The sequence below is a fragment of the Martes martes genome (genome assembly GCF_963455335.1).
Source record: "Martes martes genome assembly, chromosome: 16".
In the NCBI taxonomy this organism is placed as follows: Eukaryota; Metazoa; Chordata; class Mammalia; order Carnivora; family Mustelidae; genus Martes; species Martes martes.
In genome coordinates this window covers 21,973,175-22,261,532 of record NC_137904.1, presented here as the reverse complement: position 1 = coordinate 22,261,532, position 288,358 = coordinate 21,973,175, and the positions used below count along the sequence as shown (strand labels likewise).

Here is a 288,358-nt window from a genome sequence, read left to right as displayed (position 1 = left end):
AGATATATCCAATTGCTGGTGATATGTACTATCTAACCTGTTGAAACATGAACTTGATTGTTACTAAGCTACCTCCTCTTTCCCTAAACTTCTGTCAACAGTGTGTCTTTACAATATCCTAAATTCAGTCTATAGATGTCCCCAGATCTGTAATCTTATAATTCCTCCCTAGAGAATTTCTAAGAACCATGATTCTCAACATTGGCTGCATTAAGTACCACCTATGGACCTCTGTAAAGAATAAAGATGTCCAAGACCCACTGAATGAGAAAGTTGCTAAGGTGAGATTTGAGTCTCTCTATGTTCAAAAAGCTCCACAGATTATTCGGTTGCAAAAACAGAGCTGAGAACCACTATTCCATTTGCCCCCGATCTCCTAGCACCAGAATAACAATAATTCCATTCAAGGACAAAGGCAATACAGCATAAGAATAAAAGCTCAGAGTGTCAGGCAGACTCGGCTGTCATTACCAGCATCGTCACATACCTCTGGCAAGCCTCTGTTTCTTCAGTTTTTTTAATTTTTATTATTATTTTTTTTAATTTGACAGACAGAGATCACAAGTAGGCAGAGAGGCAGGCAGAGAGAGAGGGAAGCAGGCTCCCTGCCAAGCAGAAAGCCCCATGCGGGGCTTGATCCCAGGACCCTGAGATCATGACCTGAGCCGAAGGCAGAGGCTTAACCCACTGAGCCACCCAGGCGCCCCTGTTTCTTCAGCTTTAAATGGGAAATACTAAAAGTATTTAACCTCAAAGACTTGGATCCAACACTAACTTGTATGAAAATCACCTAGAATGTCTGGCAAATAATAAGTGCTAAATAGATTGCCTTGCTCACCTTTCAAAGGGTAAATTATTTCCAAACTACAATCTAAAAAAAAGTCTGGGGGTGCCTGGGTAGCTCAGTCATTAAGCATCTGCCTTCAGCTGGGGTCATGATCCCAGGGTCCTAGGTTCAAGCCTTGCATCAGGCTCCCTGCTCGGCGGGAAGTCTGCTTCTCCCTCTCCCTCTGCCTGCTCCTCTGCCTACTTGTGCTCTCTCTCAATCAAATAAATAAACAAAATCTTAAAAAAAAAAAGTTTGTAGTCTGTATAATTTAATTAATTAAAAAAAACTGCAAGTCATGCCATCTTACTTTCTTGCTTTCCTAAACCAAAATAAGGGACAAGTACACCTGAACAGGTCCTGCCTCAGATTATGAAAGCAGGATAACTTAGCTCGTTGGAGCTTTTATTTGGTTCATTTTATAAATCAGGCCAACCTCTTGGTGTCTGCCTGCGATTGTTTCACTGCTACATTCTGTATCCTTGTGCCAGGTATCTCCAAAATACGTCTCTGGTCAAAAGAAGGACCAGAAGTTGAACCAATATAAATCTAGCACAGGGGAAAGCATGGTATGCCTGAAGCATCATTTTTAGATTCCACTACCCAAGGCATTAAGTATCTGCAACTTGCAAATCACTATGCTAGGCACTGTGGAGAACACAAGAATGTATAAGAAAACATTTCTGGCCCTTCAATGACCGTTTTACAAATTTAAATAATGTATTTTATTTATTTTAAAAATATTTATCAGAGAGAGAGAGCGTGCGCGCTCATGTGAGCGTGTGCAGCGGGGAGAGGCAGAGTCTTAATTAGAATCCATGCTGAGCGTGGAGCCCAACGCTGGGTTTGATCTCACGACCCTGTGATCATGCCCTGAACTGAAACCAAGAGTCAGAGGCTTAACCACGTGTGCCACCAACGCATCCCTAAATAATATATTTTAGAAGTGGCCGCAAGTTACTCATGCCACAAGGCAAATAAAGGGTAGTAAAGAAAAGATGGTCAAGATGTCCATTTTTTCCTCCTCTTCCCCTACAGAGTTGGACAATAAACTTAAATTGTGCCCATGGACAACAGTGGCACTGTTCTGGCTCTGTGGAAGAGCTGGTGACACCAGGGAACCCTACATCTGCCCCTGCTCTCTATGTAGCACAGAAAATGTGCCAGACCCTCTAAGTACCTTACATAAGTCATCTCATTTAATTCTAACAACTCTCTGAGACAGGTATTATGATTATCCCCATTTTACAGATTGGGAAGTGAGGCTTAGAGAAGTGAAGTCACAAAGCCAGGAAGTAGTAGAGCTGGGACTCTGACCCAGGTTGTCTGAACCTTGTGCCTGAGCTCTTTATTACATGATGCTGAGCCCTAATTCTGGGGGCCCAAGAGGGTCATCTAAAGAGCACAGGCGCATGCTCACATCAAAATCATACGGTCAAGAATTCATGATAGTTGTTACCTTGTGGGTTGAGGGTGATGATGGCTGGGAAGGTGAATAGTGATTAAAAGGGAGAAAGGGGGGGCGCCTGGGTGGCTCAGTTGGTTGGGCAGCTGCTTTCAGCTCGGGTCACGATCCTGGAGTCCCAGGGTCAGGTCCCGCATCGGGCTCCCGGCTCCACGGGGAGTCTGCTTCTCCCTCTGACCCTCTCCTCTCTCATGCTCTCTCTCACTGTCTCTCTTTCAAATAAATAAATAAAATCTTTAAAAAAAAAAAAAGGGAGAAAGAGGGGTGTTGGCAGAAGGGGGAATTGGTAGAGGGGAGTGGTAATATTCAATTTCTTGGTCTAGGTATGGGTTACACAGTTTTTTGATGTATGTAAAAATTCTTTAAGGTATACATAAAAGTGCAAGATAAATGCACTTCTCTACATGTATATTTTATTTCAAAAAAATATAATATACAAAGTCTAAAAGTGATCTTTAATATTTTGTATTTATGCTAGCTACTAGCATTACTGACACAGGAAGAATAAGTTTTCATAACTTCATGGAAAACCTGGTCCTTAATTGACAGAGGTTCACTGAGGATTTGGATCACCAAATTTCAGTATCTTGCTCCTCTTTTAACAGAAGCCTAGCCAAGGAATTTCACTGAATAAAAAAAGTTAAATGCATTGTAACTGAGTTATCAAATGCAAAGTCAACTCTTAGGATTCTAGTCGATGTCTTATTTTGTCCATTCTTCAAGGAAACATGTTACAGACATTGCAGACTGGAGCTCTGCTTCAGGTGGTGTAAAAATTAGCATAGCTAGTTAAAACAGTGGTTCTTAATCCCTCACTCACATTAGAATAGTCCTGAGATTATTATAAAAAAATACCTGGTTTAACTGGACTGGGGTGAGACTCTCATTAAATTATTTTAAAAGGTCACCAGGTGATTCTAATGTGCAGACACCATAGAACTAGTGGGTTAAATGATAAGGGTAATTCGTAAAATAGCCTTTGTATACCCAAGATTACTACAAATCTCATTTTTCCTCAGATAAGTCGCTCAAGAGGGTAAAATTTTTTATTTTTTATTTTTAAAGATTTTATTTATTTATTTGACAGACAGAAATCACAAATAGGCAGAGAGGTAGGCAGAGAGAGAGGAAGCAGGCTCCCTACTGAGCAGAGCCAGATGCGGGGCTCAATCCCAGGACCCTGGGATCATGACCCAAGCAGAAGGCAGAGGCTTTAAAACTACTGAGCCACCCAGGCGCCCCCGAGGGTAAGATTTTTTAAAAGAAAAGTTGAAAATTGTTTTTCAGTTGTTATTCTAAAATAAAACAGTTAAGCTATGCTTTCTGATTATATCTTACTCTGGAATGAAGAAAAATAAGTTTGACATCACAGGAGGTAGATCTCTGTGTCATTTCTTCAGTAATGGTGACCACAATTACAGAGGTCATTCTAAGTCATTCATTTACTTATAGCCATGATAATCTTTTGTGAATTCTTGTTTGAATTTCTTCTGCTTATGGTGTGACACTCCGTTTCCAGAGAAAGCAGTGAGTTGTGTTTTCTTTTTTTAATGATTAATTAAGCTATTCATGTGAGGTGGTAGTGGATATCTGTTTAAATGTGTACATCATTTTAATGTAATTGTTTTGTAGGTGGGTCACCTTTGGAAAATATTTCATTATAGTTTTATATTCTATACTTGCAACCTGTTTCATGATCACTTGCTACATTGTCCTTTGTAATTTCATATTTTGTAGAAACTCATTCATTATTAACTTAGTTCATGTAAAATAGAAATATTTTATACTCCAATGCAGTGTTTACCTTCTTTCGGTCAGCTCTGAAATATCTATAATCTATACATCTATATCTAATCTGTTTTCAATTTTACCTGCAGTTTCACTTGCAAAAAAACAGCCCCCCCGCCCCCACCAAAACAAACCAAACCAAACACAATTTATTCATTTAAATCAGACTCCTTCCAAGGGAAAAATAACTATGTTTTTGCCACCAGCAACACGTTTATCCCACTCTCTGACCAGGTGCCCTAATCAGAAATTGCTCTGCTATGCAGCAGAGGTGATGCAGAAGAATTCAAATAATCCTCAACTCTGGTGGGACAGCTGTTTCCTGCTGGCTAACTGGTCATTCGGAACGCATAATAAAACTCACATCTTCTTAGCAACAAATTTTCATTTTTTCCCTTTTTATTTGTGTATGTTGTCCAGTGAAATGATATCTCTGCAAATGAGCCTGAAAAAAGGAAAAAAATACAGTGCTAAGAGCTGAATGAAAGAAGGTAAATACAAATAATCAGAAATGACCAGATGCACATACTGTCGGCCTCCATACCATCACCACCTTCTAGCCTGCTACTCTGGTTACCGTTGTATTGGTAGGTTGATCCGCAACACCCAGTTCCGTTGTGTCTGTTCACAATCTCTAGAGTCTTACAGAAGTAGATTTAACAACAATAGCAGTTTTCCCCTTTTAAATATAGTTTTACGGGGCGCCTGGGTGGCTCAGTGGGTTAAAGCCTCTGCCTTTGGCTCTGGTCATGATCCCAGGGTCCTGGGATCAAGCCCCACATCGGGCTCTCTGCTCAGCCAGGGAGCTTGCTTCCTCCTCTCTCTCTACCTGCCTCTCTGCATACTTGTGATCTCTGTCTGTCAAATAAATAAATAAAATCTTTTAAAAAAATAAATAAATATAGTTTTACTTTCTGAGCTAATAAATCATTGTTTTGATCATCCCATATACCACATTCCAAGACTTAAAATATACAAGAAAAACAAGGTGCTTCAGAAGAATTCTAAAGATTAAAGTCCCTTCTATTTTGAACCCATAGATAGGCTGGCTACTCAACAGCAGGCCTTGAATTGGGGCTTGCTTATCTTAACACTAATAACTTTTTACAATTCTTAAATTCTTTATCTTAAACTAAGTGAGGTTAAACATTCTCTCTCTCCAAAGCCATTCTCCCACTCCACAAAATGACTACACCTCAAAGCTTCCATAGAAGTTAACATCTAGAAGGATACTGCTATGTTCTGAGACACCCGTCCTGCCCTAGAAAAGAATCTACAGTTAAAAATGTAAAGAGGGGTGCCTGTGTGGCTCAGTGGGTTAAAGCCTCTGCCTCCGGCTCAGGTCATGGTCTCAGGGTCCTGGGATTGAGCCCCGCATCTGGCTCTCTGCTGGGCGGGGAGCCTGCTCCACCACGCCCCCCTGCCTGCTGCTCTGCCTACTTTTGATCTCTGTCAAATAAATAAAAAAAACTTAAAAAAAATGTAAAGAGCACTGGGTGTTATATGCAACTAATGAATCACTGAACCCTACATCAAAAACTGATGATGTACTATATACTGGCTAAATGAAATTAATAAAAAAATTAAAAATGTAAAGTATGCTAAACCAAGTAATTCTTACATTTTAGGTTTTCCTTTCTGTCTGCTTTCTCCATATTTGATTCAAGGGTAGGCTTTTCTTTTTTTCTTTCTTTAATAACAAAAGGCTAACACTCCTTCCTTTCACTGGGCTAATCAAACAAAATGTTTTGATTGCATGCAAGGAAAATACATTCCCTGCAAGGATTTAATATCCAAGCAAAGGAATGAAACAGACCACAAAAATAGTATGACCACCTACATGTGTCCCTCCTGTTTGGTAGGGTGGGAGTGGGGTCAGATAAGCAGGGAAAGGAGAGAAAGAAATTGCTGTATTTATAGGAAATAAACTAATGTAACAAGAATTTCCTGACCTCCAGGCTGGGGAAGATATAACCCTGCAATAGTAATGAATCCACTTGTTTCTAGTTGAACCCCCACAAACATGATAACTGGAATTCCAGCTCACACAGAGCTTTTTCTCCTTTAAGGCAGGACAGCAACAGGTATGGGGATGGGTAGTGGAGAGGACGCGCAGGAGTGCCAGTGGCTACTGCAGCCACCAGTCCCCAACCTGCTTTAGTCACTGCTTACATTCTTTCCTATCTGAAGCCGAAGTGAAACTCCTGCAGCTAGGGCCAGTATCTTCTTCCTCTGTGACCTTTGCCAGTCATCCTACTCTGGGGCAGACCAGTCCCTTTTCTTATTAGGGAGGCATCCAACAACCCTGTGCACAGCAAAGGGAACAAGAAACTGCTTCTATCCTTTATCTGGTTTCCATGGAAGCTGAACAGGACCAGAGAAGGGGCAGAAGCCTTTCTACACTCCTCCCCTCTCTTCCAAGAAAGCCCCAGGAGATCTAAGGGAGTCAGCCCTCTTCCAGAGAGAGGTACCCCTTCTCTGCCTCTAGCCAAGTTTCCTTCCACTCATCCACATATTTCTTTTCTTCTCCCCAAGTACGGCAGATAAATTATTTTCTCCTCTCCTTTTCATGGCTTTCCATGAATATCCATAAAATGAACTTGTTTAAGCATAGAGTATACAATTTTCCTAAGGGTAAATTACAAAAAAAATCAGCTTTATTGAGGTATAACTGACAAATGAAATTGTTAAGATTTTAAAGTGTACATCATGGTGATTTGACATACATATACATTATGAAAACATTCCCCCCATCTGGTTACTTAATATATTCATTACTTCTCAAATTTATCTTCTTTGTGTATGAGAACATTTAAGTTCTGCTTTTTTAACAATATCAATTATAAAATGCAATGTTATCAACTATAGCCACCATGTTTTATGTTATATCTTCAGACTTCATTCATCCTATAGCTGAAAGTTTGCTGTTAGGGTAGATTCTATACTTTATACCTAATTTCCATAGCCCTGGGACCAGCAATCAGTACATGACAGTCAATCAATGCTTGGATAATGAATGAATGAATGAATGAGTGAGTGAATTAATATAGCCAACCGAAGTTCATAATTCTTCTATCCTCAGATTGAAGAGAAAATTCTTCAGTGACTGACTTTGTCTCCTACTCTTTTTTATAATAGTTAACTTCTATTATCAAATAGTTATCAAGATCCATTCCTTTGGATACATTTCCTTCCTCAAATAGTTATCATACTATTTCCTTTGAAGAAAATTCAAACTGGGGATTTCTATTAGTTTACTCTCCAAACAATTTTGTTTTCAAGTTTAAGCCTTCACGCTGCGAAGGAGCTCTTCAAACTCTTTTAAGGTGAGGGTGGGGATGGGGGAGCTAAGGGAAAAAAACATATAGGAAGTACTCCCCAAGCAACAAAACAGGAGGAGAATCCAACACTTTTTAAAAGCCAGCCAGTACATGTAACCATTTTTGTCTTATGAAGAGGAAAAGACAACAAACCTGATTTAAATGAATAAAAGCTCTGGCAATAAAATAAAGCAATCCAGAATAATCTGCAAATGCATATACCCTACTAATTGTTTCTCAGAAACCATTAAAACTAGAGTCATCTTTCCTCCCCGTGTGTACAACTTCATAAAAATATTCTTCATATAGATTGTCATGCACTGGCCTCTTTAAGACAAAATCAGTCAAAAAATAAGCCAGTCTAATCCAGAAGATGTCAATGCACACTGAACAAAATAATAAATCTTGAGGAAACTATATAAAGAGGCTTTGTATGTATTTCATCAATGATGCTGCCTGCTGATAATGAGATCACTGATGGGTAGCAGCGGAGATCTGACGTCAGTGCTGCTCCTGCTTATCACACAATATCGGGAAGAGTATAGCCTTTTCACTCTCAATCTGTCATCTGCAAAATGTTGATAATAAATGAGTGTTCATGTGAATTCCTCAGTTAATGTTTTCAAGCACTAGGGAAGGAGCATAGCTCCAGCTATTAGTGAGTGAGTCACAATAACGAACTTCCTGCCATTCCATACTCATTGTCAATGCTGAATGAAGTGCAACCAGGCAAGTCAATGTAATAGTTGAATGAGGTCCTGAAACAGTGATCACTTTCTTTGTGCAATGAAGGTGAAGTAAAGAAGACAGTTTACGAGTTGGCAGTACTATAGTGATATACTTAAGAGGCACAGCTTACTTCCAGAGACAGAGTTTCAACTGGTGAAACTTTAACAATTTTCACAGAGTGCCTACTATGTACAGTAAACATCCCGAAATAGACAGAATCCAGATTTTATCATCAAGGTCTGCAGAACCTAGTTTTAGCCATGGCTAGAGCAAACGCAGTTATCCTGTTGGAAAAGATATTTAAAATTTTTAAAAGTCAATTTAAGGGCATCTGGGTGGCTCAGTTGGTTAAGCGTCTGCCTTCAGCTCAGGTCATGATCCCAGGGTCCTGGGATAGAACCCCACATTTGGCTACCTCAGAGGGAAGCCTGCTTCTCTCTCCCCCTCTGTTCGCCCTCCTCGTGCTCTTTCTCTCTGCCTCTCTCAAATAAATAAATAAATAAATAAATAAAATCTTTTTTTAAAAAAGTCAGTTTAAGTCCTTCTCTGACTTCAGCTTGACTGCATGGGTAATTTGCAATAGTTAAGAAATTATGTTGGGGATCAGGTGAGATAAACAAATTTATAACATAGTTATAACATAGTAGTTAGATAGCTCCACATTTGAAATGGCCCAGTAATTATAACATTATTTAGCTTAAAATATCAACAGCCAGGATGTGTTAGGTCTATGTACATGGGGAATAAAAGTCCAGTGGCAGCACCAATACCAAGCAGTTGCTATGAGGAAAGGGAAACTACTGACAATTAAAAAATGTAAAAACCCACAAAACAATCATTTTTTATCGAGGGAGAATGCACTCTAAAGTTCCAGGACACAACATTTCTTTACTTCATAGGTACCTCTTGAATGGAGATTATTACGCATACATATATGTCATATTATTTATAAAGACGCTCATTCCAAGTCACTTATATTTGCTTTCACAGACTATGTATTTGGCTGAGTGACGCCAAATAGATGAAATAATAGGCACTATCTCAGTTGCATTTAAGAGCCAAATTTACCCAGAAAGCTCACTTGAAATACCAAAGGCTGTATAAAAACATATACCTACGTACATTGGAACCACTAAAGATATCTGATTCTTCACATTCACAGCAACGTAATACTGCTGATTCACTGTCTTCCAAATGAGAGCTCTGTAATATAAACAACATCATTTCAGAGATCCAAATGAACAGGGGCCATGAGCATGAGGGAAAAGCCAGCAAAAAATCACTGAGTCATGTTAGCTCAGAGGTGAGAAGTTGCGATTCTGATTAGTGACGGCTATGTCGGAGAGAATACAGCCAACAAGTTGATTGGTTAGGTGACTGGAAAATTGATTGAGAAATGTTTGATTAGCTGAAGCATTTTCCATGATTTCCAATTTGGGCAATAAGGCGTCCCTTTTCTGTAAAGATGGTGCTACTAACCCTTTATAGTGTGTACTCTGTATACTTCTCAGAATGGGGTAGGTTTGTGCTCATTTATCCTCAGATCCAAAGGTACATATTTGATTTGATTGTTTAGAGTCAGGCTTTAGAATATAACATAGGACACGGCTGGGGTATCTAACCACTAGCCTCATTAGCCCTCTGCTAACAAGTGTTTATAAGAACAGCCAAAAGATATGCCCTGCCCAAGTCCCCCCGACAGATGCCAGAAAACAATTTAAAACCTTTCTTCCACTATCCAATCTCTTTTTCAAAATCTGTCTAGAAGACCGATAAGGAAAAGGAGACAAAGAAGTGAAACAATTAGCTGGTAACACAAGAGTATTTTTCCCTTATGACTAACACCACCACAAAAGAGAAGAAAAAAAGCTCTAACTCTGACCCATTAAGTCCCATCCAAATGTCTGTTATTTGAGTAACAGCTGCTGGAAACTGAGCTGTCCCTGCATAGAGATGTAGATGTTTATGTCATCAAAACTTCTCACTATCATATTATCCAGCAATCCCACTTCTGGGTATAAATCCAAAAGAACTGAAATCAGGATCTAGAAGAAATGTTTGTACTCTCATGTTTGCTGCAGCATTATTTACAGTAGCCAAGATAATGGAATCAACCCAGATGTCCAACAATAAACAAATGGTTAAAGAAAAAGTGATATATACATACAATGGAATATTATTCAGCCTGAAAAAGGAAGTCTAAGCGAAATAAGCCAGTCACAGAAGGATGAATACTACTACATGATTCCACTTATTTGAGGTTTCCAAAATAATCAAACTCACAGTAGCAGAGAGTAGAAATGTAGTTGTCGGGGCGGGGGGGGGGGGTGCCGCTAAGGGAGATTTTTGTTTAATGGATATAAAGTTTCAGTATTGTAAGATGAAAAAGTTGGGGAGATCCGCTGTGCCACACAGTGTCTACTGTTAACAATACTCTATTGTGCATTTAAAATTTGTTAGGAGGGCAGATCTCATGTTAAATGTTCTTACCACAAAACAAATAGACAACAACAACAACAACAAAAATACGAAGAGGCACAAGGAAATTTCTGGAGGTTCAATATGAACTAAATATAGGTTTAGTGATGGTTATAGTGATGGTTTCACAGGTGTGTGCATATGTCCAAACTCATCAAACTGTATATATAAACTATGTGCAGTTTTTTGTTTATCAATTATATCTCAATAAAGCTCTTAATGACAAAAAAACTTCTCACTACTACTGGCTGAAATTTAATCATATATATCTACTCTGGCTATCCTAGTTGACTCCTACTTTGATTTTTCAAAGCTGAAACTGTCTCAACCCATTGAATACCTGCAGAGATTAAGAGATTTAGAGTGCAAATAAATGAAAGTAAAGGTCAGAGTTACTATTCCTGATAACTGCTTTCTCCTGGTTTATTTTCTTCTTTTTTCCTACCCTGATCCTTTGCCTACTTTGGTTTTCCTTATTACAACCAACTCTCATCTTCCATTATCCCTCCCTCTTCCTCTTTTAGAAAATAAACAGAAAAACCAAATATTTAAAATCACTTTTTAAATCCTGCATATGCAAAATCTCTTTATTTCTTATACCCTTGCGTTTTGGAGGGGAGAGAAAATAAAAACGTCTTTTTAAAAAGATTTATTTATTTTAGTGTGGGGATGGGAGAGAATCTCAAGCTGACTCCCCACTGAGCATGGAGCCCAGTGTGCAATTTCATGACCCTGTGATCATGACCTGAGCCAAAATCAAGGGTTAGACCCTTAGCCAACTGAGACACACAGACCTGGGAAAACATTTACTTTCCATTTGTGTTTTTTAAAAGTATTCAAAATTTTAAAAGTATTCAAAAGTATGCAAAATAGTTGAAGACTTAGTTCTAAAAGTCATATCAGAAAAGCTAAAGGCATAATAAAAAAATAAATTAAATATCTGAAGGAATTAATAAGGCAGAGATAAAAACTGCTTTCAATTCTCCCAAATTCTCATATCACAACAGATGATAACATAGGTAATATTAAGCATATCAAAAGTGGCTTGTCACTGCCACAGTGTATACAATTAATCCAAATTATACTAGTTAAGATTTTAAAATTTTCATTCCAGTAAATATTTCAGCATGTTTACCTGAGTTCTTTTAAAATAGCTTCTAAAAAGGAGGTCCTGTAATGACTTGCACTCTTAAAGTTATTTTAAGATTTTACTGCATACTTATTAATTGCAATTTAATTCATTAAGATATAAGGTATCAATTTACGTGTGCTCATAGCATTAAAAATAATTGGTTCATGGAACAAGTATTTACTTGCAAACAACATATTTAGTTCCAAATTAAATTCTAATCCAAAGGAAGACAAAAGATATTTCAAGTTCTTTTCTCTGCTTTCTGGGGTACTTGGTAATTCCAGTTCCTGAATTGTTCCTGGGTTCTGCAGCGCGAACTGTCCTGCTTATACTTATGAAGAACTTATTCCAAGAATGAATGAATATGTAGGAATTCTATTAATATAATTTAGCACATTAAGTCAAATGAGAAAAACTATAAGATTATCTAAACGGATGCTAAAAAGTATTTGATCAAATTAATGTTTTTAGTAAAGTAGGAATAAAAGATGCTTCTTTTATTCACTCCTTAGGTGGACTTTGATATATACGTAGTACTCAAGTTGGTAGGCTCTCACCTCACTTGGCCTTAACTGAATTTCATATTGAACTAAACCTTCCAGTATTTCTTCTAGCCTGAGGATCCCACTTTGTAATGTAGATACCAATTCTCTTTTCTTTAGCTTCTTTCCCTCCTCCCTCCCTTTTTAAATGTCCCTTTGGCCATTTCAGTAGGAATTTTGAGGAGGATAATGTCAAAGTCATATTTTTGCTTTAGAAGTGCCAAGTCCAAATCTTAACTAAATTAAGTTCATATCCTGGTTCTGCCACCTACAAGCCATGTGATATTGAACATATTACTTAATCTCTCTAAGCTGAATTTCCTGACGCATAAATATAGGCACAATAATGGCATCTATCTAATAGGGTCAATGGAAAGATTACATTAGAGATAATCTGGGAAAAGCACTTAGCATGACTCGCCTACTGATGTTACTACTGCTGCTGCTGCTGTTCTTAATAATATGATAGTAATAATAATCTCCCAACTAGATGTAAAAGGCTTATAAATTTGCATTAAATTCTCTTTCAAAGAAACTTCTGCTATCTAGGGAAATTTTGCTTCTATAAAATTGTGTTTCACTTCTAGAGACAACTTTGTATTCCCTATATAACCCTGAAGTATTGAGCTCACGATGAGTCATTCGTTAAAATTTATCATACCCTTAATATGAATTAAGCAATTTTCTGGGTGCTGAATTAGCTACAGTAAAACTCTAAACAAAAAGGGAAAGAAAACCGAAAATGTTCCAGAATTGTTTTTGTTTTTTATGGATGCAAAAGCCACAAAAATAAGGATATAGCTCTGTGAAAATAGGCTCCTTTGGCTAAGTATTGCTTGGAGAAAAACAGGGGCTAAGATTGCTGCTAAGGAAAACACATCCATATATAAAAGAAGTCTCAATCCAGAACAGCTTCTAAGCAACAATTATAGTAATAAAATGTTGCAATCTTTATATGGTATGTATGATGCAAGGACTCATGTGCTAAGAAGGATGTTTTGAAGACTGTTAAAATCTAACTTGTGCAGTTACCTAACAATTTGCAAGCAGAAGTCTTAAGAAATAATCTTGCAAGTGTCAAAACCTGTTGCTACTGACTGTTAAGTGTCTTTTATTCTTGTTATAGTTTATATGATTTTAAGAAGCAGAAAACACTGTTACATGTCTTTTATTTTTTAATTAAAAAATTTTTTTAAATAAACATATAATGTGTTATTAGCCCCAGGGGTACAGGTCTGTGAATCGCCAGGTTTACACACTTCACAGCACTCACCATAGCACATACCCTCCCAAATGTCCATAACCCCACCACCCTCTCCCTCCCCTCCTCCCCCCCACCACCCTCAATTTGTTTTGTGACATTAAGAGTCTCTTATGGTTTGTCTCCCATCTTGATTCATTTATTCTTTTCCTACCCCCCAACCACCCCCATGTTGCATCTCCCTATTTTTTCATTTATATCTTCTCCCCCAACTTTTTTTTTAGGGTGGGGCGTTCTAAGTGAACACACTTCAGCTGTTCTTAGAACAAAATAAAACAAAACTAGAGATTTTAAAAATAAACTAATAGACACCAAACCAAAAAATATGTGTGTACCTTAAAGCCTAGTGAACACTCTGGGACTAAGAGCTTTTAACCCCTTAAAGGCCAAGGCAAGAAGCAGGTCTTACTTATCCTGACACTTACATGTACCTGAATTGACAAAGTGATTTCACAGCCTAATGATGACCTAAGTGAGATAACCTTCTCTGCAGTCCCTTATCCCAATTACACATTTAAAAACCTTTTTCCTCCCTTCCTTCTTCCCTTCTTCCCTCCTTCCATTACATCTCCATGACTTACTTACTTTTATAACTGGAAGTTTTTGCTTTTTTACTCCCTTTACCCATTTTACCCATGCTTTCCTCCACCTCTGGCAGCCTCCAATCTGTTCTCTGTGTCTATGAGCTTGACCATGATTTCAATACATAATATATGCATGTGGCAAACAAAGTTCAGAAGGTGTCAAGGAGTATTTAAGTTTTCCTCCCATCCCTGCCCTCCCACCTCCTGATTCTCCACAACCCCATTCCCAGAAATGACCACTACGTGAGTTTCTTGGGTATCTTTTCAGAGATATTGTGTGTATATACAAGGATATATACCTATCCTTTCTCTCAATATATACAATGAACACACACTACATTTATTTTTCTGTCATTGCCTTTCAAAACTATCTTTGTTTCAGTATTTTAAAATAATATAATACAAAATTTACCACCTTAACCATTTTCAAGTATAGAGTTCATTTGTATTAAGTATATTCACATTGTTGTTCAATCACCATTTTTCATCTTGCAAAACTAAAACTCGATGTCCATTAAAAAACTGTTTTCTATTTTTATGAGTTTGATTACCCTAAATACTTCATATAAGTGATATTACACAGTATTTGTCTTTTTGTGACTGGTTTATTTCACTTAGCATGTCTTCAAGGTTCATACATATCATAGTATGTGTCAGAATTCTTTCCCTTTTAAGGCTGAATAATTGTATACATACACACCACGTTTTGTTTATCTATTCATTGGTCAATAGATATTTATTTTAATATTTTTGATTACTGTTATTCCAATCACTCTCCTATTAGCAGACTCAGATTACTTGTAATTGTATTCATTTTCTAACTTGCTGTAACAAAATACCACAAACTTGAGGACTTAACACAAATTTATTATCTTTATAGTCTAGAGGTCAGGAGTCCTAAAATCAAAGTGGTGGCAGACCCGTGTTCCTTCTGGGGGATCTAGGTGAATTTGACAGTCTCCCTCCCCCCACACTAATCCCTAGAATTTCATAATATATATGTATCTCGAGATACGGTCTTTAGAGACCATATATAACATTTATTGGGGTAGGTCCTAATTCCTAATACAATACGACCGGTATCCTTATAAGAGGAGATCAGGGCACAGACACACAGAGAGGAAAGACCATGCAAAGACAGAGATAAGACAGACATCTACCAGCCAAGGAGAGAGATGTCAGGGGAAAAAAAAAAAATCAACCCTGCCAACACCTTAAATTCTGACTTCTAGCTTCCAGAACTATGAGAAAATTAACTTCTGTGGTTTAAGCCACTAGTCTGTGGTACTTGTTTGGGCAGCCCTGACAAACTAATATAGGGAGAATCTGTTTCCCTGCCTTTTCCAGCAACTAGAGACCACCTGCATTCCTTGGCTTGTGACTCCCTTCCACCATTTTAAAGTCAGTAAAGATGGGTTGAGTCTTTCTCATATTTTATCAATCCAACCTCTTCTTTGTCTCCCTCTTCTACTTTCAAAGGCCCTGGTAATTACACTGCCACCCATCCCAACAATCCAGAATAATCTGCCTATTTTAAAGCTATCTAATTGGAAACCTTAATTCCATCTGCAACATTAATTCCCCCCTTATCATGTAACATAATATATTTCCAGGTTCATATCTGATTAAGATGAGGACTCTTTGGGGTATGATTCTGCCTACCATAGAATCTTCTTTTCTGTAAATTTTACTGGAGAAAACAATTGTTCTATAGATCCCAATATTCATACCAATATAGTGAGAAGCACAAACACTACAAGCTATATACTTTCCACAGAAAGAGGATCCTAAAAACTTGGTAGCAGCAGTAGAATGTTTGAAATTGCTTTTTCTGGATGATTATTTGGATTTGATTCAACCACAGTATCTCACACAGGACTCACCGTCATCAATGGTACAGATCCACAAGATAATAGGCCAGTATTAAGGATAGCAATAAGGACAGCCACTGAAGGACAGCAATAATTAGACTGAGTCACCTAGGAAGCTTTAATCAGGATGAATTGGTGGTTCCTTCTTCTCAGCATCCACAGTTCCTTGTATGTATATTTTCTAACCCTTATCTCACTCTATCATAATTATTTCTATATACGTTTCCCTCCCTCGAGACTGTGAGTTTCTCAACTTGTATCTCTAGGGCCTGGCACACACTAAGCATTCAATAAATGTTCAGTGAATGAGTAACTTACTACTAGTTGGTGCAATTCTTCCCTATTGTCAATAACCATCACACAAATTGAAGATGAGTTATAATCTTTGTGTATAGCTATGGTTAAGAGACCAATAGTCTTCTCCAAACACATGATGTCTGTCCTTGAATTAGTCACAGTAGCAACAGCTCCTACTGAAGGGCCAACTGTTACATGAGACACCGTCTGCCTTAGGCTCCAAGTCAGCATGGAGGCTTTAAGCCAAAAGGGCATCTTCATTTCTTAGAGCTACTTAGAAAGCTGGCTTGTCAGTGGCTGACGCGGTGCAGGTATTCATACCGCAGTACTCTCTAACTTTGGCTTGCAATTTAGCCCATCTCACCAGCAGGGGTATTGCTGCTTTTCACTCTCTGCAGGTACCACGTAGCTATTTTATAGTAAGCATCACAGGCATGTTTCTACACTCACTGCTTCCCTTCAGAAGGAAGAGGATTTCTCAGTGTAAATCTTATCCATCCTTCAAACACCACTCAAATCCCAGAATTTCGGGAAGCTTCAAAATGATGACTTCAGCCTCATTCATCTCCCTTTCCTCTGAGCCTTAATGGCCTTGGCAGGGCTGGCAAACTATATGGCCTCTTTTCATATGGCCAGCAAACTAAGGATGATTTTCACATTTTTAAAGGGTTGTTTTTTAAAAAGAAAGAAAAAGAAGAAGATGTAATAGAGACCATTTGTGGCCAGCAAAACCTAAAATATTTACTATCATGTTTTTAACAGAAAAAGGTTGCCAATGCCTGCCTTAGAGTACACAATTCTGCCTAATGAGAAATTGCCTAGAATTGTCTCTAATCTTTAAGTATCATAGTCTTAGCTCCCTTTGGTAGACTCTCCCTGTTGTCTACCAACAGTCATCTCTCAACTCTCTCATCTACTTACCAGTCCCACCACTGAAGCTGAAAAGCCACATGTCTGCCTTTTTAGCCTTCCTGCAGACCAGCACACAGTCAAATATCCTAATCCTGGTTAACAGGACCTAAGGGCAAGTCTGCTCTAGGGAAAGATTTTCTGCCCTGATAAAGGAGAATTGAGAAAAACAACAAAAACCCTGCTCTTTCTCTGCCTTTGGCTATAGTGGTGCAAAGGTATGAGGTCTACAGCTGTGACAGCCATTTTGTGACCTTGAGAGGAGAGGCTCAAAAACAAAAAGCAACACGCTAAGTATGGCAGAGCAGAAAAGACGAATCCAGAATTTTGAGAATTGCATTGAGCCACTGCCTTACCTCTCTGGGCTTTTTTTTTTTTTTTTTTTAATTCAGGAGCGATAGAGAGAGGGGCAGAAGCAGAGGAAGAAGCAGGCCCACCAAGCAGCAGGGAGCCTGATGCGGGACTTGATCCCAGGACCCCAAGATCATGACCTGAGCCAAAGGCAGATGTCCAACCATCTGAGCCACCCAGGTGCCCACATCTGGGCTTTTTATGTTTAAAATATCACAGTTTATCCCATTTTTAACACGGTAGTTTGGTACTTTCAATGGAAAGGAAAAGGACCCTTACTCTCTAAGTAGATTTTACATAGTTAGAGAACAGGGTCCATATCTTGTCTATATTTCTATAGCATCCACAGGGCTGCAAATGTTGGGATCTGATTATTTAATAATGGCTTTGGATAAAACTTATCACCCATGGAGTTAAAAAAGATTCTTGAGTGTATAAAACAACAGAGGAGACCAGCTTCTATGAAAATAACCCATGGACAAATACAATAATCAGAGCATTTCACACATGTTATCTCATTTAATACTAAAACAACCTAGTGAAGTTACACACTGTAAAATCATTCACTAACTCTAAGTGGCAGAACAAGGATTTTAACTGAGACCTCCTAGATACCAACATCCCTATTCTTTCACCTCCCCTCCTCTTCTAAGTCTTTCATCCCAAATAACAGTGATAAGATTTAGAAGTTCTCCCCCAATTTTATTGAGATATAATTGATATATAACATTATATTAAAGTATACAACATAATGACTTGATATAAGAGTATTTGTTGCTTTGGAGATTTTACTTCATAATTCTTTGAATAGTCACTTATGATAGTATCTCAGAGCCTATACAAATGCTACATTACTTGTAATAGCAAATTCACACCCTCACACAGAGATCATTTGAATATTTTTTTTAAAAGCCCACCAAACCCTGTCATCTCCTTGAGGTTTGGGTTTTTTTTTTTTTCTTCTCTTTTTTTGATACAACCATCTGTCTACAAAGGCATGTTTCTGTAATAGGAGAAAAATCCCTAAGCAGTGATTCTTAAAAGTGTGGTCCCCATACTACCAGCAATAGCATCATCTGGGAACTTACTAGAAATGCAAATACTAAGGCTCCACCCTGGATCTACCAAATCAGAAAACTGGGGATGGGGGTATGGCCCAGAAATGTGTTTTTAGCAAGCTCAACAGGTGATTCTGATAAACACTGAGGATTGAGATACACTGGTCTGAAGTATTAGCATCTATAGATAACACTTAAATCACAGCTTTAGAACCAGAATGGTGCGATTATATCCGTCCTAGACTAGCTTTCTGTAGCAAAACCAACAAAAGGAAAGTGGTGAATTGCCAGTGAGATGTAAAAGCAATCATTCATATACATGGATTATTCAGTTTACATAAAGAGGCATTACCTGTATTTCATGAATGCCTACATAGGTAACTAAGATACCAATGTGGATTCTGAAAAGTAATCATCCACAGAAGAACAAATTAATAAAAAAGTAACAAGCAAGTTCATAAACACATGAAGAAGCAAAGAAGCCAGTGGCAGGTGTTCAACCCTCACTGAACTCTCACAAAAAGAAAGAATAAAATAGCAGCAGCAACTCAGAACTTCTAGATCTGGAATCTTGAAATACAAAAGAAAACTTTGGATTTCTGTCTGCAGTTGCTAATTAAGTGGCTCAAAACTGATAAACAATCCATAGAGAGATTATCTGTTTGTCTCATTTTAGGCAAACCAAATAATCTATTATTTTCCATTTGGGGTTAGGCTTCTGCTATTAACAAGTTAGCTGCTTACTTCCCTCCTGTTCTGTGTAGGAGTTTTAAAAAAATACAAAAAACACAACTGTTTTGTCAACCTCAAGAGCTGACAGCAGGCTAGCTAAACAAGGAGATACAGAAAGTTTAATGTTTGTTGAAAGCATACAACTCTGGTTGACCACCATTTATGCAGTAAATCATCTTACATGTTATCTTTATGGTCATTAAAATCTTAGACTTCTAATTCTTCTAGTTTCCCGTCTCAGACTAATGTATGAGAGCTAACTGTGCCCACCAATCAGCCCCAAACGCTGCCACACAAACACCTTTAAAAAATGTTTTTTGGGGGCGCCTGGGTGGCTCAATGGGTTAAAGCCTCTGCCTTCAGCTCAGGTCATGATCTCAGGGTCCTGGGATGGAGCCCTGTATCCAGCTCTCTGCTCCACGGAGAGCCTGCTTCCTCTTCTCTTTCCGCCTGCCTCTCTGCCTACTTGTGATCTCTGTCTGTCAAATAAATAAATAAAATCTTCAAATAAAAAGTTTTTTTTTGTGTAGCTTTGTTTGGAATCTGGGCTCTGAAGTGAACTGGGTTTTAGAGATACTAATGTGTATACCATGTAATATGACCACTGTATGCTTCTGTAGAATGTGCAAAGAACTGAAGCTCTGTTATTTCTTCAGGGAATGCAGGTTTGAAGGGCAAAGAGAAGGCTATTTAGAGAAACTGGAGGAATTCAGAAAACAACAATTTGAAGACAAGAAGACACTGAGTAAGAAAGAAGAGAAAAGCTTCTCTTGGACAATTGTCTGGGTATGTGTGCCAGGAAAGAAAGACAAGGGCAGAAAGATTGCTGTTACTGAGATAGAGTCCTGAGGCATTACCAAGTCAGGTTTCAGATGATTGTGAAAAGAAGTTTTTACTTAGAACCAAAGATCAGACCTATTTCTCAGTCGTTAAAGAGCTTGATTCCTTCTTTAATAAGAGAACTGAAAGACTGAGCTCTACCACCACAGGAGGAGTTCAGGTTGATTAGCAAGGAGGGCTGGAGACACTTAAAATTAAGGACTAACAAGCTGAATGGGGCATAAAGTGAGTGATGATTTTGTACTTGTAATTAATTTCCTATTTTGACTACAAGATCTCTTCATACTGCAGAAAGGTCATTTTTGCTTTCTGATTTAATTGCCTGGACTATGACGAGAGAAGCTGCCCAGTAGGAGCTAAAAGGTTGTAAACCTGAGGAATAAGCTTTCCAGAAAATTCACTCCCTATTCTCTGGAGAAATAGTTATACCAACCGTTAAAACTATCTGAGGGGAATATCATCTGAACACCTCTCTGGAGCTCTCCTTCCCTGATTCCACTCTCAACATGTACTAAAAATCACAGTCAGTTTTGGGTCCGGTAGGGGTAGGGCTTCCTCCTCAAAATCCTTTAATTCATAAAACTGTTAAAGGTGAGAAAAGTCCAATTACAGAATCTGCCTGAGTCTGACTTCTTTTCCGCAGCCACCCACAATTCAGGGGCTGATACGACGGTGAGATTGCTAAACTCCTTGGGGAAACTTTCATGCTGGTAGGAGACAGGGTGATCACATAAAATTCAATTTCCACCAGAGAATTTTAAGAAGATTCCCTATCAAATATTGGTCATGGGTCAATGGTATTCCCAACTGACAAGAGCAAGGATACTAGAGACCCAAAAGAGGAGAGGATCAAGGAGGATGCAGAATCCTGGAACTTGCAAGGGAAGAGCCACTCTGTCAGGCCAGGGTCAGTAGAGACCCTTGTGAACAAACTAATGACTGTCACAGAGAGGAGTTCCTCTGGAAAAAAAAAAAAAAAATTGCAGAGGATGATAAATTGCTTTTGATAGTGGCTTTTTCTCTAGAACAGCAGCAAAATGCAGGAAGTTCCTCTGCAGAAATCAAAATCCATGTCAGTCTCTTCCTAAAACCTAGGACCAGTAGAAATCAGAGCTGTTTTCATGAGCAGCAGGGCTAGACACTAAAGCACTAGAGTTTATGGTTGCTACTGTCCTGACCCTAGAGAAAAACCTGGAGTTTACACATGGATTTCTTGCATATGACATTAGTCAGCACAAGGAAACATTCCAGGCCCAGGCAATGCCCCTGAGGAAGCAGTGACAAGTGCCATGTCCTACAGACATCAGTCAGGTTCTGAGAGGCAAAGCTGTCGGAGCCTGAGCAGAACTGTCAGAAATTGTATGTTCTAGCAGAAAATCCCCTCCCATGAGGATAATTTCTCTGAAAGAAAATGCTCATCACATATGGAGACAAATCTTAGATCTTTCTCATGTAAACATATCCTCTGAAGTGGATGGTCTCTGTTTCTCATAACCAAGAAAAGTCTTTCCAAATATACTAGTTTCTTTTAACTGGGGTAAAAGAAGAAAACAAAACCTAAAAATCCATTGACTTGGGAGTTGTACTAGCTCATTCTGTTATTCTCACTATTCCCACTGTCTAGATGGAGAACAAATAATGGCATGAGAACAACATTGGTATTCTTTGTTGGTAATTAAGCCATGTGCATCTCAGGAAATTATCATTTAAAATACAATAATGTAGGGCACACCTGATGGCTCAGCTGGTTAGGCATCCAACTCTAGATTTTGGCTCAGGTCCTGATCTGAGGGTCATGTGGTCAAGCCCTGCATGGGGTTTGCACTAGGCATAGAGCCTGCTTAGAATTCTCTCTCCTCCTCTCCCCTGTCCTCCCCCACCCTCCACCACATGCACCAAAATACAAAACAAAACAAAAACCAAACAAACAATAATTTACTCTCATCCCTTTGCCACATCAAGATAATTCCAATAGGAAGGGGACCAACCTGTCAGGAAGTGCAACAGAACCCTGCACCCTCCAGACACTTTAAATCTGGAACCTACTGTCTGTGAGTTCAGATCACTGTCATTGGCTCATGTGGATTTGTCAAAGGAAGGTGGTTAGAAATATTCAAAGTAAAAATCACCCTACTGTAATAGTCACACTTCCACTGGGAGTTAGAAAACCTCCACTATCGAAACCCAACATTTTAGACCCATACTGAGTAGAAATCAAGCTACACAGTGCCACAGAATAAAACTTCCTCTGATGAAAAGTGTTTAGTTTCCAATTTCTGAAGCAATGTCCTTTCTTCATTAATCCTCAACTAACTGCAAACTAAAATGAACGGGTGGACCCATCTTGTGTTTTGAAGCTCTAAATTGTTTGCTTGAAGGATAAGGAACAGTCTCATATTTTGACAAAAAGATCACTTGCGGTTAGGCCACATAAAAGTCCTCTCTCCAAAGACTGCTCATAATTGACACCTAGTCAAGTAATACCACTAACTATGCCCAGTTTCCTCAATCCCACATAATCAAACAAAGATACTTTCTAATCTTCTTAAACAGTTTTTCAGGTCTCTGTGTATGTTTTAGCATTAGTGTTTGACAAATGTCCTTAGCTAGTTATTTCCTATTTACTTCTAAATCTATAATAGGCCTGATAATTTTGTTTTGTTTTTAAAAACATTTTATTTATTTATTTATTTGACAAAAAGAGAGAGAGAGAGCGCGAGCACAAGCAGGGGGAGTGGCAGGCAGGAGAGGCAGGCTCCCAGCTGAGCAGGTGGAGCCTGATGTGACTCAATCCCAGCACCTTGGGATCATGACCTGATCCAAAGGCAGTCGGTTAACCAACTGAGCCACCCAGGCACCCTAATTTTGAGAATAAATAAAGAAACATTGTCCTTCCTTTACAGCACTACAGAATCTTAAAACTTCCTTTGAAGTTTTAAATTTTGAAAGTTTTGGTGTATTTGGGAGGAATGTGTAGTTATATTCCCTGTCCCACTTGGCCAATGGACAGCAGGGAATTTCAAAAAGCAGACACCATATTCAGGTTCTCCCAACAAGACCCTCAGCAACAAACCACAGTGCTTCAAAGTCTCCCCTAAACGCAGTAATCAACCAGCATCCACTCATTTCTTCAAACTGCAGGCTAAGACCCATGAATAGCTTGTGAAATATCTAGTGGTTTGCAGCAACATAGCTTTTTTTTAACTGAATAGAAAGAAAAATATCAGTACACTGCATAAAGGAAGAGGAAGAACTGTTTCATGAAACTTTTGTTCTAAATATGTATGCATGTGTACCTAAACAAGCACCTACGCAAGCATAACAAAGTCATCATGTAAAATATATTTCTTACATGTGGACCTCCACCACAAGAACTTGAAACCTACTCCTCTACACCACAAATTTCAAGAGGAAAAAGATCAAGTGTATCTAATTCACTCATTACTATATATCCAGCAATTACACACAGTGCCTGGCACTTACAATAGGCACTCAAGAACTACTTGTTGGCTGACTATTCAATATGCATTCTTATATTATTAATACTGTGTTCCATAAATAAAAATTTGGATTGAATCCAAGTAATTAGAAAATATCTTTTATGAAGGCACTAAAAAATGGCATTTGGTTGTAATTTGCTTCCTCTTTCACATACCCTCTAATTGATATGCTCAACAACTGGTAGATCCCAGCAGGAAATAAGAGAGGCAAGACCTTGGGAAACAACAAACTAAATGATCACCCCCAGGTGATCAACAGAGGCCTATCATCTTATTATATATGTACATATTCTTTTTTTTTTTTTTTAAGATTTTACTTATTTACTTGACAGAGATCGCAAGCAGGCAAAGAGGCAGGCAGAGAGAGAGAGGGGGAAGCAGCTTCCTGCTGAGAAGAGAGCCCAATGCAGGGCTTGATCCCAGGATCCTGAGATCATGACCTGAGCTGAAGGCAGAGGCTTTAACCCACTGAGCCACCCAGGAGCCCCTATATGTACATATTCTGACATAATATGTACAGACCTCTAGAGTGGGAAAAGCACTTAATTTGGAATTGAAACATAGTGGCACAAAACACAAAGGCTAACTGGCCTTTGATGAATTGTTTCAACCTCACTGAGCCTAGTTTCCTCAACTGCCAAGACCAGTTGTGACAACTATAAATGGTTACTAAAAAAATTGGTGTAACTTATAGAATGCAGGGGAAAATCTTTGTGGCAATGGGCTAAGCAAAGATTTTTTAATAGCACAAAAAAGCATGAACCATAAGAGAAAAAACCTGTAAGATAGATTTCAACAAAATTAAAAACTTACTCTTTGAGAGACTCACTTAAGAAAACAAAAAGTAGGGTGCCTGGATGGCTCAGTCAGTTAAGCGACTGCCTCCGACTCAGGTCATGATCCCAGGGTCTGGGATCAAGCCCCACATCAGGCTTCCTGCTCAGTGGGGAGTCTGCTTCTCCCTCTCCCCCTTGCTCATGCACTATCTCCCTTTATCTCTGTCTCAAATAAAAATAAATAGATAAATAACTTTTAAAAAAGAATACAAAAAGTAGGGGACTTGGGTGACTCAGTCAGTTAAGCATCTGCCTTTAGCTCGGATCATGATCTCAGGGTCCTGGGATTGAGACCCATGTCGGTCTCCCTGCTCATCAGGGAGTCTGCTTCTTCTCCCTCTATGCATGCATGTGCTCTCTCTCTCTCCCCACCTCGCTCTTGCTCTCTCTCAAATAAATAAATAAATAAAATCTTAAGACAAAAAGTAGCTACAGACTGGGAAGAAATATTTATGAAATATGTCTGACAAAGTATTTAATATACAGAATATGTAAAGAATTCTTGCAACTAAGTAAGAAAAATAAAAAATGGACAAAAGATTTGAACAGACCCTTAACCAAGAAAAGATATAGTTAGCAAATAAAAACATGAAAAGATGCACCTAGGAAAAATGAAGAAATAAAGCACAGATTATATAACATTAAAAGATGAAAAGAATCTTTTCTGAATTTTTGCCCAGATTGTAAACTACTAATTTAGTCAACTCCTTGAGGACAAGGACATAGAATAGGAACCCAATAAATGTTTAAACCTGATACATTGTGAGAGTTGAAAATCACGAAGTTATTTAAAATGCCAAACATCAATGTTTTAAAAAATGCAGAGTAGTATTTAGGATGGTAGCAAGTTGAATAAATGAACTCCTTAGAATTCTGTAATTGCCTTGAACTACCAATGGAAATAAGGAAATAATTTAAAATGCTGAATTAGAGTTATTGCCCATCACTGAAAACCAATCATTACTGAAAATAATCATTCAGCATTTTCACTGCCATTTTTACTCACATAAAGAAAAATATTTTAAAATTCTCTCTGGTCAGCTAACTATATGATCTGTATTTCTATTCAGGTTTGGTTTTTAAGAGTGAACCCCTGGGTCACATCCAAGCTTCATGTTTACTTAAAACTACTTTCCCTTTGGCTCAGCAAGTATGTTTCTAGAAATTTATTGTAATTATGTGAAATGACATTTTTCTTATGCTATTTATTGCAGCATTTATTCTAATAACAAAAGTTTAGACACTGGTTAATTAATCACGGTACATTTAGGCAATGAAATCCTATCTAGGAAGAATAAAAACAAGGGAGATTTCATGTATTAATATGGAATATTTCTAAGCTAGACTAAGTGGAAAAAAATATTACATGTAATGTGGTACTATTAGTGTAAAGGAGGAGCCATACACACACACACACACACACACACACACACACACTGCTTATCTATGCATAGAGTAAGTCTAGAGTCACAGAAAACTAGTAACATCAGTTAATTCGTTGTATGTAAAAAGGAGAATTGGATGGCTAGAAAACAGGAGGAGGGAGACTTTTCCACTGCATGCTCTTTACAACTTTTCTAATTTTGAATCTTATGAGTGTACAATCTCATTTAAGGAATTAAAATTAAAAAAACAAACTTAAAATCAAATAATAATAGTGAAAAAAATTTACTTAGCCTTTCAGCATAAGCAAACCCCAGGAAAAAAAATTTGATTAAGTGTTTGAGTGAGGATACTGACATGTCACAGAGGCATCTATCTGGGCCTGTATGGGCTCCTTTAATGACATGGAATACTGGTATCATAAACCCAAAATCTGTATGAGCCATCATTCAGACACTGATTTAGCAAATTCCTACTGGAATTACCATTGTCCATTTGATAAAAATAGTAGTTTTCCCTGAAAGTTTCTCTTCATTACCTGTAACTTTTATCTCAACACAAAAGGTCATCTCCAAAGGTCAAAACAGAATCTTCCAAGGGTAAACCTTAATTATATACAGGCTTCTAAACATGACAACAAAATAGACAACAACCAAAGCAGTATCAAGACTTTCTGAAGTTGTGAGATTCCCTTCAGCATTTCTAAAACTTCTCACACGAGAAAGAAGGGAAGCAAAATAAGGAATTTTAGGAATGAAACTCTGGCTAACGGGGTTATGGGGCATCTGAGAAGTCACGGGATAGGTCTGACTTTCTCAGAGGGGAGCTGCTTTTTTTTTTTTTTTTTTAATATTCCCAACATCTGTTATTAAAATTAGTTCTGCACAAATGTTTGCAGATGCAGAGCAGCTGGCAGTCTTGCCTGCATTTTGCCCATTGGTGGATCACAAGCAAGTCACTAAAGTAGGGCTATTGAATTTTCCATTTGTGTTCCAGTGTTTTCAGAGAACTGGCAAATTTATGTTCTGGAATACTGGATTCAGAATGTTAATGTTCTACTGAACACTGGTTAGAGCTTGAGATATTCTAGCAGAATTGAAAGTATACATCTATTCTCTCAAGATAATAAGATTTGAAAATATACTCTCCTGCAGCCATTTGTAAGCAAAATTTTTCACACCAGTGTGGAATAAAGATATACTATTCTAGTTATACTACTGTGTTCTGATTCATTTGATTTTTTAAAAAGAAATCAGAGAATAAACACGTCTTACTCCATTAGTTTAAAAAATGAAAAACAGAAAAGGATACAATTTTCATCCTTCAGACTGGCAAAGATAAGAGACTATAACTGTTTCCAAGGCTCTTAAAGAAAAGAAAAAGAGGAATTTGCACACCAATGGCTGGGAGTGAAAAATGGTAAAATTTTTTCTGAAAAGTAATATGACGTTGTATCAAAAACCTTGAAAATGTTCATTATCTTGAACTCAGTAAATTCCAGAATTCATTGTTAAGAGACAATCAGAGATGTATATAAAGATTTATGTACAAAATATTCCCTACAGAATTTTATATAATGAAACCTAAATGTTCAACAGGTAAATAGCTAAATTATAACACACTAAAATGAATATCTTAGTAAAACACAGGGAGTCTTATTTCAGCCAAATCCTTTAATAAGTCTAAATCATTTTTTAAAACAGAAAAACAGTGATGGAAAGCAGTGCTCTATTAGATATGATTGCTTTTAATTTTTAAAGTTATGGGAGGGTAAAATTATTTCTTTTGAATTGTGTAAATGTTGGTTTTAGACTAATTCCAGCTCTGATTCTTGAAAACTGAGAGTTATATCTTTAAGTTTGTTTTAACACTCACAATTAGAATTGGTGACTGACTATTAGTACCCACACAGTATAACATTAGCACCAAATCTTGGCTCCTGTCCAATAAGCAAAACAATAGCAACAATAAAAATCAGTGTGCATTCTTATCCCTAGATCCTACATGGAAAAAGAAAGGCCAAATCTCCCTCTTACCCAAAAAAATGCTTAATGATATTTACACAAGGTTAGGTGGGTACAGGACCAGATTAAAAAAAGGGAGTGACAGTGGCATGTGAAAATTCTTGGTGGCTTAAAAGGCATTTTTTGGCATAGAAAAGTACAAGTAACAAGTCTCTGAAATACTTCATGTTTGAAAGAATTTCAATAATTTTGGTGAGTTTCAGACCTACGGGGTTAAAAAAAAAAAAGCAAGCAAGTCAACAGGCAAGCAAAACAAAATATCCATATTTACTAATGGCTACCTAAAAAAACCCAAGAGAAATGAAATAGAGTAGGATGACTTTTAACATAATCTTTAAAATAAACAGTCTAAAATGTGTAACTGGGTCAAACACCTCTAAAGAAACATGTGGAACCAAGACATAGAGATAAGAAATTTATTTATTTATTTATTTACTAAGATTTTATTTATTTATTTGTCAGAGAGAGAGACAGGCAGATGGCGATGCAGGGAGCCCGATGCGGGAGTCGATCCCAGGAGCCTGGGATCATGACCTGAGCCGAAGGCAGATGCTTAACCGACAGAAACACCCAGGTATCTCAAGAAATATATTTAAAGAAAGAAAGAAGAAACAAAGTCACATATTCAGAAGAAAATCTGCGCTTTTTCATCATTACCTACCCAGGCAAACATCAATCAACTTCTACAATTAGTATAAGACATGTGACTTGAATAGAGCAAATTTAAAACAGTTGGAAACTCCAACTCAAGGAAAGATTCTCTCCACCCCATGCCCTTTATGTTCTGGTTTTATAAGAGGTTATTAACAAGAACACAAATGGACTGATTTATAAACAAGCTTCTAGGAAAAGTTCTCCAGAGATTTCATACTTGGCCCAGTTTCTTCCACTTTCCACAGCTATACTCCCTCTAAAGAGAAGTGTTCAAAATAATGACTGCTTTCCAGAAAAGTTTATGAATATACTAAAGAAAGATATTTAGTTAAAAGGAATTTTCAGATCAATACTTTTAACTAAAAAAAAATTCATTGTTGAGTTTTATTCATTGGCTTCATGAGTTATGAAAAGAGAACACAGAGATGCAGAATTCTCACTGTCAGACAACATGTAACTGGGCCAGAAAATTAAGTTAACTAGAATGTTGCAAACTCTCAAAAGATAAAGGACTTGGTCTTGAGCTTTCTTTTCTTTCTCTATAACTCTCCCCAACCAAGTGATCTCATTAGTCACAAAACTTTAAATATCAACTGTTCACTGAAGATTCCCAAATGCGTATTTCTAGCCCTAAACCTCTACTCCAAGGTCCAGACTCTTATATTCAATTATTTGTCATCTCTACTGGGGATCTCACTGTCATCTGTAAACTCCCCAGTCCAACTCCCACTCCCTCTCCCAAATTCGCCCTGGACTAGAATTCCTTACCTTGGATAATGGTGCAAACATACACCTCAGCTGCTACAAGCAGAAAGCTACGGGGCACTTGGGGGATGCAATCAGTTAAACCACTCTTGGTTTCAGCTCAGGTTGAAATTTGATCTCAGCGTGGTGAGATGGGGCCCCACGTCTGGCTCCAAGCTTAGCGCAGAGCCTGCTTGAGCTTTTCCTCCCTCTGCCCCTCCTACTCATACTCACGAGCTCTCTCAAATAAATAAATAAATAAATCTTAAAAAGAAAGAAAGATGGAGTCGTGTTTGACATATTCTTTTGCCTCAATCCTCTATCCAACCTATCAGGAAGCTCTACGGGTTCTACCTCAAATCTATCCACTGCTTGTCTCACCCGCCATGGCTTCCCTAACTGCTGATCTATTTCTACCTTATCTCTTACAATCTGTACTCTGTACAGGAACCAAAGCCATCTTTTGAAAGCAGAAATATGGTCCCACCCTGATGAAAATCTTTCAATGGTTTCTCCATATTGCTCAGGAAAAAAAAAAACAACAAAACACTGAAAACAACCACCAAACTTCTATGTTCTATAAACTCTTACATAATCTGGCCCTTGCGCACTTCTCTAGTTTCCTCATTCTGCCCCGCTATATGTTGACCCAGCCACACTGGCCTTCCTGATTCTCAAATACGTCAAACTTTCTCTACCTCAGAACCTTTGCATATGCCATTCTCTTTGTTTAGACCACCCTCTTCCTTGTTTTCCTATGGACTCCTACTCATTCTTTAACCTCACTAAGTTTGACTTCCTCAGGGAGGCCCTTCCTAATGTCCAATCTAAGCACTACTTCCTATTTGTTTCAGTCATAGAATTACCAGTTTGTAATTATACATTTGTGTACATTCTTAATTTTATCTTCACTACCATGTAGAAAAAGCTTCATGAGAGAAGGAACTATGTCTGCTTTATTTATTCATCAATACATATTTATTGCCCTAGCAATAGTATGTGACATATAGTAGATGCTCAATACATATTTTTAGAACAAACAAGTAAAGATTTTTAAAAAGGAGCTGGAGAAACACATGGAAACAAGGAGAAGATCAAAAAAATCAGGGCTGCAATACATCATACTACCTTACTCAGCATTCATTATTTCTTCCAGATTCCTACTATAGTAGATACTACATATTAAATGAATTACTAACCATAAGGATCAGAGAAGACATAGGCAAGAAAAGATGAGATAAAATCTAGCCGTATCCTACTAGGTATATTGTATGATTATAACTAGCAAACAAATTAATGGTTAGGATACTCATGATCTCAATGATCTGAGTTACATAAATTATGATTAGGTAGAAAAATAAGCGCAAAGCAGCAAGTGAACAATTGAAAATGTCTGACTGGCTGATTTTCTGATGTTAATCGTAGGAATTAAGATTTCCCATGGAAGGGACGCCTGGGTGGCTCAGTTGGTTAAGCGGCTGCCTTCGGCTCAGGTCATGATCCCAGCGTCCTGGGATCGAGTCCCACATCGGGCTCCTTGCTCAGCAGGGAGCCTGCTTCTCCCTCTGCCTCTGCCTGCCTCTCTGTCTGCCTGTGCTCACTCTCTCTGACAAATAAATAAATAAAATCTTTAAAAAAAAAAAAAAAAAAGATTTCCCATGGAAAAGGAAATGTGTACATTTGGTGTTACTTTTCATAGTTATACAAATTGTAAAAAGTGGTGGCTAAATTACATGAATGTCCCCTAAACTTCATGTCTACACATTTTATTTTTTCAAATGTGTGGGGTATCTTTTTTTTTTTCCAGAAGCATCTAGTTTTAAAAAAAAGTCTAAAAATTAAAATATGATGACTATGCTTTCCAAACAAAAATAAATCAGAGTGTGCATTAATGAATATTTAAAACTAAGAGTATTAAAAATCCATAATTATTATCATTTCCATATTACAAATAAGGGTACAGGACTCAAGTAATTTACCCAAGATGAATATAAGAGTTAGGATCAATATTCAAAATAGGCTTTTCTTACTGAGAGATGCATGCTGTTCCCACTTTGCTACAATGCTTTCCACTGTTCATTTATGTCAATATTTATCGAGTATCTACTATGTGCTATTATAATAAAATGGATATTAGAAAGGAAATTACCACTTCTCCTTAAAGCAAACAAATACTTCCAGAATTAAACTAAACCTAATGAGAAAGAGAGAGAGAGAAGGAGAGTGAGAGACACTACTTAAAACAAAGAGGATCAACTGTCTGTCATTTTCTTTGTTATAATCTGATCCAACAGCATGTGACATCCATTTGAGGCCTCTGGTCCATCAGAAAGTTATCAAAACAAGATGCATTGTTTCCAAGTCCCAACCAAGGCCCATGAAAATAAAGCTGGTAAAAGAAATGCCATAAATATAACATTGGATATTCTAAATTTTGACACCTAAAGATATTACAGAACAGAATGTCAAAAAAATGAAGGATGTTTTCAAAAACTTAATGTTACAATATAATTTGTTTTTTTTTAAAGATTTTATTTATTTATTTGACAGAGAGAGAGAGAGATTACAAGTAGGCAGAGAGGCAGGCAGAGAGAGTGTGAGAAGCAGGCTCCCCGCTGAGCAGAGAGCCCAATGCGGGGCTTGATCCCAGGACCCCAGGAACATGACCTGAGCCGAAGGCAGAGGCTTTAACCCACTGAGCGACCCAGGCGCCCCCATAATTTGTTCTTGAGACTCAAATAAAAAAATAAAATGCAAACCAAGTACAAAGCCACAACTAATACACTTATGCACATCTTGCTAGGATAAAAAGCCCACTAGTCATTCATTCATCTATCCATCCATCTGTCCAATATCCACCTGACTAGCCGGCCATCACACAACACTGAGTGCTTGTTACAAAGGACACTCTGCGGGGTGCCTGGGTGGCTCAGTGGGTTAAAGCCTCTGCCTTTAGCTCAGGTCATGATCCCAGGACCCTGGTATTGAGCCCCGCATCATCATTATCATCATCATCATCATCATCATCACCATCATCATCGGGCTCTCTGCTCAGCAGGGAGCCTGCTTCCCTTCCTTTCTCTCTCTGCCTGCTTCCCTTCCTTTCTCTCTCTGCCTACTCGTGATCTCTGTCTCTCAAATAAATAAATAAAATCGTCAAACAAACAAACAAACAAAGGACACTCTGCTGCATGGTATATAAGGATGAATCGAACATGGATTTCACTCTTAAGTAGCCTTCAGTTTAGTACTAGAAGGAAAAAATAATTAGAAGGTACAAAAGAGAGGTTACTTTCTGCTCAAGGACTGGGGAGGGCTTTGTGGAGGAGAAGTGTTGGAACCAGGCCTGGACACACAAAAAAATATATATGGAAATGTGAGGAGAGTGCACTTGTCCATTCTGTCTGGGTAGAAGCAGCAGGCTGACTACTGTAGAGGGGTTAAATGGAATCCAGGCTTCATCCTGGAGTCTATAATACTGGTATTAACTCAGCCCACTTAATTCATAAATGCTAAGATAGTTTCCCACTTATAACTGTAAAATAGAGCTAGAATCACCTTCCTTCTTGAGCGGAATTTTGTGAGAAGTAATTAATATGTACAAAGGAGTAATATTCTCAAAGGAAGTTTCTTTTCCTGGATTTTAAAAGGCAGAAAATAAATTTACACATTACATTTTCTTTCCTAGTTTCTCCTTATTAAGTCCTGCATGAGCCAAAATTGCTCTGGTTAATCTAATGAATAAAACTAAGATAATTCCACAAAGTATCACAGAATTCTTTGCTTCCTCCAAACTACGTCCTAACCTTACTAACCTAGCAAGAGATAAGACAAACAAATTCCTGGGAGGTGAAATAGTAAGACAGAAAATACACTCAGGTTAGTTAGTTTGCTACCACCAGACTATAAGCTCCTTTTTTTTTCCTCCCCAGACTGTAAGCTTCTTAACATAAAAGAAAGTAATTCTCAGAAACTGGAAGGGTCATTAAGATGGATTTAGTTCAACTTACACAGGTTGGTCATGAGGTTGAGAGTGTTGTATGAACTGCTCAAGACTGCCCATCTACTTAATGGCAGACCTAGGACTTCATTTCTGGGTCCAGCATTCTTTCCTTTACCTGAGAGGCTCTCAGAAAGAATCCTGCCTACAGAAGTGTTCAGCATAGCCTTCACAGTATTTTATGAATCTGAATTTTAAATTCATTCATTCATTCATTCATTCATTCAGAGACTGCAAGTGAGAGCAGGGAGGGGCAGAGGGAGAAAGAGAGAATCTTAAGCCAGCTCCACACAGAGTGGAGTTTGATGTGGGCCTCATCTCGTGACCCTGAGATCATGACCTCAGCCAAAATCAAGAGTGGGATGCCCAACCAACTGAGCCACCTAGGTGGCCTGAAACACTTTTTTTTTTTTTAAAGATTTTATTTATTTATTTGACAGACAGAGATACCAAGTAGGCAGAGAGGCAGGCAGAGAGAGAGGAAGGGAAGCAGGTTCCCCGCCGAGCAGAGAGCCCAATGTGGGGCTCGATCCTAGGACCCTGGGATCATGACCTGAGCCGAAGGCAGAGGCTTTAACCCACTGAGCCACCCAGGCGCCCCTGAAACACTTTTTTTAGCTTAAGACTAGAAACTATTAAACAATACACTGCCAAAATGTACGCTCATGTGAAGTGCTAAAGATTTTCCCAACCTTAGTTATCGTAGCTATAAAGTAAGTTTATTGTCAATTGGCAACCAAAAAATAGTAGGATCGTTTTAAAATGAAAAAGAGAAATAAAGTCCTTATATTAAATGGAATTTGGAAATCATAAACCATCTACAGCTCTTATTTTCCCAATATCCTTGTTAATAACAAAATAATTATGAAAAGTATACCAGGGAAATGAAATTAGAACTTGAAATTCCCTAAAAACTGAAAAAGGAACTCAAACTTTTAAAGGCTTCAATGGGAAAAAATATTAAACATTTCCACTTAGAAACAGATTATATAATTGGCTTAAGATGTGTAGGATGAACTTTGATTATAGAACTCAGTAGCTGGGGGCTTCCAGGACATACAGAGCTTAATATATAGCTATCAACTTTGCCTGTCACCTGAATAGCTATACAATGCCAATTTTCTTAACTTTTTCTAAAATGAAAATATAGTTTTTAATTTTTGGAAAATGATGTTTGGAGCATACTCACTGCCACCACTGGTAGAAATGTAAACAATACAACCTTCCTAGAAAGCAAATTGGCCCATTTGCCAGAATCCTTTAAAAAGCTCACTGCCTTTTTTCCAGTAAATCCATTTTGATATGCCATGTCTCTTTCTCCTACTATCATTACCATCAAATGAATATAACAAATTTGAAATAATCAAGGATTTATCAACTGACCTTAAAAGTCTAAAGAATGAACAAGATTGGACTTTTTATTTTTCATTATATATTCAGTGTATCTGAATACATGTAGATTTATCCCATTCTTCTTAAGCACTGCATAGTGTTCAAGAGTTTACTTAAGCATTTGCCTATGAATGAATATTTAAGTTTTCTTGGTTTTGTTTTGTGTTTTGCTATTACCAACACCACAACAATCATTCTTGTGGCAGACACTTGTGTTACACTTAAGGAAGTTTTTCTAGACTAGATTCCAAGGGGACTGCTGAGTCATGAGGTACAGGTATTTTAAATTTTAATAAATACTGCCAAATTGCCCTCCAAAGTACCTATACCAATTTAGATGTCCACAAACTGTTTATGAAAATGTCTTTCCCTATTTCCTCATCATACTAGATGTTTTTACATTAAGTATTTTTCCTAACCCAAGAGTGAAAATTTTATCTTATTTTAAAATTTCTCTAATTACTAATGAAGTTGAATGTATTTTCTTATTGGTCATTTTTATTTCTTCTATAAATTTATTTTTCCTATAAGGTATTTTTAAATTACTTGTAGGAATTCTTTATATATCACAAATACAAAGCATCTGCTATATACGTACAAATACTTCTCAATTATTGCTTTTTTCTAATGTAATTGTGCTTTCATTATTTTAAAACTTACATTTTGATATAGTCAAATTTATTAGTTTTTTTTAGGGTTTGTGTGTTTTGGATCTTAACATCTTTCCTTTCTCAACATCATAAACATACTTTCTTCTATCTTTCTTCTATTAACTTTGTATATTTAAAAAATGTTTAGGCTATCATCCATCTGGAATTTATTTTTGAGACTGGGGTAATGTGGGGCTCTACTTTTTTACCTTTTAGAAAGCTTATTACCAACTCCAGTTGTAGTTCTTCCTATCCCCACTGATGTGAAACATCATTTCTATCCAAATATACATGCAGATCTGTATCTGTTCCATTAATCTATACTGCTTTAGTAATGGTTTAAAATACATTTTGATATCTGCCAGCGTACATCTTCTCTCACTCTCTTATTTAAAAATATTATGCTATTCTTGAGCATTTTCTCTTCCACGTGAATTTTAGAATCAGCTTATCAAGTTCCAAGAGAAAGCCTATTGGGATACTGACTGGGATCACACTGAATATAAATTAGGGGCAGCCAGCTGGTAGGTAGAGCATGCAAATCTCTTTCTCAGGGTCATGAGTTCAAGCCCCATGAAAGGCATACAGCATACTTAAAAATAAATAAATAAAATTAAATTTGAAAAAAGATATAAATTAATTTGGTTAGAAACAGCATCTTTGTAATATTAAGTCTTCTTTTTAAGGAACATGAATAAACCTCTACTTGGGTTTTCTTTTATATCCTTCAATAGGTTTCATATAGGTCTTGCAGATTTCTTGTCAATGCTGCCATGCACAGTAGGCAAGAGTGGTAGTTACTGTTACTATTAAGGGTTTATTGATTATAGTATACTGAAGAATAAACAAGGAAGCATGTTTTAGAAGCCACTGTCAGTTTCCCAGGCCAAAACTAATCTGGATCCTAAATTATCCTTCATCCCAAATCTCTCTTCCTATTCCTACCATTGTACCAAAAGGTCCGTTTTTTAAGAATTATTTTAAAGTATTTTTTTTTAAAGATTTTTATTTATTTGCCAGAGAGAGAGAGAGAGAGAGTACACACAAGCAGGCAGAGAGGCAGGCAGAGAGAGTGAGAGGGAAGCAGGCTCCCTGCCGAGCAAGGAGCCCGACGCGGGACTCGATCCCAGGATCCTGGGATCATGACCTGAGCCGAAGGCAGCGGCTTAACCAACTGAGCCACCCAGGCGTCCCAAGAATTATTTTAAAACCAAGTTTTAAAAACTCTAATTTTAGTCACTAATGTATTAACTCATTAGAGAATATATTTAGGCCTTTAACAACCTTTGGCCAGATCCTTTATAAACACTAAGAGCATCTAAAAATACATTTCTAAGACATAGCATATAAATCATGCTTCCTGTGCAGGGAAGGAGTTTCCACCCCATGGATCCAGAGGTCAATTAACAGAATTATCTCTCAACCTATTCCGCATGCCTGCCTATAATTACCATAAAGACTAAGGAATAAAACCCAATTATAGAACTCCTTCAACTTCTATTCCATGGGTCTGAAAACACTTTACCAAGAGAATATAGTATCTCTGAATGCTAAAACTGAACAGGACCTTAGGGAATCATTCAACTTCTATTTCTCAGATGAGAAAACTAGGGCCAGATAGATGAAGAGACTAGCCAGGACCACAGAGTTATATGGTAGCAAAGCCAGCTGAATGGTTCTCCTATCAGGCCAATGTTATTTCTTCCACATCATACAATTCGTGTTACTTTGAGGCCACTTGTTTTACTTGATAATATCCCTATGGATATTCCAATAATAACTTAAAGTAATACCCACCATCAGTAATTAAATAGTATTATAAAATTAAGCTATAACCATAAAATACATTTACTAACATAAAAAAGTCTTAGAACAGGAATGGAGACTTTTGTACATTTGGGATATTATCATTATGGAATTGTTTAATGAGGAATGATGGAGAATAAGCTTCAGCTTTACTAGAAAAAAAAAAAAAACAAATACAAGGCATTTCAGGTGTATTTCCTAGATCCTCTTTCCTAGGCCCACCAAAAATGATATGGAATTCAAGACTGGAGTTTAAGACAAGAAAATAAGGGAGACCAATCTTTTGTCATCAGCTGTTAAGGCTCTGAAGTCAGAATGCTTGGATTCTGACCCTGTTCTACCTGTTATGGGTGCCTCAGTTTCCCCATTTGTAAAATACGTGTGATAACAGTATCTATCCTCAGAAGGCTGTTTGTAAGGACAACTTACCTATAAAGAGCTCAGTGCCTGGCAAAGATTAAGTGCTCAGTAAATGTTCACTGTTCTTAATTCTTTCTCTTTGGAGAGGAGAAACTTCCTGGTCATTATAGCACAGGGAATAAGACCTATTTTTTTTCCTTTTCTTTTTTTATTTTATTTTAATAAACATATAATGTATTTTTATCCCCAGGGGTACAGGTCTGTGAATCGCCAGGTTTACACATTTCACAGCACTCATCATAGCACATACCCTCCCCAATGTCCATTTCCCCACCACCCTCTCCCGTCCCCCCTCCCCCCAGCAACCCTCAGTCTGTTTTTTGAGATTGAGTCTTTTATGGTTTGTCTCCCAATAAGACCTACTTTTAAATGGTTGTCTATAACACCCAGTGCTCATCCCATCACATGCCCTCCTTAATGCCCATCACCCAGTTACCCAATCACCCCATCCACCTCTGCAACTGATGAATTATTGAACTCTACATCTGAAACTAATGATGTACTATATGTTGGCTAATGGAATTTAAATAATAATAATAAAATAAAATAAATGGTCATCTATACTGGAGGTTAGGGAATTCTATTACTAAATAGTAATTTTAGGGGAAAGAAGTATTTTCAGCTTTATGATTTAACATGAAAAAAATTCCTTCCTTATATTTCAATTTCAAAATTAGGATGATCTTACAAAATGTATAATAGCTTTATAGGCTAGTATATGTGAAGTTAATGAAGAAAACTGTGATTAGAGATTGCACTTGACTCCACCAAGGAAACTGATAGATAGCAGCAAGAAAAAGCCTACCTCCTTGAAGCTCAAGAGTGGGAAGTGTTCATGGTCCCATGGAATGATTAGAAAGGACTCTGGAGAAAACCAGACATTAAATGTATTCCTCTCCCTCCAAAATCCAAGAAATAAGAGTTGAAGCTTTATACATCAGATGAGATTCAGTTCCATGGCAGAGACAACTCAGAAATTAGGCAATACTCTGGGGTGGTATATGAATGCAAAATAAAAATCTAGTAATTTTTACAAACCAAATATTTTAAAAGTTTATATCTATAGTCTTAGCAACAATCTTAACCATATAAATAGTAGAGAAAGTGACTACAAAGAAAGAAAATTGAAATAATTCATATATATTTCACAGGTAACTTCCATCCTTCTAATTTAAAAGAATGAAAAGGTTTTTTTTTTTTTTTAAGATTTTATTTATTTATTTGACAGAGAGAGAGAGAGAGAGAGATCACAAGTAGGCAGAGAGGCAGGCAGAGAGAGAGGAGGAAGCAGGCTCCCCGCTGAGCAGAGAGCCTGATGTGGGGCTCGATCCCAGGACACTGAGACCATGACCTGAGCCGAAGGCAGAGGCTTAACCCACTGAGCCACCCAGGCTTCCCGAAAAGTATTTTTATATAAAAATTGAGTCTAGTTTTTTAACAAGAACAAAGAAATAGTGCTGAGACAAAAGGATAGCCGCATGCAAATGAATGAAGAAATTATACATCATCAAAATTAAAAATTTTTGTGCTTCAAAGGATACCCTAAAGAAAGTGAAAAAGTAACCCAGAAAATGGGAGGAAACATTTTCAAATCATGTATCTGACGAGGGATTTGTGTCCAGAATATATAAAGAACTCTTACAAGTCAAAAATGGAAAAAAAAAAAATAAAAACCCCAATCTTCAAGTACTGAATAGACATTTCTCCAAAGAGGATATACAAATGGCCGAGAAGCACATATACAAATGGCCGAGAAGCACATGAAAAGATGTTCGATATCATTAGCCATCAGAAAAATGCAAACCAGGGATGCCTGGGTGGCTCAGTCGGTTAAGCGGCTGCCTTCAGCTCAGCTCATGATCCCAGCATCCTGGGATCAAGTTCCACATCCGGCTCCTTGCTCGGCGGGGAGCCTGCTTCACCCTCTGCCTCTGCTTGCCACTCCTGTGTGCTCGCTCGCTCTCTCTCTCTCTCTCTGACTAATAAATAAATAAAATCTTAAAAAAAAAAAGAAAAGAAAAATGCAAACCAAACCCACTATGACACTTCATATTCAAAAAGATGGCTAGAATTAAAGAGTCAGATAACAAGTGCTGATGTGGACATGGTGTAATCAGAACCCTCTACACTTAAGTTCCTTTACAAGGAACGTAAGATGGTGCAACTGCTTTGGGAAGCTGTCTGGCAGGTCCTCAATTAAACAGAGCTACCTAGCAATTCTACTCCTTAAGTAAGTACCTAAGAGAAATGAAAATTTATCTCCAAAATATAAATGTTTATAGCAGCATTATTCATAATAGTTGAAAGATGGAAACAACCTAAATGTCCCATCAGTGGAAGAAAGGATAAATAAAATGTGTTATATCCATACAACGAAATATTATTCTGCTATAAAAAGGAATGAAGTACTGATACCTGCTACAGTATGGATGAATCTTGAAAATATTATGCTAAGTAAAAGAAACCAGTCAGAGAAACCAACATAGCATGGGATCGCATACACTTGAAAGTCCAGAATAGGGAAATCTATAGACAGAAAGTAGATTAGCAGTTGCTTAAGGTTGTGGGGAGGGGAAACAGAAGGTGGTGACAACTAAAGGGTACAAGATTTCTTTCTGAGGTATTGAAATTGTTCAAAAATTAACTGTGGTGATAGGTGCACATATCTATGAATATGCCATAAACCACTGAATACTTTAACTGTGTTAACAGTAGAGTGTGAATTGTATTTCAACACTTAAGTCTTAACAAAACTTTAAAAGATCATCCTATGAAAAATACCTGGACATGTACTCATCTGATTTAGGTTCTAACCATGGATACTTTTGCCACATTCAATGGAAGAACCAGGCTGGGTCAGACTTAATTGTATGATGGATCCCCCCATACCATCAGTTTTCATATGTTAGTGCCTACCAGAATCACCCAAGAGCTGAAAACACACAGTCCTAAAACCCATTAAGACAAACACTTCCCTGCATTATGCTGATCTAATCTACAATTCTGCATAAATTCTAAAATGTTGAACAGGTATCCTAGCTATAGAAAAAAAAATAGCCTCCAAACCTATGACTTATGACAAAGGTTAACTACAGATTTTCTAAACTTCTCATTTGAATGAAAGGCATGTCCAGCTGTAGACCAAAGAACTATAAGTAGCCATTAAAGCGCAGAACAGGACTGCATTGTTATACAGTGACCCACTTAAATCAAAAGGCTTCAGTAATAGACCATAAATACCAGGCAGTATTAACTGAAAAATATTTACTCTTGCACATTTTAATGGTTATAATTCAATACTTTTTGTCCTGTTCATCTCATTACTTATATAGATTCTAGTTTAAAAAAATCTTTAAACTGAAGAGATTTTGTATGAGCAATATATAGCTTGAAGATATCTACCAACAAGAAGCTTTTTCAAATGAGAAAAATGGCTTTTAAAATTTAAAAAAGTAGAGAAATAAAGAGATAGTAGGCATTTTCTTTTTAAGATTTATTTATTTATTTATTTATTTGAGAGAGGGAGAATGAGAGAGAGAGAGAGCATAAGAACAGGAGGGTCAGAGGGAGAAGCAGACTTCCTGCTGAGCAGAGAGCCCAATGTGGGACTTGATCCGCAGGACTCCAGGATTACAATCAAGCTGAAGGCAGTCGCTTAACCAACTGAGCCACCCAGGCGCCCCTAGACATTTTCAATAGTAAGTATATATTACATTTAAAAAAAAACTAGAAGTTCTTATCTGGTATTTCTATCTATCTGTTAAATTTGAAATTTGAAAGCAATTCTACCCTAACACCTCATCTAAAAAAAAAAAAGAGATGTCCCAAAGTTTATAAATAACAACCCCTGGGGGAAGAGAGTAGCATGCTTTTTAGACCTTCAGTTTATTTACTCTTATATAACCCTGCAAAGCTTGATTTCCTGGTTTTCTTTTTCTTTTTAAGATTTTATTTACTTATTCATGGGGGTGGGGGAGAGAAAGGCAGATGGAGAAGCAGGCTCCCTGGGATCATGGCATGAGCCAAAGGCAGACGCTTAGCCAATGGAACCACCCTGGTGCCTGATTTTCTGGTTTTCTAGTTCAAAGAGGATATAAAGCGGCAAACTAGTGGAAGTAAAAAACTACTGTAGAGGAATGCACAGTGACAGTAGGAAGTGACAGTTGACAATAAGGAAGAAAATTCACTAAAGCTATAAAAAGTAGACATGAACACAAACAAACACTAAGGGCACATTCCTACTTGGAAAAGAAGCCCCTAAGGGCATTACTGTATGAGAACTCAGTGTAATACTTCTACCCCTCCAAAGCTAATCTCTCCATCTGTCCTCTGAACTTCTCTCCTCCCATTTCCTCTGTAACCTTGCTCCATGAATCATCTGCTCTTCCCTACCATACCTGGAACCCTTTTCTTGCCGAAGGACTCCTTCCCCTCAGCAGAGGAATATTCTCAAATCTCTCCCAAATAACACAAAAGAGCCCTGCTTTCACCCCCACTCTTCTCTAGTTACTTTCTTCTCCTTTCCTTCAGAGACAAGGTTTCGGAAAGAATACTCTCTGCTTGCTTCCTCCCCTTCCTCACCACTCATTTCTCTTTTAACCTGCTGCAACACAACAGTCTTCTGACCATCCACCACCATAGCTGCTCTCACATGGGTCACTAGGGCCCTACGTCCCAAAGTCAACTGACTGCCTACTCTTTTTACGCTGTTGACCTCTATTAGACATATGATCCAACAGTGACCACTTCCTTCCTGAAACTCCCTCTTTGTTTACAGTCTGTGATGCCACACTAACTTGAATTCTTCAGTTTGGGGATGCAAATGGAATGTATGCAAATAAAAGTGGGGGGAGGAGGCTCATGATCAATTGGGTTTGGAAAATGTGGTATTAAATTAAACAGATTTCCTAACTACAGGATTTCTCAGATTTCTCATATCAATACTGGTGTTCATTATAACTCTTACAAGATGGAGTTCTGCACTGTTTCCCAAAGTTACTTGACTCTAGAGCACTTCCCTCCCTCCCATATAACATCTTATATGACAAATTAATTGAGGAACATATTTGAATAACATTACTCTTGATGTTCTTTTCCAGTCTTATGGGCAAGATTTTCTTCCTCCACTGTCCTCCACTTCTAGTGCTTCACTCATTTCATGCCTTAGTCACCTCCCAGTCCTCCACTTATCTCCACCTTATAAATTCATCCTAATCACTCAGTCACATCCTCGTGGTTTTAACCTGGCATTAGAGTCAACAAGTGACTCTGCCACTTACTGTATAACCTTGGATCTTGGTTTCCTAATATATAAAATTGGAATAATGATAACTATCCATAAGGACTAAATGACATAATATACATAAAGTATTTACCACAGGTATTTACACATTTCAAAGTATTTACACATTTATATTTTTTTATATTTTATTATTTATTTTTTTAAAAGATTTTATTTATTTATTTGACAGAGAGAGATCACAAGTAGGCAGAGGGACAGGCGGGGGGCGGGGGGGGGGGCGGGGAAGCAGGCTTCCTGCTGAGCAGAGAGCCCGATGTGGGGCTCGATTCCAGGACCGGAAGGCAGAGGCTTAACCCACAGAGCCACCCAGGCACCCGTATTTAAACATTTAAACAAAAGTTCAATAAATGGTCACAATCATTTTCTCTGTTTCCAGCTCTAGAGCTCCTTGCTGAGTAGCAAATATATCTATCTACCTTAGGAATTTCCCTTGGTTATTTCATATATACCATCAATTCAAGATGTTCACCTCTAATCCTACCATCTAAATGGTCCCTATACTCTCTAGCTTGGTGAACAATTCTCTCCAACCAGCTGCCCAAACCTACAATACTGAAGCAATACTCATTCACGTTCATCTCTCTGCCCACCAACTTACTAATTATATCTGACTTCCCAGATAGCTACCTTTCTAAAGTGCAAAATCTGATCACATTACTCCACTGCTTAAAATTCTTCAGTATTTCCTCATGGTTTTCAGGGTAAAATTCAACCTCCTAACATATTATGCGAGGCTCCTTATGATCTGGTATCTTATGTCTCATCTCCCTCCATGTTCCAACCTGACATACTCTCCACTCTAGTCAAATCAAATCACCTCTATTTCTACAAAAGGTGATAATGTCTTGCCTTTGCACATGCTATTCTTCTGTTCAAAAAGTGAGTCCAACCACACTCCTATCCACTTTACTGCTGGTTCCAAATGGTCTTTTTCATGAGTTTAATTATATGTTATTTCATTCCCAGCCTTTAAATTTTCCCTATAACAAATGTAAAACACAGCCTATAAATTTAAATATTCATTCTCAACCTCTTTAATACTATAAAATACAAGCAATACATTCAACCTGGTTAGGTAAAATTATCAGCCCCGGAACAGTCTTATTTTCGTTAATTATGAAGTCTATAATTAAATAAAATTAACATTCCTTCACTGTCATATATTTTTTTATATTCCATATACTAAGGGGGTCACAAAAATGAGCAAGAAAAGCTTCTGACCTCTGAGGTAGGCTGATCCTTAAACCAATAACCCCAATATAATGCCATATATATGTGTTGTGTGTATGCATGTGTGCAAAATTTCTAAGAGAAAACTAAGAAATAACTAACTTAGGTGAGGTGGTTTCAAAATAATATAATGGAAACAAATTCCAAATAAACTATTTCCCCACTCAGTGAAAACTCACCCAATAATATCAAGGTAAATTCCAGTTCTATCATTAGGGTCACCACATGTCCTCATTTGCACATTCCAGTTAACATATGTTACACAGTAAAATGATTATTAGCACTCCTTTCACTCTCATTATTTTCCTGGTTGAATAATAAACTATAAGCTCACCTTATCTATCATCTTTTTCCTGTTTCCCTAAAAACAACCTCAATAATTTGTTCTTTTCATTCTGAAGGATGTATCTATCATATAACTTTGTTAGGGGGGAAAAGTATCTAATTTTAACTACTCTATCTCTGAGATGGATCAGCTCAAAATATTTTTCAGTTTTATTACCTCATTCTCCCTCCCTCCCCCTCATATTTGCCGAGAAAGAGGACTGTCTTCTTTAGCCTCGAAATTAAAAAAGAAGAAAAAAGTAAGTGGTAGAGGCATCTAGGAGAGGTTGGAAACAACAGACAAAAATCTATATTAATTTACATGGTGAATAGTTTTTGAGAATGTCTCTCAAGGTAAAAAATAAAGAACTCAACTTAAACATATAAAATAATAAACTGGGGTGCCTGGGTGGCTCAGTGGGTTAAGACCTCTGCCTTCAGCTCGGGTCATGATCCCAGGGTCCTGGATCGAGCCCCGTATCGGGCTCTGTGCTCAGCAGGGATCCTGCTTCCTCCTCTCTCTCTCTGCCTGGCTCTCTGCCTACTTGTGATCTCTCTCTCTCTGCCAAATAAATAAATAAATAAATAAACAAATCTTAATTAAAAAAACAAAAACTATTGAAAGTCTCTTTTTTTAACCAAAAAACCCAGAATGTATATTTTTAAATGAAAGTTCTTTCCAAACAGTCATTTTGAGAGGTCCTACAATATCCCACTACTTGACATATTTTGGGAATATCTGCTTGGAAACAATGCTTAAGCCAGTTCCTGATTCACAAAAATTTATCTTATTATCCTGTGGACAAGGCTATTTTTCATTTCCTTCTTGTCTTCCTTCCTTTCTTTCATTAGAGAGGAAGAGATGGATGGGGAGAGGAAGAAAGCGAGAATCTTAAGCAGGATCCATGCCGAGATCCATGCAAGCCCAATGGGGGTGGGAGGGTGAGGGGAAGCAGCTCAATTTCACAACTCTGAGATCGTGACCTGAGCAGAAATCAAAAGTCGGACGCCTAAGAGGCTGAGCCACCCAGGCACCCTTTTTTCCTTTCTTTCTTTTTCTGAAATTATTAATTTTTTGAATTAGGTTCCATGGCTTCTCTTGGCCAAAACCCTTAAACAAGTCAGACAAGCAAAGATATGCTATCTGCCCCAAGATATGCACCAAACATTGTCCCACGGCTCTGAAGGCAGGGACAGATTCTTGTACCCCTAGGACCGGAAATATAAAAGACACTCAAGATGTTTTGGTTTGGTTAATTAATAATCAATCATCAGATATGGAAACAAATTTTTCTGGCTATTGTCAAAGATCAAATTTACCTTCAAAGGAAGAATTGCTACCCTTAGAGATACTTTAAAGAACTGAAAGCAAAGGCAAAAAAAGGAGCTCCAAAAATGCTAAGTAAATATTGTATCATTTGCACAAGTGTGTTGTCTACTTTCTTTAGGGACTAGACATCAGTGCTTCAAATATACAAGCTCTGTTATGTTTATCAAAAGAACTAGTCTTATTACCCTATATCCTAGAACTCCTTAACTAATTGAAATCTTCCAAATAAATAGAGAAAAAAACTGAGGTCCAAAACCAAATTTGCTATTTTTCATCAACATCTGCTCTTAAACATTTTCTTACTTTTAAAAACGCTCTAATTCTAAGCCTACCAATCAATCACAGTCAAAATGCATTAATCCTGCCAAAATCTTAATCACGTTTCAATCCTTTCCCAAAGTTTTTCATTAAGAGTTTCTCCAAACCTCTCTTAGTTTTAGGTTATTATTAAAAACTATATTGTTCTGTACTGTAAAATGGCTTGAGTTTAAGTTTCAGTATAACTTCTCTTACAGGAAATCAGAAAAATCTCTAAATCTCTGTAACTATGAAAATAAATGTCTATATATCTTTCCAGTTATCCATACTTGTTCCCTTTTTACTAGAAAACAGTATTTCCAGGTATCATGGGAATGTCTCTACCACTATAAAGATATCAAAATCAAATTTCCATTAGACCTAGTTCCATAACCAGAGTAAAATCTTGGAAAAAAAAAATAGAGTAAGAACTGGTAGCTGAATTTAATTAACTGTAAATGGATAAATCATCCAATCATAAATGAATGGGTCTCAAAGGACAGTGGGAGAAAAATAACCACAGATAAAAGATTGAGAGATATTTAAAGTTTTAAAAGTATAAGCTAATTATAGCTCATATATTATAAATGTCACATCTTAAATTTCCATGATCACATAGCAGTGATACCTAACCATTCTTATGATTAAGAATTTGTGGAACGTGGACCCTGTATACACAGATTCCTAAGAATTCCCAAATACGAATTAAATTCTATGGGAAAGTTGCCAGTATCTGTTATTACGAGTGCTCATACTGAGCAAAGAAACACCACCCTGTTACTAACATACTACATCATTATATGAGTCACCTTAAAACAAGATTTTCCTCCTTTGTTTAAAAACAAGACAACCCCATACCAAGCAACAAGTGATAAGATACAGGTTTAGACAACTTTACATTCAGTAGAAAACACTTGACAGCACTTGAAAAAAAGCATATTATTGCTCTTAAGAGTTTTACTATCATTCCTATTCTTTTTCTTTTTCTTTTTTTTAGATTTATTTATTTATTTGAGAAACAGAGAGCATGCGAGGGGGAAGGAGAGGGAGATTCACTCCAGCAGACTCTGAGCCAACCGCACCTGAGATCACCACCTGAACCAAATCCAAGAGTCAGATGCCTAACCACTGTACCACCCAGGCGCCCCTAACACTCTTATTCTTACTTTATGATTTTGGATCCTCAAAAAAAACATTCAGAGGTTGCATCGCTGCTCATTATAACCTGCAAAATAAATACTGCTTTTCAGAGAAAGGGGGGATTCTGTTTGTCTTCCTATATGGCAATTTCTTAGACTATATTTACACCTTACCCTATATATGATTCAATATATTTGAATGTTACAATCTGACCCAAGCAACTTAAGTCCCAAAATATTTTAACCAACAAATGAAAGTACAAAAAAGTACTTTTTGCCAGTGTTATAAGATCTTGCTGGACATATGTGTCAACACTGTAAAACATATCACCAGTAACTATTTGTGGGTCAGTGTAGCTTTAGTTGAAAATGGTTAACATCTTTTTTTTTTTTCTTGTAATTCTTTTTTTTTTTTTTTTTAAGATTTTATTTATTTATTTGACAGTCAGAAATCACAAGTAGGCAGAGAAGCAGGCAGAGAGAGAGAGGAGGAAGCAGGCTCCCTGCTGAGCAGAGAGCCTGACATGGGGCTCGATCCCAAGACCCTGGGATCATGACCTGAGCTGAAGGCAGAGGCTTTAACCCACTGAGCCATCCAGGCGCCCCGAAAATGGTTAACATCTTAATGAATGATTCCTAGATGAATTTTACCATTAGGGTTTCCTAACATTTTGCATTCCACTTAATATCACTTTGTCTTTGGAAAACCTTTACATCATAAATTTGAAAGGAAGCAAAAAAAATTTGCATTAAAATCAAAATATTCTTCTAAAAAAAAGATTTATTTATTTGAGAGAGAAAAGAGAGTGCACAAAAGCTGGGAGAGGGGAAGCCGATTCCTGACTGAATGGGGAGCCCAACAAAGGCTCGATCTCAGGTTCCTGAGATCACAGTCCGAGCCAAAACTGAGAGTCAAATACTTAACTGACTGAGCCACCTAGGTGCCCCCAAATATATATATATATATATATATATATATTAAAGATTTGAGAGAGAGAGAGAGCATTCATGAGTAGGGGGAGGCAGAAAGAGAGGGAAAGAATCTCAAGCAGACTTCCCACTGAGCACAGAGCCCAAGGAGGGGCTTAATCACAGGACCCTGAGATCATGACCTAAGCCAAAATCTAGAACTCGACACTTAACTGATTGAGCCACCTAGGCGTCCCTAAAATCAAAATATTCTTTTAAAATGTTCTGTATAAATGATATACTTCAAAATTTAAACAATAAAAGAAGAAATTAGCATATTTTTTCAGGTCATGTTAATTTTGGCCTATATTTGGAGGCAGTTATGTTAGAGTTTTCCCTTGAAATACAACTGATAATCTGTCTTAAATCCTCAACAGTGACATTATTCCTTTGTCTAAATTTTAGCAGGTGTAACAGGAAAAAAAATTTCCATTGGTCCATGCTGCACATCAGGAGCCTAGATGAGCCCTGGACAAATTCAGTTCTTCATCCTCATACATCATATGCTGTACTGATGGTAAAATTAACAGCTACCATTTACTGAAGGCTTAAAAAGGGCCAGGTTCTATGATGAGTATCCCATAAATAACTCTGGAGTTGCATCAAATGTACATTTCATTTATGCTAATTTGATTATATGTGTTTAGAAGAGAGTAAATGTGAATGAAAATGTAAGTTATGTTATCGTGCACATGATTTTACTTGCAATTACATTCAACAAAGTGTCACAAACAACATGTCACAAAGTGAGTATGATATGGAAGAAACTGCATCCCCTCAGACAGTCTCAGTTACAAATTGGATGCCCCAAACCATATATATTGTCCTTCATGGGTGATTTAAGAGTTTTTTCCAGAGATAATTTTGACTATAATTTAATTTTTGCCTTATATGCTAACTTAGAACCCTACTAAGTTAGGACCACTTTGTCTCATTTGGAGTCCATAAAGACTCTGTGAAGTTGGTACAACTATTAAACCTATTTTATAAAAGAATTAACAGGTAGAGAGATCATGCAACTTGCTTTGCAGTGGTAAGTTTCTAACTTGGGTCTTTCTGAATCCAAAGTTTCCACACTCAACTACTATGCTATATTTCAATATGCCCATTTTCCAGATGGGGCATGAGAGGCTCAGAAAGTTTAAGGAAACTGGTCCAGTATCACTCTACGAGTAAGTCTTAATACCAAGACATAAACTCGAGCTTTCTCATTTTAAGTCCAACACGCTTTCCACATTACAAAAAATTGTCTCTTTTCTATCAGGTTATCTTAGAAACTTAATAAAATAACTGTTAGAAGCCAGGAATGCATAGTAAATGGGAGAAAAATACTGTTATAAAGTGTTCACAAACTGGTGGCCCACAAAATAAATTTGGGCCACAGATAAGCTCTGTTTAGCCCTCAAGAAACATTCCTTTAAACCTTCATTAGTTGTTATGATAGACAAAGTCTGACAATAGGTATTGCAAAGATCCTTCTCCCTTGCTGCCACTCAATGATTAAGATGGAAAGTCATATACAGGCCTTCCTAGGCTCTCTTGCACCAAGAGGTAATCAGGTAATCTAGTTCTGGCCAGAGACTAAAAAAGAAGTCTTCTAGGAATGGGGGGTTTATTTCCAGGAAAACTTATGTACTCCTAATCAAAGGTATAGCTAATTCCTGGCACTGTACCTTTTACTTCTTCCTGCATCAAACACGGATATAGTAGCTGGAGCTAGCAGACTTTTTTTTTATAAAGAGATAAAAATAAAAATGGGAATCATTACATTATTAACAGCAGAACACAAAGTTATAAAGGACTTAGATCCTTATGATATTGTTGAGCTACTGAGTTGGTCCTGGACCATGTATCTTGGACTTCTGTTAGATAAACCAAAAATATTCTTAGGGCTCAAACTTGGTCTTCTGTTACTTGCAGCCAAAATAATTTCTAGCCAATTCAATTGCCAACATTTATAAAAATCAGGAGATTTCATATAACAATCTGCATCACTAGTGTTTCTTGAACTAGAAGACTTTTCTGGAAACACTGGGTCTATACTCTCATTTGGTTACAATTGGCAGCCCCTAACGATGGAGTTCTCAGTCTCTAAATTACCACAGGCCCCAAGTGGCCAGCTACACTAATTTTGTTCATCTGTTTAATCCCACTATCACATTTAAATGTGTGATCTTCTGCATTACATTTCAATGTATATCTAGCCTAGAACCCAGGTAGCCACTTGAATGCCTAGCATCCTAGAAAACCTCCAATCAATCACTGCCAAAGATATAATACAGGGTTTTTAATATAGCAAAAACTCTGCTGAAGCTGCTCAAGAAATGAGTTATTCTAAACTTTATCCCTGAAGCCAAACTCTAGAAACTATTTAACAGTAAAATAAGAAGTCAGAGTAGTCAATTTTCCAGTTCTGAAATTCTGTGAAACCCTAGGAAGCATTATTTATGAATAAACCCTAAAATTTTGATAATAATCGAAAGTCCAAGAAATCTCCTGCATTTCTTACATAGCAGTAGGAAAGAAATATAAAAACCACTGCATCCAAGATCCCTCAAACAAGAAACTGGGGTTGTGATTTTGTAGTCTTAGCAGCAAGGTAAGCTTGCATCACTACTGCACATTACTGGGAAAAAACATTAGGGTTCCAATATCCAAAGCAATTACGCCAGAATCTCACAAAAGTCTCAGAAGTCACAGCGGGGAATGATGATGTGGGATATTTCAAGATGGCTGTCATTTAGGAGACCTAAACAATGTAGCTTTTCACTAGAAGCAGTTCCAAGAAATGATACATATCTCAACTGCCAAAAGACTATTTCTTACCAATTCTTTGGAAAATAATATAAACAAAGGCTGAATTCTTAAATATCAATCATTTGTGCCCACCAAGCATTAAATTTAGACATACCCTCAGTGCAAAATTCACTGTATCTTTATCTGAAAAGAATTTTAATAGTTCTAATGGTAATTAGAACTACAATGTAGAAAACTACAGCTTTCACTATCTTCAAATGTACTTCATTATACATTATTACCATTAAAAGATGGTTGTGTCCATTTGAATTCAGGGTATATAACTTCTCATAAAGTAACACAACTCAGAGTAGTGTATACTGGACACAATACAGTAAAGATGAAAATATATCACCAAAAATAAACACACTTTGGAAACCAAACTATCATAATCTTTTTTTTTTTTTTTAAGATTTATTTATTTGAGAGAGAGAGTGCACACAGAGGGAGAGACAGAATCTCAAGCCGACTCCCAGCTGAGTATGGAGCTGGATGCAGGGCTCGATCTCAAGACCCTGACATCATGACCTCAGCCAAAATCAAGAGACAGATGCTTAACCAACTGACTACCTAGGGGAGCCCATCATAATCTTTTAAAATTAATTATGTATGTAACACTGTGCAAAAAGCAAAGAATTAAATCTATTTAACAACAGTGATCACCAGTAGTTACAGAACATCCACTATGCTATAGTGCTAGACACTGTGCTAGGTAGTCATTCAGTTATTTCACAAAAGCCAACAAATTATTCTGTAAGATAAAGGGAACTGAAACTTAGAAAGGTGATTTGCCCAAAGTCTACACTTATAGTAAGTGGAAGAGTTGGGATTTTAACTCCAGAATCTGTCTAGAACCTAAAGCCAATTTAGCCACTATGACATAATGTAGCCTACTTCCTTGAGAAAAAGTTTGTAAAACAGAATCATTATTAAATTAGCCAGAGAGGGAAACTGTCCTTTTGGGTCCAGATTTGGCAGAAAAGAAAAGTGTATTGAATGAGGGCCATTGTATAAAATAGTTTTTCTTCAGAGGAATATATAATCAAGAAAGGTTTAGGGGCGCCTGGGTGGCTCAGTGGGTTAAAGCCACTGCCTTCGGCTCAGGTCATGATCCCAGCGTCCTGGGATCGAGCCCCGCATCGGGCTCACTGCTCAGCAGGGAGCCTGCTTCCTCCCTTCTCTCTCTGCCTGCCTCTCTGCCTACTTGTGATCTGTCTGTCAAATAAATAAATAAAATCTTTAAAAAAAAAAAAAAAAAAAAAGAAAGGTTTAGCAGCATTAAAAAAAAAAAAAGGCTCATTATTTCAATATCACTGTCACATTACTTAATAATCTTAAAGAAATTCTTCTCTCATCTTCCAAAATGGTATTTCAGAAAGTCAGTAATAAATCAAGTAAAGTAGGCAAAAAGCAAAATGAGGAAAGAGAACTTATTAATTTTAGGGAGGGGTTAAGAAATAACTATCTTACAAGGCATTTTTCTCTACTATTGATCCATATATTTTCCAAGAACATTTTGTGTATTCAAATATTTTCAAAAAGCAACTGTCCATTTCAATAATTTTTCCTTCATCTTTGAATTTAGGAGCACATATGATCTAATTCTATATAGGGTCTCACTTTGGAGTCCACACAAGTACTACAGAAGTTCTTTCTTTCTTTTTTTTTTAAGATTTTATTTATTTATTTGACAGATAGACATCACAAGTAGGCAGAGAGGCAGGCAGAGAGAGAGGGAGAGAGAGGGGAGGAAGCAGGCTCCGTGCTGAGCAGAGACCCTGATGTAGGGCTCGATCCCAGGACCCTGGGAACATGACCCGAGCCAAAGGCAGAGGCTTTAACCCACTGAGCCACCCAGGCGCCCCCTATAGAAGTTATTTCTAATTAGAGAATCACTATTATGGTTATTTCAGAAATGTGAACCACAAATAAAATACAGAATAAAAAAGTACAAAATCAAATGGGGTATTTCAGTATATCAGAAGAATGAAGAAAGAATAAAACACAGGACCTCAATCATCTAATTTTCTAAATCACATGTTCAAGATAAGGCAACTTGTAAAAGAAAAAGGCAACTTGTTTTAAAAAGGGTAGACTGTACTAGTAGCTAAATGATATAAAGTCTTGTGCACAGTGGGACTGTGGATAAATGTTTGCAAATGAGTGCAATCCAATAAAATGGAAAAAAAATCTATTGAGAAAAAGAAAGAATAAGTCTGGAACCTGTTAAAACACAGTCTTCCTCTAAGTGCCTTGAATCACCTGAAATGACAGCTGGAAACAAAGCAAAGACTAATGTGGTGAGCAACATCTCCATTTCTAACTTTCGGCTGACTGGCATTCTGAACAAGTTCATGCAGCACAGATGTCCAAATCTTCCTGTGTCTTAGCTATAGAAACAACTATCACCTTCTATAAGACAATTTCAAAAACACAAGAAGACTTAGTGGTTTTAATAAAATTCTTTTAATTTTAAAAATCTTTTGGGTTAAAGTTCTATAAAGCAGTGCTTAAACAGAAATCTAATATTTTCTTTCTCCTAAAAGCTGAATATTTAATTTTCAAGATTCTATATCCTGCAAAAATGTTTTGTAAGCAAGTGGAGGAGTTCCTAGATTTTTCAGCCGCATCTTGCCTAACCAGACTTCCTTTACAGTCAGTATAGTTTCCTTTGAAGTTTAATTGAAAACCACAGAATCAGCATAAAAATGCTTAGAGTTGAGAAAGTTGCAGCTTGTATATGACAGATCAAGAAGACGAATCAAAATATTGTGCTCATAAAAAATTTAGGACAATTTTTTTCAGTACTCTCTCAAGGAAGAGATAGGTTGTTTGTATTTTCTAACAGGGTTCAATAATAAAAACTATAATTAAAATGTAGCCAAATCTGAACCAAAGATCTCTTGTTATATCATATGTGACTTCATTCAGTTGGTTTAGAATTGCATTTTCTAAAAGCTGCATTCAATTTCAACTGCCAACTGTTTGGTATAGCTGAATTAGACAGCTCATTCTTCTCACCTATTGTTTCTTTGTACAAAGATATATTTAAACCCATGAATACATTCAATGTCCTCAGATTCTCTATATTTAAAAAAAATCTATAAATTTGTTTTACTTTGCCACATGATTTATATTCTCAATCACTAAAAACAGCAATGCATTCAGTCTATTATTTTACTATACAAACTCAGATGACCACTTGCAATTATCTGTCCTACCATATAGCAGAACATCCAATAGATTAATATGCTACTAAGCATGGCCCAGTGAATTGATAAGCTCTCAAGGGAAGGAGATTTTTAAAGATTACAGTTGCATTAATCATTCTGTATGGTGCTCCAGGGTCATCACCAAATCATACACAACATACTTTGCTGTGGAGACTGGGAATCCTTGATTTAAAAAATAAAGCTATTATTGAGTAAAAAATTTTAAAAAGAAAGAAAAAAGATGTAGAGAGCCTATGAAATAGGCTATTTGAAATATGAAATATATGAAATAGCCTATGAAGTAGGCCATTTGTTAAAGTTATATTGTCATAAAGCATGTATCTTCCCCACCAAATGTGTGTTCTAAAGAAAATTTGCTTAATAAACAAATATCAACCCTAAATCACTATCATTATAAAAACAATTACTCCATGAGTGCATTTTTTTTTTTTTAAAGATTTTATTTATTTATTTGATAGACAGAGATCACAAGTAGGCAGAGAGTCAGGCAGAGAGAGAGGGAGGAAGCAGGCTCCCTGCTGAGCAGAGAGCCTGATGCAGGGCTCGATCCTAGGACCCTGGGATCATGACTTCAGCCAAAGGCAGAGGCTTAACCCACTGAGCCACCCAGGCGCCCCCATGAGTGCATTCTTATTTGGTGCCAGACATAGGCTAAGAATGCTAAGGTGTTCTTCATTTAATGCTTATTTCTGTGAAAGAAATACTGTTATTATCCTTATTTTACAGATGGGCAAACTGAAGCATAGAACAGTTAAATGACTTATCTAAGTCTAGTACATTGTAGAGCCAGGATTCAAATTCAGGAAGATTATTTTCCAGACCCCACACTCTTAACCACTATAGTGGACTGCTTCATGTTGCTATAGGTATTTGAAGCCTAAGAAGAGAGAAATGAAAATACTATTAGGGCTTCCCCACCATATGGTCTATATTAGAATCACTGGCAGATACTATTTTTATTTGAAACCACAATCACTTTCTCAAACCCCAAAGAATCAATAAACGTCCTTAATAGATTGAGATACATTATGAGATGCTAACATGTGGTATATTTTAATTTCTGCCTGAGATATGCTAAGTAACATAATTGCGAAGAGAGGGCTCTCCCAAGTCGTTGGTGTTTCTATAAAAATATCTGCAGCAATAATTGGAGAATCACTGTTCCAATAAGTGACATTTCTTTCCTTAAACTTCAATAAATATAATTTCATACATTCCCTTATCTGTCTGAAGCAGTAAAGAAGAGGCTGGATTTTCTTTTTCCTTAACTAGGGCAAGGTATGGAGCTGGGAGAGGAAGAATAGGCGAGGGGCAAGGTAACAACTACAAACACAAGTTTTCCAAAGATAGAAGCTTGAGTATCTGGCTACCATGCCTTAGATAGCAATGTCTTACAATAATAACCCTGTAGAAAAAAAAATTGGCTTCTAATTATGAATGGGACCAAAAGGGATTAAGATTTAGAAGTAAATAACATAACTTTCATTTTTTTAGTCGCAAAGATCTTTTGCTCCTCCATCTTTCCCAATTACTCTGTTCCACATTTCCTATCCATTATCCTCTTTGGAAATGATCAACTTCTTCCCTACACACACTTGGTTTTGCTGCTCCTATTGTACTCATTATACTACTTTTATTGCTTATACATGCTTAGTTTATAGCTACCTTTCCCCACTATACCTGTAAATTCTAAGACAAGGATAATGCCTGATATCATCCCACAGTGCTTGAGAAGGTTCTCAGATGAGTTTATCAACTACTAAGGCACACGTAGCAAAATGACACAAATCACAGTGATTCAAACTAAAGCAGGGCAAACATGACACAAGATGAGTTTAAAAAAAAAAGGTGGGGTAAGAAATCAAACAGCACCCAGACAGAGAGACTAACTCTTAAGACCCAGAAGATAACTTAGTCTAGTAATTGGTCTTTGAGTATGACAATCAAAACTTAAATACCAGCTCTGCCACTCCAAACTAGGGGAATCTAGACAGCTCTCTGAAAATCAGTTTCTTCATCTGTTAAAATAGGAACAATAATAATATTCCTTCAAATGGTTGTTGTGTTGCCCATTTAACACTGAACCTAGTGTCTATAGCACAGCAAATACTTAAAACATTAGGTAGCTATTAGGACAGTTATACTTTAAGGTTTCTTGCCCCCATTCATAAATTTTAACAAATTCACTTTAAAGGAAAGCCAAGAGAACATATACACTACATGAAAGGTAAAAGTAACCGTAGATGTTGTAATTCAGAAAAATTATGTTTACTTCTCCAGCCCTATTTTCTGTACTTTGCAAGGCATCAGCACTGTACTGCTTGTGGTTCTCAGTGTACATCTGTCATTTCTAATCCCTGTGCTTTAAATTCATGCTTAAGAATGCTTCCTTCCTGGGTGCCTGGGTGGTTCAGTGGGTTAACTGTCTGCCTTCGGCTCAGGTCATGATCCCAGGGTTCTGGTATGGAGTCCTGCACTGCACTAAGCTCCCTGCTCAGTAGGAAGTTGGCTTCTCCCTCCCTCTGCCCCTCCCCTCTGCTCCTGCACTCCCTCTCGCTAAAGCAAATAAATAAAATCTTAAAAAAAAAAAAAAAAAAAGAATGCTTCCCTCCATCCTGCTACTCGCCCTAACCAACCCTCTGTTTGCTGGCTAACTCCCACTCACTCTTTAAGGCTTAACTAAGAAATCCTTGCTGGCCTCCTCTCTCTTCCTCAAGGCTTATATCATCTGTGATTACTATACTGTACTCTAATTACTTTTTTAATACCTATCTTTTCACTTATACTCTAAAAGCTTCCTGAGGCCAGGGACTAACTGGCTGCTGGATCCCCAATCCTGGCATGAATGAGTAAATAAACAGATATCTCCAGGAGTGGGTATAGCACAGGATTCAAAAAGGTACTAAATCACTTTAAAAAAAAAATTATATCAAACAGCTCCATAAAAACTAGGCTGGAACAGAGTATACTACCATTTGTTTCCAAGCATATTCTCTCCCACTCAATCAGTGAAATATTTCCCATTTTTCAGGAAATCTTAGGAACCATGGGACCCCTCACTACATTTCAGAGCCAAGAACACCTCACCAGACTTTCTCTCGACAAATAGGAAAAGGAAGGGCACTGTGAACAGCAGCTGTGCTGCTCAAGCTGGGCGAGAAAATGCAGGGCAGTTTGTAAACGTATCTGAAAAGGACTCAGTGCTGAGAACCAGAGGAAGAGAATGCATGGGGCTACCTGGACAAAATAGCATTCATTAAATATTTGCTGATTAACAAGAATCTTTGGGTCTCTCCCATGTACACTTGACCTCTAGCAGATTTCAGAGTGGATAACAGGTTATATCAATAATCACACGGAGGCGGGGATGCCTGGGTGGCTCTGTCTGTTAAATGGCTACCTTCAGCTTGGGTCATGATCCCAGTAGAGTCTGCATCAGGCTCCTTGCTCAGCAGGGAGCCTGCTTCTTCCTCTGCCTGCCACTCTGCCTGCTTGTGCGCGCTCTCTCTCTGACAATAAATTTTTTTAAAAAATAAATTTAAGGGGCGCCTGTGTGGCTCAGCGTGTTAAGCCTCTGCCTTCGGCTCAGGTCATGATCCCAGGGTCCTGGGATCGAGCCTCGCATCAGGCTCTCTGCTCAGCTGGGAGCCTGCTTCCTCCTCTCTCTCTGCCTGCCTCTCTGCCTACTTGTGATCTCTGACTGTCAAATAAATAAATAAAATCTTAAAAGAAAGAAAGAAAGAAAGAAAGATCAAAATGATCAAATTTAAAAAATAAATAAATAAATTTTAAAAATCACTTTAAAAAGAAAGTCACGTGGGGTTTTTAAAATTAGAAAGAGTTTCCTTACTATAGTTAAGTTTCTTGAATGAATGAACAAATTAGTGAAAACCACGGACATGTGAATGCCTACAATGGGCCTGGCAATGTGTAGCCAGCAAAACAGCAGACATTTAATGGAAAACAATAAAGCCTCAAGTTGCTGGTATCAGCGATGCTATTTAATGGTGCTATATAGGAAGGCAGCATGGGTCCTGCATAGTGCCTTTTTCATGGCATAATCTAGAATCTGCTCCCTTTCTTTTTTCTTAAGATTTATTTACTTATTTGATGGGGGTAGGGGCAGAGAGAGAGGGAGAGAGAGAATCTCAGACTCCCGGCTGAGCCGGATTTGGGGGAGAAGGGTTCATCTCAGGATCCTGAGATCATGACCTGAGCGGAAATCAAGAGTCTGTAGCTTAACCCACTGAGCCATGCAGGCACCCCTGCTCCCTCTCACTTAAAGCCAGATAGAAATGACAAGAGACCCGAAGATACCTTTTGATTACCAAAGGACTGCTCTTACTCTGGACTTTCCGAGGCTCTTGAGTCAAATTTTAAAACCTAAGTTAGTTGAAGTTTACTGTCTGTCCATGCAATTAAATGAATACTAAGTAATAATGTGTTAAACTAACTAAACTCCTGTGGGACTAGCAATGGATCTTCTGTGGAACACATTTTAGCTTATGACTCCAATTTAGTATTTCCCATAGGTAGAATTACACACCATTAGAAAAAGAAGCAATTGTTTCATAAAATAAACTGAGAAAAGTTGTTAACTCTTTGGAACAAAGTAAGTTTAATATTTACCTCATAACATGTAGTAAAATTAATTTCAGATGATTGAAGTTAAATATAAAAATAAACTATTAAAAAACTTAAGAAAATATAGGTGAATATATCTCTGTTGATGAAAAACTGAACTAAGTAGAAAAACAATGAAAAAACATACACACACAGCTTTGGAAAGATGGTATTAAATTTTTTTAATGGCATTAAAATCTTTTAAATGTTTATATATCCATGAATAAAACCAAATAAAACAAGATGGCAATTGAAAAACCAAGGCAAATGTCCAACATAACAGAGAAAGGTTAATATTCTTAGTGTATAAAAAATATTTACAAGGGGAACCTGGGTGGCTCAATCAGTTGAGCATCAGACTCTTTGTTCTGGTTCAGGTCATGATAAATCAGGTCATGATAAATCTCTGGCTCAGTCAGTAAAGCATGTAACTCTTGATCTTGGGATCATGAGTTTGAGCCCCACACGGGGTATAGAGATTATTTTAAAAAGTATTTACAAATCAATACGGCAAAAATAGCTATCAATGGAGAAAGTTGAGTTAATCACATGAATGATTTACAAAACAGGGAATATAAAACATGTAGTAGCAAATATTTGAAAAAAATGTTTAAACCTTTGAAAAAAATGTAAATTAAAATGATAAAATACTAGTGGTTAAGAGAAAGGGTTCTGGGGTTAGACACCAGGCCTATAATCTTGGGTAGCTCATTTTACTTCTCTGAGCCTCAATTTTCTTTTCTTTACTTTTTGAAGATTTTATTCATTTATTTATTTATTTATTTGTGTGTGTGTGTGAGAGAGAGAGAGCGTGAGAGAGAGACTGAGCAAGGAGGGGTAATGCTTAACGGACTGAGCCATCCAGGCATCCCTGAGTCTCAATTTTTTTTGTAGAACAGAGATAATAATAATACGTAAACCAAAGGAATGATGTAAAAATTAAATAACATAATGCATGTTAAGTACTCAGCATAGTGCCTGGTACATGATAAGTGTTCAATAAACAGTAGCTCTTACTATAATAAAGAAAATAGATGATGATGATACTCAGGGCTGATGAGGGTGCAGTGGAACAGGTATTTTTATCCACCTGACCTCTGGTATATTGCACAGTTTGTCAATGAAGTTTGAGTCAATCTTTCTAGAGGACAATTTAGCAGTATGTACTACTAAATACTCATACTCTTCAGGCTTCTGGAAACAAAAATGTTTAAAAACAATGGAAGAACTCAAAATGGAAAAGTCTGTTAAATAATACCATATTCATCGATCCATATGTCCAATATTATTGACCTTGGTGATACAAAATTATGAAAACAAACCTAGTCCCTGCTTAAGGGTTAGCTTGGGAGATAAGCAATCAAATAATCAAGTGCACTAAGGAGATAAGAGCCACAATGGGTAAGTACAGGGTTCTATGGTGCGCATAGAAAGAGCACCTACCATAGTCTGAGAGTAGAGTCTTCCCAGAAGAAGAGACATTTAAGCTGGGACCTGAAGGATGAGCAGGAATTAGTCAGGTAAAGAGATGAAGAAAAAGTGTTCCAGGTAAAGGGAACAGCATGTGCAAAAGCCTAGAGATCAAAGGGAGCATGGCATGTCAGCTTGACTGAGCAGTGTGCAAGGCAGGAACTTGGGAAAAGACGAGGATGAAGAGGTAAAGCAAGGTTTGCTCACTAAAAGTCTTGCTAGCAAAACTCTGGAGTGTAGACTTTATTCTAAGGGCAATACAAAAAATTAAAAAGCAATTAGTTCTAATAAATAAGTCAATAATCATATCAAGAGGATACACAAATTGAAAAGAATGAACAAATACCTAAAATGGAAATACAAACTTGTAGTGAAGGGTACACAACTTCGTAAGTTTTACTAAAAATCACTAAATTATGCAATTATTAAAATGGGTTTATATTAGGTTTTGTAGACTATACCTCAAAAAAGCTATCTTTTAAAAAGTTAACAGAAATGTCTAACCATCTAAAAAATGTTCAACTTGTCTAGTAATAAAGTATATATAAGACCAATGAGGTACTATTCTTTATCTTTGAAAGATACTAATGATTAAATATGAAATGAGGATATCCAGTGTTAATAAGGCCAGGAGAATAGTATTCTTACCCTATGCTGGTTGAAATAAATGTTAACTGGAACAACCCTTCTACAAAGTATAAATATGCAAGAGGAGTTTTAAAATTGTTTATACTCTGTGATTCAGTAATTATATTTCTTGAAATCTTAATGTTCCAAAATGTAGTCAGATATTTATGCCCAATGATGTTCACTGCAATGTGATTTATAATAGCAAAAAAAAAAAAAAAAAAGTTGGAAAAAACCCAGATGTTCAACCATAATGGGATGGTTAGGATGAGTTATAAGTGCCCTATGCAGCCATTTAAGTGCTATGGCACAAAGATACATATTTATGATATGTAGTAAACTTTAAAAGAACCAAATATACAAAATTATATAGATAGCAGCATTTCAGCTTTGTAAAATAGATATGCAATTGTAGAGCATATATCTTTCATTCTCTTTTCTGTGCTTTTCTGTATTTTCCAAAATTTCCTACAATGACCATGTATTATTTCTGTAGTGTAAGAAAGTTCTAAAGCTGCCTTCAAAAAATTAAAAAGCATCATTTTTAAGTATTTATACTTCAGACAAATCAACTGCATATTTGTTATGGTTTTTTTTTTCTCTGAGAGAAAGGTGTGGTCATATTTGAATATATATATAAAATACATATATAATTCAATAGTATCTTATTTATCCAGCATCATATATGGAAATGAATTTCCCCAGTTAATTAAAATGTGCATCATAAACCTCAAAACTTTCGTGAAACTTGGATGGATTTCTATCTTAAAATACAATTCACTCAATCCTGACTGCTTAAAAAGAAGACAAAACAAGATGAAGCCATATTATGATTATTCAGGGTGATCATTATGACCACATAATAGTAGCTCTGAGGGACCACCGGGTTTTAGAGAGAGACTGATCCTTACATTAAGTAGTATGTTACCATAACTGCTAAATTTTTCTTATGCCAGCTATTTATAAATCTTCTTCTTCCTCCCTTGCTATAAAACCATCAGCTATCATTTCCCAGAACTGAAAGCAGCCTGTCTTTAGCAGCACCTGCCACACTTTCCATTCCTATATTGCTGTTGATTATCTTCTTAGAGTAAGAAAAATTAAATATCCAAGTTTTAAGAATTATATATAAACTGATAGATAACAGGCTTCAAATAAGGGTATCACCTAAAAATGATCTGCACAGATCTAGATGATTCTGTTCTAGTTAAGGTTACAATATACATTAACTTCAAAGAATATGAGTTCTTGATTATATCTCAAGTCTTGGTTCCTTTACTATATGGGCAGTCAAGTTCTCAGGATCAGAAACTCATATGCTGTTTCACATTATGGAAAGAGATATGGACCAGGAGCCAAGGACCTTAGTTCTAGTGTAGGTTCTTAGGCTAACCAGTTTTGTAACCTTCAGCAAGTCTTTTAACCTTGGTACCTGTCCTGCATAACTCATGAGGCTGCCCTAGAGTTAAATTAGAACACAAACACAAAAACACTCTGAAAAGTACAAAGCACTACAGAAAAGTAAAATATTTCTTTGTTATTTCACTGTGTTTAAAAGACCATGGATCAAAACAGGTATCTATTCAGAAAATTCATAACAGAAGGAAAAAGATAATTCTTAAATTGCCTATTAACTAAGAAACATCTATTATCTTAGAAGAACAATACCTTCCAAAGTTGGCATCTCTGAGTTCTCCTCCCCTATATCCAATCAGTTCCCAGGTCCTTTGTGTCTTCTCCATAAACCCTCACATCTTTCCCTTTCTTTCCATTACCACTTCATATCCCCAGTTTAGGCCTTTATTATCTCACACCTGGGCTACCATAATGGCCTCTGGCTCCACTCATGGCCTCCCTCCACCTCTCTCAAATCCCTATGGCCAATAGCTCCCAGATCAATTTTTTTAAAACAGCACTGTGATCATATCTGCTCAAAAACCTCTTGAGACTCTCTATTACCTTCCCTATCAAGTTCAAACTCCTAAACTCAGCAGTCCCTGTGCAATGCCAGCTTCCTCTTCACCTTTATCTCTTACTACCCTTCCAAAGAGATCCTTCCTCAAACTGGTTTAGTTAAGTCCTTCGGATATGTCTTGTGCTATGTGCTATGCCTATAAGTTTTGGTAATACAACTTCTCTCCACCTGAAATACTCTTTATTTCTTAGGCCTACTCCAGTCTATAAATATTGTACCCATACTTCAAGGCTGAGTTTGAATCTTGTCCACCTACTATATGTACTTCTCTTTGATAACCACAAAGGAAAAGATGGAAGATCCTAAAGTTAAATACATCTTCAACAGCTGAGTGACACTGGGCACATTCCTTAATAGCTCTTTGCCTCAGTTTCTTCATCTGTAATGCAAGGATAATAGCAATTTCCTTTGGACATAATGTGAGGAGTAAATGCCATGTAAAGCATTTGGCATGACACCTAGCACAGATGAAAACCCAAGAAATAAATGTTAGATATTGTTATTATTACTCTTGCCATTAGTGAATTTATCTTAATTTGAATTCAGCAATATTTATGGCCATTACAAACAAACTAAGTGTTCATGTACATACAGTATCATTTCCCCCACTCTCTTTTTCTACCCTCTCATCTCACATTTGTTCTTCTTCCCATCCCTTCCCAAGATTACATGATACCGATACACGGGATTGATGTCTTATACATCTTACTATCTGTAATAATCACTCATACGCAGTAGATGATCAATAGATTTGTTTAATCCCCAGTGAATGAATATTGAAGAGCTGACAGTATTAAAATACCCTACACACCTATAGTGAAAAAGTAAAATAAAATGCTTAAAGTTATTAATTTAAAAAATCTAAATTTCCAGTCTCACAAAATTAAATCTTTCCTTTCATGATTCTCTAGACTTTTTTTTGTTTGTTTTCTCTCTTTTACCTTTAAAACAAACAATTCAACCTATTCATGCAACAAGAGATACAATAGCAAATATATGCAGGTCAGACAGCATACAAATATTGGATCACAAGAACCACAAGACAACTCAGTTGAACATAGCTCTGGATGAAGTGAAATAGGAAGACAACTTAAGGGGAAAGGTAACTGGCTCATCAGCCATACAAACACACACACCCACACCCATATACACACCAGTCCCAGGATTCCTTTACTCCCAGGGCCACATATAAACAGCTGAAATAACCAGGCTACTATAGCAAGTAGCTGTATCAATCAGTTAGCTCAACAACTGAGCTTACCACATGATCAATTTTATTACCTATCTCAAAAGTGGCTATTAACATACCTCAATATTCTAATAACTAAGGTCTGGCTAAGTAAGTCATATCAAGTAGATATGGCCTTACTGTATACTAATCATTCAACTCAAGAAACTTAGTATGATAACTTGATATATGAATGTTATTATCATAACATAAACTATTTTTTAACAATGCCAGGAAAAATGTTACTATAATACTGGCTTCTAGTGTATCTGCATGACTCTAATAATTTTCAGTTGCATTCTCAGCCAAAATCAGGTCTGGTGACCACTATCCTCAAATGGTTTATCAGTAGAGAGAAGTAAGATGGTTTGATGGAATGTTAACTTTCCAAGAACTAGCATAAAATACAACATAAAAATTAGTTTATTAAGTTTCTATCCATATCACACTTGTCTTCAGAAGACCCTAAAACATTTTACCAGCTTTGAAGGACAACTATTCTCAAATCTCAAAATCTTCGGAGTTGGAAAAAGCCTTAGAAGTCCCCCACTGAAGGAATTCCTTATACTAAATTCCAGGCAAAAAGCCCTTCTTTGAATACTTTAAGCAATGGACACTCACTATTTTTTGCAAAGCAGTCCACTTCACTGTTACAAAATTCTTCCTTACAATCATTGGAAATCTGCCTCCCTGAACTTTTACCCAAAGATCATAGTTCTGCTCTCTGGAACAATACAAGTTAATTTCTGAAATATAATCAATTCTAGAATTAGGATATAATTCTCAATTTGGTCACACAAAATGCAGAAGAAAGCTCAGCACACGACAAAATTTTGAAATTCATCAAACTATGTTGAAATCACAAGCCACCATATTTTTGAGATATCAAACCCCATGCCTCAGTGGACATACAAATATTAAGAACAACCTGATGTTTTACAGTGGAAGGTGGTACAGTGTTTACCGAATACCTTTTGGCAACTGAAACTACTAAATCCACCAACACAGTTTTAAAAATTACAATTCTGTAGGAAGTTCAAGACGGTTCTCCAATTGTTCATGTTTTCATTCTATTTCCTTCTAAAACATCTGCGTGTTTTTAAAAGATCCCACCTCGCCCCACGGGTGCAATGTTTTACGTATTTATTTTTAATATTTTTTAAAAATAAATATATTCAAGAATAAAGCCTAAAAGAATGGGGTGTAAAGGAGTGGGGGTGGGGCTAGCTGGGAAGTCGAAGGGGCCAGCAGGAAAGCGCTGGTTACTGGGTATTTTCCTTCTGGAAGCATGCTTCACTGTTAAAGGTATCTGAAGTAAGGAACCCTAAAAACACGACCCAAGAACAAGAACGATCATGAGCAACGAGTGTAAGGCATTAATGTCTGTAAGATGTAAATGAATTGGCACTGGTCATCAAGCAGCGCCAGATGCTTCAGAACCTCTTAGAGGAAAGGTAAGAGGTCCAAGAAGCAGAGACCAAGGCCACCCTCTGCGGGAGGGAAAGAGGGAAGAAATCAAGGAGTAACTACCAGCTCAGCAGTCCAATGAAGCCCGAACAGTACCAGAGCACAAGAAGGACGGCAAGTGACTAGAGGGAAGGCATACACAGCGGAGAGCCTGAAGAAGGGGCTGCAGTGTGCGAATACCGAACGGGTCCAAGAGATGGGTGTGGGAAAAGGGCTGTGGTGTGTGTAAGGGGCAACGCAGGAGTCCCATGGACCTCTCCCTGCAGCAGAGCAACAGAGGGTACAAGGAAGGGGGAGGGTGAAAAGCAAGAATGACTCATTCCCGAAAGGAAGTATTCAAGCCATAGGAAAGCATGCCGCGGGGGGGTTCAGGTCGAGGACTGGGAGAGCCAGGTGCCCCGAGTGATGGGGGCAAACCCCAACGTCCCGTAGTTCCCGTAGCTCGTCTTTAAGATGGGGTGTGTGGGGGTTTCGCGGCAGCCGAGTGCCAAGGCCTGGGAAGCGGCGCGGCGCGTGCGCAGTGGCGCTCGGCGGGACCCGCTGAGGCAAAGCGGAGCCGCAGTGACAGAAGCGAGCTGAGCGGCCGCCGGGTGGGACTCACCGAGGCGCAGGGGCTGGAGGTGGTGCTGGGGGTAGGCGACCGCTGGACCGTGACCAAAGCCATCTAGGCGCTGCTAGGTTGTTCCGGGCAGGGCATTCTTGTCCTGAGTGTGGGGGGCGGGAGGGTGACGGAGCCGGGATGGGGAAAGGGGTATGGGATGGGGGTGAGGGGAACGGGGAGGAGGAGGAGGCCGCGGGAACGGCCGCAGGCTCCGCACCCAACACCGGACTCTCGCCTACTGACGCGCGGAACGGGCGGCGGGCGGGCGGGCGGGCGGTTCGGCAGCAGCGGGGCACAATGAGCGCTCCCAGTGCGCAGGCGCCACCTGTCAGCAACCGCCTCTCCCCTCGGCGCGCGCCGCCGCCTCGCCGTAACCCTTGAGTTGCCGGAAGCCGGCTGGGTGTTTGCGTCTCCGGCCGCCGCCCCTTCCCGGGTTTCCTCCTTTGCCCTGGAATCGCGCGGTTTGCCCGCGTTGAGAGGCAGGGAGGTGGGCTGGGGGGAGGGGCCCCGGGCCGGGGAGAGGGGAGAGCTCTGGAATCCCCACTCCTGAGAGACGACCATTTTATGAGGTGGGGGCGCACAGCTTAACCGATCTTAGTGAAAGGAAACTGAGGTGAAAATCCTGAGGCAAACACGTTGTTTGGTGGAAAAGGGCTCCGACGGCTTTCAAAGGCTTTCTCTGGGCGGGAGTGAGACTTACTGGACTGGAAACCCTCCTGGCGCGACCAGAGACGAGTTTATCCCCTTTTGACCCGGTTCTCGGGGGCTTTTTCTGAGCTTTACCACCCTCTGTCTCAGAGCCCATGTTTTATGATGAGATTTTATGAAAGAAAGAAAGGTTTTTAATTTTACACCCTGGCAAGCTTCAGGGTACCCCTCACGCTTCCTCTATTACCCTGGCCTCTAAGGACTCATTCATTATTCCTAAGGTGGAGAGAGTCTGCATCAGCCCGGGAGGCCGAGAAGGCTGGGCTCACGGAGTTAAAAGGGTCCAACCTGCTGTTTACCTCCCACTTGCTTCCCGCTGGGAAGAAATTCTCTTAAATAGGTTTTGCTCCTTGAGATTTTTTTCTCCTTCGGCTCTAGATTTCATGATTGCATAGACATATGTGAAATGTAGATTATTAAATATTTTAAAGGAATACTTTTCTGAAAAATAAACCGTCAGCAGACTATAAACCAAGAAAGTAATGGAAAATCAAGATTAAGGGTGGGGGGGGGATCTCACTATGCAAATACCACTGATTATTTACACAGAGAAAGAGTTGACAAAGCTATTTCTCAATTGGAGTGGATGTTCTGGAATATACCACCATGCATCTCAAAGCTGTAGAAAACACACACATTAAGGAGTTTGCAGTTATTAAAGCCTCCTCCTCCTGTTGTCACTCAAACTCCCTTGGATCTCATTGCTTTCTTTCAACTGACAGGGCTGTCATGAGCTCTTTCTGGCTGCTGTATGGTTAAGTGCCACTAGAGCCCTCTGTGCTGAGCCTTTGTTCTCTCCCTGGGGCCCTGCGGTTGAAATAATTAGCAGGGAGGTTCCATCAAGAATCAGACACTGAGGGTCCCTGTACTGTACAGTCCTGTGTAGAATGAATTGCAGAGAAGCCAGCTGGTAGGCTTTTGCCCCCTGGTGGTGGTCAAGAGTGCCTGCGAGACAAAATTAAACAAAGATGTATGGTTCACTGATTAAACAATCTGTGGGGCTTTTTTTTTTTTTTCTTTCCCGGAGCTGCGTAGTAAACAGGAAAAGAAAAGACAAAGTTCAGAAATAAGAACTTTGAACCAATGCTTAGAAGACCAAACAGGAAGTTATATGCATAGCTAAGAAATATACATAGCTGAAAGCTGAACGAACTCAGATAAATGAAACAAACGTGGTTTAGAAATCAAAGTATTGGGGCACCTGGGTGGCTCAGTGGGTTAAGCGGCTTGCCTTGGGCTCAGGTCATGCATGATCCCAGGGTCCAAGGTCCCAGCTCACCAGGGAAGTCTGTTTCTGCTCATGTGCTCTCTCACTATCATTCTTTCAAATAAATAAGTAAAATCTTTTTAAAAATAGGAATTGTAAAGTACCCAGATTCACATTAAACTTATTTTTATTAGGAAGTTAATTTATAATTTACAAAGGAAATAGCTTTTCCTGGTATATAACCGTTTGAGGAAGCTTAGATTTGGAAATCTTGATTTATGTTCATTAGTCACCATTAATTGGGAAATTTTGAGTATGTATTATATTTTAAGAACAAAATAAAAGTCTATCCTTCAGGAGCTCAAAGCCTATTAGCAAGGAAAAGTGGTGCTGTGGTTTCAGTCACCTTTGATAGGCCCCCAAGAAGGTTACAAATACAGGAGAAGCCTAAATATGTACAAAATTCTTTCAAAACACAGAGGAAGAGGTCTGGGGAAATGCGCATTTTATAATACTGGCTTTTAGGCTTTGATTGCAGAGCTAGATCACATGTGAGCATTTGAAATCTATGCTCTCTGCCTCATTTATACCTATTCTTCCCTAGGCTCCACCCTGGTTCCTACTTGGTCTTCTGGTGATGTGAGGGAGGAAGTATCTACTTCTAATAGAGAAAAAAATCCTAGAATTCTCTTAGTTTATTAGTTGAACTTGAGAAGAGAGAGAGACCAAGAACAGGATTCCCAAAAGAGGGAACCAGAGACAGAAGTCCTCCTAGTTCTATTTATAGCACCTTTATTCTTCCCACCTGTGATAATGGAGGCCTACTTGTCCTATTGGAATTCCTTTAACCCTTGACTTGTATCATCACTCCTTCGGGGGTGAAATTATAGAGAAACTTTTGAAATTCTTGAGATCAGTTAGTTCTTAAGCTTTGAGAACTTGGTGAAAACTATTAACTCTCCAAAAAGATATACTTGCACATTTCACACACTCACTGAAATCCATTGAGAGGCCTCTGGTTAAGAATCGTGATCTGGTTTGCAACAACGTGGATGGAACTAGAGGGTATTATGCTAAATGGTGTAAGTCAATCAGAGAGACAATTATCGTATAGTCTCACTGATACCTGAAATGTAAGAAACAAAACAGAGACTCATAGGGAAAAAAAAGAAAAAATAAAACAAGACGAAACCAGAGAGGGAGACAAACCGTAAGAGACTCTTAATCATAGGAAACAAACTGAAGGTTGCTGGAGGGGAGAGGGGTGGAGGAATGGGGTAACTTGGTGATGGACTTTAAAGAGGGCATGTGATATAATGAGCACTGGGTATTATATGAGACTGATGAATCACAGGGCTGTACTTCTGAAACCAACAATACATTATACATTACTTAGTTGAATTTAAATTTTAAAAATGTTTAAAAGAATAAAAATGTCAAAAAAAAAAAAGAGAGAGAGGAATCCTGATCTGGGGCTAAAGCAGTGCTTCTCAACTTTTATTCACATCATGACATCCATAGAGGTGATGATATTTGTATAGCACTTTGGGATAAATTAAAGGGGATTTGGAGGCAATTGTATGGGTCTTGGTGAAAAAACATTTTATATAATATAGTGAGAAAAATAAACATTAAGAATGATATTAAATATTGAATTTGTATGAGATTCTGAATAGTCTTCTCAAAATTAAATGAAAAACCTGAGATTGCTTCTATAAACATAACTTTTTTTATGTAGGTTTTAAAAAACATTATTACAATATTACTGACTATTCTCTTTGCTGTACCTTTCAGCTCCATGACTTATTTATTTTATGACTGGGAGTTTCTACCACATAATCCCCTTCACCTATTTGAGCTGAACCCCCACCTCCCTCCCCTCTGGCAACCACCAGTTTGTTCTCTGTATTTATGAATGTATTTCTGCTTTTTGTTTGTTTGTTTTGTTTTTTGGATTCCACATGTAAGTGAAATCATATGGTATTTGTCTTTGACTTATTCCACTTAACATAATACTCTTCACGCCCGTCCATGTTGTTGCAAGTGGCAAGATTTCATTCTTTTTTTACTAATATTCACATATATATATTCATATCTATCTATGTATCTATCTACCACATCTTCTTTATTTATCCATCTATCAATGGATACTTGGGTTGCTAACATATCTTGGTTATTATAAATGCTGCAATAAACATGAGGGTGCATATATCTTTCCAAATTGGTGTTTTCATTTTCTTTAGGTAAATACCTAGTAGGATTACTGGGTCATGTCATGGTCTATTTTTAATTATTTGAGTAATCTCCATACAATTTTCCACATTGGTTGCACCAATTTACATTCCCACCAACAGTGCGCAAGAGTTCCCTTTTCTCCACATCCTCATCAACAACACTTGTTATTTCTTGTCTTGATACTAGCCATTAAGACTGGTGTGAGACAATATTTCATTGTAGTTTTGATTTGTCTTTCCCTGGTGATTATTGATGTTGAGCATCTCTTCATGTATCTGTAGGCCCTCTGTATGTCTCTGGAAAAATGTCTAGTCAGGTCCTCTGCCTACTTTTAATCAGATTATTATTTTTTTTTTTTAGTGTTGAATTGTATTAAGTTCTTTGTATAATTTAGATATTAACCTCTTTTTGGTCATATCATTTGCAAATATCTTCTCCCATTCAGTATATTGCCTTTCTGGTTTGTTGATGGTTTCCTTTGCTGTGCAAAAGCTTTTTATTTTGGTGTAGTCCCAGTAGTTTATTTTTGCTTTTGTTTCCCTTGTTTGAGGAGGCATATCCATAAATATGTTGCTAAGGCCAATGTCCAGGAGATTACTACTTGAGTTTTCTTTTAGGAATTTTATGGTGTCAGGTCTCACATTTCAGTCTTTAATCCATTTTGAGTTTATCTTTGTGCATGATATAAGAAAATGGTCCGGTTTCATTCTTTTACATGTACCTGTCCAGTTTTTCCAGCATTATTTCTTGAAAAGACTCTTCATTGTATGTTCTTGCTTCCTTTGTCAAAGATTAATTGACCATATAATTATGGGTCTATATCTGGGCTATTTTGTTCTGTTGTTCTATGTGTCTATTTTTGCGCCAGTATAACCTGTTTTGGATATTATAACTTGGTAACATATCCTGGAAACTGGGATTGTGATACCACCAGTTTTGCTCTTCTTTCTCAGGATTACTTTGGCTATTCAGGGTCTTTTGTGGTTTCATACAAAATTTAGGATTATTTGTTCAAGTTCTGTGAAAAATGTTATTGGTATTTTGGTAGAGATTACATTGAATCTGTAGATTGCTTTGTGTAGTAGAGACATTTTAATAATATTAATTCTTCAATCCATGAACATGGCATATCTTTCCATTTACTTGTGTTATCTTTAATTTCTTTCACTAATGTCTTATTCATAGTATAGGTCTTTCACCTTCTTGGTTAAATTTATTCCTAGGTATTTTATTCTTTTTGGTGCAATTATAAATGGGAGTGTATTTTTAATTTTCTCTTTCTGCTACTTTGTTATTAGTGTATGGAAATGTAACAGGTTTCTGTATATTAAGTATGTATCCTGCAACTTCACTGAATTCGTTTATTACTTCTAATAGTTTTTTGGTATAGTCTTTATGGTTTTCTATATAAACTATCATGTCATCTGCAAATAGGGAGTTTTACTTCTTCCTTACTGATTTGGATGACTTTTCTTTTTCTTGTCTGATGGCTGTGGCTAGGAATTCCAGTACTATGTTGAATACAAATAGTGAGAATGGACATCCTTGTCTTGTTTGTGATCTTAAATGAAAATCTTTCCATTTTCACCATTACGTATGATATTAGCTGTGGGTTTTTATTTATGGCCTTTATGTTAGTAAGGTATGTTTTCTCTAAACCTACTTTGTTGAGAGTTTTTATCATGAGTGGATTTTGTATTTTATCAAATGCTTTTCTGCATCTATTGAGATGATCATATATTTTTTTTCAAAATTTTATTTATTTATTTGACAGAAAGAGAGAGACTACAAGCAGGGGGAGTGGCAGACAGGGAGAGGGAGAAGCAGGCTCCTTGCAGAGCAGGGGAAGCCCGATATGGGACTCCATCTCAGGACTCTGAAATCATGACCTGAGCCGAAGGCAGTCGCTTAACCAACTGAGCCACCCAGGTGCCCGATCATATGGTTTTTATCCTTCCTCTTGTTAATGTGATATATCACATTCATTGGTTGGTGAATATTGAACCATCCTGGGGTAAATCCCACTTGATTGTGGTGAATGGTCCTTTCAATGTGTTGTTGAATTTGGTTTGCTAATATTTTGTTGAGGATTTTTGCATCTATGTTTATTGGGGATATTGGCCTATAGTTTTCTTTTTTTGCAGTGTCTTTATATGGCTTTGGTATCAGAGTAATTCTGGCCTCATAGAATGAATTTGGAAGTTTTCCTTCCTCTTCTATTTTTGGAATAGTTTGAGTGGAATAGGTATTAACTCTTCTTTAAATGTTTGGTAGAATTTAGCAGTGAAGCCATCCAGTCCTGCGCTTGTTAGGAGTTTTTTGAGGACCTACTCAATTTCATTACTAGTAATCAGTCTGTTCAAATTTTCTATTTCTTCCTGATTCCATTTGGAAGACTGTATGTCTTGAGGAATTTATCTATTTCTTCTAGGTTGTCTAATTTGTTGGCATATAATTTTTCATAGTATTTTTTTTATAATTCTTTGTATTTCTGTCATGTTGGTTATTTCTCCTCTTTCATTTCTGATCTTATTTATTTGAGTCCTCCCTTTTTTTCTTGATGAATCTGGATAAGTTTATCAATTCTGTTTATCTCTTCAAAGAACCAGCCAGTGGTTTCATGATCTTTTGATTGATTTTTTTAAGTTTCTATTTCATTTATTTCCACTCTGGTCTTTATAATTTCCTTTCTTCTACTAACTTTGGGGTTGCTTTGTCATTCTTTTCCTAGTTCAGGTAGGTGTAAGTTTACATTGTTGTTTTGAGATTTTTCTTGTGTCTTGATGTGGACCAGTATCACTATGAACGTCCCTCTTAGAACTGCTTCTGCTGTGTCCCAAAGATTTTGGACCATTTTGCTTCCATTTTCATTTATCTACATGTTTTTGTTGTTGTTCAGTTTTTATTTCATAATCATAAACTTAACTCTGCAAACCAGATAGACTTTGAGGGGAGTAAGAAAAATATGGAACTCATAGAACTGCAGTGAGAGCACAGAGAATATAGGATATTTCAAGCAGATGGGGGTGAAGGGATGCTTTTCTGATCTACAGAAGGAATGGTCTGGTAGTTAAGATAAAACTTAAGTCAAATTGAATAGATTTGTCTATAGTCAGCAATGGTTATCTTCTTGCTGGTTTTGCCATTCCTGGACCCAAAGTGCTCCATGGCTTCCAAGATATTTATGCCCTCTTCACCTTGCCAAAGACCACATGCTTGTCATCCAGTCTCTCAGTCTTAGCAGTACAGATGAAAATCTGGGCACCATTTGTACTGGGTCCAGTATTTGCCACGGACAAGATGCCAGGACCTGTGTGCTTCAGGATGAAATTCTCATGATCAAATTTCTCCACATAGATGGACTTGCCACCAGTGCCATGATAGCCTGTGAAGTCATCACCCTGGCACATAAATCCCAGAATAATCCTGTGAAAACTGGAAACTTTATTACCAAATCCTTTCTCCCCAGTGCTCAGAGCATGAAAGTTCTCCACTGTCTTTGAAAGTTTGACTGCAAACAACTCAAAAGAGGTGTGGCCCAAGGGCTTGCCATTCACGGCAACGTTAAAGAACATGGTGGGGTTGATGACTGGCGGCATGGGGAGCTCCAGGGGGGAGGCATATGCAAGGCTGTCTCCATGTTCTTTTTGATTTCCTCTTTGATTTCTTTGTTGACCATTGGTTGTTTAGTAGTGTGTTGTTTAGCTTCAGTATTTTTGTGTTTTTTCCATTTTTTTCTTATAGTTTATTTCTAGTTTCATACTTTTGTGGTCAGAAAAAGATGTTTGATATGATTTCAGTCTTAAATTTATTGAGACTTGTTTTGTGGACTAACATGTGATCTATCCTGGGGAATATTCCATGTGCACTTGAAAAAAAATGTCTCTTCTGCTATTATGGGATGGAATGTTCTATATATACTCTGTTAATCCATCTGGTCTAATGGGTTATTCAAAGCCACTCCTTTCCTTATTGATTTTTTGGATCTGGATGATATATTTGTTGATGTAAGTGGCATATTTAAATCCCCTACGGTTATTGTACCACTGTCAATTTCTCCCTTTGTATCTGTTAATATTTCCTTTTTTTATGGGTGCATAGATATTTACAATGTTAATCTTGTTGGATTGATCCCTTTATCATTATGTAATGCCCTTTTTCTCTTGTTACAGTCCTTGTTTTAAAGTCTATTTTGTCTTATACAAGTATTGCTTCCTTGGCTTTTTTTTTCCACTTCCATTTACACGGAATATCATTTTTTATCCCTTCACTTACAGTCTGTATGTGTCTTTAAGTCTGAATTGAGTCTCATAGACAGCATATAGATACATTTTGTTTTTTTATCCATTAAGTACCCTGATGTCTTTTGACTGGAGCATTAACATTTAAAGTAATTATTGATAGGTATGTGCTTATTGCAATTTGTTGTTTTGTGGTTGTTTTTGTAGTTCTTTGTTCCTTTCTTTTTCTCTTGTTCTCTTCTCTTCTGGCTTGATGCCCTTCTCGGATTTATTTATTTATTTTTTGTGTGTATCTATTTCAAGTTTTTTATTTGTGGCTACTGTGAGGTTCATATATGACATGTATATATATATATACACACACACATATATATACATATATGCACATATACACACAGGCAGTCTGTATTAAGTTGATGGTCACTTAAGTTCACATGTGTGCTGAAGAACACATTCTAAAGGCACTAAATTTTTACTCCACCTCTGTGTTTTATATATGTGATATTATAGTTTACATTTTAATTCTGTGTATTCCTTGACTAATTTTTATAGATATAATTGATTTTTACTATTCTTGTGTTATAACCTCCTTACTGGCTTTGTAAGTGATTAATCTACTTTAACTACATATTTGGTTTTACCAGTGACATTTTTTCTTAGTTTTCTTCTAGTTATGTTCTTTCCTTTTCATTTAAAGAATTCCCTTGAGGGGCTCCTGGGTGGCTCAATTGGTTAAGTGTCCGACTCATGTTCTTGGTTCAGGTCATGGTCTCTAGGTTATAGGACCAAATCCCACATTGGGCTGCTAGCTGGGTATGGATCCTGGTTGGGATTCTCTCTCTCCCTCTCCCTCTGCCCTTCCCAATTCTCTTGCTCTCTCTAAAAAAAAAAAAAAAAAAAAAAAAAAAAAAAAAAAAAAAGAATTCCTTTTAAACGCAAAACAAACAAAGGAATTCCCTTTAACATATCAAGTCATCATTCAAAATTTAAGAGGTCAAGAGCTTCCCCAAAAAACAAAAGACTAAATCAGTCTTATAAGAAATGTAGAGTTTTATGATTGAAATGACTGCATGAAATTCCTGAACAAGACAATTTAACAGTGATCATTATTGATGAGAATATAATTTTGATGAGACTATAATTCAAGCAACTAGGTGATAAATTTAAAACAATTTTCACAACAATTAAGAACTTACAAGTATAAATTATATTTGGCTGTAATAGCTCTTACTTTTTCTCACTGGCAAATGTAATATGGCAATATCTTATTACATGACTGGATTTAGAATGTCCAAGTGTATTTTCATATCAAGTATATATTACAAAATAATAATGAAGCTCTAATCTGCAGAGTATAACTATGTTGTTACGAAGAAAATTCTGCAGCCAATTTGGATGTAACTAAAAGGACACATCAGCCATGAACAAAGGGAGGAATTCAATATACGTGAAAAGAGAGATTGGGAGCTGAGTCCATAAGAAGTATCCAGCAGGTCTCCATGCCTTTCCTGGCCATACCTTGGGTTGTGAGTCCTGCCCCTTGAGTACCTAGAACATGCAGATTGCTCCAAGGCTCAGTGTTTATGACAAGCAGCAATTCTCCCTGCAACTGGCTTTGGAAAGTGATGCACTGGTAATAGAATACTCCTTGGGGGGCGCCTGGGTGGCTCAGTGGGTTAAAGCCTCTGCCTTAGGCTCAGGTCATGATCTCAGGGTCCTGGGATGGAGCCACGCATCGGGCTCTACTGCTCAGCAGGGAGCCTGCTTCCTCCTCTCTCTCTGCCTGCCTCTCTGCCTAGTTGTGATTTCTCTCTGTCAAATAAATAAAATATTTTTTTAAAAAAAGAATACTCCTTGGCTTTGCTTAGAATACTTGCTTTAATAAAGCACTTGCCTCCTTGGGGGCCATGGGAGACACTAGGGTGGATCATCAGACTCTGACTACTTTGGGCTACTCTCTGAGAATCCTTAGAACAAATTGCTTCTGGCCAGGAGTGAATTACACGGAGGCACCAACCACCCAGTCATTTCAGGCTACTTAGGGCTGAATAGATAACTATCTTGCAGCACATTTGTAACTCATTTACATTTATTACACACTAAATAAAGTGTGTCACTTGAAAGACTATGGTTTATATAGCTAAAATATAAAAATATATTTTCCCCCTATAAAAAATGGGGGGGGAGAAATCATAGTTTCTGTTTTTAATAATCCAATTCTTACATTTGAAATGACTAATTACAAAGTGATATGGCTGTATTAATTAGTACAGATAGCGTATATAATAGCTGGAGTATGGTTGAGTCATATAGTACCTTCACTTGGTTGTAATTTTTAATAAAATTTAACAATCTTTTATTAACTTGAATAGTCAGTGTCCAGATAGGAAATAGAAATCACACCAGTTATTTGAATAGATACTTTAACAAGAACTGTTAATTAGATATAAAGTTAAGTAGATGGCTGCAAAGCTAAAAAGAGACATCTGAGGTATGAGAGTGGGAGCAATTGTTACTGCACCTAGAGCTGGGAAAGAAAAGAAGCAAAGGAAAAAATTTACAAACTTAACGGAGTAACCCCCACAGAGCTGAAACTCAGATCACTGAGAAGACGCTGCTCAGCTGGTATTGGTGTCTTTGAGCTTAGAGGAGGGATTGCATAGGACCCAGACAGGAAGGAACACTGGCTGGTGTTGGTGTCTTTGAGTCAATGAAATGTGCAGAACTGTAGAAAGACTACAAACTGGATTCAGTTGTTGCTATAGAAAGGACATGCTGCTACCAGGATAAAGAAGCATTGCAGAGGTAAAGCATACAGGAACCAAAAGTTCACAAGGAGCAGTCTTTTTTTTTTTTTTTTTTTTTTTTTTTAAGATTTTACTTATTTGACAGAGAGAGAGAGCGAGAGAGGGAACACAAACAGGGGGAGTGGGAGAAGTAGAAATAGGCTTCCCACCTAGCAGGGATTCTGATGTGAGGCTCTATCCTAGGACCCTGAGATCATGATCTGAGCATAAGGCAGATGCTTAACGACTGAGCCACCCAGGTGCCCCAGGAAGCAGTCTTGAGTTGGACAGGAAGAAGCAATTCTCTCATCCTTCTTCAGTCTTGGGGTCTCCCTCTAGTGCCACCAATTAGCAGAGCCTAACAGAACCAGCTGGCAAGGCAAAGAAACGTGGTTTTCAGAGTCCCAGCTCCAGCATCAAAGAAGAATACAAAAGGGTGAGTTTAGAGCTAAGATAATAATGTAGTAACTTGCACTTGACTGATATGGAAATTGATTCCAGAAATGGAGGTTATCTTTCATCCTCTAGTTTGGTATATTTTTTTTTTAAAGATTTTATTTATTTGACAGAGAGTACGCAGAGAGGCGGGCAGAGAGAGAGGAGGAAGCAGGCTCCCCGCTGAGCAGAGAGCAGGATGCGGGGCTCGATCCCAGCACCCTGAGATCACGACCTGAGCCGAAGGCAGAGGCCTAACCCACTGAACCACCCAGGCACCCCCTAGTTTGGTATATTTTATGTTTCATATATTTTATATTAGTTTCATATATTTTATGAAGACAGTTAAAGATCTTGCTACTTCCTACTCTCCAGATCCAATTACTGTAATGTCATTAATGTGCTGGACCAACTCAGTGCTGATTGGAAGGTCATGATGCTCAATATCTCTGTGGACTACATGAGACTACTCCTGTAGAGAGCAGGAGAACTGATGTAGCACTGGGGCAAGACAATGCAGTTATATTTTTGGCCTGCCAAGTAAATTCAAATAGTTGCTGGTGTTCTCTCCCAGCTTGTATGGAGAAATAAGCATTTGTTAGGGCAATAGCTGCATACCAGGTGGCAGGGATTGTTGATTTGCTCCAATAAAGAAATCACCTCTGGAAGGCAGCTGGAGACATCACCTGATTAAATTTATAATACTCTACAGTCATTCTCCAAAATCCATCCAAACAGGCAAATTAAATTGGCATGAGATAGGTTTCATCACTCCCTGCTTCTTTCAAATCTTTATTGGTGTTACTAATCTCTGTAATTGCCCATTCTGCCACCCCAGGAAAACAATAATTTTTGTTTACTCTCCTGGTATATGTGTATGTGGGAGAGGAGAGTTCCCAAGGGCTACAACTTGGCTTGTCATACTATAAGGCTCCTTATTTCAGGATCAGAAAGCCAATATGGAAATTCTGCCAGTTACCATGTATCCATATTAATTATACATCCAGGAACTGATGAAATCACTGTAGGGTGGTTCTATGGATTTACTTTATCTACTGTGACTCAAACTTCAGTTAAGACTCAATTTCTCAGGGGGTGGGACAGTGGGGAATGAGTTAAATATTTGGTGGGGATTAAGAGGGCACTTGTGATGAGTGCGCGGTGATGTATGGAATTATTGAATTACTATATTGTACACTGGAAATTCATATCACACTGAATGCTAGCTAACTGGAATTAAAATAAAAACTTTAAAAAAATAAAGGAAAGGTGCAAGGACTAAGCTCTGGGAGCACTCCAGTATTACCCGAACAATGAAAAAAGAAGAGTAACCAACAAGAGAAACATAAAAAACTAGGGAGGTGGGAGAAAAACTCAGATATTGTTATCCTGGAAGCCAAGTGAAGAAAGTACAGGTTTCCCCCACTATCTGAAAGTACAACATTCCTGTGAGACTGTATGTAAGCTAGAATGATGTAAAGCAAAGATGCTATTACCATTTATATGGAAAATTTTTCTGAGCATTCCTGGATGCAAAAAATCAAATCTCTTAGGCTTTTCTGATTTCTTAGGACACATCTTGCTAACGGATGCACAAAATACATCGAGATGAAGCACAAATGCTCAGACACAATTCAAAGCTACAGTTGATGAAGGCTGAGCTAGTGAATATGGTTCCTGGGGAAGGAGCTTAGGGTATATGCTGCCTCTATAACAGCTTGCTGTGAAACAAATGCTGAATGCTATTTTTACTTTTTGCCTTTTTTTTGTAAAAGCAAAAACCTCTTCAGATTTCTTCCCCCAAGGGAAACCAGATGGTCAATGCATCATCAAGATTAACACTCAGTTATGACCTCAAGACCTACCTCATCAGTACCCCAATTCAATTGTGTTCTGGCTTTTTATCGCTACTGGAAGAAATAGTGCTAATCTTACGGGATCCTGCACCCCAAGTCAGGCCGTGGCCATTACAGCAATAGTTCTTCATGATACCCTCATACTGTGCCATACTTTGCTAGACATCCCAGCAAGCAAAGGGTTCCATGTCCATGCAGGTTTCAGCATGGAGAAAAATCAGTGCGAAGATTCAGGTGTCCTCCAGAAATTCCTGGGTTCTGGCCAGACCATCCTCCTTATCCACTTTGTGGTGCTGTTGTCAACAGCTTTGTCTTTCTAGCATACAAGCCTTCATAGACAAGATACAGACAATTCCAGTTGTTTATAGACCAACTCTAGGGACACCACAGCCAGGTTCTTATATCTCCCCACCCATTCATGACTCCACAGACCCCACCAGACTAAAGTCAGCTACAACACTGGCTATGGAGTATAAGGCTCTAACCTCCACTTCAGCAGGTCCCCTGAACTGTGGAAGACTGGAAATTTCTACCCCTAGACCTGGAGCTAGTAGCAACCTCTACATTCTACACTCATAAGCCCCTAAACTGAGAACTGTAAATAAAGGATCCTAAGCTGTTACATTAAAAAAAAAAAAAGACTAAATTTCTCACCTTCTACCACAAGCCCATACTTAAACTGGTGGACTGTAGTGGCACTTAGAGTTCCCAGGAATTAACATCAGTGTAATACCAGGATATTTTTTCCCCTGGCACATGTCATTTTAGGAGATGGCCACAGGTTGTGTGGGGAAGACTTGGAAGATTTTCAGTATATAGTAATGGCAGTGCTGTAGCATCCTCCTTCAAGGAGATTCAACTTTGCCTTCATTATGGGGCTTAGGCCTAGAAACTGGTGAGAGGTCAAAACTCTCCACAGTGGTGACTAGAGCCATATCTTTGGCCACCATATATGGATTTTTTATCCTATTATATATATGGATGACCATTTCAGTAGGCTGACCATCTATTTTATTCCTAGGCCCACCATAATCATTTAGCCACAAAGATTGCTGAGAGTCAAAAAAAAAAAATCTGATTACCACTCTATTTCTACTTCTTTTTATGGTAAATGTGCCTACTTTGTCTTTGGTGGTTGAACACCAATATTTGGCCTCCACTACTCTGAAATGGGTCATCCACCTGCCTAACCTATAGAAGAAAGCCACTATAGAACTTTTCAAGGATGCAAGTATTCCCATTGTTAATATACTTTTCGATGCTCTAGTAAAGGGATCTCCCCAGAATCCTCTCAGAGGATATACTGGGGAGGGGAGGGAAGGTGCAGGTCAATACGTAATAAATCTGCTCCAACATTCCTATCTCCCTAAGCCTTTGGATTTCTTCTTACATTATGCCAAGAAAGTTCTAGTATCTCAGTTTGAACACATGCCACTGTGGAGTCCAAGTTTCAGTGAATTTACCGAATATATGATTAACATCACTTCCAGCTATAGAAGCTATGACCTGAAGTCCTTAATTTCTGATAAGTGTATCCATATTAACAAATTCTAACTACTCAGCATTATATTCTGTGCTCCTTTCTTTAACTCCCTTATGATATACTCTAACACATATTCGTTGGGTTTATGCCACTATATATGCAAATCGTGAAAATCTTTTGCTATAAAAACTATTTTTCCTGGTCATTCTTTGTAATCGCCCTGCTGGAGCATTTTAGCTCTGATTTTAGTTATGAGTCTCCTAGAAGTAAGAGGTGGTTGTGATGAGTCTTGAGGAAAATGGGCATCTCCTAGTAAGGCAATTGCCCCAGAAATTACTGCAAGGTTTTCAAATTAGTGAAGGCTAGTCTCCAAAATACAGGAGGACAAACTACCTCCATTGGCAAGAGAGACCCAGAGTGACTCAGAAGTTTGAGATATTAGTCTCCTAGTCCCACTGAATGCTGGAAGTTTGGAATGACGTCCTTCTTCCTAAATGAGTGCCCCAATTTTAACATGAGTAACTTGGCTGGGATGTGAATTCAGTTAATACTATAATCCTGCAACCCATAATTCTTGATGCGTTAACCCCTTTATCATTGTATAATGACTTTCTTTGTCTCTTGTTGCAGCTTTTGGCATAAATTTCAAAGTCTGATTTAAGTATAGCTACCTCTGCTCTATTTTTTGTTTCACTTGCATGTACTCTCTTTTTCTATCCCTTCACTTTGAGCCTATGTGCGTCCTTAAAGCTGATATGAGTCTCTTGTTTAGGCAGCATATAGTTGGGTCTTGTTTTTCATCCATCCATCCATCCACTCTATGCATTTTGATGGAGAATTTAATCCATATACATTTGGAGTGATTATCAGTAGGGAAAAATTTAATAATATCATCTTGTTAATGATTTTCTGACTGTTCCATAGTTCCTTTGTTTCTTTCTTCCTCTTTTACTGACTTCTGTTGTGAATTGATGATTTTCCATAGTGGTATGCATTGATGCCATTCTTTCTATCTTTTGTGCATCTACTCTAGGTTTTTGCTTTGTGGTTACCATGAAACATCAATTATAATAATTATTTTAAGTGGATTGCAATTTAATTTCAACTACATACAAAAGCTCTACCTTTTTACCCTCCCATTTTGTTTTTGATGCCAAAATTTCCATCTTTTTATACTGTATATCCATTAGCAAATATTGTTTACAATAACAAAGATGTGAAAGTAACCCAAGTGCCAATCAATAGATGAATGGGTAAAGAAGATGTCACACACACACACACACACACACACACACACACAAACTGAAATATTACTCAGCCATAAAAAAACAATGAGATCTTGTCATTTGTGACAACATAGATGGACCCAGAGGGTATGCTAAATGAGATAAGTCAGAGAAAGACAGATACCATATGATTTTACTTATATGTAGAAACTAAAAACAAAACAAAACAAAACAAATAAACAGAAAGCAAAAACAAACTCACAAATATAGAGAGCAAAAATTCTCTCTCACAGGAGAGAGAATTAAGAGATGGGCAAAATGGGTGAAGGGAGATGGAGACACAGGCTTCATTTCATTCTTTTTTAATTTTCCTTATTTCATCAAACTGTTTATCTGTTTTCTCTTGTAGCATTATGAACATCTTTAAAATAATTATTTTGAATTCTTTGTTAGGTAATTTGTGAATCTCTACTTCTTTGGCGTCTATTACTGGAAGTTTACTATGTTCCTTTAGTGGTGTCATGTTTCCTTGATTCTTTGTGATCCCTGTCACTTTTGTAGGTGTTTGTGCATTTGAAGAAGAGTCAGCTCTTCCAGACCTACGGAATTACTTTGGTAAGGAAAGACCTTCAACTGTAGTTGGGGGCATGCTGGAACATGCTGTGACCCTTGGTCTAGTGTTGCAGGATGCCAAGTGTGAGGGCATGTAGTGCCTGTAGATGGGGAAGGGTGGGGATGACATGGTGTCTCATTGGCTCAGGAAGCTATGATCCATGAAATCAACAACTGCATGATCATTGGTGACAGCTACAGGCAGTACACAATGGCTGCAAGGACTGTTGGATTATTTTTTTTAAGATTTATTTTATTTTATTTTAGAGAGAGAGAGCACGCAAGTGCACGCGAGCAGGGGGAGGGGCAGAGGGAAAGGGAAAGAATCCTAAAGCAGACTCCTTACTGAGCACAGAGCCAGACACGGGCTTGATCCCAGGACACCAAGATAATGACCTGAGCCAAAATCAAGAGTCAGACCCTTAACCAACTGAACCACCATGGCGCCCCAGGACTTTTGGATTCTTTAAGAGAACCACTAGTCTACTGGCTAGGGACCATGTCAGACAGTGATAGTGGCCATAGCCAGACAGTGTGCACGCAGTTGGCTATGGGGCCAGTTGAGGAGGCTGGATGCAGGCACCAGTTGCTAACAGATGTGTACTGGTGAAGTCTAGGGCCTTCAGCAGGGGCTGGGGACAACTGCAGGCAAACAGGCAGCTGCAGTGTCTCTGGCTGTCACTGTGTACATGTGTGACTATAGGGACTAGCTGTAGGCACATGTTTGGCAGGGGAGGCCAGTGATGGGAGTTGGGGCTGGTGTCTTGCAGGTGTACAACTGTAAGGTTAACTGCAAGTGAGTGGAGCTGTGCAGACCAATGACAGGGGTTAGGGTTCAATCCAGATCCACCAATAGCTTTATAGACCTTGGCTGTTGGCATGTACCTGTGGGGCTGCAGGAGTTTGCTGTGGCATATGCATAGTGGTAGAGGCTGATAATGGGAGTCAAGCCAGCAGCGTGCAGGTAAATAGCTGTAGGAATCTCCTGCCATTCTCAGCAGTCATCTCTCTCTTACCCTGGCTTTTCTTTCCTAGCCTTACCTTTAAGTATTCATCAGCAAGGGTTTATCTTTATCTTTTTTTTTCTTCTCCTAGAAGATATTCTTATTGGGTGAGCTCCACTAACATCCTGCTGCAAATGCATCTTTCTGTCAGTACCCAGAGGTTTAAGAATCATGAAATCTAGCTAAATGACATTTCTGATCTTCTATTAGTCTGACAAATCAGAATCGTGTATGATTTCTCTCTTACACTGGGAAACCCCTTCCTCAAGGATAACTGGCTACCCTGTCATACATGACTAACAGTCTTGCCAATCAAGATGCCAAATACTGCAATTCACCAATTTATAAATCTATTGGGAATGCATATAAAGGTCTCTTAATAGATTCACAAAAATTCTGTCTCATAGCTGATAATCTAAGTAGAATGACTCTAGAATCTCATGGGTGGGAGAGTGAGGTGTGCAGAATGCTATGCACTTTGAGTAATTAAAATGCAAGTTAGTACTGTTCAGACTGGACAGTGCTTCTGTCATTTTCCAAAGGACTTGATTCTGCACAACTTCCTACCAATGCACCATAATATATTTCAGTGTCATTAAGATTCTTACTGGAAATGTCTATCAGACTACTGAATAGGTATATTAAACGTGTTAACACCTCCAAATGCAAACTCTTATCATTCCTCCAACCTGTTTGTTCTCTCTTTTCCTTATTTCATTAAATGGCATCATCATCCATTCAGCCTTATAAATATGAAAAAAAAAAAAAAACTCACTCCATGAACCTCAGCTATTTCTCTTTCACTCTTTAGATCCAATTTTGCCCCCAATCCTGATCATCATATCTGCTTTACTTTAGGTTCCCACAGAATAGACCCTGATCCAAGGAGTTGAGTGCAAGTTCATCTGGGAGGTGGTTCCAGGAAACAATGGTAATGGAGTAGGGAAGTAATACAGAAAAATGAAGGATGCCTGTATTATTGGGCAGGTTGCAGTGTAGGCAATTGAGGCTCTATCCCATTGGGGAGGTCTGGGAGACAGAAGTGTTCCACCTATGGGACTCTATGCAACTTCCTATCCATTACTGACTGAGGGCTTCTCCTGTAAGATACCAACTCCCAAGCCCTTCTTGCTTTTCTCCACATTTGGACTGGCAGGAAATGCTCAGAATTCCAGGCACTTGCGGTCAGAAACCATGCACATATACTGAAAAGTGAAGCTGAAGGGGTATGGTTAGGGTATTGGCAATGTCTGGCAGAACCTAGACTAGAGTGAGGGCCATTTACTGCAGATGCAACATTTCAGGTACAAAATTTACCTTCATGCTCTCTTCCCCCGGTGTTTCATAGTTCTAGTCTTTGCTGGCGGAGGTAACTTTTTAAAGACACCAACTTGATCACATCTATACTGTGCTTGAAAAGCACAGAGTAAAGTCCAAACTCCTTGATTCAGCATGATTAGCCTTTACAGATTGAAAAGTGACCTTTTCAGCCGCATCTCCTGCCATTTTCTTTTATATAAGTATGCTCTTCTTGATCAGTGTTTCACTTTTTGAACTTGCATACCCTAGTGTGTATTGCTCCTTCTGCCTCAAATACTCTTCCCCCTCCTTTACACAAAAATGTCTTATTAGCCTGTTAAGATCCAGTTTAGAAATCTGTCTTTCTGTGAACTTCCCTGACCTCCCTGGGAAAAGTAATTGCTTACCCCTCTGTGTTCCTTAGCATCTTACATGCATGTCTCCGTTGGCACTTTGCAGATTAAATTGCCTCTGTTTATCCCTTTTTCCATCACTAAACTAGGAACTCTTCAAAGGAAGTTTTCTTGTCTCCCCAAGCACAGGTCTTACTCATCTTTTAAACCCTGATGTCTGCCTGCATAGAGAAGGCCCCCAATAAAGGTTTATTGCATTGGATTTATCTGGGTGCATCCAAACAAAATGGATTTTAAGAGAAATGGAAGGGAGCTTCTTAGCAGTTTCAAGAGATGGACACCATAAGCAAAGAAAGCAGCCTGTGAGCATGTACAATTGGGACCTACCAAAGAAATCTATTTTATATTATTTATTATTCATGAATTGCTTCAAAAAGGCTTTAAGGCAGCTATTCTAACGTGTTGGAATCTGTTGTCTCCAAAGGCAGTAATTTTGGTTTATTCAACTAGAACATGTGCTGTGTTGATAAAAAGAAATGCAAAGACTCTAGCACAGTATAAAGATACCATTTCAAATTAAATAATCCCTAGACTGTAACTGCCCTAGAGGTAGAGGCCATGGATATAAAATTTACTTTTTGCATAGCACTTAGCCTAAATATACACAAATTCTCAAATGATTTTTGGCACAGCAGTGATTTTGATAATTTGTGGCTGAATCTATAGTCATTTTCAGTGAAGTAAAGATCTGATAATTATCCACTTTAACTCCTTACTATGAATAAATAGGATAAAACCACATTCCTCTCAGAACTCCTCATTCAAAAAAGAAGTGCTCTGTAGTGAGAATTGGGTAGCCATCAAAGTTTCATTCCACCTCACCTGAATTGTTATTTCAAAAATTAATGAGGATGATAATGTTTTAAAAAATTCACTTGTATTACTGTTGCTGGTGTGTGTGTGTGTGTGTGTGTGTGTGTCTTTTTTAAATGATAATGGTTGTGATTATTAATGTTGAGTTTTCCTGTCTCCCTGGGCACTAGCCTAGCACTAATCTAGTTTTGGCCAGTAACAACAGCAGTAACAGTAGCAGAGTTTGAAAAGTTTAGCAGTTGAGAACTTACTATTCAATAGAATGGTGGGATGCATTGGGGGTTGGGGGTGATTTCGGTCTTCTCTAGTGCTTTTTGTTGTTTATTACTATTTTCTTTCTTTCTTTTTTGTTATCAATATTGGTCTGGTAATACTTCTCCCTACCTTTTGATGACAACTTTCAGTGGCCCAGATGAGTGAGTCAGCATCTCAAGAGGAACACAAACCTGCTCAGGTACGTGGCAAACATAGATTTCTAACCACTTAACTATGAGAGGATTTGAGAGTCAATGTTCTTGAGAAAATTGAGATGCAATATCATATTTTATCATTTAATTATTTCTCTTTTTAGTTGAAGTATTCTGTATCAGGTTGTGACAAAAGTGCTGGAAAAAGGGGGGTCAGGAGTGCCAGGGTGGCTCACTTTATTAGGCATCTGAACTCTTGATCTCAGGTCAGTCTAGATCTCAGGGTCATGAGTTCAAGCCCCTGGTTGGACTCCATGCTGGGCATGTAGTCTACTTAAGAAAAAGAGGTGTGAGAGGGGTCAAATAATAGTTGGGTCACAGTAATCTGCTTCTAGTTTTGGCATTTATAACAAGTCTGTTTGAATTTGTTAATACAGCTACTTTGTATGGTTTTATTTGGTATGATACTTGCCCATTACATAATTTTTTTTTACATAAAAATCTTGGTATATTAGAGTATAAGGTGTTAGTTTTATCTTTAGCTTCTTTTGGATACCACTTACTGGCACTGTTTCCATTTCAGGAAAATGGAAAAGAAGACAAAGAAGGGATAGAGGAAGCAACTGAAGTAAAAGAGCCTACTGAGGTAGAGTTTTCATGAATAATCAGGTGTTAATGCTGGAGAGTAAACTGGACAAATTAATTTTCTTATGAAGAAGCAAAAGAAAAGATGTGGGTATTCAAAAAGATAAAATGGCAAATGGAAAAGAACAAATTCATGTTAATCATTAAGGTGACTCATTTGAGGAGCACCTGGGTGGCTCAGTGGGTTAAGCCTCTGCCTTCAGCTCAGGTCATGATCTCAGGGTCCTGGGATCAAGCCCCACATCGGGCTCTCTGCTCAGTGGGGAGCCTGCTTCCCTCTCTCTCTCTCTGCCTGCCTCTCTTCCTGCTTGTGATCTCTGTCTGTCAAATAAATAAATAAAATCCTAAAAAAAAAAAAAAAAGATGACTCATTTGAGTCAGTTGCAGGAAGCTTCCATGGACAGGTAAATTATTTGTGAAAAGCTATTATAAATTATAGGTAAATAAAGGGTGCTTTCTAAAACAGAACTTTTATCCTGAGTACAATAACCACCCGCTTTTAGGGTAACTTCACTATTTGTTCTGAAACTGTAATTCCCATGTTAATATTTTAAGTAACTTTGTGTTTATTTGAATACAAGACTTCAATGAGGAAGAACATTCTAGAGAAAAAGAGAGGCAATTAAAAATATGATTCACCATTAAGTTCACTAATACGAGTCTTAAGAATATTCTATTATCATTCTTTTAAAACTATGTCAGCGTGAAAACAAAACAAACAAAACTACATCAGCATGAGCACAAAAAAGCTATTTTGCCACCATTTATCCATAAAACTAAGCTTTAATTTCTTCAGTTAAGATAAAATCTTTTTCTTTCCCCCACAACCATAGAAAGTGATTCTAATAGTAAAACAGTAGCATTTTCAAAAGTCTAATTTCACTGTATGGTGGTCTCAAATTAGTTTTTAGAAAGTATGGTGGAGCTTACACAATACTTTGAGGATTAATGTACATCTGGAATAATATTCTTAGCATATCACTTTGTTAGCCACAGGAAGTTGGGATGACATGTTGAGCCAATGCATTTTATCTTGTTGCAGTAAGACTGTGATTACTCCTTTGCTTCTAATACACAGCATTAAATTCTAGAAAAATGAACCAGGTATGTTTGGTAATTCCTACAAGGCATTTATCTGCATTCTTTAAGTGGGAGAGTTGATCCAACTTTGAGGAAAAGTAACTCATTTTTTGAAATCGATGATCGTTTTCTCCTTTCAGAGTTCACAGAGTGAACCAGGCAGCTCTGCTTTAGACACCAAGAGCAATGCGGCAGAAGCAGCGGCAGAAGAAAAATCCCAAGGTAGAGAACCAGCCTTTCCGCAACACAATGGAATTTAATACAATTATATTTTCATCAGGGATACATTTCTTAAGATTTTGCCTTTAAAAAAATATCATCTCAGGGGTATTTTAAATGCAATTTGGGAAATAGTTAAAAAATGTGTTCCTTTCACCATCTATTAATACCTCTGAGGCCACTTTATTCATCTCATGCTTAAAGAGAAAATTTAGCTGAGAGCTGACTGACACATACTCATTAATGCAGTTGTAAAATGAAGAACACAAGTGATTTCATGGGTTTATTGTCTTTTTCGTTCTCCTTTTTACCTCTCTACTTGGCCACACATTTATTCTGACTTCTAGCCCCACCCTTAACCCAAATCCCACATCATTATGCACACTGGAGATTTATAGGATCAAAGACAAAAACCAAGTGAGAAAGACATTCATCCATTTCACTATAGTTCTTCTAACTTCAGATACTTAGTGAAATCCTGTGCAATAAAAATTCTTGACACAGTATGAAATTTAACTATTTTAATTAATTGAAATTTGCTTCTGTTTGGTTTAAAGCATTAAGTGTGTAGGATTGCTAGGCTTTGAAAGATTGAATTACAATAATAATTATTAAATAATAGTTATTAAAGCATTTTCTAAACTATAAATTGCTATATAGATGCTACTTGAAACTTTTAGGTGCTTATTTTTCTCCAAAGGGTTTTCTGTCTCTTAAACCAATTAAAAACAATTATTTACTATTTTTCTTATTCACATGTATTATAATATGTACATGTTAAGAACCAAACTTTCCAACATTTATTCTGTTTTTATTGTAAACTTGTAATATTTTCATTGCTTGTATTATACTAACTTGTAAAAAGTTTCTCAGAAAGTCCCTCTCCACCTGCCTCTCCTCCCAGCCCCAGTTTCTTGATTTTATTTTTTCCTTCTCCCACCCTCCACCACGATTACCACTGCTTATACTTTACCTTAATCATTTCAGCCAGGTTTTTTTTTAAAGTTTATTTATTTATTTATAATTTATTCATTTTAATTTATTTATATTTCATTTATATATTTATTTTAATTTATTGATTATTAATTACTACATTAATTACATATTGGTAATTGTTTTAAAATTTATTTATTTATTTAATCTCTAATATGCAAGGTGGGGCTTGAACTTATGACCCTGAGATCAAGAGTTGCATGGTCTTCTGACTGAGCCAGCCAGGTGCCCTTCAGCAAGGTTTCTAAACAAACTCTTTAATTTTAAACATGTCAAACAGAATTGTTATAAATTTAACTAGGTTTTCACTTTAATCAGGTTGTGACAAAATTTACACATGCAAAACTTCACACATGTAATTGACTGCCTCTCCAGAAAACTTATCAATCAAGAATTTGTGCTATTTCCTGTTTTGAACTTTCAATTTCTGTTGTTGCTTTTCAATGTATGGTAGAGGGAAGTGTATTTTGTTTAAGTCTATTCATTCCAGTATATGATATATACTGAAAACATTGCAGTTGCTTATTGCAATATCACTTGCAATGCAATGTACTTACTTATTCAGTGACCAGTCACTATTAAGCCTAGTATTTTATTTTATTTTATTTTTTATATTTTTATTTGTTAGAGAGAGAGAGAGAGAGCGAGCACAGGCAGACACAGTGGTAGGCAGAGGCAGAGGGAGAAGCAAGCTCCCTGCTGAGCAAGGAGCCCGATGTGGGACTCGATTCCAGGACGCTGGGATCATGACCTGAGCCCAAGGCAGCCGCTTAACCAACTGAGCCACCCAGGCGTCCCAAGCCTAGTATTTTAAATCTCTCATTATAAGTGTGTCTGTGTGTGTCTGTGTGTGCGTGTGTGTAAGAAGTGGGAGTAGGTGGCACCTGAGTGTCTCAGTTGGTTAAGCGTCTGCCTTCCGCTCAGGTCATGGTCCCAGGGCGGTGAGATCGAGCCCCATATCGGGCTCTTTGCTCAGCAGGGAGCCCGCTTCTCTCCCTCTGCCGCTCTGCCTACTTGTGGTCTTTCTCTGTCAAATAAATAAATAAATCTTAAAAAAAATAGAGAAGTAAGAAATAGAACAAATAATCCTAAAATTTATATGGAACCAGAAAAGACCTCGAATAGCCAAAGGAATATTGAAAAAGAAAGCCAAAGTCGGTGGTATCACAATTCCAGACTTCAAGCTCTATTACAAAGCTGTCATCATCAAGACAGTATGGTACTGGCACAAAAACAGACATATAGACCAATGGAACAGAATAGAGAGCCCAGAAAGAGACCCTCAACTCTATGGTCAACTAATCTTCGACAAAGCAGGAAAGAATATCCAATGGAAAAAAGACAGCCTCTTCAACAAATGGTGCTGGGAAAATTGGACAGCCACATGCAGAAAAATGAAATTGGACTATTTCCTTACACCACACACGAAAATAGACTCAAAGTGGATGAAGGACCTCAATGTGCGAAAGGAATCTATCAAAATCCTTGAGGACAATGCAGGCAGCAACCTCTTTGACCTCCACCGCAGCAACTTCTTCCTAGGAACATCGCCAAAGGCAACAGAAGCAAGGGCAAAAATGAACTATTGGGATTTCATCAAGATCAAAAGCTTTTGCACAGCAAAGGAAACAGTAAACAAAACCAAAAGACAACTGACAGAATGGGAGAAGATATTTGCAAACGACATATCAGATAAAGGGCTCGTATCCAAAATCTATAAAGAGCTTATCAAACTCAATACCCAAAGAACAAATAATCCAGTCAAGAAATGGGCAGAGGACATGAACAGACATTTCTGCAAGGAAGACATCCAGATGGCCAACAGACACATGAAAAAATGCTCCACATCACTCGGCATCAGGGAAATACAAATCAAAACCACAATGAGATACCACCTCACACCAGTCAGAATGGCTAAAATTAACAAGTCAAGAAATGACAGATGCTGGCGAGGATGCGGAGAGAGGGGAACCCTCCTACACTGTTGGTGGGAATGCAAGCTGGTGCAACCACTCTGGAAAACAGTGTGGAGGTTCCTCAAAAAACTGAAAATAGAGCTACCCTACGACCCAGCAATTGCACTCCTGGGTATATATCCTAAAGATACAAACGTGGTGCTCCGAAGGGGCACGTGCACCCGAATGTTTATAGCAGCAATGTCCACAATAGCCAAACTGTGGAAAGCGCCTAGATGTCCATCAACAGATGAATGGATAAAGAAGATGTGGTATATATACACAATGGAATACTATGCAGCCATCAAAAGACATGAAATCTTGCCATTTGCGACGACGTGGATGGAACTAGAGGGTATCATGCTTAGCGAAATAAGTCAATCGGAGAAAGACAACTATCATATGATCTCTTTGATATGAGGAAGTGGAGATGCAAGGTGGGGGGGTTTGGGGGGAGGTAGGAAAAGAAAAAATGAAAAGATGGGATTGGGAGGGAGACAAACCATAAAAGACTCAATCTCAAGAAACAGACTGAGGGTTGCGGGGGGGAAGGGGGATGGGAGAGGGTGGTGGGGAAATGGACATTGGGGAGGGTATGTGCTATGATGAGTGCTGTGAAATGTGTAAACCAGACGATTCACAGACCTGTACCCCTGGGGATAAAAATACATTATATGTTTATTAAAATAAAAAAATTAAAAAAAAAATAGAGAAGTGAGAATAGGAACTGTTGATGCAATTTCAAAATACCAAAGGAAGTGTCTTTATTCTTGTTACATACTTGTCAAAATTAAAATGATGTTGACTCGTCTGGCAACTCTCAGAGTGCACTCAAATACATATCTTTGCTAAGAAAATATTGTGTTTAAGTGTATGTGTGAATTCCTCATTTCTTTACCTAGTTATTATACTTTTCAGGGTATGAGCTTAACTTATATTTCGAGAAGTCATTTTTTGAAAATATGTTTGCTCAAGATGCCTGGCTGGCTCAGTTGGTAGAACATGGGACTTTTGATCTTGCGGATTTAAGTTCAAGCCCCATGTTGGGTGTAGAGATTACTTAAAAATAAAATATTTAAAAAGAAAGAAAATATGTTTGCTCAACTCTGTTCTTATTTCATGACCCTAAGATTAACAGTTTTGTAGGAAAATGTATTCTCCTATAGCTGCTGAATCTTAATTCTAAGAGTATTTAAGAGTGCTTCTTTTCCTCCTTTATAGTCATTCTACCTCCTGTACAAATGTTAAGAATCAAGCCAGCTGAGTTTCAGACAGGGCTTGTATTTAAGGAGAACATCACACATTTAGTGGAATAGCCCTGCTGGGTCAATTTGAACCAGTTTAATCAGCAGCCTCCCACTAATGTTATAAGCTCTTTTGTAAAGAAAGAAGCTGCTAAAGCTTATTATAATGTGGATAATAATTCATTCCTATACATGTCCTTAAATAGGTTTGTACGGAGGCCATACCCAGCAGGGAGCCATAAACTAAGTGCAAGAAATGATAAAAGTCACTTTTAAGGCTGGACCTTTCAAAATATGAATATGGAATTCTTTTGTGTCCCTACTTATTTAGTTGAAAGCATTTATGCCCAAAGTACCCGAAGAAGTCTTTGTATTTTAGAAGGTGGTTTAATATAGGAGTGAAGGTATACATGTTGGGGAAGAATTTGAAAGGCTTTTAATGCTATGAAGAGCTTAGGAAGGTAATCCTGAGAAAGAATTCCAGTGCTTAGCATAGTGCCTGCCACAAAAATGAAGCATTATTATTATTGAGTGAATATATAACAAATCAATCAATCTGCAAAAGGTTTAGGAATGTCCAAGCATAGACCTGCTAAGAAACCCAGTACCTGTCTGAAACTATATTCAACTGAACCCCAGAATTAATATACCCTTGGGCAGTGCTATAATTTATGATCCTTGAAATCAGAGGTCATTCAATCGAAAGATAGCTGTAGATAGGCTTGCTTAGAATCCTGATTTGTTAACCCTACTATTGCTGTGCCTCCTTTTCTTTTCTTGTTTTTTTGGCTCCAAGAGAGAAGTATTTGGGGTCACCTGGGTGGCTCAGTCGTTAGGCATCTGCCTTCAGCTCAGGTCATGATCCTGGGGTTCTGGGATCGAGCCCCACATCTGGCTCCCTGCTCAGCAAGAAGCCTGCTTCTCCCTCTCCCGGTCCCCCTGCTTGTGCGCTCTCTCTCTCTCCCTCTGACGAATAAATAAAATAAAATTAAAAAAAGATAGAAGTATTTGCCTAGAGTTGTAACCAAATACACATCTTCTTCCACTCTGCATATCAGTGCAAACACTAGGGTTATTGCTTAGCAGCCGATGATAGCCAAGCACACTAGTGAAGCACTAGTAGTCTGCAGCAAGATAGAGAATGTCCTAGTCCATGTGTGGGTGCACATATGAACCGTGGCAGATGGGTAGATATTAAGTTACTCTATATCTGTAGCACTACCTTTAAAGCAAGAGAGGATTCTCTTTGGGTTATGCTGGAGAGGGTGAAAGCAAAGAGAGTAACTTAGAACCCACAGACTTTAAATAATTGCTCTCTTTCACACTTATGTATTTTTTTTTTTTTACTTTTTCTTAAAGATTTTATTTATTCATTTGAGAGAGAGAGAGAGTGAGAGAAAGCATGAGAGGGATGAAGGTCAGTGGGAGAAGCAGACTCCCCATGGAGCTGGGAGCCTGATGCAGGACTCCATTTCAGGACTCTGGGATCATGACCTGAGCCAAAGGCAGTTGCTCAACCAACTGAGCCACCCAGGCACCCCACACTTATTTAAAACAAGAACAAAATCATTGTATATTAATGAGCATTGTGATGAACCAGAGTGGAAACATCCCCTCCCCTCAAAATGTGACTAATTTGTTGGCAAATCGAACTGAGAGGTAAAGGAAAGCATTATATTACCCTCCTTACTGCCCCCATATTGGAATAAGAGAATTAGCCAAAGAGGAAATAAAAACTTGGGAGGAGGTTCATAAATATTAGTCACTATTGGACATAAGACATTCTTTAGATGAAATATTGGCTTTTCAAGAGTTTCCTTATACACTACTTAATTTTTTCCTGGCCAGAAAGATGGATACTATCTAAGTAGGGTATAAAATTATTCTTAAGAGCATTCTCAATAAGGGTAGGGGAAATTTAAAATAAATAAATAAAACAAATTTTAAAATATTTGTGGGTAACTCCCCACCAAAAATGAAAATGAATAAATACATTGCAATGCAGTCATATGATGAAATACTATGAAGCAGTGAAAAATGAATGAACTAGTTATAACGGCATTAAAAATAATAAATTACTAGGTAGGAATAAACCTAACCAAAGAGGTGCAAAACCTGTACTCTGAAACTATAAAACACTCATAAAAGAAATTGTAGATGACACAAAGAAATATGAAGACATTCCATGCTCACGGATTAGAGGAACAAATATTGTTAAAATGTCTTTACTACCCAAAACAATCTATACATTCAATGCAATCCCTCTCATGATACCAACCACATTTTTCTCAGACCTAGAACAAACAATCCTAAAATTATTATGGAACCATAAAGGAGCCCAAATAGCCAAAGCAATCTTAAAAAAGAAAAGCAAAGCTGGAGGCATCATAATTCCAGACTTGGTTATATTACAAAGCTGTAGCAATCCTAAGAGTATGGTACTGACACAAAAATAGACCCATAGATCAATGGAACAGAAAATCCAGAAATAAACCCACAATTGCATGGTCAATTAATGTTTGACAAAGCAGGAAAGAATATCCAGTGGGAAGAAATATCTTCAACAAATAGTGTTAGGAAAACTGGACAGCAACATGCAAAAGAGTGAAACTGAACTATGTTCTTATACCATGCACAAAAATAAACTCAAAATGGATGAAAGACCTAAATGTGAGACGTGAAACCATAAAAATCCTAGAAGAGAGCACAGGCAGTAAATTCTCTGACATTGGCTGTAGCAGCTTCTTTCTAGATAATGTCTCCTGAAGCAAGGAAAACAAAAGAAAAAAATAAACTCTTGAAACTATATCAAAATAAAAACTTCAGCACAGCGAAGGAAATAATAAAACTAAAAAGCAACCTACAGAATGGAAGAAGATATTTGCAAATGACATATCCAATAAAGGGTTAGTATCCAAAATATATAAAGAACTGATAAAACTCAATATCCCAAATCCAAATATTCCGGTTAGAAAATGGGCAGAAGACATGAGCAGACATTTCTCCAAAGAAGACATCCAGATGACCAAAAGACCCACCAAAAGATGCTCAAACATCACTCATCATCAGGGAGATGCAAATCAAAACTACAATGAGATATCACCTCACACCTGTCAGAATGGCTAAAATCAACAACACAAGAAACAATGGGTGTTGGTGAGGATGCAAGAAAGGGGAACATTTGTGCACTGTTGTTTGGAATATAAACTGGAGCAGCCATTGAGGAAAACAGTATGAAGGTTTCTCAAAATGTTAAAAATAGAACTACCCTATGATCCAGCAATCATGCTACTGGGTATTTACCCACAGAATACGAAAACACTAATTCAAAGGGATACATGCACACCAACATTTATTGCAACATTATTTACAATAGCCAAACTATGGAAGCAGCCCAAGTGTCCATTGATAGATGAATGGATAAAGAAGTTGTGGCATGTATACACAATGGAATATTACTCAGCCATCAAAATGAATGAAAACTTGACATTAGCAATGACATGGATGGAGTAAGAGTATAATGCTAAGCAAAATCAGTCAGTCAGAGAAAGACAAATACCATATGATTTCACTCATATGTGGAATTTACAAAACAAAACAAATGAGGAAAGGATGGGGGATGGGTGAAATAGGTGATGGGGATTAAGGCATGTACTTGTCATGATGAGCACTGGATGATGTATGGAATTGTCAAATCACTATATTGTACACCTGAAATTAATATAACACTGTCTGTTAAAGTGGAATCAAAATAAATTTTTTTTAAAAATCAATCAACTAGATAGAGCTGCACTTATCAATAGAGATGAATTTTCAAAGATAATAACTAAGTATTAAAAAGGCCACAGAATACACATGGCATAAAATATTTTTATAAAATTTAAAAGCAAGAAGAAGAATATCATTCTTCTTAGATACAATATAAACAAATGCAGAGAAATGATAAACATGAAATTTAGAATAGAGTTTCTATTAAAGTAGGGGCATGTAGGAGGTTTTTATATCTTGGTAATTTTTTTCTTTTCTTTTTTTTCTTTGTTCTTCTTCTTTTTTTTAATGAGAGAGAGTTTGAGAGTGAGCACAAGCAGGGGGAATGGCAGGCAGAGGGAGAAGCAGGCTCCCCACTGAGCTAGGAGCCCAATGCAGGACTCAATCTCAGGACCTTAGGATCATGACCTGAGCTGAAGGCAGCCATTTAACCATCTGAGCCACCCAGGTGTCCCTAGGTAATTTTTTTCTTAAACTAAGACTAGATACATGGCTACCTATTATGTCAACATTATACCTACAGGTCTTAAATATTTACTAATAAATAAGATTTTTTTAAAAACACTTCTCTATATTATGGAGGTTCTAGTCTCTTGCACTTTTATTGCACTATTACTATTTAATGAGAGTTATTAATGATTGAGGCATGAATCAATAACTACTTTCTGCTTATCTTAAAAATAATGACTATAAAAATAATTTCCATATATATTTCTTCTTTTCTTTTGCATCCACAAAATAACAAAAGCAAAAGACTTTAATAATAAATGGCCCTAATCCTATTGTGGTTCAGTTGGGCACTGATATCTTTTTCAGCACACAGAAGTAAATTGACTAGTGGGTAATATTTGAAAAGGCCTGAAACTACTTCATCTCCATGGCCATCTCAGAAAAAAACCTTAAGATTCCCATTAAGAGATGCTGAAAAAGCATCTGACAAAGTACAGCATCCTTTCCTGATCAAAACTCTTAAAAGTGTAGGGATAGAGGGTACATACCTCTATGGCCATCTATGAAAAACCCACAGTGAATATCATTCACAATGGAGAAAAACTGAGAGCTTTTCCGCTAAGGTCAGGAACACAGGAGGGATGTCCATTCTCACCACTGCTATTCAACATAGTACTAGAAATCCTAACCTCAGCAATCAGACAAGAAGAAGAAATTAAAGGCATCCAAATCAGCAAAGAAGAAGTCAAACTATCACTCTTTGCAGGTGATATGATACTATATGTGGAAAACCCAAAAGACTCCACTCCAAATCTGCTAGAACTTGTACAGGAATTCAGTAAAGTGTCAGGATATAAAATCAATGCACAGAAATCAGTTGCATTTCTTTACACCAACAACAAGACAGAAGAAAGAAATTAAGGAGTCAATCCCATTTACAATTGCACCCAAAACCATAAGATACCTAGGAATAAACCTAACCAAAGAGGCAAAGAATCTATACTCAGAAAACTATAAAGTACTCATGAAAGAAATTGAGGAAGACACAAAGAAATGGAAAAATGTTCCATGCTCATGGATTGGAAGAATAAATATTGTGAAAATGTCTATGCTACCTAAAGCAATCTACACATTTAATGCAATCCCTATCAAAATCCCATCCAGTTTTTTCAAAGAAATGGAACAAATAATCCTAAAATTTATACAGAACCAGAAAAGACCTCGAATAGCCAGATGAATATTGGGGAAAAAAAAAAAAAGCCAAAGTTGGTGGCATCACAATTCCAGACTTCAAGCTCTATTACAAAGCTGTCATCATCAAGACAGTATAGTACTGGCACAAAAACAGGCACATAGATCAATGGAACAGAATAGAGAGCCCAGAAATAGACCCCCAACTCTATGGTCAACTAATCTTCGACAAAGCAGGAAAGAATGTCCAATGGAAAAAAGACAGTCTCTTCAACAAATGGTGCTGGGAAAATTGGACAGCCACATGCAGAAAAATGAAACTGGACCATTTCTTTACACCACACATGAAAATAGACTCAAAATGGATGAAGGACCTCAATGTGAGAAAGGAATCCATCAAAATCCTTGAGGAGAACAGAGGCAGCAACCTCTTCGACCTCAGCCACAGTAACTTCTTTCTAGGAACATCGCCAAAGGGAAGGGAAGCAAGGGCAAAAATAAACTATTGGGACTTTATCAAGATCAAAAGCTTTTGCACAGCAAAGGAAACATTTAACAAAACCAAAAGACAATTGACAGAATGGGAGAAGATATTTGCAAATGACATATCAGATAAAGGGCTGGTATCCAAAATCTATAAAGAACTTATCAAACTCAATACCCAAAGAACAAATAATCCAATCAAGAAATGGGCAGAGGACATGAACAGACATTTCTGCAAAGAAGACATCCAGATGGCCAACAGACACATGAAAAAGTGCTCCACGTCACTCGGCATCAGGGAAATACAAATCAAAACCACAATGAGATACCACCTCACACCAGTCAGAATGGCTAAAATTAACAAGTCACGAAATGACAGATGCTGGCAAGGATGCGTAGGAAGGGGAAACCTCGTACACTGTTGGTGGGAATGCAAGCTGGTGCAACCACTCTGGAAAAAAGCATGGAGGTTCCTCAAAAAGTTGATAACAGAGCTACCCTATGACCCAGCAATTGCACTACTGGGTATTTACCCCAAAGATACAAATGTAGTGCTTCGAAGGGGCACGTGCACCCGAATGTTTATAGCAGCAATGTCCACAATAGCCAAACTATGGAAAGAATCTAGATGTCCACCAACAGATGAATGGATAAAGAAGATGTGGTATATATATACAATGGAATACTATGCAGCCATCCAAAGAAATGAAATCTTGCCATTTGCGACGATGTGGATGGAACTAGAGGGAATTATGCTTAGTGAAATAAGTCAGTCAGAGAAAGACAATTATCATATGATCTCCCTGATATGAGGAAGCTGAGAGGCAACATGGGGGATTTGAGGGGTAGGAAAAGAATAAATGAAACAAGATGGGATCGGGAGGGAGACAAACCATAAGAGACTCTTAATCTCATGAAACAAACTGAGGGTTGCCAGGGGGAGGGGGTAGGGAGAGGGTGGTAGGGTTATGGACATTGGGGAGGGTATGTGCTATGAAGTGTGTAAACCTGGCGATTCACAGACCTGTACCCCTGGGGCTAATAATACACTATATGTTAATAAAAAAATAAATAAAAAAAATTAAAAAAAAAAGATTCCCATTGAGTTTTTCATTCCAATCACCTCAGCATGGATATAAAAAAGAAAAAAGAAAAGAAAATCTGGTATCTTATTGTTCAGAGCCTGAGTTAGTTAAGGTCCTGGGAACCTAGAGTTATGCTAGGAAAAAGTCATATAATTCCATGTGCTAACACCAATAAAAATATATGATCTTCCATCTCAGATGGACTTCTGTATTACTTGGAAACCTATCTGTGTGTTTGTTGTCTGCTCCTTTCCACCTCCATAACAATTATTTCAAACTTTCATTATGCACAGTCAAGTCTATGATCCCACCATTCGTTGGTTTTAGCAATATTTATTTTATTCCACGAAAAATAGAGGCTATTAGAGGAAACATCCTCAGTAGAGTGTAGGAAAACCTCATCCAAGTTTATTATATATTCTTTTTTTAAAAAGATTTTATTTATTTATTTGAAAGTCAGAGATCACAAGTAGGCAGAGAGGCAGGCAGAGAGAGAGGAGGAAGCAGGCTCCCCACAGAGCAGAGAGCCCAATGTGGGGCTTGATCCCAGAACCCTGGGATCATGACCTGAGCTGAAGGCACAGGCTTTAACCCACTGAGCCCCTCAGGCGGCCCTGAGTTTATTATATATTCTTGATCTCAATCTCTCTTATCTCCTCAGACCCTGAGGACCATAATCTAATCTCTCCCCTGTAGCTTCTGTTTTCCTCTCTATATTGGCTCCTTCCTTTCACTCTCTAAGTACAGTCAAGACTTTGAAGAAAAATCCTTCCCTTCACAATCACATTCCTTGAAATAATTGTCCATTTGTCCAGTCTACACTTAACCTTCAAGCCCTTCCTCAACCCACTGAAGTCTTGGCTCCTTCCATTCTTATCAAAGAAACTGCCCTAAGGTCAGTGAAGAATAATTGGATGCTAAATCCAATATATACTTTCTACTTCTTACGTCATTTGATTTCTCTGCAGCATTTGACACTGTTGACCACTTTCTCTGTAGTCATCATATTTTGTTCATCCAACATCTCTTTGGGAAACCACCCTTCTGTCCTTAATCCATTTGGTTTACATGGGGCTGACTCAACCTCTTTATTTCCAGGGACAGGTGGTGATCCAAACCTGATCAATCAGAATATTCACCACCCCTTCAGTGCTGTGGATGGTTCAGAAATAGGCATATAATTTATACCAAGTCAATTAAAACCTTTCTCAGATTTTTTAAACTGAAATTTTAATGGCAAATTTAAAAAATCAATGATTATAAAGATTATGCAAATCTAAGGCTGCTGGTGACCATTTTTATCAACATGTGAGGACAACCAGTTTAAAAATTAATTCAACAGAACAAATTAGAAACTGGATTTCAGTGATGTCTGAAAACAGTTATGGATTTTCCCACCATATGAACTTATACTTTCCATTTTTAATTTAAGATATGTGAGATGGATTTCTATTGCTTGAAACTGAAAGGGTCTTTACTAATACATCCTTCTTGAAACTCTTCTTGTGGTTTCTGTGATTCTAACCTATCCTATTTTCACTCTCAGACTCCTGTGTTTGTTTGTTTGTCTGTTTGTTTTGCCTGTTCTTTAAAAATGTTGCATAAAACTTATAAGTCCTACCATGACCTTTGAGTACCAGCAATAACATCCTGCATTTGATCTTAGCCAAAAGGCCGAGAAGCAATCCCAGCAATAACATCCTGACCTAAACAACAAAAACTTATTTTAATAAACATGTCTGTTATTTAAAAAATGTTGCCTGGGGCTCCTGGGTAGCTCAGTGGTTTAAAGCCTCTGCCTTTGTCTCAGGTCGTGATTCCAGGGTCCTGGGATCGAGCCCCACATCAGACTCTGCTTGGCGGGGAGCCTGCTTCCTCCTCTCTCTCTGCCTGCCTCTCTGCCTACTTGTGATCTCTGTCTGTCGAATAAATAAATAAAATCTTTTAAAAAAAAAAGTTGCAGAAGATTCCTTTCATGGTCCTCTTCTCAATCTATAGACATTCTCTCTGTGTGAGCTCATCCAATAATAATAATAACTATAGATGTTTTAGGATATATAATTTCATATATATGCATAATTTTCTCATGACTATCATGCAAAGTATAATTATTGTTTCCATATTACAGAAGTACAAACTGAGTCTAAACTGAGTAATTTGTTCTAAAGCTAGGAAAGGTGAGAGCTGGAATTTGACCCCTGGTATCTATGATTCCAATGTCCATAATATTTTTAACACAATATTTATTCATTTATCAAGTAAGAGTTTTTACTATGTTTCCAACACTGTTCTAACCACTGAGAGAGTCCCTGCATTAATGTGTCTTAATTTCTGAAGCTGTGTCAAAAATAGATTGTTCCTCCCCCCAAAATACATGGTTTTAGCGAGTGCAATAACCCAAAGGAAGTAAAATTATAAAAATTATAAAGAATAAAGTAGAAATGTCTTTTTTTTGGCAGATAACATAATTGAATAAAGCAATAAATATGAATTTAATAAGGTTTCTGCATACAAAATCAATTTATAAGAAACAATTATAAGTGCATTACTTACTTTAATTGAGGGATGGTAACAGCGACCCTGTGTCTGCTCCTAATTCCTGTGCCTGCTAACCTGTAGCTACCATGCATGAGTGCATCTTCATCTATGTTGTCAGGCTAGTGTCCAGATTAGCAATGCATGCTTGGGGCTCTGTTGCCTGGAACATGGCATCCAGCCTAATGGCCAGATGCCAAGTGACAAGACCATTGGGTGAGGAGATGATTCCTTCAACACCTTCTTCAGTGAGATGGATGCTGCAAGTATGTGCCCAGGACAGTGTTTGTAGACCTGGAACCTACAGTCATTGATGAAGTTCACACTGGCCCCTACCACCAGCACTTTAACCCTGAGAACCTCTTCCCAGGCACAAAGTTGCTTCCTGAGGGCACTACATCATTGGCAAGGAGATCATTGGCCTTGTCTTGGACCAATTCAGAAACTGGGCGACCAGAGCACATGTCTTCAAGACTTCTTGGTTTTCCACAGCTCTTGAGGCAGAACTGGCTCTGGGTTCACCTCCATACTGATAGAACATCTCTCTTTCAATTATGGCAAGAATTCCAAGCTGGAGTTCTCCATTTACTCAGCTCCTCAGGTTTACACAGCTGTAGCTGAGCCCTCACTCCCAACTCCACTCTAGAGCACTCTGACTATGCCTTCATGGTAGACAACAAGGTCGTTTATGACAGCTATCGCAGAAACCTTGATATTGGGGCACCTGGGTGGCTCAGTCAGTTAAGCATCCAGCTCTTGATTTTGGCTCAGGTCATGATCTCATGGTTGTGAGATCGAGCCCCACACTCACCAGGGAGTCTGCTTGAAAGATTCTCTCCCTCTGCCCCCAGCCACTTACAAGTGCACATGTGCACTTCCCTCTCTCCTTTTCTCTCTCTCTAAAAGAAGAAGAAGAAGAAGAAGAAGAAGAAGAAGAAGAAGAAGCAGCCTTGATATTAAATGTCCAAACTACACTAACCTCAACTGCATTATTAGCCCTATTATTCTTCCTTCACTGCTTCTCTCAGATTTGATGGAACCCTGAATGTTGATCTGACAGAATTCTAGACCAACCTGGTGTCTTATCCCTGTATCCACTTTCCTCTGGCCACATATGCCCTTGTCATCTCTGCAGAGAAAGCCTACCATGACCAGCATTCTGTATCAGAGATCACTACTGCATGCTTTGGTTCAGCCAGCCAGATGGTGAAATATGATCCTTGGCATGGTAACTACATGGCTTGCTGCCTATGATTCCCCAAGATGTCAATGCCATTGCCACCACCAAGACCAAGTGCAGCAACCAGTTTGTGAACCACTGCCTCACTGACTGCAAAGTTGGCCTTAATTACCAGCCTCCTACTGTGGTACCTGGTAGAAATCCAGCCAAAGTATAGTGAGCTGTGTGTATGCTGAGCAATACCACAGCCATTGCTGAGGCCCGGGCTCACCTGGTCCATAAGTTTGACCTAATGTACACCAAGTGGTATGTGGGTGAAGGCATGGAGGGAGGAGTACTTTCTGAGCCCCATGAGGACATGGCTGCACTTGAGAAGGAGTATGAGGAGGTTGGTGTGGATTCTGTTGACGGAGAGGGTGAAGAAGGAGAGGAATACTAATTACCATTCCTTTCATCCCTGTAGTTTGTCACACTCAGAAATTTAGCTTAAACATTTGCTGACAAGCATTAAAGCTTTCTGGTTATAGTGTCTTCACTTTTTAACTGTGATCATGTCTTACTTTTCTATGTGTACCTGTAAGATTTTTCCATGTCTCAAAGTAAAGGTTTTAAGAAAGAAAGAAAAAAAAAACAATTATATGTATGTATATTAGCAAAATAATTAGAAAATAAAATATTTAAATACCATTTAATAGTATCAAAACCCCTTAACATCTAGAAACAAATATTACCAAAAATGAGCAAAGCCTCAATACTGAAATTGTAAAGCTTTGCCAAAAGAAATTAAAGATGTCCTAAACAAATGAAAAGATTTACCTGAGGACCAATAAAGATGGTGGAGGAGTAGGAGATCTTAGTTTCCTCTGGTCCCAGGAATTCATCTGGATAGCTATCAAATCATTCTGAACACGATGGGAGGAGTCAAGATGGCGGAGAAGTAGCAGGCTGAGACGACATCGGGTAGCAGGAGATCAGCTAGATAGCTTATCTAACCATTGTGAACACCTACAAATCCAACGGGAAATCAAAGAGAAGAAGAGCAACAATCCCAGAAACAGAAAATCGATCACTTTCTGAAAGGTAGGACCTGCGGAGAAGTGAATCCAAAGCGACGGGAAGATAGACCCCGGGGGGAGGGGCCGGCACCCGGCAAGCGGCGGAGCGACGGAGCACAAAATCGGGACTTTTAAAAGTCGGCTCCACTGGGAGACATCGCTCCAGAGGCTAAACTGGGGGGAAACCCAGGCGGGGTCAGCATAACCCCAGGACCCGCGGGGTCACAGAAGGACTGGGGGTGTCTGAGTGCCGCAGAGCTCGCAGGTATTGGAGCGGGGAAGCCGGCTATAGCGACAAAGCCGAGGAGTGAGCTCTAAGCCCAGGGTTACCTTGTGCCGGTCGCAGGCTGGGTGGGCTCGGAGCGCGGCTAGAGGCCACGGAGACAAAAGCGACCCGGCGCTTTTCTCCAGCTGCAACAATTGACTGCTTTCCTCGAGGCGCGACCGCAAGCCAGGGAGGCGGGACTGTTGGGCGCTTTGCTCTGAGAGCGCACTGAGGAGCGGAACCCCAAGCTCTCGGCTCCTCCGGGCCGAGAGATTGGGAGGCCGCCATCTTCATTCCCGTCCTCCGGAACTCTACGGAAAGCGCTCAGGGAACAAAAGCTCCCGAAAGCAAACCCGAGCGGATTCCTTAGCCCGGCCCCTGGCAAGGGCGGTGCAATTCCGCCTGCGGCAAGGACACTTGAAAATCACTACAACAGGCCCCTCCCCCAGAAGATCAACAAGAAACCGATCCAAAACCAACTTCAGTCACCAAGAACAGCGGAATTCCACAGCAGGAGAAAGCAAATCCTACCTGGACAAAATGACAAGGCGGAAAAACTCACCTCAAAAAAAAGAACAAGAGGCCGTACCGAAGGCTGGAGACCTAATCAATACAGACATAGGTAGCATGACAGATCTAGAGTTCAGAATGACAATTCTCAAGGTTCTAGCCGGGCTCGAAAAAGGCATAGAAGATATTAGAGAAACCCTCTCCGGAGAGATAAAAGCCCTTTCTGGAGAAATAAAAGAACTAAAATCTAACCAAGTTGAAATCAAAAAAGCTATTCATGAGGTGCAATCAAAAATGGAAGCTCTCACTGCCAGGATAAATGAGGCAGAAGAAAGAATTAGTGACATAGAAGACCAAATGACAGAGAATAAAGAAGCTGAGCAAAAGAGAGACAAACAACTACTGGAACACGAGGAGAGGATTCGAGAGATAAGTGACACCATAAGACGACACAACATTAGAATAATTGGGATTCCAGAAGAAGAAGAAAGAGAGAGGGGAGCAGAAGGTATATTGGAGACAATTATTGGAGAGAATTTCCCTAATATGGCAAAGGGAACAAACATCAAAATCCAGGAGATGCTAAGAACGCCCCTCAAAATCAATAAAAATAGGTCCACACCTCGTCACCTGATAGTAAAATTTACAAGTCTTAGCGACAAAGAGAAAATCCTGAAAGCAGCCCGGGAAAAGAAGTCTGTAACATACAAGGGTAAAAACATTAGATTGGCAGCGGACCTATCCACAGAGACCTGGCAGGCCAGAAAGAACTGGCATGACATATTCAGAGCACTAAACGAGAAAAACATGCAGCCAAGAATACTATATCCGGCTAGGCTATCATTGAAAATAGAAGGAGAGATAAAGAGCTTCCAGGACAAACAAAAGCTGAAAGAATTTGCAAACACCAAACCAGCTCTACAGGAAATATTGAAAGGGGTCCTCTAAGCAAAGAGAGACCCTAAAAGTAGTAGATCAGAAAGAAGCAGAAACAATATACAGTAACAATCACCTTACAGGCAATACAATGGCACTAAATTCATATCTCTCAATAGTTACCCTGAATGTTAATGGGCTAAATGCCCCAATCAAAAGACACAGGGTATCAGAATGGATAAAAAAACAAAACCCATCAATATGCTGCCTACAAGAAACTCATTTTAGACCCGAAGACACCTCCAGATTTAAAGTGAGGGGGTGGAAAACAATGTACCATGCTAATGGACATCAGAAGAAAGCTGGGGTGGCAATCCTTATATCAGATCAATTAGATTTTAAGCCAAAGACTATAATAAGAGATGAGGAAGGACACTATATCATACTCAAAGGGTCTGTCCAACAAGAAGATCTAACAATCTTAAATATCTATGCCCCTAACATGGGAGCAGCCAACTATATAAACCAATTAATAACAAAATCAAAGAAATACATCGACAGTAATACAATAATAGCAGGGGACTTTAACACTCCCCTCACTGAAATGGACAGATCATCTAAGCAAAAGATCAACAAGGAAATAAAGGCCTTAAATGACACACTGGACCAGATGGACATCACAGATATATTCAGAACATTCCATCCCAAAGCAACAGAATATACATTCTTCTCTAGTGCACATGGAACATTCTCCAGAATAGACCACATCCTGGGTCATAAATCAGGTCTCAATCGGTACCAAAAGATCGAGATCATTCCCTGCATATTTTCAGACCACAATGCTCTGAAGCTCGAACTCAATCACAAGAGGAAATTTGGAAAGAACGCAAATACATGGAGACTAAACAGCATCCTTCTAAAAAATGAATGGGTCAACCAGGAAATTAAAGAAGAATTGAAAAAATTCATGGAAACAAATGATAATGAAAACACAACAGTTCAAAATCTGTGGGATACAACAAAGGCAGTCCTGAGAGGAAAATATATAGCAGTGCAAGCCTTTCTCAAGAAACAAGAAAGGTCTCAAATACACAACCTAACCCTACACCTAAAGGAGCTGGAGAGAGAACAACAAAGAAAGCCTAAACCCAGCAGGAGAAGAGAAATCATAAAGATCAGAGCAGAAATCAATGAAATAGAAACTAAAAAAACAATAGAACAAATCAACAAAACTAGGAGCTGGTTCTTTGAAAGAATTAATAAGATTGATAAGCCCCTGGCCAGACTTATCAAAAAGAAAAGAGAAAGGATGCAAATAAATAAAATCATGAATGAAAGAGGAGAGATCACAACCAACACCAAAGAAATACAAACAATTATAAGAACATACTACGAGCAACTCTATGGCAACAAATTTGACAACCTGGAAGAAATGGATACATTTCTAGAGATGTATAAACTACCACAACTGAACCAGGAAGAAATAGATAACCTGAACAGACCCATAACCAGTAAGGAGATTGAAACAGTCATCAAAAATCTTCAAACAAACAAAAGTCCAGGACCAGACGGCTTCCCAGGGGAATTCTACCAAACATTTAAAGAAGAATTAATTCCGATTCTCCTGAAACTGTTCCAAAAAATAGAAATGGAAGGAAAACTTCCAAACTCATTCTATGAGGCCAGCATCACTTGATCCCAAAACCAGACAAGGATCCCACCAAAAAAGAGAATTACAGACCAATATCCTTGATGAACACAGATGCGAAAATTCTCACCAAAATACTGGCCAATAGGATCCAACAGTACATTAAAAGGATTATTCACCACGACCAAGTGGGATTTATTCCAGGGCTGCAAGGTTGGTTCAACATCCGCAAATCCATCAATGTGATACAATACATTAATAAAAGAAAGAGTAAGAACCATATGATACTCTCAATAGATGCTGAAAAAGCGTTTGACAAAGTGCAGCATCCCTTCCTGATTAAAACTCTTCAAAGTACAGGGATAGAAGGCACATACCTCAATATTATCAAAGCCATCTATGAAAAACCCACCGCAAATATCATTCTCAATGGAGAAAAACTGAAAGCTTTTCCGCTAAGGTCAGGAACACGGCAGGGATGTCCGTTATCACCACTGCTGTTCAATATAGTACTAGAAGTCCTAGCCTCAGCAATCAGACAACAAAAAGAAATTAAAGGCATCCAAATCGGCAAAGAAGAAGTCAAACTATCACTCTTTGCAGATGATATGATACTATATGTGGAAAACCCAAAAGGCTCCACTCCAAAACTGCTAGAACTTATACAGGAATTCAGTAAAGTGTCAGGATATAAAGTCAATGCACAGAAATCAGTCGCATTTCTTTACACTAACAACAAGACAGAAGAAAGAGAAATTGAGGAGTCAGTCCCATTTACAATCGTACCCAAAACCATAAGATACCTAGGAATAAATCTAACCAAAGAGGCAAAGAATCTATACTCAGAAAACTATAAAGTACTCATGAAAGAAATTGAGGAAGACACAAAGAAATGGAAAAATATTCCATGCTCATGGATTGGAAGAACAAATATTGTGAAAATGTCTATTCTACCTAAAGCAATCTACACATTTAATGCAATCCCTATCAAAATCCCATCCATTTTTTTTAAAGAAATAGAACAAATAATCCTAAAATTTATATGGAACCAGAAAAGACCTCGAATAGCCAAAGGAATATTGAAAAAGAAAGCCAAAGTCGGTGGCATCACAATTCCAGACTTCAAGCTCTATTACAAAGCTGTCATCATCAAGACAGTATGGTACTGGCACAAAAACAGACATATAGATCAATGGAACAGAATAGAGAGCCCAGAAATAGACCCTCAACTCTATGGTCAACTAATCTTCGACAAAGCAGGAAAGAATATCCAATGGAAAAAAGACAGCCTCTTCAACAAATGGTGCTGGGAAAATTGGACAGCCACATGCAGAAAAATGAAATTGGACTATTTCCTTACACCACACACGAAAATAGACTCAAAGTGGATGAAGGACCTCAATGTGCGAAAGGAATCTATCAAAATCCTTGAGGACAATGCAGGCAGCAACCTCTTTGACCTCCACCGCAGCAACTTCTTCCTAGGAACATCGCCAAAGGCAACAGAAGCAAGGGCAAAAATGAACTATTGGGATTTCATCAAGATCAAAAGCTTTTGCACAGCAAAGGAAACAGTAAACAAAACCAAAAGACAACTGACAGAATGGGAGAAGATATTTGCAAACGACATATCAGATAAAGGGCTCGTATCCAAAATCTATAAAGAGCTTATCAAACTCAATACCCAAAGAACAAATAATCCAGTCAAGAAATGGGCAGAGGACATGAACAGACATTTCTGCAAGGAAGACATCCAGATGGCCAACAGACACATGAAAAAATGCTCCACATCACTCGGCATCAGGGAAATACAAATCAAAACCACAATGAGATACCACCTCACACCAGTCAGAATGGCTAAAATTAACAAGTCAAGAAATGACAGATGCTGGCGAGGATGCGGAGAGAGGGGAACCCTCCTACACTGTTGGTGGGAATGCAAGCTGGTGCAACCACTCTGGAAAACAGTGTGGAGGTTCCTCAAAAAACTGAAAATAGAGCTACCCTACGACCCAGCAATTGCACTACTGGGTATATATCCTAAAGATACAAACGTGGTGCTCCGAAGGGGCACGTGCACCCGAATGTTTATAGCGGCAATGTCCACAATAGCCAAACTGTGGAAAGCGCCTAGATGTCCATCAACAGATGAATGGATAAAGAAGATGTGGTATATATACACAATGGAATACTATGCAGCCATCAAAAGACATGAAATCTTGCCATTTGCGACGACGTGGATGGAACTAGAGGGTATCATGCTTAGCGAAATAAGTCAATCGGAGAAATATAACTATCATATGATCTCTTTGATATGAGGAAGGGGAGATGCAAGGTGGGGGGGTTTGGGGAGAGGTAGGAAAAGAAAAAATGAAAAGATGGGATTGGGAGGGAGACAAACCATAAAAGACTCAATCTCAAGAAACAGACTGAGGGTTGCGGGGGGGAAGGGGGACGGGAGAGGGTGGTGGGGAAATGGACATTGGGGAGGGTATGGGCTATGATGAGTGCTGTGAAATGTGTAAACCAGATGATTCACAGACCTGTACCCCTGGGGATAAAAATACATTATATGTTTATTAAAATAAAAAATTAAAAAAAAAATCATTCTGAACACCTGCAAACTCAACTGGAGATCTGAGAAAAGAATAAGTGCAACTCTACAAATAGAAAAGTGACCACTGTCTGCAAGGTAGAAGGTGTGGAGATGTGAATTCAAGGTGATATTTGGAAAGATAAGTTGTGAGGGTACAGAGCCTCCATAAACCAGCAGTGGAGTGATATCGCAGCAGAGCTCAAAATCAGAACTTTTAGAAGTCTGCTCCTGTGAGGGACATGCTTGCCTGAAAGGCCCTCAGGTGGTGAAGTGGGGCAGAATCCTGAGTGGGACAGTATTGTCTCGGGAGTCATAGGGCAAGTGGGGGTGCCTGAGTGGGACAGAGTTCTCAGGCATTGGAAAGGGAAAGCTGCCTGAAATCAGTGAGCCCAGGAGTGAGCTTTCAGTTTGGTGTTGGCATATGCCATGAACCCCAGCATGACTGGGTGACTGCTCTGCCAGCAGGGGTCCAGCAAGCAGCAGAACTGCAGGGAGACACCCCCTTCCTTCCCTGGGAGGAGTGGCATGGGTGCACACCATAGGAATTTGCAGGGTTTGGAGACTCGAAATGGGGTCATGTGCATGAGATAGAAATGCTCAGTCACAGGCTGGGTGAGCATAGAGTGTGGACAGAGACCAGGGAGACAGGAGTGACTGACTGTTTTTTCTGAAGTTCCGCTGAGCAGCGAGGCCCTGAGATTTCTGCTCCAGAGCTGAAGATTGGGAGGCTGCCATTTTCATTCTCATCTTCTAAAGTGGTGCAGAAAATCTTCAATGAACAAAAGCCACACAGAGAAACCAGAGAAGATGACTTAGCCTGGCCCCTGGCAAGAGGGGTGCAATTCCACCCAGGCAAAGACACCTGGGAATCAATGCAAGAGGCCCCACCTCACATCGCCAAAAACATCCAGAAAAGACCAAGTTTACCAATCATAGAGAACTACAAAACTCCAGTGCTAAGGCAAAATAGTATATAAAATTCATGTTTTTCCCCGCACAGTTCTTTAGTCTTTCAATTTTAACTCTTTTATCCCCCTTTTTAAAAAAATTTTTTCTCCCCTTTTTCAAACAATTTCTTATTTTACCAACTCGTTTTTAAAAAATCTTTTTAAATTTTCATTTTTACAGTTACATTCTATTCTTTCATTGTGTTTAATTTTTGTACCTATATGTTTTTCTTTCCTTACAATTTGGGATGCAGTTTCTTCTAACAAACAGACCAAAATACACCCAGAATCTAGTGCATGACTGTTCTCTTCACTTGCCTGATCATATTCTCATTTTCTCCTCCTCCTCCTCCTCCTTCTTTTTCCTTTGTTAAGTCTTTTTAAAATTTTCATCTTTACAGTTATATTCTATCCTTTCATTGTATTTAATTTTATATTGTGTATGTATGTTTTTCTTTATTTACAATTTTGGAGTGTAGTTTCTTCTAACAAACAGACCAAAATACACTCAGGATATAGTATATTGTTCTGTTCTGTTCACATCTCTGTTTATATTCCTTCTTTTTTCCTTTTTTTTTTTTGTCTCTTAACTTTTTTAGTTACATTCTATCTTTTCATTGTATTTGATTTTATTTTTGTACATATATAAGTTTTTCTTTCTTGATAATTTTGGAATCTAGTTTTCTAAGGAAAAAAAAAAGACCAAAATACACACAGAATCCAGTGTATTGCTCTATTCTGCTCACATGTCTCATTATTGTTTCTTTTTTTCTTTTTAATTTTTTTTTGGTTTCAAATCTCTTCTGATTTGTTTAGTATATATTTCTCTGGGGTCATTGTTTCCATTTTAGTATTTTGTTCTCTTGCACATCTGTTCTTCTCTGGACAGAATGACAAGATGGGAAAACTCACCTCAAAAAAAAAAAAAAAAAGAACAAAAGGTAGTATAACTGCCAGGGACCTAATCAGTATGGACATAAGTAAAATGTCAGAACTAGGGTTCAGAATAACAATTATTAAGATACTAGCGGGGCTTGAAAAAAGCATAGAGGACACTAGAAAATCCCTTTCTGGAGAAATAAAAGAACTAAAATATAACCAAGTTGAAATTTAAAAAGCTATTAATGAGATGCAATAAAAAATGGAGGCTCTGACTGTAAGGATAAATGAGGCAGAAGAGAGAATTAGAGAGAATTAGAAGAGAGAAGACCAAATGATGGAGAATAAAGAAGCTGGGGGAAAAAGAGAAAAACAACTATTGGATCACAAGGGAGAACTCAAGAGATAAGTGATACCATAAGACTAAACAATATTAGAATAATTGGAATTCCCAGAAGAAGATGAAAGAGAGAGGGGGGAAGAAAGTATATTGGAGCAAATTATAGTGGAGAATTTCCCCAATTTGGGGAAGGAAACAGGCATCAAAATCCAGGAGGCACAGAGACCCCCACTCAAAATCAATAAAAATAGCTCAACACTCCAACATATAATAGTGAAACTTATAAATCTCAGTGACAAAGAGAAAATCCTGAAAGCAGCTCAGGACAAGAGGTCTGTAACATACAATGGTAGAAATAAATTGGCAGCAAACCTATCCACAGAGACCTGGCAGACCAGAAAAGACTGGCATGATATATTCAGAGCACTAAATGAGAAAAATACGCATCCAAGAATACTATATCCAGCTAGGCTGTCATTGAAAATAGAAGAAGAGATAAAAAGCTTCCAGGACAAACAAAAACTAAAAGAATTTGCAAACACCAAACCAGCCCTACAGGAAATATTGAAAGGGATCCTCTAAGCAAAGAGAGAGCCTAAAAGTAACATAGACCAGAAAGGAGCAGAGATAATATACAGTAACAGTCACCTTACAGGCAATATAATGGCACTAAATTCATATCTTTCAATAGTTACCCTGAATGTAAATGGGCTAAATGCCCCAATCAAAAGACACAGGTATTAGAATGGATAAAAAACAAACAAACAAACAAACAAGACCCATTGATACACTGTCCACAAAAGACTAATTTTAGACCCGAAAACACCTCCAGATTTAAAGTGAGGGGGTGGAAAACAATTTACCATGCTAATGGACATCAAAAGAAAGTTGGGGTGGGAATCCTTATATCAGATAAATTAGATTTTAAGCCAAAGACGATAATAAGAGATGATGAAGGACACTAAGTCATACCAAAAGGGTCTGTCCAACAAGAAGATACAACAATTTTAAGTATCTATATGCCTAACATGGTAGCAGCCAATTATATAACCCAATTAATAACAAAATCAAAGAAACACATTGACAATAATATAATAATAGTAGGGTAAATACGATGAAGGATGGAATATGACTGTAAAGATGAAATTTAAAAAAGATTTTAAAAAAGGAACTGATAAGAAGTTGATTGAAAAAAAGAAAGAAAAAAAAAAAAGAGGGAGAGAGATAAAATGTGATCAGGGGGACTAGAACAAAGCCATACACTAGATTTAGGGTATATTTTGGTCTGTTTGAAGAAGCTGTATCCCAAAACTTTAAAAAAAGGAAACTTATATATATACAAAAAATAAGGTTAAGTACAATGAAGGGATAGAATATGACTATAAAAATGAAAATTAAAAAAGATTTTTTAAAAGGTATTGATAAGATAAGATGTTGGTTAAAACGGGAAAGAGGAAAAATTCAAATAAAGTAGAAAATGAAAAAAATAAAGAAAATTTTAAAAATTTAACTTTGAAGGACTAAAGAATCATGGGGGAAAAAAACCATGAATTCTATGTGCTGTATTCCCCTAGCTCAGGAGTTCCACAGTTCTCATTGATCAGTAAACTTGGTCTTGGCTGGATGTTCTTGCTGATCTCCTGGGGGAGGATCTGTTGCAGGGATTCTCAAGTGTCTTTGCCCGAGGTGGAATTGTGCCGCCCTTGCCAGGAGCCAAGCTAAGTGACCTGCTTGGGTTTGTGCTCAGAAGCTTTTGTTCCCTGAACACTTTATGTACTGCTTTGGAGGACAGGAATGAAGATGGCAGCTTCCCAATCTCCTGCCCAGAGGAGCCGAGAGCTCGGGGCCCCTCTCCTCAGTGTGCCCTCAGAGAAAAGCAGTCAATCCCTCCCATCTCCCTGGTCTCCGGCCACACTCTGTGCTCACCCAGCCTGTGACCGAGCGTTTCTATCTCTGGTGCGCATGACGCCGTTTGGTCTCCAAACCCAGCAGATTCCTGCACTGCACTCCCGCACCGCTCCACCTGGGGGATGAAGAAGGTGACTCTCTCCAGATCTGCAAATTGTGGGGACCCTACTTGAAGATAGTGGTCCAACTGTGCCTCAGATCACTGTTTATGGCAACCCCGAGTTGAGAGTTCACTCCTCGGCTCTGTCTCTGTAGCTGGCTTCCCCGCTCCGATACCTGGAAGCTCTGCCACACTCAGGTATCCCTGGTCTTTCTGTGACCCCGAGGGACCTGAGACCACACTGTCCCCACGAGGGCTCCACCCCACACTTAGCCTCTGGAGCAATGTCTGTCGGTGGTGCAGACTTCTAAAAGTTCTGATTTTATGCTCCACAGCTGTACTGCTTCCCGGGAGCCAGCCCCTCTCTCCGTGGTCTCTCCTTCCATATATCACCTCAGATTCCCTTTCCCACACGTCCTACCTTCCAGAAAGTGGTTGCTTTTCTGTTCCTAGAATTGCTGCTCTTCTTCTCTTCGACCTCCTGTTGAGTTTGTAGGTGTTCAGAATGATTTGATAACTATCTAGCTGAATTCCTGGGACCCGACGAAATTTAGTTCTCCTACTCCTCCACCATCTTGCCCAGGCCAGGGAGGGGGGCAGGATGGGACTTTTTTTCCTAATAATATTCTAAAGTAACAGATTAAAATCTACTTCTAATATTTCTTACATTTCACTTTTTTTCTTCCTCAGGAATGCACCTGGAAGAGCAAACAGAAACCTCAGTGTGTTCAATAAAGGCCTCAAAGAATTTGGTGGTTAGAAAACCTGCAAAAGTGATTTTCAATTTAGATCCAGCTGCACTGAATTCAAAGCTAGAACAGCCATGGAAGAAAAAATGTCTTGAAAGATTGGAAGCAAAAGCCCAGGCAATGCAGCAGAAAATAATAGACAAGGATACTCTGAAGAAAGAACAAGAAAAAAAGGCTGAAAAAAAACTCCCCAGGGATAATTTGGCCAAAGAGTGGTTTAATGCTGACAACATGACACTGAACACTCGTGCATATCTGCTTGACAAACTTATGCCTACCTTAGTTCCTGGAGTGGAAAAAATGTTAATGCAAGTGGATAAGAAGCAGCTTTGGGCAGAGGTTGATAATACAACCAAGTTTAATCCAATTAATCATTTGGGGGAATACTTAATGAGAAACAATCCTTATTATATCAAAGACTCAGGAATGTCTGGTTATCAAAGGATGATGAGAGATGTCACAGAAGACCTGAAGATTCATGTTCCCAACACTACTGGCAACAGGTAAATTTTTTTTATATTTTCAGTTGATGATCTAGATCCTTACATTGAAAGCAAGTAGAACAATAACATAATCATACAAATTTGTTTATCTTCTGTCTCTCTGCACTGGAAAGTAAGCTATATAGAGTAGGAACTTTTAAAAAATTTAACTTTTCAGATAGGCCATCTATTCACTTGGTTCAAAAGTCAAAATATATAGTTATACAATGAAAAGTTCCTCTTCCATTCTTATCATCCATCTACTCAGTACTTGACCGCTGCCATAAATAATGGCTATTCTTCACTTTCAGTGGATTTTTTCAGGTTCTTTATACATACAGAAGCAAATGAAAATATAGCTTCTAAATTTTCTTCCTTTTATATAAGACTGAGTTACAAATGTTTTCCTCTGTTTTTTACTTGCTATTTACATCTTGTCATACAGAAGATATTTTATTTCTATGTGGTTGAATTTATTTACTTTCATTTTATGGCTTCTAGATTTCCAGTCATTGTTATTTTCAAGATAGTAAAATAATCCTTCCACTTTTTTCCTGGAATTTTTATTATTTTAATTCCCATTCTAAGTATCGATCCATTTGGAATTTATCCTAATGTAAGATGTAAAATATGAATCCAACTTTTTCTTTTCCAAATGGCTACATAGTGATCCCAATGACAATTGTCAAATAGTCTATTTTGCCCCGCTGTTTGAAACTTTATTACTAAATTCTTGTATATTTTGGAGTGTATGTCTGCATTTTTCTATCCTATCCCATTGACTATCTCCCTATTCATGCACCACAGTGCACTGCTTTAATCACTGAGACTTTTAAATATACAGTCGGTCCCTGACTTACAATGATTCCACTTACTGGTTTTTTGGTTTTATGTTGGTGTGAAAGTGGTATGTGTTCAGTAGAAATCATACTCTGAATTTTGAATATTTTGATCTTTTCCTGGACTAGCAAAATGCAGTATGATGTTCTCTTGTGATGCAGGGCAGTGGCAGTGAGCCACAGCTCCTGGTTAGCCATACAATCCATACACTTAAAATGATTCTGTACCCATACAACCATTCTGTTTTTCACTTTCAGTACAGTATTCAATCAATTACATGAGATAGTCTACATTTTATAAAACAGGTGCTTGTTAGATGATTTTGCTCACTATAAACTAATTTAAGTGTTCTGAACACTTTTTAAATGGGCTCAATACAACTATGATGTTGAGTGGGTTAGGTGTATTAAATGCATTTTCTACTTAGGATATTTTCCATTTATGATGGGTTTATTGGGACATACCCCTATCGTAAGTTGAGGAAACTCTGTATTTCAATAATTCTCTGTGCTGGTTCCCATTATTTACTCCTTTATTCTGATGTTATTGCTTTTTTTTTTTTTAAGATTTTATTTATTTATTTGACAGAGAGGGACCACAAGTAGGCAGAGAGGCAGGCAGAGAGAGAGGAAAGCAGGCTCCCTGCTGAGCAGAGAGCCTGATGCGGGGCTCGATCCCAGGACCCTGAGATCATGGCCTAAGCCGGAGGCCGAGGCTTAACCCACTGAGCCACCCAGGTGCCCCTATTGCTTTTTTTTTTTTTTTTAAAGATTTTATTTATTTACTTGAGAGAGAGAGAGCATGCACACAGAGGGAGAGGGTGAAGCAGACTCCCCGCTGAGCAGGGAGCCCAATAGGGGACTAGATCCCAGGACCCCAAGATCATGACCTGAGCTGAAGGCAGATGCTTAACGGACTAAGCCACCTAGGGGCCCCATGTTTTTGCTTTTTAATATAAATTTTAGGATTGAGTCATCTACTTGAAAAAAAAAAAAGGAGAACAACAAAACAAGCCTTATAGGAATTTCATTGAAATTTGTTTAAATTTATTTATTAACTTAGGGAAAATCAACATCTTTAATGACAAGTGTTTCTATCTGAGAACATATGTCTTTCCATTTGCTCCTCTTATTTTGTATCCATCATTGTTGTCTTAAAGTTTTTTTTTTCATTTAAGCTTGCATCTCTTGTTAGATATATTACTAGTTACTTTATTTTTTTTTAAGATTTTATTTATTTATTTGACAGACAGATATCACAAATGGGCAGAGAGGAAGGCAGAGAGAGAGGAAGGCAGAGAGAGAGGAGGGGAATCAGGGTCCCCTCTGAGCAGAGAGCCTGATGCAGGGCTTGATCCCAGGACTCTGAAAGCATGGACCTGAACGGAAGGCAGAGACTTACCCCACCGAGCCACCTAGGCACCCCTACTTTATTATTGCTTATTGCCATTGTAAATGGGACTTTATTTCATTACATTTTCTATCTATATGTAGTTTGAATACATGAAAACTATTAATTTCTGAAAATTTTCATTCTCTGCTACCTTACTGAGTTCCATCATTAATAGAAAAAATATTTTTTATTTTTATTAAAAGACTTATTTATTTATTTGAGAGAGAAAGTGTGCATATGATTGGGGAGGAGCAGAGGAAGAGAGTGAAGGTATTTGAAGCAGACTCGTCACTGAGTGTGGTGCCAGACACTGAGCTTGATCCCACAACCGTGAGATCATCATGACCTGAGCCAAAACCAAGGACTGGATGCTTAACCAACTGAGGCACCCAGGCGCCCCTATTTATAGAACATTTTTAGTTGATTATTTGGATTTTTCTAGAAAGGAAACCTTATCTGAAAACAATAGGCATTTTCCTTCTTTGTTTTCAATTTTTATGTTTGTAATATCTTCCTCTAACCTAGTTATATTGGCAATTACTTCCAATAGAATGTTAAATAATAATGATGGTATGGGCACCCTCATCCTGTTTATGACTTTAGTAGGGATGATTTTTGTATTATTGCCTCATCATGAGCAGTTTTTTAAAGCTATATATTAATACCATAACTTTACTTTATTTGGATCTGAAAAAGATGTATTTTATTACATTAGAAAAAAATGTGCAGGGCACCTGGGTGGCTTGGTCAGTTAAGTGTCTGACTCTTCATTTGGCCCTGGAATAACTTGATCCTGAAAAATCTTTAGAGAAAACATGATGAGGAACCCTCAACTGCACACACTGCAATGGCAGAGAAAAGGACAACTGTTCTATTGGAGTTTTTTGGTTTCTCTATTATTTATTTCTGCTCTAATCTTTTTTATTTCCTTCCTTTTGCTGGGTTTGGGTTTTGATCTTCTTTTTCTAACCCCTTTAAAGAGTGATTTTTTTAAAAAGATATTATTTATTTATTTATTTTTGATAGAGAGAGAAAGAGCGTGTGCAAGTGGGATGAGGAGCAAAGGGGGAAGGACAAGCAGACTCTGTGCTGAGCATGGAGCCTAATGTGGGGCTGGATATCATGACCCTGAGATCATGACCTGAGCTGAAATCAAGTGTCAGACACTTAACCCACTGAGCCAGTTTTTAAAGAATAAGAATGATTGTTAATTTTGTCAAATGCTTGTTCAACATCTGTGGAGATGATCATTTAGCTTTACTTTAGACCTGTTGATAATGAATTTTATAGATTCCCTAATTTTGAGCTATGGGAATTCCTGAAATAACTCCTGCTTGATTGCTTTGTATTTAGTTACATTGAAATATGCTTCCTACTAATAAAACAAAATAAATGTTTAATTCTTTCCTTTTAATTACAGGTTTTCAGAATATTATATGTTATATCTCTATGTATCTATGTGTCTACTTATCTATCTATCTATCTATCTATCTAACTATCTATCTATAGGTGCCTGGAAGAACAACAAATTAAAGATTTCTTGGGGGTTTCCTGGGTGGTTCAATCAGTTAAGCATCTGCCTTTGGCTAAGGGTCCTGGAATGGAGCCCTGCCTTGGGTTGTCATCTTGGCGGGGAACCTGCTTCTCCCTCTCCCTCTGTCTGCTGCTCTGCTTACTTGTGCTCTCTCTCTACCTGTCAAATAAATAAATAATATATTTAAATAAATAAACAAACAAAAATGTTTTTGAAAAAAGATTTTTGGGGGGGGATGGTTCCTTTTGAGTATCATTGTAGACACACTGATTTTAACATATATTCAGGGCATTTTAATCCATTATAGTTACTTTTTCTTTTTGATCCTCAACTTGACCCAACTTTGGCTCCTGTGTTCTTCCAGCCTTACTCCTTTAGTCTTTGAAAGCTTCATGCAATTTTAAAAAAGGATTCTTAGCTACTTTTAAAGGAAATTACTCATCTGGGAGCTAGGAATGCTCATAAATATTGTATTATCATTGCTTCTAGGCTCTTTCAGGACTAAAAAAATATAATTTTTAAAAATAGGGGCACCTGGATGGCCCAGTCGTTAAGTGTCTGCCTTCAGTTCAGGTGATGATCCCAGGATCCTGGAATCAAGCCCTGCATGGGGCTCCCTGCTCAGTGGGAAGCCTGCTTCTCCCTCTCCCATTCCCCCTGCTTGTGTTCCCTGTCTCACTGTCTCTCTCTCTCTCTGTCAAATAAGTAAATAAAATCTTAAAAAAATAAAAAATAAAAATATGAGCAAATATTGATAATTTCATATCAAACACAATGTTTCAGGGTTTTTACCTAATTCCTTGATTTTATATTTATATCTCTTTTTTTTCCCTAAAAATCTTGGCTCCTAACAACATTGACAAAATTAGTTGTCTTATCCTACAATTTACATAAAATAGCTTCAAAATAATAATACCAACAATCCCAATAAAAGAACTACTAGATTCATTTGCGGATATTTTGTCCTGAAACATACTCTTCTAAGTATGTGTGTATGACAAATGAAACCATGCAACAACTAGGAGAAACCAAGGATTGATTTCCTTTATTACCAGAGAAAAGCCTTTTTTTAAAAAAAGATTTTATTTATTTATTTGACAGAGAGAGCGATCACAAGTAGGTAGAGAGGCAGGCAGAGAGAGACGGGGGAAAGCAGGCTCCCCGCCAAGCAGAGAGCTGGATGCGGGGCTCAATCCCAGAACCCTGAGATCATGACCTGAGCTGAAGGCAGAGGCTTAATCCACTGAGCCACGCAGGTGCCCTGAGAAAACCTTTCAAACCATGACTCAAAATCATGAAATTATTGCTAAATTCGATTACATAAAAATTAAAGGGTTTTTGCCTGAGAAATTGAGTCACAATTACTCAATTTTGTTGTTGTAGTACAAAAGTAGTTATACACAATATGTAAATGAATAAGCATGGCTGAGTTCTAATAAAACTTTATTTATGAATACTAAAATGTGTCATAGGTTTTCTACTATGCCACAAAATATTATTCTTATTTTGATTTTTAAAAAAACTATTTTAAAATGTAGCAGCCAATCTTAGCCGTTGAGTAGTACAATACCAGGCAGCAGGCCAGTTTGGGCCTTAAGCCCTAGTCTAGATAACAACTGAGTATCTTCCAGATCTTAAAACAACAAAACAAAACAAAAATAAGACACTTTGAATGTCTGATTCTCTTCCGGAATCTTCATACTTTCCTTCTAATATCTTCTGGCATGAATACTTGTGCTGAAATTTATAAAAGAACATAAAATTCTTTATGATTTCTTTCAGTGTTCCTCCTATAGGGTAAGTAACTAATCAGAAGTTTAGAATAACAATTCTTTTGAAATTAAGTACATATATACCATTAGAATAAAGCAAGAGATAAGTACTGAACTCTTCCTTTGTTTTATTTTATATATTTTATGTGAGGATATGGAATTTTAATTTTCCATTGGAACAGTCTTTCTCAGAGTGTGGTTGCCTAAGAATGAAATCAGGATGACCTGGATGCTTGGTCAAAAATACAGATTCCTAGCTTCTTCCTCAGATCTTCTGAATCAGAACCTTTAGGCATGCACTGAGAACAAGTTCCACAGGAGGTTATTATGCACCCTAAAAAAAGCTTCAAAACCAATTATGCAGAGAAGCCAAATTAAAGGAGTTTTAGTACTAATGAAAAGTTCCAACAGCAGCAGGGAGCAGTGTCATTAAATTTAATAAATAGCTTAAAGAACATTTCTGCTCACCATCTGTTCTTGCAGAGCAATAAATTAGATTTGTATTTAGACCTAGTGCCATAAAAATACTTAAAATTTGGGAACTGATGTCAAGCCTGTATATCAATATATTGAGAAATGCTTCCTCCTATTAGGGATGTGTAAATCTCAATCAGCACATAAAAGTAGGCATTTATCAATAACTATGATAAGAATAGTAACTGGCACACTAGGACTCTCGTCTAGGTCTCATTGCCAAGAAACGACATGACTGACACAAGAGGGTTAGTTTATTTCACTGATGCTTCTTGAACTGGGAGTTTGAATAGTTAGGGTCATTTGAAGCTTGATGAGAGCCCTATTTTCTTTTTTTCTTTCTTTTTCAGTGTTTTTTAAATTTATTTAAGTAATTTCTACACCCCAGGTGGGACTCAAACACACAACCCCAAAATTGAGAGTCACATGTTCTTGCGACTGAGCTGGCCAGGTGCCCCAGAGCCCTAGTTTCCACTGGAGCAATGCTGTTGTAGGAATTTCATGCAAGAGTTAAAGGAATCAAAGATGCTTTGTTTGCCTGGATGGTCAGGGTTAGGGCTTGATCTCTTTCTGGCAAAAATTCAAGATCTGTGTATCAACATATGACAGCGTCAAGAATCTGCAGAATATTCAGAAATCCTGGGATACTTTACAACAGTACAATATCTACTGACTTAAAGCTCGGATACACAGCAATCTTAGCTAAAACAGGCTTGCTTTTAAATTCTCTGAACTATATCATTGTTTGTGTCATTTTTAGTCCATTATAGAGTTTTGGAGAAGTCCATTTGTGTTAGTAATGGGAGTTTTTCTTATTTATATCCAAGGAAAAAGATGAATAAAATTTTTGTTTGGTTTGTCAAGACTTTATCCTCTTGTGATGATGTTAAAGTATCCCTTTGCCTCAACCTGGTCCAAAAAATTTTCATCTGACTACTTCCCTGGATAAAAAGGGATTTGTTTCTGTTTAGTGTCTAAGAACCATAGATAGGGAAGATACTTCTTACTGATATGGGACAATTTTTATAGTGGTAGCTGCTTGTCTGAAAAATAAAATATCACTGTTGTTTGTAAGTTTTACATATGCAGTATACCTTTATTGCTTTTCATCGACGTTTTTGAATGACAGATTAAGAATTAAAGTGGACTTTAATTCTTTTTTTAAAATTTCTTTTCAGCATAACAGAATTCATTGTTTATGCACCACACCCAGTGCTCCATGCAATACGTGCCCTCCATAATACCCACCACCTGGCTCCCCCAACCTCCCACCCCCCTGCCCCTTCAAAACTCTCAGATTGTTTTTCAGAGTCCATAGTCTCTCATGGTTCATCTCCCCTTCCAATTTCCCTCAACTCCCTTCTCCTCTCCCTCTCTCTATGTCCTCCATGTTATTTGTTATGCTCCACAAATAAGTGAAACCATATGATAATTGACACTCTCTGCTTGACTTATTTCGCTCAGCATAATCTCTTCCAGTCCCGTCCATGCTGATACAAAAGTTGGGTATTCATCCTTTCTGATGGAGGCATAATACTCCATAGTGTATATGGACCACATCTTCCTTATCCATTCGTCTGTTGAAGGGCATCTTGGTTCTATCAGACACATGAAAAAATGTTCATCATCACTAGCCATCAGGGAGATTCAAATTAAAAACACATCGAGAGACCACCTTACACCAGTTAGAATGGCCAAAATTAGCAAGACAAGAAACAAAGTGTGTTGGAGAGGATGTGGAGAAAGGGGAACCCTCTTACACTGTAGTTGGGAATGCAAGTTGGTGCAGCCACTTTGGAGAACAGTGTGGAGATTCCTTAAGAAATTAAAAATAGAGTTTCCCTATGACCCTGCAATTGCACTACTGGGTATTTACCCCAGAGATACAGATGTAGTGAAAAGAAGGGCCATCTATACCCCAATGTTTAAAGTGGACTTTAATTCTTACATGTAATTTTGCAAAACTGATAAGGTTATGTTTGTGTCATTTTGTTCATATTTTCTTTTCTTTTAACATCTATTTCAGCATCTTTTCCCTCTAAACCTGATTCCTTCCATGCTTGGGAATGCATATTTTATAAGTCACAACTGCCTCATTGTGAATTGATAATGAAAGGTATTTGTTGGGACGCCTGGGTGGCTCAGTCGGTTAAGCAACTGCCTTGGGCTCAGGTCATAATCCCAGAGTCCTGGGGTCCAGTCCCACACTGGGCTCCCTGCTCAGTGGGGAGTCTGTTTGTCCCTCTTTCCCACCCCCACACCCATGCTTTCTCTCAAATAAACAAATAAATCTTTTAAAAAAAGAAAGAAAAGTATTTTTTTTTAATTTTTATTTTTAAGATTTTGTTTTTAAGTAATCTCTACACCCAACATGGGACTTGAACTTACAACCCCGAGATCAAGAGTCTCGTTCTATGAATTAAGCCATCCAGGTTCCCCTGGAAAGTATTTGCTCTTAAAATAGGATTATAGGGGCACCTGGGTGGCTCAGTCAGTTGAGCGTCTGCCTTCTGCTCAGGTCAGGATCCCAGGGTTCTGGGATGGGTGCCCAAGTTGGGCTCCCTGCTCAGCAGGGAGACTCTTCCTCTCTCTTCTCCCTGCTTGTACTCTCTGTCGCTATCTCTGTCTGTCTCTGTCTCTCTCTCAAATAAATAAATAAATAAATAAAATCTTAAAAAAAGTAGAATTACAGGCTTTCCTTTTTTTTTTTTTTAAAAGATTTTATTTATTTATTTGACAGACAGAGATCACAAGTAGGCAGAAAGGCAGGCAGAGAGAGAGAGGAAGGGAAGCAGGCTCTCTGTTGAGCAGAGAGCTCTATTCGGGGCTTGATCCCAGGACTCTGAGATCATGACCTGAGCTGAAGGCAGAGGCTTAACCCACCGAGCCACCCAGGCGTCCCAGAATTACAGACTTTCAATAGACTGATTATGGTGGTGGTTACACATATTTACACATATGTTTAAATTTATACAACTATGTCCCAAAAAAGATCAATTTTACTATATGATATTGTAAAAAATAAAAAATTTAAATGGTAAAAACCTACACAGATGTAATTAACTCATGGATTAAAATAAAAAATTTTTAAAATCACAGATATTATTATTATCAGTGTTCAAACTTAACACTATTCCAGGGAAGTGGGGCCTCTTATACTATAAATTTCTTCACTTTTCTCCATCAGTCCTGATACACAGTCCTGATCCTAGATGAGAGTTCAAATGAACTAGAAAGTAGATCTTAGACCCAAGGCAAAAACTCGGATATTTTCCTGTGTCGCAGTTCTAGTGATGCCTATCAGGTTCTGGCTTGGTAATAATCTTTGATCTCTACATCTGTGGCTTTATTTCGATGAGTCTGTGCTGCACATTGAAATATCTTTTTGGCATTTTTCCTGTGATAACTCTTTATCACCCTTATGGACTAATAATGGAACATTTAACCCACAAAGAGAAAAAAATCACAACAAAATTTTGCATAGAGTTTCTTTCTCCTCCATAGCTACATAAAGGAGAAAAATAAGTCAGTATAAATGCTTAAGCATTAAGGATACACAAACCAAGTAAAAACTGAGAAAGACACAGAAGCCTTTATTTTACTTAATAATTAATTTTTTTACTTGATAATTCCCTACAAGTTAATTCATGTACAGTGTTTAAAGAACTTAATGCAGACTATGTGACAACATCCATTGTGTTTCTATTAGAATGTGGTATCTACAAAGGTTTTGCCAGTTTACTTCGAAGTGCTTACTCTTTGTGTTTCCAAAAACAAACTCCATCCCCCTTCTCACATGCAACTTTCAACAATTTTGGTAAATTGTATGTATAAATTGGGCATATCATAAAAACCTTCATTATATATTGTACTCTTTCTAAAGTATCATCTTTGTAATTATTTTCCAAAATTTAATCTCATCTGATAATAACATTGCAACGCCCACTTTCTTTTATATGCATTTTCATAGAATATTTTTGTTCATCTTTTTATTTGCAACTTTTCTGAGTAATCTTAATTTAGTGCTTTCTCTATGTACAGAATATACAGTGTAGAACACTCTGTTTTATAATTCAATTAGAATCTTTCAATAGGCAGGCTTTAGCATATTTACATCTATGGATATAATAGGTGAGTTTTAGTTCTACCATTTTTTATGACCCCTTTATTAGTTTTAGCCTTTTTAAAGAAAAGATTAGTTATTTATTTATTTTGACAGACAGAGATCACAAGTAGTCAGAGAGGCAGGCAGAGAGAGAGGGGGAAGCAGGCTCCCCGCTGAGCAGAGAGCCTGATGTGGGGCTCAATCCCAGGACCCTGGGACCATGTCCTGAGCCAAAGGCAGAGGCTTTAACCCACTGAGCTACCCAGGCACCCCTAGTTTTAGCCTTTTAAATATAATTTTTCACTATAAAACAAAAAAAACCCCAAATGTCTAATTTATGCTTGCAATACACCAGCTACTAGGACTTGGCAAGAGTAAGGGAATGTTTCTTCCTTGATAGGGATCTTCTGCAGTTGCCAGGAGACAGTGACTTCCTAGACAGATGTCTGTCTGCTCATACTCCACACCAGATGTCACCTCTCTAGTGGGCCAAACCCTAGTGCTTATATTATGCTAGGAAATCCCATAGGTGCTTCTCCCACAGGTGATATTATTAATATCAATCATTTTGTTGATTTGTATTGAATATCGTAGTTTATCAATCTAGTAAAACAGGTTATGCCAAAAGTGAGTGGCTAGATAAGGAAAATGCTTTCTTTATAGTGTTTGACTATTCTACCCAATGGTGTGTGGTAGGACTTCATCAAACAGGTTCTACTTTTATTCAACCTGAAACATAATAATAACATATATACACGGGGTAGCTTCACATCCATCTCACTTTGTTGCATCTGTATGTATCCCAGTATGAAGTACTTAGAAATCGAAGTACTTGTGGGCTGAGAAATCATGGTCTCCTTGGATGTTATCCTAATATTCTACAAACACACACCCTGTAACCTGATGTTGAATGGGTCCATGGTCTTGCTTCAGTGGCATAGGACATTCCTAATGTTAAAAAGACTGAGATGAAGTTCCTGAGTCAAATTCCTACAGCTGGGGCTGGATATCTGGTATAATGCCTGAGAGCGTGGTGGTCCTAGAGTAAGATTGTCCAAGTTGTCCATAAATTCCTAGGATTTGCCAGATAAAACTTTTGATTCATTTAAAACTATCCAGTAACTGTTATCCTCAGAAGAAAATAGGATTTATTTTCTCTTTATAGAAGAGAACAGACTGAAGACCTTATGGGCTAATTTATTTGTTTTTACATCCTCTCTCTGACCTTAGTCCTATACCTTCAAAACAGATGCTCTCCAGGACTCCACTGGGAAACATCCAGGGGGAAATGCCCTCTGCCTTGCTCATACTCTTCCAGGAAGGTGGTTCAGTTGGAACTCAACTACCTCATTTGGAAATAGAAATCTTCACCATGAAGGCCAGCTTCAAAACTTGCAGGCACTAGATCTGATGTACCCAGTGTGTAGTGATTTCTTTCATCTTGGCTAGATAGGTGGCATTCTTTATGCACATCAATTTTATTATCTCTTATGTATCAACTAATCAAAACCACTAGCCAGATGCCCTCTCCTCTAATCCAGAGTGCAAGCTTTCTATGTCTAGAACAACATTCCCTTCCTTTTTCTTGCTGGACAATTTTTCCTGTGCTTCAAGAATCATCCCAAGTATCTGGGCACCTGGGTGGTGCAGACTTTTGAAGGTCAGACTCTTGGTTTTGGCTCAGGTCCTAATCAGGATTGTGAGATCAGGCTCAACGCCCAGTGCAGAGTCTGCTTAGGACACTCTCTGCCCCACCCCCACCCCCACCCCTGAGCTTGCCCTTGCCCTGTCTCTCTCTCTCTCTCAAACAAACAAACAAACAAACAATAATAATTAAAAAAGAATCAGCCCTAGTATCACTTCCTCTGGGATACCTTCTGTCACATCTGCTTTGGATTACCTACTCTTCCTTTGTATTTCTGGAGCACCTGTAGGCTCATGTCACCCTTAAACACATTACAATGTAATTGTTGATTTACCTTCCCATAATTTCTTTGAAGACAAGGACTATTTCTCTATCATGTCTATGTTTCCAACACTGAGCACAATGCTTGGCATGATAATATTTGTTATCTAATACATATCAAATTTTGGTTAGATAAATTAATAACAGATTTACTGAGGAGTCTTCGCTCAGTTAATCAGTATTTGTTGCATAACTACCAAGTGCTCCATGTTGAGCCATGCCTTATAGGGAAAAATTACAAAATTTGGTTCTTGTCATGAGGAACTTACACACTCGAGTTGAAGAAATATAACTAAAACATAGCTAAATTTATCAAAGCAGGTGTCCATGTACATTTTCCCCACTTCCAACACATTTCTCAATCTGTTCTATCTGGCCTTCATTCCAGGCTCTCTTCAATAAATGTTGCTTACTGAGATCACAATGTTCTCCATGTTTCTAGGCCCAATGGAAAGTTTGCAATCCTCGTCTTACCAATATTCAACAATATTGACCATTTCCTCCTTGAGATACTCTTTCCTTTCCCTTCCATGTTATTATTCTTTAGTTGTTTTCCTTCCACCTCTTTTTAGTCCTTCTCAGCATCCTGTGTCAGCTCATTCTCTGCCATCTGATCTTCAAATATTAAGATTCCTGAAGTCGTGGTTCTCCGGTCACTCCCAAATCATCCTTGAGTGCTGTCATTTCAACACATGACTTCAGCTACCATCTATATCTTCATGCTCTTAGATTTATATCTTTAGTCCAAATGCCTTTTTTGAGCTTCAGACCAGTATGTGCAACTATTCAGTATCTGTACTTGGATATTTCACAAGCACTTCAGTTTCAAAAGCCATTGTCTTTCTTGGTGCATCAAGATTTTCAAGGCCAAACCCAAGAGATGAACCTTGACACCTTCTGCTTCCTCGCTATATACTTCTCATTGATCATTAAGTCCTGTTGATTTTACCTCCTCTCAAATTTTCTCATTTCCAACCTTCCCTGCTTCTGTCACCTTAGTCTAAGCTACTATCAGGTTTCACCTTCACTGTTGCCACAGTCTCCTAATTAATATGTTTCCATTCACTCTTGTCCTCTTGCAGTCTATTCATTACTTATAACTGAAGTGATTTTTTAAAAAGATTAATCTTCTGGGACACCTGGGTGGCTCAGTCATTAAATGTCTGCCTTTGGCTCAGGTCATGATCCCAGGATCCTGGAATCAAGCCCCGAATCAGGCTCCTTACTCAGCTGGGAGTCTGCTTGTCCCTCTGCCTCTGCCACTCTTCCCTGCTCATGCATACTGTCTTGCTCGCTCTCTCAAATAGATGAATAAAATCTTTAAAAAATAAAAGATAAAGATCCTATCCCAAAATACAGTCACATTCTGGGGTTACAGGGTGTGTGTGTGTGTGTGTGTGTGTGTGTGTGCGTGTGTGTTTAAGATTTTATTCATTTACTTGACAGAGATCACAAGTAGGCAGAGAGGCAGGCAGAGAGAGGGAGGAAGAAGCAGGCTCCCCGCTGAGCAGAGAGCGCGATGTGGGGCTTGATCCCAGGACCCTGGGATCATGACCTGAGCCGAAGGCAGAGGCTTAACCCACTGAGCCACCCAGGTGCCCCCAGGGTGTGTGTTTGTAGAAAATTGGGATAACATCCAAGGAGACCATGATTTCTCAGCCCACTAGTACTTCGATTTCTAAGTACTTCATAATGGGATATATACAGATGTAACAAAGTGGTTTAGAGATGGATGTGAAGCTAGCCCATGTATATACGTTATTATTATGTTTCCTTGATTTCTCTTTCTGCTGCTTCATTATTGGTGTACAGAAATGCAACAGACTTCTGTGCATCAATTTTATATCTTGTGACTTTGCTGAATTCTTGTGTCAGTTCTGGCAATTTTTTGGTGGGTTTTGGGTTTTCTACAAAGAGTATAAAAAAAAAGTTAATCTCATCATGTTTTTCCCAAATGTGGAACCTTTCAAGGGTCTCTCTTTACTCTTAGGATAAAGACTAAAATCCCTAACTAAGTCTATAAGACTTTCCTTGTATTACCTACTGGTCCCTAACTTACCTGGCTGCCGCCTCTCTTCTTCTCACATTCCATACTCCAGGCACATGGGATTACTTTCAGTTTTCAAACATATTATGCTTCTTTCCATATCAGGGTTTTATATGTCATTCCCTCTGTATCATTCTTCTTCTTCCTCTTCATTTTATATTACCAATTCTTTCCGGTTTAGCTCATACACCATTTCACTGTGAAATTGTTCTCTTATATGCTCTCTCATTGCATCGTGTGTCTCTCCTTTACTGCATTGATCACAGTTGTAATGGTTGTTTCCCCTGCTATAATGTAAGCCAGGAACTATAAGCCATATTCATCTTCACATCTCTAGGATCTAATGTTGCTTTATGTAAGTCAAGCTCAATAAATATTTGTTAAATGAATTAACAAACTTATTCTAATCCTGTTTTTGCTTTCATGATGAAAGCTTTCTTGTGTGTGTGTTTTGCTTTTTTGTTTTTGTCTTTAGATACATATGATTATTATAAAATATGTCTTAATTTGGGGTAATTGAGCATTTAATTTTGAAGTCTTTGGAATTAACTATTAGTATTTAATGGGGAAGCTATGGTAAATATTTTTCATCATTTTATAAAATTCTAAATAGGTGTAGTCTGTTCAAATATCATTGATTAACCAGTTACTTACATTTTTTTCTTAATAAGATATATGTTGAATATACAAAATATTAGAATTAAGTAAGTATAGTAATTAAGTAGACACATGTCATATATGGATTTTTATAGGAATACTCATCACAGAAATAATATAGACAACTTCCAGCAATGGCAAGAAGTCCAGTTTAGCTTTTTGAAACTAAGATCACCAGAACTTAAAAGCCAACAAACAAAAACTGAATTTATTAACTTGCCAGGCAAGGCAATATACAGCAATGAAGAATTCACTGACCAGTTTGCAGAGGAGGGAAATTCAGAAATTTTAAAAAGTGTTTTAAAACTTTTAAATTTAAAAAAGTGTTTTAAAAAGTGAAAATTCAGAAATTTTAAAAAGTTTTTTAAAAAGTCTAAAAAGAGATTTATAATGTTTATACTTATAACAATGGAAAACTATCACACTGTATAGGACAGAATGAATCCATAGGTTTGTACATGATTGATTAAAACAAATCCCGTTATTCAGTAGTCCGAAAAGAGTCTTCAATTAGGTCCAGTTGATGGCATACTGGAGTCACTCAAAATTTATGGTCAGTTCTCCACATAAGCTAGTTAGAACTGATTCTTGATGAAATACAACATTCAGTTTTAATAAGATAAAGGCAAATGCTGCTATAAGAGGAAGATGTTCCTTGTACTGCTTGGATGAATGAATAGAATTTGGATTATCATAACTAGGATGGGGAACATTTTTACTTCTATTTTTTTTGGCGGGGAGTGGGGAGGACAGGTAGAGGAAGAAGAAGAGAGAATCTTAAGCAGGCTCCATGCCCAGCATGGATCCCAACATGGGGTTTGCTCTCACAACCCTGAGACCATGACCTAAGCCCAATTCAAGAGTTGGATGCTTAACCGACTGAGCCACCCAAGTGCTCCTACATCTATTTTGTAATCAGATTTATACTGTGCCTTTCTTTAAAACATCTCAAAAACACTTATTAAGATGGGGAAGCTTTTCTTAAATTATTATTTTCTTAATAATAATACTAATTATTATTATTAATTGATAATAATTTATTGGCTCATGATTTTGTGGGTTGATAACTTTGGGCTGAGCTTATGGCTCATTTCTGCTCCACATCGTGTCAATTGGACTCACTCATACACTGAAGTAAGATGTTGGCTGTTTACAAAAGTAATGGCAATAACTGGATCATCGTCCAGCAGGCTAGCATAGGCCCAGTGCCAACATGGTGGTGGAAGGTACTCTAAGGTCAACAAAATAGGGCTAGCTCCGATGTTCAAACATTTTTCTTTTTCTTTTCTTTTTTTCCTCCACTTTTGTTGTGATATAATTGTTAACATTTTTCAACTTTCTGCATGCATCATGTTTGCTAATGACCCATTAGCCAAAGCAAGTCAGTTGGCCACAGCCAGACACAAAGGATGCAGAAATAGATTCTATCTCTCAATGGAAGAAGCTGCAAAATCAGGTTGCCTACAAATGGACATGTGCACAGGAATGGAAAGAATTTGTGACCATTTTTGCATTTTACCATGTTTTAAATGTGGATTTATACTTAGAATCTGCTTGTAGTTTATGTCTACCCTACATTATGCGAAGAATTTCAGATGCTATAAAGTTCTGTTGATTGATGTACATATATATCCTTGTGAGATAATGCAGACCACAGAAGAGAAACTTTATTCGCTCCCTGAATGAGTTACATAATCAACTTAAAATCCATTTGGATTATATTTGGAGTCTCATCTACAGTGGTCCTGAAATACAAACTAGCCTTTGTTTCTTAATGAGAGGGAGGAAATGATGTCTGAGCAGAGACCTAAAGGATATGGAGGATCTGGTGAAACAAAGAGAGGGAGAAAAGTATTTTAGGCAGATGGAAACATGACAGAAACCCAGCTTTGTTGATCCATTTTTATATTTCACTGATTGGTACACATGAGAATTTGGAAATACCCAGTACTTATTATGAAATATTGTTTACTTTTCTTGTTCTGCATTGGACCCTAAGCTTTATAATGGCAACATCCATAGCAGGTACCCAAGAAATGTTTGCATAACAAATGAGTAACTGATTGACTTAGTGAGTAACTGTGTTTGAATGAAGAAAGGTAGAGACAAAGAATAGAAAGTCATGCAAGAATGAAGATGGTGGGGGCACCTGGGTGGCTCAGTGGGTTAAAGCCTCTGCTTTTGGCTCAGGTCATGATCCCAGGATCCTGGGATCGAGCCCTGCATAGGGCTCTCTGCTCAGCAGGGATCCTGCTTCCTCCTCTCTCTCTGCTTCCTCTCTGCCTACTTGTGATCTCTGTCTGTCAAGTAAATAAATAAAATCTTAAAAAAAAAAAAAAAGAATGAAGATAGTGGGTGCCTGGGTGGCTCAGTTGGTTAAGTGTCTGCCTTTGGCTCAGGTCGTGATCCCATAGTCCCAGGATGGAGCCCACAGTGGACTCCCTGCTCAGCAGTTGTTGGGGGGAGGGGAGTCTGCTTCTCTCTCTACTCCTCCCCCTTGCTTATGATCGATCTCTCTCTCTCTCTCTCTCTCTCAGGTAAATAAAATCTGTTTTTCTTTTTTTTTAAGAATGCAGTTAGAAATTGGGGAGAATGCTGTATAGAGAGAAGGAAAAGGGAAAAGGAGGACAGAGAGAGAAGGAGAGGAAGAGATAGGTAAGGCAGCAGAGGGAGGAAGAGTGGTGGACGGACTGGAGAGCCAGCAGAGAAGAGACTGGTGGAACTGAGATCAGTGGTGGAGATTTGGCTGCTTCTCGTTTGTATCAGAGAAACTTAGCACTTCCTTTAAAATCCTAATTTATCTTCCAGCAGCTCAGAAACAGGTCCTTCTGTACTATTAAGCCACTTCCATATTTTTATTTTCAAGCTTCAAAGTTTATCTTTGAAGGCCTGTTTACCTTGAGAATTTTGAAGGCCTTATATGGGCATAATAAAGAAATGACAGATTTTGATTGATTCTTTTGGATTATTAGAGGTATCCTAACTGAAAAGTCTTTTGCATTTCCAAATCTGTCAGATCACCTTAGTCTTTTTTCTTTGAACGATGAAGACCTGCTTCAAACAAATTGTATTTGAAACCAGCAGCTATTTTGGTTATTCTGAGTCATTTTAGTGTTTCCATCAAAACCAGTTCAGGGGTTTTGAAGTCCTCATAGGGATGATGAATATGGGAACAATTAAAATCATGATACTTTCTCCATTTCCAACCTGGGTGATGTAGCTCTATCTGAATATACGGATAACTATTATGCTTAGAGGCTGTCAAAGTGTTTGACTCTAGATGTTTAAAGGAAATATATATTCCTAGACAGAAATCAAAAGTTTGAGCCGAGGCATCAGAATCATCTAAGATGCTGGTTATAAATGCAGCTTCTAGGCTTCCACTCTAGACTCGGAATTAGAATCTTTCCAGATGATTTCTGTGTTCTGAGAAGAGAGAGCCCCACCACTACAAGGCCTTAGTGCATTCAGCTTTGCTTTTAGGTATATGTGGAAGCTTCTAGGGCTATTTTTTGTACTTCTTACGTATTGTATTTTGTTAGTAAAATAAGGCCCACCTCTATAAAAAGTCAAATAATACTAGAAGACAGCCTATGATTTAGCCAAATTCAGTAAGAGCTGGGAGAAGGAAGGGTCACTTCAACCATAAATCAAGAAAGATCTCATGGAGGGTGGGGGCGGGTGCCTGGGTGGCTCAGTCGGTTAAGAGTCTGCCTTCAGTCCAGATCATGATCTTAGGGTCTTGGGATCAAGCTTGGAATCAGGCTCTATGCTCAGCAGGGAGTCTGCTTGTCCCTATCCCACTCCCTCTGTGCTCTTGCTCTCTCTTTCTCTCTCAAATAAATAAAATCTTTAAAAAAAAAAAGAAAGGAAGATCTCATGGAGTAAAGACAAGAACAAAGTTTATTTTTTTATTTTTTATTTTATTTTTAAGATTTATTTATTTATTTGACAGAGAGCAAAAGCAAGAGGGGAAGGGGATGAGGAAGAGAGAATCTTAAGCAGACTCCGCATTGATCATGGAGCCCCATGCAAGCCTGATCTCATGACCCTGAGATCATCAACTGAGCTGAAATCAAGAGTCAGAGGTTTAACAGATGGAGCCATCCAGGGGCCTCTCTCATTTTTTTTTTTAAAGAAAGGAACAAAGTTTAAATGAGGCTCTGAATTCTTCTTTTCTGCCATTTGAACAATGTGAATATGTCTGAACTCAATATGTCTTTTATTTCAACATCCTTTAGAATAAGCAAGATGAAGGAGAAGATTAAACAGAAACAAGAACAAAGACAATGCATAACAGAAGTCAAAGTTCAGGTGGCCAATACAAGGAAGCAGGCTCTGCAGGAACAGTTCAGTGAATGGATTGTAGATCCCGAAGGAATGATTCCCCTGGCAGTGGTAAGAAAGGAGGATATTGTGATGGGTAGGTGGGGTGGGTGATAAGAGGATGATTGCTGCAATATTGAGTGGAGTGCTAAAAACGGACGTCTAAATTTTCAGTCTTGCTGAGGTAAGCTGCTGACTCCTGACCTGTCTAGTCCATGAGAGTTAATTTCTTCAATTTTTTCTTGAGCATTAAAAAAAAAAGAAAAAGATTCTAGGTAGATTTCTAAAATATTGACTCTGGCTGAGGTTCCCAAATTCTTCATAATGGATAGACATAGCTTTCATTTATTTCTTTGTTTTTGTTTGTTTGTTTGTTTGTTTGTATGTAGGTGACCAGTCACTTCTGTAGACTAAGAGCATGTGTCTTTTAGATTCAGAAAACAACTCTACTCTAACAGTTATGATCTCAGGGTCTTGGGATGGAGCCCCGCATTGAGCTTCCTGCTCAGCAGGAAGCCTGCTTCTCCCTCTTCCTTTGCAGCTCCCCTTGATAGTGGGCTTTCTTTCTCTTTCTTTCTGACTCTCTCTGTCAAATAAATAAATAAATAAATAAATAAATAAAATCTTTTTTTAAAAAATGGGCAAAAGACCCGAATACTTCACCAAAGACATACAGATGGCAAATAAGCATATGAAAATATGCTACACATTTGTCATCAAGGAAATGAAAATTAAAACAATGAGATACCACCACACACCTATCAGAATGGTCAAAATCTGGAAACTTGAAAACACCAAATGCTGACCAAGATGCACAGCCACTGGTGGGAATTGTTGGTGATGATGCAAAATGGTATAATCACTCTGGAAGACAGTTTGCAGTTTCTTATAAAACCAAACATACTCTAACTATACGATCCAACTACCATGCTTATTGGTATTTAGCTGAAGGAGTTGGAAACGAATGTCCACAAGAAAACCTTCATGTGGATGTTTAGAGTAGCTTTTTTCATAATTGCCAAAACTTGGAAACACCAAGATTTCCCTCAGTAGTTGAAAGTATAAATAAACTGTGGTACATCCAAACAATGGAATATTATTCATCACTAAAAAGAAATGAGCTTAAAAAATAATAATAAAATTAAATTAAAAATAAATGAGATATCAAGCCATGAAAAGACATAGAAGAACTTTAAATGTGTATTATTAAGTGAAAGGGGCCAATGTGAAAAGGCTATATACTGTATGATTCCAACTTTATGACATTCTGGAAAAGGCTAAAACTGTGGAGACAGTGAAAAGAGCAGTGATGAAGGAATGAAGGCAGAAGGAGTGATGAATAGGCAGAACACAGAGGATTTTGAGTGTGATGAAACAATTCTGTATGGTACAATAATGATGGATACATGTCATGATACATTTGCCCAAACCCATAAAATGTGCAACATCAAGAGTGATTCCTAACATAAACTATAGAATTTGGGTGATGATGTTTCATGGAGGTTCATTGATTGTAATGAATGTACCACTGTGGTAGGGAACGTTGATAGTGGGGAAGCTGTGTACCTGGTGGGGAGGGGGGCAGGGATTATATGGAAACTCTCTGTACTTTCTACTCAGTTTTTCTGTGAACCTAAAACTGCTCTAAAAAATCAAGTCTACCTTCTTAATTTTTTAAATTTCTTTTTTTTTTTAAGATTTTTATTTATTTGACAGACAGAGATCAGAAGTAGGCAAAGAGGCAGGCAGAGAGACAGAGACCAGGAAGTAGGTTCCCCCCCTCCCCGAGCAGAGAGCCCAATATGGGGCTCGATCCCAGGACCCTGGGATCACGACCCCAGCAGAAGGCAGAGGCTTTAACCCACCGAGCCACCCAGGCACACCAAGTCTACCATTTTTAAAGTAAGCTCTATCCCCAGGGTGGGGCTTGTACTCACGACTTGGAGATTGAGTTGCAAGCTCTACAAACTGAGCTAGCCTCAAATCTATTTTTTAAAAATGGACGAAGAAGAACTCAGGAATTTTGTTTTTTAGTAACTGAAGAACAAGGAATTATAGAGGATTCTTTGGATTGCCAAGCTGGTTGCCAAAGAAGCCCAGTGTCTGAGGGTTGCTAGAAATGACCTTGGAGAGGACAAAATAAGATCACTCTCAGTATCCTACTTCCCACATAGAACATTCTCAGTGGGAATCATTGAAGATATCTAGGAAAAAACATTTGCTCTACCTTGAAGTAGTCTATGAACTAAATGTTAATTTAGCTACAGTTCTATAACTATTTATATAGTTAACTATTTCTGTTCCTGGCTTAGAAGGATTACTCAAGACTTAAACAGAAAGCCACTAGATGGTTTTTAGTCTAAAACACTAAATATATGGCAATTGAGATTTAATACACGGTCTATTTTCTTTGATTTGCAGATTCAGAATGTTCTTCATGAATTTTTTCAAAATCCAGACTTCCATCTTGGTAAACTTGCCTATTTCTGTAGTATTTCTATTTTTCCCTCTTTTATAAGGGTGGAGGGAGGTGAGGGGACAGATGCTGGATTAAGATGAAGAGTGAATATTGAGATTTATGTTATTCAAAGTTCTTATACATGTACTTTGCTTCTTTTGCTCTTGCCAGATGGAGAATGTAGAAAAACAGAAAAGCAATCAGTGATTTTTAATCCTTTTAGTCGAGTGCTCCATTTTATTGTAAATACTCTGTATTATCCCTTTATCATCCCGTCAAGTTCCTAGAAAATATTACACACATACACAGAATTTTAAAAAGAGAAGTATAATGTCCTAACTGTGATATAAAGGAAAAATACAAGGAAAGACATAAGAAACTGATATGGACTGTATTTCAATACATAATACACACATATATATAATATTTATATTTATATTTTTATATTTATATTATATTATTTATATATATTTATATATAAATATATATTTATATATAAATATTTATATATTTTTTATATATTTATTTGTATTTTATTTATTTATTTATTTATTATATTTATATTTATATATTTATATATATTTATATATATATATTTCATTTTGCCCTTACTTCAAAATGTCAAATACAAAGAAAATGGTCAATTGGATATAATTTTACTTTTCTTATGTCTAAACTTTCATTTCATATATATATATATATATATTCCCCTAAACAGGAGAGCTACACACGCAGACTGGCACAGATGTGTTGTATCAGAGTCCAGACACAACTTATGACATTATCTCACATTACATAATTTTCTGAAATGGTGGACAACTCTTGGTAAAGTTTCAGAAGGAAGCAAAGTATAATCCACTCTTTTCATAGTAGTTACAGTCTTAGAAAACCTAACAATAAAAAATATAATCATGTTTCTATGTAAAATAGTTTCTAGACTCAAATTTATTCTAAGCAGATTTATCCCCTATTTGAGTATCTATTTATTTGAGAGAGAGAGAGAGCAAGAACAGGGGGAGGGGCAGAGGCAGAAGGAGAGAATCCTCAAGCAGACTTCCTGCTGAGCGTAGAACCCAACACAAGGCTTCATCCTGGGACCCCAAGATCACCTGAGCAAAATCAAAAGTCAGACACTCAACTAACTGAGCCCCCCAGGTGCCTCAGGAATTGCAGGATTTCTGACCCTACCCTTATTCCCCATCACTGTGCCAACAAAAACTCAAACTACAAATTAACTACAAATTTCCACCATGCTCACTGAGGGTAGAGGGGGGGAGTACTACAACTACAGAGAACCATAGATTTTGAGGCTTTTATTTCCAGAATTGTTTCCTCATATGAGATTAAGCAAAAAAATTCTGACTTTAGGGGCATCTGGCTGGTTCAGTTGGAAGAGCATGTGATTCTTGATCTTGGCAGTTTGAGTTGGAGCCCCACATTGGGTGTAGAGATTATTTAAAAAATAAATAAACTTAAAAAAATTCTGACTTGTAGAATAAAGCACTAGAGTTTAGGTCCTGAGATTATACGTAATTTATATCCAAATGATTTTTTTCAGTTGATTTTTGACCACCATTACATCGATAACAATAGATTGTCAGAAATCTATTTTCACTTTTTAAAAATAAAATATGTTTCCCATCTTCCTGATCATTGGTCCCCAAACATGATTTGGGCCTTGCTGACAACCCTTTCTCCCACATGTTCACAGCCTATCCGAAATCTAGAATTCTTCATAGTTAGCACAACCTCGACTCCTCTTTCAGAAAATCTTCGAGATAACTTCTTTTATTTATTTACTTTTTGATGAAAGTGCAGAGGAGTGAGGGAAGAGAGCTCTATTTGAGACTGTGGTAAAATTAGAGAAATTCCAAACCATTCTAGTTGACAGTGATTTTTTTTTCTCCTCTCACCTCCTATAATACCTCAGATTTCCTGTACCATTCATTCATTCATTCATTCATTCAACATTTATTAAACCCTCACCTAGTTCCAGATACTGTGATGGGGTAGAGGATGCAAAGAGCACTAACGCATCTTTCCTTTCCTTAGGTTCCTCAAAGTCCAGCCAGGGGACAGATACATACACTTAATAATAGCTGTTACCATTAGAAACCAGTGTGGCTTGCAAAATCTTCCAGAGCTTGGGGGGAGGTCTGGGATGAGGATAACAGCATCTAGTGCATAAGCTTATACTAAAGTGTATGCAATCTTCTTATGACAATAACTGGTATCTCATAATAAGCAGTTACGAAAACTAAGAGTGAGTAAAGAATCTTATATGTACCAGTCCATGACTGGCAGGAAGATTTGGGGTTAGAAGTAGGAGAGGAAGCCAGTGCTTTCATCATGAACTTTTACACAGTTTGTGTTTGGTTTTTGTTAAGGTCAATAAAGATTACATAATTGTCATATCAAAATGAGATTTAAAAAAATATTTATTGGAACTAACTGCCATATTTACCATTATTGATCACTCTGTTATTTATGAAACTCCTTTTTTGTTGGCTTTTGTGATACCATTCTCTCTTGATTTTTCATTGATGACTGATTGCCTCTTAGCTTTTTTGTTTCTTGGTTCTTCTTTTATTTGTACCTTAGATGTTTTCAGTTTTCCTTTTATATCTACTATCATTTTACACATTATACACACTATCTGGGTTCTTATTTAAACCCATGACTTGAGCTGATGACTCATCAGTATGTCTATATTTCCATCCCAACCCTTCCCCCTGAGCTCCCAGACCTGTAGGAAAAGATCTACAAGGTGAGTAATGAAGTAAAAAAAAAAAGTTGCGGATCAGTATGGTCACATGTGTGTGTAGAAAAACAAAAAATGTATGTTATAAGAAAAAATACCTAGAAAGGTTGCTGGAAGGGTGTCAACAAATGGGTGACAGTGGTTCCTTCTGGGGCAGTGGTGGGGAAGGGGAAGTGAGAATGATGGTGGGCAGCAGGGTAAAAGGGAGATATTCAAGTTTTGCTGCTTATGCTTTTGTGCTATTTGCATCTTTTACTAAAAGAACATATTTGTATATTGTTCATTTAATAAACATTAAAGACAAAATATTTAGAAAGAAAGTTTGTAGAAGTATTGTGCTTTAGGACCTGCTTCTATAAATGCTAGCACAAACCAACACAGTTGTTCTTGTAGTCTTTTTTATACTATTGATGTCATATTTGTTTTTGCTTTATCTCAATCTGGTCATTAAAAATGTAGACCTGTCTATTTCAGGGTTTGGGTTGCTTGGTCAAATGAAAGCCAGGAAAAGTAATAATTGTGTAGTAATTGGAATGTTACCCAACTACATATCATTTGCTTTATTGTAAATATTGATGTATATTAATATAGATGTTAATTAAGAAATAATTTTATGTTCTTCTTCTAAAGTGCTATAAGATGAATATGAAATATGAATGTATCACAACCAAACTAACCAGCAAATAACTTTTATTCCATAATTAGAAGCATGTTGCCAAAAATTGGATATTGCTGACTCAATGGAACCAAGGTTGAACAAAATGGAATTTATAGAAGTAAGAAGTTACATTATTCATTATTTGAATCAAATTATTTTGCATGGGCATTATGCACACATTAACTTAGAATTAAGTTAAAGCATACTAACTTATTTCTATTCTAAGATGAAATATCATTTTATTTTATTTTAACTTTTCTGAAGTTAGGGTATATCTTATAATCAAAGGCATTTTACAGTTTCTTTCAGTTATTGGTACTCATGATGTGAAAGTGAGAAAAACTTTCACTCACATCTTCAGTTAAGATCAAGAAAAAATAGCTTCTTTTTCTATTGCATTTTAGATAAAGAAGCCTAAAAGTTATAAACCATTTCCTTTAGACCAGGCATTGTCCTAAGCTATTCAGATATTAACTCAGGTAATGCTCTCAGCAATCCTTATTCTTATTTTTATAAATGAAGACACTTAAGGTGCAAATTGGTTAAGTAACTTGCACAAGGTGTCATAATTAGTGAAGCTGGGTAAATTTGTACTCAGGAAGTTTGGTTTCAAAATCTACATCATATTTCATCTGAAAAAGTATATGATTACTTTTGTCTTGGGATTATATTAGGATAAGCAAAAGGAGCGATTTAATGGTACCAGAGTCATAAGTGTTTTATAGGTTACCTGGAATTGTTAAAATACCCATAATTTTTAAAATGACAGTTCCACAAATGGCTGTGTGCTCCTCTCCAAAGGAAGTAAAAAGTTTCTGTAGGTTGTTTTGAACTTGGAACCCATTTTCCAAATAGAAGCAATATTTTATATAGTGACTGAGGTCTGTGGTTTATCTTATTTTTGTATTATTTTTTTAAAGTAGGTTCCACACCCATCGTGGAGCCCAATGCAGGGCTTGAACACACAATCCTGAGTGCAAGACCTGAGCTGAGGGGTGCCTGAGTGGCTCAGTCGGCTAAGTGTCTGACTTTGGCTTGGGTCATGATCCTGGGGTCCGAGGATCAAGCCCCGTGTCAGGCTCTCTGCTCGGTGGGGAATCTGCTTCTCCCTCTCCTTCTGCCCCTCCCCCTGCTTGTGCATTCTCGCGCTCTCTCTCTCCCCCTCAAATAAATAAATAAATAAATAAATCTTTAAAAAAAAAAAAAAGACCTGACCTGAGATCAATAGTTGGACACTTAACCAACTGAGCCACCAGGTGCCCCACAGGTCTGTGGTTTGAATGTGCCTGAAATGGAATTCTTAACACAAGTGACTGTTTCTGTGTGGAAATGCTATCTGGAGAAGGCATCACAATGCACTACCAGAGAAAGGAATGTTCTTATCTCTAAACCACTAGTGATAACTACATGCAAGACTCTTAGTATGGCCAGAGTTTATGGAGTGAAGGGTAAAGATGGCCTCAGGCAGAGGAGAAATTCCAAAGACTCCAGACTGAGGAACTGAGGGAGGCTGATCTCTCATCATTGCAGATCATCTTTCCCTACCTCTGGGAGCTCCAAAGGTTGTCATACTTTTTTTTTTTTTTTAAAGATTTTATTTATTTATTTGACAGACATCACATCACAAGTAGGCAGAGAGGCAGGCAGAGAGAGAGGAGGAAGCAGGCTCCCCGCAGAGCAGAGAGGCCGATGCCGGCCTCGATCCCATGACCCTGGGATCATGACCTGAGCTGAAGGCAGAGGCTTTAACCCACTGAGCCACCCAGGCGCCCGGAGGTTGTCATACTTCTGTTTCTGTTGATAGTATCAGATGGCTCTGGCCTGGGTTATATTCCTCCCCTGGTGTAATTTCAAGGTTAACTCCCCAAACTCTTGCCTCCAAAGTAGTAACAAAGTATAGCTTTCTCAAAGGAGAGTGAAGTCTTTTAAAGGACTATTCTCTAGGGCAACGTAATCTGCTTATCGGTTCTTCTCACTCTAGGCACCAGAATCCTGACTCAAATTGTCATTTGTGTTCATTGTCATTCCCAGTTATCTATTACAGACAAAAGTCTTTATCGTGTGATTCTATAAATACTACAAGTGGATTGAGAATGGATGAATGCATACCACAGAATAAGAACTTTGTACTATTTGTCCCATGTGTGGTTGTCCAATGGGATGGTAATGGAAAGATGCCTCACACACAGTTATTGGCTGTAAAGTTTCTCTTAAGGCAAAGGATTTAATATTCACAGACATGTCCTGTTATATACAAAGCAGGATACAACACAGCGTGCTTCCAAACAGAGGTTCCCTAAAGTTTTCCACAGGAATTAGACCATTGGCATGGATCAATGGTTTAGATTTTCAAACCATCCTGGTTTGCCCGCACCCCAGGGGTTTCTTAGAACATGGGACTCTCAGTGCTAAAACTAGGAAAGTCCCAGGCAACCTGAGGCAGGTGGCTACCCTCACTGAAGAACTTGTTTTGCTTTGATCTTATCCCCCACCTGATTATCGTGAAGACGCAGGCCACACATCCACCTGCTCACCAGGGGCAAGTGAAAGCAATCTAACACCTTCTTGTTTACTGTGGGACTGGGTAGAATGAGGGTCGGTTTCCCAGGAGCATCCTTCAGCTGGCCTGAGCTTCAAGCGGTCTGAAGTCTGCATCTGAATTATTTAATGGGCTTAAGAATAATCATATGCAGGGGAGCCTAGGTAGCTCCGTTGGTTAAGTGTCTGCTTTTGGCTCAGGTTATGATCCCAGGGTCCTGGGATCAAGTCCCCGCATCAGGCTCCTTACTCAGCTGGGAGTCTGCTTCTCCCTCTTCCTCTGCTGTGTGCTCCCTCTCTCTGTCAAATTAAAAAAAAAAAAGGAATAATTATATGCAAAAACTAGAAATACTATTCAGTGGGATTCAGATATCAACTTTGGATTCTGTGACACTAAGGAACCGGTGCAGGGGTTAATAAGGGCCATGTCTCTGCCTGAATTCTCTTCTCTGGGACTGAGTCCGTTCTTGCTCCACACTGGTCGGCTTCAAGATAGTCAGTCTCTCATGATCAGTTGTTTTACACCAGTCACACAGTCTGAGGGCTTCAAACTGATATGGCTCAAAGTTGACATTTTAAACGGAGAGGCTTCATCAAATTACTCAGACTGTGGCTTTCCTGTAATGTATTCTGCTCAACCCAGGCTGTGCATTTCCCCCAAAATGGAATGTATCCGAGTGGCTCTCTATTCTGTTATTTGTGATTTGCATTTTGTAATTTTTGCTGTTTTGTTCTGCTTATTTTGTTTTTCCTGTGCTTTGAGTTATGGCAGGGGAGGACAGAAGAAGGAAGAATGATGACTTCAGGGGAGGTGTAGGTAGAAGCAGCAATGTGCTGTGAACACTGCCTGAGGAAGCCTTGGGGTGAAATGAGCGAATTTAAACCAGGGAAATGGGACAATCTATGGTAAACTATCCTCCAAGGTGTGTGCCTTCGTAGGTGGTCTTCAACCATAAGAAATACATAAAGGAGTTTACCGATCAGCAAGTCCTAATTGTCAGTTTTCTAGGGCTACCATAACAAAGTCCTGGGTGACTTAAACCTCAGGAACTTAATTTCTCACAGTCTGGAGACTAGAAGTCCAAGACAAGGTATTGGCAGGGTTGGTTTCTTCTGAGGGCCCCTCTCCTTGGCTTATAGGTGGTCATCTTTTCCCTGTGCCTTCACATGGTCTTTCCTCTGCACATGTCTGTGTCCAAATTTCCCCTTCTTATTAGAACACTGGTCGCATTAGCTAATGACCCACCCTAATGAGCTCATTTTAATTTAATTACCTCTTTAAAGATCTTATCTCAAGAGCACCTGGGTGGCTCAGTCGGTGAAGGGTCTGCCTTTGGCTCAAGTTATGATCTTGGGGTCCTGGGATGGAGCCCTGAGTCAGGCTCCCTATTCAGCCGGGAGTCTGCTTGTCCCTGTGCCTCTGCCACTCTTCCCTGCTCATGCACACTCTCTTGTTCTCTCTCTCAAATAAATGAATAAAATCTTTAAAAAATAAAAGATAAAGATCCTATCCCAAAATACAGTCACATTCTGGGGTACTAGGGGTTAGGCCTTCAACCTATGAACTTTGGGGGGACACAACCCAAGCCAGAACATTGCCTAAGCTACCTTTCACCAGTAGGGGAAAAATCATGTGTTTTTATTATTATTGGATATTGAGTAAGGCCTTTGTTCAATTCATTTGTTAAGCAAATGGTTCTGATTTTTAAAAAATCAAAAGACTTTTATATATATATAAAATAAATATATGTGTATTTCTGCTTTGTTGAGTATATAATTAGCATTAATTATTTTTAAAAATTCCCTGAGACTGGAAATCTAATTTTCTGACCGAATGCCATATGAACACCCTTCTTCAATGATGGATAGCCAGTATAATCTGTGTATTTCAATATTCTATAGTCTTTGTTTGCAGGCATTTCTGAAAATGTTGTTTACTATCAGGACTTACCAATGCAGTTTGGAAGTTAATGCCTAAAATAGTTAATTTCCAAATACAGTTTCTTTCTATTGCTTTTATATTACCTACTTCATCAACTCTCCAGTATGTCTACAATTAAATAAGTGTGAATCCCAGTGGCCCAGAGCTGTAAAACTTAACAGTAAATAGCAGCCTGTTAAGTGTGACATTTACTACATTCTCAAAATTTTGGTTTTCAAGTCATAAAGGAACAGCCCAGAATTCATCATAGTGGGACCCAGCACATGGAGATAGCTTGATTAAGTACAATTCAAATGGTTAGCAGTTCACAGAGTTATTAAGTGGAAGGATACTCATAGTTCATTATATTCCTAAATTAATCTAAGCAATAATTTCAGGATTGGTGGATATTAATTGATTTATTCCATGGGAGGATAGGAAAACACAAAGGCCCTGTATTTTCACTTTCTCTGTTTTTACAAGAGACACCGGCAAACTTCTGTTACTGTTCTATTTGGAATTTGATCTGCAGTTAGTTGGCAACTGGTAGTCTTTATGTCCTATCGCCCACGCTTACAGAATACACTCATTCAGAAAACCCAAAGGCTCTAAATCCAGAACACTGAAGTGACTCTTGGAGAAACAGTTAAACTAATCCTTGGTTTAATAGGATTACCACAACTGGAAAACTCAAACGGCCTTGTGGTCAACTTCCCCAAAGCTTAATTCATGTATTAAGGATTAAACAACCAGATCTTAGGATTCTGGAACAATTAAGAACAGTTGTCCCATGTCATCTATTTCAGTGGTTCTCAACCTTTAGTGAACATAAGAATAACCCAGAGGGTTTATTTATTTATTTATTTATTGACTCAAGGGTGGATTTATTTCTAGTTACCATGTATAAAATTTGGAGAAAAAAGACCCAAGTCTGCCCGTCCCCTTGGCTGGGGCCCACTTGAATTTCCATACGTGGTTTCCACAACAACATGCCCCCACTAGCTAACGTCACAAGAGTTCTGAGTGTTGGGATATAAAGAAAGAATAACAGTGGAAATATGCTAGGATCTCTTTTTTTTTTTTTTTTAAAGACTTTATTTATTAGAGAGAGAGAGAGAGAGAGAGAGAGAGCACGCACAGGCAGACAGAGTGGCAGGCAGAGGCAGAGGGTGAAGCAGGCTCCCTGCCGAGCAAGGGGCCCGATGTGGGACTCGATCCCAGGACGCTGGGATCATGACCTGAGCTGAAGGCAGCTGCTTAACCAACTGAGCCACCCAGGCGTCCCGCTAGGATCTCTTTTTTTAAAATTAACATATAATGTATTATTTGCCCCAGGGGTACAGGTTTGTGAATCAACAGCCTTACACATTTCACAGCACTCACCATAGCACATAGCCTCCCCAATGTCCATCACCCAGCCACCCTGTCCCTCCCCCCACACCCCCTAGCAACATTCAGTTTGTTTCATGAGATTAAGAGTCTCTTATGGTTTGTTGCTGCACACACACACACACACACACACACCCCACCATCTCTTTCTTAAGAGGGAAAAAGAAAGATTATTTCCCTTCTCCAAGAATCCTGGGGGCAACTGGTCCCATCACATGACATCTCATATTTTTTCTGTTCTGACTCTGCACACTTGTGACTGGAAGGAGCCTGGTAAGAGCTAGAAGTGTATTTTGCTTCCAGAGGGCTTTTTAGAAAAAACAGATTCTTGGTCCCACTCCAGAACTTCTGATTCAGTAGGTCTGGAGTAGGGCACCCAAATTTATATTTCTTTTTCTTTAAAAAAAAAAAATATTTATTTATTTTTTAAATTTCTTTTCAGTGTTCCAGAATTCATTGTTTATGCACCACACCCAGTGCTCCATGCTATACGTGCCCTCCACAATACCCACGACCCCGGCTCACCCAACCCCCCACCCTCCTCCCCTCCAAAACCCTCAGTTAGTTCCTCAGAGTCCACAGTCTTTCATGGTTCATCTCCCCCTCCAATTTCCCCCCAAAATGTTTTTTTTCTTTTTATACACATTTTGGTTTAATAGCCACCCAAAAGACTGTGTTCTTTCCCTCTTTCTTTCTAAGTTTTTATCTTGGGGTACCTGGGTGGCTCAGTCTGTTAAGCATCTGACTCTTGATTTTGGCTCAGTTCATGATCTCAGGGTCATGAGATTAAGCCCCCCATCAGGCTCCGTGCTGAAGAACCGCCTTAAAATTTTCTCTCTCCCTCTCCTTCTGCCCCTCCCCCGTGCTCATGTGCGTGCACGCGCGCGCGCGCACTCTCTCTCTCTCAAAAAAAAAAAAAAAGTTTTAATTTTATTTCCAGTAGTTAGCATATAGTGTGATATTAGTTTCAGGTATTCAACACTTCCATAAATCGCCCTGTGCTCATCACAACAAGTGCCTTCTTTAATCCCCATCACCTATTACAACCTCCCCACCTCCCCTCTGTGTAACCACCAGTTTATTCTCTATATTTAAGAGTCTGTTTCTTGACTTGTTTCTTGTTTCTCTTTCTTATTTTTTTTTCCCTTTGCTTGTTTGTTTTGTTTCCTAAATTCCACATATGAGTGAAATCATATGGTATTTGTCTTTCTCTGGTTTATTTCACTTAACCTTATACTCTATAGCTCCATTCATGTCATTGCAAAGGGCAAGATTTTCTTTTTTATGGCCGAGTAATATTCTATTATATATGTACCACATCTTCTTTTGATGGACACTTGGGTTGCTTCCATATTTTGGCTATTGTAAATAATGCTGCTATAAAAGGAACATTCGTGCACTGTTGGTGGGAATGCAAACTGGTACAGCCAGTGTGGATGTTCCTCAAAAGGTTAAAAATAGAACAACCTTATCCAGCAATTGTACTACTGGGTAATTATCCAAAGAATACAAGAATACTAATTCAAAGGGATATATGCACCCATATGTTTATACTAAATTTACATTTCTTTTTTTCTTTTACTCTTTTTTTTTTTAAGATTTTATTTATTTATTTATTTATTTGAAAGACAGAGATCACAAACAGGCAGAGAGGCAGGAAGGGAAGCAGGCTCCCTGCTGAGCAGAGAGCCCGATGCGGGTCTCAACCCCAGAACCCTGGGATCATGACTTGAGCAGAAGGCAGAGGCTTGAACCCACTGAGCCACCCAGGCACCCCTAAATTTACATTTCTAGGAAGCTCTCAAATCATGCTCTCAGCGCTTCCAACAAGCTCTCTGGGGATGTGGTCAAGGGACAACATTTGAGAATCAATGATCTCTTTGGGTTTTTCCTTCTAAATAGGTTTGTCAGCTGAGAGGACTTTCATTCTATAGAAAAAACATTTTTGGTCAATTTCTTACCTAGCTCAAAAGGGAGCAAGAGCCATGGCTACAAAGAACTTATTACATGAAATACCTGTACTCTGTAAATACCAGGATCCTCTTCATGACCCAGTGAGATAGCTTCTGTGATGCACATTTCACAAATGAAGAAACTGCAAAGTTCAGTGACTCAGCCAAGATTACTCAGCCAGTGAGTATGGGAACTGGGATTTGAATTCAGATAGGCTCCAAAATGTGAGGATTTTGTTTTTTGTTTTTGTTTTGCCTCCACCTTCCAGAAATGTTTAGAATCTGGTGTCTTCTCACCACCTGTTCTCTGTGCTAAGCCATCGTCATCTCACAATGCTTTATTTCATTAGACTCCTGACTGACGCCCTTATTTGCACACTTGCCTTTTAAAATGAAAGGCAAGGGCGCCAGCCTCACCAACACTTGTTTTTTTCTTTTTGAAAATAGCCAGTCTGACTGGGGTGAGGTGATCTTATTGTGTTTAATGTGCAATTCCCTGATGATTAGTGATGTTGAATATCTTTTCATGTGTGTGTTGGCCATGCCATCAGTATGCCTTCTTTGGAAAAAATTCTGTTCAAGCTTCTACCCATTTCTAAAATCAGTTTTTTAAAAAATATTAGGTTGTATAAGTTCTTTATATTATGTAGTTTGGGTATTAACCCCTGATTGGATGTGTGATTTGCAAATACTTCTCCCACTCAGTAGGATGCCTTTTTGTTTTGTTGACGGTTTGTTTTATTGATGGTGCAAAAGCTTTTTAGTTTGATGTAATTGTATTTGTTTATTTTAGCTTTTGTTGCCCTTGCCTCAGGAAAATGGTCAAAAAATATTATTAGGACAAATGTCAAAGAGCTTACTGCCTATGTCTTCTTCTAGAAGTTTTATGGTTTCAGGTCTTATACTTAAGTCTTTAATCCATTTTGAATTTGTTTTTTGTATATGGTATAAGACAGTGGTCTGGCTTCATTTTTTTGCAAGTAACTGTCCAGTTTTCCAACACCATTTTTGAAGAGATTGCCTTTTCCCAATTGTATGTTCTTGCCTCCTTTGTCATAGATTAGTTGGCCATATACGCATAGGTTCATTTCTGGGGTCTCTATTCTATTCCATTTTTCTATGTGTCTGTGTTTATGCCAATACCATACTATTTTGCTAACTATAGTCTTTTGGGAAAGCTTGAAATCAGGGAGCATGATATCTCCAGCTCTGTTCTACTTTCTCAAGTTTGTTTTGGTTATTTGTGGTCTTTCATTGTTCTGTACAAATTTTGAGATTCTTTGTTCTAGTTCTTTTTCTTTTAAGATTTTATTTATTTGACAGAGAGAGAGAGAGATTGCAAGAGAGGGAGCACAAGCAGGGGAGTGGGAGAGGGAGAAGCAGCTTCCGCATTAGCAGACAGCCTGTTGCGGGGCTGGATCATGACCCAAGCCAAAGGCAGCCACTTAACCGACTGAGCCACCCAGCTGCCCCTCTTTGTTCTAGTTCTGTGAGAAATGCCATTGGGGTTTTGATGAAGCAAAATGTGAGTTCTTAAACATTACACTTTTCTGCATCCCAAGGTAACACATAAAAACTTAACTGTACTCATCGATCCATCAAAAATAATGACAATTAGGTTTCAGCCACAAAAGAAACTAAATATTTGGAAAAGTTTTCTTACTCTGCTTTAAAATTTCCTTTTGATCTCTAAGCCAGTTTAATAATGGTTTATGATTCATTAGCATGGATTCAAACCTAATGTATCTCTTACATAACACATTTCTAAATTTGCCTAGATGATTTTAATGAGGAAGTGAAATATCCACTATCTCCTTCATTTCAAAAATTATGTCAATAAAATATGCCCACAAAATGTTCATTTTTTTATTGTGTTATGTTAGTCACCATAAAATACATCATTTGATGTATACAAATACATCATTTGATGCAGTGTTCCAAGATTCATTGTTTATGTACAACACCCAGTGCTCCATGCAATACATGCCCTCCTTAATATCCACCACCAGGCTCACCCATTTTAAACAAACTATATTCGTTAGTATCCTTTAACTGCAGGAAATGGAAGCCAACCTGAGTTAGTGTTTATGAAAATGAAATGTATGGAATCCAAGGGAAAGATTGTGGTCTGACTTCTGGAGGATATTAGAACAGGGACTTGAAAAACATCAAGACTCTTTTCTCTGCTTTCTGTTTCATCTGTCTCTAGGTACTGACTTTTCCTACATCCTTAGTTCACCTGGAAGTATCTGGCCACCCAACAACTCTTAAGTTTACATTATAGGGCCAGCCCCTCTCAGAGGATAGCTAACTATTTTCCAGTCCTAATTCCAAAATCCTAGTGAAGAGAACCTGAATGGCTTTGTTTAGGTTAAGGATCATCCCCTGGTCCAATCGTTTATGGCTATGGAAGTAGAGTAATTCAATCCATATTGGACTACCAGTACAAATTTGGCTACCACTGTGCTTGGTTGGAACAGAAGAGGAAATCATTGACTTATGAGTTGTGCCAACATTTCAAGAAGAGTTCACTCAGAAATTTTTTCAGTGCTAGATCCACATATGTAACACAAGATATTAATAGTCAGGTATAGATCAAGAATGTAGTGTTCCTGACCCATCAAATGAGCAAAAATCCAGAAGGCAATATACACTGGTGGTGAGGCTGAAGAGAAATAACCACTCATTCATTAGTGATGGAAACACAAAAGGGCACAAACCTGATGTCCAAACCTTTCAAAAATACAGATGCCTTTACCTTCTAAGCTAGCAGTCCCACTTCTGGGAATCTATTCAACAGGGATCAAGAGAAATGGCCCACAAGTATAGATGTTTTCAGGCTCTACACTTCCAAAATAATTTTAAAAATTGACAAAGGATACCTTATTATAATATCAGAAGACAGAAAAACCACCCACAATCCCCATTTCTTATACTCTAATCATTAAACATAGCTAGTCTTGGAAAAAGCATGGTCTTATATGTCATACATCAAAAGGAAAACTATATTCAATTTTTAGAACTATTAATGTGCAGGCAACGTTTTATAACTGCTGCTAGTTCATACTGTGAGGTGAAAAGTCTGCCCTATATAATGCTGTTGTGATCCAGAGGCGAATTGCTCCAAAAATAGCCTCACTGGTGTGTGGTTTTGGGGATTGTATTGGTCACCTCTCTTTGCAGCACAGCTGTAGAGTAGTACTAACATGAAAATGCTTTTATCTATGTGACAAGCAAATGATATGGAAAAAATTGTAGCCAATAATTTGATGTACATTGACTGAATCCTTAGAAAAATCCAAGTAAAGAGCCTATTTTAAATCAACTCGTTTATCCTCTTTTTCTCTGCAGTACCTCTCTTCACACATTGCAGACTTTAAAAGTGAAATGTTTGAGAAACTCCTTAAGCACCTTTGTCATTGTGCGGATGAATTCCGGGAGGTCATAAAAACGGACATGCGGAGGCAAATGTTTGCTCAACTCTTCCTGGATTGTGACTATGGGAAGGTAAGGTAAGACCCTTAAAGCAGTGCTTCTCAAACTATTTTTTTGTGAAGGACCAGTTTTTAGGTTGTAGTTTGGTATGATGATGCTGTTTTTAATCGCTAATCCAGTGTGGACTGACACTCAATGAAGACGGACTGCTAGGGGGAAAAATGCACATGCCAAATATAATCCACCTTTTAAAAAAAGATTTCATTTATTTATTTGAGAGAGAGAGACAGAGAGAGCACAAACAGGGAGGGTGGGGTAGAGGGAGAGGGCATAAGCAGACTTCCCACTGATTGCGTTAGCTGGGCACAGGGCTCAGTCCCAGAACCCTGAGAACATGACCTGAGCCAAAGTCAGACTCTCAACTGAACCACCAAGGTGCCCCAGTCCACATTTTTTGATTATCAGATTCAAATCTGATTTATTATCAGCTACTTTCTCAAGTTGTTATAAAATTGTCTAGATACTATTCTCAGTTTCTGTACCTTTCTTTGTCACAGAGTGGTACCAGCCTGTAGACTACATCTTACCATTTCACTGTATTTTACAATGCACATCTTGTATCTAAATCTCTTTCCCATTCATGAATGGGCACTTAAGACTGTTTTTCCTTACTTTCTTTGCTGGTGACTTCCTATAGAAAAGAGGTGTTGGGAATAGGAAGCTTACCACATTTTCTTATGCTGCTACTTAACACAAGAAAAGTTGATACCTAAAAGTATTTCTAAGAATGGTATTTGGAAGGGTACAAGTAACCCAGGATACCAAATGGATTTGTAAAAATAGATACAAGCTTTATTGAAATATATTTGTGGGGTGCCTGGGTGGCTCAGTCAGTTAAGCAACTGCTTTTGGCTCAGGTCGTGATCCCAGGGTTCTGGGATCAAGTAACCCATCCTGGTCCTTGCTCAGCAGGGAGCCTGCTTTTCCCTCTCCCTCTGTCTGCTGCTCCCTCTGATTGTCTCTCTCTCCCTCTCTCTGACAAATAAATAAAATCTTTTAAAAAAATACATTTTTATGAACTTAATATTTATCTGTATCCCCATGTTCCAGAAAAGATTTAAGGATGCTTACTAATTAGATAAAATGCAACAAAGGAACATAGATAGATTAAAAAGTAGGATGAGAGAAGAAAAAAATGAGAGGATACTAAATGAAGCCCCAAATGTATACTATAATGACTAAATATTTGTTCTGGGTCATCAACAAGTTTGAATCTAAGCTTCCTAGCTGTGAACGTGAAAAGGGAAACATAACTAAATACTCTATTGACAATGTATGTGAGATAAATGTAAACTGGGAGAGGACGTACAGATATTGAATCGCCCTTGCAGCCCAGGAATCAGTCCCACTTGAGTGGTGAATTATTTTTTTAAGGTACTGTTGGATTCAATTTGCTAGTATTTCATTGAAAATTTTTGCATCCATGTTCATCAGAGATATTGGCCTGTAGTTCTCTTTTTTTAGTGACGTTTTAATCTGGTTTTGGTATCAGGGCAATGCTGGCCTCAGAATGGATTTGTTTTCCTTTTTTTTCTTTCGTTCGTTCATTCTTTCCTTCCTCCCTTCCTTCCTCTCTCTCTCTCTCCCTCCTTCCCTTCCTTCCTTCCTTCTTTTTTTGAATAGTTTGAGAAGAATAGCTATTGACTCTTCTTTAAATGTTTGGTAGAATTCCCCCGTGAAGCTATCTAGCCCTGGACTTTTTTGTTTTTTGGGAGATTTTTTGATTACTGATTCAATTTCTTTGCTGGTTATCAGTCTGTTCAAGTTTTCTATTCCTCCCTATTTCAGTTCTGGTAGTGTATATGTTTCTAGGAGTTTATCCATTTTTTCTAGATTGTCCAGTTTGTTGGCATATAGTTTTTCATAATAATCTCTTATGATTCCTTGTATTTCTGTGGTCTTAGTTGTTAGTTCTCCTCTCTCATTTGTGACTTTATTTATTTGGGTCCTTTCTCTTTTTGGCAAGTCTGGCTAGGGGTTTATCAATTTTATTATTTTTTTCAAAGAACCAGCTCCTGGTTTCATTGATCTATTCTATTGTTTTTTTCAGTTTTGATATCATCTATTTCTGCTCTCGTCTGTATTATTTTCCTCCTTCTGCTGAATTTAAGCTTCACTTGTTGTTTTTTTAATAGCTTCTTTAAATGTAAGGTTAGGTTTAGGGATTTTTCTTGCTTCCTGAGGTAGGTCTGATACAGCCATTCTGAAAAACGGTATGGAGTTTCCTCAAAAAGATAAAAATAGAACTGCCCTGGGACGCCTGGGTGGCTCAGTTGGTTGAGCGGCTGCCTTCGGCTCAGGTCATGATCCCGGCATCCTGGGATCGAGTCCCGCATCGGGCTCCTTGCTCAGCAGGGAGCCTGCTTCTCCCTCTGCCTCTGCCTGCCTCTCTGTCTGCCTGTGCTCACTCTCTCTGACAAATAAATAAATAAAATCTTTTTAAAAAAAAATAGAACTGCCCTACCATGCAGCAATTGCACTACTAGGTATTTACCCAAAGAATACAAAAATACTAATTCAAAGTGATACATGCACCCCGATGTTTATAGCACCATTATCAACAATAGCCAAATTATGGAAAGAGCCCAGATGTCCATCAATTGATGAATGGATACAGAACATGTGAGATATATATATATATATATATATATATATATATATATATATATGAGAGAGAGAGAGATTTACTATGAGGTTTCACTCAGACATAAAAAAGAAGAATGAAATCTTGCCACTTGCAATGACGTGGATGGAGCTAGAGAGTATAATGCTGAGCAAAATAACTCAGTCAGAGAGAGACAAATACCATATGATTTCATTCATATGTGGAATTTAAGAAACAAAACAAATGAACATGAGGGGAAAAGAGACAAACCAAGAAACAGACTCTTTTAAAAAATTTTTAATTTAAATTTTAGTTAACATACAGTGCAATATTGGTTTCTGGAGTAGAACTCAGTGATTGTACAACACCCAGGCACCCCTAGACTCTTAATTATAGAAAACAAACTGATGTTACCAGAGGGAAGGTAGGTGGGGGATGGGTTAAATAGGTAAAGGGGATTAAGGAGGATACTTGTTTTAATAAGCAGCAGATGTTGTATATAGGTGTTGAATTACTTAATTCTATGCCTGAAAATAATATTACACTGTATGTTAACTAACTGGAATTGAATTAAATCTTTTTTTTAAAAAAAGAAGAAGTACAGGAGCACTTGGGTGACTTAGTTAAATGTCTAACTCTTGATTTCAGTTCAGGTCATGATCTCAAGGTTGTGAGACTGAGGCCCACGTTGAGCTCTGCACCAAGTGTAAAGCCTGCTTGAGAATCTCTCTCTCTCTCCCTCCTCCCTCTCCCTCTCCAAAAAGAAAAAGAAGACGTACAGAAATTTGGGATTCAAAATACAGTTGGGAGTTTCTCTTGGAAGTACTCATTTGAGGGACCCTATGCAATGAAGGGAACATCCATTATGATGGCCTTATAAGAAATGAAACACTTTCTTAGGACACTTTCTTATAATTGCCTTAAATATAGGCCAATGACACCATGTAAGACTACAATTCAGAAAAAACACTTTTTTTTTTTTTTTGAAAGAGAGAGAATGCAGCAGAGGGAGAGAGAGAATCTTAAGCAGGCTCCCCACCCAGTGTGGAGCTTGATCTCATGACCCTGAAATCATGACCTGAGCCAAAATCAAGAATCGGCTGCTTAACAGACTGAGCCACCCAGGCACCCCCAAAGAAACAATTCTTAAAGGAGCTGACATATTGCAGTCTAGGTTCTCAGATCCTTGCCAACTTGGTTTAAGCAGGGAATATATTTTATAAAATCTGAAATGTCTGTACATCCTTCAGGCAATCCTCCTTGAATATTGCTCCAACAACATGGATGGATCTAGAGGGTTTAATGCTCAGTGAATTAAGCCAGTCAGAGAAAGACAAGTACCATATGGTCTCACTCATATGTGGGATTTAAGAAACAAAACAAATGAACAAATGAACAAAGAACAAAACAAAACAAATGAACAAATGAATAAAGAAAGAGAGAAAGAGAGAGAGAAACCAAAAAACAGACTCTTATCTATAGAGAACAAACTAATGGTTACCCTAGAGGAAGGGGATAAGGGGGATGGGAGGATATAGGTAGAGGAGATTAAGAATCACTTATGATGAGCACTGAGTAATGTACAGAATTGTTGAATTATTCTATTGTACACCTGAAACTAATAGAACACTATATGTTAACCATACTGAAATTTAAAAAAAAGAAATAAGGCTGACAATGACAAGTATTGGCAAAGATACGGAACAAGTAGAATTCTCATGTGTTGCTGATAGGAATGGAATAACCACTTTGGAAAACATTTTGGCAGTTTCTTAATAAGTTAAACATATACTTACCATATGACCCAGCAACCAGCAATTCCACTCCTAGGTATTTACCAAGAAGAAATGAAATAAAATTTGAAAAATTGGAAATATATGTATGTTCAAATCCTTATATGCAAATGCTCTTAGCAGTCTAATTCACAACAACTCTGAACTAAAAACAACCCAAGTGTCCATCAACTTAGGGATAAACACACTGTAGTATATCCATACAATGGAATATTACTTATCAATAAAAAGAAATGAGCTGTTAGGTAAGCCTGGTGGTGGGTATTAAGAAGCGTACATATTGCATGGAGCACTGGGTGTAGTGCAAAAACAATGAATCTGGGAACACTGAAAAAATAAAATTAAATTAAAAAAATAAAAATAAAAAAAAGAAATGAGCTACCAATACACACAATAACATTGATGAGTTTCAAAAATATTATAATAAATGAAAGAAAGAAGACACTAAAGAATACATGCTACATTATTTCATTTATATGAAAATCCCGAAAAAGGAAAACTAATCTATAGGAATAGAAAGCAGAATGATAGTTTTCTGGGGTCATGAGTAGTGGGGACTGATTACAAATCAGCACAAGGAAACTTCTTGGTTTAATGAAAAAAATCCATATCTTCATAATGGTAGTAGTTACATGGGTGTATACATTGTCACAACTCATTGAACTCTACACTTAAAATTGGCTCATTTTATTGGATGTAAGTTATACTTCATTGAGGTCAATTTAAAAAACAAGAATGTTCATGGCTTTATTTGTAACAGTCAAAAACTAAAAACAATACAAATATATATCAACAATAGTAAGATTAAATAAATGTTTATATATTAATGCAATGGAATATTATGTAACCATGAAAAATAAATTACAGACAAAGGAAACATGAATAACATTCATGGGATATATTGAACAAAAGAAGATACAAAAGGACATGTACTGTATAATTCCATCTATAAGAAATTTAAAAATAGGCAAACTATAGTGAAAATATCAGAATAATAATTACCTTTGGAGGAATTATTGACTAAGAGAAACCATGAAGGAGTCTTCAGGCAATGACGAAAACGTTCTATCTCTTTACCTGAGTGGTACTTATACGGAGTATAGATAGGTAAACACTCATTGAGCTAAACGCTTGGGATTTGCATACCGTATTATATTTTTTAAAAGTATGCTCCACGGGCGCCTGGGTGGTTCAGTCAGTTAAGCAGCTGCCTTTGACTCAGGTCATGATCCCAGGGTCCTAAAATTGAGCCCCCCCATCAGGCTCCCTGCTCTGTGGGGAGTCTGCTCTCTCTTGCCCTCTGCCTCCTGCTCCACCAGCTTGTATTCTCTATCTGTCAAATAAATAAATAAAATCTAAAAAATTAAAAAAAAAATAAATAATGTTCCATGCCCAGGATGGAGCCCAGCACAGAGCCTGAGATCAAAGGTCTGAGCTGAGATCAAGAGTCAGATGCTTAATCAACTGAGCCATCCAAATGCCCCCACCTTATTATATATCTATTATTCCTCAATGAAAAAGTTTTTAAAATTATCACTGTGGTTGTTTAGGATGGAGTGCCTTTTGAAGGAAGGGCTTTAAGGGAACAAGTGGCTGCTGCATTTAACCATAATTACAGTAAGTGTTGACTATAAGGGTTCTCAGTGAATGGACTTCATTTCACTGCATTGGAGAGGTTGTAGAAAGTAAAAAAACAGGCTCAGGGATTTAAATTCTCAGCTCAAGTTGCAGTCAGAAAACAAGAAAAATTTCATGATGACTTTGAAGGAATATATTTCTTGTAGATTCAGGACAGATGTGGATGAAAAATCAGCCCACAAATTTAACGTGACAGGATTAAAATGTAAGTTGAATTCATACAGTTGCCAAGTCTATTATGTGAAAGTTAACATGCCTCTTGAAAAACAGAGAGACCCTGAGACTTAGAATGTTTACATTTGGATGGAAGCTAAGACTTGAGCTACAAATCTCTCTAAGCCTCCCTTGGCAGCAGAAGCAATCCCTCTCCTATTTGAGAATATTAGCTTTTCTTCACTTGGAGTCTCTATAATAACTTCACTTAAGGCAATTAGCTTACAGAGGTAAGTCTGTTTTCCTTAAGGCCCACCTGTACAACATTCATTGCCTTTAGACCCAAAACTGGAGTCAGATCTCAGCATGTCCCATCAGGACAAGTCAAATCTGGACTGAGAATTTACTGTTGGTACTCCAAGAGAATAGCAAGTTTTTTGCTCATTTATAACAACAAAAATCTGGAGGATATGTGTGGGGATTGATTACAAAACTTTTAGACTAAGAAGGATGGATGTAAGTTTGGATTGGCTCAAATTGTCAATACTGTTATACTTAGAAGATTTACTTACCTGTAATATTTTTAGTTTCTGAGAATGGTTTTAACAGTTCCCTTGGTAGGTAAACTGAAACCTTGACCCAAATAAGGCCTATATTCAATGAGATTGAGATGCCAGAATCTTCTTGGCATGCTATAGAGCAAGAAATCCAAAGGCTTATAAGGTTGCTGAAGTTGATTTCTCTTATGTAACCTGCCTATTATGCACCTTTACCATATCCTCCCAGAGGGTCCAGATGGCACTTTCTTGAGAAGTACATCAATGAAGGGAGCATTAGCATCTTTGGTAGCTGTCCTCTGTAGGCTGAAGATGATGGTAGTAGATACTGCCATTAAAATTATGGGATTCTTATGGGATTCCAGAGTGATAGAAGACATGGTATTTAATTGCCAGAAACAAGGTCTACTAGTCAAAATCAGTGCTCATCAATACCATAGATAAATGGTATTTTGGTTTGCTGCCCAAGGTCAAAGCCCATATTATAATGGGCTCATTTTGTCTAGGACTCACACCACAGTTACTTACCTACTTATGAATATATAATTAGAATTACCACAATGAACAGCAAGAATTACCGTGACTGTCTGAAAATTTTGACCCACATGGATTTTCTGTGGTGATCATGATTTCCTTTGAGGTTAAATAGATAGGATATCTACTAAATTGTTGCTAGAGTTATGGGGCCAGAAACAGTTGAGACACCTCAATGGAGAATCTTAGCTTCTTATCCAGTTTCCAGACTTAAGCCAATTTACACACCTAGAATTCTTTGATGTAGAATAAGAGGCTGGCTCTCTTGAAGAAGAATCCTACAAGACTGCCTCAAGCAAATACAGTAGATCTTACTCCAAGTGTCCCTCAAAAGACCTGTATCCATTTACTAGAGTGAAATATATTGGAAGGAGGGAGATATCCCAGACTTTCTGAGATTACCAGACACTGACTCCAAGTTAATACTAATCCCTAGAATCTCAAAATGCCCCAGTGGATCACTGGTTAAAAGTAGAATTTATAGATATCAAGTGATAAATAGTATTTTGGTCCCCCAATTAATCTGTGACCTTAGCTATGTTCATTTCTGGTTCCTGAATGTATAATTGGAATAGACATAGTCAGCAACTAATAGCATCCTTACAAATTGGGGGCTGAAGGCTATCATGGTAGGAACGACCAAATAGAAACTCCTGAACTTTCTCTGTCTGCCATAATGGAAAATATAACTACACACATATGTACATACATGCATACGTGAATACGTAGACAAATAAAACAAAAACAGAACAATTCCACAGAAATTAGATATAAAAATACATGGATGATGCGAAGGATTCAGAAAAAGTACCCGATCACATTCTTGTCTGATTCTGCTCTTTTGCCTATGCAGAAGGTAGAGCTTAAAAGAATGTTTGTAGGTTACTATGACTCCACTTGCCGTTGTTACTCACCATGCGGGATCTTGATTGAACCACATTGACACAGCCCCCTCATCCACAACTATTGGATTATCAAATACTATTTTCTCCCGAGCACTTTACAAGGACAGACAGAAGTCTGACTTCACCTGTCAGCACTATACTTTTATGCCTCACCATAGCACTAAGGCAGCCCTCTTTCTTTCTATTATAATCTACTATGCAGACATCCCACAGAACATCAGATCTACTACCTTGATGATTTCCATCATGGTGATTGGACCTGCTGAGCATGAAGAAGCTTTAGATGCCTTGGTACAACCCATATGTGTCCGAGGGAAAAAGATAAAAACCATGTAATATCAGGGCTTACCATCTTAGTAAAAGTTTCAGCAGTCTAGTAGTCTGAAGCATAACAGAATATCTCAAAATATGAGGCAAATGTGCCACGTGTCACAAAGAGGCCCAATGATTATTGGATCTTATTGGACCTATTTTAGGAACAACTTTAGTGCTACTCTTACACATTAATTGAGCTGTCAGTTGCAAGAGTTAAGTCCCAGAGCAAGAAAAGTCTTTGTAGACTTTGTAGGCTGCAAAAGCTCTTCTTTGCCTTATACCTTATTACCTAGACGATCCGACCGTATTCGAAGAGTATGGGACAAATTAAAATGTTATGGCAAGTTGCAGTAGAAGAATTACAGGGTAGATTCCTTGACTTTTAGAACAAAATCATGCCCTCTACTAATGTTGACTATTCTCCTTTGAGAAACAGCTCCTGTGTGTGATTATACTGTGACAAAAACCGTTTGCTTATTATCTGTATACTTTTCTGAATGTATGTTGTATTTTTTTCAAAATATTTCCTTTTTAAAACCTCTATGGAAATGAAGGTCCAAATATAGCAAAAATAACTATAAGAAGAACAAGTTGGGAAGGATTTCCCTCGTTTTTTTTTTTTTAATGGTTTATTTATTTATTTAGAGAGAGAAAGTAAGCAGAGGAAGAGGGAGAAAATCCACTGAGCATGGAGCCAGTCATGGCATTTAATTCCATGACCCTGAGATCATGACCTGAGCTGAAATCAAGACTTAGATGCTTAACCAACTGAGCCATCCAGGTGCCCCGATTTCCCTCTTTTTTTAGAAATAAAGTTGTATTAACAATATTTGGCCTGGCATCAGATTTATGAGTATGTGAGGATTTAGTGCATAGCACAGGTAGCAAATAATTCAGTGATAAGAGACTAATCAATAAATGCTAAGTTGGGACAATTGGGAAAAAATTTAAATTAGGTTAGAGCCTCAATAATGTGCAAAAATATGTCCTATCTAATCAAAGACCTGAATGTGGAAAACAAAATTGTAAAAGTTTTAGAACACATATAGAGTATAGAGCATGACTTTTGACCTTGGTATAGGTAATATTTCTTAAAGAATACCTCTAATAAGCATAAACCATTCAAGAAATAATCGATATATTTGGCTACCTCAAAATTAAAAACATTGATCTGGTTAAACTCACCAAAAGTTAAATGAAAAAAGAAGAGATTAAACTGGGAAAGAGTATTTGCTATATAGATAACAGAATGATCATTATCAAAAATTTACAAATTGAAGCACCTGGGTGGCTCAGTTGGTTACGTGACTGCCTTTGGCTCAGGTCATGATCCTGGAGTCCTGGGATGGAGTCCCGCATCAGGCTCCCTGCTGGGCAGGGAGTCTGCTTCACCCACTGACCTCTCTCCTCTCATGCTCTCTCTCCCTCAAAAACAATTACAAATTGGTAAGAAATAGACAACTCTTCACAACAGAAGAAAGGAAAAGGACATAAAAAAGCCTTCCATAGATGAGGAAACATAAATACACAGTAAATATATGAAAATATATTTAATCTCACTAATTGTCAGGGAAATGCAAGTTAAAATAACTAGATACTATTTTTAACCTATCAGATTGGAAAAAATCATGAACTGTAATAATATCAAGTATTGGCATGATATGGAGAAATGATATTCTCATTCAATAATGGTGAGAAGTATAGGTATTTTGTGGAACAATTTGGCAATAACTGCTAAAGCTGAAAATGTTCATAGTAAGGATGACTGTGTGGCTCAGTTGGCTGGACATCTGCCTTCAGCTCAGGTCATGTTCCTGGAGTCCTGGAATTGAGACCCGCATCAGACTCCCTGCTCAGCTGGGACCCTGCTTCTCCCTCTGCCTGCTGCTCCCTCTGCTTGTGCTCTCCCTCTCTCTCTCTTATCTCTGACAAATAAATGATATCCTATATGCCGGCTAACTGAACATGATAAAAATGAACACTTTTACTTACTTACCCACAGAAATGTTCATACATGTATGTAAGGAATGTGTATAAGTATATCCACTGCAGCATTATTTTGGTATCTAAACACTGGAAATAATCTAAATGCCCATCAATAAAGGGACTTTAAAAAAATTTACAGTGTTTTTTATGGACATTGGGGAGGTTATGTGCTATGGTGAGTGCTGTGAAGTGTGTAAACCTGGCGATTCACAGACCTGTACCCCTGGGGCTAATAATGCATTATATGTTTATGGAAAAAAAAATTACAGTGTTTTGAGGGTACCTGGGTGGCTCAGTTGGTGAAGCAGACAACTCTTGATTTCCACTCAGGTCATGATCTCAGGGTCCTAGGACAATGCTGCATACTGGGCAGGGAGTCTGTTTGAGGATTCTCTCCCTCTCCCTTTGCTCATCCCTCTCAAATAAATAAATAAATCTAAAAATTTTTTTAAATTACAGAACAAGCAGCTAAAAAGGAATAAAATATATCTCTTCACATATATGAGTTGATCTCAATGTTGAGTTGTTGGGTCCCGCAATAATGGGTCCATGGTCAAAGGAGAGAGACTGATACAAAGCGAAGGTCAAGCAAAGCTTTATTTCGCGCCAAGCATCAAAAAACAAACCGACCGTCAAACAGACCTGTCGGGGCCGCCCCTTACAGAGAGGGCGACCCCCGCCCAGCTTCACAGACTAGCTTTTATAGAGCAAAGGCCATGTGGTTGGGCCTGGCCACACACAGGTGGCCAATGAGATTGAAACACACAGAGAAAGCTGCACAGTCATGCTAGGTCCCACATGGGTGGCCAATTGAATTACAGTTCACCCCATAGTAGCTATTTTTTTTTTTTAAGATTTTATTCATAGTAGCTATTTGAACTAGCCTATTACCTTGGTCAGAACTGGTGCCCAAAAGGCAGGGCCCACACTCCTTGGTAGCTAGGGAGACAGTATGCGCGCTTTACTGATTGGATGTCTCCACCTGACCCAACTCATCCCTGCATTCGGGCTGTTATTTCCATCTGACCTGACCCACCCTTGTATTTGGGCTTTGTTACCTGGGACTGGTTTCCCCGGACTTCTTTTTAAGTAAGTTCCCCTTGGCGGGGGTGGGGTGGGGGGGGTGCAGGGTCAATTTAAGTTTTACTGCATAAACAACAAAATGGCTGTTCAACCGGGGTGGGGCTGCTCTGGCTGAATAGGCCCTTACAGAGTAAACAAAAGGAACTTTAAGAAGTACATATGTACTATGATATCAATTATATGTTTTTAAAGTACATACCCAAAATAGTAACAATTGTCATTTCCGGGTGTTGGGAACACAAGTGTTAGTTTTATCATTTTCTCTATTTTTCTGTAGTTAAAATGTTTCTCAGAAATGATGCAAAAAAGAACAAGTTAGGAGTGGTTAAGTGCCTTACTCAGGTCTAATCGGATAAGAACTGAGCATTATACATTGGCTTTAGCAATTAAATCAGTAACTATTGTTAAGCATCTATTAAGTGCAGGGCATTTACACATGTCACAGGATGGGTAAGTAGAGAATAAGCCTAAAGGCAAGATAGAGCTTTCCTGATTTTTGACTCTGCAGCTTTTATTTACATAATGATGGTACTGGTGGCAATGATAAAAGCTTCACTAAACCGTATTCATTGACATAAAAATCTCAAATCTCCTGAATCAACTAACTGCTAACTTTCTGCTTAGGTAGGGTTTTTGGATCGGCAGAGGACATTGGTATTGCTGGAAACATTCTATGACCAAAGTTCGAAAACGCTTAGAAGTTTGCTGCGAAACCCAAGACAATGTAAGTGCCATTCAGAAGGAGTATGCTCAAGCTAGAATGACATAGTATACTCATTTGATAAAAGTCATTACATTCCCTTGGAATCCCTTCACAGGACATCTCCCTTGGATCATTATAGCTAATCTAACTGTTCATTCCCCACAAGATTCACTCTTCATCACAACTAGATGTATTTTTCACTATAGTCCAATACTAAAAGTGGTCAAGTTAGAACTCAATTTTAAGTTCATTCCAATGAGGAGGTGCTCGAGTGGCAATCTGAATGTTTTGGAAATTAAGTTGGTAATGGTAATTCCAGTTTTAATGTCCAACTCAGAATTCTAAAATTTCTGAGAAAAATGTTTCCTTCTCTCAAGCATTTTTACTTATCCAGCTTTACTGAAATTACACAGTAAAGAATCTTTTTTACATTACTACCAAAACAAGTAGGATTATGGGTTCTGTTTTTATTTTTATTTATTTTTTTCTTTTGAGAGGGAGGAAGGGGGGAGGGGCAGAGGGAGAGGGGGAGAGAGAAAATCTTAAGCAGGCTCCATATCCAGCACAGAGCCTGATGTGGCACTTGATCTCAAAACTCTGAGATCATGACCTGAGCCAAAAGCAAGAGCCAGATGTTTAAACAACTGAGCCACCAGGTGCCACATTTTTATGTTTTGAAGAGAAAGTCTTTGAGTGGATGGGTTTTCCAAAAAATGTCAATATTTTAGTTCTGTATGAAAATAGTTGGATACTTAAAAATCTGGGGGTGATATTGTTGGGTCCCCCAATAATGGGTCCGTTATTAAAGGAGTGAGACTGATACAAAGCAAAGGTCAAGCAAAGCTTTATTTCGTGCCAAGCATCAAGAATCAAACCAACCGTCAAACAGACCTGTCGGGGCTGCCCCTTACAGAGAGGGTGACGCTTCTCTGTTTCACAGACTACCTTTTATAGAGCAAAGGCCTGTGGTTGGGCCTGGCCACGCATAGGTGGCCAATGAGATTGTAACACACAGAGAAAGCTGCACAGTCATGCTAGGTGACCAATTGAATTACAATTTACCCTAGTAGACATTTGAACCTATCACCTTGGTCAGAATTGGTGACCAAAAGGTGCCCAAAGGGCAGGGCCCATAGTCCTCGGTAGCTAGGAGACAGTATGCGCCCCCACTGGTTGAATACCTCCACCTGGCCTGACCCACCCTTGTATTGGACTTTGTTACCTGGGACCAGTTTCCAGGACTTGTTTTTAAGTAAGTTCCCCTGGGGGGGGGGGGCGGCGGGCAGAGTCAATTTAAGTTTTACAACAAAATGACAGTTCGACCGGGGTGGGGCTGCTCTGGCTGAATAGGCCCTTGCAATATAGAGTAGTCCTGGACTCCAGAATTGTTTTGTTTTTGTTGTTGTTTTACTGTTTGAGTGGATTCTGGTGAATGCCATCCAATCTTTCCCTAGAATTCTGAAACAGGTGTTCACGTAAGTTGGGAGGAAAAGAATTGAGGAATAAAGAAGAAAGAAAGGGAGAGAATAAGGAAGGGGGAGAAACAAATATCAGGAAAGCATAGCCCAGTGAGTGACAGAGACTTGCTTTTATTTTGGTACTGTGGATACTGAAAGAAGTATTTGAGGTGGAAGACAGGTGTCCTCTTCTTCATCCCTAAACTAGGCTTATTGTTGGAGGACCAAAAGTTGTGGTTAAATTCTACTGTTTTGGCAGTCTAAGCAACTCTCCAAGTAGAAAAGGAAGAATCATGCTTATTTCCAAAGCCACACCTTTTAGGAAGGGATAATTTCTAACTTACAGTAGTGAGCATCTTTTATGTTCCCTAAAATATCTTTTTGCTTTTATTGTGTTGTAGGGAAAGGTAACTGTTACTTATTTAAAGCAATAGACCCATGTTACAATTACGGTGATCAACACTGTTTTGCATTAATTTACTAGTTCTGATTCTTCATTCTAACATCAATTATTTAGGGAAAAATTTTTTTTCTGCATTAGGGCCATTCATCGAATTTGAAGAGATAGACTTGTCTGAGTTCTGGGGAGACATGGATAATCAGAAACATATTTATGAAGACTTTGACAAAGTTCTCTTAGAGATAAATGCATTACTTTCTGAAAAACATGCTGGCAAAACCCAAATAAAATCGTTCGAAACTCCAGAAGATCAACAGAAGCATGATGAACACGGTGAGTCGACACTGCCAGAACAGCAGAGAAGGATGACTGCAGAACAAGAACCAAGCAGAATTTCAACTGAAGGACAAGAACAAGACAGAGAGTCAAGTAGAGAAAAAAAACTGTACAGAAAATCAGTAACAGAACAAGAAACCCATACAGGGTCAACTCCAGAACAAGGATCAAGTAGAGAGTTAATAATAGAACAAAGACCACATGGTGACTCAGTAATAGAACAAGGGCCACCAGAAAGAGTGTCAGAACAAGGAGTCAACATGGAATCAGCTACAGAACGAGGACTCCACGGAGAATCAGTATCAGCACAAGGGCAAGACAAAGGGTCAACCTCAGAACCAGGATCACACAGAGAGTCAGTAGCAGGGCAAGGATCCCACAAAGGGTCAACTGCAGAACAAGAACCACCCAGAGAGAGAATTCCAGAAAAACAACAGGGTTCAGCTTTACAATCAGAAAGAGGGAGTGCCTTCAGAGAAAGTAATGTATCTAGGGAGACTACTTCCTATGAGCACACTAAAATCTCCCCACAGAAAGAGAGGACTCAGGAAAAAATATATGAAGGACTGTTTGTGAATCCTGAACTGCAAGAGGAAGTCCTGACATCGAGAAGAAGATATCGTCTGTCAGGTAGTAACTCAGTCCACCCATGACATCAGCTCCATGTTTTGTGGAGTGATTGTTAAAAGTCTTTTCAGAAAATACTCATTCCAGTCAGGATCTTTTCTGGCATACCAGATCATTCAGACCTTAAATATGTTGCTCTGCAACATGTGTCTAGGCCTTGAACAATCAATTAAATGCGAACCAGAATGTTTCTATTGTCAATTTACCTAGAATTCCTTTTGCACAGGAAGCCCACTCATAAGGAAGCCATCTGGTGATGTTACATATAAAAAATTTCACTAGACTCCCGAAAAGGCAGTAGAAGCCCTTTCAGTTTTGGTTTTTTTGTTTGTTTTTTAAGACTTTATTTATTTATTTGAGAGAGAGACAGAGAGAAGGCAGGAAGAGGAACAGAGGGACAGGGACAAGCAAACTCTGAGCTGAGCACAGAGCCTGATGCAGGGCCCAATTCCAGGACCCTGAGATCATGACTTGAGCCAAAAACAAGAATCAGTCTCTCAACTGACTGAGCCACCCGGAGCCCCAGAAGCCCTTTCATTTTAAGTATGGTGTCTCATATTAGAGCCGCTTTTTTTTTTTAAGATTTTATTTATTTATTTGACAGAGAGGTCACAAGTAGGCAGAGAGGCAGGCAAAGAGAGAGGGGGAAGCAGGCTCCCTGCTGAGCAAAGAGCCTAATGGCTCAATTCCAGGACCCTGAGATCATGACTTAGGCTGAAGGCAGAGGCTTAACCCACTGAACCATCCAGGCACCCCTAGAAGCTGCTTTTTAAAATATCTTTAACTTCAACTATAAAATGGATCTTGCATTTTTCAGTTATATAAGATGTATGTTCTAGAAGAGTTTCTGAAAGTTATATTTAAAGACAGAAAACTCCTGCATTTCAAATATTTATTCTGCAGAAGACTTTTCCTTTGAATGGCCTATGCCAGTGTATGCCTTTTTGTTGAAAAATTCTAACTTCTTAAGAGATCCAGTCTCAATACCACTTAAGACCTCAGTTAAGCATAAATGTCTTTAATTTAGTTTAACTTAATTGGGGGGGGGAGGTGCCTATAGCAACTTTATTTTATCAGATAAACCAGGTTCTAAGAAATCCACCAGGTCACCAAGTAATTTCCCTGGTGAGAGGAACGAGAGACAACCTTCCTGCCTATGGCCCCTGCTGTTGTGAGATTCACACGGAGAGAGAAGGAGGGTGGATGGTGGCGAGCAGGTCCTTTCTTTCAACCACAGTACTTAACACTCAACCACTGAATGTGTTTCGCAGAAAAGAATGTGTAGTGAAATGGGGCAGAGGCGTATGCGGTGGGTATCTGAAACTCTGTGGCTCAAAACCAAACTCCTGCTCATCCTCTAACCCCAGCTGTTCCGAAAGAGTTTACATGCACAGGAAAGACATAGCCCCCAAACCCTGTCAATCATGCCATTGCAACATTCCAGAAGCTTTATCTGCTCTTTAATTTTAAAGTCCCACAGTCCCAAAGAAAATCCTTATTCAAAACTCCTAAGTCATGAGTAACCTATGTTCTAGATTCTACATTATCAGTAACTAATTGGAAACATCTCGTTTTTCAGCATTATGTTTGGTTCTCCATAAAATAGGGCTGTTAATTTTTGGCTCTCTTTACATACTAGGGATGCGGCTAGAAAAATTGTGACGTTCTATTCAATCAGATATTATTAGTAAGGACTTAATTTTGTTAAGTATAACAGTGATCCAAAATGACAGTGTCTAGGGATGCCTGGATGGCTCAGATGGTTAAGCCTCTGCTTTCAGCTCAGGTCATGATCTCCAGGTCCTGAGATCGAGTCCCACGCCAGGCTCCCAGCTCAGTGGGGAGTCTGCTTCTCCCTCTCCCTAGGCCTCTACCCCCGCTCATGGGCTCTCTTTTTCTCTCCAATGAATAAATAAAATCTTTAAAACAAGCAAACAAACAAAATTACAGTGTCTAAAAAAATAAAACCAAAACAAAATAGAAATATCTAAACAACATAGGAGTTTCTTTCCTTCTGATATAAAAGTTAACACTAATGTGATAGCTCAGTCCCCTGAAATCAGCAGAGGCTCAAGTTCTATCTTGTGTCTCCTCTAACCACATAGTCCTGGATGGCTCACTACCGCATCCAGATTCAGAGCAGAAGGTAAGGAGAAGAGGCACCTGGGTGGCTCAGTCAGTTAAGCGTCTACCTTCAGCTCAGGTCATGGTCTCATGGTCCTGGGATCGAACCCCACATTGAGCTCGTTGCTCAGCAGGGGAGTCTGCTTCTCCCTCTTCCTCTGCCTGCTGCTCTGCCTACTTGTGCTCGCTCTCTCTCTCTCTCTGTCAAATAAAGAAATAAAATCTTTAAAAAAAAAAAAAAAAAGAGGGTAAGGAGGAAGGAGAAGAGATAGACATTACATCACTTGCCCACACATCACATTGGTCAGAATTTAGGCATTTGGTGACATCTAGCTGTGACAGAGTTTAGAAAATGTAGCCCTCATGCTGAGTGGTCATATTTGGGTTCAACAAATAGCTTTCATCGTAGAGCTGCTCTCAACAAGTAAAGTTATTAAGTGATATCTTTGTGGTTGAATGTGACATAACATAGATGGGAAATAACCTGATAGAATGTTTTTGGTGTTCTGTATGCAAGGCATATTTCTCGTTCATTAATTTAGGACTGTATCATAGAATATATAATATACAATTTATAGCCATTTTCTTTTTTTCTTTCAAGTTTTTATTTAAATTTCAGTTCATTATAGCCACTTTCTTTTGTACCTTTTAGAAACTACAAAAAAGGAAAATCAGAAAGATCCATCCTGTCATAAATCCCAAGAAATAGAAGGAAAGTCATGGTCAGGTGACTCCTCATTTAATCCCCCTCTAGAACAAAGACATTATGAAAGTGAAATTAAATTGTCTATGTTATGGAATATATATTTTGTAGGTGAACTTTCGACTTGTAACTGGAAAATGAATAATATCAAATGTGAAGATGAGGAACAGGCACACTTACTCCTCAGCGACTCCAGGTTCACAGGTACGGGTTAGCAACCAACCTAGGAAAACTAGACGGCAGTCCAACTGATGAATTTAATTTACTGTGGTGCCCCATAATAAAGACTGAACTTAGCCAAAACACAATGGCAGGGTGATCTTTGCATTATTTTGTCCCTGAGCTGATGGATCTAAACATATACAAGATGAATGTTTTTGGTGGTAGTGTACCTGTAGGCATGTGCTTTTCTGCTTTAAAATGTATGCATTAGGATACAATTTGGTTTTACCATCACGTGACCCTATAACTATTTTGAAGCTATGATCCAGGTACACAAAGAGAATCAGGTCTCGGATATTAGAACTCACTAGAAATCATTCCGGCGATTCCTCTTCCTGGTAGTTTTATAACTCAATATGTGAGACTGGTTTGAATTTGTCTCATTTTTGAAGACTTATAAAAAAAGATCGACTTAACAGAGAGAGCTAAGAGTAGCTTTTAGCTCTGAGATAAGCCATGTATTTAACAATGATTGTTCCAACAGGAGCTCATATTTTACTGCAATGCTCTTTTATCATTTTACCTTTCATCAACAAGTAGTAGAACTATTTATATTAGGATTATTTTCTTCCTATCTGCAATTTTTTTCTCATTTAAGCCTGGGTCAAATAACAAACTTTCTATCCTCAAAATATTTTGGTAAAAATGCACGGCATTGGTCAAGCTCCTGTGGCCTGCTAGTTTATGTTCTTCTTCTCTTCGTCTTACTTCTTTATTTCAGTTTTGCCTTACCATTTTAAAAAACTGCATGTGTGATTATTTTTAGATCAAGTCAGATCTCATATGGAAGGCATGAGGGCAGGAATGATTGAATTGGTGAATAAATCAAACATAAGTCTCTGGGCTGATATTTTATGAAATATGCTTTGTATTATAAGATTGAGCTTCAAGGGGACTCCTGGGTGGCTCAGTTGGTTGGACGACTGCCTTCGGCTCAGGTCATGATCCCGGAGTCCCGGGATCGAGTCCCGCATCGGGCTCCCAGCTCCACGGGGAGTCTGCTTCTCCCTCTGACCTTCTCCTCGCTCATGCTCTCTCTCACTGCCTCTCTCTCAATAAATAAATAAAAATCTTAAAAAAAAAAAGATTGAGCTTCAAGATAAATATATTAGTCAATACTCTTCGGGGGAGAGGTTGCAGTAGTATCTATAGATTTATTTAACTGTCAAATCCAGACCACAGCTGGCTTCAGGCACAAATGAATACAAGGGCTCAATAATAGCAATGAGACACTGTCTCTGCCTCTCAGCCCTGTTCCTCTCTGTGTAACTTTCAGTTTCAGGTCATTTTCTCCATGTTGTGGTAGAGATGTCCATAAGGGTGTTGCTAAGCCTATATCCTATGTTCAGGAATCAGAATACTAAAAGAGTGATTGGTCCCCAGTAGTTCCCCCAAAAGTTCTGGGGCTCATTCTCATTACAAATAGGGGATTACATTGCTGTCCTATGGAAATCACTGGCCAGACCTATATCACATGGTCTTGTAGCAAAGGTGGGGGATGCTCAGTGCCACCTGATTTCATCTAAATCTATAAGGAACTTATCAAACTCAATATCCATCCCTTGCAAATAACCCAGTTAAGAAAGGGGCAGAAGACATGAATAGACATTTCTCCAAAGAAGACATACAGATGGCTAACAGAAACAGAAAAAGATGCTCAACGTCACTCCTCATCAGGGAAATACAGATCAAAACTACAGTGAAATACCACCACACACCTGTCAGAATGGCTACAATTAACAACACAGGAAATACCAGGTGTTGGTGAGGATATAGGGAAAGGGGAACCTTCTTACACTGTTGGTGGGAATGCAAACTGGTACAGCCACTGTGGAGAATAATATGGAGGCTCCTCAAAGAGTTAAAAATAGAACTACCCTACCATCTGGCAACTGCACTACTGCGTATTTACTCAAAGAATTCAAAAATACTAATTCAAAGGGATACATGCACCTTGATGTTTATAGCAGCATTAACAACAATAGCCAACTTATGGGAACAGCCCAAATGTCCATGGACTGATGAATGGATAAGGAAAATGTAGTGTAGGGGTGTAGGGTGTCTGGGTGTAGTGTAGGGGTGCCTGGGTGTCTCAGTCGGTTAAGTGTTCTGAGATAGAACCCCGTATCTGGCTCCCTGCTCAGCGGGGAGTCTGCCTGTCTCTCTGCCTCTCCCACTGCCCCTCCCCCAACTTGAGTTCCCACTCTCTCTTAAATAAATAAGGTCTCTTTAAACAAAAGGGAAAAAGGGGGCATCTGGGTGGCTCAGTGGGTTAAAGCCACTGCCTTTGGCTCAGGTCATAATCCCAGGCTCCTGGGATGGAGCCCCACATGGGGCTCTCTGCTCAGTGGGGAGCCTGTTTCCCCGCCTCTCTCTCTGCCTGCCTCTGTCTGCCTACTTGCGATCTCTGTCTGTCAAATAAATAAATAAAATCTTTAAAAATAAATAAATAAAATTTAAAAATATAAAAAATAAATAAAATCTTAAAAAAAGAAAAGAGGGGCGCCTGGGTGGCTCAGTGGGTTAAAGCCTCTGCCTTCGGCTCAGGTCATGATCCCAGAGTCCTGGGATCGAGCCCCGCATCAGGCTCTCCACTCAGCGGGGAGCCTGCCTCCTCCTCTCTCTCTGCCTGCCTCTCTGCCTACTTGTGATCTGCCTGTCAAATAAATAAAAATAAAATCTTTTAAAAAAGAAAAGAGGTTGTAATATATATATACACACATAATTATTTTATATATTATATTACATATAATATATAAAATTACATATAATTTATTACATAAATATATATATAAAACAAAGATATATAAAATATATATAATGGAATATTGCTCCATCATAAAAAAGGATGAAATCCTGTCCTTTGCAACAAAGTGAATGGAGCTAGTATATATTATGCTAAGTGAAGTAAGTCAGAGAAAGACTAATATATGATTTCACTCATATGTGGAATTCAATAAACAAAATAAACAAGGGAGAACAAATGAGAGAGAGAGGAACAGACTCTCAATTATAGAGAACAAACTGATGCAGAGCAGAGATGGGGTGGTTAACAGGTGATGGGAGTTAAAGAGGGCACTTGTGATGAGCACAGGAAGTACTGAATCACTATATTGTACACCTGAAACCATTATCACACTGTATCTTAACTAACTGGAATTTAAATAGAAACTTGAAACATAAAAAAAAAAAACTACGGTAAAGAATAAGATGACAAATTAGATCTCATCAAATAAAACTTTTGCTTATTAAAACATGTCATTAAAGAAGTATGTATATAAACCACAGATATGGAAAAAATACTTGTACTATTTGTAAAATTCGTATCTGACAAAGGACTGGTACCCAGAAAATATTAAGATCTTCAACAACTCAAAAATAAAAATACAAACAACATAGTATAAATTAGTAGAACATGTTAATAAATGCTTCGCAAATAAAACACATAAGAATGAGCAATGAACACATGAAGAAGGAAGAAGTGTGCAATGTCATTAGTCATCATGAAAAACAGACTAACATTATGATGAGAAACCACTACATATGACCCGAATGGCTAAAATGATAAAGACTGACAACAATGACTCTTGGCAAGATTGTGGAGAAACTGGAAGTTTTCAGGATTGTTGGTGGGAGTTTAAAATGTTACAGTTACTTCAGAAAATATCTGTGTGTTTATTGTAAAACCAAACACATATTTACCCATGATCCAGAATTTCCAACCCCAGTTATTTATCCGATAGAGTTAAAAGCATGTTTACAATGACAACAGCAAAACATATGTAAGAATATGTAAACCAGGTATATTCATAATGGCCTGAACTTTCTGGAAACATTCCAGGTATCTATCAGTAAGAGAATAAATAAAAAATTGTGATATATTTATAAACAGAATATTACTCAGCAATAAAAATGAACTATTGATACATGTGAAATGAAAATAAAAATATAAGCTGACAGTGGGGAAAAGATGTTTTCCTCATGAAGGGAGCATGTGTTTCTGACAGGAAAAGAGTAGCAGATGTTTATTACAATAAGTATTTGTGTATTTCCTCTAAGCTTTAAGAAATTGTCCACTTTACCATTTGTTGTATGTTTCCTGCTTTATAGACCTACACTCAATTATCAGAAATATTCAGTCTTACAAGGACATAAAAGGTAGAAGTGCTTTCAATGGAGTTTCCTTAAATCTGCTCCAGTTTGTGCAACTTCTGGAGACATTTGTTGGTGAAGATACCCCCTTGAGAGTCAGTGAGACCCTCACATCCTTTTTTAAGAGAGGCTATGTTGAAACAAAAGAAGAGAAAATAAGTGGCTTAGAACAGGTGAGTAATATTATTTATCAATAAAACAGGTGGGGTCATATTATTCTTAAAGCTCTCAACCTCAGTTGCTCCTAATGTGGTCCTTTAAAAATTTATAACCAAGAGGTCCTTGGTGGCTCATCTGGTTGAGCATCTGACTCTTGATTTCAACTCAGGTCTTGATCTCAGGGTCGTGTATTCAAGCCCTGCATTCACAAGGGGCATGAAGTCTACTTAAAAAAGAAATAAAGTTTGGGGCGCCTGGGTGGCTCAGTGGGTTAAAGCCTCTGCCTTCGGCTCGGGTCATGATCCCACGGTCTTGGGATCGAGCCCCACGTCGGGCTCTCTGCTCAGCAGGGAGCCTGCTTCCCTTCCTCTCTCTCTGCCTGCCTCTCTGCCTACCTGTGATTTCTGTCTGTCAAATAAATAAATAAAATATTTAAAAAAAAGAAATAAAGTTTGTTAAAAAAAAAAGTTTATGATCAAGCTAATTGCTTTATTTCAATGAGCATAGCCATTAAGTATTTAATTTTATGGTCAAATGTTCCGAGATCACACAGCAGAGAATTCATTCCCCTAATAATAACATGATCGCTGGTGGCAGGAGATGTTTTATTGCACAGTTTTCTTTTTCCTCCTCTGAAGCTTGAAGAGCAGATTCTGAGGAGCAGATATGTGTATGTGCAAAAAATGCATTTGCATGCATACTGCTGTGTGAATTCATTTACTAATGCACATACCTAGCAGTGCAATTATGATTTGTACAAGTATTTTTTATTCATGTGAATCCAGGTGATACATATTTCCTAAGAACTTACTACCTAGTTGAGTGATAGATAGGTGCATACACATTAGCTGATATAAACAACTTATGTGCCCTTTCATGAAATATGTAGCTTACATTCACCAGGCATATTCACTCATCTCAGCAGCCTTATGAGTCTTCTCAACCTAATTCTAGAGTTCATATCCCTTTTGCCTCCTCAGTTGCAATTCCCCCATTTAACCAAATACTATATATTCACTTTCTTTTAGCAATTAAATCTATCTGGATAATAATTTAGTTACTATCTGACTGATATAATTAATCTAGTAAAAAATCTGAAAGGTAAATAAAGTCAATGTCAAGTTAGATGAATGTTAAATTATAAATTATAAAAAATAATTTTTGAACATAGTCATTTTTCATTATTTGAACACTGCCTTCACCCTGCATATCCCACCAAGAAGCCAGGTAGAGCACGCTGTATGTTTATCATATTTCTGAACGACCAGCAAAGTAGTGGAGGGGAATGAATCAAAGTTTCTTAAGGAGTGTAGCCCCTTTCCTAAGTTAATGTGCTTTAGTCCAATGCAGAGAATGCCTGTTTTTTGTTTTATTTTGTTTTGTGTTTTTGTTCTAGGAATGAAACAGAGAAACGATATTTAGAGGATTCAAATTAAATGCTTCACGTTTGCCTTTGGCTCAGGTTATGATTTCAGGCTCCTAGGATCGAGCTCTGCTCGATCAGGGATCAGGATCCCTGTTGGGTAGGGGAGTCTGGTTCTTCCTCTCCCTCTGCCCCTCCTTCTGCTCCTGCTCTCTCCCTCTCTACCCCCTCCTCACGTTCTCTCCTCTCTCAAATAAATAAAATCTTCTAAAAAAAAATTAAATGCTTCAATTTCCCATTACTATCATGCTTAGTCCCAGCTTTTTTTATAAAGCTGTTTTTAGAAATAGTGCTGCACTTTTGAGGGAATAACCATGGGATGGTGGCTTGCACAATGGATTGTGTGTCCTGTGCTTTGTTATCTTCTTTCTTTTTTTTTTAATTAACATACAATGTATTATTTGCCCCATGGGTACAGGTCTGTGAATCATCAGGCTTACACATTTCACAGCACTCATCACAGCACATACCCTCCCCAATGTCCATAACCCAGGCACCCTATCCCTAGCACCCCACTCCCCAGCAACCCTGTTTGTTCTGTGAGATTAAGAGTCTCTTATGGTTTGTCTCCCTCCCTATCCCATCTTGTTTCATTTTTTCCCTCCCTACCCCCCACCCTGCCTCTCAAATTCCTCATATCAGAGAGATCATATGATAATTTTCTTTCTCTGATTGATTTTGCACAGCATAATACCTTCTAGTTCCATCCATGTCATTGCAAATGGCAAGGTTTAGGTTTTTTGATGGTTGCATAGTTTTCCATTGTATATATACACCACATCTTCTTTATCCATTCATCTATTGATGGACATCTAGGTTCTTTCCATAGTTTGGCTATTGTGGACATTGCTGTTATCCTGTTTCTATTCTAGGCTAGACAAAATTCTTCCCGAGCCCGACGGGAACTTCTCCTGGAAGCTGTGTTTCAGAAGTGGGACAATGATGGGTCAGGGTTCCTGGATCTGAAGGAAGTTGATGAAGTCTTGTACACATACAAGGAGGGTATGGAAAAAGAATCTATGAAGAAAGGTAAAAAGATAAGGATTTTCTTATTAAAGCTATGGCAACAACTTGGCTTCAAATTTTCCAGTACTATGACGTATACAGTTAAAACTCTGGTTCTGAAACCGCAAGACACCACTTCACACCTATTAGTATGGCTATCATTTTTTTTCAGCTTTATTGAGATATAATTAACATAAACATTGTGTAAGTTTAAGGTGTACAATGTGTTGACTTGATACATTTATATACTGCAAAATGATTACCGCCATGGCATTAACACCTCTGTCACTTCACCATTTCTTTTTTGTACTGAGAATGTTTAAGATCTACTCTCTTAGCAGCTTTTAAGGATATAATACAGTATAATCACCATGCTGTATATTAGATCCACAGAACGTATTCATCTTTTAATAAAAGTTTGTGCCCTTTGGGACACCTGCTTGGCTCAGTCAGTTAAGCATCCAGCTCTTGGTTTTTGCTCAGGTCATGATCTCAGTGTCATAGGAATGAGCTCCAGTTGGTCACTGCGCTCAGTGTGGAGTCTGCTTGAGATTCTTTCCCTCTCCCTTTGCCTCTCCCCCTGCTTGCATGTGTGCTCTCTCTCTCAAATACATTTTTTAAAACCTTTAAAAAAAAAATGTTTATACCCTTTGACCAGCATTCCTCCATCTCCCCCACCACTAACCCCTAAGAACCACCATTTTATACTCCGAGTTTGGCTTTTTTAGATTCAACATGTTAATGATATCATATAGTATTTGTCTTTCTCTCTCTGATTTCACTCAGCGTAATGGCTTCAAGATCCATCCATGGCAGCACTCCATCTTTTTCATGATGGAATGATATTCCTGTGTGTGTGTGTGTGTGTGTGTGTGTGTGTGTGTGTGTTTGTAGGAATCACATTTTCTTTATCCATTCATTCATTGCTGAACACTTAGGTTTTTTCATATCTTGACTATCATGAATAATTCTGCTATGAACATGGTGGTACAGATATCTCTTTGAGATAGTGATTTCATTTCTTTCCATTAGATACTCAGAAGTAGAATTGCTAGATAATACGGCAATTCTATTTTTAATGTTTTGAGGAAACTCCATAATGTTTTTCCTAGTGGTTATACCAATTTACATTACCACCAACAGTGCATAAGGGTTCCCTTTTCTCTACATCCTTGCCAACACTTATTATCTCTTGTGTTTCCGACACTAGCCATTCTGACAGGTGTGAGATGATATTTCATTGTGGTTTTGATTTGCATTTCTTTAATTGTTAGTGATGTTGAGTATCTTTTCATGCACCTTTTGGTCATCTGCATGTCTTTGGAAATACATCTACTCAGTTTCTTTGCCCATTTTTTAGTGTCTTTTTTTTTCTGTCTAGTTGTATGAGTTCCTTATATATTTTGATTAATCCCTTATCAGATATATGATTTGCAAGTGTTCCCTCCTATTCTGTAGGTTTCCTTTTCATTTTGTTGTTTGCCTCTTTTGTTGTGCAGAAACCTTTTAGCTTCAGGTATTCCCACTTATTTACTTTTGCTTTTGTTGCTTATGATGTATGGTTATAATTTTATTGGAGGGGGAGATGAACCATGAGAGACTGTGGACTCTGAAAAAACAATCTGAGGGTTTTGGAGGGGCGAGGGGTGGGAGGTTGGGTGAGTCTGGTGGTGGGTATTATGGAGGGCACGTATTGCATGGAGCACTGGGTGTAGTGCATAAACAATGAATTCTGAAACACTGAAAAGAAATTTAAAAAAAATAGTTTTTAAAAAAAATTTATTTATTTATTTTTTTATTTGACAGAGAGAGAGAGATCACAAGTAGGCAGAGAGGCAGGTAGAGAGAGAGGAGGAAGCAGGCTTCCCGCTGAGCAGAGAGCCCGATGCAGGGCTCGATCCCAGGACCCTGGGATCATGACCTGAGCCAAAGGCAGAGGCTTTAACCCACTGAGCCATCCAGGCGCCCCTAAAAATTTTTTAAAATAGAAAAATAGTAAGTGTTGTCAAGGATGTAAAGAAGGTAGAACCTTCATGCTTTGCTAATGGGAAGCATAGAAAAAAACATAAGAGCTGTCAGGAGTGGAATGTATCATAGGGTGCTTTTCCCAAGACCTTAATTCTACATTTTTAGATCCCCTCTGTGTACCTAGCTACCCTCACTCTTAGGGTTTAAAAAAAATCCCCAAATTTCCTCACTTCTGCATATTTTCTCTTCTTATTGTATCTCTTTGCCTGTACAAAGTCTGTTTCACCTCTAAAGTGGGGCTGGTTTGTAAGTTTCTCCTGAATTTAACAATTTAACCACTTAACTATCCTTAATGACTTTTTTCTTAATGACTTTTCTTATCCTATACTACATTTTTCTCTTCTGATCAATACTTCCCAATCAAAAGTTACTAAAATTCTTATTCCAGTATAAGAAGTTTCCTCATTTATTTGATTAGATTCCAGTATAAACCATTTTGCTTCCACTGGGTTTAAAAATTTTTCTGGTGACTTTTACATACTAGATTTCCAATTCTTAAAGTATACAGTGAATGCCAGAAGAGAATGATCATAGTTAAGTTCATCAACCCTTTCAAAGTCGTTGTATTCACTGACCTTCAAGTGTACCTAAGTTCATCAATTGTCATGTGTTCTTCATTTACTATGTCTTCTCCAAACTTTACATTATACTACACTACTTGTCTTTGACTACATCCAAAGAATGAAGCTTCAAAGGGCACAGTGAGGTGGTTTCCACTTAAAAGGTGGGCAAATTTCATAATACAGAACCATGTTCTATAGAGGAAAGAACACTACACAATGGTCGAGAGAGCTGGGTTCCAATACTGGATCTTTCACTTAATGGTCACATGGCCAGCGGTTTCTGGGTGGCTCAGTTGTCTAAGCATCTGCCTTTGGCTCAGATCATGATCCTAGGGTCCTTGGACGGAGCCCCACATCAGCCTCCCTGCTCAGCAGGGAGTAGGCCTTTCCCTCTTCCTCTCCCTCAAATAAATAAGTAAAACAAAAGAAAATTTTAATGGTCACATGACCAAAAGCAAGTTACTGAACCTCAACAGATCCAGGTGTCCTCATTTGTAAAATGAAGGAGTTAGAAATGATGATTTCTAGAATTTAAGAAACCTGAGGATGATGTTATAAGGAAATTCCAATACGTATGACTGAAGTACAGCAATAGGGGTAGGTAGAAAGCATAAAATGTAATGGGTTAATCCCAGTAAATGAGAAGGAGGAAAGTAATGAGGAGGCAGAATCTGCTGCCAAAAATAAATTTCTGCAAGCAGGAAGAACAAATTATTCTCTCCAAGGGTAGGCTTATACAAAATGATTCTCTCTGAACACATATTGGTAGCCACCTGGCCTGAGGAGATGATTGCTGAGCTGATAACCATATGGAAGAAGAAAGGCAGATTTAGCTTCCTTAGAAAAGGAAGAAAATTCTAAATTCAAACATTAGCTAATAACTGATCAGCAAATCTTCAAATAGCTCTTTGTTGGTTTTGTTTTGTTTTATTTTGTTTTGCTCTATCCTTCTTATCTATTTCAGTGTCAAGGAGTAAAAATTGGATAAAAATTGGAGAAATAGGATAAAGCCACAGAATTAGAAATTTCTATAAATGTTTCTGCTGGTATCCTCAAAATGCAAGTTTTTTTTTTTTTAAAGATTTTATTTATTTATTTGAGGGAGAATGAGTGAGAGAGAGCATGAGAGAGGAGAAGGTCAGAGGGAGAAACAAACTCCCCAAGGAGCTGGGAGCCTGGTGCGGGACTCGATCCTGGAAGTCCGGGATCATGACCTGAGCCGAAGGCAGTTGCTCAACCAACTGAGCCACCCAGGCGTCCTGCAAGTTTTTTTATATGGAAGGGGCAACTTGAAAGTTTTAGCCAGCAATTTTCCCTTTTTATTCCTAATACAGCCTAATCTTCTGAGAAGAAATATGGCACTTAAAAGGTGTAAAACATGTGATCTGCCTCTACCGTAGAATTTAATGGAATAAATAACTCTTTCCCCATTATTTCCCAAGGAATAGCTATTAACATTTGTTGGATATATACAACTTTTAATTTTCTATTAGATCTGCCTCAATATATAAGTTTTATTTTTTTAAGTAGGCTCTACCCTCAGTGTGGAACCCAGCATGGGTCTTGAACTCCTGACCTGAGATCAAGACCTGAGCTGAAATCAAGAGTTAGATGCCTAACCAACTGAGCCACCCAGACACCCCTATGTAAGTTTCCATTTAAGTAGGACATTTAACTTTCTTAAAGTTATACATTTTGGTGATGCATTTTGTCACCAAATTCCAGAGATCTTGAACATTTAAGAACCATGTTTATTTAGAAAATCTCATTGAAAAACTCACATGGTGTTTGTTTGTTTGTTTTTTTTAAAGAAAATAAAAACTGGACAAAGAAACTGCTGTTTTTTCACTCTGGAACAAGGAATCTCTAAGAAACTCCTCAGTCTTTCCTTGATTGCCATGACTTTGACATTTTTGAAGATTGTAGGCTGGTTGTTTTTAGTATGTCCTTTTAGCTTGGTCTAACATTTCCTCATGATTAAATTCAGATTATTCACCTTTAGCAGAAATATCATGTAAGTGACACTGTATTTTCTCATTGAATCTTAGCAGAAGTCCCATGATAATAACATGATATCTGTGGAGTCTCCTCAAAAAATGAAAAATAGAACTACCCTATGATCGAATGATCACTCTGCTGGGTATTTACCCAAATAATACAAAAACACTAGTTCAAAAAGATATATGCACCCCTATGTTTATTGCAGCACCATTTACAATAGCCAAACTATGGAAGCAAACCAAATGTCCACTGATAGATGTATGGATAAAGAAGATGGGATATATATACACACACACATACATACAATGGAATATTATTCAGACATAAAAAAGAATGGAATCTTGCCATTTGCAACAACATGGGTGGAGTTAGAGAGTATTATGCTAAGTGAAATAGGCCAGCCAGAGAAAGACAAATACCATATGATTTCACTCATCTGTGGAATTTAAGAAACAAAACAAAGGGGTGGGGGAGAAATGAATCAAAAAGCAGATTCTTGACTATAGATAACAAACGGATGGTTAGCAGAAGGGAGGTGGGTGAGGGGATGGAGGAAATAGGTGAAGGGGATTAAAGAATACACTTATCTTTTTTTTTAATAAACATATAATGTATTTTTATCCCCAGGGGTACAGGTCTGTGAATTGCCAGGTTTACACACTAGGAGTACACTTATCTTGATGAGCCCTGAGTAACATATGGAATTGTTGAATCACTCTATTGTACACCTGAAACTAATATAACTATGTTAACTACACTGGAATTTTTTAAAAATGGTATCTGTCAGTCCCTACCATTTAAAAATTACTTTTTCCCTTTGTAATTAACAAGTTTTTTGTGGTTGTACTTTGAAACCATAGAGATATCCCCCTTTTCTAAGATTTTATTTTTAAGTAAATTTTTAAATATTCTTTTAAGTATTTTTAAGTCCCTGCACCCAGTGTGGTGCTTGAACTCACAACCCCAAGATCAAGTTGAATGCTCTACCGACTGAACCAGGCAGGCCCCCCAAAATCATTCCCTTTCTTGCCAAACTTTTTGTTCATTTATTATAACAATATGTATTCATGGTTTCCTATCTTACCCAATAGGCTGTGATCCAACACTATCACTATTTATTTTAATGTTCCTATTGTCCCAGATTTGACCGATTGGGAGTCCTTTCAGTCTGGCCATGCCCTCCTCTTCCCTCCAACACTGTTGTTGTTGTTGTTTTTAAGATGTTATTTATTTATATGACAGAGAGCTAGAGAGAGCCAGAGAGCACAAGCAGCGGGAATAGCAGAGGGAGAGGAAGAAAGCAGGCTTCCTGCGGAGCAGGGAGCCGCATGCGGGGCTCAAGCCCAGGACCCTGGGATCCTGACCTGAGCCAAAGGCAGACACTTAACCAACGGAGCCACCCAGGTGCCCCCCTCCTATAGTCTATTATGAAAAATATCAGGGGCACCTGGGTGGCTTAGTTGGTTAAGCATTTGACTCTTGTTTTTGGCTCAGGTCAGGATCTCAGGGTTGTGAGATTGAGCCCCCTGCCAGGGTCCGCACAGTCTGCTCAATCTCTCCCTCTGCCCCTCCCCTCACTCATGTGCTCGCTTGTTCTCGCTCTCTCAAAAATCTTTCAAAAATTTTTCAGACATACAGCAAAGCTCAAAGTATTTTACAGTGAGCACCTATATACACATCTCCTAGAGTCGTCTATTAACATTTTACTACACTTCAAAAAGTATCTATTTATTCATCTCTTTATCCCTGTGTCCTTCCTTCTATTTCTCTTATTTTTGATACATTTCAAAAGAAACTGCAAACATCAATACATTCCTCCCTAAACACTTCAGCATGTGTATCTTTAATTAGAGTTTGATATATGTTAACAGTTTTTTTTTTCCTTTAAGGTAAAATTACACATGACAAAACACACAATTTTTAAGTGTACATTCACTGAGTTTTGGCAAAGCATAACTTGTGCATCCAATACCCCTATTAAGACATAGAACACAAAGTTCCCTCATGCCTCTTTCTTATGCATTCTCCATCACCAAATTACTAGGACAACCATTCTTCTGGTTGTTTTCCACTATAGATATGTTTTATCCCTTCTAATCCATATAATCCATATTTATGGAATCATTTGTATGTACACGTTTGCATAAGGCTTCTTTGACTCAGCATACCTTTTTTTTTGAGATTCTTACACGTTGTTATACATACCAACAATTTCCTTTTTTTTTCTGAATAGTATTCCATTATATGAATATACTACAGTTTGTTAGTCCATTCTCCAACTGATAGACATTTAGACTGTTGCCTGTTCTTGGCTATTGTGAATAAAGATGCTATAAGCAATCTTGTACAAACCTTTTGTGTGGATATATGTTTTTATTTCTCTTTAATAAATACCGAGGAGTAGGATTTCTGGGCTCTAGGGTCGGGGTATTTTTAGTTATCTAAGAAACTGCCAGAAGGTTTCCTCTGTCCTTTTCACATGTATCTGTCATGCTTTGAGCCCCTCCCTGCTTTGCACAATGAGATCTTCTAGATTCATCTTATACTTTCCCTGCGCCCACCCAGGAATCACAAATTTCTCCAAGGAACCCTGGTTCTCTTAGTAGAGAAGGGTATTTAGAGGCCAAGATCTTGGTTCTACACATGCTTATTTCTCCCAGGTCACTGCTCCCAAGTTTCTCTTGGGGAATGTATGTGTGTGTGTGCCTGTGTGGGTGTGCGTGCGTGTATGTAAACATTCACATCGGTACATATCTCTATAAATATCTATTAATATTTTAAAAAAGATTTTATTTATTTATTTGAGAGAGAGAGAAGTCACAAGGAGGCAGAGAGGCAGGCAGAGAGAGGGGGAAGCAGGCTCCCTGCCGAACAGAGAGCCTGATGCGGGCCTTAATCCCAGGACTCTGAGATCATGACCTGAGCTGAAAGCAGAGGCTTAACCCACTGAGTCACCCAGGAACCCTAAATATCTATCAATATTAAAAACCATAAGTTCACAACCATACTTCTTAGGCCAAAATAGTAACAGGGTTCATTCTAGTTTTCTCCCTTTTTTGTAGCTCCCGTCTCTCTTGTTTTATCTATACATCTATCATCTATCTATCTATTTCATCAATCCCCTATATGGAACTAATCTCTCACCCCACTGTCCTCTCCCCGACACTGATGTGTTTTCCTTCTTACTACACTTAAGTTCCAACATCCTGTATTAATCTCCCTTCCCACAGTTCCCCTCCTTACTCTGCTCAGACTCTGACATCCCATACCGGATCCTCCTTCCACCTGAATGTCCTTCACACATCCCTTAGGTTCTGACATTCTGTGACAAGCCATCTTTTCACATAGATGCTCTCCTCAGTCTACTCAGGCTTCTGATTCCTTATGCTGAGCTAACCTCCTACCTGGAAGTCCTCTTCCTTTTTCTTGGACCCTGATTCCCCATGCCGAACTGTCTCTCCACATGGATACCCTCCACACTCTGTTTAGGTTCTGACTTCAAGTCAAGCTGTCCCTCCATTTGGATGCCCTTTTCACTCTGCTCAGGCCTAAATATCCCATGTGGATATCCTTTTCTTCCAGCTTGGGTTCTGATACTCCAAGCTAAACAGCCTCTGCAGGGCCACACTCTCCACTCAGATAGGCTGAAGATTGCCAGTCTTCATGGGTAACGTCTTCACCTGCCAAGTCACTTCCTGAACAATGCCTTCCCTACCCAACTGGATTCAGATACCCCACTCTGGGCCACCATGGCTTGCTTTGATCAGGAGCAGATGCTTACCTTGTCTTGCCCCACCAATGGCTTAGGACTTAATTGTTCAAGAAGGGAAAGGAATAAAAGGAGAAGAGGAAGAAGATATGGAAGAGAAAGAACCCACAAGTTCCTTCTAATTTAATTCAAGACTATCTCAGTCAGGACCCTTTGAGTCCAAGTAATAGAAAACTCAGCCCAGAGTGGTTAAATGAAAAAAGGCTTTATTGGTTCATATGACGGAAAAGTCCAGGGCAATTTCAGGACACAGCTAGATTTGGGAGTTCAAACAATGGCGTTAGGACAAGTGTCTGCTTCTTTCTTTTTGTCTTTTTCAGTCTGATCCTCCTCTTTTCTATGTTTTTTCTTTTAGATTTTACTTATTTATTTGACAGACAGACAGATCACAAGTCGGCAGAGAGGCAGGCAGAGAGAGAGGAAGGGAAGCAGGCTCCCTGCTGAGCAGAGAGCCTGATGCCGGGCTTGATCCCAGGACCCTAGGATCATGACCTGAGCCGAAGGCAGAGGCTTTAACCCACTGAGCCACCCAGGCACCTCTCTTCTTTTCTATGTTTTGACTCCATTTTCATACAGCCTTTCCACTTGTGGGGACCAGGTCCAGTCTCACAGCCTCACAGGTTTATTCAAGTCCAGTGGGAGTAAAAAGGAAAATGTCCTCTTCCTAATAATTCAAGCAAAGGGTCTAGCATTGGACTCAACCAACCACTCTAGCTGAGGGAATAGAATGTCCTGACTGGTTTAGGCCCACGATGCCTGCTGCATCTCTCGAACCACGAGTGAAATCCCATCCAAACACACAAAGGGAGATGAGAGTGGAGTAGTTTCTCCCAAAGTAAAATTTGGGATACAGGCAACAGGAGAAAGATGAGTGTGGATGTTCAAGAGCAATAATCAACAAAAGCCCAACTATAAAAATGAGAAGCTTTCATTGATAAGATGACTAAACATACCAGGCAGTATCTGTTAATTGTCAAATTATTTATCTGACATATAATAATGTCAGATAAATAATTTTTATTTATTTATAAATAAAATTTATAAATTTTTATTTTATAAACAAAAGAAGATATTTTATTTATAAAATATTTTTATATTTTCTTAAGGGCAGAGGGAAAATTGGGACTGATACAGAATGGCAGCTTGTCATGTCCACAATAGCAAAATGATAGAAAGAGCCTAGATGTCCATCAACAGATGAATGAATAAAGAAGATGCGGTATACACACACACACACACACACACACACACACACACACACACACAAATGGAATACTATGCAGCCATCAAAAGAAATGAAATCTCGCCATTTGCAACGTGGATGGAGCAAGAGGGTATTACGCTAAGTGAAAGAAATCAATCGGAGAAAGACAATTATCATATGATCTCTCTGATATGAGGAATTTGAGAAACAAAACGGAGGATCATAGGGGAAGGGAGGGAAAAATGAAACAATATGAAACCAGAGAGGGAGAAAAGCATAAGAGACTCTTAATCTCAAGAAACAAACTGAGGGTTGCTGGGAGGGGGTGGGGTGGAAGGGATGGGGTGGCTGGGGGATGGACACTGGAGAGGGTATGTGCTGTGGTGAGGGCTATGAATTATGTAAGACTGATGAGTCACAGACCTGTACCCCTGAAACAAATAATACATTCATTATGTGTTAATTGAAAAAAAAAAAAAAAAGAATGGCGGCTTGTCTTCCAAGGGAAGGAGAAATTGTGGTAGAAGACTTCTTCAGGAAGGAGAGATTTTGAAATTTAAAATTTAAATGAGAAGGGCACATACCCTATTATTTATAATAATATATAACATATAGTTTATAATAAGTGTCAAGGAAACTTACACATGTGCTCCAGGAGACATGTATAAAAATGGTCACAGCACTGCTCATAAGGGCAAACCCTGGAGACAGCCTGCATGCCCACGGACAGGAGAATAAACCCATGGCAGTAGGCTCACAAAATGACATACTATGTAGTGGTGGAAATGAATGAGTCCCAGCCAGAAGAACAACATGGGTGGATTTGGTAGCATGATGTGGAATAAAAAAGTAAGTCCCAGGGGCACCTGGGTGGCTCAGTGGGTTAAAGCCTCTGCCTTCGGCTCAGGTCATGATCCCAGGGTCCTGGGATCGAGCCCCGCATCGGGTTCTCTGCTCAGTGGGGAGCCTGCTTTCCCCTCTCTCTCTCTGCCTCTTTGCCTGCTTGTGATCTCTGTCTGTCAAATAAATGAATAAAATCTAAAAAAAAAAATAAATAAATAAAAAAAATAAAAGGTATGGATGCAGAAGTGTGCAAGTCATGGTCAGGACCATAAGTAGAGTGGAGATAGTGGAGTGATTATATTCAGTTGTACAACATAGTGATTCAGCTTCTGCATACATTATGCTATGCTCACCTCAAGTGTAGCTGTCATCTGTCACTGAGTGTGGTAGGACTTTGAACCAGGGAATTGCATGATGCAAGTTGTGTTTCATTTTTGCCTGTTGCTATCTTTTTATTAGGTATTGTTCAGAATAGTTGGGGGGTGTGTTTATGATTATTTAAATGCCATGATTAATAAAAGCCATAAGTTTGGGGCGCCTGGGTGGCTCAGTGGGTTAAAGCCTCTGCCTTCGGCTCAGGTCATGATCCCAGGGTCCTGGAATCGAGCCCCACATTGGGCTCTCTGCTCAGCAGGGAGCCTGCTTCCCCCCTCTCTCTGCCTGCCTCTCTGCCTACTTGTGATCTCTGTCTGCCAAGTAAGTAAATAAAATCTTTTAAAAAAATAAAATAAAATAAAAGCCATAAGTTTGACTTAGTGCCTTTGAGGTTCATTCTAGTTGTATGTTATTTATTTATTTTAAAAAATGTTTTGTATATAGTTGACACGCAATGTTACATTAGTTTCAGGTGTACAACGTGGTGATCCAACTTCATACGTTATGTTACGCTCACCTTAAGGGTAGCCACTATCTGTCACCACACAGCACTATTACAGTATCATCAACTATATTCCCTATGCTATGCCTTTTATTCCTGTGACTTATTCATTCCACAACTAGAAGTCTGTATCTCCCACTCCCTTTCACCCTTTCTGTCCATTCCCCTATCCACCTTCCCTCTGGCAACCATCAGTTTGTTCCCTGTATTTAGAGGTCTGATTATGCTTTTTTTGGTCACAAGTTGTGTTTTTTTTTTTTTTAAGATTTTATTTATTTGCCAGAGATAGAGAGAGAGAACACGGAAGCAGGCAGAGAGGCAGGCAGAGGCAGTGAGAGAAGCAGGCTCCCCGCCAAGCAAGGAGCCCGATGCAGGACTCGATCCCAGGACCCTGGGATCACGACCCGAGCTGAAGGCAGCGGCTTAACCAACTGAGCCACCCAGGCGTCCCACAAGTTGTGTTTTAATTTAATTTTATAAATATGTATTGAGCCTTACTCTTAGTAATCTAATTATGTATAAAATGATTAAGACTGGCTTGGGATTATGGCAATAGGAATGGAGAGAAATGGAAAAAAGATACATTGCCAAAGGCTGACAGGATAGGATTAAGTGGCCTATTGGATATGGGAGGTAAAAAGTAAGGAGAAGTCAAAGTTGACCCTGGTGTTTCCCCCACTGCTGAATGTGGTAGAGTTAAAAAAAAAAAGAGAGAGGGGCACCAGGGTGGCTCAGTTGATTAAGCGTCCAACAGCTGATTTTGGTTCAGGTTATGATCTCAATGTTGTGAGATCAAACCCCACATCCAGCTGGGTGTGGAGCCTGGTTAAGATTCTCTGTCTCCCTCTTCCTCTATCCCTCCCCCCACTCTCCTCTCCCTTTCTCTGCCTCTCAATCTCTCAAAAAATAAAAAATAATTAAAAATAATAAAAGTTTTCTTAAAAAAGCAAAACAGAAACAGGGAAGATGACACAGGATATCTTGAGCTCAATACAGGAAGTCACTGTAGGTGTTCTGTTGGGCTTTGAGATGCCTTTGAGATACCTGGTTTTCCACAGTGAGCAGTTGTCAGGGGCTTCAGTCAGCTATAAAAGAGGAATGAAAATTTCCTCCATAGATGAATGAACCTTTGATTAGTTCTTGGTTTTATGTTTATGTCTTTTAGCCAAACTACATATCCAATTTCCAAAGCCACACCCTGACCAAGAAGTGAGGTTGTCTTTAAAACAGTTTCAGAAATACATAGAATTGGTTGTATCTGAACTCAGAGGCAATGAAGATCATGTTCTGGAAAGTGTTGTGGAGTTTCTGATGAATACTTTAGAAAGGAGCCATACTGAGAATTTGAGGAATTGTGCCAGACGGAAGTGGCTATACCAGATCCAACGTGCTGCAGAGACAAGTGGGGTGTCCTTGGAACCAGTATACATGGAGACTTTTAATGCCCTCACCCAGGTAGGTTTTCCTAAGGTGATATATAAGAGGAGAAACGTCCTCATAGTAGGTGGTGCTCAATGGTTGCACAGGGAGCACTTGACATTCTCTTGAAAAATCACTGGGTACTGCTATAGAGGTTGCATTCATTCCCAAACGTCACAATGACCCAAAGCCTAGGAAAGAGGCAACTGGAAGGATTGTAGACTGGGAACGTAGAAGTAGAGAGGAAAGGTATAAAAGACAGAATCATGTCTTGTGATTCCTAATTTCATTTGTGCTGAGAGTCAAATAAGATTAGAGCAGAAAATAGACTAATATTGAAAAATACCCGTAAGGAGATGTGCAGGCACTTCAAGCCACATTTCCCTTGCATGATGCTTTGGGAGTTGGTTTCAAAAGCTACTATTTAAATCATAAAGTCATTATAAAGGAGGATCCAACATCACACAATATTTCATAGCACTGCCTAGAAACACACGGATACTATTATAGAATCTTACAGAATCGTGTCACTTAAAACACATGCCTCTGATGGGACCACTGCCCACAGCTTTGCCATCCTCTCCAAGACTCCCAGCTGGCTGCTCCTCCCAGGCAGAAATAGCATGGCTGTCTTCTATATATGTCACAGATTCCACTAGTCCAGGGAACCTGGAGTCACACTGCAACACTTAAAGGACTCATTTACTGAATGGCTGAATTATCCAATGTAGTTTGAAATAGTGTGCCCAGGAGCAGAAGACTGATCTAGAAAAGAAGTTATTACTCCAACTTGCTTCAGAGATCTGTGGTACATTTTTGTTAGTTACTCTATAGATCTTTTATGTAGAAAAGACAGAATAAAGGCAGAGGGGAAAAAAAAAAGAAAAGCAGACCTAAATATATAGAAAGAGGAGACAAAGATCAAGGAAAGCATCTTTCATGTCCCCAACTTAGAGACATGCTCAATATATGTGTTAACACATAGTGTTGTTAATAACATCATAATATCTTAGGTACAGAGAATTTTCAGATATTTGAATTCGAAAGAGTAGTTGCATAAAGTCTGCAATCTGGGGCCCCAAGAAATTTTTTCTCAACATAAATCAAATGTCATAGCCAAACTATGTTAAGAATTCCTTGAGAGCATTTTTTTCTACATTCACTTCATAGTAGATGGTGAAAATCTACTCAAGAAATATGAGTGAAATGAAGCCATATTCTTGCCCTAGTCCTCCAAAATAAATACTTTTAACTGAAGCCCAGACAATATGACTATAGTTTAAAGGGATCCAAGTTTTAAACTTCTAAATTTGAGTAAGAGGAAATTTTTTTTAAAGATTTTATTTATTTGACAGAGAGAGACACAGTGAGAGAGAAAACACAAGCAAGGGGAGTGGGGGAGGGAGAAGCAGGCTCCCTGCTGAGCAGGAGCCCGATGTGGGGCTCAATCCCAGGACCCTGGGATCATGACCTAAGCTGAAGGCAGATGCTTAACAACTGAGCTACCCAGGCACCCCCTATTTTTTTTTTTAAGTAAACCAGTTTAGTTGACATAAAATAAATTGATTCCACTCATTAAGACTCAGATTTGGGAGACAGCTGTGGTGCCAGCCTTTTTCCCACTGCCCATGAATGGTAATTATTGGGGTCAGATGCTCAAACAGGCTAATGAAGAGGCATGATTAAAATAATAGCTCTTTGGCTATTGGCAAATACATGGTCAGAAACATTTTGCCATAGGACGCTGAAGCCCATGGGAATAAGAAGATCAGTGCTCACATTTCCCTCTTAGAAGAAAACCTACTACTGCCTGACAGAGGACAAGTCCTGTTGAGAAACGTAGCTTGTACATTAGATGATGCTCCATTTGTACTGAACAGAGTGCTCTACCGGGACATGAAGGGAATCAGGTAAGAATTTATGAGGAGGTTGGTTTTACCCTTCTAAAAAAATAATCCCCTTTCTGAGGTAAATGAGTATTGAAATCCTAGTTAGCTGCCCACTGGAGAAATGCCTCAGGTCACCAATGCTCCTGGAGTGGGAGGTGATGGGTTGTTAGTCTTGAGTAATTTCACCTGGCCATTTCTAGCACTCACTCCCAGGCGCTCTGGGACTCTGGGACTCTGCTTCACAACATCAGCACCATTAATTCTGCCTGCTTTATAAGTTATATCTCCAGCATCCTGTTTGTTTGTGTTTACCCTGTTATGATCTAAGCTCATTTTTTAAGTCTTTTTCTCAAGTCAGACTCTCCAAACCAGCAATTTCATGAGTCCACTTCTCTGACATACAATCCCAATAATTACAAATGGAGAATTTATCTAATTTCCTGCACAGTTTCATCTAAAGCCTTTCCTGGGCCTTTCTACCATCTTCATATTCCTATTCCTCAGCTTTACAGTAGTGGATGAAGGAAAGCCAATACATGTGCCCCAAGTTCAGCACCATGGGAACATCTTTTTCTGGAACACTTCTGTCAAGAAGAGTGATCAAAATGGATCATTCCTGGCTCTGCCTCTTCAGGATGCACATATGAGGATCTTTGGGGTCATGGCTGTTGACACCCTAAAAGATCCCCCCAAAATTAACATCTTTGTACCTCATGAAATCAGATTCTATCAGGTAAGTCATGGAGGAATTCTTCAAGAACAATGGTAGGATTGCCTCTCCTATATTTTTTAAAAACAAAACCTAAAACCAGATGAGAGTAAAGCTGTATATATAGATAGTGTCATCCTACTGTTCCTGTTCACTGTGTGTATCTGTTTTCAGAGAGGTTCCCCATTACACATGGAAGAACCCTCAGCCTCAGTTGCCCGTCTATGCCTCCGTCTCTCTGGGGAGATTGCTAATACGTGTCCCATTGCACTAAGCATAGGAACAGCATTTTATGCTGTAGGACTGAAATCCAATCATTAGACTACTAATTAAGACCCACAAAGTAGGAAGGAGCCTTGAAAATGTACACATTTATGTTTTATTAATAGGGGAACCTAGAAATCTTTTACTTACCACAAATGCATTCCCATGGCTCTTGGTTTGATGTGATGTTATGATTTTTGAGAATGAAGAATGAATGAAAAAGCCTAAATGTGTCTTGAGTATGCATGTTTTCTAATTAGATCACAGAAAAGATGGGTACTTTTAAGGCAATAGCTGAACCATTTCTACAAGCATTTTAATTTGGTTTTATGAATAAAAATTGCAAAGAAGGAAGATTGAAAGCCTTTACGGAGGCGATCGCCTGAGATATAGCAGCAATCAGGAACTTGCTAGGCTTTTTTTTTTTTTTTGGATAGTTAAACTTTATTTTATTTTTTCACTGTTCCAAGATTCATTGTTTATACATCACACCCAGTGTTCCATGCAATATGTGCCCTCCTTAATAATACCCACCACCAGGCTAGGCTTTTATCACTCATTCCCCTCTAAGCCCCTGGCTCTTTATGTTTATTTATCAGGATTTAAAATTTTCTCTTCCTGGGGCACATGGGTGGCTCAGTCAACTGAGCGTCCCACTCTTAGCTTTGGTTCGGGTCATGATCTTGTGGTCATGGGATCAAGCCCCATGTGAGGCTCAGCGTGGAGTCTGCTTAAGATTCTCTCCTTTTCCCTCTGCCCCTCTCCCAGCTTACACTTTCTCTCTTTCAAATAAATAATAAAGTCTTTAAAAATAAATAAATAAAATTTTTTCTTCCTGTTTACTGGATGTATAATTGAGGAACGTGGTAGAACCTTTTTCTCTGGACATCTGTTTAATAATATTCACTCTCGGGGTGCCTGAGTGGCTCAGTGGGTTAAAGCCTCTGCCTTCGGCTCAGGTCATGATCCCAGGGTCCTGGGATCGAGCCCCGCATCGGGCTCTCTGCTCCGCAGGGAGCTTGCTTCCTCCTCTCTCTGCCTGCCTCTCTGCCTACTTGTGAGCTTTGTCTGTCAAGTAAATAAATAAAATCTTTAAAAAAAATAATATTCACTCTCATTGGATCTAAGAATGATGTGAAGATATTCAAAAGAAGATGAAGGAGAATGGAGTTATCAGTGGGGGAATTACAGATAGCCTTGTTAGAGAACATGTCAAAGTGAATTTTTTAAAAAGATTTTATTTATTTATTTGACAGACAGAGATCACAAGTAGGCAGAGAGGCAGGCAGAGAGGAAGGGGGGAGAAGCAGGCTCCATGCTGAGCAGAGAGCCTGATGCGGGGCTCGATCCCAGGACCCTGGGATCATGACCTGAGCCGAAGGCAGAGGCTTAACCCACTGAGCCACCCAGGTGCCCCTCAAAATGAATTTTAAATTGACTCTCTTACACTGCCTGGGCTCACAGTGCTACTTAGCTTCTGGGACACACTGTTGCTGCTCTCCTAAGTACAAGGGTGGGGGAGATGTTGTATCCCATAATAACCGATACAGTGCCTCTGACACAGAGTAAGGAGTTAACATTTATGCTTTCAATATAATACCGAGACATGTTCAGGAGTGACATTAATCTCTAGGTCAATGTAGTTGGCCATTTATGTTTGGGACTTCGTTTCATTTCATGCCAAGAATGAAGTAACATTGTGAAAATAAAGTATTATGTGAAAAAAAAAGAAGACTCTCCAATCCCTGGAGGTAAAGTCTCCTGGGTTACCCTGAGACGCCTTGGGTCCTATTATAAAATTCACATAGTTTTGAAGAATTTGTGGTTCCTAGAGTCTATTTTTATCATCATCATCATCATCATCATCATCATCATCAGCCAAGCAGAGAAAGACAACAACCATACGGTTTCACTCATATATGGAACATAAGGAATTGTGCAGAGGACCACAGGGGAAGGGAGGGAAAACTGAATGGAAAGAAATCCTAGAGTCTCTTGACAACAAGACAACAGATGGGTTCTAAGGACTTCCTTTCCCTTCTCTGTGGAACAGGCTCTCTTTATGTCTACGAGAAGACTGTATAATCTGACATGTTGCAGGCCTTGGAACAGAGCACAGCCTGTACTACCCATCTGATGACAGAAGCCACATAAAAATCCTATCAAGGGAGCTCCTCCCCATCTGCCCAAGGCTGGCATTAGTTCCGGGCTTTTAAATATTTTTCTTCATTTCAAACTTCACCTTGTTCTTCTGACTCTGTTCTCTGACGATACATATCACAGATTTCACTGGATGATTATCAGGAAATAAATTATGTGGGTCTTACAGTAGATCTCTCCTTACACCTTTGATTTCTTGAGATCTTTTTTGTGTAGTAGAATCTGGAACACTGCTTTTTGAAAACTGGTGAGTAATTTGTTGGAAATAGATTATCATTAATTTTATAAGATAATCTAATTGATGCCTTAATTAGCTTAAAAAGAAAAGACAATGAAAATGTTCTGTCTCTACAGGGTGTCGCCAATGTCTTCAGCACTGCCTATCACTATGTGCACAGCAGGGAGCATATCCTGCATGTCGTGATCACAGGCATTGGCTGGCTCTGTGACATCACGTCTGACATTACCACAATCACGACATGCTTCATTGAGCCGGGCCCAACGCAGGTAGGCAAGGTTGGGCAGTGTTAGAACTCTAACAGTGTTTCTAGATATTCTTGTCTTGCTAATATATTTTTTTTTATTTTATTTACTTATTTGAGAGAGAGAGAGCACAGAGGGAAAGGGAGAGGGAGAAGCAGACACCCTGCTGAGGAGGGAGCCTGAGTGGAACTCGATCCCAGGACCCTGAGATCATGACCTGAGCCAAAGGCAGATGCTTAATTAACTGAGCTGCACAGGCACCCCCTTCTTGCTAATATTTTAAAATTAGGGGCACCTGGGTGGCTCAGTCATTAGGCGTCTTCCTTCAGCTCAGGTCATGAACCCCAGGGTCCTGGGATTGGGCCCCACATCGGGCTCCCTGCTCCGCGGGAAGCCCCCTTCTCCTGCTCCCACTCCCCCTGTTTGTGTTCCTCTCTCGCTATGTCTTTCTCTGTCAAATAAATAAATAAAGTCTTTTCAAAAAACATATTTAGTTAGCTATTAAGCCAACTGGGGACATATTTTCCATAATCCCAACTCAAGAGCCTTGCTTGTGAGTGGCAAAAGTCCATCTCAAACTGCCTTGGGCAGAAAAGGGAATTGATTGACTCATGTGACCAAAATGAAGGACTGGAGTCAGGTTGGCTTCCAGGATGACCAGAACCGGGAATTCAATACCATCAGGGCTCTCTCGTGTTCTTCTCTGCAGTCCTCATGTCTGCTTCCCTCTACACTTCGGCTTGGTCCTTCCAGCTTAAGATAGGCTCTCTCCTCAGAGCAAGCCAGATGCTTAGTAACTAAAAAAGAATCTTTCCTTCTTGTTTCAATTTGGAAAACCCAAGAGAGATCTTAGTCTATCCTGAGATATGCCTCCCCAGCCAGGGGCAGGGGGTGGAGGAGTTTACAGTAACTGGCAGCCCCCACCAGAATCATATGGGTGATGTGGAAAGGGACGAGGCTCTGGAGTTTGGAAGGACATAATTACATCACACCAGTTTAAAAAAAGGCCTGTCTCTAATGTAATGAGTCTTCACCAAATGTTTATTTTGCTTCTTTACACTTTCTTCCCCCAAGGTTTTATTTAACTTTCAGCTCATTAACATACAGTACAATATTAGTTTCAGGTGTAGAATTTAGTGATTCCTCACTTATATATACAACACCTGGTGCTCATCACAACAAGCTCCCTTCTTACTACCCATCACCTGTTTAGCCCATTCTGCATATCACCCCCATCCCCCAACAGCCCAACTCCCCTCCAGTAACCATCATTTGTTCTGTATAGTTAATAGTCTGTTTCTTGGTTTGCCTCTCTTCCCGCCCCCTCACACTTAATTTTATTTATTTAATTTTTTTCAGATTTATTTATTTAAGAGAGAGAGAGAGAGAGAGCAGGGGGAGGGACTGAGGGAAAGAGAGCATACTGAAGCAACTCCTCGCTGAGTCTGGAGCCCAATGTGGGGCTCAATCCCAGGACCCTGAGATCATGACCTGAGCTGAAATCAAGAGTCCGCCGCTCAATGGACTGAGCCACACAGGCGCCTCTACACTTCGTTTTAATGTTAGGATTTTGCATGTGGTGAGAATGGATGGAAAGGCACCTTCCTTTTAGGAAGGCTAAAGAGTCCAGTATGTTGCCTGACCATGTGGTGGCAGCAGCTTGGTTGTCTCTCAGTCACCTGGCTGGCCCCCCACATGTGCCTCTCCCCTTCTCTCCAGGCTTCTTTCTTCTCTGAGTGGCTGGACCAAGCTGATGAGGCCTCAGTCAAAGAGCAGAATCACAGAGCTTTCTGGTGGAGCAAACAGAGTGCAGAGGTGGAGAACTCCTAGTTATGGGTGCTGCTCCTAGGGGTGGGGTAGGAAAGGGAAGCTCCAAGTGTCCCCCCGCCCCAGTGTGTGGGGGTGAGGGCTGAAGACCATTCAGTATTGGGGCAGACCCCCAGGTCTGATAGGCCACAGTCATAGTGGGGGATCTGGGGAGGATTTGACTTGGCCAGTGTCCACACTTAAGAAGAGCCCTGTTAGGGCCTCAAGGGAAATGATAGCTAGGGCACCATGAAGAAAAGTTAAAATCATCCACAGCAGTCAACAAAAAGCATGGCCTCTCAGGGCATGTAGTTTGCATGGTCACAATGATGTGGACAATTTCACTAGAGTCACTATCCTTCTGATTCATGTTATAGAGGTAAAGAGGACCACCCCCAAGGTGGGGAAGAGGAGGACCACTCAGGAAATTCAAATTATCTTAGGTGTAACAATTGTGCTATTTATTATTAATAATAAGGATTATTATTTAAAAATAATAAACCCCAAATCACCTATGCTTTATTATTTCTTTGCAGTCCCAAACTTGTTAAATAGGTTAACTGTAATCAACAGAATAATGGCTACCCCCCAAAGATGTCCATTTCCCAATTTCTGGAACCTGGGAATGTGTTACTGTAGTGCAAGAGGGACTTTGCAGATGGGATTAAGTTGAAAGGTCTTGAGATGGAGAAATGATCCTGGATGACCCACGTGGTCCCAGTGTAATCACCTAAGTCCTTAAAAGCACAGAACCTCGTCTGGCTGTGGGCCCTGAGAGATGCAAGTTTGGAAAAGGAACCAGAGAGATGGCATTGGGGGAAGGATGGGACACCTGTTGCCGGTTCTTAGATGTGCGGGGCTATGTATAAAGACTGAGGTCTCTGGGAACTAGGGGCAGTCCCCACCTAATAGCCACCAGGGAAACCAAGACCTCAGTCTCTTATTTCTCTGAGGTCTTGAGAGGAACAAGTGGCTACTGTGTGTGCCCCATTTGTTATCTGCAGTCCTATCACTAGGCTTTTTGAAAATAAGCAAATGCCAGAGATTAGTCAGCGATTGCGGCTTTCTACTTCATCACATTTCTTTTCTAAAGTGATACGGACTTTCTGCTTGAATGAGAGGCAAGGAGGAAGAGATCATCAGGAGGAAGAAAAACACAATACCACAAGTCATGTTTCACATCTCATCATACATGACAGAAAGCAAGTCTTTTCTACCTCAGTTTCAAAAATGCTGTTACTCTGCCCAGAACATTCTCCCCACTTCACCCTGTGTCACCTTTAGGCTCTACATGAAACAAGCTACAAACATTGCCAAGGAGCCTAAGTTTCTTTGTCTTTGTTTTTGTTTTTTTTAAAGATTTTATTTATTTATTGGACAGACAGAGATCACAAGTAGGCAGAGAGGCAGGCAGAGAGAGAGGAGAAAGCAGGCTCCCCACCGAGCAGAGAGCCCAACGCGGGGTTCGATCCCAGATCCTGAGATCATGACCTGAGCCGAAGGCAGAGGATTTAACCTACCGAGCCACCCAGGCACCCCAGTTTTGTTTTGTTTTGTTTTTAAGATTTTATTTATTTATTTGACAGACAGAGATCACAAGTAGGCAGAGAGAGAGGAGGAAGCAGGCTCCCTGCTGAGCAGAGAGCCCGATGCGGGGCTCGATCCCAGGATCCTGGGATCATGACCTGAGCCGAAGGCAGAGGCTTTAACCCACTGAGCCACCCAGGCACCCCCCCAGTTTTTTTTTTTAACAAAACAGAAAATCATATGATTTTTTAAATAAGAATGCCACTTTTTAAACATAGAATGTCTTCCAAAAATTATTCATAAATTTAACAAAACTCCAAGAAAAATCCCAAAATGATTTTTTTAATTGACCAAATGATTTTAATTTTCATCTGGAGAAATAAATAAGTGTATGAGCATAGCTGAGAGAAGGAGGAATGAGAGGGATTTTACAGTCTTGATCGGGGAAGAATGGCTAAACCCACACCACAGGTTGAAACAATTAAATCCAGGCTGCTACATTGATGACATAATAAGGTAGAACTTCTTGCACCAAAATTATAGACAAAATAAGTTTTTTTAAAATAAAGTGGGGGGAAATTGCCACATATTTAGCAAAGGGTTAACAGTGTTCTACACAAATCAGTAAGATTTAAAAAAAAAAAATCCAAAAGAAAAATAAGCAAAAGACAAGTCTACTAAAAAAAAAAAAATTGGGTGGTGCACTTGGGTGGTTCCATTGGTTGAGTGTCTGCCTTTGGCTCAGGGTCCTGGGATGGAGTCCCGCGTTGGGTTCCCTGCTCAGCGGGGAGCCTGCTTCTCCTTCTCTCTCTGCCTGCTCCCCCAGCTTGTGCTTTCTCAAATAAATAAATAAAATCTTAAAAAAAATTTTTTTAAAGCCTTCTCAATAAACATGGAAAAAATGTTCCATTCTTATAATGAAATAAATACAAAGTTAAGTAAAAGTTAGCTTTTAACTACTAAATTGAAAATGATTTTTAAACTATAATTTGAAATGCCTTTTAGACTCTAAGTGGAGATATTAAATAGGTAGTTGAATATATGAACTAATGTTTGTGAAGAAATCCAGCCTAGCAACTAAATAGTGTTTAAAACCATGAGGGATACCTGGGTGGCTCAGCCGGTTAAGCATCTGCCTTGGGTTCAGGTCATGATCCCAGAGTCCAGGGATCGAGTCCCACATCGGGCTCCCTGTTCAGAAGGGAGCCTGCTTCTCCCTCTGCCTGATGTTCCCCCTGCTTGTGCTCAACCTCTCTCTCCCTCTCTCTCACTTTGACAAATAAATAAGATCTTAAAAAAACAAAACAAAACATGGGATTGGGTTATACAACATCGTGAATGTATTTTGTGCCACCAAATTGTACACTTTTAAATGGTTTAAGTGCTAATATTATGCTAGGTATATTTTAACATAATAACCAAAAACAAAAATAAAACCATGAGACTAGATGGAATAACCAAGGGAATGAGTGAGACTAGGAAAAAAAAAAAAAAAAAGCCTAAAGTCCAAGCCCCGAGACAGTCAAGTGTTTGGAATCATTGTGGCTCAAAATTAAATTGCCTTTGACCTACTGTATGAAAAATATTTTGCCTTTTGTATCCTGACCCTTGACAAACACATACACACACAGAGGGAGGGGTACACTCTTAAAATAGAAGTTTTATGAAACAATACCCACCTTAACTATGTGATGTTTTCGGATACTTTCTCTTCTGTTTTATCTCATTCTCTAAAAAAAAAATGTTTGTCGGGCACCTGTGTGGCTCAGTGGGTTAAGCCTCTGTCTTCGGCTCAGGTCATGATCTCAGGGTCCTGGGATCGAGTCCTGCATCGGGCTCTCTGCTCGGCGGGGAGCCTGCTTCCTCCTCACTCTCTCTGCCTACTTTGTGATCTCTGTCTGTCAAATAAATAAATCTTTAAAAAAAAAAAAAGTTTGTCAAAAGAGAAAAAAAGCACAAGAGAATAAATACAAAATAATGTGTAATGCGTGAGGTGAGAATGAATAGATGGTAGAATACCCACTTTCCAAAAGTTCATGTTTGGCCACTTCTCTTTTACAAAAGACCCTCATTAGTATCTGTTTTTTTCTGACCCACAGAAATCCAATGAGAATTTTTACTTTTATGAAAAAGGGTAAAAAGTGAAAATAGGGTTCAGCGTTTGTTTTGCAGTGAGCCCCCAGAGCCGGAAGAGAGGCCCCATCAGCCTCTCCCCACCCCCCCCACCACACTCAGCATCTCAGCATCAAGCCGCCACACCTTTGAACTGTGTTTGTGAGCATCTGTGCTTTATCTCAACTTATTTTGTGCATCCATGAGCAAGATGTGTTGTAAGGTATCAGAAAGGCCTAAGAGAGGTTATTTGGGGAGTCCAGGAATGCTCAAAAATGTTTCTGTATAAATTAATAGTAACTGCTTCTTCACTTTACACTGTTTAGCTCATGAAAGGTTGCCTACTTTCAGATAGTGGGGCAAACCTGTATTGGAAAAGTAAGGAGGAAAGATACTACAAGCCAGTAGCAGATGAAAGAAAATGGGGGATACTACCATTGCAGCCTTTTTCTCTAAACAGTTTCCTAGAAAATCTTGACTAGAGTGGGTATCTCACTACTGAATAATACTGAGGCACTTGATGAATTTATAGTTTCTTGGTCCAAGTAAAAGTAAATTAAAAGCTTATTATGAGGCATATTCTTCGTGAAGCCCTTATTATCGTATTATGTTCCCAGTCTTAACAGAAGTGGCCAAATTGACACAATTTGGGGGGAAGAGGTGGAAACAGGAGAGGAATTGTCTAGTTTGGACTAAAGATTTAAACTTAGGAACATAGTCACAGTGAGATTCTAAAAAATCCTTTTAGTCTAGTATATATAACACCCAATAATGAGTCATGGAAGAAATAAATTAGGAAAAGTTAGATGCTGAATTGCCAACATCAGAGACCTTTCCAGGTTCTCTGTTGAGAACATTTTTCATCTAAACAGTTTGGGTGAACACTTGAGGTCATGACGAGAGGAAGCTCCACACTACGAAGCCGTTGTTCCCCAGAGCACCATTCATCATGCTGTCCCTATGGATCTTGTTATCACAGTTTTCCTTTTAATCAAAGGATTTTTTAAAGGTGGACATAAAAAATGCTTTTTAGGGGCTCCTGGGTGACCCAGTGGGTTAAGCATCTGCCTTTAGCTCAGGTCATGATCCCAGGGTCCTGGGATCGAGCCCCACGTCGGGCTCCCTGCTCAGCGGGGAGCCTGTTTTTCCCCCTGCTTGTGCTCTCTCTCCATCAAAAAACAAAAACAAACCTTTTTATTTCTTCTAATTGAAAATCATCTTTTCTACAGTTTAGTATATTTTACAGGATATGTTAATCTTACATTCTTATAAATAATCTCTACCAAAAAAAAGTTGGTCACGACTCATTCCAAACTCATCAAATTGTATCCATCAAATATGTGCAGTTTTTTGTATATCCGTGATACTCCAATAAAGCTGTTTTTTAAAGGCATTAAAATGGAGTGTCTGGGTGACTCAGTCAGTTAAGCGTCCAACTCTTGATTTTGAATCAGGTCATGATCTCAGGGTCGTGAGATGGAGCCCCCATGATGGAGGGAGGCCCCTTAAGAGTCTCTCATTCTGGTTCTGCCCCTCCCTCCTTGCATGCACGCTTTCTCTCTCTCTTAAAAAAAAAGGGGAGCCATTAAGATATTTTCATAACCCATAGTTAAGTTATAATCTATAGTTCAAAAACCTCTTAGAGGTGAGGAAGACAAAGAAGCAGCAAGAAATAGGAAAGTGATTTGGGGGAGAACCAGGAGTCACCCCTTTGGGACAAGTGGTGTCCCAAAGGCCAAGTGAATAAAGCATGTCAAGAAGGAAATTGTTCACTGAGTCACATGCTGCTACAGCAGAAGATGATGATTAGGGTTTGATCGATGGATTTCACAATAAGGGAATCACTAGTGACCTTGACCAAGGTAGTTTTGATGAGATGGTGAAGACAAAGACCACAGGGGAGAATATTTTTTACTGTTCTTATTTTCCTTGGACTTTTCTGTATTTTCCAAATGTTTTATAATGCACTCTTCACATTAAAAATATGGTTTTATCACAATTATTAAAAAAGTTTATGCATCTTAAAAAATGTTGTAATTTGAAAATTTTCTCTCGTGAATGCCTCATTCTTAATGGTAAGATGTCCCATTACTTCAAGCCAGAGATCACCTAAACTTTCCCAATTTTTTTCCTGTTTTTCTGTTCCCAAAGCCTTTAATGGGAAAATGAGGTCTAATGATTCCTCTCCGTGTTTGAAATCTCTTCCTCTTTTCAAGGATTCAGACTATGTTTTACGCAATATGATGGTTACCAGGCGCCTGGGTCTAACAGAAATCCACAGGAACCCCCCTACAATCTTCAGGAAGACATGCATCTTCAGGTATGAAAGACATCTTCTTGTCTGTTTTGTCTGTCTGCCAAAATACATCCTCGTAGCATGTTAGTAGCTCTGAGAGACTATAGCATTTGCCTATTATTAGTATACACCTGAATACTATTCTAATTGGGTTTTCAAGGAAAAATTCCTACCTGTGTGAGATGTGTTAACTCCTTTCCCTTCAAGTCCTTTTGAAACCAGGTTTCACTGGCATTTTATATTGCCTGTTTTTAAGCATGATAGTGTTTTATTTTCTACGCTTTTCTTATAAACGTGGAATTCAACAAAAACCCCAGGATTGTGAAAAAATACACCCACGTCACTTATCAAAGCTCATCATCTTAATGTTAACAAGCCTGTGGATGTGTGTTTTTTATTTAAAGAAGACAGGCTGGACAAAGGTGGGGAGGAAGCAGAGGATATGGTCTTTAATAAGTACCCAGTCCAGATTCCTTCAAATGCCTTTCACCTAGGGAATGCAGGGTGCACAAACTGTGGACAGGTGCAAAACAGGTCTTAATGACGGACACACATATTGCAAAAGGGACGGGCTGCTTGTTAGAGGTTGGTGCAGCTGAGTGGACAGTAATCTAGCTCTGTCCAGGAGGCTGATTTGACATTTAAATACATGTTTTAATTATAAGATTTAAATACAAGATTTAATTCAATCTTAATTTGGCCTCATACCTGACTGTTCACTCAGGTTTAAGCTCTTTTCCACATAGTTATTCCTTGCTCTGGTCAAAAGTTTTAGGAGAGTCTTTGTAACCCCGAGACTCATAGCCTTTGATTCCTCTGCATAACTTAGAATGGGTGTCTTTGGAGGAACTTTGTTGACCAATCAGCTTTATGGTTGTGCCTAGAAAGTTTAGGGTGATGCGTCACTTCTGTGGTTATCATTAAGACACAAAGTGGTAGCTCAGCAGCAGGAAGGGGTAAGAACAGAAAAAAAAAAAAAAGGACATAATCTTACCTGGCATTATGGGATTGCTATTATGAACCATAAATGTGGCTTTTGAGGCTATGCAAAGTACCAACATTTTTCATATACCTCAGAAGAATGACATCTTAATATCCATGTAGATTGGGAAGGGGGAGGCTTCCACCCGGGTGGCTCAGTCAGTTAAGTGTCTGCCTCCAGCTCAGGTCATGATCTCAGGGTCCTGGAATCAAGTCCTGCCTCGTGCTCTCTGCTCAGTGGGGAGTCCACTTCTCCCTCTTCCTTGGTGCCCTCCTCCCCTCTCTCAAATAAATAAATCAAATTTTAAAAAAATAAAAAGATTGGGAAGGTGAGAGAAGAGATGTGTCTATACCTCACTACAGAGGGAAGCAGCTACTACGTTTCAATGAGAATCTCGGGCTCCCGGAGGGAGAAGTTCCATGGATGCCCTACCCAGAGCCCTAATGCACCTCTTGCCAGCTGCTACAGGTACAGCTGCTAGTGACTCACACTGGAACTTCTCTGGAGGAGAGCCCTTGAGTGATGGGAGCCTCACCTCAGAGTTATGTAAACACACACCCAAAGCATCTTAGAGCCAATGACTGGTAAAACACCTCTCCCTTGCCTCAAGGTGGGACAAATTCTTTGGCACAATTTGCCTTCCAGAGCTCCCCTTGGGATGAGACTGAGACTAGCCTTCACATTCTTTTTTTTTTTTTAATTTAATTTAATTTAATTTAATTAACACATAGTGTATTATTAGTTTCAGAGGTAGAATTCACTGATTCATCAGTTGATATGACACCCAGTGCTCATTACATCACGTGCCCTCCTTAATGCCCATCACCCAGTCACCCCATCCCCCACCCTCCTCCTCTCCAGCAACCCTAAGTTTATTCCCCATGGTTAAGAGTATCTTATGGTTTGTCTCCCTCTCTGATGACATCTCCTTTTATTTTTCCCTCCCCTCCTCTATGCTCCTCTGTTTTGTTTCTTAAATTCCACATATGAGTGAAATCCTATGATGATCGTCTTTCTCTGACCGACTTCTTTCACTCAGCATCATACCCTCCAGTTGCAACCACGTCCTTGCAAATTAGCCTTCATGTTCTTAATTAGCCTCTTCTCCTCCTTCCACATTTTACTTTCCTCAGACCTTGACAGCTTTCTCTAGAAAGCACTCCCTCAATTCATCCTTTGCATAAGCATTCCTGTCTCAGGCTCAGCTTCTGGGGAACCTGACCTAACACAGCCCTCATTCCGTCCGCCATCCAACCGACACTTTTGGGACAGTATGTAAACAAAACCCAAATACCTTCAGATAAGTTATGTGTAGCAAAGACACAGCAAAGAGCAGAGCCACACGATGGAGAGTGACTTCACACTGCTCGGTCAGGGAGGCTTGTGTCTCTGATGAGCGAGCTGGGGGAGAGAGCTGTGTGCACTCTCGAGGGGGGGGGGAGCCGTGCAGGCAGGTCGAACAAGGCCTGGTGTGGCAGGAGCACGGTTGGCAGGAAAGAGAGCGACTCCGTGTGTTGGGGCAGTGGCGGGGAGATGTTGTGAGCAGGCTGGTGCTGTATGATCTTAGGCTTGTTTGGTTTGGGTTTCAGAGACTTCCTCTTCAAGTGTACAGACAGTTCCGAAGTTGTTTTGGCCTCTGTCTGTGGAGAAAACCACATCATAATTCCACTCCGTGAGAGAACAGGAAAAGCTCTGGGAGTTCTTGATTTTAACATTGGCAGGAGTAAAATGTTGTTGTATCGGGAATTTAAAGATCTACAGAAAATGATGAAGGTGGTCCAAGCTGCCTGTTACGAAATACTGGGCGAATTATCTGGAGAAGTAAAGAAAAACTATGTCCTAGGTATTGTGAATGGGGCAACAATCTGAATTCCTGGGTTTAATAAATGTGGGAGGAAATCACAGATTGCAGTACATTTCCTAAAAGGAATTGTTACAATACACGGCCCTTTCTACGTGAAAGGAATTCCCTCATGCAGTCTTGGGCTGATGAGTACGGTCTATAAATTAGAGCAAAGGGTAAGAAATCTCATTTTCTTGGCTGAATCATATGGTTTCGAACTGGGAGGACTCATAAAGGCAAAGTAGAACTAGCATTTATTAAATGCCCCATTATGGAACAAGCACTTTACGTATGTGATTTCCATTAGTCCTTACCATAACTCTCGGGTGAATGGTGATAACTCATTTTACCAGTGAGGAAAGTAAAATTCAGAGAAACAAAACAACTTGCACCAAATCACACAGTTAACAAGTGAGAAGCCTGGATTTGCACCCCACTTTGGGGGCTCTGTCCACTATCTTGCACAGTATTAATTAGATGAAGCATTTTGTTTTACATATAAAGAAGCTAACACCCATCAAAGTAATGGCCCAATCTCAAGCTAGTGGCAGAACTAAAACTAGACCCTAGTGCTTGTGATTCCACACCCTCTGGGCTACTCAACACAAAAGCAGTTTGGGCATCATGAGGGAAGAAGGAAGCATGGAAACCTTTGGCTACCTAGAATAAAAAGAGTAATGGTATGTGGGATTAATCTGAGAGATTTCTTGCCATTAGACAGGGTAGGTCAAGTAGAAAAAAAGAAGAAAATTCATGTCTTTCGAGCATCCACTCTGTACTTATCCACTAAGTGCTTTTACTACATACATCATCTCATTTAATTCCCACAGGTCATAAGGGAAATAGGGATCAGCCCCATGCTCACAACGAGGAAAAGGGGGTTCAGAGAGACAAAACTAATAAGAGGGAGAGTAAGCATTCAAACTAAGGTCCAACCCTCACACCTGAGTTTTTATCTTTACTCAAAGCCCCTTCCTGTGAGCTTTACCAGGTGTCATTCCATTTCCACGTTTTGATTAATCTAAACTAAGATTGTTTAGAACCATAGAACATGGTCTTCTTTTTCCTGGGGGAAAAAAAAAAAGAAGTTTACTGTATTGTGCTCAGAATGCTGTGAAAAACTGCTCTACGGGCTAACCAACCATGCGGGATGTTGTTTCAGAGATTGAAAATGTAGGAGAAGTCCAGCGGGCAGGGGTTCTCTTCTTCCGGATCATGCTGCAAGAGCTGCAGGAAAGCCTCCGCCTGCTTACCTCCCTCGACTTTGTGTCACTGCTGCTCTATGATTATAATCTCCCACCAGAGTTCTCGTCTCTGTCAGAGAGCAAGGCCCAGGAGCTGGAAGCCGGCATGAAGCTGGTGCATGACCTCCTGACAGCCGTGATCTTGTTCATTCATCCAGAGTTGGAATCATCAGGTGACTTCAGAGATTGGGAAAAGTGTAAACGGGTAAGCTGTTTTCTTCTGTCTTTAAGTACTCTTTTTTATCGAAGAAGAACCCACACAAGCTTAGGTATACCAATCAAGATCGCACAAATTCTAAATGTACAAATGCAAGAATTTGTATAATGTGAACATTTGTAACCAGCATCTAGATCAAGAAATAACATCAGCAGCATCCCAGAAGCCTTCCTTTGTACCCTCTACCCTCCCTCACCCACCACGCACGCGCGCGCGTGCACACACACACACACACACACACTCCAGAGTGACCAGACCAGATTCCCGACTTCCAACACCATAGATTGGTTTTGCCTGTTTTAAAATTTACATACATGGAATTCTGTAAACTGGTGAATTGGGTGCCCTCCTTTTACTTGCTGGTGCTCCCATAACTTTTGTTCTTTTATTCACAGTATGTTAAGAGTTACCTCGTCGTGAATATCTGTGACTTTGACCCGACTGCTAAAAATGTGCAAGTTAATTTACAACTCATCAGTGAACTTATCAGAGGTAAATTTATACTTAATTGTGGTCCAAATCTAATAACAATAAAACATAGTTGCAATTTGGATCTTCAGATATTTTTATTACAATTAAGTAAGTGGCTTAAAAATACAATTTTTAGGAAAAACAGTTCTGATTGTAGTCCTCTTAAAGGGAGGGACATTTGTCTATAATTGACCACATTCCCCAAAGTGACTGTTCATGCCACACATTTGAGAATTCTGAATCACACCCATCTCCCACTTATTGACTACATGTGCATTATTTATTAAAAAACAAAAACAAAAACAAAAACAAAACAAAACAAACAAAAAAAAACAGGGCACCTGGGTGGCTCAGTGGGTTAAAGCCTCTGCCTTCAGCTCAGGTCATGATCCCAGGGTCCTGAGATGGAGCCCTGCTTTGGGCTCTCTGCTCAGCAGGGAGCTTGCAACCCCCCCTCTCTCTCTGCCTGCCTCTCTGCCTACTTGTGATCTCTGTCTGTCAAATAAATAAATAAAATCTTTAAAAAAAAAACAAAACAGAAGTGAATAGGGGCTTCAGTGAGGATGGGAAACAAGCACATTAAGAAAAGCTATTACTATCTTTGGGTTTCACTGAAGAACCAAAGAAAAGAACAGATCATGACTCTTTGTAGACTACTAACAGACTTTTTGGAGAAAGAGAATCAGCAGGAATCAAGAGTAGGGAGACTCCCAAGCTGGAGAACGTGATGAGCTCTTTGGCCAGAGAGAACTGGTCACATATAAGAGTAAAATCCAGGGGTGCCTGGGTGGCTCAGATGGTTAAGCATCTGCCTTCAGCCCAGGTCATGATCTCAGGGTCCTGGGATCAAGCTCCAAATTGGGCTCCCTGCTGAGTGGAGAGCCTGCTACTCCCTCTCCCTCAGTGCTCTCTCTCAAGTAAATAAATAAAAAAATTTTTTTAAAAAGGGTAAATATCCAGAGTGAAATAAGTGAAGGGATTAAGAGAACCCTTATGATGAGCACTGAGTAATATATAGAATTGTGGAATCATTATACTGTACACCTGAAACTAAAATAATACTGTATGTTAACCATACCAGAATTTTAAAAAAATTTTTTAAAGAGTAAATATACCTATACAAGCATACTTTCCTCCATGGGTGTATGTCATCTCCCCAAAGACCTCAGGCCGTTTGTGTGAATGGACCAATAAGGAATAAATTTAAAATTTGTTTCTTTTTTTTGTTTCTTAGCAAAAACTAATCATCAGTTGGGAAAATGGCTCTGTAGAAATTGTTTGCTAAACCTGTCCCTTTTCTTCCCTTCCCCCTTTCCTACTGTCTGTGGCGACTCTGGACTAAGTCAGAAGGGTTTCTAGACTTCTGGGTTATGTTTACGAGGTCAAGAGGCTCAGAACCAGAGAGACTCTGAGGAGAAGAGGTCAGGAAAGGCAACCCAGAGGAAGATACCACAGTCCTCGGGGTGGCTGTGGCAGGGGAAGGAATAGCAGTGAGCCAGGGCAGACGGAGAAGGGAGAGAGATCTGGCTTAGGAAGGCAAGGTACTGTCTGAAGTTTGGGAGTGCTAGGAAAAGGAGAGAAGATGACGTCCAAAGAAAAGTTAACATGAGTTTTTGGGGACCATGAGTGAAATGAATAAAGATTAGAATTTCTATTTGGAGTGATTTCTACTGTACCCTCAGGACTCTGGGCTGATTCTCGGGAGCCTCTGAATTAATTCACAGATGTCACACGGATCGCTCCTTTTAAGGTGCTATTCAAGGGAAACAGTAATATCAGCCACAACAAAAACTAATACTTGTTTACTGGATCTGTGTCTCTACTCGTTCCATCTTTGTTCGCTCACAATTCACTAAAGATTTAAAATCCAGAAGAAATATTCTCTACGTCAGCGCCTTTAAAGTAGATACAGTCCCCACCATGAGCCCCAGCACATCCTCCCCCTGCACGTGAGACCCGTTGGTCCAACTGACATTCTCCCTGAGCCCCCTGCTCCACTTTGGTCGCCCCCAACCCGCCCGCCCCTCAGCTGAGAGCCACACCCTGCTGCCGGGCTCACTTGTGTCCTCTCTGACTGATGTTTCCTATTCTTGGGCGAGGACGCAGGCACTCACAACTGAACAATCTAGTCCTTCTGTCGAATCGGGGCTGGGGATATGGAGCAAGCCCTTCCACCCTCCGTTTTGCAAGTGTGTTCAGGATTTGTGTCTTGCCCTTAATCACCTCATCCCCAGAAACATATTCTGTGACGTCATCCTAAGGCAGGTTCTACCTCTGACTTACCTATCAGAACCACCTCCCATTACTCATTTTCGCTCCTTTGTTCGAGAAAACATGCAAATTTCTGCCTCCTTTGCCTGACCCCACTTTTAAATTGTGCTAGTCAATTCCCAAGCAGCCTGGCTCGGCATGGCTCCCACCACTTTCTCTTTTCCAACAGTGTCCTCAGGTGGCAGGAACTCCAACTGCAGTTGACAGAAGTGGATTCAGTCACAACTCAATAATCCCCGAGGTTCCCCTACCACCTGGGCCAAAGCTTGAGCGTTGTCATGGTCTCTGCAGCAATCAAGAAAGTTCACAGGCCACCCAGATACCAACCCCCTTTCCTTCAGATGCAATTGTATCAGGAAATTCTAAGCTCTCCATTTGAGGAAGGGAAGGGGAACATATTGCGGTAACTTTCTGTCTGTACAGGAAAAACAGGAACCTTCTGGAAGGGCAATTTGTTGCTCAAAATATATCTGAGCCTTCTAGCAGTGTTAACTCATGCCCCATTCAAGAGCCCTACCCAGCATGAAATACCAACAGTATCTGTCCCTTCGGCCCATCTTGCAGAGGGACTATTAACATAGCTCCTAACCCACCACAACTTTCAAACTAAGGATTTTTGCCAAGAAGGTAAAATCGGGGCTGGTGATGTGTCCACACTTTCTTAGGACTTCTGCTGCCAACTTTCACCCTACTACATCCTAGTTCTAGAAAGGAATATATATTTTTTAATGTTTAGAAAACATTACACCTTTACTTATTATTTTTTAATTTTTGGTCCTAGATTTATTGAGATACAACGACATATAACATGGTATTAGTTTAAGATGTACAACATAATGATTTGAAATGGTCACCACAATAGGTTTAATTAACAACTATCCCCTCACATAGTTACAAGATTTGTTTCTTGTGAGGAGAACTTTTAAGATCTACTCTCTTAGCAACTTTCAAATATACAGTATAATATTGTTGACTATAATCACAAGGCTCTACGTTACATTCCCAGAATTTATTTATCTTATAACCAGAAGTCTGTGCCTTCTGACCATCTCCACACATTTCCCCCCACGCCTAACCCCCGTTTCTGGTAACCACCAATCCACTCTCTGTTTCTATGAGTTCAGTTCTTTCAGATTCCGCATAGGAGTGAGATCATACAGCACTTGCCTTTCTCTGTCTGGCTTATTTCGCTTAGCATAATGACTTCCAGGTCCATCCATGTTGTTGCAAATGACAGGACTTCCTCCTTTTTATGACAAATAATATTCCACGGCATATATGGACACCATGTTTTCTTCATCCATCCATCGATGGACACTTTGGTTGTTTACATGTCTTGGCTTTTGTGAGTAATGCTGCAAAAAACAAAACGGAGGTGCAGATTGCCTTTGAGGTAGTGATTTCATTTCCTTTGGTTATATACCCAAAAGCAAAATTGCTGGATCCTCTGGTGATTCTATTTTTAATATTTTGAGGAACGTACACTGTTTTTTATAGTGGCTCTACCAATTTACATTCCCACCAACTGTTTACAAGGGTTCTATTTTCCCCGCATTGTCATCAATATTTGTTATTTCTTGTCTTTCAGATCATAGCCATTCTAACAGGGGTGCTGTGATATCTCATTATGGTTTTGTTTTGCGTTTCTAGAAAGGGGTGTTTTATAGTCTGTTGGAGTTCCAGGCAGCAAAATCCCACCTTTAGATTGAGGCAATCATCTATGGAGGAGCATTGGGCAATTTCGTCCAGCAGGCCTGGCTTCCCAAGGCTGTGCCATTGCACATGAATGTTACTGACATACTTGCCTATAGGGATCCTGGTGACTCAGGTGACCAATGGACCAGGACCCAGACAGCTGTGCATGCAATAATGCATCAAAAGCACTCCCAGAAGTTGGCCTCTTCTACCTGAAGACCCATGACCTGACCACCTTCTCAAGGATCTAGTCTCCTCACTCTACTTTGAACCTCTGCTGCCAACCTTGCCAGCTCTTTCTGTAGGGTGTCCCATACCTTTCCCATGTTCCCCTCCCTGGGGGTTTGGACAGACATTGTCTACCAGGAAATGTTCTCAGATCTAGAAGCAACAACACTGTCTCTCATTTCAAGTGTGACCAGAATCACTTTGGTCTCTAGAGAGCATTTCTGGTCATACTTCTCCCCCTTGTCTAAATCCAAGGGTCTTTAAGTCCACAGGCACTGGTCTCTGCAGGAATTCCCCAATCCTTCACTTACCCTACAAGAGCCCTAGAGCTCCTCCCATGTCAAAGCAGCCAGAGCCTCAGTGTCATTACCACCTATAAAGAAACTCACCACCATGATCCTCCAAAGACGGCAATGGAGGGAGATATCCCACCCTCGGAAGGAAGGACAGCCGGACTCGCAGCCCTGATTAACTCTGTCTTCAAGATTCACCTTCCCCAGGTGATCTTTCCCTAAGTGCTACTCTCTAGCTCCCTCCATGACAAGAGTGGAACACAACTCCATTCCCCACCGCTGAAGACGAGACAGGAGTGTTCCACAAGATTCTCCCACTTTCCAGAAATAATCAATATGAATACAGCACTGAACTGAATCCCAACTGTGAGGTTGTGCCGTGTTCTTTTCATTTTTTTAAAGATTTTATTTATTTGTCAGAGAGAGAGACAGAGAGCACAAGCAGGGGGAGCAGCAGGGAGAGGGAGAAGCAGGCTCCCCACTGAGCAGGGAGCCTGATGCGGGGCTAAATCCCAGGACCCCAGGATCATGACCTGAACCAAAGGCAGATGCTTAACTGACTGAGCCACCCAGGTGCCCCGTGCCTGGTTCTTTTAAATGAGTCAAAGTGAACTGGATAAAAAGATACCAAGAACATTGTTTTGTCTTATTAATTTGGATCCTCTGTAGACTATCACTGGTTTGGATTTGCAGTTCTCTACTACCTTCTTAGACCTAGTTTCTTGGATGGTGATTCCTGCTGGACTTTGTTGTTTTCCTACCTGTAGGAAGAAAGCTGCAATCACAGTAGACCTGAGTTTAACAGAGAGCCTGGAGTGTGCCTTTTATGAAATGCTCCCAGATGTCAGGCTCTAGAGGAGGAAACATCTCATTCAGTTTCAGAATAGATTCCTTTTGTCCTGGGGAAAAAAAAAACCAAAAAACAAAAAACCTCTTAAGGGGCCCTATTAGTGAAGAAGATATTGGACAAGTACTCATTCACACACTGTGTGGGAAACTATCTTACGGTTCAGTAAAGACTTGGGGCCTTGATGCTTGACCCATTTCCTATGCATGCAGACCCCTTCCATCTCCAGTCCAAGTCCTCGAGGGGGAGAGAAGAAAGGAGAAAAAAGTCAAATAATGAATTCTCTTTCTGCTCCTTACCATTCCTTTTGATTTTAAATTTTAAAGTTTTCCAACAATAGTCATCGAATTCAGAGAAACAACCCGGTTTTATTTGTCTAGCTACCATCACTAATGCTTTACTATCTGATAAAGCCTGCTAAAAATCAGTTTAATGAGAACACTTTTCTATTTAAGGCATACATAATTTGCAAGATTTCCTTGACACATTTTTTTCATTTTAGTGGATATTAAATAATCTTTTATCATGAAGGATTAGAAAAATTATATTTTTATCAAGGTATTTTAAAAAGTCAAAAAGAACTAAAAGCCTTCCAACAACTAGCTTATCCCTCCTCTCTTCTCACTGTCCCCCGTCCCCCTCACCAGAGGCAATTCTTTCTGACCCTTTTGTTTCTTTTTTTTTTAAGATTTTATTTATGTATTTAACAGAGAGAGAGAGAGATCACAAGTGGACAGAGAGGCAGGCAGAGAGAGAGGAGGAAGCAGGCTCGGGAGCAGAGAGCCTGATGCGGGGTTTGATCCCAGGACCCTGAGATCATGACCTGAGCCGAAGGCAGAGGCTTAACCCACTGAACCACCCAGGCACACTCTTTTAAGATTTTATTTATTTATTTGACAGAGAGATAGAGAGGGAGAGAGAGAGGTAACACAAGCACAGGGAGTGGGAGAGGGAGAAGCAGGCTTCCCATGCTGGGAGCCCAATGTGGGGCTTGAGCTCAGGACCCTGGGATCACGACCTGAGCTGAAGGCAGACACTTAACGACTGAGCCACCCAGGTGCCCCCCACCCCCACTTTTGACTGATTCTTCAGACACTGGCACATTTCTTTATTTCTCATATTATACAATATTGCTATCTTTTCATTCATCAGTTTTCAACCTTGTCAATTGATTTCCTCTTATTATAGATGAAAATTTAGTTCTGTTGTACTACCATTCTCTTATACTATCTTTCCAAGTAATTATATTACCATTTGAGGTTAAATCAAAATGCAGTGTTGAAATGATTTTTGCCTATGCGAATGTTATCTATAGCTAAACACCATAACATATTTGGATTGCTCCTTTTTCACTTTTTGTTTTTCCTGAATTAAATAATTAGCATATATACACACACACACACACACACACACACACACACACACACATATATATAATCGCTGAATTATCTTGGTATTTCTTGATAATTCCTACCCCATCCACTTGTCTTTCCATCTAACTTCCCAAAAGGGAAATTTGGGGAAAACTTTTATCAGATAACTTTTTTAGTTCCTTTTTTTTTTTTCTTTCTTCAAGACATCCATTCTAGAGATCGTAATTCTCTTTCTATCTAGGATCTTCCTCCACCCCAAATCTGCTACTCGGCTGCCTTCCTGAATTTCATTCTGTTGCTATCATAGGAGTTTACTTTGTCTTGTTCAGAGGCAGCAGATCCCCAGTAGTTTTCTGAGAAAGTGTGAAAATTTTTTTGAGCCCTTCATGTCTGAAAATGTTTTTATTCAGCCCTCATATTTGATTTGTAGTTTGCCAGGGAACATAATCTTAAAGACAGTGCCTCCTTTCCTTTCTTGAGAAATGGAGGTTATAATTCACATAGCACAAATTTCACCAATTTATAGTGTACCACTCAGTAATTACTAGTGTATTCATAAGGCTTTGCAACTATCACCACTATCTAATTTTAGAATATTTTCACTGCTCCAAAAAAAGAAACCCAGCACCCATTAGCAGTTACTGTCCCTGGCCCCTCTCTACCGCAGCCCCTAGAAACCACTAGTCTACTTTCTCTCTCTAAGATTTGCCTTTTTTAGCTAGTCATTTCATATAAACGGAGTCATACAATAGGTTGCCTTTTGTATCTGGATTCTTTCGCTTAGCATAATGTTTCAGGGTTCATCTTTGGTAAAGTATCAGTACTTTATTCCTTTTCTACAGCTGAGTAATATTCTATTATATGGTTGTACCAAATTTTATTCATCCATTTATCAGTTGATGGACATATGGGTGGTTCCTACTTTCTAGCTATTGTGTATATAATGCTGCTATAAACATTTGTTTTGTGGGAGTGTGTGCTTTTAGTTCTCTTGGGTGTATGAGGAGGAGTGGAATTGCTGAGTCATGTGGAAACTCTCTGTTTAACTTCTTGAGGAAGTAGCTACATTGTCTGAAGAAACTTGGAAACTTCCAAGATTGCCTTTGAGATGTCTAAAGCCTTTCTGAAACCTGACACTGTGCATGTGACCTCTTTGTTTTTGTTTTGTTTTGTTTCTTTCTAGAAGCTGGAGAATCACTCCCTTTCCCTCCCAAGACTGAAATTTCATAGGGCTATGCCTTGCTATGCGGCTGTTTGTATCCACTGTTCTGAGCATTCAGTGGGCCTTTTCTCTTGTGACACTCAGGTCCTTAAGTTGCGTGTGATTTCTCCCGTGGCATCACTGTTGCAAGCGAAGGCTGTGCCCTCTCCGCACTGCACGAAGGTGCCTTGCTGAGGAGGTGGCTGGGGTCTGAAGTCTAACCAGGATTCCATTTCCTCAAATGTGTGCCTTAGCTTAAGACTGTGTCTGCTTAGAGGAGGGGCATCCTTTTCTTTCCACATCTTTTTCTGTTTACCAAGCGGGGCTCACAGAGCGCATTCATCCATGCTAGGTGTCTTTTTCTCATTTACATAAAGGTGACCCAGAAGTTGGTGGTGACCCTGCCCTCCCTTTTCTGTGTTCCTTCTTTGGAACTCTTCTATTATTTAGACATTGGCTCTCCTAGATGAAGTCTCTCAACTCCCTATATTTTCTCTCCTATTTTCCATCTTTTTGTCCCTTTGTTTCACTTGCCGAGACATTCTGTCAACCTGATCTTCTAGTATTACTGAATTCTTGTTTCTGCATGCTTTAAGGTCTAAGAGCCTTGGTTCTCTAAATATTTCCTTTGCACGACATCTTGTTCATGTTTCATGAATGCAACATCTTCTCTCTCTGAGGGCATTAACAATAATTCTTTCTGGAAGTTTTCTTTTCCCTGTCGTTTGTCCTTTCTTTCTGTTTTAGTGCTTTGGTCTCTGCATCTCATCTCTACAACACACCACTGGACAACTTCCTCTCTCCAATACTAGAAATCTGTTTCTCAGAGAGGGTAACACAGTAGGTCTCTGGGCTGGGGGACATCAGACACGGTCAAGATGGAGAGTACCAGAGTGAAAACGGGGAAAGCATGAGTATGTTTACTGAATATAGAGACCTCTGTAAGCTTTCCTCACAAAGCTCCAGACAAAAAGGAGAAAACAGAAGGAGCAAATAACTGATACCTGTACCTTTGGGGTGTAAGAAAAATATCGTGGGACTTTTATTTGTATTATTTTATCCCACCATTGCCTAACTTCTATGTTTTGTTTTTAAATATTTCAAAATGAATAACATAAATAAACATATATCAGGGCTCATGCTCAAACTTTGTTACTGATGGAGGCACATAGTCAAAAGAGTTCAGAGGCCACTGCATTAAACTATGAATGTTTGTAAAGTAAATTGCATTGATTTCAATTCTCCACATTTGATTTATAGCTCTATCATGAAAACGAGCCAATACAATGTGATATACCATACAGAAATTTTTAAACTAATACACCTGTAAGAACTCAGTGTTCTGCATGGAACAAAATTCTACCCAACTTCAGATAATTCAAGAAAACATGTATTTTTTTTAAAGATTTTATTTATTTATTTGACAGACAGATCACAAGTAGGCAGAGAGGCAGGCAGAGAGAGAAGGGAGGAAGCAGTCTCCCTGCTGAGCAGAGAGCCCGATGCGGGGCTCGATCCCAGGATGCTGGGATCATGACCTGAGCTGAAGGCAGAGGCCTTAACCCACTGAGCCACCCAGGTGCCCCAAGAAAACATGTATTTTTACCTCCCCACTTACCAGTGAGTCCTTCCTGATAAGCTGGAAGCAGCATATCAGACCATGTTAAATTAACAATGACATACTAAGTGCCCGACTACCATGTCAAATATGAGTTTTCTGACCCACATAAAAACTGAAATATGCACACACATGCCCTTTTAAGTATACAATGTGGCCTGGACATTCAGCTCATTGCACATGGCAGTAATGTTAAGAGGTGGCATACGGTATATAAAAGCAATAGAAAGAAAGGAACAAAAACTAAGAACTGATGATAAGGAGAGGAACATTCAAGAAATACTGCTGATCTTGGGTTACTAGTTGAAAGGAGCAGTTACACTTTAACTTTGGAACTTGATGCTTAAATACATCATTATTTTTGCTTCACCCATCTTTCTAATTGTAATTCCCCCAAAGGATTTAACTAATCTAGTGTGAAAGCAGTGATCCATAAAGGGAGTTGGAATTAGGACTACCCTAGAACATCCCGATGTCTTCAGCAAAATCAATTCCTTGTGTAAGTTTGATCAAACTAAAACCTACAAAAATACCATCAAATGTTTCTGAGTTGATAGGTTCATGAACGGATTCAAAGGTTGACCCAGCCATTCTTTTAGCTGAGATGTCTTCAGGTAATTTACTACAACCTTCACCAAGGCAACGCAAAAAAATATATGTAGAATTTCTTATGGTTAGGAAAGAAACCAAAGTAGTGTGTCTGCTTGAATGAGTTACCACGTCCGTGCACTCTGTCGCCGGCCAAGCTGCACAAGCTGGCATCTCTCCACCACAAGAGGGCAGTAGCGCTCAACCGTTGTCGACGGAAACGCCCACCAGAGCCAAGGAGGCTTCATTAGAGAAATCGTTACAGCCAGTTGTTAACACATCAATCTCTCACTGGAAAACGCGGGCAAACAGGAACCACAGCCCAGATAGGTCCAGAGCTTCTGTCCCCGGTAACAAAAAGACAGGAAATAAGCAAAAGGGGCTTGTGAAAGGGAGAGGCCTCCCTCCCCATCCTCATGTCCTGGAATCACCGTGGAGACGGCTGACTAGCTTAATAATGGCTGCAGATAGGGGTCTGTTTCATTTGGATGTTCAGATAAGAACAGTGACAGGCATCAGTGGAACACGGCTCTTAATGGGGATTTGGGAAGGGCAGAATAAAAACTGTTGGGTGCAGCAGAGCTGATAGCTCAGAAAATGAGTTAAGATTGATTTTAGCAATGAAACCTGGGATAAACTTTAGATTCATGACATTGGAACATTAAGATCATCAAAGTAATTTTTGCAGCCTATAGCAGTACCTTGTAAAGGTTCCAGGAAGCTAATTAATACAAAAAGGGATCAATTAAAACAAATGCACCTCAGTATTTTAAGTATGTGTGTTCGCTGGTCTAGTATTGCCCATAACTTGAGATGGATCAAGTATTTTTAATGTGCTCTCGTGACCAGCAACTGTTTTTGTTTTTATTCATAATTGTCATTTATGTTACTGAGCTATTATTATCTGAAAAGACTCTTAACATTTGAAAAACCTAACCTAATTTTTCTGTAATTTCTTGTTGTCTCAACATTTTTTGAACAATTACAATTTAGAAGAAAGACAGTGCTTCTGTGAGTCTTAAAAGAATTTTTGAAAATTGGACCCCTATGTTTTAAAGTCACTCTCAAATAAAAATGGAGACTTGTGAATATTTCCCGCCTTTTATGTGTCTTACATGTCTCATATTGTACCTTTTGTCATGGTCAAAACTTCAAAACAATAGAAAGGGTACATCTAATTCAGGGAATCTTGTTCCTGCATAGAGAGAAAGGATAGAATACAGGGAAATAAAACATGGTCTGTCATCCTAATAGATACCCAGGAGGGACATAATTGTCATTGTTGTTAATGAGCCATTGGATAGAAGATGATATTTAAAAACTCTTATTCAAGTATAAGTATCATTTAATGGTTTATTCAACTCAAATTAGCAAACACTATTGAGTTAGGCAGTGTGGCAGACAACAGGAGTAACAAAAATGAATAAAACGTCAAGCCGAGGATGAGAGTCACCCGAAAGAAGGAAGGTAATTAATATTTTTCAGCAACTACTCTGTAACAGATTGTTGCATATGTTTTCTCATTAATACTTGTAACAGTTCGGAGGTATCATCCCTGTTTTATGGAAGATGAAACCGGCTAACAGCAATTAAGTGGACCGCTCAAAGTCACAGAACTAGTTGGTACAGAGCCACGACTGGAACCCAGATCTGTTCAACTTTTAAAGCACAGTCTCTTTTCATTGGATCATTCTGTCTGAATATTAGTGATTGACTCCTGGAGAAAAGTAACTTTTATAACTGGTAGTTTAATAGTTTACAGTTTAACAAATGAAACATCATGTTGTGCAGTCATTACATACTTTAAAATATATTTTAATTAGGAAATATTTTAAACATAGAAGTTAGAGGGGCACTGCCTGGCTCAGCCCAAAGAGCACACAACTCTTGACCTCAGGATTGTGAGTCTGAACCCCGTGTTGGATGTAAAGTTTACTTAAAAAAGAAGAAGAAGAAGAAGAAGAAGAAGAAGTTAGAAACTTGTAGAGGTTACAGAGCCACATGCTATATTCAATCTTAATATTATGTATGACTCAGACACTTTTAAAGAAATAAAATGTTACAGAAACAGTTGAGACTTTCTACTTCTCCTTGATCCCATTCTCCTTTCTTCCTCTCCAGAGATAACACTATTACGAATTTGATGTTTATCAGTTTTATGCATGATTTCTTGCTTTGACTACATGTTTATGAATCCATAAACAATATAATATTATTTTACAGTTTTTTAAATTGTGCTTTAATTGTATCCAAAAGAACATTTAAAAAAAAGATTTTGTTTATTTATTTGAGAGAGAGAGAATGAACAGGGAATAGGGGCAGAGGGAGAGGGAGAAGCAGGCTCCCTGCTGAGCAGGGAGCGGGTCAAGGGGCTCGATCCCAGGGCCATCATGACCTGAGCCGAAGGCAGACGCTTAACCAGCTGAGCCACCCAGGCGCCCCCAAGAACACATTATTTTACAACTTACTTTTTGTGATAATATGTTTTTGAGATTTATCCACAACCGTCTATATACCAATATTCATTTATCTGTTTTCTTATCATTGCATAAACAAAATTCTGCTATGGTTTTGACTCAAAGCATATCTGATGAACTTTCCTCATTCTACTGAAACTTATATTTTAATAACAAAAGTACAAAACTATCCACACTAACTTTTTTTTTTCTTGGTACAGATCATTCTCGAATCGAAGTATGGGAATTTGGTAATACTGCCATCGAATACCTCTACCACTGGACACACATCTGTTTAGCTCTCATGGAGCTAAACAAAAAACCAAGTAGTGCCCTTGCTCCCCCCTTGCCCTCCAAGACTGACTCCTGTGTGTATGCAAAGATGCCGAAGGGAAACGTGCCAGGGAAATGCTAATGAATTAGTACTGTACTTAGGATATTTTTGTCATGTTCAGTTTTGTTAACTCTAAAATATTTTCAATTGGAAAGGAGTGCTACATAGACATATTCTGCTCCTAGACAGTTACCTCAGCACTTTCTAAAACGAAAATGCTACCTAAGGAGAAATTTGATCTAAAAAATATCCAGTCAAGGTAGCCGTAACCAAATGTATGTTATGGAATATACTTAAAAGTTTCCTTTTAGTTTTAACTTTGCGTCTGCCATGGCACTATTGTGGCTAATTGGGTAGAGTACAGAGTAAAGACAGGATTTAAGGGGGAAATGGCAGTTTTTACATTTATTACCAAATAATAAAGATTTTAAGAAATTAACTGAGAATTGTTTTTCTAATTTTTCAGGGACTTAAGTGAGCACCCCCACTTTTCCCTCCCCACCTCCGACTCCTCCTCCCCACTCATTTTGACAAGTTATTCCAATGAATAGAAATTCTTGTGGGAAGATGTCCATGACTCATGGAAAAAAGAAAACAACTTTCTTTTTATTTTTTAATAACAAAAACCTCTCAAGTTCAAGAACTGCAAAAAGAATTTATACTTATTTAAAGCTTATTATTACAGCAAACTTTGCTGCTCTTTTGTGAGATTTCATCTTTGCAATAAGATATCTGATGAGAGTCCCTTTTTAATAAAAATTTGGGAAATTAAACTTCATTTTCTTTATTTGGTTGAAAACATGTGATGTGTTCCAAACATCTTATAATTTGAGATTGGAGGTCCCTTCTTAACCTTTTCTGATAAGCTGGCAGTGTTATTACCAGTCCTCATCTCTTGGATGCCCAGTTTTAACCTGTAAGCCTATTTCATATTTGGAAGAGGGCTTTTCAGGACATTTGCAACGACATTTCTAGGAACAATGTTCTTGAAGATATTAAACTGATAGCCACATATCCTGATGGCTTCAGAACAAGCTTGGCGAGTCCACTGTGCATACAAATGGCATTTTAGCCAGTGAGGAGAGAACGTTTTTGCAGAATGAGACCTTCTTAACCATTATCGTGGGAATTAAGCAAACTAAATGGCATCTAGCTTAATTGAGAACAGATATACATTTGCCTGGATTTTAACTTTTTTGAAGTATTTTCACACACAGTTCTCTTGATCCTTCCAATAACCTGTAAGGTAGTCAGTCTAATATCATTATCTCTACTTTATAAGTTAGGACATAGGCTCACCGAGTGAGTTGCTTAGGTCAAAACAGCTAGTAAGAAGCAGGGGAGCCTAGCATTCATCTTTCCTAATTTTTGCCAGCACCTCAGATATGTCACTAACACTTGACAACCTTTATCAGGCTAATGACCATGTTATCAGCCTTTTGGAAACTACTTTAAAATTAAGCAACTGGTGGTTGGGCGACTGCCTTCGGCTCAGGTCATGATCCCAGAGTCCTGGGATCGAGTCCCACATCGGGCTCCCAGCTCCATGGGGAGTCTGCTTCTCCCTCTGACCTCTCCTCTCGTGCTCTCTCACTCTGTCTCTTTCTCGAATAAATAAATAAAAAAAAAAAATAAGCAACTGGGGTGCCTGGGTGGCTCAGTTGTTAAGCTCAAGGTCCTGGGATCGAGCCCCACATTGGGCTCCCTGCTCTGCAGGAAGCCTGCTTCTCCCTCTCCCGCTCCCCCTGCTTGTGTTCCCTCTCTCGCTGTGCCTCTGTCAAATAAATAAATAAAATATTTGAAAAAAAAAATAAAATTAAGCAACCAGCAAGAAAGACTAATTGGATTTATTTAATAATCTTTCAAGTAACATACTATCCCATAACACCAGAAGCTTACTTTTTTAGCGAAGAGGATGTTATTTATACTTGACAAAATTTAGATATAGATTTATATTTAAATACATTTATTGGATAGGCTGATTTGAATAATTTGAATAGATTGAATTACCTATAGTGATATGTACTTTAGAAGGTTAGGCTTGATTAGACTTTTTATTGGCGCTCTTTCCTATAGCTTATAGGTAACAAGGACACTGTATGGTGTCGACCATGCAGACCATTTTCTTCTTTCTTTCTTCTTTTTTTTCTTTCTTCTCCTTTTTTTTTTTTTTAATTTAAAGGGGATGGAAGTTTATTGAATACACTATAAGGGAGCAGCGAGCAAGGAGAGACTGTCTACCAGTACATAGTGGCGGGGGCTAAATTGGTGGGGGGCATATGGGAGTATGAGAACATATGGAGTCTTCCTTTTTGGTAACTGTGTCCAGTTTAAGTAGCCCATTGGTCAGCTAGGGCTTATGGTTGTCTTGAGGTGAGTGGCTTAATGAGCCTGTTTGCATTCAGCCCAGTGGTCACTGTGGGCCCTTTTGGCTTTCTTGAGTTTCCATTGCTCAAGCCTCTTGCCTACAAGCAGCCTTGACATTTCCCCCCCTCACAGATCAATGATGACAAGTCTTTGGCATCTGAGTGGAAGACTCATCTTCAGTAGTAGCTTCATATTGGACGGGGAGAGACATGCTGTCCCTACCTAAGCTTGTGGGGCCATCAGGGTTTCTATGCAGTTATAGACCAGAGCATGGTATTATATTGTGCTGATATGAGATTTGAGTGAAATTCCCTGGTGGCTAGGTCCATGGGATTTAGAAGGAGGGGACCCTCCGATGGCATGGGCTGGAATCATCATTTGTATATATAATTGTTGGATTTACTCAGGCGCATAGGAATGTATCTTGCCTATAGATCAGGATGGCAGCTGGATCCAAGAGAACAAAGGAAAAAGGGGGTGGAGGGCAAAAGAAGTAAGGCAGCTGAGTCACCAGTATCAGGAAAGAGTCCCAGCCCAGTCCATAACGTGTACAGATTTCCCCTAGACAAGTTTTTACTGCACGCATGTTAGGAACAGAGACCTCAGGGGGATGGACTGGGAGGGGAGAGGAAAGGGGTCCTTTGCCCTCACAGGCACAGGCAGTTTGACCTCTCTGCCCTCAGACCTTTAGACCAAACTGGGGAGCCGTCCTGGCCAGAGATCTTCAGTTGTCTGAGGAGTACCAGGGTTTGACTGCAGAAGAGCCAAAAAGAGAAAGGAGAGGGAGAGAAGGATCCTTCCCAAGGACAAGAGGGGAAATCCCTCACCCTTTCAGCAAGGACAATCTGGTGGGTTCCCCTGGGGGCTTCAGAGCCTCACTAAGGAGTAACCTTCGCCAAGGCTGTCAGTTCCCCCAAGGAGCACTAGACTTGGTCCACTGAGGGAAAGACCCAAGAAATTCCAAAAGAATCTGGGAAGACTCTCAGGCCGGCGGAGGTTCTCCATATGGGCCACAAAATGTGGGGCTTCCAGATTGGGTGGAGGCTTGTGGTGCAGGCGATGAAAGAATTCACCCAAGGAAAAACAAAGGAGCTAGAACTTTATTAAATATACTGCAAGGGAGGAGCGGCCAGGACAGCAAAGGACACACCGTCTGTCTGGATCATTTTCCTTTTTAATTATGGCTTTCCTTGGTCTAGGAACAACAATCAGTTTTCAGGACAATGATACTGGAATCTTAGAAAAGTTCCTGTTTATTGAAATACAACTTACATAAAATATAATGCCCCCACTTAACATGTTCAGTGCAATGGTTTTTAGTGTATTCACAGAATTTGCAACCATTACAAAATCAATTTAAGAGCATTTTCATCACCCCCTTAAGAAACCCCATACTCATTAGTAGTCACTCTCCATTTTCCTCCACTCAAGCCCCAGGCAACTATTCATCTTCCTTTCTCTGTGGGTTTGCTTATTCCAGACATTTTATATAAATGAAATCATACAGTATGTGGTTTCTTGTGACTGACTTCCCATTACCCATTAATCTAAGTATGATTAAGCTACCAGCTACCCTTAACTTCCATAGACGTCTCCAGTCCACTGACTCCGAAGATCTTTGCAGGTAATTTAGGGAATTTTCATTCTTCTCATGTGAGGTTTATGTAATGCCACTCCCACCTAACCCCACTCTACATCATTAACTCTGTGTTCTTACTCTCCCCTATATGATTTTATTATAAAGACTTCTCCCAATAGATAATATCAATAAATTAAATATTGCCTATTCCTTTGTCCGTAGACATGGTAATTATCCTCAGAGGGTGTTCCGTCTCCTAGTCATTAACTCTATAACTCTATCTTACCTTCCCTCGGTTTACTGCCTGGGCTTAGACTGTCTTGCCCATAGACCACAACTAGTAAGGCACCTCTTCGTGGCCATATCTTGTTCTCTGTGGCCCTGACTCTCCAGCCACAGCTTTTTGAATTAGGGTTGACCCCCTGTCAAAGGGAAACCAATTTGTGAAATGGTCTAATATTGAAAGTAACTAAACCATGGATAAACCAAACTAAACAATTAAAGCAAACTGCCTTCCAGACAGTAAAAATTAGCAGAAATTGTTGGTAGAGAACAAGTTTAGAGAATGGGTAGTTTGGTTTGGGACAAGAATGCACAAAAAGGCAGAGAGGGTACAAAAAGCAGCAGAGACTGAAAGAGTAAAGCAGTAACATAAGTAACACTAATGACAAAAGAATAAATGGAACATCCATTAGCTTGGGTGCTAAGGACCCTACAGTTACCCTGGATCCAATTCTAGTCCACTGCTTTATCCTTGAGGTCTTAATTTCTGAAAGTCTAAGATAGTCAGAATTCCCTGTTGTGTAACAGTCAGGAGTATGGTAGTGATCATACCGTCTCTTATTGGCTTTACTCTGCTTCTATCCTTTCAAGTTCCCAAACTTGGGTTCAAAACGTTAGGAGGCTTCTCTGTGTCTCTGATTCACTGCTGCAGGTACCACCATTGCTGCAAACTCTGCCAAGTGTTTGAAGAACTTGAACTCTCTGAAACACTGCATCTGAGAAATCGGTGTTCTACCTTTGGGAAAATCTCACAATTGCTTCACTGCAACATTCTCAAGGCAAGGGGAGAATACAGGACTCAATAGAGCAATTCAAAAGCTCACATTATATATAGCATATTGAGCTGGGTAATTTTGTGTAACTAATTATGCACTCAGTCTCTTTAAGCAAGAGGCAGACAGTCTTGGCAGGGGGCCTTTATTTTTTACCCTTTATTGATTCTTTTTTATTTTAAGCAAAATAACATATACTTATAAAGAGTCATCCTATTATACCTTTTAAGACCAGAGCATTTCTCAGTCCCTCTTTACCCGTATTTTTCTTATTTCTGAGTTGACTATTTTCAATTCCTTTAGCTCAGGAATTAATACACAGCCCACAGGCTAAACCCGGCCAGTTGCCTATTACAATAAAGTTTTACTAGAAAAGCCATGCCCAGGGGTGCCTGGCTAGCTCAGTCAGTGAACCAAGTGACTCTTGTTCTCAGGGTCCTGAGTTCAAGCCCCACATGTAGTGTAGAGTTTATTTAATAGATAGCTAGATAAGAAGGATGGAGGGAAGGGAGGGAGGGAGGGGAAAGGGAAAGGAAAGGTATGGTGGAGGGAAGGAAAGGCCATGCCCAGTTGTTTATGACTGCCTTCGCACTACAAGGGCATAACTGAATACCTGCAACAGGTACTAAGACCCTAAGACCCACAAAACCAAAATATTTACTATCTGACCCTTGGCATAAAAAGTTTCCCAACCTCTGGGGTGCCTGGGTGGCTCAGTGCGTTAAGCCTCTGCCTTCAGCTCAGGTCATGATCTCAGGGTCCTGGGATCCAGCCCCACATCGGGCTCTCTGCTCAGCAGGGGCCCTGCTTCCTCCTCTCTCTCTGCCTGCCTCTCTGCCTACTAGTGATCTCTGTCTGTCAAATAAATAAATAAAATCTTAAAATAAATAAATAAATAAATAAATAAATAAAATTATAAGAAAAGTTTCCCAACCTCTATTTTGGCTTTTGTTTTGACATGTACCTCCACCATGTGAAATAACATGTTGTGTGGCTACACTTTTCTTTCCTGACTTAAGCAATATTCATTAGCCTCCCAGTTTGCATTACAAAGATTTAGCTTCTTCCCCAGTATGTGTGTCCACACACACACAAACACATAAACATTTCCCATTCCTCCATTCTTTCCAATATATTACATTGTAATTTAAATTAGAATATGTTGATATTCAGCGTTTGCATTATTGTGATTATGTATGCTATTTAGGGCTTAGCCATGTAGTAAATTACAACTATTTTCCTTTTCTGAACATCTTTTAATTTTCCCAGTAGTTAATGTCAAAAGAGTGGCAGAGTGACCATAATAATAGCACCCAAAATAGATTTCAGAGCAAAGAATATTACCATGATAAAGAAGGTCATTTCATAATGAAAAATAGGTCTCCATTAATTACGAAGTCGTAACAATCTTAAGTATTTATACATATAATAACAGAGTTTCAAGGTACATGGAGCAAAAACGGATAGGACTACAATTCCAAATAGACAGAACTAGATTACTGGTTACATAGGATTAAAGGGTATAGGGTAAAATGACTGACTGATAGATACATGCTTTCTTTCTTGGGCATTAAAAGTATTCTAAAATTGATTGTGGTGATGGTAGCACAACTCCCTGAATGTATTACAAACCATATCCCAACAAAGCTGTTTGAAAAAGAATGCCTGGGGATGCCTGGGGGGCCCAGTCCGTTAAACATCTGACTCTTGATATTGGCTCAGGTCATGATCTCAGAGTGAAATTGAAACCATAATGGGCTTCACTGCACTGGGTGTGTAGCCTACTTAAGAGTCTCTCGCTTTCCCTCCACCAGACCCTCCCCGCTTAAAAAAAAAAAAAAAGAATGGCTATACTATGAAGAAATCCCATCTACACATAAATGGTAAACATGTGGTTAAACATAATATTTTTCTTATTTTAAAAATGTTTTTGAAAGATAATTGCTTAAAGCAAAAATAATTTATATGTTTATAACACAGGTAGCAATAAAATGTGTGAAAACAGTAACACAAAGTCTAAGAGGAAAATACTTTTGTAAGGTTTTTTAAATTATACGTAGAGAAGTATGCTCATCATTGAAGACGGACTGAGATAAATTAAAGATGTATATGAGAAACTCCAAAGCAACACCTAAAAAAAATAAGTATGGCCAATAAGCCAGCAAAGAGTTTGCATCATAAAAATCTTAAGCTAAATCATAAAAATTCCTTGATTCATCCAAAAGAGGGCAGAAAAAGCAGGGAGGGTTAGAGAACAAAGAACAGATGGGGAAATAGAAAAACTGCAACCGTACTCCTAATCGCTTTAAAGAAAATGTTCTAAACACCCTAATAAAAGAAATCATCCTATTAGACAAAAAAAGCAAGACCCAAATATATACTATCAACATGAGATCCACTTTGAATATAAAGACACAAATAGATTAAAATAAGTTAAAAGTAAAAGAATGGGAAAAGATGTACTATGCTAACAAAGCTGACAGTATAAATATCAGATAAAGTACATTGAGAGAAATAAAGAAGAAAGTCATTTCTTCTCTTCAAATAAAGAAGAAACTCTCTTCAAGTAAAGAAGAGAGTCATTTCTTAACGGTATAGAGAGATCAATGCAAGAAGACCTAACAATCCTAAATGTTTATATACCTAATAATGGAACTTCAAAACACAAGAAAATTAAAAGGAGAAATAGATCCACAATTATAGTTGGATATTTTAACATCCTTCTGTCAGTAATTGAAAAGATATCTTTGGCTGCTGTAAGACTAGTTTGGAATGGGCCAGGTACTAGTGAATGAACAGACGGAGTGTGACTGGATTTAAAAATGTACATAGATCCTATATGATTTTGATTTCTACACCCAGCATTACCATGTTATGAATCATTTCGTCCAATGAGCATATGCCCAGTATTCACGTATAGGTTTTCTTTCTTTCTTTCTTTCTTTCTTTCTTTCTTTAAAGATTTTATTTATTTATTTATTTATTTGACAGACAGAGATCAGAAGTAGGCAGAGAGGCGGGGAGTGGGAAGCAGGCTCCCCACCAAGCAGAAAGCCCGATGCGGGGCTCCATTCCAGGATCCTGGGATCATGACCTGAGCCGAAGGCAGAGGTTTTAACCCACGGAGCCACCCAGGCGCCCCCACGTATAGGTTTTCATCTTCTGCCAAGTTACCCTGAGCCAAGTATACTCACACTGAATACCTCGGCGGGGGGAGAAAAAAATCGATAGCCTTAGGGCAGTGTTTTTCAAACTTGAGTGATTCTCACAGTTCCCTGGAGGGTTTGTTAAAATTCAGATTGCTGGGCCCCATCCCGGAGTTTCTGATGCAGTAGATCTGGGAAAGGGCCAAGAATTTACATTTTTAACGAATTCCCGGGTGACGCTCCACACTTTGGGAGCTACTGGCCTAGAACTGTCATTCCTTTCCTTGCATTAATTTCGAGACAGCCAGTTGGCTTCCAAACAAAGACGAAGACCGTAAGACTCGGACCCCTACTGCGCGTAAGCAACTCAAATGCCGGACTCTCAGCAGATCCAAGCGTTCCAGACCTCCCAAAGCCGCGCGAGAGTTTATTGACGACGTCGGCGTCTGCGTCAGCGTGACGTCGGCGTCGGCCACGTTCAGCGGAGACGGGAGCAAGATGGCGATTCCGGGCAGGCAGTGAGTGATCCGGGAATTAGGGTCAGGCTGGGAATGGAAAATCACGGCGACTTTGTCTTTGGCCGAGGAGAAAAAGTGCGCTGGAAGTGAAGGGGCTTGTGCCGTCAGGCATAGAGACGGGGAGAAGCGAGAGATCCTGAGGAACATATTCCCCTCCCCCACACATTTTCCAGGATGGAAGCCCGAAGTTTGAGGGAGAAACTTGTGAGGAAATAAAGGAAGTTAGGCTGAGGGGCAGAGAGCGAGACTTTTCTATTTTCCAAAAGCTCGGTCTGAGGCCCCTCAGTCTTGCTTCCTACCCCGCGCTTGAGTTTCTCCCTGGTTGGATGCTTTCATGGGCAATGAGAAGAGAGACCATTCCTGGCTTCCTTAGAGGGCCTTGTTCTCCTTGGCTGCTCAAGTCCTGATTCCCGCCCTCCCTTCTTGTTTTAGGAATGTTATGCAGAGAAGCCACAGAAAAGGGTAGGCATATAGGGAATTGGGGTATACATTGCTGCAAGAGAGACAAATATTGTGTGTTCTTGGAAGTTTTACCTTTGATGTATAATCCTTACTTCCCGTGATCTCGGCATTTTAAAGGCCAAAACGTGAGAAGCTAAATGAGTTGGATCTGCTGGCATGGTTCTCTGAGATGCTCATGAGTTCGATAGAGTGTTCATGGCTACTTGGGTTTCTCCGTTAATGTAATCTTCTAAAAATTTCTCGTGGGTGACATTATCCAATAACTTATTTAAAACTATGTAAGTATCCAGTAGGGAAAAACAAAACAAAACAAGACTAGATATTTTTTTGTTCGACCACATGGATAATTTAGAGTGTTTTCTAATTTTTAGTGGGCATAAACTGAGCTTTCCACTAACGTGTTCTTTCTAGAACATTACTATTATTTCATCGTCTAAAACATTTCTGAAGTCTTCAATTACTTCTCTTTGATTAATATGGTATTTGAATTTGGTCTTTACCTGCAAATAATTGCTTAAAAGCAATACTTAGAAAATCTTAATGGACATTAGAATTTTGAGATCACTGAAAAGCAGAAAAAATCTTATGTGTTCATAAGCTATTTGACATGTTTTGACTTGGTAGCTTCATCTGGAAGAGGTAGTGGATGTATTATTTTTTTAACATTTAAGTATAATGGTGTAATTTCTATTTCAAAAAAAAAAATGCAGGTATGGGCTTATTTTGCCAAAGAAAGCACAGCAGTTGCACCCTGTTTTGCAAAAACCATCAGTGTTTGGGAATGATTCTGATGATGATGATGAGGTAAGGGAACCTATGTTTTTCTATTGCATTGTTAGAAATATAATTTTTTCAATTGAACTTGTGAATTTGATGTCTTTTCTTGCCTTAGGTATTTACAGGATAATCAAATAATTTACAGAATTATCAAAAGGAATATTTAAAGAAAGAGTTCTCACTGATTTTTTTTTTCTTCATGAGTGGTACATGGATAATCTAAGATTTTTTAAAGTTGTGAATTTCAGTTATTTCTAAGCAGTTACACAGTGTTGTTTTAGACAGCTAATACTGATGTGACAAATTGTTAGTGTAAAGATCCCTGAAAATGAGCTATTAAGATGTCACCAATTGCCGAGAAATTTTTATTAGCGAAGTAGTTTCTTCTAAGACTACTTTTGTGGTTATTAATTGTCTGCTAAACGTAATTGCTCAGTTATAATTATGGTGGTGCTTGGAAGTACCATTGGTAGTGCCACAATAATATCTAATATGAGTATTTTTTATTTTAGCAGCCAAAACAGTGTTTTCCTGTGAAATCCACAGCTTATAGCAGAAACAATCCCATGTATATGCTTATCTAATACTTGAGTCATTTTCTGTATTTCTAAAGACTTTTGAATCTGTTAATCTGGTACTTCTTTTGTTCTGGCAGAAAGATAGCTTCTCTTTCAGTTTTCATTATTTTATAAGGCATAGGTAGGTAATTGAACATATTTGATACTTCTTTGCTTATTGCTTTTCTTCTGTTGAAGAAATTGGCTCAAGATGCAGTCTACTTCCCTACATTACGCCCCAAACAACTATCACATTATGATTTTGATTTGCATTTCCCTAATGGCCAGTGATACTGGCCATTTATGTATCATGTTTGGAGAAATGTCTGTTCATATCATTTGCCTACTTTAAAATTGGAGTATTTGTGCTTTTACGAGTTGTAAAATTTCTTTATATATTCTAGATACAAATCCCTTATTATATGTGGTTTATTAATATTTTCTCCCATTCTGTGGGTTGTCTTTTCACTTTCTTGGTAGTATCCTTTAAAGCACAAAAGTTCAGTTTTGAGAAAGTCCAATTTATTTTTTTTAATAGGTTTCTACGGTTTGGTGTCTTACCTAAGAAATCACTCCTTAATCCTGTGTCACAAAGATTTATGCCTGTATTGTAGTTCTACTTCTTAAATTTAGGTCTGTGATCCATTTTGAGTTAATTTTTGTGTAGGGTGTGAGGTAGGGGTCCTACTTTATTATTTGCATATGGTATTCGGTTGTCCCAACTTCATTTGTGGAAGACTGTTCTCCATTGAACTGACTGCACCCTTGTCATTTGTTTAAAAAAAAATATGTGTGTGTGTGTGTATGTATATGTATATATATTTTAAGTCACCAGCCATGGACATGCTTATTCTGTAGTTTCACATCCTGGCATATCATGTAATACAAAGCGAAATATTTGAGAAGGATGGGTGTACACAAGTGGTCTAGAAAGTTTACGCACATTGTTGCTCTTCCTTTTGCATTGTGAAATGAGGCTGGTGGGCAGTGGGTATACTAGAACCGGAAAAGCTAGGGCTAGGCCAGTTTGCTCTTCTTTTTTCCATCTATCCCTCCTTCCCTTCCTTCTTCCCTTTTTCCTAGGGGGATTTCTTGCAGAGAATTGGGTACATAAGTAATAAAAGACTTAAGAAATCAAAAAGAGGATGGTGAAGCAACCCAGAGATCAGCAGTAGTAAGAGAAAGTAATGATAAAGGGAAGGATACAGGTAGGATATAGGTCCTGGAAACCAAGGGCTAGGGTTACCTGGGAACTAGAGTCTTCCAGAAGGAGCTGAAGCCACTGTGGAGATTAATGTCTTAGGTAGGTAGAGAAAAAGGCAGAGAGGAGTACTTGGTTTTTTCCCTTTCTCCCACCTTCCAGTATATCATCTTTGTTTTCCATTGATAGAGCTTAACCAAAAGCCAACTGACAAGAAAGCTGCAGCTTTGTTCTTAATGAACAAATATAAAACTTTTTCATTATAACATCTTACCAGTAAAAAGATGAGTCTGATGAATTCCAGCATTGAGAAGTAAATTTCTTAGTTAAGTATATTTAAATATTTGAAGTCTGAATACCAAAACTCTTATTTAAAATATAACAGTTTAAGCAACAATAAAGTTACAGTGCTTCGGAAAATATAGAGAGATATTTTATGGTTTTCTTCCAAAAGAGCGCACTATATACCTGGAGAAGAGCTGCTGCAAAGAAAATCCATTGTTATGTACAGCAATTCAGAAGCATTTAAGAACCCAAATTTAAGATCAGACTTTGCTTCCAGAGGTCCAGCAGACGGGGCCCTGGCAAATGAATTCAATTTTAATATGTGTTTATGTTCAGAGTTAGTTTAAAAGTGGGAAAGTGGGGTTTAAGTGGTTCCTCTTTTGAAAATTATCAGAACTAATTAGGAATAATTAGTTTGTTCAGAGGCAGAGGAGATGGGAGTTTTTACTGTGTATGAGTAAGAGGTTAATATTGTTTCCAGATGGTGTTGTCTGATCATAAGTGTTTGAGTGGTTTTGCTGTGATAGTAATGTGTTTATTCCCTTTTTTCAAGTATCCTCTTCCAGTGTCATTGCCATCACCTTCCTTACTTAGATTATTTTAAAAGCTTTGTAACTAGTTTCCTTATCACCTGTCTCCTTAAATTAATTTGAAATACTGTTGACAGATCTTTTTATTTTTTTTTAATTTATTTTTTTTAAAGATTTTATTTATTTATTTGACAGACAGAGATCACAAGTAGGCAGAGAGGCAGGCAGAGAGAGAGGAGAAAGCAGGCTCTCCACGGAGCAGAGAGCCCGATGCGGGGCTCGATCCCAGGACCCCGGGATCATGACCTGAGCCAAAGGCAGAGGCTTTAACCCACGGAGCCACCCAGGGGCCCCGACAGATTGATCTTTTTAAAGCACAGTTCTATTCACTTGTAACTCTCTTGCTTTTGAGCCTAATTGTATTTAAAATCTAAACTGCTAGTCCTGACATTGAAAGCCTTCACTAGCTTTGGCTTCAAAATGCTAATTAGCATTTATTCCCTAACTGTGCTTCTCTGTGCAGAGTGTAGTTTTTTGCAACTCTGCTTTTCATCACACTAGAAGTCTTTCCGTCCTTCAAAACCCATTGCAAAAGCTGCTTCCTTCATTTTCCCCAGTGGAAGCAATCTTTTTTTTTTTTTTTTATGATTTTATTTACTTATTTGACAGAGAGAGAGAGAGGGAACACAAGCAGGGGGAGTGGGAGAGGGAAAAGCAGGCGCCTCGCTGAGTAGGCAGCCCGATGCGGGGTTTGATCCCAGGACCCTGGGATCATGACCTGAGCTGAAGGCAGACGCTTAATGACTGAGCCACCCAGGTGCATCGCCAGTGGAAGCAATCTTATCCATTTTCTCTTACTCTCCTTTTCTTAGCACTTAGCTTTTTATACCTTGTGATGTAAGTTCTTTGCATACAAGTCTTGTCACTCTACTAGCATATGAGCTCCATGAGTTAGGATCTGGATATCTATGGTGATACATGTACTACAAGTAAAATTATTTACTTGGATGTTTTAGTTGTCTGTATTGTAAAGAGCCAGGTAGTAGGTGTTTGGGCTTTGCCAGGCCAACTTTTGAACTTTGCTCTCATGGTGTGAAAGCAGCCATTAGACAATATGTAAATGAATGATCATGACTAATTAACGTATTCTAATAAAACTTCATTTACAAAAGGAGAGGTGGCTGGATTTGGCTATAACTTGCTAACCCTTGGTCTACACAGTTCTCAGAAGCACTTGTGATAACCAGTAGTATTTCGCAAATGTTACAAGATGGGCAGTGACTAAAATAGGTTTGCATGACAGGTTAAACAAGGAACTTCCTTTTAGATATTTCTTACTACTAAATACTTGCTCATTTTGCAGAGCACAGTGACTTTTCCTTTTAATCTTGGCAATTGAAATACTTATTTCTAGACCGTATTCTTGTAAGATCCTGTTTTGCACAGTAATTCATAATGCCATGAAGAAGCATGATCAGTACAACCTGAAAGTTGTTGCAGTTTGTGTCTTTATCCAAAAGCAACAATTTTCAGGTTGGATGAAGATACAGAATTCTTTGATCTCTTCACAGAAGTATTAAGTTAAACTGGATAGCAAATGTTTATTAACTTAGTTTTTCATAAATGTATCAAAAATGTCAGAAAGTGGTGGATGATAACAATAACTTGTACTTTGAGTCTCTCAGAAGCCATGGTATAATCCTTTCATAGGTTAAGCATTCGTTTTCATAAGATGTAAAGCATTTATAAAAACACTAATACTTCAGAAAAATGAGGAAAACACATTTATAGACAAATATAGAAGAAAGAGAAATATTTGATACACACTAAAGATATTTCATCGTAGTATAAATAAGAAACATAAATTGGGACAACAGTGAGCTGCCATTTTTTACTATATTAGCAAATACTTTTAGAAAATGTAATGGGGCGCCTGGGTGGCTCAGTGGGTTAAAGCCTCTGTCTTCAGCTCAGGTCATGATCTCAGGGTCCTGGGATCCATCCCGCATCGGGCTGTCTGCTCAGTGGGGAGCCTGCTTCCCCCTCTCTCTCTGCCTGTCTCTCTGCCTACTTGTGATCTCTCTCTCTCTGTCAAATAAATAAATAGAATCTTTAAAAAAAAAAAAAGAAAGAAAGAAAGGAAACGGTAATGGATGGGGTGCCTGGGTGGCTCAGTCCGTTAAGTGTCTGCCTTCGGCTCAGGTCATGATCCCAGGGTCCTGGGATCGAGCCCCGTATTGGGCTCCCTGCTCAGTGGAAAGCCTGCTTCTCCCTTTCCCTCTGCCTGCTGCTCTACTTGTGTTCTCTCTGTATCTCTCTGTCAAATAAATAAAAATCTATTAAAAAAATGGTAATGGCAAGGTTTTGGTGAAGTGGGTGCTCACACTTGTGTTAGTGTAAATTGATGCCCCTTTTTGGAAAGCAGTTTTGCAAATTTGTGTCAACTTTAAAAGTTAAGTTAACCCTAAAAAAAAGAATAAATGAAACCTGTTAATTTTTGGATGACAGCATGTGGTTATTTTATTTTTGAAAAAAATTATATATATTATTATTGTAATTTTGAAGAATAGAAGGAAATGAATGTTTAAAAAAGATTTCCATAATTGTATATTCTTGAAGTTAGAAACATTTAAAAGCTTGCAATTTGTATCAAAGACAAACTGCCTGTATTTTCCCTTCTAAAATTCTCTCTTGAAGAAATTATCAGAAATTTGTGTTAAAGATTTATGGGTATTCAAAAATCTTTGTTTATGATAGCAAAAACTTAGAACTGGTCCACCCTTCTATAGTAAAAGTATGATTAAGTGTGGTGCTATATACATACAAAATTGTTATAGATAAAATCAAAGGAAAAAAGAAAGTAAAGCATTTCAGAATTTTTTTCTTAAATTTTATTAAATTTTTTATTAACATATAATGTATTATTTGTTTCAGGGGTACAAGTCTAGGATTCAGCAGTCTTACACAATTCACAGCACTTACCATAGCACATACCCTCTCCAGTGTCTATCACCCAGCCACCACATCCCTCCGACCCGCCTCCACTCCAGCAACCTGCAGTTTGTTTCCCTCTGGTTTTATCCCTTTTCATTTTTTTCTCTCTTCCCCCATGATCTTCTGCCTTGTTTCCCAAATTCCACATATCAGTGAGATCATATGGTAATTATCTTTCTCTGATTGACTTATTTCACTTAGTATAGTACACTCTAGTTCCATCCACATCTTTGCAAATGGCAAGATTTCCTTTTTTGATGGCTGCATAATATTCCATTGTGTGTATATGTGTGTGTGAGTATGTGTGTATACCACATCTTCTTTATCCATTCATCTGTTGATGGACATCTAGACTCTAGATGTCCATAGTTTAGGTATTGTGGACATTGCTGTTATAAACATTGGGGTGCATGTGCCCCTTTGGATCACTACATTTGTATCTTTAGGGTAAATACCCAGTAGTGCAATTGCTGGGTCATAGGGTAGCTCTATTTTCAACTTCTTGAGAAACGTCCATTCTGTTTTCCAGAGTGGCTGCAGCAGCTTGCATTCCCACCAAAAGGGTAGGAGGGTTCCCCTTTCTCTGCATCCTTGCCAACATCTTTTGTTTCCTGACTTGTTAAGTTTAGCCATTCTGACTGGTGTGAGGTGGTATCTCACTGTGTTTTGATTTGTATTTCCCTTGATGCCGAGTGATGTTGAGCACTTTTTCATGTGTCTGTTGGCCATTTGTATGTCTTCTTTGGAGAAAATGTCTGTTCATGTCTTCTGCCCATTTCTTGATTGGATTATTTGTTCTTTGGGTGTTGAGTGTGATAAGTTCTTTATAGATTTTGGATACTAGCCCTTTATGATATGTCATTTGCAAATATCTTCTCCCATTCTGTTAGTTGCCTTTTGGTTTTGTAAACATTTCGGGATATTAATGTTAGTTGTTTTTGTGTAGTATACTGATGAGTGGTGGTTTTTATATTTTTATGTATTTTCCAAATTTTCCACAATAGTTTTGTAATTGAAAAAACATTTTTTAAGAAAAATTAATGGTGAATTTGATAAGCATTTTCCATAAGATACTTAGATTTTAAATCATGGTAAAATATAAAAGGAAATAACACATTTTATCCGATAGAAGATATAATGAGACAGTACTGGAACTACTTAAAAGCATAAAGTAAGGTGAAATAAGCAGAATACAAAACTGAATATGGATGGTCGTAGAAAGCTATATGTGTATGTATAAACAGAAAAATAAATGAGGGGCGCCTGGGTGGCTCAGTTGGTGCTTGGGATCAAGCCGTGCATCATTGGGCTCCCTGCTCAGCAGGGAGTCTGCTTCACCCTCTTCTCTCTCCTCCCCCCTGCTCATACTCTGTCTCTCTCTCAAATAAATACATAAAAAATTTTTTTAAAAAAAGGAAAGAAAAGAAAAATAAATGAAACCCGTTATTTTTTTGGATCATAGTGTGTGGTTTTATTTATTTATTTTTAAAGGATTTTTTATTTATTTGACAGAGAGAGACACAGTGAGAGAGGGAACACAAACAGGGGGAATGGAAGCAGAGCAGGAAGCCCAATGTGGGGCTTGATCCCAGGACCCCAGGATCATGACCTGAGCCAAAGGCAGATGCCCAACAACTGAACCACCCAGGCACCTCATGTGGCTTTATTTTTTTTTTTATTATATATATTATTGTAATTTTGAAGAATAGAAGGAAATGAGTGCTTTTAAAAAAGGGTAACCATAATTGTATATTCTTGAAGTTAGAAACATTAGTAACTGGGTTACATGATATACTTTCAGTGTTTTCACTGTTTTTTAATCTTTCTCCACTTTAATTCCAGTCTCTTAAAAGCATTTTCTAGTGAAGTAGTCTTCATAGGTCTGTTTTTCCTAATGAAGAAACTAATCTTATTTTAGTTGAAAGCTGGTTTGGTTTGCTAATGGTAAGAAAAAGTTAAAATATTAATCTATCTCAAGATAGTAGTACATCTGAACCAATAAAGTTTCAGTTGTGGTTTTTCATCAGTTATAATAATAATTTTCTGTTTTTCTGGATATAGTCTGATACAGTTAAAAGGACAGTTTTATATAAATATAACAGCATATTCTGTATGGAACTGGCGGAAAATTTACATTATTTTAATGATCACTAAGAATTTTTTACACTTTTCTCATACTACTAAAATGAATTCCTGATAAATTCATGATACTGAATATATTTAGCAGCAGTATAGGCAATGAGGGATTTAAAGTAATTGTGCAGTTTTGCTAAAAATGCATCCCTAGACTTGCTGTACACAAGTGAAACAGAAGCATAAGAAAGCGGAAGAGGACGGAGCACCTGGATGGCTCAGTTGGTTAAGCATCTGCCTTTGGCTTAAGTCATGATCCCAGGATCCTGTGATCAAGCCCCCTGTTGGGCTCCCAGCTCTGCAGGGAGCCTACTTCTCCCTCTCCTCCCCACTTGTGCTCTCTCTTGCTTCTCTATAGCTATCTCTGTCTCTCTCTCAAATAAATAAATAGGATCTTGAAAAAAAAAAAAAAAAGAAATGCAAGAGGAGAGAAGACAGTACTAAATGAGAGAATTCTGCTAGCAGTGGGAGAGATGACAAGAGAATTCTGTACTTACTTAGTTTTTTAAGTAAGCTCTACCCCCAATATGGGCTTAGATCAAGAGTCACATGCTCTACTGACTGAGCCAGCCAGGTGCCCTGAGAATTTTCTATTCTTCTTTCATCTTCCAATAGGATGAGAACATGGAAGAAGTAGTTGAGAGAACCCAGATAATGAATGGGATGAAGTAGGAATTTTTTATCTTTTTTAGGAAGGAAATGATGGTGTTAATCAGGAGTCCTTGTAGATGTGTAAAATTAATTTATGAATACTATGTTTAAATCTATGCATTTTTAGACAGATTTACTTAGGTTGGTACATGGGTGATTTTTAAAAAATCTTTGATCTGAAATATAATGCATAAGCATTATTGTATTCTCCAACTTCAGAGTTTTTTGTTTTATAATTTCTGTCTCTTCATTGGTATTCTCTATTTGATGAGACATTGTTCTCAGATTTTATTTCTTTAGATGTAGTTTCCTTTAATTCTTTGAACACATTCTGTGTGTAGATCATACTTGTTTCTTTGCATGTCTCTTAATTTTTGGTTGGGAACTGAAGTTTAAAATACTATAATGTGGCATCTCTGGAAACCAGAGTCTTTCGTCTTTCCAAGGTTTATTGGGGGTTTTCTGCTGTTTTTGTTTTTTATGTAGTGACTTTTCTAAACTAATTCTTGAAGTTTATGTATTTTTTTGTTATGAATGGCCACTAGAGTTGTTGCTTGGTTAGCTTAGTGGTTAGCTAATGATTTGGTAGAGATTTCTTTAAATACTTGTAACTAATGAGTCTCCAGTCTGCCAAGGGGGCTCTGTATGCATGTTGGGCATGTCTACAGTACACCACTAGGCATTTTACAACCTTGACTTAGCCTTTACTTTTTGCTTCTGCAGAGCCTCAGGGTCAGTTGTGAGAGCTTAGGACTGTTTCAGGTCTTTCCTGATCCAGCACAGATGTCTTGTATGCATGTGGACTTCATGATCCCCTGGATATGGGGAAGCTTTCAAAGCTCCTTCTTGAATATCTTATTTCTCAATTCTTCTTTTTAAGCTTTTTGGGTTAGCCTGTTGTTTTCCCCTTTAAAACTGTTATGCACTGCCTCAGGCAGCCCTGATGTGCAGCAGTTGTCCATGATTGTTTTTGACAGACACCCCCAGGGAAAAGTCTGTTTTACTTTGGCACTCTGTCAAGTCAAATAAAGGCAGCCCTGTGAGTGGTGTGTCTTAAGGGAACCACTAGACACGTCCAATAATTCTCTGGGATAGGGGTTTTGAAGGATCTCTAACCCCATTCTGCCTTCTCTAGTGGCTGCTAGATTGCTGGATTCTGCCATGATTGTGGGCTGTTGTTTTTAGGCTACCATGGCACTAGGGAGGGGATGATGGAAATCTGGAAAGTTAAAAATGTCACAGAGTTCTTATTGAGATTCAGCTGTTCTTGAATAAATGCTCCCTAGACTTAAAGCTTTAAGCCATTAGTTAATTTCCAGAGTTCTAAAAAAAACTGATTCTGACAATTTTTTGCCAGTATGAAAAAGAGAAGTTTTATTGGTCCATGCTTTGCCATTTTGAGTCACTTCCCAGTTTATCTTTTAAGTGTCTCCAGTACATTTTTGCACACTCCAGATAGGGTCATCTTACTGGTTTTATAAACACTATTGACTTCCCATTGCTCCTAGGATGGAGACTAGAATTCTTATTTTTGACCTACAAAGTCATCCATTGTCTTACTATTCTTTTCATCCTCTTTTCCACTACCCTGTCCTATTTGATTCTTTAAAATTGCCTTAGGTTGGGGCGCCTGGGTTGCTCAGCCGATTGAATATCTTCAGCTCAGGTCATGATCTCAGAGTCTTGGGATCGACCTGCCTTTACCCCTTCCCCCAGCTCATGCTCTCTCTCTTTCTCTCTCTCAAATAAATAAATAATTGGTTAGGTCATGCAAGTGAATTTTAGTATCACTTTCAGGTACATATTGAAAAAATGAGGAATTTTGATTGGACTTGCATTAGTTTTATAGGTCAGCTTAGAAGAGAATTGATAATTCTGGTATTTTAGTCTTCATTTATGAAGATGGCATATGTCTTTATTTGATCAGGTGTTTTATATGTCCTTGAGTACAATTTGAAAATTTCTTCAATTGAGGTCACACACATCTTTGATTTATCTAGGTCCTTTTATAGCCCTTGTTGCTGTTGTGTAAGGGAATTTTTTATGAGTTATGATTACTAGTACCTGTGACTGCTTCTGGTTTTTTTGTTGATTTAATTTTAGTTCCTGTATAGATCTCATAGCTTGATGATTTCTTTTGAGTTTGTCTCTTTTTAGTTGTTTCATTGATATTCTTCTGTGATTATGTATGTGTGTGCCTGTTACTGCATTCCATGAAAACTACAGTATAGTGCTAAATAGAAAACAATGATAGAAACATTCTTGTTACACATCTGACTTTAATGGGAGTTGCTTATACAGTTTTATAATTAAATGTGATATTTGAGCTGTAAGGTTTTGGTACTAAGAATTATTATAAATAAGTATTAAATTTTAATCTTTTTAACATCCATCAGCATAAATTTATTATTTTTTGAAGTTAAGCCATCACCATCCCTTTATTCCTAGAATATTTGATTTGTTTTTAAATTTGATTTGGTGCACTCAGTAGTCTTTTTACCAGTGCTTTCCATTTCTGAGGTCTTCGGCTTAATTTCATTGTTGAGTAGTTTTTTAGCATGTGCTTATAGGGACATTGTTTCTTAAGTTCTTAATTATTAAGGAATAATTGCTTATTGCTTTTGTCACCTAAATATCTATTTGAATGGGTGTATTACTTCTAGAATAACAATTTTTTTTTTAAGATTTTATTTATTTATTTGACAGAGATCACATGCAGACAGAGAGGCAGGCAGGGAGAGAGGAGGAAGCAGGCTCCCCGCTGAGCAGAGAGCCCGATGCGGGGCTTGATCCCAGGACCCTGGGATCATGACCCGAGCCGAAGGCAGAGGCTTTAACCCACTGAGCCACCCAGGCGCCCCTAGAATAACAATTTATTTCAAAACCTTATAGATATTAGTCATTGAGAGGAAGTACAATACTGTATTTTTTTTTTAAGTCTTCTAGATGACTTACTTTTTTATTGGCTTGGACAACTAGTGGATATTTTCTTTTTATTCTTTTAAGTTTAGTGTGTTTTGGTGCAAATTATTTTGAATAATTTTTTCTTGGAATGAATTGTTGCTTTTTATCTAAATATCTAATTTTTTCTTCATTGCACAGAAATTTGCTGTCATTGTATCAGTACTTTTTCTGATCCATTTACTAGGCTCTTTTTGGAGGATCATCTCTCATATCGTTGTGCATTTATTCTTTATTTCACTCAACAAATATTTAGTGATTCCTGTTCTGTGCCAGTGAACAAAACAAAGTCATGGCCTGTGTGGAGCTTACATTCTTGTGGGACAAAGAGAGATAATAGTTAATCTAACAGATAAGTAAATTACATGTTAATTTAGAAGGTGACAATAACCAAGAAAAAGTAAAGCCAGGTAGGATAAGAGAGTTAAACAGATATTTGGGGAAATTACTCAATTTTTGTCTTTTTTCTCTAAATTAACCCTTATTATCTTAAACCTTTGTGAGTATTTCAGTTATGTCTTTTCTGGTTTTTGCTGTTTCTAGTTTATTTATTATCTCTAATAATTGTTTCAGTTCTCAATAACTTTTCTTAGCTCTGCAGTCTCCCTTTCCATCCGTTTTATTGTTTTATTATCTGTTACCTCATTTGATTGATCAATTGTTTTTTTTTAATTTTATTTTATTCAGTGTTCCAAGATTCATTGTTTATGCACCACACCCAGTAGCTCATTCGATTTAATTTGTGGTCTTATTTTGAAGAAATGTGACAGGAAAGAGAGAGAAGAGATAGAGATGATAGCTTTAAGGAGTAATAGTGGAGTTGGTGGAATCTTCCTTTTTGTTGTTTTCTTAGGATAGCGATGGATTTATGCATGTTTAAGCTGGAAGGGAAGAAGCTAAAGGAAAAGAAGAGTTTATATAGCTAAGGTGTCAGAGAGTAAATTGGTCTGTATCACACAGAGTACCTAGGTAATAATAAGAATTTTGAAATTAGAAGATCTGCCTGATTCCAGAGTCTATGCTTTTAGACATTATAATGTACTCCCTTTGAGAGGTAGGTTGTTTATAATGGAATTTTCAAAGTATGAGAGAATGGATTTCAGAAGCAACAGAAAAAGGGTTAGTTGGGAGACTGGCCAGAGATAAGACAGACTTCAAAGACGCCATCCTGTTTACTAGTTGGGAAAGGAACACAAATAGAAGTTATGTTGAGACATGGTTTTTACCATATGAAATTACACAGCTCTGTCTTGTGGTGACTTAGGAATATATTGAGTAGATGGGGCTATTAATTGTCAATAAAGTTGGTATCGGGTTGTCGAGAATTTTTTTTTTAGAGATTTTATTTATTTATTTGACAGACAGAGATCACAAGTATGCAGAGAGGCAGGCAGAGAGAGAGGAGGAAGCAGGCTCCCTGCTGAGCAGAGATTTCCCTGATGCAGGGCTGGATCCCAGGACCCTGGGATCATGACCAGAGCCGAAGGCAGAGGCTTTAACCCACTGAGCCACCCAGGTGCCCCGAGAATATTTTTTTTGAAGAGTCTATTCCAAGGATTTTCAGTGGAGGAGTCACTACTTCCAGAGGGGCATTAGGAAGTTTTTGGAGTGATTTTTGCTTATTGAAGTTTTTGAGAGTATTACTGATGCCAGTTTTTGATGTGGGCCAGAGAATGTAGATACTCGGTATCTCATGACCCCATCCATATAGGTAAGATCCCTCCGAACCTTTATATAGATGAAAAACTATAATTTTATGGGGCTAGACTGAAGTTCTTTTTGCACATAAACACAAAATATGTTTTGTACATTTTATTTTTATTAAATAGATTTTAATAAAATAAAAATTTAAGTACTTTTAGAAAGTATTATTTTTGCATGGCAAAATGTATGCTAAAAAATCCTCTAATTTGACAGCCTTGTAGATGGAGGGAAGATTATATCTTATTTTGTTTAGAATTTTACTGGGGGTGGAGGGTGGGGAGAACTTTTACAAAGGATTCACCGTTTAAGAAAATCCAGTCACTGTCACCAGTGTCACTTGGCAGTATTTGAGTCATCAGTTCTGCAGTCAACATTTGTATCTGTAACATTAATGGTGATTACAGTGAGTCTACATGGTAGAATGATACTTTGATCCTGTCTTCTGATGTGCTTATGCATTTACATATATAAATAGAGTTTATATTCCATTATAAGTTACTTTCCTTTATTCTTTATAGTTCTTTATGGGTGTATATATGTGTGTATCCAAAACTTCATGAAAAAGAAGGAATGTGTATATAATTTTTAAAAATTGTGTGTAGAAAGTTTATTTTCTGTATGTTTCATTTCAATATAGATAAAAGGGCCCTATAAAAGAAGGGTACTGAGTATAATAGAACTGAGAACTACTGCTCTGTGCCTTTCCCAGTGATGTAAAATGGCTCATTTATTGTATTTTAAATTCCCATAAATATGTGGATCTGTTTCTCTTTAGACTGTTCTATTCCATTGATTTCTTTCTCTAATCCTGTTCCAGTGCAGTTTTATTTCAGTTACTCTAGCATTATAATTGGGTTTGATATATAGTAGGAAAAAGAATGAGAAAAAATAGTATTTATTGAGTACTTGCTGTTAGCCATTGCCCTAAGTGTTGTATATGAATTAGTTCATGTAATCATCACAGTAACACTAAATATTACCATGTTTTGCTAAACCTAAGATGCTTTGTTAGTGATGCTTTTCTTGATGGTATCAGAAAGTGTCAGTGGAAGGTTTTCATTTGGCATGTCATTATTGCCTTCTGGGTGATAACTGTTATTTTTAAGATGTCACCAATCTCTGAGACATTAAAATATGAAAAAATATGTTGTAGAATCATTAAAATAGGATGTTGTCATCTTTGTTTTACAGTTGAGGAAGTAAATGGGCAGAGAGTTTAACCTGCCTAAGATGACATAGTTAATTGACTTTGTAACTCATATGCTTGATTGGGATCTTTTAAATTTATTGTTGTATTTTTCTCAGTGTTTATTTCTGATATATTGCAGTAGTTATGTGTGCTCTATGTTCATGGTAAATACCCTTTTTCAAATTGGAGAAGTTGCCCTCTATTGTAGGTGTATCATTTCTAAATCTTCTTGTTTACAGTTATTGGGTAATCCTGCCTACTGGGTCCATCTCTACAGAGTTCTCCTATCAGATAATCCTCCGTGTGAGAGAATACACTTTCTGCCCTTGATACTAAGCTTATCCATGAGACTTGTTTAACCAGTGGAATGTGAGTGAAACTGATAAGCTATAATAGAGCAGAAGCTTTCAGAGCCATCTCGTGATTTAGCTGTAGCTTTTCGGCTCTGCCATATGAAGAGCTTGTTGCAGATAGAGACTACCTTTAGCCTGGAATGAAGACAGTATGGGCCTACAAGCCATCCGTAATGGACACGTAGCATGAGCAAGAAATAAATCTTTATGCTATAAGCCATGAGATTTTGATGTTGTTTGTTAACACAGAATAAATTAGTGGAAGCTGACCAATCTAGAATGCTAAAAATTTTTATTAGGCATTTGGATTGAATTTTATCACATTTTCTCAACATCTATTACTATGGTAAATTACAATGATAGATTTTTCTAAAGCAAAACCACGCTTTACTAGAATAAACGTCTTGGTCTTGATGTATTTATTCTTCTGTATGTGCAGCTGGGTTTTGTTTGCTATTTTTTTGTTGTGGCAAAATATACATAACATAAAATTTCTCATTTAACCATTTATAGGTGTGGCATTGGGTACATTCACATTGTGCAATCATCACCACTCTCCAGCACTTTTTAAGTTGTAATATGGAGTCTCCTAGGGATCCCCACGATCCTTTCATGAGGTCTGCAAAGTCAGACTGTTTTCATAATAACAAGACTTTATTTGTTTTTACTGTTGTCTTTCTCACAAGTGTACAGTGGGGTTTTCCAGAGGCTGCATTACAAATGAATTGCAACAAATTGAACACAGCAAATTTGAGCAATCTTCTGTTAAAAAGATGCACCAAAATATAAAACATGCTACTCCTCTTACTAAATGTATTTGTAAAGTACATTTATTTTAATAAGAATGTTGTTAGCATGAATGAATTATAGTTGTTTTTCAGTGACTTAATAATAAAATTTTGTGGGCGCCTGGGTGGCTCAGTGGGTTAAAGCCTTTGCCTTCAGCTTGGGTCGTGATCACAGGGTCCTGGAATCAAGCCCCACATCAGGCTCTCTGCTCAGTGGGGAGCCTGCTTCCCTCTCTCTCTCTCTCTGTGCCTGCCTCTCTGCCTACTTGTGGTCTCTGTCAAATAAATAAATCTTAAAAAAAATTTTAAAAAAATTTGTTTTAATATCTAATATGGTAAATATTGATAAGATGACCCATATAAACAAAAGTCCTTTTAAAAGGTCTTGAGACCAAACTATTTAAGAATCTCTGCCTCAGTTAACAGAGAAAATATGTTCCCTTTAAACTGCAAAGTGATCTATTGCATTTTGTCCTTAACTATTCAGATTTCTACTTTTCAGCTAATGTTGGCCATTTGTATTTTCTGAAATAATCACTCATTTTTTTCCCCTAGGATTCAAATCATATTTGTAGAGAATTTCTGTAGTAGTTAAAATGTTTTCTAAAAATCGCTGAATTTGTAATTCTGTCTCGTTTTTATTCCTGAAGTTTGTTTTCTCTCCTTTTTCTTGGTCAGACCTGACAAAAGTTTGCCTAGATCACTTACTACCTTTTTGAAGAATCAACTTTTTGATTACTGGTCATTTACTCTTTTAGTTTTCTAGCATATTACTTTTTTCTTTGTTATTACCTTATAATCTTCTTTTTTTTTTTTTTTTTTAATTTTATTTCTGAGTAACCTCTACACCCAGCATGCGGCTTGAACTTAAAACCCGAGATCAAGAGTTAACACTCTCTACTGACTGAGCCAGCCCTAGGTCCCCTTGTAACCTTTCTTTATTCTTAATTTGTTTTCTTTTAAATTCTTTGACTGAAAAGTCTTTTTTTCTTTCCTAAGAAACTTGTTAAGGGCTATAAATGTTTCTACAGTCCTGCGTTGCATGTCACAAGCTTTGTTTTTTTAGTGACCTCATTTTTTTCTTTTTTAAGATTTTATTTATTTAATTTGACAGACAGAGATCACAATTAGGCAGAGAGGCAGGCAGAGAGAGAGGAAGGGAAGCAGGCTCCCCACTCAGCAGAGAGCCGGATGCGGGGCTGGATCCCAGCACCCTGGGATCATGACCTGAGCCGAAGGCGGAGGCCTTAACCCACTGAGCCACCCAGGCGCCCTGACCTCACTTTTTTTAAAAAAGTAGTTCACACACACAAAAAATAATTTTAAAAAAGTAGTTCATAACTTTTATTTTGAACCTCTTTAATGCAAGAATCATTTAGAATTTATTGGTTTCTTTGCTGTTGGTTACTTCATGCTGCTACTTTGTCTTATACTTGCATAAGTATATTCTCAAGTAATTCTTTTGGAGTGTATCTGTGGGTAATAATTGAATCCTTGCAGACCTGCATATGTCTTTGTTTTGCCTTCACACTTGAAAGATAGTTTGGGGAACGCCTAGGTGGCTCAGTCGGTTAAGCCGCTGCCTTCGACTCAGGTCATAATACCAGGGTCCTGGGATCAAGGATCAAGTCCCGCTTCTCTCTCTACCTCTGCCTGCTGCTCTGCCTGCTTGTGCACGCTCTCTCTCTTTCTCTGATAAATAAATAAATAAAATCGGGGCGCCTGGGTGGCTCAGTGGGTTAAAGCCTCTGCCTTCGGCTCAGGTCATGATCTCAGGGTCCTGGGATCGAGCCCCTCATCGGGCTCTCTGCTCAGTGAGGAGCCTGCTTCCCTTCCTCTCTCTCTCTCTGCCTGCCTCTCTGCCTACTTGTGATCTCTGTCAGATGAATAAAATCTTTAAAATAAATAAATAAATAAATAAATAAATCTTTTTTTTTTTTAAGATAGTTTGGTTACATATAGAAACTTTAAAGTATCATACTTTATTTTTATATCCACTCTTTGCAAATAGAAGTGTGTGGTATCTATCTAATTCTTTGTGAGTAATCCGCTTTCTCGATTTCCTTTCTCATATGTTTTAGGATTTTTCTCTTTATTTATCCTTGGTATTCTAAAATTTTACCAGGCTTACTCAAGTTTCTGTGTTCACCCTTTCCAACTAAGGGCAGAAATGAAATCTCTGTGATTTGCCTTTTCCAAAAAAGGTAGTATATAGAGATCTACCCATATTGCTGCTTTTAATGCAAAAACTGCAGTTAATCTGTCTTCTGTCTTTTCCTATTTTCTCTCCCTTACCTCAGAATTTGTAGCACCCTGGGAACTGTTCCCACCTTTTCTAGCATTCAGTCTCTGTGGGCAGTTTGGTTTCTTCCCTTATATCTTCCTCAGGTTTCCAGTACATTAAAAGTACGCCTTCTTGTTTTCTGGCATAATTGTGGATTTCCTGTCATTTTGAGGGTTTGGATTAGGAGGGGAAGAAGCAGGAGGAGGAGGCTGCAGCATGTATTAATTTGCCACCTTAAACCAGAAGCTTTGCATTGTTTTCCTAGCTTAAGATCTTGGGCAGATTGTTTAATCTCTCAGTTTCAGTGCCACATTTATAATATGGTCTACTAAAAGTTTATTTTAAGGATTAGAGGGAGCATACCTCAAATACCTAGTACAGTGTGGGGCATGGAGTAGCTGTGTAATAAATAGTACCTGTATTGCTATGATATTAAATGCCTACTATAGTGCTTGGCACAGAATGGAAGTGTAATGAATGGTGCCCAGATTGCTACAGTGAAACTGTTGACAGTCATCATTTTGGTAGCCTGCCTTTTTAATAGAATCTTGATCTTCATGTTGGGTTGTGGCCATTGGGTAAGGGCCATTGTATTAGAAAAAAATTCCATTAAGAAGGTAGTAATAACCATAGTTATATTTTTGAATTATTTTGTTTGATTGTATGCAATCTTATTGTACCTTTTTTACTCATTTTTTAACAGTTTCTAATTAGAAGATAATAAAAGCTTTACTCCCAAATATGCTGTTCAATAACAAAATTAGCTTTTTATTTTTCTGAAACCATACCCATCTTCCTCATCTGTTGGCAGGCTTTGCTATTGCCTATTCCAACTTTACCATTAAAAAAATCATTTAAAATTTATTTTCCTTTATTTTCATGTTGTGTTTCAGTGTGTATAGTGAGACAAAAAGTAATAATCCTCCATCTCATTCTTGGATTTATCAAAAGCTGAAAATAAAATAGATCAGATCACTTTCTGGAACAAAATTACTTTATTAGTTTAGTAATAATTTGAGGTTACTTTAAAGATAAGAAGCAGCTTTTGGGAGAAGATTCATTTCCTGCCTTTGGGCTTTATCTGCAAGAACTACATCTTCAGTGTCAAGAGATTGTGTATTTATAACTGAACTCTAATAAAGTCTGTACTGGGGATGCTGCACACCTGACTTGGTCATTGTGATTATATATTAGGTGCCAAACTGTTGCTTGTCTTTAAAAAAAAATTGCCAAGTGTATTTCATTAAAATCTGCCTGTGTGGGGACAACAAGACCTTGACTTTTTTTTTTATTTTTTTAAGATTTTATTTATTTGACAGAGACACAGCGAGAGAGGGAACACAAGCAGGGGGAGTGGGAGAGGGAGAAGCAGGCTTCCTGCTGAGCAGGGAGCCGATGCCAGGCTGGATCCCAGGATCCTGGGATCATGACCCCAGCCGAAGGCAGATGCTTAATGACTGAGCCACCCAGGCGCCCCACAACCTTGACTTGATCATAGGTGTGCTAGTTATTACCAACATAGTTAATGATGTCCCTTTGGAAAATAAGTTTGTGTTTCTAAGTGGAATGAATTGTAGTTTTCCTTTTATTAGTGAGTCAGGCAATAATAGGAAGAGGTCATTAATTATAGTAAATATGCTTTCACTAAATCTTATAAAATGTTTTCTTCAACTCTTTGATGCAGCATTGGATATTAAAAACCATGTTCTGAGTTTGTTTTCCTTAAATCTGTATCTTGCACAGTGTTAAAGAACTATACCTTTTTCTATGAGCAGTCTAAAATTACTCTCCTTTAAACACTCCTCTTATGCTTCTCCCACTTCTTGCTATGTCTTTTCGTCATAGAGAAATTGTCATACAAAACAGAAGATTATTTCAGAACTGCATCTTTCATATTTTTATGTTTGTGTGTGTTTGTCTTTCTGGAACTGAGACATCTCTTTGGCAATGGAAAGAACTGTTACTTATGCAGTAAACTTTTTAAACATGCAGGGAATTGTTAGTCATAGTCCTCATTTCGGGGTACAATTACATTATCAGCCTGACAAGGCTCTTTTTTATTAGTTTTCCTCTTCATCCCTAATCCCCTCTCCATTCCCCTTTAAACATACCCTGATTTGATAGGTATGCTTGAGGATGTGTCCTTTTATATTGTGTTGTTTTGAGTATGTTTTATATATGTAAATACCATTGTATTACAGATCTTTTTAAGTCAACACTGCATTTCAGTGTGTATACCTAGTTCATTCTAACTACAGTATATATATCTATATATATAGATATATATATATCTATATATCTCAACTTTATCTGATCCTATTCCCTTAAGAAATAAACATTTAAATTACCCTCTGTTCCTCCTACCACAACAATACTGTAAAGAAAAAAACATTCTCATATCTGTCCCACGAAAGAGTTTCTTTGGGGAATATATCCAGGAGTGAGATTTCTGAATTGGGGAGTATATAAATAAATTTTTCACTAAGGAAGAAGATTAGGATTAGAGAGAGCATGGCAAATTGTTTTCTGGAATACATATACCAGTTTACATTCAATTTCATTTTGTTGGTGGTCATTGTTTCTCTATTTACTCAACAACACCTTATAGTTTTTCCAATTCTTAGTTGTTTATTTTGTACTTTATTGATTATTATGAAGCTGACTTATCTCTTCAAGTGTTTGTTAGGCATTCCTTATTCTTCAGGTTTCTCATTCATGTCCACTGACCACTTCTCTGTTGTATTTCCTGTTTCTATTTTTTATGATTTGTAAGAGTTCCTTATATATTTTAGATATTAATCCCTTGTTGGCTTTAGACATAAGTCTGTTACTTTTTTTGTGTCCTTATGGTGAATACTGCTAATAATTCACCAAAATCTATTCTTACCTTTACAGACAGTTTAAGCTGGGCACATAGCTGCTCAATTAGGGATTACATTTTTTAACTTTATCATTAGCTAATTGAGGCCATGTGACTAATTTTGTCAATCAGATATGGGCAAAAGTGTTATGTGCATTTCTACTTCAATAGCTCAAAAGAAAATTTTTTGATGTGGGCTTCTTTTTTTCCTTGTTATAAATTAGAAGATGGATAGGTTTGTTATTTTAGGCCATGACCTAACTTTCTCTATACCCTAGCAAATGGCAGAGCAACAAGCCAGAAAGAGCTTAGGTTTCTGAATGACCATGTGGACTAAACAGTGGTCTTGCCAAACTAAATTGCCTCATGAAACAGTTATTTAAGAGATATATAAACTTAAGTCCAATATTCGAGAGCTAACTTGTTATTAAGCTTAGAGTTGACTATAATGTGTCCTTTATGGAGCATAAATTCTCTCTTAAATGTAGTCAAATCAATTTCCCCCTATATAGTTTGTGCTTTAGAGGTCTTGTCTAAGTAGATATTCACGACTCTGAAGCTATTCTCCAAGATATTCTCCTCTCTACTATTGGCTTTGTAATACCTTTTATATATAGGTCATGTTGAGTCCACCTTTATACATGTTGTGAGGTAGGGATCCAACATTATTTTTCTTAGAATGGCACAGGTGTTTGCCAGTACCATCTGTAAATAATGCATGCTTTTCCTTCTGATTTATTGGCCATTTTTATCATGTCAAGTTACCATATATTCATGAATCTGCTGCTAAGCTCTCTTGTTTATTGTTTGTTGCTATGGCAGTTACACAGTTTTTTATTATTATGTCTTAGTAGTAAATCATACTATCTAGTAGGGTGAGTCCCTTTATACTTCTCTTTAAACTTGATTCAATTATTTTTAGACGTTTATTCTTACATAGACATTTTAGAATAAGTTCGTGAAATTTCTTGAAAACTAGAACAAAACTTTCCTGATTTATACTGGAACTGTCTTGGATTTATAGATTAATTTTTAAGGAACTACCTGTAAATGTAGTATAGTTCTTCATTCATTTAGACTCTTTTGTGAGGTGATTTTTCACCCATTAATGTTCTCTGCCTTATCTTCAAGTTAATTCCTAGATATTCCATATAACTATTTTGAGTGGTACTTTATTTTCCATATGACTATTCTGGTACAGAGCAACGCTATTGATTTTTTTAAGTTGATTTCTTGTATCTGGCAGTCTTTCTAAACTCATTTATGATGATAATTTGTCTACACCATCTGCTTCATCTCTTCTAATCCTTATTCCTTGGTTTCTTCCCCCTTCCCCCCATTTTATTATATTAGCCATATCCTCCAGTAATATGTTGAACAAAGCCTCAATGGGCATCTTTTCTTATCTGTATCTTAAATGGAATGATTCTGAAGGTTTCCATTAAGTTTGATGTATATTAGCTTTTAGTATATAGACTTTATCAAGTTAAGGAATTTTTCCTTCTGTTCATAGTTTACTGGCAATTTTTTAATAAATCATTAAAACTATCAGATGCCTTTTCTGAATCTATTGAAATAGTCATTTTCTCCTGTAGTCCATAATGTGATTACATTGATAGACTTTCAAATATTAAACCATTCTTGAATTTCTTTTTTTTTTTTCCTTAAAGATTTTTAAAATTTATTTGACAGAGAGAGAGACAGTGAGAGAGGGAACACAAGCAGAGAGAATGGGAGAGGGAGAAGCAGGCTTCCCACCAAGCGGGGAGCCCGATTCGGGACTCGATCCCAGGACCCTGGGATCATAACCTGAGCCCAAGGCGCCACCCAGGCGCCCCCATTCTTGAATTTTTTGTGTTAATTGTTTTTGAACAGTATGTGTTATTTTTAATATACTAACAGATTCAATTCACTAATTCGCCATTTAGGATTTTCAGACGTCTGTTTCATAAATGAAATGGGCTTTAGTTATTATCTGAAAATTTTAATTTATGGGGGTGCAGATTTTAATTTATGGGGGTGACATTGACATGGAGAGAATGCATTGAAAGATTATTACTGTTCACAAGAGAAGGGAGCATGCTGTTCCACTCAAGGACATGGGAAGTACCAGATGTAGTCAGGAAGCAAAAGCAAGAGCAAGGGGTAAGGCAAGGAAGGGGGAAACACTAGAATTGGCTAGTTCGAATAATGTTGGCAGGCTCTGGACTTACGGAGGTGATCTCCAGTCGCTAATATCTGACCTTTAGTGCTTAGGGCAGAGGAATAATGCCTCCTAAAGTATAACAGCCAGGTAAAGGAGATAGTTCGGAGTTTGGGCTCTTCAGTTTACATAGGAAAAATACATTCTTGGACTAACCTTTGCTATCTCTCAGGAATTGGCCAACCCTGGGAGAGGTAGTTTCTCCCTAGTCAGCGAGATCACAAATGCCAGAGCATCAAGAATACAGGAAATAAGAACGTACAGTTAATGTAATTGGCTTTCTGGTGGATGGATGCCAAATAGACAAAAATTCTAAGAAAACACAAACAGCTATCTGTTCTTTTCTTATTATTATCTAGTTTTGAAATCAAAATGATGTCAGCCATATAAAGCATTTTAGGTATTTCTCTTTGTATTCTATTATCTGTAACAAATTGTAGAAAACGAATTATTTGCTCCTTGAAAATTTTAGGAGAATTCAGCTTGTATAACTATCAGGGTTTATGGCTGTTTGGGAGAGGATGTCTTTGTGGTTATTGGTCTGTACAGATTTTTTTTTTTTAAGATTTTATTTAAGTATTTATGACCTTTTGTAATGTAATATTGTAAACGTAAATATTACAGTATTTTTTTTTAAGATTTTATTTATTTATTTATTTGTCAGAGAGAGAGCGAGCGAGCGCGCACACAGGCAGACACAGTGGCAGAGGGAGAAGCAGGCTCCCTGCGGAGCAAGGAGCCCGATGCGGGACTCGATCCCAGGACGCTGGGATCATGACCTGAGCCGAAGGCAGCCACTTAACCAACTGAGCCACCCAGGCGTCCCAATATTATAGTATTATGATAGTACTTTTAAATCTCATCTATCATCACCTGTATCTCTTCACTTTTCTTGATGATCTTGCCAGAAGTTTGTCTGTCTTATTAACTTTTCAGAGAATCAGCATTTGATTTTATTCATCTTTCCATTTTATCTCTACTCTGTTTGATTTCTGCCCATATCTTTGTTTCCTTTGTTCTTTTGAGTTATTCTACAGATACTTTTTCAACTTGAGTTGAACTTTGATATTTCTTATATAAGCACATAAATCTATAGTTTTTTTTAATATTGTTTTAGTTGTCTTACAAATTTTGTTACATAGTATTTTTATTGGTGTACTTGTCTAATTATCCTGTTATTTCCTTTATAATTTCTTCTTTGACCTGAGGATTTAGAACTATGGTTTTTGAGTTTCTAGACATATGGGTGGAGGTTGGTTTTTGTTTCCTTATTTGTTTGTTTTTGGTTGCTTTTGTTGTTGTTACAGATATCTGGTTTTATTGTTAAAACCGAAGAACATGGTGTTTGCTTTGTGGCCAGCACATAGTTTTTGCTTCTTATGTCTTCGAAAAGCATGTTTATTTTTCACAGTATGTGAGTTGTCTATATATTTGTTAGTTTGAACTTACTTGTATTTTCTGTAATTAATCTTTTCCTGATCTGTTAGTTTCAGAGAAGAGTAAGTTAAAATTGCTATCTAAAATTGTTGATGCCCTTATAAAATTGTTGTTGTTTTGTATGTATGTGTTTGTAACATTATTGCAAAGAAATTCACATGCCATAAAATGCAATGGTTTTTAATATGTTCACAGAGTTGTGCAGTCATTATTATTACCTAATTTTAGAACAGTCTTTTTAAAAAAGCCCAGAAAGACACTTGTGCCCATTAGCAGTCACTCCCCTTTCTCCATTTCCCCAAACCCTGGGAACTACTTACTGACTTTCTGTCTCTTACTCAGTGGGTTTCAAGTAAGTGGAATCATATAATATGTGGCCTTTTGTAGTCACAAAACATGGCTTCTTTCACATAGCATAATGCTTTCAGGTTCATCTGTGTTGTAGCCTTTATCAATACTTTATTCCTACTTATGGCCAAATGATACTCTATTGTATGGATATACATTCCATATTTCATTTATCCATTCATCTTGATGGGCATTTGGGTTGTTTCCACTTTTTGGTTATTAAGAATAATGCTGCTATGAACATTCATGTATAGGCTTTTGTATAGACATGTTTTCATTTTTCTTGAGTATATACCTAGGAATGGAACTGCTGGGTTTTATGTGGCTCTGTGTTTACCTTTTGAAGTACTACCAGACTATTTTCCAAAGTTGCTATGCCATTTTACAGTTCCACCAGCAACATTTAAGGATTCTGGTTTCTCCATGTCTCATCAACACTTATTATTTTTTATTTTAGTCATTCTGCTGGGTGTGAAATGACATCTCATTGTGGTTTTGATTTGTATTTCTCTAATGGCTTAATGATACTGAGCATCTTCTCAAGTGCCTGTTGGCCATTTATATATCTTCGGAGAAATGTCTATCCAAGTTTGCAAGTCCATTGTTCATTTTTAAATTGGTTTTAGTCTTTATTGTTGAATTGTAAGAATTACTTATTCAGGATACAAATCCCTTACCATATATATGATTTCCAAATATTTTCTTCTGTTCAGTGGGTTTTCACTTTCTTGATGCTGTCCTCTGAAATAGTTATTTTAAATTTTGTTGAAATGTAATTTGTGCCTTTTTGCAATTGTTGCTTATACTCTTGGTTTCGTATGTCACAAATTTTGTCATGTAGTATGTAACCGTGGTCACAAAGATTTATTCCTATGTTTTCTAAGTTTTGTAGTTTTAGTGCTTACTTTTAGATTATGATCCATTTGAGTTTTTTCTATATGGTGTGAGGTAAGTACCTAACTTCATTCTTTTGCATGTAGGTATCTAGTTGTTCCAGCACTATTTATTGAAAAGACTGTTCTTTCCCCTGTTGATTTGTCTTGGTGTTTTATTCATTGTAAAAACATAAATGTTTATGTTTTCCAGTTCTTAATCTGTTTTTCCTTCAGTATATAATACAATACCCCACTTCTTCTTTATATATATTTTTTTAAGATTTTATTTATTTATTTGACAGAGAGAAATCACAAGTAGGCAGAGAGAGCAGAGAGCCTGATGCGGGACTCGATCCCAGGACCCTGAGTTCATGACCTGAGCCGAAGGCAGAGGCTTAACCCACTGAGCCACCCAGGCGCCCCTTTATATTTGTTTTTGCTTTCTATTTTGTGCCTTTTTTTTTAAACTTTCTAATTACTGTGAAGCTCTTGGTTCACAGTGGTCCTTCGTATTTCCCAGCCACTTATTTTCAGCATTTCTGTACCTTTTTGGACTTTGGCTATCCCTATTGATCTCCTATTCCTACATCTTTTTTCTTTTAATTTTTCTATTTATTTTTTTGACAGAAATCACAATTAGGCAGAGAGGCAGGCAGAGACGGGGAAGCAGGCTCCCTGCGGAGCAGACAGCCTGGTGTGGGCCTCTATCCCAGGACCCTGAGACCATGACCTGAGCCGAAGGCAGAGGCTTAACCCACTGAGCCACCCAGGCACCCATTCCTACATCTTTTTAGATCAGTGAGTTTAACTCATTTACATGTATGTATTGGAACATTGTATTAGAATTTTTCTGTCACGTTATTTTATATTTTTTATTTACCATACTTCTTTGCTTTTTTCCTTTTCCCATTTAATAGATTGAATTTTCGTTTTGGGTTTGTTTTTTTTTTTTTTCCCAGTTTGAAAGCTCCACATTTTGCTCTGTTTTAGTTAGAATTTTGGTCATTGTATGGTAACAGGTGGTAACTACACTTACCAGGGTGAGTATAGTGTAACATACAGAATTGTTGAATCACTGTTCTGTACCTAAAACTAAAACAACATTCTGTGTCAACTGTTCTTCAATAATAAAAAATTTTTTTAAAAAGAAAAAAAATTTTGGTCATTGCCCAGATAAGTCCAGACTTTCATTTATGGTTTTTTTTTTTAAAGTATTTTTATCTACATCACCATCCTCCCTTTAGCAAGTACTGTGGCAAACTTTGCCCTCCTTTTCTCATCACTATATTTATATCACCTAGCAGGTGAGGTGTTGGCAAACTATGGCCTATATGCCAGCAACCTGTTTTTAAGTAAAATTTTATTGGAACATGCTAAGATCTGTGCTGTCTGATAGAGCACCCACCAGTTGTAGAGAATTTTAAATTTAAGCTTAAAATTTAAAAGTTCCTCAGTCACACTAGCCACATTCATGTTATCCATAGCCACATTTCCCTAGATTTTTGGCTCTAGATTGTTTTGGTTATATGTTTTGTTCCTTTTTGAAGGTAATAGTAAGTTTTACTAAATAATTTGTTCACTTTTTTTTTTTTAAGATTTTATTTATTTGACAGAGCACAAACATTGCAAGGGGGGGTTGGGGAGAAGCGGACTCCCCACTGAGCAGGGAGCCCGATGCTAAACTCAGTCCTAGGACTTTGGGATCATGACCTGAGCCAAGGGCAGACGCTTAACCAAGTGAGCCACCCAGGTGCCTGTATTTATTCACTTTCATGTATCTTTTATAACATCATTCTTGTTGGGAATGATTCCTTTAATGAGTATTTTCAAAGAGGGCCTTTAATGTAGGAAATATTCTAAGACTTTGTGTGCTTAAGATAGCTTTACTTTTGATGATAGTTTATCTGGATATAAACTTTTTGGTTCAAAATTCTGTCAACATTTTAAAATTACTCTGCATAGTAATTTTAAGAATTACTTTAAATCTTGTGTTTCTAATGAGGTATCTGATGTCATTTTTATCTTATTCCTTTCTAGGTAAACTACTCTTCTTGTTAGAAGCTCTTAGAATTTTTTTTGTCTTTGATTCTCTTAAATTTTATTGTATCAGGGTGTTGTTTATGTATATGTGTGTGTTTTATTTATCCTCTGGCACTCATAAGCTGTTCAATTTGACATTTTTTTAATTCTAGAAAATTCTCATTCATATACTTCTGGGAGTCAGTTTAATTTATACATCTTCTGTATCTTATGTTTTTACAAAGTTAATAATCTATCATGTCTTTGTACCTTTAAAAAATCTTTCTTATCCCTTCCTCTTAATGTTTCAGAAGTGTTTCTTAGCCTAATAATTCCAACTCACTAAAACATTTTTCAGCTATACCCATTAATCCATTCACCCATCTCTTGATATTTTCATTTTAACTGTTTTCTATATACATTATTGCAGATTGTTTCTTTTTTAAATTAAATCTCAAATCACCTTTATTTATTTATGTATTTATTATGTTTTTAAAGATTTTATTTATTCGACCGAGAATGAGAGAGCATAAGCAGGAGGAGCAGCAGGCAGAGGGAAGGGGAGAAGCAGACTCCCCACCGGGCAGAGACCTCTACACAGGACAGATCCCAAGATGCTGGGATCATGACCCGAGCCTAAGGCAGATGCTTAACCGACTGAGCCACCCAGGCGCCCCTCAGATGGTTTCTTTTTTTTTTTTTTTTAATTTTTTTTATTTTAATAAACATATAATGTATTTTTATCCCCAGGGGTACAGGTCTGTGAATCGCCAGGTTTACACATTTCACAGCACTCATCATAGCACATACCCTCCCCAAGATGGTTTCTTTTTTAAAAATGATTTCTACTTCATATTAACCCACATCCTCTCATATCTGAGGATGTGTATTATGGTCATATAAAATTTATAGTCTGACTAGCTCATTAACTTTTTTTTTTTAATGTATATACAGTTTTTTTATTGTTTTAATGTTTTTAAAAATTTTTATTTAAATTCAATTAACATATAACATATTTGCTTTTAATCTTTAAAAAGATTTTAATAGTTCTTATACTTCAGTGCTTGCTTGCTTGATCGATGGATTGATTTTTTTCCATGAACACATTTTCCATTGAGATATTTAGCCACATTAAGTTAGCTGGTACTGTGTTTGAAAGGAGTGGTCAGGTTGTCTGGAGAAAGGAAGAAGAACCCCAGAGCAGAGAGCCTACGATATTTTGGATCATAGGATATCTGGACTTCCCAGTTGCATCATCCATCAAGAAACCCTTCCTATTAACTCCATCAGAGATTTGCTCTTTATTGAGACCAAGCTTCCGTGGAATATTGTTCAGCGAACAGAGAGAACATCGGGGTTGCCAACCCACCTAAACGGGAGTGCTGCTCTGAGATTACCTCAGAGCAATTGTGCTTTTTTGCCCAAGGTGATTGGAGAGAGACATTTTGGAAAAGCTCACCATCATCCAGCCCCCCAGTGTGTGCCATATACTGTTCACCTCTGGGTTGCTACTCTTCCCTCCCTCTGTCCAGACAAGCCAGCATTTGTTTCCTGAGAGATTTTTCACAGCTTTTTTGTTTGTTTCTTATATCCAACCTCTCACTTGTAGAACAATTTCAAGGGGAGCTTGTCTTAATATCTTATCAAGAATGTAACCCGAGTACAAATAATTTAAAAAATTATGCACATTCGGCTTTTGATTGGATGAGATTTTTTTTTTGGCCACAAATTAATTTTTCCAACCATCTCTATTAATTTAAGTTTTTACTAGTTGTTTTCCATTTAAGGATCACATATGCTCTTGACAGTGGGAAAGGAACAAAGGGAGGTCCTGGGCAATGGAAGGAAACTGGTCTAGAAATAATTTGTTTTCATTTGTTTATTTATTAGAGAGAGAGACAGTACAAGCAGGGGGACCAGCAGCCAGAGGTAGAGGAACCTGAGCGGGGAGCCTGATGTAGGGTTCGATCCCAGGACCCTGAGATCACAACTTGAGCCAAAGATCGAAGCTTAACCGACTGAGCCACCACCTAGGCGCCCCGGTCTAGGAATATTAAGTGTTAATTCAGAAAAAGAATAATGTAGATTTCAGTGTACATTTTTTTTTTTGGATGGTTTTCTTGTTCAGAACTTTTAAGTATCATTATTTAAGAATCTGATATGTAGAAGACATTGTACTGGGCACTACTGATAGAAGTTTGAATAAGATAAGATCTCTGCTTTCAAGGAGCTCTTTTCAATACTTTATGAAAGTGAATTTATATATAATTCAGGTTAAAACTAAAATATCTTCACTTCTGAGAGAAGTTAAAATTTCAGAAGCTACTAAGGGTGTTTTGTTGGAATTAAGGACAGTTCTCTTTGAGCAACCAGGGATAAAAGCCAGATGGAACAGCCCACCTTACTTTGAGAAGAATTTTTTTGTGGGCTCCTTTTCCTGTGCACAGCTTTTGTTCGTTCTGCAGTCTATTTGACTATGACCTGTTTTTGGCTACACATTCTCTAGCTTCATATGATGTGGGCTACCCTGCTTTCTGCTCTTAAAATCAGCCTCGTATCTTAGTGTTTTTATGCATTCCAGGAATGATTTGCTTTGTATACTTGGACCATGTTCTTTAGCTTGTCTCTGTCAGTCTGTTCATCTGTTGCATAATAATTTGCCTCTGCTACTAGATTCCTGTCTCTGAATTTGCTCTGTACCTGTCCTTATATGTGGTTGGTTTGACATATTTTGGCTCTTGGCTTTAATTTCTAAATATGCCCTTTTGTTCTTCCTGAGGTGATTCATTGAGACTGTGTTGCAACTGATTTTCTAAAACACTGGTCAGCCCTGTCACTGGTTCAAATCCTCTCTTCTTCCACTTCAAATTTTTGAGTTGTAATAGCCATAGCTCATTTTATTTTTAAATTGTTATTATTACATAGATTTTTATTTAAAATTACCCACCACAGATAAAAAGAGTCTACAGTTTTCTGTGTATGGCCTGATGTTATTTTACTTTTTAAAAACACCTTTATTGAGGTATAATTGATGTTATACGTGCACTTATTTACAATATACAGTTTGCTAAATTTTGACATAAGTATATACCATGAACTATCACTGCGATAAAGATAACATGTCCATCACACTGCAAAATTTCTTTATGTCCCTTTGTAGTTCTCTTGCCCCTTCCGATCCCCTCTACAACCCCTAGGCAACTACTGATCTAATTTCTACAACTGTAGTTTTCATTTTGAGGAATTTATATAAATGGAATCGTGCAATATATACTGTGGTTGAGAGGTGTGGGTGGCTTCTTTCAGCATAATTACTTTGAGATTAATTCACACTGTGTTTCAGTAGTCCACTCTTTCTAGTTGCTGAGTAGTATTCTGTTGTATAAGTATACCACAGTTCATCTGTTCACCTATTGTTTGGATTGTTTCCAGTTTTTGGCTGTTAAAAGTAAAATGGCTGTGAACATTTGTGTACAGGCTATACTTTCATTTCTCTTGGATGAATACTTAGGCATGGAATGGCTGGGTTGCATGGTAGGTGTATATTTAACTCTAAGAAACTGCTAAATTCTTTTCCAAAGTTGGTGCACCATTTTACATTTCCACTACTGATATATGAGAGTCCTAGTGGCTCTAAGTCCTTTGTATGGCTATGTTGTCATTTTACTTTTTAATAAAACATTTTATTCTTTTCAAGTTCTGCAACTTGTGTTTACATTTAAATGTTTATTAATGCCTAGAATGTGTTTTGGTGTTTGCTAAAAGGAATGAGGTACAGTGAGAAGTCAGTTTTAATATTTCGTTCAAAAGACAGTTGTTTCTGCATCATTTTATTAACTAGTCTATCATATTTCTATGGATTTAAAACTTGCCTTCCTGAGGAATTGTTTCAGGTGAATACATTTTTAGGTTCTTTGCCTATTCTTCAAAACCTAAATGTTTAGATATTAGAAAAAAATGTACAATATCAGAGAGTTCTCCACTTACTTTAAGGAAGTGAAATTATGAGGCTCATGTTCTATATATGAGATTAATTGAGTTCTCAATGGAGAATTATTGTTAGAAGACTTCAAAAATGTACATTCATACCTTTTGGATAAGTATGATTTTTTTTGTCCAGTTTGTAATCATTCTAAAAACACAGCTCTGGGGGCACCTGGGCGCCTCAATGGGTTAAAGCCTCTGCCTTCGGCTCGGGTCATGGTCCCAGGGTCCTGGAATCGAGCCCTGCATCAGGCTCTCCGCTCAGCGGGGGGCCTGCTTCCTCCTCTCTCTCTGCCTGCCTCTCTGCCTACTTGTGATCTCTGTCTGTCAAATAAATAAATAAATCCAATAAATAAATAACTCTTTAAAAAAATAAATAAAACCACAGCTCTGGGTGAAATGATCTCTGCAGGACATGTATGATTCTACCTCTGATTACTATTTCTGCAGTCTCCTAGCTTAGAAACTTTAATATCATGTTTGGTCCTGTTTTCTGCATTCCTTCAGTCCATCTGCTTCCAAGTTCTGTTTCTTTTAGAGCATCACCTAGTTTATCCCATTTATCCATTCCCATGTGCCATAGTCTTAAAACCTCAGTGCCCTTTGTCTAATTCCCTGTTATCCATATTACATTGATTCCAGATCATTTTTCTAAATGACTTTTTTATTAAGTTTAAAAAAGTTAATTCTTTTTTGTCTTCACATCACATTTAGGGTTCTATTTTACATAATGTAGTCTGAGTCCAGTTTTAGCTTTTAGCACCCACACAGAAGTCATTTGCTTTAATCATATTGATCTCTTCCTTCTTGCCATGTTTATGTCATTGTTGTTGTTTTTTTTTTTAAGACTCCATTTATTTTGAGAGAGAGTGCATGAGTCGGGGAAGGGGAAGAGGAAGAGAGAATCCCAAGCAGACTGCGCACAGAGCCCAAGCCCTGTGTGGGGCTCGATCCCATGACCTCGGGTGGCCCAGCTGAAATCAAGAGTCAGATGCTGAGCCACCTAGGTGCCCCTATGTCATTGTATTTCTTTATCGGGTTTCCTTTGTATAATACAACTTTTTTTCCTATGTTACCTTTCTTTCTAAATTTAGCTTGGATTTTCTTCCTCCATAGATACTTCTTTGACTCTCTCAGACCATGATTTCCCCTCTGAATCCCTGCAGTAACTGTCTCCATTCACTCTGTTTGATCCATGTCCACTTCCTTGGACATGTTAGCCATGCCCTTGTCGATTCTCTGTGCCTGAAAAAGTGTTCTCTATATCTCATTGTGACTTGTTTTCTTAACTGTTTGCAGGTCCTGGTGCAAATGACACTTTCTCATTGAGACCTTCCTTAGGTGTCTTATTTTAAATTCAGTCTTCTCCTTAGTCTCTGTATCTTTCCTTGATTGTTTTTTTGCATAGAGTGCAATACATCTGATGTATATTTTACTTGTCTGTTTTTGTTCCCTTATAAGTTCATTGAGGGCAAAGGTTTTTGTTTATTGTTTTTTGGCCAGTACCTTGAATAGTGTATTGCACATGGCATATGCCCAGTGAGTACATAAGTGAATGAATAATTGCTTTAAGTTGGTGTTAATTGTTCTTTAGTTAAATAAAGGCATTAGTTTAATTTGTTTAGTTCTTTGAAGGTTGGCATGGAGTGACCTGGCAACATTAAGTACTAACTGACTGAAGGTGTAGAATTAGAAACTTTGACCACACAAAGGCAGATGGCACTTTATATTCTACAGCCGGTCAAGATACTAAGCATAATTAACTTTCAGTTCTGAGTAGGATCTTAAAGTTACTTAACAAATTTGTTACTTAGTAAATTAGAATAATTTCTGGTTACTTAATTATAGTAACCTCCTGGGTATATAAAAAATACATATTCCTTTAGACCATTTAGAAAATATAGAAAAGGAGCACCTGGGTGGCTCAGATGGTGGAGTGTCTGCCTTCGGCTCAGGTCGTGATCCCAGGGTGCTGACTGAGCCCTGCATCGGGGCTCCCTGCTTGGTGGGTAGACTGCTTGCTTCTTCCTCTCCTGCTGCTGCTGCTCCTGCTTGTGCTCTTTTGCTCTCTCTGTCAAATAAATAAAATCTTAGAAAAAAATACAGAAAAGTATGGACTATGTAAAATGTAATGGAAATTTATACACTGTAGGTGGGAGTGGAAATTAGACCACTTTGGAGAACAGTTTGTCAGTATTTAGTAAAGTTAAAGATCGATGTTCTACAACATAGCAGTTCTCCTAAATGGTTACACCTGTGTATCAGGACATAGGGACAATGTTTATAGCTGCTTTCTTTGGGGAAAAAAGAAAAGGAAATAACCCAAATAAATATTCATTAGCGGGAGTATGTATAAAAGTTCAGATCATGCAAAATTAATGTCATTTAGAGACATACAATAAGGGAGGTAAACTATTCCTCCATCATCACAGAGTCTCTGGCTGGGAGTGACATAAGACAAAATAACAGGAGAAAAGCAAAGCTCATTTTATATTTCTGTGGGAGCCCTTGCTAGAGCAATGAAGACCCAAAGAAGTGACTAGACCTAAGTGCTTATATACTAGGTTGAAGAGCAGAAATTATGGGAAAGTAAAATATATGTGTAGACTAAGGAAGATAGTTATTTTAACAAGGTATGTTTTGATTTCTCTTGGCCTTGACTCCCTATGTTCAGTGATAAGTTTGTTTCTTCCTTCTGGTATCGGGAAGGCACCTTTCACATGGGAATTTTCAAGTGTCTTCAGTTCAAAATAATCAGTATGCCCATGGAGCATATTTTGGGGTGGCCATGTCCGGAAGTCCTTTAATACATATGTAGCAAAACTAACAAAAAGCAAGGAAAGATTATATAAACAAAATTTAGGGTGGAAAGGGTGGAAGATGAGACTTAGGGACGGATATATATTGACTTCATCTCTATTGATAATGTTCCGTTTCTTAGCCTGAGTAATGAATTCACAGGTACTGTGTTATTTTTTTTTTACCCTTTTTGTAGATAATTTTTCATAATAATTTTTAAAGGTAGTGGTAATGTCATGTGTAGGGAAAGTTGACAGGCTGTAGGAGGTTTACAAAGAGAGGAGACCTGAATATAGTTGGTAGAGAAAAAAGAGAGACTTGATTAGTAAAAAAGGAGATTTGGTAAATACCATTAGGACCCAGTTACAGTTGGAAGCTAAGAAATAATATTTTCCAGGAGTGTTTAGCTGCCTACTATAAACAGCAGGTGGTTGCATGGATTCAGGACTCATGTTTATCAAATAGGTATAAAAGATGGGCAATGGGGGTTTAGATTATTGGCAAGAGTAGTTGAAGGTTCACTGCTTTAAAGATTAATTAAAAAATAGGGGCGCCTGGATGCCTTAGTGGGGTAAAGCCTCTGCCTTTGGCTCGGGTCATGATCCCAGGGTCCTGGGATAGAGCCCCACATTGGGCTCTCTGGTTGGCGGGGAGCCTGCTTCCCCCTCTCTCTCTTTGCCCGCCTCTCTGCCTACTTGTGATCTCTCTCTCTGTCAAATAATTTTTTTAAATTAATAAATAATAGAAAAATCAAGGTATTAGTGGCATCTGTAAGAGCAAAGAAAAGATAGTGGAAATAAATGAGCAAGAGAGCTATATATTCTATTGAAGTCAGAAGCATTGTAAGTTGCACTGTTATTTTTGCATCATTAACAAAACACCACCAATTAAACTATAATATTCTTACAAGTTAGAATTCTAATTATATATTTACTATACAGTATTGAAAGTTCTTTTAGACTTAATAGTATATAAATTTTTACCTTTGGTTACTCTTACACATATATTAAAAAGCAAAATGTGAATAAAAATAATTAGTTAAGGGTTCCTAAAACTTTTTCAAATCTGGAGGTTTTTTGTTTGTTTGTTTGTTTTCTTGATTTTAGTGAATTCTCACTCATTTTGTTCAGATTTTCCAAGGAATGCATATGAAAGAGTCATGATCAATCAGTCTTTTTTGAACTTATTTCTTCACTCAGATTCATTGATAACTGTATTTTTCTAAATTTGTCATTCTTTCTGACGTCAAGCTTAAGAATGTTTGGAGGGTATTTGTAGGGAATGAACTAGGAATGTTAAGTAGTAAGCCAAAGTGGGACTCCAAAGTAAATTATCTCTATGTAATTGCATAATTTTAAGAAATGTTATGTTACCAACACTTGATGATATTCGTTCTGCAGTTTTGGTGCTGATGCTGTTTTAGTATTTACACACATGCAGGTAGAACCAACTACTAAGAATACCTCTTGGTCAACAGTGGTTCGATGATGCCTGCTGATTATAAAGTGTATCCTAATTTCATCAATATAAGTATATGAAATAATGTACATCTTCTATACAGTGAAATTTGGTGGGAAAGTAGTGGTTGTTGTTGGGTTGGTTGTCCAGATTTATAGTTTCAGAGCTGGAGCAGTCACAGATAATGACAAGGGTGACAGTGATAGGGTAGCTACTTGGAGAGGAAACCTGAGGAAACCTGGACCTGAGGAAAACAATGTCAGGTCAGTGTGTTGTACGGATTATCTTTGATGATGATGGCATGATATAAAGCAGAGAGGAAAACTGAGATCAAGGAGTCAGAGATAGTAGTAAAGGATTCATAAATTGAGAATAAAAAGGGATAAAGGTAACAGTTACATATAAAGCATGAACTTAAAAGGAGTAGAGCTTTTACTTTTACCCACAGTGTATGACACTAGAATCAGGAGGAGACACAGTGTCTTCCTAATGTGAAGTATGCAAGCCATGAGCAGCCTCAGAAGAAAGGGTATCTTTGGGGAAGAGCCAGTTGCAGTCAAGGAAATAAAGGTTCATCAAAGAGGATGAGAATCCAGGGATTATAGAGGACATCATGGGAAAGTTTTAATCAAGGTCAAAGACACAAGAAGCAGTGTGGCCATAGTATGAGAGGGGATGATTAGTAGTGAACATGGACTAACATGGGTATAGCATTGAAGTTTGCCCATACCATTAAATGTTGTTGAAAACAGGCTTTTAAATGGCTGCAGAACTTTCTGTGGAAGGGTATACAGCTTACTTAACTGATCTTCTGATGTTGAAAGGTTGCTTCAAGTTTTTCACTAATGTGAATGGATATCCCATTATGTAATACGGTGACTATAATAGCTCCTAAATCTTTCTGTATATCTTTTTTTAAAAAATCTATACAACAAACTCCTGAAAGTGGAATAATTACTGGTTCAAAAGAAACAGATATTTTTTCAGGCTTTTCATACATTTTGCCAAATTGGAACCGTTTCACACTTTCACAACATGGGAGTGTGTACTCATTCCCTTGCCAGTATTGGATGATATAACTTTAAAAATCTGTACCAATTTGATGATAAAAGTTAATATTTTCATTTTCATCTCCTTAGTTATTGGTAAGATTGAATATTTTTTCATATAGTTAATGGTCATTTATATTTTCTAAATTTTTCTGTTTATAGCCATGTCCATTTTTTCATTCTGAGCTTATCTAATAAAAATTTTGTGTATTTTTGGCAGCTTTTAAACAAGCTTTATACTTAAATGAGAATCATGTGAATGTAGACAAACAAAGCTCATAATAGAGACTGCTGAGTTGTAGGACCTTTAGTAAATGATCTGTTGCTAAGTTAAGAAAAATAATAAAGAACAGGAAGTTTTCATTTCTGGGTTCTCAGAGCAAAACCAAAAATTATAGCCATAAGCCATTTGAGAAAGGACTGATTCTTTAACTGTTTTTTCTTTAGTTGAGAACTGTTTTGGATAAGTGGATAAGGTAAATGTCTTATTTAATAAAGAAGGCTATATATGATTTTTTAAAAATTTGTGACTTATTAGTTATGGGAAAAGATTGATATCTGCAAAAAAATATTCAGAACCCTTTTCTGAATTTTTATTTTTTAAAAAAATTTTGTTTCATTTTGTAAAAAAATTTTGTGACTAAAGAAAGGTAATTCAGTAATATAAATTAATGGTCCAGTATCTTATTTCTTTCCTGGTGTCATTAAACTATATTCCATGTACTAGTAAAGGAGCTCTAGTAATACATATAAAGCTATTTCTCTTCTAGTAGTTATAAAAAGCCCAGGAGTCAACCCATCTAAACATGCGTAGTGATGTAAGAAATGCAAAATCATGTGGTTTCTCTTGCATTTATCTGAACTAATTGTGAAGGTTTTAAAAACCATTTCCCTTTTAATTAGATCATGTCTGTCCAACTGCATCCCAATAAAACATTAGATTGATTAAATATTTCTTTTTTCTTTTTTTTTTTTAAGATTTTATTTATTTGTAAGAGAGTGTAGGACGAGAGAGAGCACAAGTCAGTGGTTGGGGTAGAGGGAGAGGGAGAAGCAGACCCCCCACTGATGCAGGGCTCCATCCCAGGACCCTGGGATCATGACCTGAGCCGAAAGCAGCCTTTTAATCCAACTGAGCCACCCAGGTACCCAGTTAAATAATTCTTATTCTCTACACAAAACAAACTACCAGGGGAGGTAGTAAAGACTAGGAATAGCCAGTCACGGTGTTTTTCCTACTTCTGCAGTTTATATACTTGATAACCATGTGGGGGGGGGGGGAATTGTTATATATTATTAGTATCTCTAAAATGAACCTGGCATTTATCTCCTCATGTTGATTTCTTATTTGGAAATTAAGCTAAAAGAAACCTACCAACTCTTAGATTAGACATAAAAAACTAAGATGTTGATCAGATATGGCTCTGTTCCCACTTTCAGTGCTGTACACATAGTAGGCCCTCAGAACATGTTTGTTGAATCAAGTTGAAATATTTGCAAGGAACTACTACTTCAGGTTTTATAAAAGGTTATTTCCCTGAGGTTTTTGGTACAAAACCTATTTTGAAAGATTCGTGTGGTACAATAGCAGTTCTTGCACTTTTAGGACAGTTGGAATGTTTACATAAGAGCCAATTTATAACTTGAATTATGTTTTCTTTAAGATATAGGCCCGGGTCACCTGGGTGGCTGGCTATTGATTTTGGCTCAGGTCATGATATCAGGGTGGTGAGATCAAGTTCCTGGTAGGGCTTTGCACTGGGTGTAGAGCCTACTTGAGGTCTTAAGAGTCTTTCCCTCTCCTCCCTCTGCCCTTCCCTGCTACACTCGACCTTGCTCTCTCACACTCTCTCTTAAAAAAAAAAAAAAAAGGGGGTAAAGGCCCTTACAGGGAGTAATTTTTCTCTTCCTACATTTGAAACTAATGATAATTTGTAGTTTTATTAGAAGGCACTATTAATAAATACTCCCTTCTATTATTTTGTGAACAACTGGTCTTCAAACATAAAATTAGAATAATTGCAGGTTTGCTAATTTTTAAACCTTTTTTTTTATTTTTTTAATTTTTTTTCTTTGAGATTTTTATTATTTATTTATTTGACAGACAGAGATCACAAGTAGGCAGAGAGGCAGGCAGAGAGAGAGAGAGGAGGAAGCAGGCTCCCTGCCGAGCAGAGAACCGATGCGGGACTCGATCCCAGGATCCCGGGATCATGACCTGAGCTGAAGGCAGAGGCTTTAACCCACTGAGCCACCCAGGCTCCCCTTTAAACCATTTTTTAATTAAATTTTTTATTTTTTATCAACATATATTATTAGCCCTAGGGGTACAGTTCTGTGAATCGCCAGGTTTACACACTTCACAGCACTCACCATAGCACATAACCTTCCCCATTGTGCATAACCCAACCACCCTCTCCCTACCCGCCTCCACCCAGCAACCCTCAGTTTGTTTTGTGAGATTAAGAATCTGTTATGGTTCGTCTCCCTCCCAATCCAATTTTGTTTCATTTTTTCCTTCCCTACCCCCCAAACCCCCCACTTTGCCTCTCAACTTCCTCATATCAGGGAGATCATATGATAATTGTCTTTCTCTGGTTGACGTATTTTGCTCAGCATAATACTCTCTAGTTCCATCCACATCGTTGCAAATGGCAAGATTTCATTTCTTTTGATGGCTGCATAGTATTCCATTGTATATACCACATCTTCTTTATCCATTCATCTGTTGGTGGACATCTAGGTTCTTTCCATAGTTTGGCTCTTGTGGACATTGCTGCTATAAACATTCGGATGCACATGCCCCTTCAGATCACTACATTTGTATCTTTAGGGTAAATACCCAGTAGTGCAATTGCTGGGTCGTAGGGTAGCTCTATTTTCAACTTTTTGAGGAACCTCCATGCTGTTTTCCAGAGTGGCTGCAGCAGCTTGCATTCCCACCAACAATGTAGGAGGCTTCCCCTTTCTCCTCATCCTTGCCAGCATATGTCATTTCCTGACTTGTTAATTGTAACCATTCTGACTGGCGTGAGGTGGTATCTCATTGTGGTTTAGATTTGTATTTCCCTGATGCTGAGTGAGGTGGAGCACTTTTTCATGTGTCTGTTGGCCATCTGGATGTCTTCTTTGCAGAAATGTCTGTTCATGTCCTCTGCCCATTTCTTGATTGGATTATTTGTTCTTTGGGTTTTGAGTTTGATAAGTTCCTTATAGATTTTGGATACTAGCCCTTTATCTGATACGTCATTTGCAAATATCTTCTCCCATTCTGTAGGTTGTCTTTGGTTTTGTTGACTGTTTTGTTTTGTTGACTGTTTCCTTTGCTGTGCAAAAGCTTTTGATCTTGATGAAGTCCCAACAGTTCATTTTTGCCCATGCTTCTCTTGCCCTTGGCGATGTTTCTAGGAAGAATTTGCTGCATCTGGTCGAAGAGGTTGCTGCCTGTGTTCTCCTCAAGGATTTTGATGGATTCCTTTCTCACATTGAGGTCCTTCATTTTGAGTCTGTTTTCGTGTGTGGTGTAAGGAAACGGTCCAGTTTCATTTTTCTGCATGTGGCTGTCCACAATTTTCCCAACACCATTTGTTAAAGAGACTCTCTTTTCCATTGTACATTCTTTCCTGCTTTGTTGAAGATTAGTTGACCATAGAGTTGAGGGTCTATTTCTGGGCTCTCTATTCTGTTCCACTGATCTATGTGTCTGTTTTTGAGCCAGTACCATACTGTCTTGATGGTGACAGCTTTGTACTAGAGTTTGAAGTCTGGAATGGTGATGCCGCCAACTTTGGCTTTCTTTTTTAACATTCCTCTGACTATTTAAGGTCTTTTCTGGTTCCATATAAATTTTAGGATTATTTGTTCCATTTCTTTGAAAAAAATGGATGGTATTTTGATAGGGATTGCATTAAACGTGTAGATTGCTTTAGGTAGCATAGACATTTTCACAATATTTGTTCTTCCAATCCATGAGCATGGAATATTTTTCCATTCTTTTGTGTTTCCTCAGTTTCTTTCATGAGTACTTTATAGTTTTCTGAGTACAGGTTCTTTGCCTCTTTGGTTAGGTTTATTCCTAGGTATCTTATGGTTTGGGGTGCAATTGTAAATGGGATTGACTCCTTAATTTCCCTTTCTTCTGTCTTGTTGTTGGTGTGAAGAAATGCAACTGATTGCTGTGCATTGATTTTATATCCTGACACTTTACTGAATTCCTGTACAAGTTCTAGCAGTTTTGGAGTGGGGTCTTTTGGGTTTTCCACATAAAGTATCATATCATCTACAAAGAGTGAGAGTTTGACTTCTTCTTTGCCAATTTGGATGCCTTTAATTTCTTTTTGTTGTCTGATTGCTGAGGCTTGGACTTCTAGTACTATGTTGAATAGCAGTGGTGATAATGGACGTCCCTGCAGTGTTTCTGACCTTAGGCGGAAAAGCTCTCAGTTTTTCTCCATTAAGAATGATATTCGCGGTGGGTTTTTTAATAGATGGCTTTGATGATATTGAGGTATGTACCCTCTGTCCCTACACTCTGAAGAGTTTTGATCAAGAAAGGATGTCATACTTTGTCAGATGCTTTTTCAGCATCTCTTGAGAGTATCATACGGTTCTTGTTCTTTCTTTTATTAATGTATTGTATCACATTAATTGATTTGCGGATGTTGAACCAACTTTGCAGCCCTGGAATAAATCCCAGTTGGTCATGGTGAATAATCCTTTTAATGTACTGTTGGATCCTATTGGCTAGCATTTTTGTGAGAATTTTCGCATCAGTGTTTATCAAGGATATTGGTCTGTAATTCTCTTTTATGATGGGGTCTTTTTCTGGTTTTGGAATCAAGGTAATGCTGGCCTCATAAAATGAGTTTGGAAGTGTTCCTTTCATTTCTATTTTTTGGAACAGTTTCGGGAGAACAGGAATTAATTCTTCTTTAAATGCTTGGTAGATGGGGTGCCTGGGTGGCTCAGTGGGTGAAGGCCTCTGCCTTTGGCTCAGGTAATGATCCCAGGGTCCTGGGATCAAGCCCCACATCGGGCTCTCTGCTCACCAGGGAGCCTGCTTCCCCCGCCCCTCCCTCTCTGCCTGCCTCTCTACCTACTTGTGATCTCTATCAAATAAATAAATAAAACATTTTTTTAAAAATGCTTGGTAGAATTCCCCTGGGAAGCCGCCTGGCCCTGGGCTCTTGTTTGTTGGGAGATTTTTGATGACTGCTTCAATCTCCTTACTGGTTATGGGTCTGTGTAGGTTTTCTATTTCATCCTGGTTCAGTTTTGGTAGTTTATATATCTCTAGGAATGCATCCATTTCTTCCAGATTGTCAAATTTGCTGGCATATAGTTGCTCATAATATGTTCTTACAGTTGTTTGTATTTCTTGGGTGTTGGTTGTGATCTCTTCTCTTTGATTCATGATTTTATGTATTTGAGTCCTTTCTCTTTTCTTTTTGATAAGTCTGCAGGCCTGCTAATTTTGAAAGTAATCAATTAATGACTTATTTTATGGTTAGGTCACTCACATTCATCCTTAATCATATTATGTAACAGCTATTTTTTCCTTAGGCCATTTGTAGGCTAGAATATTTTGTGGCAAGAACTAAAGTGTTTTGTGATACCTGGGGCTTGAACTCATGATCCTAAGGTCACGGGCTGCATGCAGTACCAACTGAGCCAGTCAGGCGCTCCTCCTTCCTTTTTATAGAAACCATAGATGGTCCCCAACCTAGAATACTTTGACTTAGGATTTTTCAGCTTTACAGTAGTGCAGAAGTGATATGCATTCAGTAGAAATTGTACTTCAAATTTTGAATTCTGATCTTTCCCTGGGTTAGTGATGTGCAGTACTCTTTTGTCATGATGCAGGCACTGGTGGTGAACCACATCTCACTCAGTCAGCCATGTGATCATGAGGGTGAACACTCCATTCACTTACTACTATTCTGTGGCCATTTAACCATTCTGTTACTAACTTTCAGTACAGTATTCAGTAAACTACATTAGATATTCAGCCCTATATTACAAAGTAGGCTTTGTGTTAGATAAGTTTGCTCCAATGTAGCTAATATGAGTTATCTGAACATGTTTAAGGTAGTTTGGGCTAAGATATGATGTTGGGTAGGTTAGGTGTATTAAATGCATTTCAACTTAAAATATTTTCAGTTTTTTAAAAGATTTTATGTATTTATTTGAGAGAGTATGCAAGAGACACAGCAAGCACAAGAGGGGAGAGGGACAGAGGGAGAGTGAGAAGCAGGTTCCCCACTGACCCAGGGATCGTGACCTGAGCTGAAGGCAGACACTTAACCCACTAAGCCACCCAGGTGCCCAAATATTTTCAATTTGTTGGGATTTTTATACTTTTTTTTTAAGATTTTATTTATTTATTTGACAGAGAGATCACAAGTAGGCAGAGAGGCAGGCAGAGAGAGAGGAAGGGAAGCAGGCTCCCCGCCCAGCATAGAGCCCGAGTGGGGCTCGATCCCAGGACCCCAAGACCATGACCTGAGCCGAAGGCAGAGGCCCAACCCACTGAGCCACCCAGGCGCCCCAAAGACTTTAATAGTCATTGTCAGAGTTCCTTTAGTTTGAAAACTGAGAATCAAATGAGCTTCAAAAGGAGGTAATCTTCCTTTTTCAGCTTAGGTTCGCCTCTTTATCCACTACCTCTTTATCCACTGATGATGCTGTTAGAATTCCGGGAATACAAGTCCTTGAATAGAATTTGTAAAGCTACTCCCTCCATTATATTATCACCCTGTAAGTAATAACTGATTTTTTCAAAGGTCACACAGACAGACATCATCCTTCAAAACATTTATAAACAAGGAGACAAAACCTCTTATGTCTCACAGTATGTATACTTTACATTGGAAAGGCCTTTCCCAATCTGTTTACTCTGTATTGTATGAGTCTAAAAAGTACTAGTTGTGTTTTATTTTTCTAAGTTCAGTAGTTTAGGTTGAAGCAACCAGTTTGAAAGTGACAGCAGGTAAACTGTGACTGATTAGAGGAGAGATAGAGATAGGAAAAAATAATAAAAGCAAGTAAAAGTCTAATGTTTGGGGACTTACTCTTCTAGTCAGTCTTTAAAACATTACTAAGTCAGTGATCAAAAAATACTTAATTTATGCTGATTAGAAAGACTGAGACATTAAAAATAGATTGGAAAGAATTCATGAGATATGCTTATTAGAATATTTAATATTTTAATGTTTAAAATTGATACTCTAATGAGGAGAAATTTATCACATGACAGGAATTTGTATTAAATGAGTAGTAAGTATAATATACAAGTAATACACTTAGCATACCACCTGGCTCAATAAATGTTAGCTCTTGTTGTTTTTGTAATCAGTATCTTTTTGTCTAGTTGTAGTCCTTTTACTGTCACCTAAAATGTCCTTAGTTCTTTGCCTATCCACTTCCTTTAATTTAAGTATGTGTTCTATTACTTGTATGGCCTTTGTGAATTAACTTTATCTCCACGGTCATAGGGAACTAGAATTAGGTTTATTTATTTTGTTCTATTTGTTGCCATGGAAAATAAAGGAAGCACCAGTTCATACTGTACAGCTGAAAGCAGCAAATATCAATAGGCTAGAGAACTGTAGTCCTAGGGCTGAGGATTATATTTTTCAATAAAAAATTCATCAGTAGACTTAATTTAAGATAAAATTCATATAACATAAAATTCACCCTTTTAAAGTATACTTTTCAGTGTTAGTATATTTACAAAACCCTATACTTCTAAGAGAAAGCATTTTTTAAGTAGCTTAATTATATATTTTTTTCTTAGCTGTGAATGTTTACTTTTGCCCTGGTGGTTACCACTCCCCAAACACCTCTTGCCTTGTCTTAAATTTTTTTGATTAAGGTCTAATGTCATATCTTTTTTAGGAAGGCCATCTTGATTCTTTGCTCCCACAACCCTTTTTTTAAATTCCTTTATTATATAGCTTATCACATCTATATTATAATTATCTGTTTAGTTACTTGTCTTCCCTCTCAGGCCATTTATCTCTCAGGGATAGAGACTCTTCTTATTTTCCCTACTACCTAGAGGAACTAGAACAAAGCCTTAAGCATATACTAAGAACTTGATAAACAATATTTAATGGTGAATGTTTTTTAAAAAACAGACTTTTTGTTGTTGGGAATCATACCATTAAATATGGTGGAAGGAACCAGTGCTTTCCCACCTAGTCAATACATACACACTCACTCACTCACATTCACATGTGCACACAAAATAATTGAAATCTGTAGAGACTTGAGTGCCTTAGTGGTGAAGTTGGGAATAAAAAGCCATGTTACCTTATTGTTTCCTGTACCATTCTATTTTCTCTTACATCTTACAGACTATGCTCTTGATTTACAAAAAAATTCATTTGTTTCCTTAGGTTTTGGTAAAAGACCTTGAAAATGTTAATTTAATTATAATATTTTTTTCCTAATACTTTTCTGTTTGTTCGTATAAGTAAGAAACTAGTTGCCAACAGAATACTGGAAAAGAAGTTTTAAATTGTCTTAAACATTAAAAATAAATAAATAAATAGATAGATAGATAGTCTTAAACAGTGACAACATTTTTATGTTTTATAGACCTCCGTGAGTGAAAGCCTTCAGAGGGAAGCTGCTAAGAAACAAGCAATGAAACAGGTAAGGTGGCTGAGTGAATTAAATGTATTTGGTGAGATAAGTATTTCAGTATGAGTTTTGGCATCTATGTCCTAAGACTGAGCAGAGTAGTTGTGTATAAAGAAATAATTTTATCTTGACCCTTCTTTTCTGAAAATATTTAAGATGTTTCTTGATTTACATATATTTCAGGTTTTTGTGATAAATTTTCAAGGAAAAAGCGCAATGAAGAATTAACTCTTCATTGCTGTGTTGTAGATTAAACCCATTTCTCTTTTCAGATGACTCAGTAGTCTTAAGTGGATTATATGGTTTAATAATTCTTACTAGAGAGTCTACTTGCTTAAAAAAAGTCTCTTCACACCAAAGTGGTTTCATAATTTTATATTTGAAATTCATCTACTAAGAATGGGGAATATCTGATTTTCAATAGATTTGCCTCATACTTTATATTTGTAGAGTGCTCTGGTCATATTTGCAAGCACTTTTTTGTACACACATTACATTTTTAAAATTCTCACAAACCTGCTCATGGTCCTGATTAAGAAATCAGGATAAATTACCTTCAAAAGGATAAATTACCCCTCATGATCACACAACTAATTACAGAACTAGTCCTGAAGGTCTTCTGATTTTTCTACTACGCCATTGTATCTTAGATTTAGCTGCTGCAGAACATAATGAAACTAAACAATGTCACGGTACCTTTCTTTTTAATTTTAATTTTTCCCCCCTCCACGTTTTAACTTTTGACATCTGTTTCTCCCTTCTCTACTTGAATCCTGCATAAGGATAAATTTGTTAAACACTTTCTAACGTGTCAGATTTTTATGGCAACTACTTTTTTTTTAATGAAGCTGATAACATTTATATGAAGGTGATAACAATAGCACATCATAGAGTACATTACTTAGAGCCATATACATATATGGGGGAAAAGGGGGGAGAAAATAAGCATTCAGTTTTGAATATTATTTAATTATGTAGTAGGCACAGGGAATCATGGAGGAACACATAGATAACTTTGAGATACTTGTAATATTCTAGTTCTTAAGCTGGGTGACACATTCTTGAGTGTGCATTTTATTGCGTGGGTGTGTGTATATGCTATTCTTTCGATTTGAAATGCTACATAACAAAAATAATTTTTATTTAAATTTTTTAATTTTTAAAATTTAATTTCATTTAATTAACATAATGTATTATTGGTTTCTGAGGTGGAGGTCAGTGATTCCTTAATCTTATAGAATACCCAGATGGCAACTACTTTTTAAGAATTAATTTCTTAAAATAATTATGTAAGATAGATGCTCTTACAGTCTTCATTTTGTAGTTGAGGACATGAAGGCAAAATGATTTATGTGACTTCTATTAGGTCTCGTAGTTCAGCCCAAGCAGTACAGTTGCAAAGTGCATGCTTTTAGCCATTATGTTTACTGCCACCCTGGAGAATGGGCACAGAATTATGTAGTTTAGTAATGTTAAAATAATATCTTTGTTTCATACTGGAATATAATGTGTAACTCAACAGTCTCAAATGATTTAATGCACAAATTTTTAAAAATGTGATTTATTTTTTATTTATTTTTTAATTTTTATAATTTTTTTAAATAAACATATAATGTATTATTAGCCCCAGGGGTACAGGTCTGTGAATCGCCAGGTTTACACACTTCACAGCACTCACCATAGCACATAGCCTCCCCAGTGTCCATAACCCCACCACCCTCTCCCTAACCCCTTCCCCCAGCCACCCTCAGTTTGTTTTGTGACATTAAGAGTATCTTATGGTTTGTCTCCCTCCCGATCCCATCTTGTTTTATTTATTCTTTTCCTACCCCCCAAACCCCCCACTTTGCCTCTCAACTTCCTCATATCAGGGAGATCATATGATAATTGTCTTTCTCTCATTGACTTATTTCACTAAGCATAATACCCTCTAGTTCCATCCACATCATCGCAAATGGCAAGATTTCATTTCTTTTGATGGTTGCATAGCATTCCATTGTATATATATACCACATCTCTTTATGCATTCATCTGTTGATGGACATCTAGGTTCTTTCCATAGTTTGGACTAAGAGGCTCTTGTGGTTTGTCTTCCTCTGTGATTTCGTCTTGTGTTATTTTTCCCTCCCTTCCCCCATGTTTCTCTGTTTAGTTTCTTAAATTTCACATTTTTTAAAAAAGATTTTATCCATTTATTTGACAGAGATCACAAATAGGCAGAGAGTCAGGCAGAGAGAGAGAAAGGGAAGCAGGCTCCCTGCTTGGGGCTCGATCCCAGGACCCCGAGATCATGACCCAAGCTGAAGGCAGAGGTTCAACCCACTGAGCCACCCAGGCGCCCCTCCATGTATTTTTTTTTTTAAGATTTTATCAGTTGAGAGAGAGCAGAGTGAGAGAGAGAGAGCACACATAGCGGGAGAGGCAGAGGGAGAGGAAGAAGATGACTCCCAGTTGAGCAGGGATCCCAACTCAGGACTCCATTCCAGTACCCTGGAATCATGACCTGAGCTGGAGGCAGGTGCTAAACTGACGGAACCACCCAGGTGTCCCTTCAATTCCACATATGAGTGAAGTCATATAACTCTTTCTCTGATTTATTTCACTTACCATAATTCCCTCTAGTTCCATCCTTGTCGTTGTAAATGGCAAGATTTCAGTGGCTATCTGGACTCTTTCCAGTTTGTCTATTGTGGACATTGCTGCTATAAACTTTGGGGTTCACGTGCCCCTTCAGATCATTACATTTGTATCTTTGAGGTAAATACCCAGTAGTGCAATTGCTGCGTCATAGGGTAGCTCTATTTTCAACTTTTTGAGGAACCTCCATGCTATTTTCCAGAGTGGCTGCAGCAGCTTGCGTTCCCACCAACAGTTCCCCTTCCTCCGCATCCTCGCCAACATCTGTTGTTTCCTGACTTAATTTAGCCATTCTTACTAGTGTGAGGTGGTATCTCATTGTGGTCTTGATTTGTATTTCCCTGATGCTGAGTGGTGTTGAGCATTTTTTTAATGTGTTGGCCACTAGAATGTCTTCTTTGGAGAAAATGTCTGTTCATGTCTTCTGCCCATTTCTTGACTGGATTATTTATTCTTTGGGTGTTGAGTTTGATACGTTCTTTATAGATTTTGGATACTAGCCCTTTATCTCACATGTCATTTGCAAATCCTTCTCCCATTTTGTAGGTTGCCTTTTGGTTTTGATGACTGTTTCCTTTTCTGTGCAGAAGCTTTTTATCTTGCTGGAGTCCCAGTAGTTCATTTTTGCCTTTGTTTCCCTTGCCTTTGGCAGCATGTCTAGCAAGAAGTTGCTGCAGGTGAAGTCAGAGAGGTTGCTGCCTGTGTTCTCCTCAAGGATTTTGATGGATTCCTGTCTCACATTGAGGTCTTTCACCCATTTTTAGTCTGTTTTTGTGTGTGGTGTAAGAAAATGGTCCAGTTTCATTCTTTCCTGCTTTGTCGAAGATGAGTTGGCCAAGAGTTGAGGATCTATTTCTGGGTTCTCTATTGTGTTCCGTAGATCTCTGTGTCTGTTTTTGTGCCAGTACCATACTGTCTTGATGATTACAGCCTAGTAATAGTCTGAAGTCCAGAGTTGTGATGCCACCAGCTTTGGTTTTCTTTTTCATCATTCCTTTGACTATTATGCAAGGTCTTTTCTGGTTGCATAGAAATTTTAGCATTGTGTGTTCCAGCTCTGTGAAAAATGCTGGTTGTTACTTTGATAGAGATTGCATTGAATGTATAGTTGCTCTAGGTAGCATTGACTATTAAACAATATTTGTTCTTCTAGTCCATCAGCATGGAATGTTTTTCCATTTCTTTATGTCTTCCTCAGTAGCTTTCATGAGGGCTCTGTAGTTTTCAGATCCTTTGCCTCTTTGGCTAGGTTTATTCCCAGGTATCTTACAGTTTTGGGTGCAGTTGTAAATGGAGTCGATTCCTTTTCTCTTTTTCTCTTACTTTTAGTGTATAAAAATGCAGCTATTTCTTTGCATTGATTTTATATCCTGCCACTTTGCCAAATTCCTATATGAGTTCTAACAATTTTGGTGTGGAGTCTTTCGGGTTTTCCACAGAGCGTATCACATCATCTGCTAAGAGTGAGAGTGTAACTTCTTTGCTGATTCAGATCCCTTTTAAGGAATGGGTTATTTTAATAGCCAGACAACGTTCTTTTTCCTTCTGTTCTTTTATCTGGTCTTCAAGTGCACAGAACCGATGATGGCAACATTATCTGACTCCCTGTTTCACTGGAAAACCTATTAAATGTCATCCTTAGCTATAATATTTGCATTAGGTCATTGGTAAATAAATATTGTCAAGCCAAGTTCAGAAGTTCTCTGCTCTTGACTTGAGGTGTTTGTTGCTTATTTTTAAAAATCATATATGAATGAACTATGGAAAGCAGATAATACAACACCTTAGAAGGTGGATACAATTATTTTCCTAATTTTTTTAGATGAAAACTGAGGCAAGAAAAGATTTTACACAAACTTACTCAGAGTATCCTGTAAGTTATAGAGCCATGATTCAAACCCAGGCAGCCTGGCTCCAGACTGATGTTTATATTTTTAGTCTAAAATGTAATTGAATTTTGTAATATATATCTGATTCATGATCCTCTCTCAGAAAAGTTAACCAAGACTTTTTATGGTATGTTTCAGCTGGCTCATATTTTTGTAGACATGTTTGTTTGTTTGTTTGTTTTAGACCAAACTAGAAATCCAGAAGGCCCTTGCAGAAGATTCCACTGTATATGAATATGACAGTATTTATGATGAAATGCAGAAGAAAAAGGAAGAAAATAATCCCAAATTGCTTTTGGGAAAAGACCGGAAGGTTTGTAACTGAAAATACAAATTTCTTTGACCTCAAAGATTTATTTAATTATTTTAGTGAGAGTGAGAGCGTGAATGTACAAGTGTGGGGAGGGTAGAGGGAGAGAATCTCAAGCAGACTCCCCACTGACTGTGGAGCCTGACATGGGGCTTGATCTTACTAAACCCTGAGATCATGACCCAAGCCAAAATCAAGAGTTGGACACTTAACTGACTGAGCCACCCAGGTACCCCTTGACCTGCATTTTATATCTAATCTTACTTAGCATGAGGAATGATCTGAGGAAAGCCTTTTATAAGGGTATTTGAAGTGTGAAGAGCCCCTAGTTCCTGATAACATAGATTTGATTTAGAACCCAAGAAGCCCACATTTGGTATCCTAATAAGAACGAGTAAATTATCTAACAATAAAAACAGTAAGTTTTGATTTTTTGTTTTATCACCTTCACAAATAATTTTTTTTAAACAGAGTTTTATGTTTTGTCTTGTTTTTAAGTATTTTATTTATTTATTTGACAGAGAGACACAGTGAGAAAGGGAACACAAGCAGGGTGAATGGGAGAGGGAGAAGCAGGCTTCCCTTTGAGCAGACAGCATGATGGCGGGGCTCCATCCCAGGACCCTGGGATCGTGATCTGAGCTGAAGGCAGATACTTAACGCCTGAGCCACCCAGGCGCCCTACAAATAAATTTTTGAAATTTTTTCTTAGAAAGTCTTTGTTTAGTAACTCCTCTTCCTGTTCATATTTTGTGTTTTATCATCTTCTCATTTCTTTATTGCTTTCAGGCTGACAGCTGAATCATCTGCACATATAGCATATTTTTAGTTTCAAAAAGATGATTGAGAGTGGGGTCTTAATATAAGTCCAAATTTTCTAACATTCTATTTCTTTCACAAGCGGAGACTGATTGTTAAGGATCTTTACATTTTATAGTAGTACAAGTAGGGTGGTGGTGTAAAATTGCAGCTTTTTTTTTTTAAATAGGCTCCATGTAGAGCCCATTGGTGGGCTTGAACTCACAACCACAAGATCAAGACCTGAGCTGACTGAGCCACTCATGCACCCCCATCTATTCTTTTAAATAACCGTATTTCAACTAATGTGAAAAACTAGTAAGAACCTTTCTGATTTACTTTTCTGTTGAAGTATTGAGACAATTCCTGTAAAAAAGGTGAAAACATAGTGGAAAAATTAGTTTGAGATTTTTAAAAAAGTAAAATAGCATTTTGAATAATTTGTCTTTACACTTAAATTTTTATTGAAAAGAATTTTAGTTTCAGTCTTACTAATAAATTTATATTTTTTTGAGAGAATGACAGTCCCACCTATTTGGGCTAGCCATTGTTATCTTAATAAATTCATGATAAAAACAGAATATTCTTAATTTTTATCTTTGATTCTTCCCTGAATTATCTTATTTTTTCCTCTAGCCCAAATATATTCACAACTTACTAAAAGCAGTTGAGATCAGAAAAAAGGAACAGGAAAAGAGAATGGAAAAGAAAATACAGAGAGAACGAGAAATGGAGAAGGGAGAGTTTGATGATAAGGAGGCATTTGTGACATCTGCCTATAAGAAAAAACTTCAAGAGAGAGCTGAAGAGGAAGAAAGAGAAAAAAGGGCTGCTGCACTCGAAGGTGAACTGGAAGAGGGAGGAGGGGAGAAGGAAACAGAAGCAGCAAAATTCTGCCCTGTGGTTTTGCCATTTGCTCTGTCCCTGAACTTCTAGATTCTAGATGTAGTGGTCCTCATTATATGAATTCAAGGTGTAGATATGATAGTCTGTGATACTATAAAATGGAGAAGAGATGATGACTAAAAACTTAGCTGTACTTTTAGTAACTGTTACTTCTACTGGAATTCACATCTCTCGTTTGGTTGCTTAAAACTATAGCCATTACAAGTCATTGCCTTAGAAAATAATTCCAAATGTAAAAACCTTTATTACAAGTCATAACACCACAATATTTGTCAGAAGCAATATAAACCAAGATTTAAATCCTAGTTATATTTTCTGGGTTTAGAAAACTAGAGTAACATCACTCAGAGAACTGGGTAGGCATTTAGAAAAATAGTAACGTTAATTCAAGAAAGAACAAAGATGTGCAAGAGCCAGAGAATGTCTTAATGTGCTTTACTTCAGTATTTTGTACTCATGGTCATTTCTCAAGACCTAAGTGCATTGTATACTTATAAATAGCTTAATTAGCAGATGCTCATCAATTTTAAATAGAAGAAAATCAAATCTATAATATTCTAAGCATGTATTATGTGTTTATATAGAATATCAGTTGTCAGATTTTCTGTGAAGGACCAGATAAGTAAATATTTTAGGCTTTGTGTACCATATGATCTCTGCTGGAGCTACTCAGTTCTGCCTTTCTAATGCAAAAGCAGGCTTGAACAATAAGTGAACAAGTCTATATTCCAATAAAAATTTATTTACAAAAACAGTAAGCCACATTTGGCCTGCAGGCTATAGTTTGCTAACTAGATCTAGAGAGTAGTTTATACACTATGTATGTTACATTCTCTGTATCTGAAAAACTGAACTGTGTTATGCCTTGTTGAATATATTTCTTTCACTTTTCTTGCCTCCTCTTAGCATGTTTGGATGTAACCAAGCAGAAAGATCTCAGTGGATTTTATAGACATCTGTTAAATCAAGCAGTTGGTGAAGAAAAAGTACCTACATGCAGCTTTCGTGAAGCCAGGTAAGACGTGGCATATGGAATAGTAGAAGAAAGATTCCATTCATGATCTGTGGTTATGGGATCACTTTAACCCTCTGAAAGATAAAGGAATGCAGTATTGCATATTGTGTTGTCAGCCAAACCTGACCTAATGAAATTGTTAGGGATTTACACTTTCTTAATTAAAAACCCACAGATGACTTATTTCTGTTCTGCAGTAATCCTACGTGTATATTCAAATAGTATATAAGGGAAGTGGTTTTTTTTCATAAATAGAACTTGGCCTCTATAAAACAGAAGATTCACATATCAAGGGCTAGAAATGTACTACCTAATATGTAGCTACATTACAAATACTCAGTTGCCACATTTGGGTAGTGGCTACCATATTAGATGGCACAGATATGAACATTACCATTTTGTATATACGTCCATTAGCACTGGCATTGAAAATAAGGATTGGAGGGTTTTTTTTTAATAAAATCATAAGGTATTGTAGGAATGGTGAAATGACTATCATAAGTATAAAGCTGAAGTTAAAAGGGAGAATTTGTCCTAAGCTTGTACCTGAGTAAATGGTTTTTTGGGAATAGAAACATTAAGATTAGAGGATCTAAGTCTGTGTTGCTAGGAAAAGGAAAGAGAATTAGGGCTGAAGAGCCAGAATTAGATTTATACTCCACCTTCCCTCCCGCTGTCAAATTCTGGGTTTGATTACAAAACTGATGAAAATAAGTCGTCTAAGGAAGTATATTTGAAGAGAGATTTTTTAGTAGAAAATTAGAATTTCTATTAGAGTTTCTTCTGGAATAGTTGTGAGGCCAGCCATGAGATTTCCATAATGTCATTTTATAGTTGTACTTTTCTCAGAGTCTAATAATGGAATTCCTAGCTATTAAATAATCCTTTAGCCAAGACAGCTCTGCCAGCAATTCCCAGAGAACCACAGTTCTGTTAGTACGATTACTATGTAATCAGTAAGAATAAATGTGTGGCTAATGTAAATAAATTAGCCACACTTACCAGTTGGGAAAATGTAGGTGATGTAAATAATTTTTGGTGTTTTTTATTGTAATCAGATGAATTCACGTATTCCTATTTTGTTGTGATAGGTGCCAGGGGTTATATTAGGATGCTCATGCCTTTTTAATCATAAGAAATTATGTAGTGATATTTAGAATTAGATTTTGCTACCATTTTGCTGTGAAAATATCTTCAGCTATTTCCAGAGCTATTCTTGAATTTTTTTGAAAAGAGAGGAATAAGAATCCGTCAAAGCTGCAACTTGAACTTCACGTTGTGAAAATAGCACTTAGATCCGGAATATATCTTACTATTCCCAATTATTCTTTATCATGCTGAACAAAAATGAAGACCTTACACAGACTTATGCTTGAAGGTTCTAGTGGTCCAATACAGAAAGGCTAATTTGCTCTGTTTTACTTCTAACTTTTTCTGAAAATACTCTAAATGGTTGGAGAATACTAGTTTGCAGATGTTTACAGGGTAAATAGCACCTTTTTGCATTTAGTAGTTATATTGGTTTAAGTATTGAGAAAAATTACTTGACCACTTCATGTGCTTACTATAGTGATAATGTGACATTTTGTGTTATATTATCTGTTTTAAGATCTGGGATAAAGGAAGAGAAATCAAGAGGTTATTCGGATGAAGTAAGTTCGGAGAACAGAATACCACGTGAGAAAAGCAGTGTCCAAACTGTTGTGCAAGCAGAGGAAAACCCAGATGCAGACAGTGACTTTGATGCTAATAGGGAGAATGATGAAATGGAAGAAAATAATAAAGTGAACTGCAGAAGGAGAAAGGTCACAGAGACCTCCGAGAGTGACTCCAAGCATCAGAGAAATCAAGCGCACTCACGGTCTTCTAGTGAAGAAAGAGAGCATGGTACCAAATGCCACACCAAAAGGTCCAAGTCAAGAGTTCATGAGAAAAGGGAAGATCAGCACCAAGAGAGACAATCCAGGGATCGTGAAAACTATTACACTGACCATGATTACCGAAAAGAAAAGAAGGATTCTCATAGGCACAGAGAGGCCAGTCATAGAGATTCTCACTGGAAGAAGCATGAATATGAAGATAAACTGAGGGGAAGAGACCAAAGAGAAAGAAATGACAGAGATTGGAAAAGGGAGAAAGACAGGGAGAGATACTCCCCAAGAGAACACGACAGAGATAGACAACGAAGTGATCACAACCGACACAGTGAGAGAGGAGGAGAGAAGGAAGAGAAAAGCAAAGAAAAGGAAGAGCATATGAAAGCAAGGAAAGAAAGATATGAAAACAGCGATAAGTACAGAGATAGAGAACAACGGGAAATAAGTGTTCAATCTTCAGAAAGAAGCCGAGACAAAAAAGAAAGCAGCCCAAATTCTAGGGCAAAGGATAGGTTTCTTGACCAGGAAGGATCCAGTAAAATGAGAAATACGGAAAAGGACAAAGAGAGAAACCCAGAGAAACCCTCCAGTTCTGAAACATCCGTAGGAGCAAAACACAGACTCACAGAGGGAAGCCAAGAGATGGGCAAAGAACAAGAGAGACCACCTGAGGTGGGGAACAAGTTTGCAAAGCGAAGCAATGCAGAAACTGTAATGTCAGCTAGAGACAGGTACCTGGCCAGGCAAATGGCACGGGTTAATGCAAAGACATATATTGAGAAAGATGATGACTGATAACTGCCCAGATAGAACTGTGGAAGCACAAAAATTGTAACTCCTGGACCATACTTTGTGAAGGCATAAAGGAGTGTGTTAACAGTGGTTGGGACAGCATTTTTAAATATATTTTCAAAATTCATTTTTGGTTTAAGTAAAAAAATAAGTCCTTTTATCTTGAATGTTTGAATGAATTGATACATATTTAATTATCAGTACCACATTCTTGTTTGTATTCAAGCAACTTAAATAATGTTAAATCCCTATAGTTACTTAATGAGGACAGTGGGCTCCACTATAGCCGTTAAAAAATAATTCAAACAACCCCCTAATAATGTTGGTTTTGTTGCAGGAGGTATTTTATAAATACTGTGTTCTGGATAAAAATACGTGTATTTGAACAATAAACTAGAAACTATTGTTATACTTTACGTTCTGAAATTTGTGTTAATGTGTAAAATATGGATCAGATATCCTAAGTAACTATCTCACAGCGCATTTGGCTTAAATGCAAATAAAAATAGTGATGTGTTTGTACATTTAATTCATGCACATAGTTTATTTTAAAAGTATGTCACTCATTTATGCCGCAATTCCTCTTTTTTTTTTAATTTTTAAAAATCACTTTAATTGGGGCGCCTGGGTGGCTCAGTTGTTAAGCGTCTGTCTGCGTTCGGCTCGGGTCATGGTCCCAGGATCCTGGCATCAAGCCCTGCATCTGGCTGTCTGCTCAGCAGGAAAACTGCTTCTCCCTCTTCTACTCTCCCTGTTTGTGATCCCTCTCTCACTGTCTCTCTGTCAAGTAAATAAATCTTTAAAAAAAAATCACTTTAATTCCAAAATCCTGTCAAGTTAATTGGTTATGTTATTTCAGTCAGTTTTAGGTAAGGGTGAAAAGATGGAGGAGATTCAGGTAGCCGATTTAAGAGCCTGTCTTATTTTATATACTTAATAAACTTAACATTTGGGGGCACCTGTGTGGGTCAGTGGGTTAAGTGTCTGACTTGATTTCAGCTCAGGTTATGATCTCAGGGTTGTGAGATCAAGCCCCATGTCAGGCTCCTGTGCTGGATGTGGAGCCTGCTTAAGATTCTCCTTCTCTGGGACACCTGGGTGGCTTGGTGGGTTGGGCCTCTGTCTTCAGCTCAGGTCATGATCTCAGGGTCTTGGGGTCGAGCCCCGCATCAGGCTCTCTGCTCAGCAGGGGGGTCTGCTTCCTCCCCTCTCTCTCTGCCTCCCTCTCTGCCTACTTGTGATGTCTCTCTCTCTGTCAAATAAATAAATAAAACCTTTAAAAAAAAAACAAGATTCTCCTTCTCTGCCCCTCCCCCTGCTCTCTCTCTTTTTTTTAAAAAAAAAAAAAAAGAACTTTTAGAAAAGACATGATATTAAGGATCAAATTCAGCATTCATAAATCTTATTATACCTTTAAATCCAAGAAGGGAAACTAACAAGAAATCTAATGCCCATATCTCTTGACTGACACATTAAACATCAGTTGCATCCTAATAATTTAAAAAGACCAGTGATGGGGCACCTGGGTGGCTTTTGGTTAAGTGTCTGCCTTCAGCTTAGGGTCCTGGGATTGAGCTCCAAGTCAGGCTCTGTGCCCAGCCGGGAATCTGTTGCTTTCTCTGCCTCTGTGTGCGTGCTCACTCACTCACTCAAAAAAATAAAATCTTTAAATAAAAATAAAATAGATCAGTAACAAACAGTTAAAAAGCACTGAATACGTGTACACAAGGGGAGTCATATCATAACTATGAAAAAGTTAAGGTGAAATGATGGAAGACCATGAGTGACAGGCCAAAATCTTCAACCTTTATAGGGAATATGGTTCCTTTGTTGCAGTTACTATAAGTAGAGCCATAGATTAGATTAGTTTAACCATAGTATGTAAGATACAGTCAAGGAGGGAGAAAGGAGTCAGATCTGATAAGAAACTTGATTTCTTTCCCCCAGTAGTTTAGAGACTTTTCACAAAGCAGCTTGGTTGCTTTGGATCGGAAAAGCTATATATTACTTTTATTAACAAAATTTGACATAATTC

At 38.2% G+C, this 288,358-nt stretch overlaps 2 protein-coding genes and 2 pseudogenes across 6 annotated transcripts; 3 read left to right on the top strand and 1 right to left on the bottom strand.

Annotated features, from left to right (window-relative positions):
* Positions 1-65,991: 65,991 nt before the first annotated feature.
* On the top strand, positions 65,992-220,968 carry EFCAB5 (EF-hand calcium binding domain 5; the record flags this gene model as incomplete). Its single annotated transcript, XM_080827363.1, is given in 25 exon segments — positions 65,992-66,234; positions 86,893-86,975; positions 87,512-87,574; positions 88,794-88,875; positions 115,571-116,132; positions 135,140-135,296; positions 137,646-137,694; positions 141,149-141,219; positions 152,253-152,408; positions 164,590-164,689; positions 166,667-167,491; positions 170,265-170,339; positions 170,427-170,519; positions 174,648-174,862; positions 177,144-177,300; positions 189,727-190,016; positions 191,721-191,890; positions 192,374-192,602; positions 195,357-195,509; positions 197,205-197,210; positions 197,212-197,321; positions 205,798-206,051; positions 207,214-207,500; positions 207,908-208,004; positions 220,775-220,968. Coding segments are annotated over 24 exon segments (4,437 nt in total). The 5' UTR covers positions 65,992-66,234; positions 86,893-86,933.
* Positions 73,441-73,952, bottom strand: LOC308357149 (peptidyl-prolyl cis-trans isomerase A-like; annotated as a pseudogene). The gene has a single exon. The product of its transcript is annotated as a peptidyl-prolyl cis-trans isomerase A-like (transcript).
* Positions 102,666-104,195, top strand: LOC308356529 (tubulin alpha chain-like; annotated as a pseudogene). Its single transcript has 2 exons — positions 102,666-103,304; positions 103,504-104,195. The product of its transcript is annotated as a tubulin alpha chain-like (transcript).
* Positions 220,969-229,498: 8,530 nt separating the features above from the next.
* Positions 229,499-286,852, top strand: NSRP1 (nuclear speckle splicing regulatory protein 1). 3 transcript variants are annotated; one of them, XM_080826151.1, is made up of 8 exons: positions 229,511-229,552; positions 229,985-230,014; positions 230,725-230,818; positions 276,055-276,111; positions 280,810-280,938; positions 282,370-282,577; positions 283,546-283,654; positions 285,264-286,852. In XM_080826151.1, exons 1-8 carry the CDS (start codon positions 229,533-229,535, stop codon positions 286,324-286,326), a joined length of 1,710 nt encoding a protein of 569 aa, XP_080682277.1. In that variant the 5' UTR covers positions 229,511-229,532; the 3' UTR covers positions 286,327-286,852. The 3 variants fall into 3 exon arrangements, with proteins under 3 accessions (XP_080682278.1, XP_080682277.1, XP_080682279.1); XM_080826152.1 differs by lacking the exon at positions 229,985-230,014 and having other exon boundaries at positions 229,499-229,552; XM_080826153.1 differs by lacking the exons at positions 229,511-229,552; positions 229,985-230,014; positions 230,725-230,818 and adding an exon at positions 256,772-256,942.
* Positions 286,853-288,358: the final 1,506 nt, after the last annotated feature.

Excerpts from the sequence above, each read along its gene's own strand:
- NSRP1 (XM_080826151.1), top strand. The coding sequence starts at position 229,533 with ATGGCGATTCCGGGCAGGCA. Across the intron at positions 280,939-282,369 it reads TTTTGGGAAAAGACCGGAAG|CCCAAATATATTCACAACTT; the intron begins GTTTGTAACTGA and ends TTTTTCCTCTAG. Across the intron at positions 282,578-283,545 it reads AAGGGCTGCTGCACTCGAAG|CATGTTTGGATGTAACCAAG; the intron begins GTGAACTGGAAG and ends GCCTCCTCTTAG.